Raw genomic sequence first — 288,358 nt, forward strand, 5'->3', positions numbered from 1 at the left:
CTACTGCTAGAACCCGTAGTCCATGGGGGAACTACTGACGGAGCATGATGGAGGCGATGGCGTCGATGGAGATGGCTTCCGGGGGCACTTCCCCATCCCGGCAGGGTGCCGGAACAGACATTCTGTCCCCCGAATTGGAGTTTCGCGATGGCGGTGGCGCCCCTGGAGTCTTTCTGGAGTTTCATCAATTGGTATCGTGTTTTTAGGTCGAAAGGGGTCTTATAGGCGAAGAGGCGGCGCAAGGAGGCGCCTGGAGCCTCCTCACCATAGGCTGGCGCGGCCAGGCCTGGGCCCGCGCCGCCTTATGGTGTGGTGGCCCCCTGGCCCGCCTCCGACTCCCCTTCGATGTTCTGGAGCCTTCCGGGAAAAATAAGATATTTGGTCTTCGTTTCGTCGAATTCCGAGAATATTGCCCGAACAGCCTTTCTGGAACCAAAAACAACAGAAAACAGGAACTGGCACTTCGACATCTTGTTAATAGGTTAGTTCCGGAAAACGCATAAAAACATTATAAAGTGTGAGCAAAACATGTAGGTATTGCCATAAAACAAGCATGGAATATCAGAAATTATAGATACGTTGGAGACGTATCAGCATCCCCAAACTTAGTTCCTACTCGCCCTCGAGTAGGTAAACGATAAAAAGAATAATTTATGTAGTGACATGCTACTTACATAATCTTGACCATACTATTGTAAAGCATATGAGATGAATGCAGTGACTCAAGGCAATGATCTATAGTTGCTAACAAATAGATAACATATAGCAAAACTTTTCATGAATAGTACTTTCAAGACAAGCATCAAAAGTCTTGCATAAGAGTTAACTCATAAAGCAATAAATTCAAAGTAATGGCATCGAAGCAACACAAAGGAAGATATAAGTTTCAGCAGTTACTTTCAACTTTCAACATGCATATCTCATGGATAATTGTCAACGCAGAGTAATATGATAAGTGCAAATAAGCAAGTATGTAAGAATCAATGCACAGTTGACACAATGTTTGCTTCAAAGATGGAAGGAAGTAGGTAAACTGACTAAACATAAAGTAAAAGAAAGGCCCTTCGCAGAGGGAAGCAGGGATTAAATCATGTGCTAGAGATTTTTAAGTTTTGAAATCATATAGAGAGCATAAAAGTAAAGTTTTGAGAGGTGTTTGTTGTTGTCAACGAATGGTAGTGAGCACTCTAACCCCCTTGCCAAACAGACTTTCGAAGAGCGGCTCCCATGAAGGACGTTATCTCTACCAGCAAGGTAGATCATCCCTCTTCTCTTTTGTTTACACATGTACTTTAGTTTAGTTTATTTTTTTATTTTTGGGTGACACTCCTTCCAACCTTTTGCTTTCACAAGCCATGGCTAACCGAATCCTCGGGTGCCTTCCAATCATTCACATACCATGAAGGAGTGTCTATTTGCAAAATTAAGTTGCTTACTGATGAATCAGAGCAAAACATGTGAAGAGAATTATTAATGAAAGTTAATTAATTGGGGCTGGGAACCCCGTTGCCAGCTCTTTTTGCAAAATTATTGGATAAGCGGATGAAGCCACTAGTCCATTGGTGAAAATCTGCCCAACAAGATTGAAAGATAAAACACCACATACTTCCTCATGAGCTATAAAATATTGACACAAATAATAGATGATAACTTTTGAATTGTTTAAAGGTAGCACATGAAGTATTTACTTGGAATGGCAGGAAATACCACATAGTAGGTAGGTATGGTGGACACATATGGCATAGGTTTTGGCTCAAGGTTTTGGATGCACGAGAAGCATTCCCTCTCAGTACAAGGCTTTGGGCTAGCAAGGTTGTTTGAAGCAAACACAAGTATGAACCGGTACAACAAAACTCACATAAGAACATATTGCAAGCATTATAAGACTCTACACTATCTTCCTTGTTGCTCAAACACTTTTACTAGAAAATATCTAGACCTTAGAGAGACCAATCATGCAAACCAATTTCAACAAGCTCTACGGTAGTTATCCACTAATAGGTTTAAACTACATGATGCAAGAACTTAATCATGATCTACTTGAGAGCTCAAAACAATTGCCAAGTATCAAATTATTCAAGCCAATATGAAGCATTTTCTGTTTCCAACCAAATAGCAATAAATGCAAAAGCTTCCAACTTTTGTCATTGAACATTAAAAGTAAAACGAAGAACAAGTGTTCATATGAAAAAGCAGAGCGTGTCTCTCTCCCACACAAGGATTGCTAGGATCCAAATTTATTCAAACAAAACAAAAATAAAAACATACAGACGCTCCAAGTAAAGCACATAAGATGTGACCGAATAAAAATATAGTTTCAATAGAAGTGACCTGATAAATTGTTGATGAAGAAGGGGATGCCTTGGGCATCCCCAAGCTTAGACGCTTGAGTCTTCTTGAAATATGCAGGGATGAACCACGGGGGCATCCCCAAGCTTAGATTTTTCACTCTTCTTGATCATATATCATCCTCCTCTCTTGACCCTTGAAAACTTCCTTCACACCAAACTTTTCATAAACTTCATTAGAGGGGTTAGTACTCAAAAAACTTTAATCCACTTTAGTCCTGTAGTGACACATTGCAAGAACTCAATAAAACATTAGCTACAGCTCCCCACGTCTAGAAAGCCTCACTTAAAGTCCACAAGAGACAATGCAAAAAACAGAGACAGAATCTGCCAAAACAGAACAGCCAGTAAAGACGAATTTTTAAGAGGTACTTCCGTTGCTCAAATCAGAAAACTCAAAACTAATGAAAGTTGCGTACATATCTGTGGAACACGCAAAAAAATTGGCAGATTTTTCTGAGTTTCCTACAGAGAACCCTGCCCAAATTCGTGACAGATAGAAATCTGTTTCTGCGCAGAAATCCAAATCTAGTATCAACTTTCTATTAGAGACTTTACTTGGCACAACAATGCAATAAAATAAAGATAAGAAGATGTTGCTACAGTAGTAACAACTTCCAAAACACAACAAAACAGTAGCAAAATAAAGACATGGGTTATCTCCCAAGAAGTGCTTTCTTTATAGCTATTAAGATGGGCTCAACAATTTTAATGATGCACTCGCAAGAAATAAGAGTTGAAGCAAAAGAGAGCATCAAAAAGCAAATTCAAAACACATTTAAGTCTAACCCACTTCCTATGCATAGGAATCTTGTACACAAATAAATTCATGAAGAACAAAGTGGCAAGCATAAGAAGATAAAACAAGAGTAACCTCAAAAGTTTCAGCATATAGAGATGTGTTTTAGTACCATGCAAATTTCTACAACCATATTTTCCTCTCTCATAATAATTTTCAGTAGTTTCATGAATAAACTCAACAATATAACTATCACATAAAGCATACTTTTCATGATCCATAAACACATAATTCTTATCAAGCTCAAAAATAGTAGGATTAAAACTTTCGAACCCACTTTTATCAATAATATAACAAGGTGATTGATCATTCTCAAGAGATATGGGACTCCTAGATAAAGTCAAGAACTCTCCAATCCCATTTTCATTAGTAGTACAATTAATATTATCAAGTAACATAGGACCATCATCTAGAGCTTTATCATAAACATTTGCTACGCAAAACACTTTAGTACCATGCATTTCGATATCAGGCACAAACAAAGCATTATCATAAGATTTATCAAAGTAGCATGGATTATCATAGATAACAGTAGCATAATTATTCTCACAAGTTTTACTCATAGGTACTATTTCAAGAGAAACCACAGGAACATAACATCATCCTCTTTTGGTAAGCATGGAGGACAATCAAATAGTGTAAGAGATAAAGAGTTACTCTCATTAGAAGGTTGGCATGGGTAGCTAATCCATTCTTCCTCCTTTTGTTCATCACTCTCCTCTTTTTCATCCAATGAGCTTTCAGGTTCATCAATTTCCTCTTTCACAGGTTCCTGCAAATTATGAGTGCATTCTTGTGCATTAATGAGTCTCTCTTTATAATCAATGATATAAGGATTATCACTGTAACTTTCTATACAAAAATTAAGGATAGAAGAGACATAATCTTTAAGGTCCTTACAAACAACACAAGTTCCATAATTTTTAGCCATGAAGTATTCGATCTCAAAAACTCCCATAAATAAGACAAATTGTTCTACCTCTTCGAACCCAAGATGAATATAGTTATTCCAATTGTAGTTCTTAATTAAAGCTTCCTCACTAAAGCCACATTGGAATTTCAGATGTTTAGTATCCTCTTTAGAGCAACAATTTATATCATGGCGTTTAAGCAAGATTTTAGCAATTGTATTCAATTTTTCTATCACAGCACTCATGACTTTACCCGTTCTTGATTCTCTATAATTATTATATAATTCTATGAGCTCCAAATAGGTTGTGGGTTCTCCCATGACAACAGTTTTTAATTTTTTGGTTTTTCAAATTTTTATGGATTTTTGGGTATATGAGAAAAATAAAACAAGACAAAAAGAAACTAGATAAAAGTAAACTAAGCAAAATAATACTAGACAAAAATAAACTAAGCAAAACAAAACAAGAAAAAAGTAAACTAAACAAAACAAAACAAAATAAAATAAGAACATAGAGAGAGGTAGAGTGTACTCCCCAGGTGAACTTATGAGTAGAGCTATGCCTCCCCGACAACGGCGCCAGAGAATAGTCTTGATAACCCACAAGTATAGGGGATCGCAACAGTCTTCGAGGGAAGTAAAACCCAAATTTATTGATTCGACACAAGGGGAGGTAAAGAATACTTATAAGCCTTAACAACTGAGTTGTCAATTCATTTGCACCTGGAAAAGCACTAGTAACAGGGGTGATGTGAAAGCAGCAGTAATATGAGAGCAATAGTAACAGTAACACAGCAGTAGTAACAGTAACACAGAGGCAATGGCACCAGAAAATAGTTGATACTACTTCCAATGACATATAGAACGAGTATATGATGATGAGAGATGGACTGGGGTTCCCAGCGATCTACACTAGTGGTAACTCTCCAATAACAAGTGACAAGTGTTGGGTGAACAAATTACAGTTGGGCAATTGATAGGATTGAAAGCATTAAGACAGAACATTGATGTCTACGGGTGCTTCTATTCTTGTAGACAGTGTTGGGCCTCCAAGAGCAGAGGTTTGTAGAACAGCAGTAAGTTTCCCTTAAGTGGATCACCCAAGGTTTATCGAACTCAGGGAGGAAGAGGTCAAAGATATCCCTCTCAAGCAACCCTGCAACCACAAAGCAAGAAGTCTCTTGTGTCCCCAACACACCTAATAGGTGCACTAGTTCGGCGAAGAGATAGTGAAATACAGGTGGTATGAATAAGTATGAGCAGTAGTAACGGCGCTAGAAAAGTGCTTTGCTGTCCAGGACTGGCGTGTGGTTGATGGTGGTAATATTGCAGACAGTACAGATGCAGTAGAACAGTAAACAAGCAGCGATAGCAGTATTTAGGAACAAGGCTTAGGGATTATACTTTCACTAGTGGACACTCTCAACATTGATCACATAACAGAATAGATAAATGCTATACTCTACACTCTCTTGTTGGATGATGAACACCACTAATTGTGTAGGATTACACGAACCCTCAATGTCGGAGTTAACAAGCTCCACAATATTCAATATTCATGTTTAAATAACCTTACAGTGCATGACAGATCAACACAACTACACCAAGTACTAACATAGCATGCACACTGTCACCATCACACTATGAAGGAGGCATAGATCACATCAATACTATCATAGCAATAGTTAACTTCATAATCTACAAGAGATTACAATCATAACCTACGCCAAGTACTACACGATGCACACACTGTCACCATTACACCGTGCAGGAGGAATAGAGTACTTTAATAACATCACTAGAGTAGCACATAGATGAATAGTGATACAAAACACATTGCAATCATAAAGGGATATAAATAAGCACTTCACTATGCTATTCATAACAGTGAATAAGTATTCTGTGAAATATAGCCTAAGAGACCCACACGGTGCACACACTGTCACCTTTACACACGTGGGACAAGGAGTCTCCGGAGATCACATAAGTAAAATCCACTTGACTAGCATAATGACATCTAGATTACAAGCATCATCATATGAATCTCAATCATGTAAGGCAGCTCATGAGATTATTGTATTGAAGTACATAGGAGAGAGATTAACCACATAGCTACCGGTACAGCCCTTAGCCTCGATGGAGAACTACTCCCTCCTCATGGGAGACAGCAGCGTTGATGAAGATGGCGGTGGTGATGATGGAGAAGCCTTCTGGGGGCACTTCCCTGTCCCGGCGGCGTGCCGGAACAGAGACTCCTGTCCCCCAGATCTTGGCTTCGCGATGGCGGTGGCTCTGGAAGGTTTCTCGTATCGTGGCTTTTTTTCCGTATCGAAGACTTAGGTCAGGGGCTTCTTATAGGCGAAGAGGCGGCGTCAGAAGGGGTCTGGGGCCACCAGACACTAGGGCGGCGCGCCCCCCCCCCCCGGGGCCTCGCCGCCACCTTGTGTGGGCCCCCTGTGGCCCCTCTCTGGCGGCTCTCGGGTGTTCTGGAAGCTTCATGCAATCCTAAGATGCTGGGCGTTGATTTCGTCCGATTCCGAGAATATTTCCTTACTAGGATTTCTGAAACCAAAAACAGCAGAAAACAGCGACTGGCCCTTCGGCATCTCGTCAATAGGTTAGTTCCGGAAAATGCATAAATATGACATAAAGTATGCATAAAACATGTAGATATCATCAATAATGTGGCATGGAACATAAGAAATTATCGATACGTCGGAGACGTATCAGCATCCCCAAGCTTAGTTCCTGCTCGTCCCGAGTAGGTAAACGATAACAAAGATAATTTCTGGAGTGACATGCCATCATAATCTTGATCATACTATTGTAAGCACATGTAATGAATGCAGCGATCAAAGCAATGGTAAATGACATGAGTAAACAAATGAATCATATAGCAAAGACTTTTCATGAATAGTACTTTCAAGACAAGCATCAATAAGTCTTGCATAAGAGTTAACTCATAAAGAAATAATTCAAAGTAAAGGTATTGAAGCAACACAAAGGAAGATTAAGTTTCAGCGGTTGCTTTCAACTTATAACATGTATATCTCATGGATAGTTGTCAATGTAAAGTAATATAACAAGTGCAATATGCAAGTATGTAGGAATCAATGCACAGTTCACACAAGTGTTTGCTTCTAAGATGGAAAGAAGTAGGTAAAATGACTCAACATAAAAGTAGAAGAATGGACCTTCGACGAGGGAAGCATCGATTGCTATATTTGTGCTAGAGCTTTTAGTTTGAAAACATAAAGAGAGCATAAAAGTAAAATTTTGAGAGGTGTTTGTTGTTGTCAACGAATGGTAGTGGGCACTCTAACCCCCTTGCCAGACAAACCTTCAAAGAGCGGCTCCCATGAAACATTTTTATTTTTTGGGTGGCACTCCTTCCAACCTTTACTTTCACAAACCATGGCTAACCGAATCCTCGGGTGCCTGCCAACAATCTCATACCATGAAGGAGTGCCTTTTTATTTTAGTTTTATTTAGATGACACTCCTCCCCACCTTTGCTTTCTCAAGCCATGGCTAACCGAATCCTCGGGTGCCGTCCAACAATCACATACCATGGAGGAGTGTCTATTAAGGTTAATTAATTTGGAGCTGGGAACCCCATTGCCAGCTCTTTTTGCAAAATTATTGGATAAGCGGATGAAGCCACGAGTCCATTGGTGAAAGTTGCCCAACAAGATTGAAAGATAAACACCACATACTTCCTCATGAGCTATAAAATATTGACATAAATAAGAGGTAATAACTTTTGAAGTGTTTAAAGATTGCACTCAAGCAATTTACTTTGGAATGGCGGAGAAATACCATGTAGTAGGTAGGTATGGTGGACGCAAATGGCATAGTTTTTGGCTCAAGGATTTTGGATGCACGAGAAGTATTCCCTCTCAATACAAGGCTTAGGTTAGCAAGGTTATTTGAAGCAAACACAAGTATGAACTAGTACAGAAAAACTTACATAAGAACATATTGCAAGCATTATAAGACTCTACACTGTCTTCCTTGTTGTTCAAACACCTTACTAGAAAATATCTAGACCTTAGAGAGACCAATCATGCAAACCAAATTTAAGCAAGCTCTATGTATTTCTTCACTAATAGGTGCAAGGTATATGATGCAAGAGCTTAAACATAATCTATATGAGCACAACAATTGCCAAGTATCACATTATTCAAGACATCATACCAATTACCACATGTAGCATTTCCCGTTTCCAACCATATAACCATTAACGAAGCAGTTTCAACCTTCGCCATGAACATTAAAAGCTAACAACACATGTGTTCATATGAACCAGCAGAGCGTGTCTCTCTCCCACACAAGCATGAATTTATTCAAACAAAAACAAAAAACAAAAACAAACAGACGCTCCAAGCAAAGTGCATAAGATGTGATGGAATAAAAATATAGTTTCACTAGAGGAACCTGATAATGTTGTCGATGAAGAAGGGGATGCCTTGGGCATCCCCAAGCTTAGACGCTTGAGTCTTCTTGAAATATGCAGGGGTGAACCACCGGGGCATCCCCAAGCTTAGAGCTTTCACTCTCCTTGATCATATTGTATCATCTCCCTCTCTTGATCCTTGAAAACTTCCTCCACACCAAACTCAAAACAACTCATTAGAGGGTTAGTGCATAATCAAAATTCACATGTTCAGATGTGACATAATCATTCTTAACACTTCTGGACATTGCCTAAAGCTACTGGAAGTTAATGGAACAAAGAAAACCATCCCACATAGCAAAAGAGGCAATGCGAAATAAAAGGCAGAATCTGTCAAAACAGAACAGTCCGTAAAGACGAATTTTATTGGGGCACCAGACTTGCTCAAATGAAAATGCTCAAAATGAATGAAAGTTGCGTACATATCTGAGGATCACACACAAAAATTGGCAGATTTTTCTGAGTTACCTACAGAGAATTAGGCCCAGATTCGTGACAGCAAGAAATCTGTTTCTGCGCAGTAATCCAAATCTAGTATCAACCTTTCTATCAAAGAATTTACTTGGCACAACAATGCAATAAAATGAGATAAGGAGAGGTTGCTACAGTAGTAACAACTTCCAAGACACAAATATAAAACAAAATTACTGTAGCAAAATAAACACATGGGTTATCTCCCAAGAAGTGCTTTCTATATAGCCATTAAGATGGGCTCAGCAGTTTTAATGATGCACTCGCAAGAAATAGTATTTGAAGTAAAAGAGAGCATCAAGAGGCAAATTCAAAACACATTTAAGCCTAACATGCTTTCTATGAAAAGGAATCTTGTAAATAAACAAGTTCATGAAGAGCAAAGTGAATAGCATAGGAAGACAAAACAAGTGTAGCTTCAAAAATTTCAGCACATAGAGAGGTGTTTTAGTAACATGAAAATTTCTACAACCATATTTTCCTCTCTCATAATAATGTCCAGTAGCATCATGAGCAAATTCAACAATATAACTATCACATAAAGCATTCTTATCACGAGTCTCATGCATAAAATTATTACTCTCCACATAAGCATAGTCAATTTTATTAGTTGTAGTGGGAGCAAATTCAACAAAGTAGCTATCATTATTATTCTCATCATCAAATATAGGAGACATATTGTAATCATAATCAAATTTATCCTCCATAACAGGCGGCACCAAAAGACCACTATCATTATAATCATCATAAATAGGAGGCAAAGTATCATCAAAGTAAATTTTCTCCTCAATGCTTGGGGGACTAAAAAGATCATGCTCATCAAAACCAGCTTCCCCAAGCTTAGAATTTTCCATATCATTAGCAACAATGGTGTTCAAAGTGTTCATACTAATATGTTCCATGGGTTTTTTAATTTTCGTATCAAACCATCCATGTCTTAACTCAGGAAAAAGAATAAAAAGCTCCATGTCGCTTTCCATTATGCCAAACTAGTGTAAAACAAGAAACAAAAAGATGCAATTGCAGGATCTAAAGGAAATAGCTTCGAGCACCTACAACGGCGCCGGAAAATAGCTTGGTAGCCGAGATCCGGAGTGTGAGTACCTTTTACCTTTCCTCTGATAATCATCTCTGTTGCTCCCTCCTGTGTTCGCCCGAAAACCTGCCGAAATTTGTCCTGGGGCGTCGTAGTTCGGGTACTGCCGAGGAAATCGTCGCCTCGGTTGATAATTTCGACCACGGTCCTCCTCTGGCGACCTGTGTCATTTGTTGTGGACAGCATCTTCTCCATCTGCCCATCTGTTTGCTATTTCCATTAACGCGGATACTGTCTTTGGATTGGTCCTTCCCAAGTCCTCGACAAAATCTCCACGCCTGATTCCTGCGACAAACGCATCTATTGCTCTCTCGTCAGATATATTTTCTGCCGAGTTTTTGATGATGTTCCACCTTTGGATATATTTTCTCATTGGCTCATCTGGCTTTTGTCGACATGCTCTCAACTCCTCTAACGATGCAGGTTTTTTGCATGTGGATCTGAAGTTCTTGACGAACACGTCCTCAAAGCTTTCCCAGCTGTCGATAGATCCTGGAGTAAGTTTCTTTATCCAAGATCGTGCGGCTCCACTCAAATGCACCTGGATGCTTTGCATAGCTGTTGCCCTGGTTCCTCCTGTGAGCTTCACTGTCTCGAGATAATCAACTAGCCAATCCTCTGGATCTTGAAGGCCGTCGAATTTCTTGAAGTTGTCGGGTAACTTGAATCCTGAAGGGACTCGAGTTTTTCGGACTCTCCTCGTGAAACATGGCAAGCCGCACATATCTTCGTCGTTAAGCTCCGGGGATTGCCGATGTTCCCTTCTGCTTTGCTGCGCTCTATCGACCCTTGCTTGTGCTGCCGTGTCTCTTCCTCCACTTGGTCCTTCAGGTGCTGCCGCTGTTGCTGCTGCAGGTCGTGGACTATTTTGCCTTGCCGCTCCTTCGGGAGGCGTTGATACAAACGCTGTCCCCATAGCTCCAACTCCTGCTACCGCCATATTGTATAGTGTTTCCCTTGGATCACCTGGAGGTGGTTTAGATGCAAGGATAAAAGCATGTGTCGCCATATACCCAGCCTCTGGTGTCTTAGGGATGATGTTTCCTCTTGTATCTATCGACATAAAGGACATGTCGAGGTTTTGGACCAAGTGCTCTCTTTCTGCTTCGGGTATATGTTGCAACCTTGATCTTGCTCTGTTCCGCGCCTTCCTGTGGCTATCACCCGAAGTTCTAGATTGTCGACTTAGATCTGTCCTTCTCCTGCTAGATGCAGAAGCTGCCTCCTTTCTTCTGTTTAACTCAGCTGTCTGTTTTTCCAATTCTCTTGCAGCTCGTGCGAGCCTATATTGATATGCTTGCAATTCCTCTGGTGTGGCTGTGGTGGCCATTGGTTCTGAACCGTTCATAGCTCTCGCGGCTCTATCCCACGCTGCTTGCGAAAGTTGAACTCTGTCTCGCGGCTGTGGCCCAACGTATTTATTGCCCAGGCCTTGTCGCAGATTGGAGGGATCGACGTATGGATTTCCCAGATCGTCGAAAGCCTCAGATGTTTCCTCTTGATCTTCAATGGCATAAATCTGATGATATTTTGTATTCAGATCTATGTTGGGTTTGGTGACATCATCGTTGAGATTGATGAAGACCTTGCCCACTGTGATAGATTTGTCGATGAAGTCGTAACTGTCGACATCGCTTGAGCCATCGCTTATATATGAGTCCGCAGATGACTCAAACGACATGTCGCTGAAGATCTTGGCGAGTTTCTCTCTTGCTCCGGTGCTGACGTAGCGTGTCGACGAAGTTTCTTCTTCTCCTGATTCGGTTGACGATGTATGGCTTGAAAAATCGGAATCGACCGCCGACGATCCCGACGAAATCGGAATTTCGACACAATACGATCCTTCCTTCTCGACGCGAAAGCGAAACCGTCCGAACGTCATCTCCATAGGCTCCGCCAGATACGCATATGCATCCAAACGGGAGGGTGGGTGAGGAACAAAATTGACAGGACCAGCAGCGATCTGTTTACCTCGATCCATTGCGTTGCTTGCGGTTGATGATGTCGAAGATCTTGAACGTGCCATCGAGATCAGATCCTTACGCCTCTAGTTCCCACAGACGGCGCCAATTGACAAGGTATCAACTTGTCAATGCCTATGGATTGTAGGCTAGGGTTTAGTTGGAAGTAGAGGGCAAGTAGATCTCGAAGGTTTCAGCCGAAAAGTACTCGACGATTATGAAAACTAGGGTTTGTAAACAATGATTCGATGATCTCTTCGTCCCTCGACTCCCCCTTATATAGGAGGCGGAGCCGAGGGATTCGTGTAGTACAAGTTACATATTCCGGGAAGGTTTCTAACTCATCCTGCAAGATTACAAATAACACTTCCTATTACAACTCTATCTTTCCTTAAATACATCTTGGGCTCCCGAATCTTCTTATTCTTCGGGTAGTGGGCCTTCAGTAAACCCCGGGTACTATCTTCGGTAGGCCCATTTGGGATGCCTATGTCACCGGCAACGGTGCCAGAAAAGTGCTTGGCGCATAGTTGACGAGGGAGGAAATGGTGTAGCTTTCCTTCGTTCCCCGGCAACGGCGCCAGAAAAGTGCTTGATGTCTACGGGTGCTTCTATTCTTGTAGACAGTGTTGGGCCTCCAAGAGCAGAGGTTTGTAGAACAGCAGCAAGTTTCGCTTAAGTGGATCACCCAAGGTTTATCGAACTCAGGGAGGAAGAGGTCAAAGATATCCCTCTCAAGCAACCCTGCAACCACAAAGCAAGAAGTCTCTTGTGTCCCCAACACACCTAATAGGTGCACTAGTTCGGTGAAGAGATAGTGAAATACATGTGGTATGAATAAGTATGAGCAGTAGTAACGGCGCCAGAAAATTGCTTTGCTGTCCAGGACTGGCGTGTGGTTGATGGTGGTAATATTGCGAGCATACGAGATGCAAGAGAACAAGAAACAAGCAGCGATAGCAGTATTTAGGAACAAGGCTTAGGGATTATACTTTCACTAGTGAAAACTCTCAACATTGATCACATAACAGAATAGATAAATGCTATACTCTACACTCTCTTGTTGGATGATGAACACCACTAATTGTGTAGGATTACACGAACCCTCAATGCCGGAGTTAACAAGCTCCACAATATTCGATATTCATGTTTAAATAACCTTAGAGTGCATGATAGATCAACACAACTACACCAAGTACTAACATAGCATGCACACTGTCACCATCACACTATGAAGGAGGCACAGATCACATCAATACTATCATAGCAATAGTTAACTTCATAATCTACAAGAGATTACAATCATAACCTATGCCAAGTACTACACGATGCACACACTGTCACCATTACACCGTGCAGGAGGAATAGAGTACTTTAATAACATCACTAGAGTAGCACATAGATGAATAGTGATACAAAACACATTGCAATCATAAAGGGATATAAATAAGCACTTCACTATGCTATTCATAACAGTGAATAAGTATTCTGTGAAATATAGCCTAAGAGACCCACACAGTGCACACACTGTCACCTTTACACACGTGGGACAAGGAGTCTCCGGAGATCACATAAGTAAAATCCACTTGACTAGCATAATGACATCTAGATTACAAGCATCATCATATGAATCTCAATCATGTAAGGCAGCTCATGAGATTATTGTATTGAAGTACATAGGAGAGAGATTAACCACATAGCTACCGGTACAGCCCTTAGCCTCGATGGAGAACTACTCCCTCCTCATGGGAGACAACAGCGTTGATGAAGATGGCGGTGGTGATGATGGAGAAGCCTTCCGGGGGTACTTTCCCGTCCCGGCGGCGTGCCGGAACAGAGACTCCTGTCCCCCAGATCTTGGCTTCGCGATGGCGGCGGCTCTGGAAGGTTTCTCGTACCGTGGCTTTTTTTCCGTATCGAAGACTTAGGTCAGGGGCTTCTTATAGGCGAAGAGGCGGCGTCAGAAGGGGTCTGGGGCCACCAGACACTAGGGCGGCGTGCCCCCCTGGGCCGCGCCGCCACCTTGTGTGGGCCCCCTGTGGCCCCTCTCTGGCGGCTCTCGGGTGTTCTGGAAGCTTCATGCAATCCTAAGATGCTGGGCGTTGATTTCGTCCGATTCCGAGAATATTTCCTTACTAGGATTTCTGAAACCAAAAATAGCAGAAAACAGCAACTGGCACTTTGGCATCTCGTCAATAGGTTAGTTCCGGAAAACGCATAAATATGAAATAAAGTATGCATAAAACATGTAGATATCATCAATAATGTGGCATGGAACATAAGAAATTATCGTTACGTCGGAGACGTATCAAACATCAAGATTATTAATCATGTAGGCATGTTTTCCATATATAGTCGTACGTGCTCGCAATGAGAAACTTGTACAACATCTTTTGTCCTACCAGCCGGTGGCAGCCGGACCTCAAGGGAATCTACTGGCTATTAAGGTACTCCTTTTAATAGAGCACCGGAGCAAAGCATTAACACTTGGTGAAAACATGTGATCCTCATATCACAGCCTTCCCCTCCGGTTGTCCCAATTTCTGTCACTTTGGGGCCTCGGGTTCCGGACAACAATATGTGCAAACAACTTGTAGATACAATCTAAGCAATAATTATAGAGCTTAAATCTAAGATCATGCCACTCGGGCCCTAGTGACAAGCATTAAGCATAACAAGATTGCAGCAACAATAACTTCACAAACTTTATAGATAGACTAATCATAATGTATCATCCATCGGATGCCAACAAACACAACACCGATTACATCAGATGGATCTCAATCATGTAAGGCAGCTCATGAGACCATTGTATTGAAGTACATGAGATAGAGAGTACCAACTAGCTACTGCTAGAACCCGTAGTCCATGGGGGAACTACTCACAGAGCATGATGGAGGCGATGGCGTCGATGGAGATGGCTTCCGGGGGCACTTCCCCGTCCCGGCAGGGTGCCGGAATAGACATTCTGTCCCCCGAATTGGAGTTTCGCGATGGCGGCGGCGGCCCTGGAGTCTTTCTGGAGTTTCGTCAATTGGTATCGTGTTTTTAGGTCGAAAGGGGTCTTATAGGCGAAGAGGCGGCGCAAGGAGGCGCCTGGAGCCCCCTCACCATAGGCTGGCGCGGCCAGGCCTGGGCCCGCGCCGCCTTATGGTGTTGTGGCCCCCTGGCCCGCCTCCGACTCCCCTTCGGTGTTCTGGAGCCTTGATGTCTACTTCCCCCTCCTTTTCCTGTAGACAGTGTTGGGCCTCCAAGAGCAGAGGTTTGTAGAACAGCAGCAAGTTTTCCCTTAAGTGGATCACCCAAGGTTTATCGAACTCAGGGAGGAAGAGGTCAAAGATATCCCTCTCATGCAACCCTGCAACCACAAAGCAAGAAGTCTCTTGTGTCCCCAACACACCTAATAGGTGCACCAGTTCGGCGAAGAGATAGTGAAATACAGGTGGTATAAATAAGTATGAGCAGTAGCAACGGTGCCAGAAAATAGCTTGCTGGCGTGTAGTTGATGGTGGTAGTATTGCAGCAGTAGTAACGCAGTAAAACAGTAAACAAGCAGTAGTAACGCAGCAGTATTTAGGAACAAGGCCTAGGGATTACACTTTCACTAGTGGACACTCTCAACATTGATCACATAACAGAATAGATAAATGCATACTCTACACTTTTGTTGGATGATGAACACATTGCGTAGGATTACACGAACCCTCAATGCCGGAGTTAACAAGCTCCACAATTAATGTTCATATTTTAGTAACCTTATAGTGTAAGATAGATCAAAAGACTAAACCAAGTACTAACATAGCATGCACACTGTCACCTTCATGCATATGTAGGAGGAATAGATCACATCAATACTATCATATTAATAGTTAACTTCGCAATCTACAAGAGATCATGATCATAGCATAAACCAAGTACTAACACGGATGCACACACTGTCACCATTACATCGTGCAGGAGGAATAGAACTACTTTAATAACATTGCTAGAGTAGCACATAGATAAATTGTGATACAAATACATTGCAATCATAAAGAGATATAAATAAGCACCTCACTATGCCATTCAACAGTGAATAAGTATTCTGTGAAATATAGCCTAAGAGACCCACACGGTGCACACACTGTCACCTTTACACACGTGGGACAAGGAGTCTCCGGAGATCACATAAGTAAAACTCACTTGACTAGCATAATGACATCTAGATTACAAGCATCATCATATGAATCTCAATCATGTAAGGCAGCTCATGAGATTATTGTATTGAAGTACATAGGAGAGAGATGAACCACATAGCTACCGGTACAGCCCCGAGCCTCGATGGAGAACTACTCCCTCCTCATGGGAGCAGCAGCGGTGATGAAGATGGCGGTGGAGATGGCAGCGGTGTCGATGGAGAAGCCTTCCGGGGGCACTTCCCCGCTCGCGGCGTCTTGGGAACAGAGACTCCTGTCCCCCAGATCTTGGCCTCGCGATGGCGGCGGCTCTGGAAGGTTTCTGTCGTTTTCGTCGAACGTATCAGGGTTTTCGATCCAGGGGCTTTATATAGGCGAAGAGGCGGCGCATGAGGGTCGAAGGGGCGATGACACCATAGGGCGGCGCGGCCAGGGCCTGGGGCGCGCCGGCCTATGGTCTGGGGGCCCAGTGCCCCCCCCTCTGGTCCTTCCCGGGTGTTCTGGATGCTTCCGGTGAAAATAGGAACTTGGGCGTTGATTTCGTCCGATTCCGAGAATATTTCGTTACTAGGATTTCTGAAACCAAAAACAGCAGAAAACAGGAACTGGCACTTCGGCATCTTGTTAATAGGTTAGTTCCAGAAAATGCACGAATATGACATAAAGTGTGCATATAACATGTAGATATCATCAATAATGTGGCATGGAACACAAGAAATTATCGATACGTCGGAGACGTATCAGCATCCCCAAGCTTAGTTCTGCTCGTCCCGAGCAGGTAAAACGATAACAAAGATAATTTCTGGAGTGACATGCCATCATAACCTTGATCATACTATTTGTAAAGCATATGTAATGAATGCAGCAATCCAAGACAATGGTAATGACATGAGTAAACAACTGAATCATATAGCAAAGACTTTTCATGAATAGCACTTCAAGACAAGCATCAATAAGTCTTGCATAAGAGTTAACTCATAAAGCAATAATTCAAAGTAAAGGTATTGAAGCAACACAAAGGAAGACTAAGTTTCAGCGGTTGCTTTCAACTTGTAACATGTATATCTCATGGATATTGTCAACATAGAGTAATATAATAAGTGCAATAAGCAAATATGTAGGAATCAATGCACAGTTCACACAAGTGTTTGCTTCTTGAGGTGGAGAGAAATAGGTGAACTGACTCAACATTGAAAGTAAAAGAATGGTCCTCCATAGAGGAAAAGCATCGATTGCTATATTTGTGCTAGAGCTTTGATTTTGAAAACATGAAACAATTTTGTCAACGGTAGTAATAAAGCATATGTATCATGTAAATTATATCTTACAAGTTGCAAGCCTCATGCATAGTATACTAATAGTGCCCGCACCTTGTCCTAATTAGCTTGGACTACCGGATCATCGCAATGCACATGTTTTAACCAAGTGTCACAAAGGGGTACCTCTATGCCGCCTGTACAAAGGTCTAAGGAGAAAGCTCGCATTGGATTTCTCGCTATTGATTATTCTCAACTTAGACATCCATACCGGGACAACATAGACAACAGATAATGGACTCCTCTTTTATGCATAAGCATGTAACAACAATTAATAATTTTCTCATTTGAGATTGAGGATATATGTCCAAAACTGAAACTTCCACCATGGATCATGGCTTTAGTTAGCGGCCCAATGTTCTTCTCTAACAATATGCATGCTTAACCATAAGGTGGTAGATCTCTCTTACTTCAGACAAGACGGACATGCATAGCAACTCACATGAAATTCAACAAAGAGTAGTTGATGGCGTCCCCAGTGAACATGGTTATCGCACAACAAGCAACTTAATAAGAGATAAAGTGCATAAGTACATATTCAATACCACAATAGTTTTTAAGCTATTTGTCCCATGAGCTATATATTGCAAAGGTGAATGATGGAATTTTGAAGGTAGCACTCAAGCAATTTACTTTGGAATGGCGGAAAATACCATGTAGTAGGTAGGTATGGTGGACACAAATGGCATAGTGGTTGGCTCAAGTATTTTGGATGCATGAGAAGTATTCCCTCTCGATACAAGGTTTAGGCTAGCAAGGCTTATTTGAAACAAACACAAGGATGAACTAGTACAGCAAAACTCACATAAAAGACATATTACAAGCATTATAAGACTATACATCGTCTTCCTTGTTGTTCAAAACACCTCACTAGAAAATATCTAGACTCTAGAGAAACCACTCATGCAAACCAAATTTTAACAAGCTCTATGTATTTCTTCACTAATAGGTGCAAAGTATATGATGCAAGAGCTTAAACATGAGCACAACAATTGCCAAGTATCACATTACCCAAGACATTATAGCAAATTACTACATGTATTATTTTCCAATTCCAACCACATAATAATTAACGAAGCAGTTTCAACCTTCGCCATGAATATTATGAGCTAAGAACACATGTGTTCATACGAACCAGCGGAGCGTGTCTCTCTCCCACACAAGCATTTATTCAAACAAAAACAAAAACAAGAAACATACAGACGCTCCAAGTAAAGTGCATAAGATGTGACGGAATAAAAATATAGTTTCAGGGGAGGAACCTGATAATTGTTGTCGATGAAGAAGGGGATGCCTTGGGCATCCCCAAGCTTAGATGCTTGAGTCTTCTTGATATATGCAGGGGTGAACCACCGGGGCATCCCCAAGCTTAGAGATTTCACTCTTCTTGATCATAGTATATCATCCTCCTCTCTTGACCCTTGAAAACTTCCTTCACACCAAACTTCTCATAAACTTCATTAGAGGGGTTAGTACATAATCAAAAACTCACATGTTCAGAGGTGACACAATCATTCTTAACACTTCTGGACATTGCTCAAAACTACTGGAAGGTAATGGAACAAAGAAATCCACCCAACACAGCGAAAGAAGCAATGCGAAATAAAAGGCAGAATCTGTCAAAACAGAACAGTCCGTAAAGAGGAATTTCTAATAAATACTTCCGTTGCTCAGATCAGAAAACTCAAAACTAATGAAAGTTGCGTACATATCTGAGGAACACGCACGTAAATTGGCATATTTTTCTGATTTTTCTACAGAGAAAACAGCCCAGATTCGTGACAGATAGAAATCTGTTTCTGCGCAGAAATCCAAATCTAGTATCAACCTTCGATTAGAGGCTTCACTTGGCACAACAAAACACAAAACTAAGATAAGGAGAGGTTGCTACAGTAGTAAACAACTTCCAAGACACAAATATAAAGTACTGTAGCAAAATAACACATGGGTTATCTCCCAAGAAGTTCTTTTCTTTATAGCCATTAAGATGGGCTCAGCAATTTTAATGATGCACTCGCAAGAAATAGTATTTGAAGCAAAAGAGAGCATCAAGAGGCAAATTAAAAACACATTTAAGTCTAACATGCTTCCTATGCAAAGGAATCTTGTACACAAATAAATTCATGAAGAGCAAAGTAACAAGCATAAGAAGATAAAGCAAGCATAGCTTCAAAAATTTCAGCATATAGAGAGGTGTTTTAGTAACATGAAAATTTTCACAACCATATTTTCCTCTCTCATAATAATATCCAGTGGCATCATGAACAAATTCAACAATATAACTATCACATAAAGCATTCTTATCATGAGTCTCATGCATAAAATTATTACTCTCCACATAAGCATAATCAATTTTATTAGTAGTTGTAGTGGGAGCAAATTCAACAAAGTAGCTATCATTATTATTCTCATCAAGTGTTGGAGGCATAGTATAATCACAACAAAATTTACTCTCCATAGTAGGTGGCACCAAAAGACCACTATCATTATAATCATCATATATGGGAGGCAAAGTATCATCAAAGAAAATTTTCTCATCAATGCTTGGGGGACTAAAAAGATCATGAAAACCAGCTTCCCCAAGCTTAGAACTTTCTATATCATTATCAACAATGGTGTTCAAAGCGTTCATACTAATATTACTACCAGCATGCAAATAAGATTCCATAGGTTTTTTAATTTTCGCATCAAACAATCCATGTTTTAAATCAGGAAATAGAATAAGAAGATCATTCTTGTCCATTATGCCAAACTAGTGTAAACAAGAAACAAAAAGATGCAATTGCAGGATCTAAAGGAAATAGCTTCGAGTACATACGGCGCCGGAAAATAGCTTGGTAGCCGAGGTCCGGAGTGTGAGTACCATTTACCTTTCCTCCCCGGCAACGGCGCCGGAAAATAGCTTGATGTCTACTTCCCCCTCCTTTTCCTGTAGACAGTGTTGGGCCTCCAAGAGCAGAGGTTTGTAGAACATCAGCAAGTTTTCCCTTAAGTGGATCACCCAAGGTTTATCGAACTCAGGGAGGAAGAGGTCAAAGATATCCCTCTCATGCAACCCTGCAACCACAAAGCAAGAAGTCTCTTGTGTCCCCAACACACCTAATAGGTGCACTAGTTCGGCGAAGAGATAGTGAAATACGGGTGGTATAAATAAGTATGAGCGGTAGCAACGGTGCCGAGAAAATAGCTTGTCGGGCGTGTAGTTGATGGTGGTAGTATTGCACGAAGAGGTAACGTTAAAGAAACAAGAAACAAGCAGTAGTAACGCAGCAGTATTTAGGAACAAGGCCTAGGGATTACACTTTCACTAGTGGACACTCTCAACATTGATCACATAACAGAATAGATAAATGCATACTCTGCACTTTTGTTGGATGATGAACACATTGCGTAGGATTACACGAACCCTCAATGCCGGAGTTAACAAGCTCCACAATTAATGTTCATATTTTAGTAACCTTATAGTGTAAGATAGATCAAAAGACTAAACCAAGTACTAACATAGCATGCACACTGTCACCTTCATGCATATGTAGGAGGAATAGATCACATCAATACTATCATAGCAATAGTTAACTTCGCAATCTACAAGAGATCATGATCATAGCATAAACCAAGTACTAACACGGATGCACACACTGTCACCATTACATCGTGCAGGAGGAATAGAACTACTTTAATAACATTGCTAGAGTAGCACATAGATAAATTGTGATACAAATACATTGCAATCATAAAGAGATATAAATAAGCACCTCACTATGCCATTCAACAGTGAATAAGTATTCTGTGAAATATAGCCTAAGAGACCCACACGGTGCATACACTGTCACCTTTACACACGTGGGACAAGGAGTCTCCGGAGATCACATAAGTAAAACTCACTTGACTAGCATAATGACATCTAGATTACAAGCATCATCATATGAATCTCAATCATGTAAGGCAGCTCATGAGATTATTGTATTGAAGTACATAGGAGAGAGATGAACCACATAGCTACCGGTACAGCCCCGAGCCTCGATGGAGAACTACTCCCTCCTCATGGGAGCAGCAGCGGTGATGAAGATGGCGGTGGAGATGGCAGCGGTGTCGATGGAGAAGCCTTCCGGGGGCACTTCCCCGCTCCGGCAGCGTGCCGGAACAGAGACTCCTGTCCCCCAGATCTTGGCCTCGCGATGGCGGCGGCTCTGGAAGGTTTCTGTCGTTTTCGTCGAACGTATCAGGGTTTTCGATCCAGGGGCTTTATATAGGCGAAGAGGCGGCGCGGGAGGGTCGAAGGGCGACGACACCATAGGGCGGCGCGGCCGGGGCCTGGGCCGCGCCGGCCTATGGTCTGGGGGCCAGTGCCCCCTCTGGTCCTTCCCGGGTGTTCTGGATGCTTCCGGTGAAAATAGGAACTTGGGCGTTGATTTCGTCCGATTCCGAGAATATTTCGTTACTAGGATTTCTGAAACCAAAAACAGCAGAAAACAGGAACTGGCACTTCGGCATCTTGTTAATAGGTTAGTTCCAGAAAATGCACGAATATGACATAAAGTGTGCATATAACATGTAGATATCATCAATAATGTGGCATGGAACACAAGAAATTATCGATACGTCGGAGACGTATCAAGCCTTCCGGGAAAAATAAGATATTTGGTCTTCGTTTCGTCGAATTCCGAGAATATTGCCCGAACAGCCTTTCTGGAACCAAAAACAACAGAAAACAGGAACTGGCACTTCGGCATCTTGTTAATAGGTTAGTTCCGGAAAACGCATAAAAACATTATAAAGTGTGAGCAAAACATGTAGGTATTGTCATAAAACAAGCATGGAACATCAGAAATTATAGATACGTTGGAGACGTATCAGGTCTTCGCTCGTGCTCTCGACTTGCCCACCCTTCGGGTATATCGGACCCATGTGGGGTTGGGGTTGCTCTCGGTGGTGATATGCCTTTCGACTACGGCAGTGACCCCCACTTGCGGTGAGGGTGATCCATGCGCGAGTGCTCTATGGTGTGTCTCTGCTCTGTGATGCCCTTCGACTCCAGCTGGTAGGCACACTGACGTCGTGGCGTCATCTCGGCCGCGCGCGCCCCTTCGGCCACGCCCCCGACATAGGTGGTGTCGGCGCGCCGTGTGGTCTCGGATGCACGTCGCCTTTCGATTACGTCGAAGGTGCAGCACCGTGGTTGGGTCTCGGCTGACCATAGCCGTTCGATTACACCGGTGATGCCTCAAGTTGGGTTGTCCCTCCTACTGCCGTGTCGCTGACTCTTTCTTGTGATTGGTGTGCTTGTGCCGCGATGAGTTTTCTCATCGGTCAACTATCTCCAAGGTTTCTCGGAGTAACCTCCTTGTCTTTCTTGCTTCCGTGTGTTGTTGGGGTGTGTTCTTTTCCTCTTTTTTCTCTTCTCTTGTATCCCCCGTAAAACTCCGGTTCACTTGAACCCTATCTTGTAGAGGCCGAAATGCCTCATTGGCAACTTTGAATGAAATATATTCAGGTGGGGACCTCCCCCCCCCCAAAATAAAATAAATACTGCAGCGGGCGAGAATGATTGATAGAGGATTCTTGCATCATGATAGAGTTCTTGATAGTATCGATTTCTCTTCTGTTAGCTCTCCACCAGAGATTGCCGGGAATGGATAGGGATTTGGTTGCTACCATGAGCATGGTCGAAATCCACATCAAAATGGGATATGAAATAAAATAAATCTGGTTTTTCTTTTTGCCACGTAAGCAATACTGCCTGCAGATACCGCTTACAATAACCTCATGGGGTTATTTGTCCTTTTTCCGAAACTTCTTGGGCATGTATACTTCTTTCTTTCTAGTTTCACATAGTTAACATATATTGCATCAGGGGCAAAAGTGGTATCTTAGAAACCTAGTTAACACCGTTGGTGCTCAGATTGCACTAAAGGGCCATATAATGAACCAACTGGAAATTGTCAAAAAGGGACGGAAAATTTTTGCAAGGTCAAAAAAGGAAGCCAAACTTTAACTAGAGCCAAATAAGAAATTCTCTTAAAGAACAAGGGGAAGCTGGATGAAAACAAGAAGGCGAGAAGAAAATCAAGCTTGAGGCCAAAGCATTAAGCTTGGCATCCAAGATTGATGAGTTTGTGAAGTCATAGGAAACAAAGACCCTCAAGACATTGGGAAGCAATGATGATCATGAGCCAAAAAAAAAAGAATGAGATGAAGCAATCAAGGTGGTAAGGAATTCGTGACTTGGAGGAGAGGAAGCTCGCACCTGAAGAGAGGGCAATGACGAAGCTCGTTGCTAAGGAGAACACAACGATAACTATGGATCCAACCACCATGGATGCATTCACTAAAGAGTGGTGGGATATGGGGAGGCTCAAGATCATCTCAAGGAGGAGGCATTTTCTATCATATTGTCGAATTTGATGTTTACGTTTTGGTTTTACGTCTAATGTGTCCAATCAGATCCCGTAAACCAAAATCGCAAAACAAAACAGATTTGTTCTAATTAGCTGTAGCCCGCGCACATCCTATAATCACATTTTTGCCGGCTGCAATTTATTGGGATCTACCGCTTAGATAAGACAGGTAAACCACAAAAATAGACCATATAACTATTACTAGATGACCTGTTGCGCTATCGCGCAAATGGCAGAATCAAATCAAAATTCAAACCATAAGTTCAGCTTATTTAGTATAAACAACTTCTCCCTCCATCACCCCCCAAATTTGACGCCTCCTTCCACTCCTCCTATATCCTCCTCTTCCTCTTCCAACCCCTTATGAAGCTATTCTAAGTCAGATTTTGGTTAGTTTTGCAACAATTGCAATTAACCCGAGCCAATTAATTGTACCGCAATTCAGCAGAACAACTTAAGCCCCCATGTTTCTGTAGGTAAGCACGCGCCAAAAGAAACACAGGGGAAAATCAAGGGCTAGTGCCTACAAGTCTTATCCATGGTGTTATATATGCCTTTAGTTCTAAGGAAGCATTTGTGTTTCCATAGACCACTCTCTTCAATTCATATGAAGTGTCAAACAGTTTGTACAAAGCTGGAGTGAATCAGCGATATCTACTATGCATCATAGTAAGTATTTTGTAGTAAGTATTTTGAAGGTACATTGTTTACATGAATGGAAAGGAAATACCCAGAAATAATTAACCAAGCAATAGAGATATCTTAGATTATTAGTAAGCTACACGATAAAACAATTTCAGATAATCGGACACTTCATCTTCTGCTAGGCTGTCCAGAGAGCGACATCATCACCACCCTTCCAATAGAAATTCAGAACATATCATGATTGCAAAGCAACATCAGAAGTGGTCATCCGGTTCAACTACAAATAAGGATGCTTTCAGTGCCCCGGATCTTTATTTTCTTGTACTCAAAACAGCAACCAATATCATAGATAACATGGTTACACCAATCGGCAAAATTATGCATGGCGAGACATGATTTCAAGATTCATTAACTACTATCCTAGTGATACCAGCAATCATTAATCCATGAAGTAATAGAGCCTATCAGCTCCATCAACATCTCAACCTATCTGGGCATTTAGCTGCCACTGGCTAGCTTATTTAAGCTCTAATTTTACAAAAAAATTGCTCGAGTAAATGCAGCATTGCTCAACATGGTGGATCACACGCCGCACACTTGGAGGGTAACTTGGAGGGGAACTGCACCTTGCTCGTGGTTCCACAGCTATGAAATAAAACATGCTTGGGTCATCATTATCTTTGTCAAATCCATTAACATAACAAAGCATAGGACATTAGATAAATTATAATCCTCAGAGCACTGCTACTATGAATTTTTCTACAGGGAACAGAATCAACTACGGATGTGAGTGTGAAGATCACCAGAAATCACATGGTAAAGTAAACAAGTGTCTTGTGTTGTGAATGAGTGTAAATCAAACAAAGAAGTAGACAAATAAAGGTGCTTTATCTACGGAAAATACAACAAGTTGTGTATCATAAATGCTAGTGCTGCAAAGGCAAATATACATGCATCTATTTACGTAGTATTTCAAACGGTGCGAGATAATTTAAGCATCACCTCAATTAAATGACAGAATGAAACAAGTACACTAATTGATCATTTTCCTTTGTAGCACTACACAACATGAAGAAACAAGCAAGCCAAGGTGTTATACTGCACACTACCCAACATGAAGAAAATAGAAATTTTTGTAATGCCAACATACCACATCCATGGCAGCTGGCCTAATGCATTCCAAACAACATGCATACTGGTTCCCCTTGCTCTCGCAGCTCTTATGTGTTTTACGGACTGAAAAATCTTTCATAACAACATTCATTTTGTCTACTAAAATCTGTACGCTGGAAAAATTAGCTAATGCCGCGGAGGTACCGGTCATCGGTGAACACAAAGTTGGCCGACGGGTATAACACATGCAGAGATCAAGTATCCTAGGAAACCTCTATCGAGTGAACAAAAGGTAGATTAAAGACCTTAGCATAATCAGTCATACACAATCAAGAACCGACACCACCTACCTGAATAAAGGTGGTTTGTGGAGCTAGATGCAACAAAGAATCATGTTGAAAGCCCCACTCACTAATTCCGGCTCGATTATTGCGGTGCAAGCACACCTATAAACATAATTAAATTGTGATATCTTGTGAGCAAATACCATGTGCTCTTGTTGTTGTCGAGCTGGGTTGCGAGCACCTTTGAAAAAGCGGGTACTTCTTGTTCATGAGTAAAAGAACATATTATTTGTATCTCAGATTAAGCAACCTACAGCACATGTTACATCCTAAAAGCAACAAATTAGTTGGCATGCCAAGTGGTGTGCACTTGGTGTACATTGCTTTGGACCTGTTTTTCAATAAGAGTTTTGTAATAGTAGCTGATGCATACATAGTGGAGTGTAAATATTCTTTTCTTAATGAGAATGGATGTGCAGGGACTCATATACAGCTTCTGGCATAAATTAAACTTCTTGCACATCACCGAGAAAGTAGATTAAACACTTGTTACCCAAATCATCAAGCCCAGAGAGTAATAGATTTTTCTGAAGAAATGCAGAATAGAAAAGAAGAGCCCGAGACATACCAGGCTTGGCTTTCAAATAAGCGTAACATCAATTGGCCACTTGCACAAAAATATCTTTCAGGACCAATATATGAGAACCAAACTTCAAAAGTTGCCCAAATCAATTCCCAAGAACCGCGATCAAAACTACCTGTACAAAATTCAGATTGCAAAAACATTAACACAATGAAATAACAGTCTTGAAGAAGTATTTTAGGTAGAAAAAACTGCGGTAAAATCACTGCACCTCCTCCAAACACAATGAAACCTAATGCAGCCAGGACAACTTGAACCATTGGAACCCATCCAACGGCCTCCTGTATGCCTCATTTGATGTAAATTTCAATCGTTTGAGGCAACCTATCATCATAATGGGCAGAGGCCTATCAAACTATTAGATTTGTAGATAAACCATTATCCATCGTAAAAATCCAAGATTATTTAAGCATCACCTCAATTAAAATGACAGCAAGAAACAAGTAAACTAATTGATCATTTTTTAATCTTATAGCGTGCAGGGAAGAAACTTCCCGTGAACACTTCTAAATAGGTAGTACCAAGTTAAAGGGCATCATCTACAATCAGACCAAACAAATCTATGGCATAACTAAACAAGAACATGATTTCAGTTCAATGTCTTTCCAATTACGACTTCATTCAAGACAGACTTTGAATGATCTTGTATGTGTATGGCCCCTTCTATTTTCATTCCTAATCTTTCCAAACCTGAATTGTATGATTGCTGTAGCATCTTCTCCCAAAAGAATTTAAAACATATAACCTTAAATTATAGAGCAAATTCATATCCTATCATCTTGAGCACATGGACATAGTTCTCACAAAAAGCATATCGATAGCTAATTCACCTCAAAATTGTGGAACTTTTTATATGTTCCGATTATATGAATCAAAATCTTAATACAAACAAAGGGGACTGCTAAGATAAGCATTTTTTTTTATAAAATTCAGTTTTTACACAAAATTTAGGTTCCAATTATATGCCCCGCAAAAAAGGTTCAAATTAGATGAATCACTTCAAGACAGCTAGTTAACTTCAAATCTTGAAATCAAGACTGCAGAATTTCTAAATTTTTATATTTTTTCTAAGAGAAGTGACAAAATAGAAGAAGTGCTCAACTTTTTGTAGATAGAGATGTATCTATAACTAAAACATGCCTATATACCTCCGTATCTACACAAAGTTGAGCAACTTTTTTTAGAGACAGAGAGAGTACAATAGTTAGTCATGTCACCCACAAAGGGTACAAAAAAACACAGAACTTGCCTTTTCTCTTATATCAATAGTCTGTACTAAAGCACCTGATAAAGGGGAGTGCTATATTCAACATACGAGTGCTAGTCATCATTCTAACTCATCTATACGCCCGTGAAGACAATCACTTCTTAAATGCAGAGTTATGGCTTTTCAGAATAGTAAGAGGAAAGCACCCTGTTCCATTGCAAAGAAAGAAACCAAGTTTGGAGGATACATATTGTCTAGCTGCTTGGTATAGCTGACGACACCTGGAATATAAACCAAATGCATTCTCCCTTCAACATCGTGAAATAGGGCATCCAAGAAGAAACTCGGAGATCTGAACTAAAATGCGAGAGACATGTAGTTATCGGGAGAAGCCATGTTCGGAAATATCAAAACAATACTGGAGGGAAGGAAAGCTCAGTTTAAACACTAATTAGATAATTCAGAAAAGGCACAGTTAGACGAAAAAATGATGGAAGCCATGATCACTTATTGTACTATTTTTAGTTAGAAGTTATATGAGGACACTTTAAACAAGAGGATACGCGGCATTGTTTCTACTTTTCTTGTTTCCCAATAATTCGAGGTCATCCATGCTTCACTATAAGCTGGCATGAGTTGAATGCGAAGAATCAACAAATAGAGGAAAGAAACCTTTGAAGTTCTATTGCCATTGCAAGATAATTATCAGGAGCAAGGTTATCACATAAAGGAAAGGAACATTTTAACTTCTATTGTAAATCTATAAATTTATTGGTATTATTAAGACTGCATGACTATGGTACCACCATGCATGATTATCACGAAGGGATAAGAACTACACGACCATCCGGCTTATTTAGCACATAGGTACCACCACAAACAACACTTGGACGTGCGAAGCCCGACCAATAATGTACCACGTTAGCATATATATTACAATAGAAGCACAACTATGTAGAAGAAAGCTGCAAGGTAATACAAATAATTGAGGTGCACCTTTAACTTTTAAGCATCCTTCCATTAAACAGAAGAAAAAAAATGTAGAATGGAAAAAGCTAGAAGAAGGAAATCAAACCATGCTCTCTAAGAATAAGTAGCTAGCACGCAAGGAGAAAAGAGAAGAATGGCCTTTAACTAAACAAGATGGATGTACATATGAGATACATGAATAAACATGATTTGTAAAGGAAATCAACAATGGTTAAACTCACAATTATTTTGACCCGGAGGGAGTATTATATTCATCACAAATAAATCACCGAACTGCAGAAACCTCCAAAGTTGTGCTGGAGATTCATGATACTTAAGATAAGCATGTCAAAGCCCTAAAACTAATCTTCATATATTTACAATAGCCGGTAAAATGGTCATGCATGTGCAACCATAGTTGTTAAATATGAGTATCTGAGAACCATGCTACTGAAGTCTAAGGGACCACTTGGAATTTGTTTTCAGGATGATCCGCATCTAAAATCTACATATAAGGCATCGGGAGCTAATCATTTACCTTCATATTTATGTAGAAATGCCTCAACTAAGGTTGTTCCTGGCAAATACCATCAGAATAAAATTAATAATGTGCTCACCCAACACATCGCTTAGTAACCAATCGCAGGAACACAAAACCGTAAATAAATGGTCATACATAGTTTACCTTCTAGCCTCGTGAACATCTCTGCTACAAAAATCAGTCACTTGACTTGCCTGTTCTTTTCTAGCTCCTGCAATGAAACAAAAAACTAAATAGTTTACAATCAAAGTCTATTTCCTTCAATTTGGTTGCTCGCTCCTGAAGCTCCAAAAGAACCTTGTCATGCATTCCAAAATTTGCATTCAGGCATTCCACTGACCCAAAATATTTTAGTATTACTTGGTTCAATGTATATCTGAATACAAAGAAACACATATAAGTAATATATCTAAATGGTTGGGAAGCCCGCAAGAACATGACTAAGCTCACTAATTTGAAACATTTCAGCATTGTAAACAAACAATGGTTAGAAGAGGAAGGGAGACCGGACTAATGCCCTAATTTTGTTCTTTCGCATAAACAACAAGAAGCATAGCACGTAGCTAATAATCTTACTTTTGTACCTCTATTTTAAAAAAATTGATGTCTCATTGAGCTCACTTTTGAAATAAATCCCCCAACTTTGATGCTACATGAGCTAAACATATATATCAAGCAAAGGAAATGGAGAATCGGTGGCATAACTGACTATGCAAGTGCTTTGGAGGGCGGGGTTGTCAAGCACACCGATTAAAAAATTATGTACAAAGATTTAAATATTGTACAATAGCTCGCATTGGGTTAAGACCATTATCGATTGTTTACAAAAAAAACATTATCACAAGACCTAATGAGTCGGATACTACGAGAAGATAGATCAAACATTACCCAAGGCAATCAAATTTATCTAGGTGAACAAGACATGAGCACGTGCAAGAGATACAGATCTGGAAGATTGGAAGGAATAACAGCTCGATGTGCCCTCTTTTGTGGGTGAGGTGAGGATGTATGTGATCATGAACTACTATAGTTACACATTTTTAGAAGAACAACATATCGCATCCTTCAGTTAATTCTACTACAAGCTCATAAAGTAAATTACTTGCCGAAGCATATCTAAGTTGGGAGTGATGATATCAATACGAGAAATACCATCAAACACTCCAGCACCATCTTCCGATGGCAGGTGGATAGCAATACCCCAAAGCAAACAGAGCTGCGTGCTTCATCCATTGTGAGACATGACCAAGACCAACTATTCACAGAATCATCATCTTCTTCAAGAAATGAATGCGGGATCGACATCGTAAGAAACGTGCATGACCAGGCAAGGCTAAAGGCTCCAAACACGTGAAAGCTGCATCACACACAAACCTGCAATGTGACATAATGTTGCTGATCTACATAAAATAGTCATATTGAAGGGATAACTCGATTAGAAAACCATGCTATCCTCCCGTAATCACTATCACTACGCTTCAGGTCAAAGCAAAAGAATTACCTCCTGAGAAGGGATAAATTGGTGAATTGCAGCTTCATAATCATAACATCAAACAGCAAGCCACCCTCTAAGTTTTTGAAATGAAATGTATATCCACATTAGCTCCTGTATATTAAAATAACAAATTAAATTTTGAGTTATCCGCACCGTGAAGTAAATAAAATAAGAGAGACAAACAATTAATAGCATTGCATCAGAAATTGTATAACCTGACTTCGGAATAAGCAGATTTTTTTAAATGTCCTCTGTAAATATGATTGTACCCAATTGCTTGTGGCAGACTAAAAAATGGCAGGATAAAAGGAGAAGAATATCCTTTAACTGAACATGTGATGGATGCACAAATGATAGAAAGAAGGAAATCAACAATGGTGAGTTTTGAAGAAAAAGTAAGGAAATACATAATAAGCGGATTCTTCACAGGCTAAGCAAGAAACCAGCCGGTAGGAGTTCACTTGGGGGTGCTAAATCAAGTAGAAACATGCAATTAGAGCTAAAAAGGAATTTCAATTGTAAAATCGAGTAGCACCATCTGTGACAAATTAAAAAGCAGATGAACGCACTAAGGAGGTGTGGCTAAAAGGAGGAAGAGTAAACTGGGTGATCTTGTATTATAATTATACCCGCAATTCTTTGATCATTTGAGTAAAAGTTCATGAAGCATGTGAAACCTCAGGTTAGGTCCTTCAGGTGACGGCAAGCGAGTGATCACCTGGAAAATTATTTTTTCATTAGTAAACACAAGGTGAGATTCCCATATATCTACAAATATATGTTGTTTTAGTTAACATACCAGGCAGCAGAATTGGCCAATGATCATACACACCAATCAGTTTCTGCTATTTATGCTTGAAATCCATACAACAAATGATGCTGACACAAAGTTGGATCCAGAATAAAATGGAGGAACTAAAACCTGTAGATAACATTTCCGGTCATATCTTTGCATGCATATGCATCAATGCACAAAGAAAACTGACTTTCTGATGCGATACTAAATAAAAGTTGGAGGATGCTGCAAGATCTCCATTGAATGAGTAAACCTCACTTCAAAAAGTAATGGCCAAAAGCATATCAACCAAGTAATACATGGAAAAAGATGGCCAAAGCAAGCAGGTCAATACTATTATTTACACTTCAATTCAATGAGAATTATAATCACATAAAAGAGGAAAGTCTACAAGAGAAAGAATCCTAATCGAAGTAAATTACCGGCAAACATGGGACTGCGACTATGGGTGAGGGTCTCCAAGATGCAGCGGCTATTCTCTTTTCCGGCGTTTCTGGCGAAGTTCCACAGGTGAAGCAACGGCAGTAAACTGCAGGGGAAGAGAGGCGGCGAATGCCTCTGGTGAGGTTGATATCAGCGCTGCAGAACCTCATCGGGAGTTTGAACCTGAACACGGCGATGAGTTATAATTGGTGGGTAATCGCAAAACAAGCAAGCACAGGGTTGCAGCCAAACTAAAAAAAAATGAGTACTTGTTCATGAGTAAAAATACTATATTATTTGTATCTGTACTAATTCACCTAGAGCACATGTTACATCATAAAAGCAACAAATAAGATGGCATGCCGAGTAGTATGCATTTGGCATACATTGCTGAACCTGTTTGGCAATAAAAGCATTGTAAATAGTATCTCATACATAGTAGATAATAAAACATTGTAAAAGCATTGCAAAATCAAAGAAGAGGGGAGCGGGCGAGAGCTGGTATACCTAGGGAAAGAGATGGCGAGTTTGCTGGCAAGGTCGCCCTACTACAGCCGAGAACACCGCACCGACAGAGAGCTGCTGTCGTAAGCACACCACAAGGCCCAACCATCTCCTCATTGTGCATCATTGGCATCCTTCACGAATGAAACATCACAGAAATAAACGCTATTTTCAACACCAAACTTGTTACCTACAACAACTCAATGGGTACAAAAACCTGAGATTTGATAGTGCCATAATGTAAGCATTCAAGATTCAGAGCTAGTAGGAACTTACACCATTGCACAAATCCTTCGTTGGTGCCTAGGAATTCATTCCATAAAATTCAACGCACCTCAGCCACTAAAAAGGACAAACATGTCACAAAATCAAATCTCATAAACAAAGGTATGGGAATAGGGCTGCATCTCGTATGAGAACACATACTTTTTGAAGTACCTCACAAGGAAGATCTGAAATCACCTTCTTGAGCTGCATAAGATACGGTAGGTTTCAGAAAAACAAAATAGTGCCTTATAAAGTAAAATATACAACTGAAATGAAATTTCAATTATATACATCCCTCTCTAGTAAGCACTCCTTGAACAAAGATACATCATAAACTGGAAGATGTAGCAATTGACAATGGATTTACACGATAATCTAATTTTACTCTATTAGGTTTCCAATGAACATCATCTTAAGTTAGGGCCACAAGCAAATGTGGGAAGCAAACATATCAATCATACCTACTGAACAATCTGGTATACACAACACGATATCAGGTTTCTAGTGAAAATCATCTCAAATAAGGGCCACTTGCAAATGAGGGAAGCAAATATATCAATTATGTACCTACGCAACAATCTAGTATACGCCACTCATCTAGCTGTTGTATTACTAATTTGCCTCAGCCACCTCATTGACCATGATAAGCACAACCACATGGTCCAACATTGGTCGATATATTCCTTTTCGGCTAACCGAAGCCTAAAATGGTACCGAAAACAAAACAAAAATCTGTACCTATTATTTTTCATTGGAGAAACGACTTCTCTCCGCATTATTGTTTTAGCACATCAAATATTTTACTAAAATAGTAGCTGCAAATAGGAAAAACAAACTATTAGGAGCTCTTAGCTAATACGTAACAATAACTAAATGCTACCGTATTGAGATTGGGATTTGGGAAAAGCTCTCCCGAAGCCCACCTTGGAGTCTTAAAACCAGCGGTGCTTGCCGTTGATGTCCCCGTATTGTCGAAATCCGCCGCCCGCCACGATTTGGCCGGCCCTGCCCGGATCCTGGCCGTCCTTGACTCACACCTACTCCACCACCGTTCCCTGCAGCTGAAAAGTGAGAAACAAGAGTGAGATCCGAGAGAGATAGGTAAAGAGGAAGAGCGAGAGAGACGAGGGAGAATCCCGTCTGCGCCTGACCGCGTATCCTTGCCGCAGCTTCTGCCGCGTCCGGCATCCGCCGTCGGCTCCCGCTTCCGGCGCAGGTGGCGGGCGAATCGGAGCCGGGGATGCGCCATCGCCGTTGCCGTTACACCCGCCGTGTCCATCCATCGCCGCGTCCGGCCTGGCGCCGCGCGTCCGGCCGTCCGGTGAGCCTCCACCGCTGCATCCGGCCGCCCTCGCTCGGGCGCGCGTTCTCTGCGCAGCCGCTGCCGGCAGCCGCCACGTCCGGCCAGTGCCGCGCGACCGGCCATACGGCGAGACTCCATCGCCGCATCCAGCCGCCCTCGCTCGGGCGCGCGTTCTCTGCCGCTGTTGCGGCCGCGTCCAGGCGGAAGGTGGAGGTCGGCCAAGGAGAGGCGGCGGAGGGAAGTGGAGATGAGGATTGGGCAGAGGGGAGTGGAGATGAGGATTGGGCAGCTAGGGTTTTTACGGCACCAATCGAGACAAGGCGTTGTCCACCCACTCCCATGAGAAAACCGCCAAAGGACGCGACGCGGATGAGCAGCATCGCTCCCTCTGCTCGGTGGATCCCGCATATACTCGGCCCCATGCGTCATGGACTTGCTTGGAGGATGAACAAGTGAGGAAAAATTAACCACATCCAACGGCTGAAGTAGAAAGCGGGAGCCAACTTTTACTGTACCGGTGAAAACGTGTGGACCAGATTGATTTGCCCCTCTCAGACCCCCTGGATGGCTGGGTAGTCTAGGGACATTTATAAGAGAAATTTCGCGGTTGACTGCCAGATAGCACTGCGCCACTGCCTCTAGCGAAATGCCCACATTTGGAGACGGTGGATAGGCACGGCAGAATTTGGTAGCAATTCAAATTGGAGTTGCTCTTCTTCAAATAAACTACGATCGCTAGGAAGAGCCATCTTGAAGCGACTACGGTTGTGTTCAACAAATTAATGCTCGGGGAGGGGTTTTATAGCACGCGGCTGTTAGAAATGCCGGGAAATCTTGGCAGGAATTCATAGCGGGAAATGTTGACGGGAAAAAATAAGGTGGGAAAATTTAGGCGCGGACTATTTCCGGGAAATCAACATTTATTATTAATACATCTGACGAAATAAAGATGAAAATATAACTTAAATTAAAATACGGCTAATCACTACAACAGAATTTAAGATACAACAAGAAAGTAAAACAGAAATTAACATACGTAGCTACTACACCAAATCACTCTATTTGCCCTGCGTAGCGTGGCTATTTTTCAGTCTTGCCGCCGCGTTCTTCTGTTGTAGCAGCCATTTCTCTTAATCTTTTTCTTTCCGCTTCACGGGCCTCCCTGCGCACCTCTTCCTCCGCATACCTACGTGCAGCCTCATCATCCATCCGCTTCTGACTTACCTCACGATTTCGAGCTTGCTCCGCCCTTAATTTTTTGTATCTGTCTCTCTCTCACTGCTTTATCATTAGCAATAGTCTTTTCCCTACATTCCTCCCTATGGAACATTGCCCATGCACGCCGATGTTTTTCCTCCACCTCACTGCGTGCCCAATCCGGCTGCTCCTGGTCTATCTAGTGAAACCAGTTGCAAAGGGGCGGGGGGGGGGGGGGGGGGGGGCTGCAACAAAATAAGACGGTTAATAAACGAAAATTAATGAAGCATACCGCATGCCTCGAGGATTTTTAATCATGCTTTTAGTACATACCGCATGCCTCGAGGACGATGAACTTGTTTGTGCGAGTGGATCATGATCGTAATAAGCGCACATGAAATATTTCATGCCGAACTTATCGAAAAAATCCACCACCTCCTTTACCTTCGCAAGGCGGCCGCACCAACACCTCTCTGCTCTAATCCCCGGTGGTAAGCTTGCATTCTTCCCCTTCATCGGCCTAAAATCCTGGTGCTACCAAGGCACACTCATGTTGGCTAAGGTATAATGATTTGTTACTTGTGTACCAAATAATATTAACGCCTGTTTTTATAGAGAACTGGACATATTGAGCGGGATAATCAGGCGGGAAATTACTGCAACCAGCAAAAAAACGAAGCAATCATCTGAAAAAAGAAGCGTGGGATTGAGTGCTTCCTGGGAATCAACACTGGTAGGCCTGATGCTTTTGTCGGCCACACAACGACATGCCGCCACTGCCAGTGGAGGCAAGCCCCACGTCAGCGTGCCGCCGCGACAGGAGGCGGCAAGGCCCACCACAACACGTCGATGGTAACGGCGTCAGCTGCCTGCCCAACGTGTCGCCACACGCCATGGCGGTAGGGCTTGCCGCCACAGCCGGCGGCGGCACCCTCCACGTGTCGGCTGGCGAGCCTGCCGCCACGGCACTTTTGCCATTTGCACTGAGGGGTGGTCCTTTTTACCATTTCACTGGAGCAGGTTTGACAAAATTTCCCCTTAGACAAGACAGATAAACCACAAAAGTAGACCATATAATTATTCTTCCGTGGTTGACCGTCAGATAGCACTGTCCCTAGCCGACTGCTCAAATTTGGGGACGGTGGATAGCAATTCAAAATTGGAGCTGCTCTTCTTCTTCCCGTTCTCCAATTCTGCCCCCCCTTTCCCATCCCCACGCCGGCCTCACCTTCTTCCCGCTCAAGTCCACCCCAATCCCCAATCTGAAACCCTAACCCTCGACCCATGAAGATCTCCGAGCTCTCCCCGGAGTACCGCCAGCCGCCGCCGCACACCGGCTTCCTCACCGACCTCGCCACCGTCGTCGCCGACGTCGAGTCATTCGACACCTCCCCCTCCTCCCCGGACAAGCTCGCCACCGATTTCCGCCGCATCCTCACCAACCTCGGCTCCGTCTCCTCCTCGCTCACCCACGCCTGCAGGATCCAGATATGGAAGCTCGCCACCCGCCTCTGGAACGCCTGCGTCGACCGCGCCAACTCCACCGCCCTCGCCAGGAGCCCCTCCGCCCGCGCCGCCGAGGCGGAGATCAGGCAGGCGGCGCCGGAGCTCCTCCTCCTCGCCGGCGTCCCCGACGAGATCCCCCTGGCCGCCGCCAAGGCCGCCAACTTCTTCTCCCGCGCCGGCAAGGAGTGGCTCCACCTCGGCCGCCTCGACCTCGCCACCGCCTGCTTCGAGAAGGGCACGACGCTGGTCTCCGCCACCGGCCCGGAGGAGGAGCGCTGCGTCCTGCTCGACCTCAACCTCGCGCGCGCTCGCGCGGCGTCGGCCGCGGGCGACCAGTCCCTCGCCGTCGCGCTGCTCAGCCGGTCCAAGCCCCTCGCGTCCGCGTCTCCCGAGGGGATCAAATCCCTCGCCGAGGCCTACCTTTCCGTCGGCGAGGCCGCGCTCTCCACCAAACCCTCCGACCCCGCCGTCCAAGCGTCCAGCATCCTCACCGAGGCACTAGATCTCTGCGACAAGGCGGCCTCCCACTCCGGCGCCCCAAATCTCAATGACCTCAAGGGTCGATGTTTCCGCTTCCTCGCAGTCGAGCGTCTCCAAGCCAAAGACCACGAGGGAACCCTGCGCTGCATCAGGGCCTCGAGGTCTTCAGTAGGGCCGGCAGAGGAGCACCCGAGTGTGGCGATTCTGGCCATACGCGCGTGGCTGGGCAGTGGGAACTTGTTGGAGGCTGAAAGGGAGCTCGAGAGACTCATGGTCAACCCCGAAGCACCCGAGCATATGTGCGTGATGGCCGCAGAGGAGTACCTTGCCTCCGCGGGGCCTGAGCCTGCACGCAAGGTGCTTGTCGCGCTCGCTGCACGTTGCCGCGCGGGAGGTGCTGCCGCTGCCGTGAGAGTGGTGACCAAGGTGGTTCAGGGTGGTATCGGTAGCGCTGGCCGCGCAAGGGCGATCAGTGAGCTCGTGTCTGATGAGAGGGTGGTCGCGCTGTTCGCCGGCCCAGCTAACAGCATTCAGCGTGGAGCAATGCATTCGCTGCTGTGGAGCTGGTCTGCACCCTCTTACACAAGTATTTTTTACTGCATTTTTATGTACACATGAGAGTTGTTGCTGAGTCTAACACTTGGAATTTGGGGCAGCGGCGTCGAGCATTTCCATGCAAAGAATTACGACACAAGTGCCGACTTTTATGAGAGATCAATGCTTTATCTATCCCGTGAAGAGGAAAGCAGACCCGGGCGAGCACAGTGCCTCCGAGTCCTTACCCTTTGCCATCTAGCCCTTAAACAACTGGATCGTGCACTAGAGTTTGTCAATGAGGCTGACAAGGTATTGATCTTTTTCCTCATCACTTGATCAAACAATGTTGCCTATTGCTACTTATGTTCGCTCAAAATGTGTATCTGTAGGTGGAACACAGTGTCCACTGTGCTTTTCTGAAGGTAAGAAATCTATGCATATTAATTTTACGTAGATTTCATTTAGCTTTGACATTTTGTACTAACCCAGAAGAATTCTATAGATTAAAATCCATCTGCAGAAGAATGACACGGATGAGGCTATCAAGCAGATGAAAACCATGGTGGGTTGTGTTGACTTCAACCCTGAGTTCCTTGTACTCATCACCCATGAAGCTATTGCCTGCAAGTCTGCCCGGGTAGCAGTTGCTTCATTGACCTTCCTTCTTGGGCTCTGTTCTGCTGGAAAGCCTATGTCGATGCCTGAGGTTGTTGTCCTCCGCAATCTTATTGAGCTCCTTCGTCGCGAGCAAGGGACTGAGGATGAGATACTGAAGTACTCGAGACGTGCCAAGCTACGAATGTCCGACCTCGGCATGGAAGGCTTTTTTGGCAATGGAGCTGTTGGAGGGCGTGAACTCAATTGGTTTGCAGTCAATAGCTGGAGTATGGCTTTAAGGTTGACAGAGGAGCAAAAGTACGATCTTAGTGCTGAGTTCTTTGAGCTTGCAGCAGAGTTTTTTGGTGGCACAAGTAACACTGAGGGTGATGAAAATCGTCCCACAGTTTGCAAAGCGTTGATCCTGAGTGTCACTTCAATGCTCGACGCCGAGGAGCAAAACAATTCTCCATTGTCAGATTCTGACATTAAAAAAGGCGTCGAGATGCTCAGCAGAGCTGGCAAGGTAAGCATGGAGTTTGAGAAATACCAAAAGCTATTCCTTTGTGTATGTCCTAAAGTGAAATAATTCGTTCTATTATGATTTTGACTCAGTTTTATTGATGTGCAGCTATTACCTTTGGTTTGGCCCTCGGTTCCAGTGGGCTCTGATCAGGCTGAGGCCAACAAATATCTGTTTCTTCATACCTTCAGCTCCTACTATCTCCTTGACAGAATGGACACTAGCACACGTCCTCAGCAGCTCCAACTAGTCAAGAACTTTGCTACCTCTAAAGCCTGCACACCGGATCATCTTCTCACACTTGGAGTAACTGCTTCTAAAGGCACTCCACCAAACCTGCTGGTTGCTGAATTCTCCTTGAAGGCTAGTATCAATGCCGCCCTTGCTTCTCAGTCCCCAAACTACAGGGTAATCAGTATTGCCCTCAGGAACCTAGCTTGCCTTGCTGCTTTGCAAGACTTAAGTGGTAGCGAGAGTGATGCAGTCTATGATGTATACCGACAAGCCTACAAGATTGTGGTTGGACTGAGAGATGGCGAATATCCATCTGAGGAAGGCCAGTGGCTTGCAACGACTGCCTGGAACAAGTCATATCTGTCCAGGCGGCTTAATCAAGCCTCAGTTGCTAGAAAATGGATGAAGATGGGATTAGATCTCTCTCGGCATCTTGAGAACATGAAGCAGTATATAGCAAGCATGGAGCAATCCTTTGAGAGCTTTCGGAAAATGTCTGATAGTGAACCCAGTGAATGTATTTTGCTTGGAAAGAAACCTGATGAGTGTAGTCGGCAAGATGGGGCACCAAGTACTAGTATGTCTCTTAGCACGTCTCAGCCTATCCTAGTATAGTTAGAGATACTTTCGAACATGGTAGTTTACAACCAAGAGATAAATAGGTCACTGAGCTATGGTTCACACTTTCGTTCACTTGAATGTTGCATATGTCAAGTCAATTGTCTGGATATCATATCTGTAGTAACTAGCTAGCCTGTGGATTCTTTGTTGACAGTAACTATGACCTTGTATTTAATGTATGCTCATGTGCAGGAGAGATTACTGAGTGTTTGACTGTTTGTAATACTAGAATTCGCGATCCTACTGGATTTCTAGAGGCGATCTTTATGTCCTTTTACTGTCAAAGTCGACTAATCCTATCAGGGAGCTATCATTTCATAGTTATGGTATATGTGGCATGACTATTCAAACTATTCTGGTGGAAAATTTGAAAGGGGCAGAAGTACATAAAGAAGAGTAATGAGTCACTCAAACCTTCTATAGTTACACAACCATAGAACCACTTGAAATATGCATTGCTGACTTGGTAAAACTGAATCTTGAAATGATGTGTATCCTCTGTGATACTACTTCCAGTTTTGCTACGAATATCCTATTGCCTTACACAGGGACCAGGTTCATATGGTGCTGTACGACCATCCCCAGCTAGTGGTGCAGCAGCTACCCCTCTCTGATTCAGCAAGCACCTGAAGCGTGAGAGTCTTGACGTGGCTGACCTGGCATCTTCTGCAAGCTTCTCAATTGGAGTCCACAATCTCTCTTCAAGCCAATGCAGTTTAAGTGGATTGGTGAGTCAAAATATGTCATACAGATGTTCAGCGAACTCATACATCTCATGGTAAATATGCTAGATAAATACTACTCCGTATTAACAGTTGATGTTGCGTGCACAGAAAGTAATATCAGAACCAACAATATTGCATATATGTTCTGTTTCTATACCTATGAATCATGTTCTTAAGTAACATATTAATCTGGACGTTCAGCCCTCCTAATGGAAAAGTGAGAATACAATTATCTATAACTATTCAGTAACGTGCTAAACTATTTATGCCTTCGATAATTAATACTGTCCTTACTGTTTTCGTTAATAGCCATGCAACAGAACTGAGTAGTGTGCATTTAGCTGAAATATTTTAGTTGTACTGTATGGGAATACACATATTACATGTTTCTCAACATGCTTAATTTTTTAGTTGAGATATCCATGGCAGATGTATATACAGAAACAAAGCTACTGTTCCAAGTTAACCATTATACTGCAGTAAGATAACTGGTTTGAATACTCTTATATCTATATCAGGCAACATGCTATAGTGCCCTTAAGCAAGATCATGTTTGGATAAAAATGCATGCACCAAGTTTGAAGCATTTCAAGGCTTAAATTAGACGTCTGAAACTATTTCTGCTACTGACCTGCAGCAGCTGCAGCACGTGGCCAAATAGTTTGCTCGATATCTGACGCATCAATTTGCTCTCCCCACATGCAAACCTCACCACCAATAACCAAGCGTTGCTGTTCTGGGTTGTCAATTCCTTTCAGGGGTTCATTCATGTAAAATTCTTCCCATGTGGCATCCAAGTGATCTAGGTACCACTTATCCTGGTTGCTTACTATGCATCTCAGCCCAGCAGCAACCACTTTTGGTGCTACATCCCCTCCAAGCCTGTTAATTTTATGTGCACACAGGTTTTTAGTTATAGGCAACAGTAAGAAGTGTCCCAGATGGACTGTATGTCTTGCTATGAGCATAAATGTCAAGAACAATGTTAACTGGTATATGAGTCAAATTTCATTTAGGTCATCCTACAATACATTTAAGATTTAGTGCTAAAATACTATGTGCATGCATGTACTATTCTACTCTTCCAACAAAAAAACCCTTTCCAATGATATAAATCAAAGATATAGTGAGGAAATACCAGTTGTGAACCACGGTCTTACGGTCCAACTTTTCCCCGAAGTGGTTAAACGTTTCTTCCCTGCAAACATGGCATGGTATCTGTTAAGGATTAGGAATTCAATGGACGCTGTGAAATTTGCAACTTATGGGTATACCAGTTAACGACATCATAGCCATGTGATATTGCTATCTTTTGAGTTCTCAATACAAAATATCTGTATGCATCTGACACATTCATGTGGTTATCATTCAACCTGCGTGTCATGAAAAAGTTATCATTGGATTAACTTGCTGATATAAAATAGATGGCTAATTTTTTTCACTGAAAACAAGATTGTTATGGAAGCACATCAGGCAAGTTATCATATTCTGAGTTCTCTTGTGTGGATAGGAGTGTACCATTCCTTAATGTGGGGTGTTGCAGTCCAGCAGCCTGAATTTCAAAGTAAATATTAGGATGGAATGAATTTAGATTCACTGGTTAGTAACTTAGTATAATAGTATGGTAACAGTAAATCCAATGCTTCATCTTACTTGTGTTGACTTCATCACCTCCTAAGTGGACAAATTTGAACTTAAAAACCTTGCTAAAATCTGAAAGAAAACAGAGTTAATATCCATTTGGACTGTTGACTTATATCTAGCATAACCTTGTAACGTAACCACAGGATAAATCATTTTTTGAAAAAAAATGAAAAACCTCACTGTTGTGGACAAAAGTAGTATGATTTATCACCTGAAAGTATACCATCAATAACTGTGAAGGTAAAGTTGCTACTGACATCAAGCGGTTCTTTGCAGCTATCTGATGGCCACAATGTTGGGTAGCCAACACCCCTGAAATAAATGCAATATCTACAACTTTCAGTCATGCACTCCTGTTTATTGCTATGCAGCCTATGCAATTTAAGTTTCACATATCGAACTCCAGTAAGGTATCTTGACTCCACCCTCACTGGATAGAATGTGTCCTATTGCTACAAAAGAGATCTTGCAATTCTGGACCACATTATATGCAAAGCAAAATTGGCTCCTGGGCTGCTGAAAGCCTGAAATGAATTTGAATATCAACAGTTCTTTGATGGACATTAGGAAATTATGGCATTAGCTGGAACAGATTTAAACGCTGCTGTCAAATATTTTAGCCGATCCAATGTGTTCTAGCAGTCATTTTGTAATGTCCATGAACAAATTGTCGATTTAAATTGTGATTTAGCAAATGCCAATCAAATAAAGTGCCTGGGATTCAATCTTTCCTATTTTTAATATACATCACTCAACTGAATGGAATGTCTTACCATGAGAGAGCATGACCAGGAACATCAATCTCAGCCAAGACATTTACACCTCGGTTTTCAGCATATCTGCAAAGTTATGGATTAGCTTGTTATTTTTAGAGTCTTAGCTCCATAACTGCATATCTAGAATTCTAGATTGCTGTCCTATTGTACGATTTTGGTGATGAATATTTCTAAGTTAGTAGGTTAGTACGATTTTTAATATAAACCACTCAACTTATGCCATTTCTTGATGCTGCAGCGGTTGACGCTTTAAGTGCAGATGAAAATTATGATTGAAGGAAAACACATCTCTTACTTTCATTGCTAAATGTTGTCTTGGTAATATAAACGCATTTTCCAAAGGTCGATAATTCTAATATGAATATGGCAATGCAAATAAACGCACCGTACAATGTCAACGGCATCAGACATCGTGTATCTCTCTGAATAAGAGTATGAACCGTTCCAGAGTTTTGGGTATGAAGGTATTTCAATGGGAAATGACTGCTCATCTACGATATGCCAATGGAGAACGTTCTGCATTATGGTAGAGTAAGAGTGCATGATATCGTAAATAAATAATGAAGGAACATAAACAGGACAGTATTTTGAAATCTCATGCAACTCATCAGGCTTGCAATTAATATTGAATAGTTTTTATGGTCACCAAACCTACCAATTTACTGTATGCCATTGCATCAATCACTCCTTTGATTGTCGTAAGAGGAAGGTAATGCCTTGAGGTATCTGCAAGCGTGCAAGCAGAAGTTAATATTACTACTTATGAGTGTGCAATGATTATGAGCAGGATGCCCATATTAATAATATTTGATATAGAGATAATTTTGATATTTGAGGCAATAGAACTGAAGCTGCATGTTGCAAGTGAACTTTGTTACGTGGTTGACCACTTCGAAGTTTTCATTCTGATGAAAAACTAATTTCAAGGTTTTACTTCTAGCTACTTGAATGCAAGAAGAGCCTGTTTGGCATAAGGGAGAGGATATCACATTTTGTCTAACCTATGAGAAGACCCCGGTAAGGAAATCTGGGTGCATCAGTAATCATCCACGGAGCCGAGTTGAGTTCAATAAGCCTTGATGTGAAATCAAAGTAACACAGTTGGCTAAATGTCTGCAGACATGAGTAATTTGCTGTGAGGTCACCTCATAGAAGATCTAGTGTTGAGAGGATCACAGTAGGTTACCTGCAAGGCATGAAGTGCTCCGAAAACTGTTTGAGCCTACAAAATTTTGCAAGGTGGCATCAATTATTTTTGTGAATTGTATCAAGCTATTTGCAGTGACTTGCATCATGCATAAATATGAGTACATCACTAGAGATTGTTCTTTGATAACCAAGTTAAAAACATTATGCAGAAATTTGCCTATTCTATTAGTTTTGAAGAATTGTATGTAACAACTGGGTTATGTTTTGTAAAAGGGGCATGTTTTAAAAACTGCTAGCATGCAACACAATGTCATGTTTGAAGTCTGTTGTTTGTATATAAAGCAGATCCTCTCACAGGTATACTGTTTCTTTGTGTGCAGGACACTGGCAAACAATGATGACTACGGAGAGAAGAGTTTCAGTAACTACGAGTAGCTGAGTAAGTTCTAATGTCCTCCCAGATGTTGCTGTTAGGATTTTTCACAACATAAAGCAATTAATGAGCTTCCACTGACCTCAATGTGTGCATGCAATGGTTCCCCAACTGTATGAATAGTCAGGTTGTACGACTCATCTACCCCAAAGTTGAGCTGCAGAAGATGAAGAGCATCAACAGAATCAGACCTTGCAATTTGTAAAAGAACTCAACAGTTCATCATATCGAACGGGCAGGTTACCTCATCTTCTGTTGAATGAACAGCTATGTTGACACCGGTGAGCACGTAGGAACTTGGGTTCGCACCGTCAGCGGCGTGGTTCAGCTTCAGCAAACCCACCATCCTCTGGAAGGCGTCCTTCAGGATGGCCTTCTCATCAGAGTACTTGCTTCCCTCCATCGACATTGCGAGGTCTTTGCTGACGTAGAGCCTCTGCGTCCCGTGGGTCACCGACTTGGGCATCGGCCACAGGTCGATGTGGTCGGCCGCTATGCAGGATCCGATCGCCAGGAAAGCAAGGAGGAGCCTCAGAGCCGGCACCATCCTTGCTAGGCGATGGAGAACCCACAAGCGCTGCAGGGTACCGGGGGAAGAAACGGTGGAGGAGAAGGAACAATGCGCCTACTGGAAGCGAGAGGCAAGTAAAATAAAACCCTCTAGCTAATCTCCATTGTTTTTCTCGCCCAACATTTGGAAGAGAATGAGCACGAGTGTTTGTGTTGGGCTCCTATCTTAGGAGGGAGACGAGTGACGAGGAGGTAGACGAGGAGGAGCGTGAGGTGAGGAGGGTAAATGAAGAGCGGACGAGACTGGCGTAGAGGAGTCCAGGAGTGGTTAGATGGCGGGAAGAAATGGCATGGGCAGGTCTGGTGCGCGTTGGTGACCCAAAACAGGTACGGATGACCAGGCAAGTAGCTCACCACTGCTAATTTTGGTACGGATGGCCAGCCAAGCAGCTCACCACTCCGTGTATATATATATATAGCCTGCAGAATCCTAGTTTGCCAATGCAGGTATTATGTTACAAACTTCCAAATTTCAGTTCGACCGCGGCGTAATTTGCAATTTTTTAGTGTTATAATGTGTGAATTCTCCAATGTTTGTTGTTGTTGTTGTTGTTGTTGTGCCGTGCTCTTACTCTGTTAGTTTTCTATGAAATGTGAACCGGGAGTACCAAGGGATTTCTAATACAGTAGTAGTATTTTATTCAGGCTGTCTGTTCTGCAGGCTCCGGCGGGTTTTGTTTGTGTTTGGCGAATTTGGGGGAAGGTGGTGCACGCTGGGGATGCGAGATTGAGAGGGGCCGTTGCGGTAGGTCAGGCATGCTGCTGCCGTTGCACGTTCAAGCGCGCTGTCATGGAATCCTCACGGCGCCGCGCGTTTTGAGTGATGAGTCAGTCATGGCTTGTTGGCCTTCCTCCGACTTCTGGGACAATCTATCTAATCCGCTAATCTTAACTCATCGCTGACGGCAAACGGGGTTAAAAATCGAACGAAAGAAGCCGTAGGAACATGGTTACACGAGATGGATCCAATCATCCAAAAGTTGCAAGCTGATGAAAGTTTGAGTTGTCTCCCTTGGCTGCTGGTGCGTAACGCAGCAGGTGTCTGAGGCCAGGAGTGAAGTGAAGCCTGTAGCTCGGTCATTGTCGAGAGAAGCCGTTGAAGTATGTGCTGAAACATGGAAATAATCTCAAAACTGTACGGTTAATTAGGGTTGTAAACGGATCGGATCGGATCGGTTCGGATAATGCTCTCTCCATATCCTTTACCATATTTTTTTGGCAGATTCAGAGCGGAGCGGATAATGACCGGATGCGGATTCGGATGCGGATTATATCGGACTACGGATTCGGATCGGAAACGGAACAGATTTGGAGCGGAAACGGACAAAATATATCGGATAGATACGCGCACAAAAACATATTTTCACCATTGCAAATATATGAACAAAAAGTTCCCGAAAAGAATAACAAAGAGTAGCAAATAGTTCAAAACATCACCAGTGTGAATATCTCAGTACTTATTACAAAGACGAAGGTCGTACTTAAATAGTACTTAAGTAAAGGTTCTCCCATTTCTTGTTAAATTTTTATTGAAGAAATAAAAGCAAGCAACCGGCTAAGTAGGAAGCGATATCACACACTCAAATTCTCAGCATTACATTCTTGATGTCCCACTTGTGCCTTCCTCTTTCTATGAGTAAGACGAGATATAATCAAATTGTACATCTCACAAGTAGAGTAATAATTCACTATTACTTACGAAGAATGAAATAGTCAGAACAGATATACATACCTAAATTGGTTGCTCCTGATCAAGTTGGTCAGCTTCATTCTTCAATGTCCGTTCCCTCCTTGTCCTACGTATTGAAAAGTTCAAGAATCAACAACATGTATGACACTTGGTAAAAAGAAACATCAATGTTCAAGACGTAATCCGAAATATATGATATGTGGTAAAAGAAACAATTTGTCAATATTAAACATGTAATAAGACATACTTTCTCTTCTACAGATGAAGTGCACAAGAAATCAATTATTTCATTATCACTACCAGCATTGTCTCGTAGCTACAAATGAAATCAAGCATATATATAACATCAATACATCATGTACATGGCAGTAATGATCGAGAAGGAAATATCATTCTAAATTGAGCAACAGCTAGACATAGAGTCATACCTTTTCGTCAAGTTGTTCCTCAAGATTCATATTAGCAACAAGTGTTTCCACAACTTCCAAATCATTCACGATAGAACCAAGCCCAACTCCTCTTTTAGTGCCACCTTTTCTAGCTGCAGCCACCCAATCTTTGGTACAGATCAAAGCTTCTACCACATGGGGGTCAAAACGACTACGAAACGGGTCGATAACACGACCACCGGCACTGAAAGTTGATTCTGAGGCAACCGTGGACACCTGAATGGCCAAAACATCACGAGCAAGCAATGACAGAACAGGATATACATCTTGATGAGTTTTCCACCATGATAAGATATCAAACTTATCAAAAGCCTCCTTCGAAAGCTTTAGTTTTTCTGCCATGTACTTCTCCAAGTCAGTATCAGAATCACCTTCGTTAGACACATGAGTGCCCTGCTGGGACTGAAAGTAATCATCTTCATCTTCTTCCATAAAATCAGTAGCATGCTCTTGGGCAGTAGCAGTAGAATTAGGGCCAGGCGTACTCTGTGAGTACTTAGAAGCATATGCAAGATACATCCTTTTCACAACAACGAGCAGTTCTTCTACTTTGCCACGATACAACATATCTCCATGAACCTTCCTCATATAATGCTCTATTTCATTTCTCTTGTATCTAGGGTCTAGAAAGAAGGCCACTGCAAGAGCAAGATTTGACTTATGCCAGTACTTATCAAACTTAGTTTGCATAGAGTCTGCCATCTTTTTAATAGTAGCATCGCTACTTCTACACCAGCCAGATATTAAAGCCTTGATCTCACAGAAGCCTTTATAGAATAAATTTGTTGTTGGATATTGATTACCTGATAATAGTTTAGTGAGATCATCAAACTTTTTCAAGCATCTACAAAGAGTTAGCGCCATCTCCCACTCAGCGGCTGTTGGAGCAAACTTGTCAAACTTTTTTTTTATCAATCTCATGTAGCCTATCAAAAGCCTTTCTATGAAATAGTGCATCCCTCAACATGTAGTATGTAGAATTCCACCTCGTTTGAACATCCAGATGGAGGCCCTTACTTTTTGGCAACCCACACTCAGCTGCACACTTATAGAAGTCCTCCTCCAGCTGAGGAGACGACTTTACTGCTAAAACAAATGCCTTAATACCAGAAACTGCATCTGAAATCTGAGCAAGACCATCTCTAGCAACCAGATTTAGAATATGATTTGCACATCTAACATGAAACAGCTCACCATCACATACTAGAGGGCCATACTTTTTCAGTTTACTAATGACATGATTAACACAAACTTCATTTGAAGATGCATTGTCCAGAGTAAGAGAAAACATTTTGTTTTCAATAAACCATCGCAAAATGCTTGCGAGAAATTCTTCAGACATGTTAAGACCAGTATGGCGCCCTTCTACATGCATGAATTTGATGATCCTTTTCTGAATACTCCAGTCCTCATCAATCCAATGCACTGTGACACACATATACCCCTTATTCTGGTTAGATCTTAGATGTCCACATGTCCATTGTGGTGCTAAAGCGGCAGTTAACTGATTTGAAATACTCATATACCTTATCCCATTCCTCTTGATACATGGCTACTATTTCAGTTCTAACAGTGTTACGGTTCTTCATAGGAAATGAGGGGCGCAAGGACTTGATGAAGTCACGGAAGTATTCATGCTCCACAATATTAAAGGGATATTCATGCATAACTATTGACAAGCGGAACTTTTTGAGTGATTTCTCTTGGTCATACCTAAAAGTCTCAACAGAGACAGAATCAGGTTCCTTCTTTTCTAGTTTGAGTAGCTGCTGCCCTGACTTCACACTATGCATCTTAATATGGTTCAAGAAGACTGTTGTCCCATTCCTGCTATTACGCCTTCCTTCATAATTGCAATATTTGCATTTGGCCCATTGTTCCACAACTTTCTTGCTATCTACCTCCACCGTCTTGGTAGTCTTATAAAAATGGTCCCAACATTCTGATGTGGTATTCTTCCCTCTCTTCCCTGAGGGCTCATCTGCTCTGGCATCCTCCCCATCCTCCACGTTAATAACTACATTTTCAACTTGATTGCTAGTGCCTAGATTTGGTGTCTCTTCTTCATGATGCAGGCCTGCTCCTTCACTTCTAGCTGAGGGTGATACAGCCATATTCTGGCTTAAACTTGCACTAGTTCTTGAAGATGGACCTCTCTTCCCCAATATCATTCTCAAACGGTCTGAAAAACAATATATAAACGGTCTGAAGATGTTTGTCCATTCATAAAAAGGCTAAGAATGGAAATATGTAATGAAGAAGTAGATCTTCTCAACTATATGCATTTACTTCAGAGTTTAGATATGTTGATTTACAAGTGTAGCATATTAAAGAAAGATGTAGTAAAATATGCTCTGTAGTTCAAATCAACACTCGTATGGAAACAGAATTGGATTTCATTAGAGCTCAACTCAAATGACAATATATATTGAAGTGTTCCAGAAGAAAAGCGAGAGTAAAAAGATGAAAATGGTGAGGAAATATGGGGACCTGCGGGAGTACTGGTACTGCTTTGATCTAAAAAAAAAGTACTGGTACTGCTACAACAGTCATCGCCGTGTGACTACAAGATGCGACCACCGGGTCGCAACCATGGCGATGGCCGCCCAAATGCTGCTAGTCTCGGCCGAGACAGGGTAGATCCAGCAGAGTCATAGAATTCCATGGCGAATTGGCGATGGCTACCCAAATCCATACATTAGATAATCATCCCTGACATCTAATTTGGATGAGGAATTGACCGGCGTTTGAGCAAGCAGGGATGAGGGAACTAGGGGATATGGATGATGGATCCATCGGTCGTTGGAGAAAGAAAATGGGGAAAATTATGGGAGAGAGAATGAGAGATAAATGGGACCTGCATATTATTATATACGTATATTACTTTTAGTCCTACAGACTGCTCGGTGAACTAATCCATGCATGTATTGATGTGTATTGTAAGTTACACTGGATCTTGAAACTACAAAGTACAATTCACAAATTTGCAAAGTATTCAGTGCTCACCTCCAGCGTGGTTACCAACACCATCGTTCTTGTCCATCGTGCCGGCCGGATCGCCGGAGAGATGCGTTTTGCTCTGGCGACAGACGGTAGGCGGCGTTGGTGTACGCAGGATGGGAAAACAAGAATGCAAGTCGTCTAATCACTTTAAAGGTGATTACGTGATGTAATCCCATCCCTAGACGCTAGGTTATAAATTTATAATATACATTAAGATTAATTGGATGCTTGGGCTAGTGGGTTGGGCTAATATAATCGGATTATCCTAATTAAACAGGCCGGATTATTCGCAAAAAACTGCGGATAATCCGCATCCGTCGGATAATAGCCATACCATATCGACTACCATATCCGCCGGATATCAGCATGATCAATATCCTTATCCGCGTCCGTATCCATCGGATTTTAAAAATTGCACACCGTATCCTTAAAAACGGATGCAGATGCAGATTCGGAGCGGAAATTATCCATACCATTTACAACTCTACGGTTAATGCTAGTAGGGAAAAGAAAACTGGGCCGGGTCTTACGAGCTGCTTTGCAGAGGGTCGGTACACTTGTTCTGCATTCCATGGCAGCCCAATTTTGTTGGTTGGACCAAGTTTATAGTACTGGGCTAGATATTTTTGTGCCAGGTCATTTTTTACGGGACCAGACCATTGAGCTCGGCCTTTGACATTGACACTGCCTTTGCTCAACTGCCCTATGCCTTCTTTTCTTCTTGGACCATTTCCTAGAGAGTAGCGACAAAGACATTTTGGCTCCTATACTCTCTTTAGTTTGAACTGCAACTTTAATATATTTTGGAATGTCAAAAATTCTAAACGAAAAATTCACGTGTACATCTTCACATGCTAAGTGAGCACAAAGTCTTTCCATTAAAAATCAACTTGTTGTTTGGGCTATGTAAAAAGACAAAATTTAGTGCTAAAATTGAGGCTTTTTGTGCGACTTATTTTGCCTTTTTTACATCGACCATAAAAAATATCGATTTATCACGAAACTGCACGAATGCATATAGATTGTCGAGATGTACATGTGGAATTTTTTGTTAGATTTTTTTGACAATTAAAAATATATTTTTTTAGGTGGAGGGAGCATATGCACCCAAGATCCGAATTGAATTTCCACGAAACATTAATATTTCTGCCGCTGTCTAATCTTGTCTTTCATTCTAATAGATCAATGAAGCAAGATCGTTTTTTCTCCAACAAGAAAATGTCACAACAACACTTAACGGTTTGGTCGTGATTGGTAGTTAAGCAGCAAACCAAACTGGACCTTGACTCAACCCTTGTGGCTGTAGAACCTGAGCATGACAGATCTTTCTACAAGCTGGGTTGAGATGTACCCAACCCACCACCTGCACCGAGAGTCAAATTTGCTCTCCTACAACGATCTCCTAGTTCAACTTGTGGATGAGGTCGTTTCTACCTGCACTTTTCAACGGTGATCGATACTATATTACTGGTCCGTTAATCCCACTGCAGCTAAGCAACTAGTTAAGGACCTAAGGTCATGTCCATTTTTGAACCCTGATGGTCAAGAGGTTCATTGATCTAAGACTCGTTCTGCATCCTAGCAGTGGGAAATCGAGGGGGGTAGCTGCTTGTTTCAAAAATGAAACCTAAGCTGCCGATCTTGATTTCCATCTAGTACAACTAGAGAAGTTGCTAAGCGGCCAACCCAACTATACAGTACAAATGTCTGCAGTTGGTTGATCAGCTGGTTGCTAAAGATTTGCCTCGGTAACGTTGAAATGGTTTTGTTTCCTGGTCTTGGTAGAGTTTGGCCGCTTAGAAAGAAAACTCCCATCCATGTCAACCTTAAGCTGGTGGCATTTGCACTTTCGTCTTGTAACCTGATCTAGTAGATGCATCATTCATGCATGGAGTACTGGTTAGAGTAGTCGGAAGCATGGGCAAGCAACAACTTACACCGGCACCCGCAAAAAAATAATAATAATTACACCGGCACCTTGGGGCTTGATGTTCTTGTTCCTTGAGTATACCACATACGTTGATTAACGGGAATCATTCAGGACAAGCTCATGCATACAATGCTATGAAGTAAGCAATGTGTTATCAGTACTTTATTATTTAGTGAAAAAAATGTGCTAGTAGTAGTAGTAAACAATGTGTTGGCTACACGACCATGACCGATCACCAAAAGCAGTCTAGCACACACACGGAATTTACATGGGCTGCAGCGCCTAATTTCAAGAACACACCAAACCCCATTTAGGACAGTATTCTACACATAAGAAACTCCCATAGTTTCCCATGTAAAAGATCACTGCTGACTACCAGCTGGTCTCCCATGTTAGGTATCTGATGAATACTGCATCCATTACTGTTTAAAGAAGCACGTCCTAAAGCAGTAAGGAATGCTCTAAATTACTGCTCACCCTCTTGATTCACTTCCAAATTGATTTTTGTAACCAAATTCGTGCACTACAAATACACGTGTCCAAGTAAACACATTCCTCATAAACACGGAACATTACCCAACAAGCACCTGCAAGCTCCTGCTCGACACAGCAGCCACTAGATCGTCCCACGTAGTTAGCGGGCAGCCTGCCGCCGGAATGGCAATGACAAAGCCGGTCCTGAGCCTGCTGGCGCACCTCCACGCCGCGCTCCTGCTCCTCTCCGGCGCCGGCGCGGCGGTGTACGACGTGACGCGCTACGGCGCCCGTCCCGACGGCGTGACGGACTCGACGCTGCCGTTCCTCCGCGCGTGGGCCGACGCGTGCCGCTCGCCGCGCCAGGCCACGGTGCTCGTGCCGCCGGGCATGTTCCTGCTGGGGAGCGCCACGTTCACCGGCCCGTGCGCCACCCACGCCGTCACCTTCTCCATCGCCGGCACGCTGGTCGCCCCCACCGGCTACGGCTGGGACGCGACCACCGGCAGGTGGATCACCTTCGAGTCCGTGGAGGGCCTCACCGTCTCCGGCGGCGTCCTCGACGGCCGCGGCTCCTCCCTCTGGTCCTGCAAGCGGCAGCAGCAGCAGCAGCCGCACGTCCACTGCCCGACCGGCGCCTCGGTACGTACATACGTCTCGATCGCAAATCAAGCTCGACGAATTTCAGGTGATCTTAATAACTGAACGTCGCCATGTATCTGTTTGCGCCGGTGCAGTCTCTGACGATCTCGAACTCGAGGGACGTGGTGGTGGATGGGACGAGGTCGACCAACAGCGAGCTGTTCCACATGGTGGTGCTGCAGAGCCACGGCGTGACGCTGCAGCAGGTCAGCGTGGACGCGCCGGAGGACAGCCCCAACACGGACGGGATACACATCCACATGTCCAGTAACGTGGCCGTCTCCAATGCCGACATCCGCACCGGGGACGACTGCGTTTCCATCGGCCCGGGAAACTCAAACCTCTGGATTGAGCGTGTCTCGTGTGGTCCAGGTCATGGCATAAGGTACATGTAGGTTCATGTTTATCGGTTCTTTTATTTTATACCCAAGACATTTGTCTTGGATGAGTAAAATGTATCCACAATTCTTAAGCAATGATCAGGATAGTGCTCAAACTCAGAAACTGTGTCAATACAATCTTTGTTTATTTTCAAATGGAAGCCTTTCCTTACTCCGGGCTTCTGCAAAAATGATGCATACAATCTCAAAATGGTACATATACAGGCAATACAGCTCCGAGCTTACTCTCATACTTCGCTGACGTGGCACTGTATAACAAGTTACACTAAAGGGGGGCATCAGACGACGACAAGCACCTTAAACCCTCGCTAGGGTTGCAAGCGGACATTCCACATAAGCAAAGCTAAAGCAGAGGCTAGTTTAAACTCCATCCCTAATGCGACCTCATATGGTGTCAAGAGCATGACAAGGTGATCCCAAGTTGCCACAACAGGAACGACGCATCCTCGCAGTTGCGTGAATAAAATCGTCTATGTTGTCATAAAATCCTTGGAGGGTCCTTGTCTATGGCGCCTCCGGTCATGTCTCCGGTGGTCTTGTTCAACAACATCAACATGCACGACGTTTCCCTTCTCGGTCAGATCCTTGCCGTTCTTCCGGTTTAGCGTGATATCCACCTCACCCCCAAGGTCACATCTTGGGTTTTTTTCTTTTCTTATCCAGGTAAAATATAATGCAGATTTACCCTAGACTAAAACACCAACCAACTCAGTCTCTTAGTCTAACCCATGCTGAAAGGCATTTTACATTTGGACAATATGATGCATCCAGTTCAATATGGTATGATAGCAAGAGATATCAAATTCAAGATTAAAGGCTAGGTGGAGCCTAAACGTGAAGGTAGTGCTAAAATATAAAATTAGGAAATGAGGCAAATCAGCAATCAACCGATTTCTCTAGTTACTTTGCTCGAACACTACCTGCTTATGCCGCTCTTGCCTCAGTGCGTGCACACACCTGTCTAGCACAGCCAGCCAGGTCATGCCGGCACGATCGTGCCTTCCCTGATGTTAGGTCATTGCCCCTTGTAAGCTGTGCTAGGTAAGTACATACGTGCGTTGCTAAGATTTCTTTTTATCCAGTACGTACCCAAGATAAACCTTCCTATTTATCCATGTTTTGAACTTTACTCATTATTCTTTCCTTCCTAAATAGTTAACAAATCAAAATAAAATTCTTTGCAATCTTAGACAAAATTTCTTTCCATTAATTCTTGCATTTCTTTTCGTGGGGAGACTGGATGAAGGGGAGTTAGGATGAACAATTGTCACTAAGTCCCTTCAATAGTAAACATTTGTACACTTACTGAATTTGTGGACCGTTTTGATTGCTTTCCATTGTTTAAGGTATGTAGATACATTTTACTATCTAGCTAGTATTTCGTAAAATCCATAATAAGTCTAAAGTTATAGTAATATCGTTGGACTATGCATGCATCATGATGGATGCACATAATCTGCAGTGGTGTACCGAATCCATTAATAAAACTATCTAGCATAGGCATATAGCTACTACTATGCTTCCAGATTAAGAGCAACATGTTATTTTTTGATTTATACAAATATTATGATTTTACCCGTGTTTTCTTGTCATTGATCAGCATTGGAAGTTTGGGCCAGCAACAAGGGATGGCTGTGGAGGCGGTGCGAAACGTGACCGTGAAAACAACATGGTTCACCGGCACAACAAATGGTTTCAGGATCAAGACATGGGGGACCTCCAAGCGAGGCCTCGTTAGTGGCATCACCTTCGTGGACTCCACCATGATCGGCGTCCACAACCCTATAATCATCGATCAAAATTACTGCCCTGGAAAAAAATCGTGCTCAGATCTGGTAATAACTCTAATACTTATTGTATAATCCTGTAGTGGTTTTAATTTAAATTTAAACTATAATCATCACAAGAATTACGGAAAGGAGAAAGTAACAATTTTTTTTATTATACTATCTAGCCCAATCTCTTGTCAGTGGCATTGCCTATTTGTCTCGTATGCCTAATTAGTTTGGTGTTTCTTGTTTACAGAGTTCGGGTATCAAGATCAGCCAGGTGAGGTACATCGACATTCGTGGGTGGTCGATGACGCCGGTTGCCGTGACCTTCAACTGCAGCAGGAGCAACCCGTGCAGTGGAATTAGCTTGCAGAATGTGAGGCTCATGTATGAGGGCATGCGTCTTGCAAAATCATCCTGCCGGAACGTCAATGGGAGAACGACTGGGCTAGTCGTGCCCCCAAGCTGCCTCTGACATTTACACGGCCTAGACTGCAGACAATGAAATTTCACGTGTATGTAATGTACATAATCAGCGGTGAATAACGTAGTGACAAGCTGCGCGCGCGGTATGACAATTCTTAGGTACTTATTTGGTACACAATAATTTTGTAAAAGCAACTCTATCAGATACACAAAAAATCTCGTACTCAAAAAACGTTTTTAGACTCACAAACATTTTTTGAGTACCACACCATAAATACTGAAAAAATAGACACTATGGCCCGTTATGGGCGTTGCCCCTCTGGCATGGCCCCACCGCCAGCCCCTTCTCCGCACCTCCCAGCGTTTGCTCGCCTCACTTCGATCACCTTTGGTACGGCGGCGGCGTTTGCCAGCCGAGCTCCGTGATGTCGACGACCTTTCCCCGGTGTTCGATCATTGTCGGGGACAGCTCGTGGTTCCTCCCGTGGAGCTCGGTTGTGGGAGATGCTCATGTCCACTGTGCGAAATGAGCTCGAAATTGAGCCGATTGACAATAGTTTTGCCAAATCTGAGAAGACTAGGGACAGTGTGGCGAATTATGGCTAGAGTCGGAGTTAGTCCGACGTCGACCTGAAATTTCACCCCTGCCAACTGAACAAAGTTTTGCATGTATGCAAGAAACAAAGCCCGCTCCCCCCCTCCCAAATATTGTATATTTACGCCATAGAGGTATCATTTTCTTTTGGTATATGCAATTTTTCAGTCCGGGTACGAGGGCATTCTGCCATATTCACATTTTTTAACCTAAAACGTAAAGTGGGTTGTTATTTTTGTTTATATGCTAGAGTATCTCTAAGGGAGATTTCATTTTTAAATAAACAGACATTTTAATTTGACTTTTATGAAATTCAGTAGTTCGAAATCGGGTCATTTGACATATGTGCTTGGCTTGCGAGTGTGTGACCCTCGTGTACAACGGTGCATTGCATGATGCACCTCCTCCTAAACGGCTCACGGCCGTCCGATTTAGCTACACCCGCCCGACCACGCTGTCCTACCCACATCAACTCGACACCCCGGCAAGTTCCAGATCACCTACCAAAACGATCGATGGGCGGCGGCATGGAGGAAGCAGAGCCCGCGATGGAGGTGCCGGCGGAGAGGAACATAAAAGTGGTGTGGTGAGGTTCATGTCTATCGGTTCTTCTATTTTATACCCAAGACATTTTTCTTGGATGAGTAAAATGTATCCAGAATTCATCAAGATATAGTGCTCAAACTCAGAAACTATGTCAATACAATTTTTTTAAATGGAAGCCTTTCCTTACTCCGGGCTTCTGCAAAAATGATGCATACAATCCCAAAATGGTACATATATAAGAAATAGAGTCCTGAGCTTAGTCCCATACTTCTGCGGTGTGGCACCCTAGAACAACTTACATCAGAGTGGCCGAATAAGCCCTCGCCGCTGTCTCTTATCTATGGTGCCGTATGGCATCCGGAGGAACGACATCGTGATCTTCCACCACATGAGCGGCACATCATCACTGTTGTGTGAACAGACATGACTATGCTATCCTAGACTCCTTAGCGTGTCCTCTTCTATGGCGCCATCAATCACGTCTCCGATGGTCTTGTTTGACATCATCGACATCCATCCCATGTTCCTTCTTGCCTAGATTTTTATATTTCAAATTGAGGAGCCAAGGCTCCCGATTTCATTAAAATGAAACCGTTGAAATAGAAGTTCTCAAGATGGGTCCCACGCCACCACGTTTATTTCCACTCCACACATCTCTACCATCAACTTATTGCAGACTAGTCAACTAAACTGCAACATCCTCATAGTTGCACGAACAAAGGCGTCTATGTTGTCTGATGTCTGGGTTCCTGCGATCAATAACAGGGTTATTGCAGTACTTGTAGCAATAACTATTTATTAGAAAGTTCGTTCCAAATGAGCTTTGCAAATGGCAATCACACAATCCCGCAGCCACATTGTTAGTGTGGCCATGTTCGCACCCAAAATGGTGTTTGGAAATAGTCTACTCTATAAGTTACTAGTATATATGACAATATTTGAGAGAGGTTTAAGGTAACAAATAACAAGGAACTTAACAAGAATAAAGCAAAGCAATACTGAAAGTAAACAAAAGGGATTGTACTTGTAAGATTGAATAGAAAGGCAGTATCTAGGCATTCAGTCTCACTAGTACTAGAGAGGCAACTATGTAGTCATGTATTAGAATTACCCAAGATAATACTTTAGATGAATAAACGATTCCCTACGATTAAAAGTTTGGATGTATACTACTTAGAACCTCGCGTTTTATCTACGCAAGTCAATATTACACTCCGGTCCAAAGAATCACATGAACTCATCTATCTCTTTTTTGTCACTAGAGGAGAGAGTAATATAATAGATAAAGCCACATAGTCTAGGGTTGCATACTAGATCATACCTCAACCTAGATCCAAATCATTTACTTAAACATAGATGAACAATAACACAAAGAAGGATTCATTGAGATCATCATCATGTTCAATCTTACAAATACAAGATCTAAAACAAGAGAGAGATGGAGGTGTTGATGGAGATGGAGATGGAGATGGAGATGGTGATGGAGCCAGCGCACGGTGCATGGTGGTGGTGATGGTGATGGCCTCCTTCTCCTCTTCTTCTTGCGTTGATGGTGTGGAGGTTATGGTGGAGATCTAGATCTTGGAGGTGTGGCGGCTATGGAGTTTGCAAGGCGCCAGGATCTGTCGTGGAGGTATGTGATGATGGGTGTCTCTCCCTTGGCTCCTCCCCTCTTTATATAGGCCTAGGGGGTCTCCAATAGCCCCTCCCACGTATCCTATGATCTAAGGAAGGTCTAGGAACAAACGGGAACGGACTCTGCGAAGAAACGCGTCCAAAAAGGAATTTTTCGCGCGTCCAGACCCGTGGTACGGGCAGACGGTATTGGTGGACCCTCCCGTACCGATGATTGCTAAACTTGCAGATGCTTTTCATATTTTAGCCGCCATTTCCTCATGCGAACTCCGATTTAAGCGTTCTTGGGATCGTTGAAATTGTATGGACGAGAGCTACAACAATATGGTCTTAGATCATATTTTTGAGATGATTGAAAAATGTCACTTTTTCACTCCTCAAATGACTAAGTCTGGTGCCTGTAGCTCTTCCATATTTCCCTCTCTTGATCATTTTGCTTTGCTTTATCCATAGTTATCCATAAAACCTATAAACATGTTAAATACAAGCGAAAAAGTAATAAAATCCTACTAAAATTACTAAACATGCAAAGCTCATATGAAACTTAACACAAACTCGTAAGTACACAAAATAGTTATAGGTGTATCTAGCTGGAGCATGAAAAGAGTGACCATATAAGTAATAATGTACTTAAAAATCTCAGTAAATAGTGCAAAATTTCGAGCTATTAATCAACTTCCCCAAGCTTAGTTGTTACTCGCCCTCGAGTGACAAAGTGAAAAGAATCCTAGCGAGAAATGAACTTGGGTAGAAAAACTCACAAGTACGAGGTGATATCCTATACTTCCCCAAGCTAGAAGTGAAATGTAACATAATCATACAAGAAAACAACAATTCAGTTATCTTAGTCCATAAGAAACCACTTTCAGCTTCTATGACTCATGTCAAAGGTAAATCTACCTTGAAACCAAACTTGTGATCCTCCTATTGCTTTTTAATGTTCGTATATTACGAGTAATATATCATGTCAAAATAAGCATCACAATGTAGTGTTTTATTAACACCCACATCAATAAATCGAGGCTATCAAAACACTTATTTTCTATTCATTGTCTTTGAAGAATTTTCATCTAGTAGTATCGAAATCATGCCAAAACTTTCTAGGTGATTCATTTGGATTCTATAATAGTTTCCAATATTGGTCATCAATGACCATAGCAATATTTTGCACATCCCTCAAGAGTACCAATACTCTTGCCCACAAGTAACTAGCTACCTATGTCATCAACTCAATAGCTCACGAGTCCGTTCCCCGACTCCACCAAATACGGATACGCCCCCATGAGCTTTAGCAATGTTATTGATTAATTCCATGATGAGTACTGTTTTACCTACTCCGGCCCCCCCGAATAGTCCTATTTTTCCTCCACGTCGATAAGGAGCTAAAAGATCGACGACCTTAATACCTGTTTCAAAGATGGATAATTTCGTATCTAACTCGATAAAGGCGGGTGCAGATCTATGAATAGGGAACGTCGCACTACTATCTACAGGACCCAAATTGTCAACAGGCTCCCCAAGAACGTTGAAAATTCGTCCGAGAGTAGTTCCGGCAAGTAATTCGAAGGCCAGCGGAGTTGTTGGCATCCCAAGGGTATACATAAACAATTAGTAGACAAGGTTTAAGCAATATCATACTTTTAACTCACAACTTTCAGTTTGGGCATGCATCTCAACTACCACTAGACTTCACTTCCTTCAAACAAATCTTTCCAAAAAGTGCTATCAAGCTTATCATCATACCTATGGAGTTGAGTAACTTCATGGTTAAACTCTTACGACAATTAACACTACATAAGTCATCATTGGAAACTCTTTCTTATTTTATTTGATATTTTCAAGTGTAGAAATAATGGCAATTTATTCTAGAGAATCACAATATTGTTTTCAAGCTAGATAAATATTTGAACATGGTGCATCAAAGCTCTAACTCAGCTCTTATGGATACTAAACAAAGCAAGTGCATACCTTATAGAAGTACGAAACATAACTTACTCAATCAACTCATTTAAAAGCAGCGAGATACATGCTTGTTCAAAACTTTATTGAATGAGAGTGTTGCACATGATCCTACACATGCTAAAGTAACTTCCCCGAGCTAGGCTTTTGCAAGAACCAAGATTGAATAGATTACCAAAACGAAAGAGAAAATGCAGTTTCAAAAGAGAGTGTGAGAAGTGGTTACCTTCCCAAGCTTGATTAAAGCAAGGGTGATGCACTTTTATCGTTGAGGTACGAATAACCTCTCTTTCAGTGGACAAGTACCCTTGATTAAATGAAAGTAAACAAGTGGCTAATATGGGTGTTTGAACGGTTGGCACATACCGTTAAATACCTCCACACAAGGTTCAAGTCCCTATGAAAATAACACACGAAGTAAGAAAGCAAACGATTCGATGTATGAATGGAGTTCATTCACCCAACCGTGAAAATAAAAGAAACAAAAGGACAGAGAATTATAGGCAGGGGTGTTTCAAAGGTAGGTAAATAAAGTACAATAGAACATGTAGATCTTAGCTTGTAAAAAAGATTGAAGTTTTCTTTTACCCGTCATGTCCTCATTGCGCCTTGTCGCCTTCAGGTACATGCGGGTGGTACGGGCGGATGCGCCCGTATGGGCGCTCTCTATTTTCTCTGATAATTTCTTCGAATTTGTGCATCCTGTGGTGAAGTCGGTCTTTTGTAAATAGTTCAAAGCTCTTATGAAAGTGAAAAAGAACTCGTAAGTACGCAAAATAGCATAGGTGTATCTAGCTGGAGCATAAAAAGAATAACCATATGAGCAATAGTATACTTAAAAACCTCACTAAAATAGTGCAAAATTTCGAGCTGTCATTGTCCTAGACTCCTTAACATGTATTTATCTATTTGGCCGCTTGTCACCGTATCCGATGTTATTGTACGACATTAACAATATGCATGTGGTGTTCCTGCTTGCGTAGATCACCTTAACGTTCTTCCAGTTTAGCATGATATCCACCTGCGAGGACACGCCAGGAGTCTAGTATCTTACTGGATTCACATTTTGGGGCCTGTTTTTTTTGTTATTCGAGTGAAATATTTTGGATTTATCTCACACTAAAATGCCAACCAGCTGTGCATCGGTATGTTTATATATCTATATACAAGGCCTCTCTCCTGTGTTGAAATATATTGTCCACCATTTTTCATCACTTGATGCATCCAACTCAATATAGTACCATAGCAAGAAATCTCAAGTTCAAAACCTGATCAACACACTATTAATGGAAACTATGTGTGAACTTCATCAATCTCACGCTAAAGGCTTGGTGGAGTCTAGAGTCTAGACGTGAAGGTAGTGTTGAAATATATTAGAAAATGAGACAAATCGAATGTCTTGCCTGACTGAGCGCACACACCTAACGAACACAATCAAACGGTTTATATATACCGTTAGAGGCGAACTGATTCAACCGGCGGATTTCTTGCCGCACTGCATGCATACACCTAGCGATCACAAGCAACCAGGGCATACCATCAAACAAGGCAAATCGATCAATGGACCGATTTCTCGCCTCACTGCGTGCACACACACCTTGTGAGCACAACCGACCAGACCATACCGTCACCGGCGGATCGGTCAATCGATCGATGTCTTGCCCCTTCCTCGTTGTTAGATCATTACCTTTTTAGGGCCTCTTTGATTCATAGGACATGAAAATTATTGAAATATAAAAGGCATAGGATTGGGATATCATGTCTAATCATTTCTATGGGAAGATGAAAAGTGTTTGATTGTAGCAAAGGAATTTTCATGACATATGAGCTAATTCTTTTTTCCTATAGGAATTACACACTACAAGATTCCTATAGAAAGTTTTCTATGGGATATGTTCCTATATAAATCAAACAACTTGTGTAGGAAATTTCATATAGGATCCAAATTTTACGTAATTCCTATACAAATTCTATGAACCAAATTAGTTGTGCTAGCTAAGCAGAAATGTTAATATAGAAATAAACCTTCCCTTTTATCCATGTTTTGAACTTTACTTTACTTCCAAAATAGTAAAAGAATGACAAGTTTATTTGCAATGCATACAATTTTTTATTATTTTCATTCAGTTTTCCCTTACTTTATGTGGGAAGACAGGATCATCCACCATCGCCAACTAGTAAAGATTGTACATTTACTAATTTTGAGGACCGTTTTGAGTACTTTCAGTAGTCATAGATTTTACTGTATTGTATCTTTGCGGTGGTGTACTGAATCCACTAATAATGCTAGTTATAGGCTTCTAGCTACTATAGTATTTCCTCTGTTCCACAAAGATTGTTTATGATTTGTGAAAATATAGATGTATCGGAGGGAGTACTATATACCTCTATCCCTATCTCTTCTCTATCTCTATGTGTACTATTATAATGCATCAGTTTTGAAATGAGATTTATAGTGTTCCCGCCTAAAACTACTGCCTATGAAAACTTGTCGCTGATTTTCCTTTCTATGCTATCATCACCCTCGAGCAAATATACTCCTTTCGTCCTATGAAACTTGTCTGAGCTTTGTCAAAATTTAAATATATCTAGATACTATCTGGTGTCTATATACATCCGAATATAGATAAATTTTAGATAACTTCCATGGAACAGAGGGTAGAATCTGACGGCTAGGAGTACCTGGATTCGCTCCCAGGCTGGCACATATGCATCGGCCAAATAAAATAATATAACTGATAGCTGACATACTGCCAGTGTCACTCTGTCACCCTACCGATGCCAAGATACAACAAGAACTTGTGTATGGCATCACTTCTCTGAATTTTCTCTTGGAGGTATCGATCAAGCTGCCTCAGTTATGTTGGATGATCCACCAAGCAATGTAAACATATCTTCAGAGTTTGATGCAAATGTGTGTGGGGGGGGGGGGGGGGGGTGGCCCCCCTTGCACTAACCTCCACAACTGCATTGCACTAGTCCAGATTAAGGACGTGGAATATTGTTTTCTGATTACTAGGTACTAACGTTATATTTTACACAAGCTCAAAAAAACGTTATATTTTACATCATTGGTTAGTATTGGAAGTCTAGGCCACCAACAGGGATTGACTGTCAAGGCGGTGTAGAACGTGACAGTGAAAACAACATGGTAGGGGGGGGGGGGGTCCCCCTTGCACTAACCTCCGCAACTGCATTGTACTAGTCCAGATTAAGGACGTGGAATATTGTTTTCTGATTACTAGATACTAACGTTATATTTTACACAAGCTCAAAAAAATGTTATAGTTTACACATTTTTTCTTATCATCATTGGTTAGTATTGGAAGTCTAGGCCACCAACAGGGGTTGACTGTCAAGGCGGTGCAGAACGTGACAGTGAAAACAACATGGTTCACTGGCACAACAAATGGTTTTAGGATCAAGACATGGGGACCTCCAAGCAAGGCTTCGTAAGTGGCATCACCTTCATAGACTCCACCATGATTGGCGTCCACAACCTCATTATTATTGATCAAAATGATTGCCCCGGAAAAAATGTGCTCAGATCGGGTAATAACTCTAACATTTCATATGTTCCATAGTTTTACAGTGGTTTTAGTTTAAATTCGAACTTCAATGACCACAAAAATTATGGAAAAGAGAAAGTAACAATTTTTATTATATTATCTAGGCCAATCTCTTGTCATTTTCTGGTATCTCCTATCTTTAATTAGTTTGGTGTTTCTCGTTGACAGAGCTCGGGTATCAAGATCAGCCAGGTGGTCGACGATGATGGCAGTTGCCTTGACCTTCAATCTCAAAGATTAAAGCTTATATTATTTTTAGAAAAACAAACTATGTCTAGTTTGACCAAATTTTATCAAAAATAATTAACATGATGAAATATATTTTCATATGATATCTACAAAATATCATATTTACTGATTTGTTGATTAATTCTTTTGACACTTTGGTCAAACTTTATTTGATTTGACTTTTTTAAACTACGTAAGCCTTAACCCTTGGGATGAAGTTTGTACACAATAATTTTGGAAGAGAAACTCTACCAGATACGCAAAAATCTCGTGCTCAAAAACCCTTTTTAGACTCACAAACATTTTTTGAGTACCACACGAACAAATACTAAAAAAAAAAATACACTATGGCTCCCATTGTGGTGGTTGCCCCTCGCCAGCCCCTTCTCCGTAACTCCTAACGCCTGCTCGCCTCACTCCGACCACCTGTGCTACGGTTGCCGTGTTTGCTAGCCAAGCTTCGTGAGGTCGAGGAGCTTTCGTCGGTGTTCAATTATTGTCGGAGACATCTCGTGGCTCCTCTCGTGGAGCTCAGCCGTGGAGATGCGCATATCCACCGTGGCAAACAAGCTTGAAATTGGGCCGGTTGACAACAATTTTGCCAAATATAACTAGACTCGGGACGGTGTGGCGAATTCTGGCCGAAAGCGGGGCTACGTAATACAATTTGGAATCACATAAAGGTCGACATGTTATATGCTAGAGAGTCTGTAAGAGAGATTTCTTTTGTGTTAAATAAAAAACAGACATTGCAATTTGAGTTTAATGAAATTCTCTAGTCCACAATCGACTCATTTGACATTTGTGCTAGGCGTGCGAGTGTGTGACCCTCCTCCCAACCGGCTCCCGCACCGACGGCGGCATGGAGCAAGCGGAGCCCGCGGCGGAGGTGCCCACGGCAAGGAACAGGAAGGTGGTGCTGCGGGAGTACATCACCCGCGCGCCGACGGAGGACGACATGCTGCTCGTCGACGGCGGCGCCGTGCCGCTGCGCGTCCCCGACGGCGCCGCCGGCCCGGCCGTGCTGGTGAAGAACCTCTACCTCTCCTGCGACCCCTACATGCGCGGCCGGATGCGGGACAACCACAGCTCCTACATCCCCCCGTTCAAGCCCGGATCGGTTCGTCTTTTCCCCCAATCTTCAGTTCGCCTCCCCTTCTGACAGACTGGTTGCCCTTTTTGCTGGTTGCTCAAGGAATCAGGTGTGCACGGATGATTCGTTTACTGATCAGGGAATTTGTTGATCTGTCAAGGTTATAGAAGGGCTGGGCGTGGCGAGAGTGGTGGATTCCACTTATCCGGGGTTCAGCGCGGGCGACATTGTTTCGGGAATGACTGGCTGGGAGGAGTACAGCCTGATCGAAAAGCCTGAGCAGCTGAATAAGATCCAGCAAAGTGACATACCACTCTCGTATCATTTGGGGCTTCTCGGTTAGTTCCTTACACATGATTTTAATCATTCAGTTGAATTCTGAAGCATAGACAGTAGACATCATGAGTGAAAATATGCAATCATTACAACGATTAAAACTATTGCCCGCTATAGAGCACCAGGCACATTACATTCATTTTAGAAAGCCTTATCAAATGAATAAATGCTGTGTGGTTGAGGGGATGTGGAATAGACTAGTATTCTTCGTTGTTGTGATTAGTTGGCAGTGGCATGTGAAATTAGTGTTTTGTGGTGGGGTTGAGGTTGTTATGGAGGTTGTTGCTCTGATTAAAATAGCGGACTATTGCTTATAGCCACGGCGATTTTTGGAGCTACAAAAGAATATAGCCGGGCTATAGCGGGCTAAGGCCATATAGCCGATATTGATAAATAATAGGAAAAAAATCAATAATTGCTGTAGCATATAATCGCATATAGTATATACATCAATAATTCACAGATGCATAACATAGTAACATAGTCACATAAGAGATGCACATAACCAAAACATAGTTAATAGATAGTTCTGTCCAAAACATATTCACAGATAGTTAAGGACGTAGTTATGTCAAAATATTACAGCATCATTAAGTAGCAGTAGTTCATGACATAGTGGTGTCCATAAATTGGGTCGCTTGGAAAATTTTGGTTCAGAATTTTTTGGGCCCGTTGAGTGGGAAGATAGCCGCTATTGGGCTAAATTAGGGCTAAATAGCTATAGCCGGGCTATTAGCGTATATTTCATTTTAGCCTTTGAAGGCTCTAGCTGTAGCCGCAGGCCTCGCGAAAGGCTATAGCCAGTCTATAACCGGCTATTTTAGGAATATTTTATGATTTGCCACACTTTTCTTTGAAGTGTCTATTATTTGCCACATGACCACTACATGTCAGTGAGACATAAAATGGAAAATGATAGAAGTGCAAACAAAAGCGTGGCAAATTGTAAAATTCCCCGCTATTTTAAACAAAGGGTTGTTGTAATAGGTAGGCAATGTTGTAACGGGGACTTAGTTTATATTGATCCATGTAGCTAATGTTTCTGATATTGATGTATGTGAACAATTTTTGTTATTCAACATGCTTACTAATATGCTGGTTTTCCCCACAGGCATGCCTGGTTTCACAGCTTATGCTGGATTCTATGAGCTCTGCTCACCGAAGAAAGGCGAGTTTGTATTTGTCTCTGCTGCATCAGGGGCAGTTGGTCAGATTGTTGGTCAACTTGCAAAGCTTCATGGATGCTATGTTGTCGGAAGTGCTGGAACAAATCAGAAAGTGCTCATCAAACTAGTAGTATGAATAATTACCTGCTTAGCTGTATCAATGACGGTCTGCAATAATGTTTCAGGTTGAGCTCCTAAAAGATAAGTTTGGCTTCAATGCAGCTTTTAATTACAAAGAGGAGCCTGATTTGACTGCAGCCTTAAAAAGGTCAGAGCTTCTTCTTCAGTAAGATAACATGAACTTATATAAACATCGAAGTATCAAGCTAGGTTGGAATGAACATCATAATAGTCATATTAACAGAATGAGCCATTGATGAATCATGAACCTACCTTGAATTCTGACGCCCACCTCCATACTAGCATTGTGATGTGTTTGGTTTGGGAACCAGATGGTCAATGGACCCTAAACCCTAACTCCAAGTTAACACACGTCATTTCTTATAGCACGAAGACGTGTACAAAATGAGGGTGATCTAAAGATAGCATGTTTAATCCTACAATAATGACACTAATTATTTTATCTTTGCCGTTTAGGTACTTTCCTGAAGGTATTGACATCTACTTTGAGAATGTTGGCGGATCAATGCTAGATGCTGTACTTGTCAACATGCGGATGCATGGTCGCATTGCGGTATGCGGGATGGTCTCCCAACACGGCATGACCGATCCTGTAGGGATCCACAACCTATTCTGCCTGGTACCGAAACGGATAAAGATGCAGGGCTTCATCCAAAGCGATTTCCTCAACTTATTCCCACAGTTCCTCGATGACGTGGCCAAGCACTATAGGGATGGCAAGATTGTGTATGTAGAAGACATGAGCATTGGGCTAGAGAATGCTCCTGGTGCCTTTGTTGGTCTATTCAGTGGTAAAAATGTTGGCAAACAAGTCGTGTGCATGTCACAAGAGTGAAGTACGTGTACATCTAAATGAATATTACAAACCTCATGATTCAAATAAATAACAAAAGTTGTGAAACCTCTTATGCTGATGCGTGTTTGTCTGATCTTGTTCATGCGTTTTGCAATATGAAGCAATTTTTTGACCTATTGCCAAGTTGTGGTTTTACCAAGTAATCTGACTGCCTACTACTCCCTCCATTCCAAAATAATTGAAGTTCAGGTATTGTCCTAAGTCAAACTATTAAAGTTTGACCGAATGTGTAGAAAAATATATGGACATCTAGAACACCAATTTATTTTTATTAGATTCATCATACATTGAATTTTATACTATACAGATTGGATGTTGTAAATATTGACATTTTTATATAAAAAAATGGTCAAACTTAGAAAAGTTTGACTTAGCAAAAAATTAGAACTTCAATTATTTTAGAATGGAGGGAGTAGTTACGGGGAGAAACGCTGTCTTTGCTCTCGACCTGATGAATTATTAGCTGCCTGTTTAATTGTGGTCTTAGTTTTTCTAGCCTCATAAATCAATGATGTGGTGGCATCAGACAATTCTACCCCTATTTCTCTTAGTGGTATTGAGTCTTCGTATGTGCTTGCTTGTTTAGTGAGATGGCTAGTTGGTCAGTCTTCCACTCAGTAGGACCTGACGAATTAATCAGCAGAAGAAACGTCTGTGCTCCACTGAAGGGATTGGCTCTTCAACTACGCAGGTGATGGCTTCTGCTTTGCCTGGATCAACTGGTAAGATTTTATAGGATTTTTCTTCACGTGTCATGTGCGAGCAATGTAATTCATCCTTTTTTAAGTAGTGTTCAAGTATTCTTACACAAGTTTTCACTAGGTGGCACCTGCCAATCTCCAATTTTCAGCCAAGTGGCTGTTCGTTTCACTCCATGTTTGTGATGGTGGATGATACCAAGTTCCTCCTTTTGTTTCTGCTCTTGAGATGCTCATCTTTATTTTTTGGTTCTGAACTTGATATCCAGTGCCTGAAGTCTGTACAACAATCAGTGGTTGATGCCAGAGGCGTACTCAAGTCGTCATGGGATTTTGCTAATACCACCAACGGTTTGACATGCTGATTACTGGCGTGGAATGCTGGCACCAGGATGACAGGGTTTACGCTTTGCGTCTCGGCAACCTAGGACTTGAAGGCCGATTTCCTCAAGGTCTTCAATATTGTACAAGCATTAGCAAGCTGGACCTCAGGACCTGTCAAATAACAATTTTTCAGGATCGATTCCTCCTGGCGTCTGTGGTATCTGTCATCTCTGGATCTTTCATTCAATAAATTTTCAGGTGAAATCCCAGATAGTATCACAAATCTGAAGTCTGACTTCCCTCAACCTTCAGCACAACCAGTGGTCATATTCCTCCTATGCTACAGAAGTTTGATGCTTCATGTTTTTGTGGTAACCAGCGCTTTTGTGGTCCACCGTTGGACAAGTGCCCCAGGAGAAGCAGATGCAGACCGGTACATATCAGGTTGCACAAAATCAGTGATTAGTCCAGCATCGGAGCGGCTGTCAGATTTGCCTTGTGATTTGTGGTGGCCTTCTACTTCCTGCACAACTTCATCTTCTCTGAGTGCCTACGCCGTCCCCATATGACACTCACTTGTTTTGGAACTATTTTAATCTTTACTCTTTTCAAGGTTTTAAAATAAAAATAAATATTGGTGATCACTCTTCCGAATTATTTTGATAATTTCCAATCAAAGCAGCATTAATTATCAAATTCGATCAGCTATATGAAGAAAATATACAGGAGAAAACTTCATATTTCATAGGTGTGGAAGAGTGAGAATAATGCATCTTGTGTTTTCTGCCAAGAGAGTAGACTATATAAGTGTCCAGATTTTCTCCACCAGGGTACGTTCGTGCTCTCTATTCGGTATTTTTTGTCAAGTGAATACTTTTTCTTAAAGATGCATTATATATGAATAATATGTGTCACGTAACAGAAAAATTGAAGCAACTTTGATAGTTATATTTTATTAACGGTACCAGTTTCGATGTATTTCTTCATCACATTTTTTATGTAGTGTTATAGCAATTATATCCATTCATGTTTTCTGAAAATCCATGACATTTTGGAGCAATTAGGCTGGCGAGACCCTAAGATCAGAGTTCCTACAAGAGAGCTCAGAATCCTATCCTGCTAGCCAATTATGCAAACTCCCTCCACATTCCTCGATGACAGTTCTACCGACCGGAAGCTATCAAGGACGCTGGATCGGTCTTTCTGCCATGTGCCTTCTTGCCGTTCTTATGACGTGAGTAGCTCAGAATGTGGACTGTTCACAGTAGGCAGAATTCCCTGTATTCTTGTGGCAAATCCTTTTCCAAGTTTAGAAAAAAATAAGACTTCAGGAATGGACAGAAGAAAAGTATTCCCTCCAGTGGAGGGATTCTCTATTATAAAAGGGGGTGCACTGGTTCATCCATGACAGATCATGGTTTCTGATTTGGCTGGATCAACTGGTGAGTTTTCAGAAGCATCTCAGTATTACATGAAATCAACAAAACGAGTGCATTCTGACTTGACATTTTCCTTTTCGGAGGAATTGTTGTGGTGTCTCCATGTATGAGCAAATTATTATTACTTGTTTTTATAACCAGTGTGTTCTAGTATTTCTCTTACACAAGTTTTGTGCAGGGGAACACCAGATTTGAGAATCTGACTCCAACTTTGGGCTGAGCAAACTGTTGGTCCCACTCCACGTCTGTGCATCTGGGATGGCTACTGGTAACAAGTCTCTTCTTTGGTTGCTGCTCTTGAGCAGCTCATCGTTGTGTTTTGGTTCTGAACTTGATATCCAGTGCCTGAAGTCTGTTCAACAATCAGTGATTGATCCCAGTGGCGTACTCAAGTCGTCATGGGATTTCGCCAATAGCACTAACAATTTCATTTGCCAATTTTCCGGTGTGCGATGCTGGTATTCCGGTGACGGTGGGAACATTCTTGCTAGTTTGAGTCTCAGCAACCTAGGGCTTCAAGGCCCATTTCCTCAAGGTCTTTTGAATTGTTCAAGCATAACTAGCCTGGATCTGTCCAGTAACAATTTTTCAGGACCGATTCCTCCCGGTATCTCACGGCAGATGCCAAATCTGATGTCTCTAGATCTTTCGTACAATAGCTTTTCTGGTTCAATCCCACAAAATATCTCAAACATGAATTATCTGTATACCCTCAACCTTGAGCATAACCAACTCAGCGGTCAAATTCCACCGCAGTTCAGTCTGCTTACTCGGTTAACTACGTTCAGTGTTGCGGACAACTTGTTATCTGGGCCTATTCCTTCTATGCTACAGAAGTTTTCGGCTTCCAACTTTGTTGGTAACCAAGGGCTTTACGAGGCACCGCTGGACGAGTGCTCTGCCTCCGGGAAGAGAAAGGGATGGATACGAATCAGGCTGCACAGAATCAACGACGAGTCCAGTATCGGAGCGGCTGTCGGTTTCGTCGCGGGTTTCGTGGTGGCCTTCTACTTCCCGCACCGCTTCATCTGCTCTGAGAGGCTCCGTTCCTACATTGTCCGCATATTTATTCACGGGGCAAATGAGCACTTCCAGCAGCAATATTAATTCTTGCAATGCATATTGAAAGGATTAGCTTTCACCTTTTTTTTGGACCGCGATTAGCTTTCACCCGATAACCAGGAAACGTAGTGTACAGGTGCTACTCTTGTAATGCATATTTCGACTCTTCTAGAATCAATTATGCAAGGCACCACTGGGCGTCATAATTCATGCTCTCCGACTCGTTTCATTTCGACATTCCAACGGGAACACACACAGAACTGGTATTGGTGTTCACCGTTCGGTCTAGTATATAAAGAAAAACGCAGAGCGGCAAAGGTTGAACTTCGGCAGTGTTTTCTTTTTCGAGAATAACACCCTAGAAGGTGTATCAATCATATAGAAAAAAAGATCAAAAGATCAAGATGGCTGAAACAAGGTCAAGAAGGCTACAACTCCACACACCACGATACAACGTCATAAAGGCTACCACTCCACACCAACACCATGATACATTGCTGAGCGGCAAACAACACAACCTCTACATACTCGATGATAAACGATCCGCTCTGCCCAACATTCAGCCACAAGTGGCGAGGAGAAGGAGCACATAGCCTCCGGGCCACGTCACGAACCAAGCAAGACACCGCCGAAGCCCGACCTCCACTCCGAGGCTGCCAGGACCAACGTACCTCCTCTCATGCGCTTAGAAGAGACGGCGAGAAGAAGGTAGGGTCCTGACGGACTAGAGAAAGACGTCGACCAAGCTGGTTTCCACCATGTCGTACATAGCGCCCCAGTAGCCCAAGCCTCAGGCAGTGGCCGACGCCGGCATTACAACACATCGCCCCCAGACTCCAAAAGTTGCATCGGCCTCCCTCAAGATGGCCAAGACGACATCTTCAAGAAGATAACGACGTCGTGGCGCCGCTGCCGCCTAGTCCGGTGAACTGGACTTAGGGTTTCCCCCTGCATCCGAGGGGAGGGAAGGCACGGTGAGGGCCATGGACACGCCTCCAAGAAGGAAACGGCGCCCGCAAGCGTCGCCGTGGCCAGCATGTGTCGCCGCCGAGTAGGGTTTTCACCTCGGCCAAACACCGTGACCTCGATAGCCGGAGCTGGACTAGAGAAGGGGACCCAGGATGAAAGCCGTCGTCTTGAGCCACCACCGCCGAGAAGCGAGGGACACCGAAGAAGGAGAGTGGTGTCGGCCACCACCGGCTTCACCATGGCCACGTGAGATCGCCATTCCACCACGACCACCTGCCGGACTGGATGGTGGAGGTCCAGCTTGCCGCCCCCGCCGCCTGGCCGGTCACCAGCACCACCATGGTGCTAGGATGCAGCCAGACGCCCCCACGTTGCCGCCGAGGACTCGGCCGACCAGGCCTGAGCGAGCCCGGCGTCGCCGTCCACAGCAGCAGGGCCACCACCCCAGAGCGGGGGTCGAGTCCCTCATCTCCGTCGCTGTCGAGCCGCCGGCCGCCGGGATCCCGCTGCTCCGCGCTGCCGGATCAGGACGAGGAGGCACGCCACCGTCGTCAACCAGGGGTCGCCGTGTTAGAAGTTGTATTGTAGTCCCTCTCGTGTACGTGTCCTACACGTATTGTACATCATTGTAACTCTTGTATCTCCTGATATATATACACACCGGGCGGCCACAATTGTGGTAACCCAAAACCCATATTATTTTCACACGCCGCCCGGGGGGGAGACACCCCTCCGCCGCTGTTCCCAACTGGGCTTTTCCCAGCGGAGCCTCCCGGCGGCGGCGAGTAGGGAGGAGGTAGATAGGGGTGCCGGGGGAGGGAGGCGGCGGCGGCGACTAGGGTTTGGAGGCGGTCGGCAGTGTTTTTCGCACCCATTCCATGCTTTGTTTTTGCTGAATGCATGCATGTCAATCATCTAAACTTTCTTTCCTGCAGTAACTGTTCTAGCTTTCACCCATTATGTGCAATTGTGCATCTGGCAACTTAGCAAGTGCCTGTGGTCCACTGTTCTAAAATGAGGTAAGGCATCACTAGCCGTGTTAGCTGACAGCCTGACTAACTGGACGCTAGCTTAGAACTGCACGGTGTTGTTGTTTCCATTTGCATGCTTTACTCTTCCTGAATGAATGGACCATGCATTTCGTCTGCTCGCAGAGCGCGTGTGCTAAGAATTTTGTTCAACTGGCTACTTGCCTGATCTCTGTCTGTACACTTTGGATTGCTGTTAATCACGATAGCTACAAATTTTATGAGAACAGGTATTTCTGGTTTTTTTTATCTCGGCAACACAGAACACTCGACCAGTTTGACTGGGTTGGACTTGTCATGGAGCAATCTCAATCAGAGGACTTGCGATCCCGCTTGGCTAGGCAGCAGCCGCGGTCTAACTACCGACGATTCAAACTGTAGAATGATGTAACGGCTTCAGTCTTCAGTGCGTGCTTTCGATGTCTACATCAATTCAGTGATAAATTTATGTCTTGGGCGTGGCGGAATTAGAGCAACGAGGAGTCACAGTCTCACAGCGTAGGAGCGCGACGATCATTTCGTCCAGATCTACCATCGGAGTCCACACGTTTCGGCGACGAGTCTACGGAGACTGGAGGCTTTGGACGATTATTCCAAATTCCAAAAGCTCGTGCCTCTGCCTCCGCCCATAGATGTTCCTTCTTAGCCAAGGAGCTCGATCTCTCCTGTGTATTTCTACTCGTTTGCGGCTCTCCTTTCTACTGCATAACTGGCCGGTGAGCAGCTGGGAGCTGCAGAACAGGTGAGTTCACGAGAGCCGACTTCTGCCACTGCGTTTTATATCATGTGATATGACAGAGTATCCACGATCGTGCGTATTTGGATGGATCAGGTGGCATCTGGCAGGTCATACGATGAATTGTTACACGAAGCTGCAGGTCTTCTGGATGCTGCTCCTGAGCAGCTCGTCGCCGTACTTTGGCCATATGCATGTCAGTGACTCTGACGTCCAGTGCTTGAAGGACCTCAAACAATCGCTGATTGATCCGGACGGTATACTCGAATCCTCATGGAATTTTACCGTTTTCGGTATCAACATTTGCGACTTCACCGGCGTGGAATGCTGGCACCCTTAGAGCAGGTCTAACAGACCCCGTAAAAGGGGCAAACCCGTATAATAACCGCCGGTTTGAGGGTTTCGGCTCTACCCGGCCGTCTAGCACGCCCCGTAAAAACGGCCCCCGAATCGTTTTTTGCTGTTTTCGAGTACGGGGCGGGTCCTCGCCCCCTACTTGTGCGGGGTGGGAGCGGGGATAGTGGGCGAAGCCAGCATCCCAATTCCGAAAGCGCGCGCGAACATTTCAGTTCCCCCCACCCGTTTTCCCCCGCGCGCCGCCGCCGCCACCCGCGCGCCGCCGCCGCAATCCGTCAGATCCGTGCCCCTCCGCCGTCCGCCCAGCCTCGTCGAGGTTCTTCGACGCCCGCCGCACCTCCGCCGCACCCCCGCCGAAGTTCCGCGTCCCTCCGCACCGCCGCACCTCCGCCGCACCTCCGCCGCACCTCGGTGAGTATTCCGCCGCGTTCTTCTTCGTTGCCGCCGGTAAATTGGTCGGATTTGGGGCTGATGTATGGTACACCGTGGTAGATGGCCTCGGAGGATGTGCACATGGCGGATTTGGACGCGACGTCCACCGATTGGTCGTCGTCGGACGATTCCGACATCGACGAGTTGCTCAACGACGACGACACGGAGATGATGGTGCTGCTGTTCGGCTTGAAGCAAACGGAGGACCGCATGAAGCTGGTGGATCAGCGGAAAGGATCCGTGATGGGGCGTATGTGCATTCCGCGGAACCGCGCGCTCGGCCACGAGCAGCTGATGCAAGATTACTTCGCCGAGGTACCGACCTATCCTCCCCGCCTCTTCCGTAGACAGTACCGAATGCGTAGGACTTTGTTCGAGAAAATCGTCAAACATTGCGAGGCAAATTGCGATTATTTCAAGCAAAGAAGAAATGCTGCCCAAGTCATGGGATTTAGCCCATACCAAAAAATTTCTGCCGCCATGAGGGTTATTGCATACGGTATACCAGCAGATTATACCGATGAGTACCTTCGCATTGGTGTGCAAACAACCACGGATTGCGTGCGTATGTTTGCCAAGATGGTGATCAAGTTGTATGGAGAGAAGTATCTCCGAGCTCCAAATGAGGATGATACAAAAAGGCTCATGGAGATCAATGAAAAGAGGGGGTGGCCGGGGATGCTTGGTAGTTTGGATTGCATGCATTGGACATGGAAAAATTGTCCAAAAGCATGGCATGGCATGTATTGTGGCAAAAGCCGTGATGCTACCATTGTTCTTGAAGCTGTGGCCTCTCAAGACTTATGGATTTGGCATGCTTTTTTTGGATTGCCGGGGACACTCAACGACATCAACATCTTGAATAGATCCCCTTTGTTTGCAAGATTAGTTAAGGGTGATGCTCCACCTTGTAACTACAAAGTTATGAACAATGAGTACACCATGGGGTACTATCTCACAGATGGTATTTACCCTAACTATGCAACCCTTGTCAAGTCCATAAAAGAGAAAAATGACAGGCCTTTGACAAGAAAGGAAGCTTGCTTCACCAGAAATCAAGAGGCATGCCGCAAGGATATTGAGAGAGCTTTTGGTGTCCTTCAAGCAAGGTTTGCAATTGTCAGGGGTCCTGCTAGGTTTTGGGACAAGGAAACTCTTGTTGATGTCATGACATGTTGTGTGATTCTTCACAACATGATCATTGAAGATGAAAGAGGTTTAAACTTGCCATATTTCTATGACAATGTTGGCACCCGAGTGCAGCCCGAGAGGAACCCTGATCGGCTTGAAGCTTTTCTTGCAGCTCATCGAGGCATTGAAAATGCCGAGACTCATCACCAGCTCACCCAAGATCTGATTGATCACCATTGGCAGTTGCATGGCCAATGAGTTTTTACATTCATTTCCCATTGTTGTATGTGTGAAACATTCATTTCCTATTTGTTGTATGTGTGAAACATTTGTTATTTGTTTAATTCTTCCATTAGAACATTTGTTGACATTTCCGAGAAACATTATTGTAATAATTAAGACGATTATTGTGTGATGTAAAACATTTATTTTATGTGAATGGTGTGTTGGTTCTAATATGCAATTTGTCAAAAAACCCTGTTTTGCCCGTAAAACAGAATATTCTGTTTTACGGGGTGGGGATACGGGCTCTGCTAGCTCGCCCGAGTTTTTGGCCGGCGAAACCCGGATACAGGGCCCTCTACTCGTGTTATACGGGGCGAAAAAATACGGGGCGTGTTAGACATGCTCTTATGATGACAGGGTTCTCAGTTTGCGTCTAAGCAACCTAGGACTCGAAGGTCCATTCCCACAGGGGCTCCAACTCTGCAGCTCCATGACCTCTCTGGACCTGTCAGGCAACAAGCTTTCAGGGCCTCTACCAGAGAACATCTCCGACCAGCTGTCCTACATAACTAACCTGGATCTGTCGAACAACAGCTTCTCAGGTGAAATCCCTGCAGGCATCGCGAACATGACGTACCTGAACACCCTTTTCCTTCATTACAACCAGTTCGACGGCCGGATTCCGGCGCAGCTGAGCAACCTTTCACGGCTAGTTTCGTTCAGCGTCGCGGACAACTCGCTGTCGGGTCCTGTCCCGGATTCCCTGCAGGGCTTCCCGTCGGCCAACTTCACCGGCAACCCGCGGCTCTGCGGGCCGCCGCTGGACAAGAAGTGCAAGAAGAGGTTCAGAGTTCGGATACACATTCGGCCTATCAGGATTCACGTGAAGCTGCGCAGGATCAACGATGCGTCCAGCATCGGTGCGGCGGCTGGGTTCGTCGTGGGGTTCGTGGTGGCCTTCTACTTTCCCCAAGTTCTTATTCTCTAGGAGGCTCCGGCCCTACTTCCTTCGTGTGTGTGGGTAAGAGGCGTGTATTCGCGAGCATGTACAGTACAATACAAGATACGAGGGTCTGGAGATGTGTTCAACAAAGGCTGTAATAGTCATTCGTAAATCGACCTAAAAACATCATTATTTAGAAGTAATCCTCCCTCTCATGAAACATGTCTGGAAGTTTGTCTAAATTCAGATGTATCTAGACACTAAACAGTATGTAGATACATCTAAATTTTAATAAATATTATACATGTTTCGTGGTACGGAGGGAGTACTACAAAGAGATTAAAAGATTTTTTATTATCAAAAAGCTATGAGTGACTAACTGGACTAAAAATGGACTATTTCAAAATAGAAAAAGTCTAAAACAAACCTCAAACTTATGGGCAAAATCTAAATCAGACCCCACAACTCTCAGTCCACGAAATTGGCACTCTGAACTTGCAATCCCAGTCTATTTTGAACGCTGGACTTGTTTGGCGTACCCCATTTGTAAGAACCTACCCCCAATCTCCACCCTCTTTTGCTCCCCATTAACCGGTGCCCTCCCTTGTGTTACACCCCAAATTTTATAATCAAGAATAAATGGAACAATGTGGTGTGAAATTGAGAGCCAACAAAAGTTTTTGTTTATAAATAAGATGAACAAGCTTCTGCTTGCATAATTATGTGTAAAAACTGGCTTGCTTGAGGAACAAGATTGTGAAACAACACAATCCATATGCCCTGGTGATCATGTCATGCTAGAGTGTAAGGGTACATTGCCCCTATGTGTGGTTTTGGTAATTAATGACAACCCCTATGGACTATGTTTTCATTGAGTTTATATGAAGGAATATTCCATAGGTTCTACTTGTATTCCATGTGTTGGATTCAAGTATGGATGCCATGTAAACAAAGATACATCTTGTGTATTGGCATCAAGATCATCGATTTGAAGACATATATGTGATATGATCAAGAAGAAGAAATGAAGATGGAGTTCTTATGTGGAACTCAATATTAGCCATGCTCTATCTTATGTGAGTATGAGAAGATACAAGGTTGAGTTGGGCAAGTTCAAGATGAGCATCTCAAGTGGATCACATGCTTGAAGCTTGCCGTTCATTTGGTGAAAATGGACTTGTGAAGATGTGCATCAATGAAGCTTTCCCATCATAGTGTATGGGGGAGCATTTGTGAGTCTTCACAAAGCAACAATGATCAAGTTGTGGCATTCCGGCTTGTGTAGAGCTTGAAGAGTTATCATCAAGATCAAGCGGGATGCGCAAGACAAAGGAATGACCTTGATAGGTTTTCCTTTTACCGGTCTCAAGGTGGTTGATGGGAGACCGGATTATAAGATAGATAGCTGCACTATTAAGAGGGGCTTCGGTTGAGTAACTTGATCACATCATCTTAGGGAGCTCAATCATTTGCATACTTTGCATATCCTTATTGCTTCTTGGTGTTTCTCTGTGTGAGGTTCTTGAGCTTGTTGCTAGCTTTACAACAAGCCCAAGTTCGTCGAAAACGGAATCCGCATGCATCTTCTATTGCGTTTTCGAGTTTGGACGTCTTCACCGTTTCTTGACAGTGGGAGACTCCCTCTCTAAAATCATCTAAAATGTTCTATTCGTCGTTATCTTTCCAACAAAATTGGTTTCATGCGAATCGGAGTTCGGGAGCATTAGTTATTTAAGAAAAAGAAAAAAGGGAAAAAGGATAAAAAGAAAAAGAAAAAAGGGGCCAGCGGACCGGCCGGCCAGACCGAACCAGCCACCGGCAAACCCGGTCCGCGCCGGGGTTGGGACTGGTGCCTTCCGGGACGGATCAAGTGGCCTTGGGCCCGTGACCGGCCGCAGGCCCGGTCCGCCGACCAGCCCACCCGGCGCACCTCCTGGCCCCGCCGGTTGCCACGCTGGGCCGCCTTCCCCCGCGCGGCCCACACCGCGGCCGGCGCCCCAGCTCGCCCGCCCGGGCTCGACTCCTCCGCGCGGCCCATGCGCCCCGCCCGGCTGGCAGGCCGGCCCGACCGGACAGGCCACCGGCCTCCTCGGCGCCATTTCCGCGTTTTCAGCTGATTTTCTTGCTGTTTCCTCTGTCTTTTTCCCCCAACGGGTATATTTGCTTCCTAGCTATAAATAGCCCTTTCTTCAGCCTTGAGCTAACTAGTTCTTCTATTCTCCCACCTCCATTGTTGTCTTTGAAAAACTTGCTCTCTCTCTTGCCTCCCTCCATGATTCTTGCTCATTCTTGAGGGATCTAAGAGAAGAGATCTAGATCTACACTTCCACCAATCCATTTCTCCTCTAAGTGAGGGGAACTCTTGGGATCTAGATCTTGAAGTCTTTTGTTGACTTTCCCCATTGTTCTTCCTCTCCAATCTCATCCTAGCATTCGTTTCTTTGGTGGGATTTGAGTGTGAAGGACTTGAACACCTCTAGTGTTCTTGCTTTGCATCATTGCATAGTGTTGTGCTCTCCACGACGATTAGTTCGAGTGAGAGACCGTGAGCTTGTTACTCTTAGAGGGAGACCTCCTAGTTGGCTTGGCGGTTGGTGCTCCGGTGATCTCTTCAAGAAGATTGTGAAGAGGCCCTGGCTTCTCCTTCGTGGAGCTTGTGAAGTGGTTGTGGAGCTTGACATCTCCGGAGCGGAGGAAAAGCTAACCATAAGGAAAGGGCCATTATCCTTCGTGGGTGTGGTTCGGAGAATAGAGTGAGCCTTCGTGGCGCGGGGAATCCTTCGTGGGACCTCCACTCCTCCAAACGTGATGTACCTTCTTGCAAAGGAAGGGAACACGGGAATACATCCTCGTCTCCGCGTGCCTCGGTTATTTCTATACCCGAGATCTCTTTCCTTGTGATAGCCATCGTGCTTGAAGTACATATATCTTGCTATCACTTGTGCTACATATATCTTGTGCCTATCTTGCTTAGCTCTAGTTGCTATTGTTACACTTAGTTGAGCTTAGCATATTTAGGGTTTGTGCTTGTAAACTAAACGATAGTTTAATTCCGCATTCTTACAAGACAAATCCGCAAGAGTTTTTAATTGCCTATTCACCCCCCCTCTAGGCGACATCTCGATCTTTCATAGAGCTATTTACTAAAATATTATCTTGGCTATTTATCCTATTCTCCAATGCATGATTTGACTTTTCCAAAACAAAGAGACAAGATTTAATTTTGACACAAAGTCTTTTCCAAACTAGGTAATTTTAAAACCTAAAGAGATATATAAAATTATATGATCCCACTATTAAACAAGCAAATGTTTCATAATCATTTGATAAATGGATTTTCAACACCTCTGAAAAATCTATGAGAAAAGGATGTTTTGTCTCAATAATTTCCATTGAAATAAAATTACCAACACAAGTATTTTTTAACCCAACCCCCTTTTTCATCCTTAAAGCCTTCTCAAGATTTATTCAAAGAATGATCATCATTGGGCTAGTTGTTCACAAATTGCTTCCAAAGATGAATGGTTGATTCATGTGTTGATCTTATTTAACTCTGTGTGCCTTTTGTGTGTGTAGCTACGATCCACGAGTGGGCACATGGACCAACCTATCTTAAACACATCAACTTATACTATGAAAGTGGGAATATTCTTGCAAATTATTTTTAATCTATTTTTTCAAATATTTTTTCTACTTCTGTTTCAAACCCTAAAACTCTAATTCTTATAAAAGTACTAATTATTTTCAAAACACAATTTAAAAAAACTAAGAAATGGGGTATATAATATAAGTTGTCTCATTTAAATTCAATCATAAAATTATAAAAGTATTTTCATATTTGTTTTTTTCCTATTTTAAAAACAACTGGAATAAGAAAAAAATGCATTTTTTATATTGTGTCTCTAATTTTTTTTGGAAATACTAAAAGAGGTTTAAAATGGTATTTATGATCTATCTCCAGCAAACCCCCCTTTTCCATGTTAAAATTTTCAAACTTGAATCAAATAAAACTTTTTTTTATTAAAATTTATATTGCGATCCAACATCAACCATGAATAATTAAATAAATCTCACATAACTATTGCAGATGGTCCTAACATCCTCTATCTACTTGACATCATGACCTTTATCAAAATCATCTAAATCTTTTGTGCTTTTCTCATAAGTAGGAATCTAGTCTTATCTTGCTAATTAAGTTTAGCTTATTAAACCACCCTCATCATCACCTCTCTCCACCCTTGTGGCATCATCAACCAAGTACATGGCCTCTTGATATCCTCTCTCTCTCCCCCTTCTATATGATCCTTCCCAATGCCATCCTTGGAAAAGTCAATGGTTAAGACCAACTCCACTCAACCTCCCCTAGTGCCAATCTACCCACTTTTGTATATGCACCATCGGTCCATCTCTGTAACCCTCCAATCGAGCAACAATACCCCATCCAAGTTCCTTTTGATTTCTTCCACTTCGATTAAAAGGAGATAGATGGTACTATCTATGATACATAATAAGTGCTAAACTTGATAGTGCTATTGTTGGTACTAGTCTTATTGTTGAAGTGTTTAACAAATTTTGCTAGTTATTGTTAGTGGCATTTCATCACGTAGTTATTGTTGGTATTGATACACACTATTGATGTTAATGTTGTTGTTAAGTTAGATAATAGCAACACATTTTTAAAGTTTGAGAAACGTTAGTGACATGTTTTATCCATGGTACGCCACCAGTTGCATGGCAGAAACACGCCAGCAATAACACATTTACAGGTGGCATTGTGGTTGAAACACCACTGGTAACACTTAACAACGCGAAATACCAATGGCATGCCATTTACACACCAGTGATAGGCTATTTCCTACTAGTATCATATGAATGTGTGGTGGTAAGACATGACTTGGGCCCGGTGTGCTTTGGCGGTTTCCACAACTGATTGAAGAAGAAGTTTAGCCCGACGTGGCTCTATGTAAGACTTTGGTCATGTGACATGTTTGTAAGACTTTATTCGGTAATGTATTGGATGATGTAACTTTGATATCAGTTTGGTTATGCATTCCCGATGCATTGATCATGTGATCTTGAATTGCATGTACAACATGTATTCTTTACAGCTATTCTAGGGTCCCCAAAACTCCACAACCGTCGGCCTCCACCCCTCCTCTTATATCACATCGCTGTCCCCTCCTCTCCTAGTCCCCAGCGATTCCTCGACTATGGTCGCAGTCGCCGACCGTTCAAGGTCGTTGCTCCTCAAACAAGGGAGGTGACTACGGAGAAAAACGACACAAACAGAGGGGCGCTGCTGCCGGTGAAGGAACATGAGGAGCGACAACATCGTCTTCGAGCGTGGCATGGGATCTCGTCGTTGTACAACAAATAACCGGCACCGGCACGGGAGTGGATGGCATACCATCCCCCTATTTATCGATATCTTCTCCTTTTTTCTCTCGCATGGAAGCGCATGATCAAGACATTCCCGGCTGTCCTCGGCAGCTCAACACTTCCTGGCACCCAAACAACAGTTTTGGCCGCTGCTTCGTTTCGTGCGACCTCACTGCTAAGCACGACCGACCACGCTTCCAGCTCGCTGTTGTTGGCCCTTCCCCGGTGTAGTGTGAGCCACTGATCCCTGCCATGTGTACTGCACTGGAGCCGCGCGCACCGCACTATAGGTCATCCATGATTAGGACGAGTAAAACAGCTGGTTCAACACAGATAAAAAAAACATTACATGTGAAGGAGAAATATGAAAGGTGGGCCAAGTTAGTTTAGGGAAGTGAACTGCTTTTCTCGGGGTTTTTTTTTTCTAGCATTAAAAACAGGTCCAGGATTCAAAATAGATCGGGTTTGACAACTTCAGATTGCCAATTTTAGGGATCGGAAGTTGGTGGTTTGATTTAGCTTTTGCTTATGAGTTTAAGTTTTGTTTTGAACTTTTTTTTACTTTCTAAATGAAACGAGAACTAGTCATAGCCTGTTTTAGATATGGTAGGTAAGATTCTTTAAAGTACAACTAGGTGAAAAATCTAATATGAAAGACCACGGTAACATGCAACACTATTACAACTAACTCTCCCAATAACTGAAGGGCGAAAAGTGAACTTTCTTCATCGGATGGCTTCACAGGCAGGTTCTACACGTCCTGTTGGGGGATCATCAAGCTGGACGTCATGGACGTCTTTCGGGCCAGGTGACTCGGAAACTATCGAGGGCTACATGTGGCCAATCAGACGCTGATTACCCTGCTTCCCAAGCATGCCGAGGCGGTGGAGGTGAAGGACTTCAGGCCGATCAGCCTCATCCACAGTGTGGCTAAGCTGGTGGCGAAGGTCCTCTCGGCGCGCCTGGCGCCGCGTATGACACATATCATTGGGCCTCACCAAAGCGCGTTCATTCGTGGGAGATGCCTGCACAACAATTTTTCAGTTGTTCCAGTGCACGGCAAGGCGGCTGAACGCCCTCAAGTCGCCAGCTCTTATGCTCAAGCTGGACATCACCAAGGCCTTTGACACGGTGGACTGGGCCTTCCTCCTTCAGATCATGACTAAGCTGGGGTTTGGACCTCGGTGGACTTCTATGGTGGTGGGGCTGCTTAGCACGGCCTCTACCGGGGTCTTGGTGAACGGCGCCGTGGGTGACCTGATCTACAACAGGCGTGGTCTGCGGCAAGGGGATCCTATTTCCCCCTGCTCTTCGACTCGGTTATGGAGGTGCTCCATCTCCTCCTGCAGAAGGCTGCCTCTGAGGGGCTTCTTTCTCGGCTTGCCCCACGTGGTCTCCTCCACCGTACATCGCTGTACGCGGATGATGTGGTGACTTTCATCAAGCCGGAGAAGGTGGACTTGTTAGCTTGTGCTGCAATGGTGGAGGACTTCGTGGAGGCCTCGGGCCTTCGCACCAACCGAACCAAGTGCTCCGTCCATCCCATCCGTTGTACCGTGGACCAGGTGGAGCTGGCGCAGTCGATTCTGCAATGCTCAATGGAGGGGTGGCCTTGCAAGTATTTGGGCCTCCCCTTGGGGCTGCGCAAGGTATCTGCGGCCCAGCTTCTGCCAGTGGTGGAGAGTGCAGCTAGCAGGCTGCCTCTGTGGAGTGCCCGGTTACTTAACGGCGGGGGGGGGGGGGGGGCGATCCCGGTCCAGACTACGCTCAGCGCCATTCCGATTCACGCGATGATGTCTTTGGATATCCCCGCTAAGTCGTTGCAGGCCCTCAAGAAGATCTGCCGGGGTTTCATGTGGAAGGGGAGGGCGGACGTCAGTGGTGGCCACTGCTTGGTGGCATGGGACAAGCTGACCTCCCCTAAATCTTGTGACGGGCTGGGTCTCCCAAACCTCCAGCTACTTAACCTTGCTCTACGCTGCCGCTGGGCATGGTTGCAGAGAGTTGACACGACCAAGGCCTGGGCGGAGTTTGAACTCGAGATCCCCGCCCTGTTCGAGTCTGCTACGGCGGTCGTGGTGGGTAACGGCGAGCGAGCCTTGTTCTGGAAAGACCGCTGGCTACAGGGCGCCAGGGTGGTGGACCACGCTCCCAACTTGGTGGCCATCATCCTGGCCCGGAAGGCCAAGGTCCGCTCGGTCAAGGACGACCTAGCCGGTGAGTGGCTGCGGGATTGCGGACCAGACCTGAGTCCCGCTGCGGTGGCAGAGTTCTTTCACTTGTGGGGCATCCTTGTCGGTTACACGCTGGTACCTAAGCAAGAGGACGTCTTTGTGTGGCGCTGGTCGGCGGATCGGTTATTCTCCGTGAAGTCGGCTTACTCTGCTTTCTTCGCTGGGACCGTGGTGGCACCGATTGCTTCAGAGATTTGGCGTTCGAGGGCGCCGTATAGCTGCAAGTTCTTCGCTTGGTTGGTGTCCCTCAACAGGTGTTGGACGGCGGACAGGCTTCAGCGGCGCGGCTTGCCGAGGCCGGCTGCTTGCCCCCTTTGCGACCAGGAGCAGGAGACGCTCCAGCACCTCCTGCTTGGTTGCGTGGTTGCTCGTGAGGTATGGGCTTGGGTGCTAGCACATTGGGGAAAGCTGGAGTGCATGGATGCCCAGCGTGGACACGGAGGTTGTGCCCTGGTGGACTTCGCTCAGTTGCACTAGTTCTGTGAGGAGGGATATGTGGACGGCTATCATTTTGATTTTCTGGTGTATTTGGAGGCATCGGAACGAGGTGGTGTTCAATGGCGCCACCCCGGCAGCGGCGGCCATTAGGCATAGGATTAGGGAGGAGTACCAGAAATTGCGTGTAGCTAGGCTGTTCCGCTCGGAGTTCTTTGGATTTCCTGAGCCTTTTCCTTTCTCGTGGAGGGATGGAGATTAGGCTTTCGTTCAGAAAGGGAGCTGCCACTCCTTGTTGGCAGTGATATACGTGGCTCGGGCTTTCTTGCCCTTTCTTTTATATAATTAGTACACCTTCCAGGGTGTATTCTCGAAAACAGGATGTGAACTTTTTCAAGAGTTCATATATTTTTATCAAACATTATTGGATAAAAAGATAACTATCCGGCTCTCCCAATAACCCAAGGACAGAAAAGTGAACTTTCTTCATCGGGATTTAGCCACTGGATGACTTTCTAGAGGTTACTTATCGAGTAGCCTCCGGCTGTACGAGGTACGTAGTATACGTATATACATTTGGACGGCCTAACTGTTTGTTGCGAATGTTCCATTAGGCAATTCGAGATTCAGCGTGTGGACAGGAAATCGAAGAAGCTTCGTTTCAGTAACCTGATGATCCTACCGACCTAGCGTCGGTCGTCATTTCACTTTCCCTGCCTCCTCTCCTTGTGGCTGACGACCCGTGCAAACTGAGGGATGCAGCACCGGCCTGCTTCATCTCCACCAACAGAAGACCCGGCCCTGGAGAGGTCATCAGCATCATCGATGGCCTCTTGCTTCTCCTTAAGGAGGTCACTGAGCCTTATCTTTGCAGGCGGCTTCAGGGGCTCAGCTTTGAGGATCGCCCCCAGCGTTGGCAGCACTTGTGGCCTACATGGTGTGCCCTGGCTGCTTGCAGCTGTACTGAATGTTCTTGCTGGTGTAGCATCTGTTGTACAGAAACATGGTAAATTCATCTGAGAAAAGTATTTGCTGCGATGCAACGATCCAATTCTTGTTCATTAATTACCTCCATTTACACTGAAGAAATCATCTTCACAGTCCGACTCCAACCAAGGAGACGCTTCAAAGAATGCTTCATCTCTGCTGCTAGCTGCATGCACAGGTGAAGCAGGCAGTTTGGGTGATTATGCTTGGAAAGCGATGGATAACTGAATAAGGATGGCAATTCGGTTGGATCATAATGATGACCATAATGAGAATCGCTCAAACAGCCACTAGACAACAACTATGCTGGAGGCCCATGTTCCTGCGATTTCTCTTGCCCTTCCGTCATAAAGAAGAATCGTGCATGCTCCCTACTTTCTAGCATCATTAAGAGATGCAGGGAAATGTCAACATTTTACGGGTACAGCATTTTGTTCAGGGAACTGCCAATATAATATCTTGGTGCCTTCATTTCGCAAATAATCCTTCATTTTTTATTTCTCTAACCTGATTTTGTGTTGGCTAGCAAGTTAGAGGCTAAAAATTCCAAGTATAATTGAGGCAAAATGGAATGTTTTAGTACAATGTTTGTCTTAAAGTGGATCAACTAAATTAAGTAGGTGGGAGATAGTTGTGGTGTCACATGTGTGTAATTACATTGATGTGTTTCATTCGTACTACAACTTGACCAACTCTTCCTGAACTTCTGGGTGTTAAGCTTGGGATGCACAGGGTATTTGCTCAAGGGTGGCATTTTCTAGGATCATACACTTATCCAGTGAAGCCTAAACAAGGAACTTCAGCTGGAAGAAGAAATTGATGATACTACAAGAAAGTAAAAATAATAATGGCGCGGTGATCTAGAAATTTCATATAGAAATTCCATCATGTCTCTGCTGAAACTTAAAATTCTAGTACGGTGCTTGTCTTAAGAGGACCAACGAAACCAAGCAAGTGGCAGCTAGTCATGGTGCCACGTGTGTGTAATTACATTCATGTGTTTCATTTATACTAAAATTTGACCAACTCTTCCTGAACTTCTGGGTGTTAACATCGGGATGCAATGCGTCTTGGACTCTTCATCCCCTTTTCGATGTGATTTACTCAAGGGGGGATTTTCTAGGATCATACCCTTATCTAGTGAAGTCTAAAAAAGAGAACTTTCGCTGGCCTGATGGAAGATGGAATCGATGAAATCACAAGAAAGTAAACAAAAAACAGTGTCGCTGTGATCTAGATAGCCGCAGTCAACACATGCTCAGTATAGACCTTCCTTCAGCAAGATAAGCAAGATTTTCAACTCAAAACACGAGCCACGTACGCTTTCTATCCTATTCTCACAAACAACAAAATAGAGACGCTCCTTGATCTACAGATACTGATCTAGAAGCACATACAAGGCTAGGAAAGATTAAAGAAAAACATTTAAAATTTACCATAGCCAGTAGTTGTGGTTCCAACTGGGAGGACGTCCTCAGGCGCTACTCGCCTGCTGTTGGAGCTAGCTGCACCATCAACAGCTCCACTGGATTGCAGCGGAGCTGACGAGCCCTTCTTCCCCCTGTGACCCTTCTTGCTCCTGCGTATCAGCTTCATCTATCCCCTGCTCCTATCCCTCCTGGACCGGGAGAACTACTTTGCAAGGTTAAACATGTAACATGGGTTCAGACAGGCGAGGAGATAGAGATCTCACAGCATGTGGAGAGTCAGCGAGAGATGATTTATATTAGTGAAGAAAGGAAGGTAGACTTTGGGGCTCAGTGGACATGTAGAAACAAAGCAGCATGATAGACGGATCTTGCTTGGGGCTTGTGCAAGAGAATGGACGGGTTTATAAGGTTCCTTGGCATGTGCATGAAAGACGCATATGGGTCGCGTTGAGTGAGCAATGCTGCCTGTTTGGGCAAAAGAACGGGAATGGGATGAGTGATAGATGGCGGTTTTTGGTTGGACGGTTGCTTCAAAGCTAACCTTGCATTTCTGGAAAATATATGCACCCGCAACCACTTTCTGATACGCTGCACGGATTGGTGGGACTAAGTGAACTTTTTTGTTTTGAAAAATATTACTCTTATAAAGGTTTAAGTTATGATACTATTTTATATAAAGGTTTAAGTTATGATACTATTTTATATAAGTTTCCAAGATATTCATTACCATATCAACTTGACGAGGTAATTGCTTGCGACCAATATGAAAATTCTACCCTTCAGTTTTTTTTTTTTTTTTTAAAGAGTTTGTACCCTTCAATTTGTTCTTGTAGGATTTTCTAATGTGCTAAGTGCGCACCAGATTATCCAGCGGTCATATACAGATCAGTATCTACATATAACAACCATTAGATGTAAACGCTTAACGAGACAAACCATGATGCTTAAGAGAACCAACTATGTAAAAGTTGTACTACTCTGTTTTGAGAAAGCGCGAAAATGATTAAAAGGAACTTATACTACACCAATTAGCCTAAACACCCGTCGCCATCTTGAAGACCAGTAAACACGATCTATTAAACCCTAAACCCTATCATTGGACCGGCCTGTTCTTCCGTGGGACCGAGCTACAGTCTGCTCCAGTTCTGCGACCCGGACCTGGACCAGTCTCTGGCTAGGTGGGTTGACGATGTGGCCACGTTTAATATCAGCTTGTCGAAAGTTGAACATGCCAGAGTAACCAGCATTATGCATGTTTTCACTATGCTAGTACAAGTTTTGCTTACTTCCAAAAAATGGTTTATGCATGTAGGAGAAAAGACATGTGTACATATGGAAATAACCAGCGTTTAAAGTCTAACCCACTTTTTGTCTCTGAAAGAGTAATTAAAATGCATCCACTAAGCGAAAACATAGTCGTTAACAGAGAAAACATAGTCGGTAGATAGATACTGCCAAGACATAACAGTGCACAAGGAACATTAATCAATCAGGATGCGCACTGCAAATAGTAAATGTGACTGCCAAGATGGAACAATGAACAATAACTATCAGTTCAAATATCTCTAACTCTCTGTTACTCCCAAAACATCAATTGACATACTGAGCACAGGTTGTGTAATGTGATACAGTATGTAACACCAAAACCAAGCCATAGCAAGCTAAGCTAAGGAGATCTCACGAAATGCAGATATAAGTGTTACTCATTGAGATAGAAACAGGTGCACGTTTTCTCTATTTTCTTAAGCGGAGCAGTACATATAGCTTCAAAAACAGCATGCTAATGTTAATAAATGAAATGACACGTCCTAATAAACTGAAGTTTCTAAACCAGTACCCTGAAAACAGAAACTGCAACAAAAACAATAACCACTTCCACACCAGCCCAATCCATCTTGGATGTTGATATATGCAGGCACATTCAGAGTCTAAAGGCAGAAAAGGTTTATATATTGAGTCTAAAGGCAGGAGTCACCAAAGTGCAAAATAAGGCCCATTCAGAGTCTTTTGGTCATTCTGGTAGCAACAAGTGCAGGAACACCCTTAAAGGACTAGTACATATATAAGTTCAGCGAATAAAGCTCCTACTACTAGTAGAAGTAGACCATCCAAATCTGGGAAACACATTTCAACAACGAATTAATGCCTAAAAGTCTTCTAGACAAATATAGGATGCTGAAACAGAAAGCACATTTCAGTTCAGCTACAATAGAACGGATCATGAACTGGAAACCCAGAGCCTTCCATTAGACCTGCTTGCATGGTCCAAGTGCTTCCTCCATCCCATTTGTGAATTGGGAACAGCAGCTTGGCCTCTCTGCTTGCCCTAGCAGAGTTTAGAGGCATCAGCTTGGCAATCAACTCTTCCACCGCAGTTTTGCATAAGCCCTTTTTCAACACGATGACCATTTTCTCCAGGACGCGTGCATGCTCGGTGATGAACTTTAGGAAATCATACTCGCTTGGATGTCCTTGGTACTCACGAAGAACTATAGTCTTCAGGTGCGACTGGACACACTCAATGGCGGCTTAGATCGTGGGGCGCCGCACCGTGCGTGGAGGAGGCGGCGAGGCTTCTCGAACACATGTTTTCATTTCGCTCATGGTTTCTGCTGGGCTTCACTTCTTATTTTTGGCCCAATAATGTTTCTGTCCTTTTTGATCGTCAGCACTGATTTTTATTTATTTTCTATTAAAATTAAACAGTATAAAAACGTAGCTACCAGGAACTAAATACAAATGACCATTTACCAAACAAAGTACCACCAGAACCGAAGCTGACAAACATGAACAAAGTTGCAATAACATGAAAAACAATTTAAATTACCATGAACCATCGAAAAATACATAATCTGTAGAAAAAAAATTAACATGAATAAAATTATGACCAACAAAGATCTCATACCAAAACATACTACCATAGACCAAAACTAAGGCAATTATGAATAAAATAATAATGTACTGCGAAAAAAATTGGTAACTCAAAACAAGACTTAAGAACAAAACATAGGGTTTCCATGAACAAAAGTTTGCCTAGTGTGAACAAAGATCCTAATGAACTTTGAAAAGGAGGGTGGTAATCCAAGACGACGAGGTGTATGGAGGCTTTCCAAGATTGCTTGGACGAATGTGGCTTGATGAACATGGATTATATAGGGGACTGTCACTAGTACCGACCTGCTACTTAGAGCCGATTATGGTCCCAATATCTCTACTTCTCACAACCGTCAATTGTCAAACTGAATGGTGCCCCTGGATATCTCTACTTCGATGTTACACCCACAATCATCAATTGTCATACCGAGCAGAAGTTGTGGAATGTTCTATGTATCACCAAAACTATGTATCACAAAAACTGACGGAAACTCACTTTTGATCTGGATACAGATGCCCTTTCACCCAAAGACACATTTCAAAATATGAAAAAAAAAAAATCCTAAGAAATATTTCGCACTTATCGATGTGTGTATATGTAAAGTTTGACGAAAACTTGACAGTTACGTGCTCTGTATAAAAAAACGAAAATGTAATTGTCGGTTTTCGTGAAATGACTTGTGGGCCACATAGGCTGTGAAGATATCCACAACATAGTTTTTTAGAATTTTTTAACATTTTAAAATGTGTTTCAAATATATTTTAAATAAAGGGAGCATATGCACCCTAGACCAAAACGTCGCAAGCCAAGCCACAACGCTAAGTAGGTCGCACAGATATTCAGATATTAGTGTTCGTCATTTAGATTTAACAAAAGGTGCAAGTATTCTCTATGTCCTTAGAGGAACAGTACATATAGCTTCAGCAACGAGCATGCTACTAATATGAATAGATCAAATGGCAGAGTATCCTGAAAATTGAAACTGCAACATAAACAATAACCACTCCACACCCGACCAGTATCTTGATGTTAGGATATATATGCACTTGTAGATCGAGTTTGAAGGCAGAAAAGGTTTATCGAACTGATAGCAACAAGAGTAGGAACACCCTTAAAGGACCAGTACATATAAATTCAGAAAATAAAGCTCCTATTGCTAGTAGAAGCAGACACTCCAAATCTTCAGGAAACACATTTCAGCAACCAAACAGTGCCTATTGCCTAATAAACCCTTCCGGGGAAATATTGCATGCTGAAACAGGCAAGCACGCATTCACTTCAGAGACAGAAGAACGGATTACTCAGAAAAACAGACCCCTCTACGAGACCTGACAGAAGAAGGGATCATCGATTGGAGAAACAGACCCTTCTAGGAGACCTGCTTGCAAGGTCCAAGTGGCTCCTCCATCCCATTTATGAATTGGGAACAACAGCTTGTTGTCTTTGCTTGCCCTAGCAGAGTTTAGAGGCGTCAGTTTGGCAATCACCTCTTCCATCTCAGTGTTGCTTAAGCCCTTTTGCAACACGATGACCATCTTCTCCAGTGCATGCTCGGCGATATACTTGAGGAAATCATACTCAGTTGAGTGCCCACGGTACTCACGGAGAACTATAGTCTTTAGGTGTGACTGGACACACTCAATGGGACTGATGTTGCGCCAAATCTTGGGACTGATGCTGCGCCAAATCTTGGGACTGATGTTGGCGGTGGTGGGTTTACGAGTTTCCTCCTCAGACTGTAAATTAAGGCATTACACAGTTGAGCTATATGCAGCAACAATCTGATACAGTATATTGATTATGATGCAAGTGGCAGCTGAACAGAGAGGATGAGCGAAGGTTTTACCCCGATGCAGAGGGTCTCGACGTTAGGAAAGCATCTGAGGAAGCTAGGAAGCATCTCGACTGAACCGCGAACTCCGAAATGCAGGGTCAACGCCAACGTGTGGACGCTTGAGAAAACGGTTATTGGCCTCGCCTTTGTTCCAGCCTGCAAACAACAGACGGGATACAGAACAATCGCACATCATTGGCATTGAATGGTTCGTACATATAATCGAAAGAAAGACAAGGTTAATGCAAACTAATGGCCCAGCAGGTTTGACTGCCTCTCGCGACCATGGAGGCGACGGGCGCGTGCGCGCCGCCGCCGCCCTGATCTCCCCCGGTGAGCCTCCCCTGCCTCTGCGCCTTCCAGATCGCGACTCCCCGCTCCGCTCTCTCTCCGTCCCTCCAGCTGGCCTGCGCTGCTGTTGCCGGTGCAGCCGGAGCCGTGCTCCTTCTTGCCGGTGCCGGTCCAGCCGGAGCCTCTTCAGCCGGGCTCGACGAGGCCGCCGCTCCGCCCTCGTCGCTCGGCCTCCTTCGCCTCCCCCGCCAGGCTGGGCCTCGCGACGGTCGCTGTCCTCGAGGCCTGGCGCTATGGCTGCCGCGTCCCCTGCTCCTCTTCTTCCGCCGCCGCCGCCAGGCGCCCTTCCGCCCTCCCCGTTCAGGCCGACGGTCTTCTCCTCCGCGCAGAGGCTGCTCCTCAGCTCTCGATGCCCCCCTGCTCCTGCGGTGAACACGCAGCTGCCGGAGCCCCCCTGCGCTTCGCCCCCTGCTGCTCTCGCGCGCCCGTGTGAAGAGGAGGGCTGGCAGCAAGTGGGTGCAGGTCGTCGCTCTGGCCGAGCCTTGACGTCGCCATCTCCGTCGAGGGAAGCTCTGGAGCGGAGCCTTGCCTTCAAGAGGTGGGCTCGCGGGCGATGTTTCCGCTGCCTTGAGCGTGGCCACCATGTCGGCACCTGTCGGGAACCCTTCCGCTGCATTCGCTGCCGCCGTCCGGGTCACCGGGAGCGCAACTGCCGCCGCCGCTCTCCAGTCGGCCGTTCTCCTTCCCCGCGAAGATGCTCTCCTTCTGATGGTTCTCCTCGGCCTACCCAGGCTCGGAGCTGGGCCGAGGTTGTGCGCCATTCGTCGCCATGCGCTTCGGTGCCACCATCTTCCCCTCCTGGAGTTGGTGGGGATGCCTCTGTCAATGCCATTCGGGACTCCGACTTGCAGGCCCAGTTTGCTTCACTGCGCATGGAGCTCCTCCAACTTGTTGCGGACCGCATCGAGGAGGTAACTCGGCCGCTGCGGGACGAGGTTGCTGCAATCAAGCTTTGGTTAGAGCGTGCTGTCGGAAGTTGGGAGCGTGCGGAAGATGCTGCCACCTGTGGTGTTAGGCGTGCCCCGGTCAGCGCTTCGGATGCTAGGTCGGGGGACGCCGAGCTCTTGGAGTTCTACGGCCCCTTCTCGCCTGTCCGCCGTCCCTGCGACTCATCTCCTCTTGGCTTCGACGTCTTTCGTGTGCCTCTTGAGGGTTGCTCCGGTCTTGCTCCTTTTCTGCCGGATGCGGTTGTTGACAAGGTTGCTTCCCCTGCGGGTCCTCAGAGCCTAATCTCTGATGACGTCGAGGGCTTTGGGTTGGCCGAGTTTTTTGTTGAAGCTTCTGCCTCTCTTTCGGTTGAGCATTCGAGGCTTGAGGAGACTGCGTTCGAACATGATGTTGTGGTTGATGTGTTGGCAGCTCCCTTGGTGCCTTTTGCTGCAGATCCTGAGGTGGCCGACTCCACCAAGCTTTGCGATTTCTTGGCCAACTTGGCTTCGAAAAAGTTGGCGCTCATGTCACCCTTGTGTGAGTCTTTGGAGGAGATCCCTGCTGCATGTGTCGTTGTTCCTGAAACCGTGCCCGCGGAGGATATCCAAGTTGATCCCGGGGATCCCGCTGCTGACAAGCTCAACGCCTTCTTGTCTTCGGTTTTTCGACCAGTGCCTCCACCTATCCTTACCTCGCCGCCCCCTAGGCGACCCCGTGCTCCTGAGGAGGTGGCCACCACGCCTCGTCGGAGTGGTCGCATCGAGAAGCTGAAGCGATTGCGGAAGGATGCTACATCTCAGGAGTTGCTTGCACGTGTTTTGGGCATCTTGAAAGAGAACGCTGAGTTTGATGACAACGCCCTTGCTGCCTTCATTGACAATTTTAAGACCCCTTTGTCGCCTCGCTCCATCATGATGCTTGGCTCCCTTGTGAAGAATCTGGAGAAGGTGAAAAAGCCCAAGGGCAACAAGGTCGGCGCCAAGAAGAAGGCGGTTGAAATTACATGATGGATGCATTTCATGCATCCTTCGTGTCGGTTTGTCGAATATGTAGCACTTTATCGTTGACGGGTTGTTCAATCTTGTTGTGTTGTTGTTTTAGACTTTGGGAGTAGTCCGCATGTCGGAGGTAGTTAAGTATGTATGGTTTTCGATCCGGTTTTCTTCATAAACTGGATCATTTTCCTTTCTTCCTAAATGAATAGCCAGAGCTCCTGGCGTTTGCTCCAAAAAAAAAAAAATACTAGATGAATTGGTTTCAGGGAACGCCCAGGCTCCGATGTACAGCCGGCGCAGGGAGATGCAGCTGAAGAGTTCGGAAGGGAGGGGCAGCGAGAGAATGGGCAATGGGCGATTGACGAAGACGTGCACTTCGACGCCCTTGGTGGCGAGGAGCTGGCACCAGCGCGCAGGAGAGCGGGGCGGCGGTGGAGACTGGCGGCTAGGGGAGGTAGGAGTAGAAGAAGCTGAGCACAAAATCGACGTAGGGGTCGTCCAGAGTCAGCCCGTGCTGCTTCGCCACCGCCATTTCTACGCTCGACTGGAACTCCTGGGGGGCCATGGCGGCGTAGATCGTGGGGCGCCGCGGGTGGAGGAGGAGGGTTTGGGGACGGGAGCGGCGGCGGGGCTTCTCCAACTTTTCATTTCGCTCATGGTTTCTGCTGGGCTTCACTTCTTATTCTTGGCCCAATTATGTTTCCGTCCTTTTTTTTATCGTCAACACTGGTTTTTTTTATTTCTATTAAAATTAAACAGTATAAAAATGATGTGATGACAAGAAAACATAGCTACGAGGAACTAAATACAAATGACCATTAACCAAACAAAGTACCACCGGAACCAAAGCTGACGAACATGTACAAAGTTGCCATAACGAACAAATACTGACATGAAAAACAAGTTCATTTACCATAACGAACAAGTTTGGCATCACTTAAGCCATTATGCAACACGATGACCATCTTCTCCAGCACCCGTGAATGCTCGCCGCTCGGTGATGTACTTGAGGAAATCATACTCAGTTGAGTGTCCACGGTACTCACGGAGAACTATAGTCTTTAGATGCGAGAGGACACACTCAATGGGACTGATGTTGCGCCAAATCTTGGGACTGATGTTGCCAGTGGTGGGTTTACAAGTTTCCTCCTCAGACTGTAAATTAAGGCATTGCACAATTGAGCTATATGCAGTGGTAATTATGCAGCAGCAATCTGATACAGTATATAGACTATGATGCAAGTGGCAGATGAATGGAGAGGATGACAGAAGGTTTTACCTCGATACAGAGGGTCTCGACGTTCGGAAAGCATCTGAGGAAGGTAGGAAACATCTCGACGTTCCAAAGTCCAATTCATATTGGAAGGAGATTCGAATACGCGATATTTCCAAGGATTGGCCAATGGAAGACATCGGAAAAAGCGTATTCACTCTCTCATTCAAGATGAAGGGTTGATTGAAGGCCATGAGCAACTCAAATCCTACATTACTAATTATTATAAAGGTCTGTCTGGTCCTCCGGAGGAAAGTTCCTTCTCTCTTAACGAGGACTTAACGGATGACATACCCCAAGTTTCTATGGAAGAAAATGGCCTACTAACCGCACCTTATTCTGAGGAAGAGGTTCAGAAGGCAATTTTCCAAATGGAATGCAACAAAGCACCGGATCTAGATGGTTTTCCAGCGGAGTTTTATCAAACATTCTAGGATACTATTAAACCGGACCTTCTAGATTTGTTCAGTGCTATGCACATATGACAACTAGAATTATTTCGTCTAAATTTTGGTGAAGTAATTTTGTTACCGAAAGTTAGTGAGGCAGAAAGGACTCAAAAATATAGACCTATTTGCCTCTTAAACGTAAGTTTCAAGATTTTCACGAAAGTGTCCACCATTAGACTTAATACGGTTGCGGATCATGTCGTTCAGCCGTCACATACCGCTTCATGCAAGGAAGGAACATCCTCGATGGAGTGGCGGTTTTGCATGAGACGGTACATGAGATGCATACTAAGAAATTAAATGGGGTTATTTTAAAATTAGATTTTAAAAAGGGGTATGATAAGGTCAAATGGTCTTTCCTACAGCAGACGCTCAGGATGAAAGGTTTTTCTCCAGAGTGGTGTGCTCTAATAAATGATTTTGTGTATGGAGGTAGTGTGGCAATCCGGGTTAATGATGACACCGGCCACTATTTCCAAACACGAAAAGGGTTATGCCAAGAGGATCCGTTATCACCGATGTTGTTTAACATTGTAGCGGATATGTTTGCTATACTCATAGAGCGTGCCAAGTCTGATGGTCAGATTGAAGGTGTGATCCCACATCTGGTTGATGGTGGTCTATCTATCCTTCAATATGCTGACGATACAATTCTATTTACGGATCATGAAATCGAAAAAGCTCAAAATCTGAAATTAATTTTGGCGGCTTTTGAGCAGTTGTCGGGATTAAAAATTAATTTCCATGAAAGTGAATTGTTCTGCTTCGGTGATGCCCAAAACGATACGACTCTATATACAGAGTTGTTTGGTTGTGGGCAAGACCAATTTCCTATTCGCTATTTGGGTATTCCGATTCATTATCGGAGACTCACAATCGCTGAATGGAAAATAGTGGAAGAAATATTACAAAAACGCCTTAGTAGTTGGAAGGGTAAATTGTTGTCCCTGGGGGGAGATTGGTACTCATTAATTCAGTACTAACAAATATGGTACTGTATATGTTATCATTTTTTCTACTACCGAAAGGAATTCTGCATAAACTCGATTATTATCGATCCAGATTATTTTGGCAAGGGGACAGTGAGGAAAAGAAATATCGACTGGTTAAATGGAGTATAGTTTGTACTCCCAAAGATCAAGGCGGGCTTGGAGTTCATGACCTGGAGGTCAATAATTCAGCTTCGCTAGGTAAATGGTTGTTCAAGCTTCGTACCGAGGATGAGATTTGGCAAAGTATTCTTCGGAGAAATTATATCGGCTCGATGACGTTATCCCAAGTGGTTTGGAAACCTGGGGATTCACACTTCTGGGCTGGTCTCATGGCGACAAAAAATGTCTTTTTTCGCCATGGTACTTTTTTCATGAAGAATGGAGCACATATATGGTTCTGGGAAGATGTTTGGTTGGAAAATGCACCCTTAAGTGAACAATATCCTGCTTTGTATAGTATCGTTCGTCGCAAAGGTGATACCATTGCTACAGTAATGGCTACCTCACCTCCCAATGTGACGTTCAGACGGGTTTTGCTTGGACAAAGGCTTTTGGCATGGAATTCACTAATTCAACGGCTGGGATATTCAATTATCACCTGAACCAGATGAATTTAGATGGAATCTTGATGTAGATGGCACTTTCTCTGTAAAATCATTATACAATGCGATCCTTCATTCTGATTTACCAGTTGATAATAATAAGAAGATTTGGAAGATGAAGATACCATTAAAAATAAAAAATTTGGATGGTATCTTCGTCGAGGAGTTATTCTCACCAAAGACAATCTTAAGCGGAATAGACATGGAAGTACATGGTGTGTTTTCTGTCATCATGATGAAACCATTAAACACCTTTTCTTTCAGTGCCATTTTGTGAGATCTATATGATCAGTCATCCAAGTAGCGTCTAGCCTGTATCCTCCGAGTAGTGTGGCCAATGTCTGGCAATTGGCTTCATGGTATTGATTTAAGGTTTAAGTTGCTTCTTAGGGTCTCCAGCACGGGGGACACGGCAAGCATGAAGTCGATCACCTTGTCCTGCATTACGACGAAGCTGAGGACAAGCTCCTTGAGGTTGGGGAAAGCGACGCCGCGCGGGAGGGTGTCCGTTTCAAGGAACGCCTAGGCTCCGATGTACAGCCGGCGCAGCGAGACGCAGCCGAAGAGCTCGGAAGGAAGTGGCAGCGAGAGAATGGGCAATGGGCGGTTGACGAAGACGAGCACTTCGACGCCCTTGGTGGCGAGGAGCCGGGACCAGCGCGCCAGCAAGCGGCGCGGCGGTCGGCGCGATCCATGAAGCTGCAGGTGAGGCCGACGAAGGGGAGAGGTCCCAGGTGCACCTTGTGCGCGGCCGAGACGGCGTGGGTGATGGCGCACGACATGGCGCCGGCGCGCGCGGGCTGGCACTCGGCGTCGCCCCCATGGAGGAAGTGGGTGTCGACGAGGACGAGCGGCACGGCGCGCCACAGGTGGCGCCATCGGGAGGAGAGCATGGTGGTGCGCGCGCCGTCCTTGGTGGGGTGGCGGGAGACGACCTTGTGGAGGAGGACGTCCGGGAGGATGCTGATGCGGTCGACTCTGTCGGCGGCGGCAGGCGCGCAGGAGGGCGGGGCCACGGTGGAGACTGGCGGCTGGTCATGGCGTCGCCAGCGAAGGTGAGGAAGGGTCCTTAGGGTTTCAGGTGTTGAGGTCTTCGGGTTCGGGTACGACGCTCGCCGTCCTAGAATAGCATCTATGCCCCTCCTCTATGATGTGTTTCCTCGGCGCGAGCGCGAGTCACCACAGAGTGTCCACGCTGGCAAGGAACACCTATTTCAGATTCTTTCTCTTTCTTTTATTTACGAGAGGAGGGCTGAGCGGGCGGCGGCGCAAACGTGCAGAAAAAAATCTAGGGTTGCGAGCAGAGTTGCGCCGTGTCTGAACTCTCAACCCATACACCACGCCCTTTCCAAATCCAAAGAGGCATAAGAAATCACCAGGTAGGCCCAGCAATAGCGACAGCCGGAGCAACCACAGGGCCTCGGAACCCTGGGAGCTTAGAGCTCTTTAGGGATTGTGTATGTGGGAAATTGAGAAGACCTACGTGTGGTACCAAAATAAGATTTTGGTTTTTTCTTTGCAAAATGAAATCGGTAGTTAGGTTTTCACGTGTCACGTGGACCCGATAGGTGGACCCGTTGGATCAGAAATCGTGTTAAACAACTAAACATGAAAAGTTAGTGGTATTTGATATACACACACAACCGTGAAGTGGTACTTACTTGGGAGGGTGTTTTGGAACATGGAAGTATATGCTCCATCTATTTTGAAATGTATCTTTGTTATGTGGCTGCTAGGGTTTGGGAGGGAGAGAGAGAGGGCTGCGAGGGCGCGAGAGGGCCGGCCGGGGGGCCTTGCCCACGGCCGGTGGCAAGAGGGAAGGGATTTCCTTCTTAATTCTTGCTTGATTAGATTGATACGTCTCCTCTCCATATATAGAGAGGTTTACTTGACTCCCAAGCAAGACTTACTTGACCCCTAAGCAAACCCTAAGACTAACGGGCCCAGGCCCATGACGTACTCTAACAATACACCCCACCTGGACATGCAGCTCGTCCTCGAGCTGCAACCTAAACAAACCATGACTCGACGCAACACAAACATAACACCTAAAAACAAGCCTTTTACATCTCAGCTTGTTTTATTACTCTCAGAAATGGTCTGGAACGCTTTATTGTTGACCCCTGAACATAAAGTGGACACCATCCGCTCGTCGGACGTGCACCTGTACAGCCACCTGGATCCCATGGAAACCAGCGGGACAAAAGGAGCTCGCGCGGCGGCCGGCGGCGGAATGTAGTGGTGCTACGCGGTGCGCTCCTATCGGTGACACCATGCCTTCTCCCCGCCGGATGACTATCGATGGCGCAGACTTGGAGGTCGCTGCCCGCGGGAAAAATAGCATGTCCGTCGCCCGTGGGGGAAACCGCACGCCCAAGATCCCCAACGCAGCGAACGAGAGCGAGGTCATGTGCGCAGCGAAGGGCAACTTGGAGGAGTGGCATCCGCAGACCACGCATCTCCCACACACGCCGACGCGCTAGGAGGCCGCGCGCAGCAGCCTGCAGCCTCACCGCCGCCGACACGTGGCGGATAGCGATCCAAGCCGGAAGCGGTGACGGTGACGGAGTGGAACGGACCTGGTGGAAGGGCATCCCGGGCGGTGTCGATGTAGAGCCCGGGGCCAAGGTCGCTCCCACACCGCCGAAAGGCAGGGACGGCGTCGATGGCGGTAGCAGCCGCTGCTGCGGTGTTGGTGGCGACGGCAGCTGCTGCTGTTGTTGCAGCTGCCCACCGAACGGCAGGGACAGCGTCGGTGAGGACAGCAGCTGCAGCGGCAGCGTTGGTGGCGGCGGCAGCAGCAGCTGTTGCTGCTGTAGCGTCCCGGTGGGGAAGAAGGTGGCTGGCTGCTGGAGAAGAGGGACCCTCGGCGCCGAGGTAGGGCCAGGCCCGAAGATGGTGGACAGCGGCAACGGGGACTGCAACAGCCTGGCATCGGGTGGCGGCGACGACAGCAGCAGCGTCGGCTGCAGCGGCGCGGCGATCGCGGCGGAGGCCGCCTGGTGCGTCGGCTGCCACGGCAGCAGCGCCGGCGGCGGCGGCCCGTAGGGACCGACCAGGAAGAGGCGGATCTTCTGGACAGCAGTGGTGAGATCGCGGAGGGCTGCGGTGATCTCCGCTGGGGAGAGAACGGCGGGGACGTCGGAGTGCGGCGGCGGGTGGGAAGAACTCGGTGGAGGGCTGGACATGATCGAACCCGGCAAAGCTGATACCAAGTGTTATGTGGCTGCTAGGGTTTGGGAGGGAGAGAGAGGGCTGCGAGGGCGCGAGAGGGCGGGCCGGGGGGCCTTGCCCACGGCCGGTGGCAAGAGGGAAGGGATTTCCTTCTTAATTCTTGCTTGATTAGATTGATACATCTCCTCTCCATATATAGAGAGGTTTACTTGACTCCCAAGCAAGGCTTACTTGACCCCTAAACAAACTCTAATACTAACGGGCCCAGGCCCATGACGTACTCTAACACTTACACATATTTTAAATTTTAAAAAAAATTGAAACCAAAAATTCGCATTTAATCTTCTCGTGCTACACGCTTACAAAGTTGTTTCATAAAAAATCGACTTATCATGTGACGTGTGTAAAAAAGACAAAACTCAGTGCTAAAGATAATGCTTTTCACAAGATAAGTTTTCTCTTTTTTATATGGACTAACAAAAATATTGGTTTTTCATGAAATTTGACGAACGAACATATATTATGAAGATGTACATGTAAAACATTTTGTTAAAAAAATTCGACATTTCGAAATATGATTTTTTGGTAGAGAGTGCATACGCACCCGAGAGCCGAATTGAATTTCCGTACTTATGTTTCAAAAAAAATTCTAAAGTAATAGTTTCCGGGTAGTTTTTTTGTGGGAAAATTTGCTACAGGACACCGTTATTTTCCGGCGGTTGCCAAAACACACAGCTCGATTGTGTATTTGCCAGGTACCATTACAATTTCGTGGCACACTTGCCAGAACACACCACCTAGCCGGAAATGGAAAGTTTTGCACTTTTATCTGGGATGACTGGTTTTGAAGACAAAATGCATACTTTCCATTTTCGGTCAGGTGGTGTGTTCTGACAAAGACACAATCGAGTGTGTTTTGGCAAACGCCAGAAAAAAACGGTGTCCTGTAGCAAATTTTCCCTTTTTTTTTGTTATCATTTTTCCACGGGCACTAGTGGAGAAGAGGCCTTTGGTCCCAAGCAAATGACCCACTGCTGAACCAAACCGGGTCCAATGCCCCCATTGGACCCGGTTTGCTTTCGCCCAGACGACCCCACCGGCGCTCGTCTTCAGAAGCGGCATTTGGACCCGTTTTGTAATACAAACCGGGTCAAATGGGTCCACCCGCTGGGGGCGCCAGGCCTTGTCAGCATTGGGACCCCTTTAGTCCCGGTTTGTATGACAAACCGGGTCCAAAGGCCCCCCTCTGGCTATATAACCTTGCCCCTGCCCAAGTGTGAGCCACACTTAGCCATTTTTTCACTATCTTCACAAGAGGGTGTATTGCTCTCCTCTCTTCTTCACATGCACAAGAGGTGTTTGATGAAATGCTTAAGAGGATTTGCCACTTGAGTTTACACAAATCAAGTCACACTTAACTTGCTTTTTTCTTCTTCATCGAGGTTAACAACTTTATCCTTTTCATCTGCAATTGATAAAATGCATGTGTATATATACATCGTGATGTTCTGTAATGGTTTTGATCAACTTAATTATATCATGCAGATGAATCGGCAATGGATGTACATTGACCGACGGTTTGACGAGTTCACTGCGGGCCTGGATAATTTTATGGCCGTGGCGGAGGCAAACAAACATGGTGGCTTCATGTATTGTCCATGTGTGGACTGCAAGAATACCGTAAATTACGCTCGCTCGAGTCTCATTCACAGCCACCTTCTGCGATCCGGTTTCATGCCCAGTTACTATTGTTGGACCAAGCACGGAGACAGAGGGGTTATGATGGAAGACAATGACGAAGAGGAAGAGGATGATGACGGTTATCCCAATTTCCCTGAATACGATGATACTCGCAGAAGGCAATGAAGACAATGAAGTAGAAGATCAAGAGGCACCAGATGAGCTCGCCGATGATGATCTTGGCCGGGCCATTGCTGATGCAAGGAGAGAATGTGAAACTGAAAAGGAAAGGTTGGCCTTCGACAAGATGATAGAAGATCACAACAAATTGTTATACCCAACTTGCGAAGATGGCCATAAAAAGCTAGGCAAAGACACTGGAATTGTTGCAATGGAAGGCAGAGAACGGTGTCACCGACTCAGGATTTGGAAAGTTGCGACAATAATTAAGAGGAAGCTTCCAAGGGGTAACGAATTGCCCGCCAAAGACGTACGAAGCGAAGAAGATTGTCTGCCCTCTAGGATTAGATGTGCAAAAGATACATGCATGCATTAAGGACGGCATCCTCTACCGCGATGAGTACGAGAATTTGGATGCATGTCCGGTGTGCACTACATTGCGGTATAAGATCAGACGAGATGACCCTGGTGATGTTGAGGGCGAGCGCCCCGGGGAAGAGGGTTCTGCCAAGGTTATGTGGTATGCTCCTATAATACCACGGCTGAAACGCTTGTTCGAGAAATAAAGAGCATGCTAGGTTGTTACGATGGCACAAAGAAGACCGTAAGAAAGACGTGATGTTGAGGCACCTGCTTGATGGCTCCCAATGGAGAAAAATCGATAGAGAGTTCCCAAACTTTGCACAGGATGCAAGGAACTTACGGTTTGGTCTCGGTCAGATGGCATGAATCCTTTTGGAGAGCAGAGCTGCAGCCATAGCACCTGGCCCGTGACTCTTTGTATATATAACCTTCCTCCTTGGTTGTGCATGAAGCGGAAGTTCATTATGATGCCGGTGCTCATACAAGGCCCGAAGCAACCCGGGAACGACATTGATGTGTACTGAAGCCATTAGTCGAAGAACTTCTACAGCTGTGGTCCCTAGCAGGTGTATGTGTGTGGGACGAGCACAAGCAGGAGGAATTTGACCTAAGAGCGATGCTTTTCGTAACCATCAATGACTGGCCTGCTCTTGGTAACATTTCGTGACAGTCAAACAAGGGATACAATGCATGCACACACTGTTTACATGAGCTCGAAGGTGATTATTTGGAAAAAGGTCGAAGGTCGTGTACACGGGGCATCGTCGATTTCTTAGGCTTACCCATCCCGTAAGAAAGAAAGGCAAGCATTACAACGGTGAGGCTGATCACCGGAGGAAGCCTCCCCATCGTGATGGTGTTGATATATTTGGTATGGTCAAGGATCTAGATGTAATATTTGGAAAGGGTCTGGCGGACGGTCTGTTCCGAATGACGATGCCGGACACGCGCCCATGTGGAAGAAGAAATCTATATTTTGGGATCTACCCTATTGGGAAGTCTTAGAGGTCCGCTCTTCAATCGATGTGATGCACGTGACGAAGAATCTTTGCGTGAACCTGCTAGGCTTTCTGGGTGTGTACGGGAAGACAAAAGATACACCAGAAGCACGGGAGGACCAGCAACGTTGGAAAGACCCCAAAAAGCTGCATGAGAGAGTTAAAGGACGTCATTTATCCAGCTACGCTCTTACAAAAGCGAGAGAAGGAAATATTTTTTGAATGTCTTAGCGTATCAAGGTCCCGTCCGCTTCTCCTCCAATATAAAGGGAATAATAAATATGGAGAAGAAAACATTCCAGAACTTGAAGTCTCATGACTGTCACGTGATAATGACACAGTTGCTTCCGATTGCATTGAGGGGGCTTCTACCGGAAAATGTTCGACTGCCCATTGTGAAGCTATGTGCATTCCTCAATGCAATTTCTCAGAAGGTAATAAATCCAGAAATTATACCGAGGTTGCAGAATGATGTGGTCCAATGTCTCGTTAGTTTTGAGCTGGTGTTCCCACCATCCTTCTTCAATATTATGACACATCTCCTCGTTCACCTGGTCGATGAGATTTCCATTCTCGGTCCTGTGTTTCTACACAATATGTTCCCCTTCGAGAGGTTCATGGGAGTCTTGAAGAAATATGTTCATAACCGTGCTAGGCCAGAAGGAAGCATCTCCAAGGGCTATGGAACAGAGGAGGTCATTGAATTCTGTGTTGACTTTATTCCTGACCTTAAGCCGATTGGTGTTCCTGAATCGCGGCATGAAGGGAGACTAAGTGGAAAAGGCACGCTAGGAAGGAAATCAATGATATGTAGGGACGGGATTTCTTTGACTCAAGCACACTACACAGTCCTACAAAGTTCCACCTTGGTGGCTCCGTATATCGGTGACCACAAGAACTTTCTACGCTCCCAGAACCCGGGGCAGTCGAACGATTGGATTAGACGTGAACACATGTCGACTTTCGGTGGTTGGTTGCAAAAACATCTCCTGAATAACAAACATATTGAAGATCAGTTGTACTTGCTGGCGGTGGCGGTGGCGACAGTGGCCACTACACGGCGGTGGCGGCGGTGGACACGTGTGGCAGTGCGGTGGCTTTTTTTCATTTGAAATAAGGCGGGAATGAAATTTTTTAAAAAAAGTGGCCTTTGGACCCGGTTTGTATTACAAACCGGGACTAAAGGCCTTTTTTGTGCGCGCAGCGAAAACGCAGCAAAAATGGCCTTTAGTCCCGGTTTGTATTACAAACCGGGTCCAAAGGGGGGCCTTTGGACCCGGTTTGTAACACGCACCGGGTCCAAAGGGGGGTATAAAAGAAAACACTTCGTCTCCGCGGAGATCAATCCCGCGGAGACGAAGCCGCAGACGCGCAGACGAAGCCGCCAAAGCTGCTGCCGCCGCGCGCGCCCACGCCGCCGCCGCCCTCCCGCGCCCGCGCCGTCGCCGCCCTCCCGCGCCCACGCCGCCGCCGCGCCACGCCGCCGCCGCCCTCCCGCGCCCACGCCGCCGCCGCCCTCCGCGCCCACGCCGCCGCCGCCCTCCCGCGCCCCGGCCTCGTCCGCGTCGCCCGCCGCCACCCGTCGTCTTCCTCCGCGCCGCCGTCGCCGCCCGCGCCCGTCTCCTTCCTCTCCACCGCGCCGCCGTCGACGTCCTCGATCTCCGTCGGCGCCAAGCAAGGTGAGCGCCCCCGGCCACACCCTTTTTTTTAGTTTTTTTAGAAATTGTTAGATTTTTAGAAATTGTTAGATTATTGTTAGTATTAGGTGTGTTAGTAAAATTAGTTAATGTGTTAGGTGTTAGTAAAATTAGTGTGTTAGTAAAATTAGTTAATGTGTTAGGTGTTAGTAAAATTAGTTAGTGTGTTAGTAAAATTAGTGTTAGTAAAATTAGTTAGAGAAAAGTTAGAAAAATTAGTTAGTTAGTGTTAGTAAAATTAGTTAGAAAAAAGTTAGTAAAATTAGTTAGAAAAAAGTTAGAAAATTAAGTTACAAAATAGATTCATTTGTGTCGGCGCCGCCCCCCGCGCGCGCCGACAACTTAGACCGTGGCGGTGCCGAGTCCGTAGCGATGCCGCCGCGACATAGACTTAGGGTCGCGAAATAGAGAAAGAGCGAGCGAGGAGGAGCGCCGAGTCCGTGGCGGTGCCAGATCGCGGCGCCCCTGCCGACGCACCCATAACAGGGTCATTCAATTCCCGCTACCGCTCCCGCTGTCGTTCCCGACCCCCGATCCGGATCGATCGATCCGGGGTCGTGGAACGCGGCGTTAGTACAAAAGTAGTGAAGTTTTTTATTTAGCACAAGATCATGTTTTTTATTTATATTAGTACATATATGATTTGTTTTCGTAGCTACGATGCCGCGACAGCGACAGCCGGCGGGCCGTGGTCTGACTCTCACCGAGGAGATGGAGCAGATGGGGGAGGTCCGGGACCGGCTCCGCCGGGGTGGCACTGGGAGGTCTTAGCTTCCGGGTCGCGCACCCAGGTGCGGAATCCGGGTCCCGTTGTCGACCCGGATATTCTTTGGTGGAGGTCTTATGGGCCACGGTCGTTTCGAGAGGAGCCGGCCCGCCGGAGGAGGTAGCTCAGCGCATTGAAGCGGAGGACCAGCACGTTCGCCGTTACATGTACGCGTTAGACAACATGTATAGGACCGGATGGAGCGTTATGCGGGGATCTCATGTTAGCTATGCTCCCGTTGTTGTTCCGTGGCTTTGGGGGCACACCCAGCGGCGGCTCGGGACCCGTCGGCGCCCTCTAGGACCCGGTCTGCGCGGTTGAGTGGTTGTAGTAGTGATTGATATGTATTAGGGTTAAATAAACATGAACCCGATCTATGTATGCATGTAACTGCAGTATCTTCTTTCAGCACTATATTATCGATCCTTAGTTAAGAACTACACATATGTAACTCCATATTCAGTTTTCTGCATTATCCTTAATTTGATCATATGATGGTTCCTATGTATAGCTTGCAGGTCGTTGTAGAAAGCATGGAGAGAGATGAAATTCAAGAAAATTTCATGGAGGAACTCATAGCAAACGGTGCTCTGGATGATCGCGACGACGACGTTATTCCAGATGATGGCGGTGACGATGTCACCGCAACTTATTTGAATGACTCCGGTGAGGGAGCGGAGGATATTGAGGAAGAAGATCCTAGTGGCGCCGGTGAGGAACAAGATCATCATAATGGCTCCCGAACTGTAGTTATCACCGAGGTATATAAATTAATTAAGCCGCTGTTGATCGACTAGATGCATTAACTAATGAAATTGTACTGACTATGAACTATTTCTTTTTTAGCCCTCCGGATCGAGCACTTCTTCTGTAAAGTCGAGGAAGCGAGGCCCGGCCAAAAAGTTGGATGACGGTGTTAGGCACGACATCACCCACATCGAGAAGGATGGTAAACCGATTGCTCCAGAGAAAGGTGCAAAGTCATTTATAGCTCAATGCGGAGTGCTTGTTAGGGACCACGTCCCGATCACCGTTCGAGAATGGCACAAGCCGAAGGGACTAGTGCTGTCTGCAGAGGAAGAAGCTCAAGGTCTTTATATCGATGATGTAGCCAAAAACAGCATTATGAACAAGCTCATGTCACATTTCAACATAGTACCCGAAGAGGGGGGTGACGCTGAGAAGGCCAAGATGGAGCAGGCCCTCCGCGAGTTTGGCAAGAAGAAGATGGCCGAACTATTCAAGAGCCACAAGAAAAGATTGCGCCGCCTTATCAAGTTAAAGAAGACTCCGGACAGTGAGAAGGTAAAAAATCACTGGGACGAATTCGTGAAGTACAGCACGGAGTCAGAAGAATTTAAGAGAAGGTCGGAAATAAATAAGGCAAATGCTGCGTTGAAGCTATATCACCAAATTCTGGGTCCAGGTGGATACGGGGCTAACCGTCCTAAGTGGCAGGCATTGAGGCGGAACTGACCAAGAAAGGGATCAGATTAGGGACACACGGTTGGATCGAACGGTGCAAGGAGTGGTTCTACGGGATTGGGGGAACGTTGGATCCAGAAACGAGGAAGTGCATCTATAAGAAAGCTCATCGAAGGTTCCCATTGATGCCCTGGAAAAAGCACATAGGGACGTGGAGGCGGGGTTGTTCCAGCCCGAAAGAGAGAACGATGAGCTGACACGCGCCCTTGGGAACAAAGAACACGGCGGACGAACACGAGGCACAGCAGGCTCCGTTCCGTGGAAGTATGGCTTTCTGCGGAAAGGAAGAGATTTCCTGATAAAATCCATGAGATGAGAAACGCAAGTGAAACAGAACGCAAGTCTAAATTACAGGAGTGTATGAGAACAAAGCAAGCCCAATTAACCAAGGTAACACAACTACTTACATCTCGGATGGCTCGGGGGCAGGCTGTAGATCCTGCCTTTGCTCAATGCCATCGCCCCGCTGCAATCTCAACCACACCGGAAAAGCAGCGTGGCTTCCTCTCAGCAGGTGGATAATGATGATCATGATGACCAGGTGGTCGAGCCTCCTCGCTACCCCCCCGTGGATGATCTCACTGAGAGCCGTCCTTGTGAGCTGCATGTTAAAGTTTTCAACCTATCCTTCAAGGCGGCGGTCGGTATCCTCTTACCTACAAGGTCTTACCATTGCCGTCCGGTCCAAGACGACTTTCTTGTTGTGATGGTGGATGAAGTGTTGAGAGAGTATGAGGGGTTGGTGCTTGAGCACCTGCAGGTGAAGATGGGGAAATCAACGCACCGGCAGCAGCCCGTAGACCCACCGTGCAATGGCGGAAGGAGAACATTGTGTTTCCGGTGAGAAGCCAACAAGCAGGCCACCTCCGCCTCCTCCGCCACCTGTGCAGTCTCCTCCGCGTGATGATTCTCCTCTGCGCGATGATGATTCCCCTATCCATGACCAGTCTCCTCCGCGTGAAAATACTCCGCCGCCTCCTCCTCCTCGTCAGGAGACTCCGCCGCTTCCACCTAAGCAAAAGAGGAAGCGGTCCGCGGCACCTCCTACAGCTCCGAAGAGATCATCAACTCCAATGAGGGAACAGACTCGAGTTGTTGCCACATGAAGCAGACTGAAGAGCAAAAGGCGTTTCTTGCAACTGCGCCGAAGAAGATGTTTATTCCACCGCAGACAGTGAAGCACTTTGCCGAGACGAGAATGAAGAGACCTGAGCTGAGAGCTGATTATGACCGCTCTCTTGGACAGTCCTCTAGAGCGATGAAAGAAGCAAAAAAGTCGCCCAGCTTGGACAGCAGGACATTCAGGCCGCACCCCACTTCATCGTGGAGCCATATCATGATCCAGAGACGGCATCGATGATCGAACGGGCGGCTAGAGCTCAGGGAGCATCAGTTGAGTACGAAGATTACTATCCAACGGCTCAAGTGGTAAACAAGTATAGATACGGATCTGATCTCGTCAAACCTGGCGAGCTCGCGCGTCTAGGGACTCAGATGCGAAGGTTGCATGACTGGTACCCGAAAGCTTTGTCGAAGATGTGAAACCTACATCACGGTGTATCTTAGAGATGAGCATTACTTCCGGGGAAGACAGAGATAAACATTGAGTTAGAAGAACTGTTTCAGTTATTCAATCAAGACGCCTCGACAAAGCTGTCATCGCTGCTACCGCTTGTAAGTGATTTATTTGTGTAATTAAGTTTGTAGCTCATTCATTTGCACTAACAATTATCCTCATTATATTCTTTGTGTACGCTATACATTTAATTATGCAGAATGAAGAAGCTGGAATACAAAAGAGGCAAGCTCCTACCGCTGGGGTTCATAGACCCAAACACAGTTCATGAAGTTACGGTTCGAGACTTCGCCAAGGACACAGAGGACAACATCGTAATGTTTTTAGAGAAGCAAGCAGACAAAGAGGATATATTCTTTCCCTACAACTTCAAGTGAGTGTTATATATAACATACATTATGCTTGTGCACCTTCCACTTTATTCTCGTAATCATTGAGCTATGCTTGTGCAGTTTCCATTTTATTCTCCTAATCATTGATCTTCACCTTGGAGTCGTAAACGTCATGGACTCGAAACGTAAAGAATATGCGGAATGGGCGGACATGGCTGCCATCCTCCAGAGGTAGTTTCAATCAATTTCGTATTGGCATCTTCATCTGCTCTAATTCGAAGATATCATCAACTAATCAATTACTCATTTACTCATTATTTTTTACCGGACAGGGCTTGGAAACGGTTCATCAATACTGTTCCGGGTGAATGGAAACCGGAGCTTACATTTAGAGATTACCCTGTAAGTAGTACTATATATATAGCTATGTCCGTGAAACTTTATATATGATATTTACTTTCAATACGATGCTTGATTATTAGTTTGATCGAACTATTTTTTCGTAAAGTGTATGAGGCAGGAAAAAGGGAATAACTTATGTGGATACTACGTCTGCACCTTCATGCGTGACATGTCCTGTCCCAAGGGTGGGGATGCCCAAATACACCACACTCGTGTACGATAACAAATTTTCACAATTAATCTTAATTAGTAACATCTATTGTATTGAGTTCCATTCATATATTGATCTCCTTTTTTAAATATAGATGACACGCCTGCGGGACACTCTCATAACAGCGGATCAAATAAAAGCAATTCAAGAGGAAATCGCGGGATTCTTTATTACCGAGGTCCTTACCCCAGGTGGAGAGCACTATCGGAAGATCGTGACGGCGGAGGATATTCGTTCAGGAAAAGTTGTATTGTAAATATGCATGCATTACGTGTACTGTGTTGACTATGTCGTGTACTGTTGACGATGTCTATATATATTCATGACGATTTTTTGTGGTTTCTTGAATGATATATATGCATTGCTGAAACTCGCCGCGCAGAGAAACGCCTGTTTCTCTCGCGCGGCAGAGAAACGCTGGTACAGCCTAAATCGTGCCGCGCAGAGAAATAGCAATTCTCGCCACGCAGAAACATAGGCCCGGTTCAGCCACGAACCGGGACCAAAGCCCTTCCAGCCGCGAGCTCCCTGGTCGCACCACGTGTTGAGGCCTTTAGGCCCGGTTTATCTTTGAACCGGACCAGCCACTTTAGTCCCGCCTAGTTGGCCCCGGTTCAGGAACCGGGTCTAAAGGCCCAAATGGACCGGGCCTATTGCCCCGTTTTCCACTAGTGGGGCCTGCTGCCTGACCTGGAAGACGGCCGCCGCTGCCAGCGGCGAGTCCGCGACCTGGCTGCTTCACTCCTCATGCGCTAGGTCGTGAGTTGGCTGCGCCTGCGCGTATTCGGTTGCCGGCGCCGGCGTCCGTTCGCGAGCGCAAGAGCAGGGCGTCGGCTCGATCGAGCTCCTCCTCGGAACACCGCATTCAGGTGAAAAATCCCAGATCGAGTAGGCCCTCTAAGCTGTACAGAAACAATCGAATTACTTTTCAATTTTTATGCATATAAGTACATCCGTGCATTTTGTGCTGAGGAAGATATTGCCAAGATCCTATTCGTTGGTCTGTATTCGGTACCGAGCCTAGACTTAGCAGATTCCGATATCACTTTTTTGGTGCCGCCCGGCTCCGGCACCGGCCATAGTGGCGAGAAACTCCTGCCACGCGAGCTCAGACTTGAGCATCTGCTAGAGATGTCTTACTGATTTGGTGTATTACACCAGCTTAACTTAGGTCCCATCCGTCGTAGAATCATTCCGATAATTGCCACTGATGTATTTGACATGAGGTTACAACACTTGACAATCTGCCTAAAGCTGGAAGTTACCCTAGAACGGATATAAGGTTCCATTATCTCTGAAAACAAGGAAACATAGATTGAATAAAGAATCACATGTCATGCTGGAAATGAAGCCGCGAAGAAATATCTATAATCAAGGTTCGGGAAAGCGGAAAAAAACGGTCGCTTAAGGGCGATGAAGCGTGAAGCGGAGGGTACCGCATCGATTAGGGCCAAAGCGGCTAATTAAGCGCTAGGCACGCTTAATCATTACGCTTTTTAAAAAATCTTGATTAGGCACGCGTGAGCGTTGAAGAAGCAACCCCGAAGCGTTACGTGCGGTAACTTTTGGGCCCGCGAGAAATTACCGGGACGCGGTAACTTTTGGCACGAGCGCGCGGTTTAGCACGGGGATTAGCGCACCCAATCGGGCTATAAAACCATCATCGATACATCTCCTCCTAATTGCAATCGACATCACTATCAAAGCCGACGGCGGCGGAACTGCTCCTCCGCGTCTAGCCCATCCCTGCTGCAAGCAATTCCCGGCCATTCCGTTGTCTCCCCGACATGAAATTTGGCCTGAAATTCCTGATTTTGGCTAGGTTTCTGTCCAAATAATACTTGTTCTTTGGCCTGAAATCCTGATTTTCGCTAGTTTTTGGTCCTGAAGTTGACTAAGTCAAGAACGCTTTAGCACCGCTTAAGCACGCACTAAATGCATAAGCTCTAGGTGGAAGGGCACCGCACCGATTACGCTTTCCGCTTTCCTGAACCTTGTCTATAATTGCAACAGGTTGCCTGAATTTAAAAACAATATGATCAGCCCAACAAGTATATGGAGATTTACACGAGCTGTGGGCTATGGTCGCTGAATGCCGCAGCACATAGGAGACATGGCCACATGGAGTGCTGGTCCATGTGTATGATGCTTAAAAACTGAAACTAGTCCACAAGTCGGTACTACAGTATATAACCAATCATCCAACCAGTTGCACTTTCTGATAATCGGCCCCATCAAAAATCACACTGTCGCCAACTTGCATAAGTGGCATGACAAAACTTGTGGCCTTGTCTCCTGCACAGCCCATGATTGATATCTACACTTGACACTTGCGCTAGCTCTCTTCCTTCAACTATAAATCCGTGACCTGCCCAGCACACTCACTTCATCCGCAAAAACATAGCAACCTAAACATCAGCATTACACCTCGGAGGAAGTGCATTTTAGCCAAGAATACAAGAGAACCATGATCAGTTCAAAGAAGCTTGCTCACTTGGCCAAGAAGTGCCAGAGGATGGTGGCCGCTGGTGACCGGCAAACTTCAGGCAGTAACGGGTGCTGCAGGACGGCTTCCATGGCAGATAAGGGCCACTGTGTGATCTATAGCGCCGATGGAACACGGTTCGAGGTCCCATTGGTGTATCTCCGCACGAGGGTATTCGTCGAGCTCCTAAGGATGTCTCAAGAGGAATTTGGCTTTACAAGCTATGGCAAAATCACATTGCCTTGTGATGCTTCTGCGATGGAGTATTTGATTTATCTGCTTAGAAGAGAGGCCTCGGAAGAGGTTGAGAGGGCATTCTTGAGCTCCATAGTGAGCCCTTGCCACAAAACGTCAATGGGACTAAATCAGCAATTCGCTGTTTGTATCTAGAGGTGTATATTTTGGCCCATTTAGATGTAAATTATCAGGATTACAGGAATCTAAACAAACATAGTAGCTTTCTGATCTTATTTAATCAGTTATCGACATTTTTCCCACGGGAAAGTCAACCTTTTGATTCTTCGCATCAGCATGTTTTGCTTGTCAGGCCTTGCGAAGGTTCAGATATCTAGTTAACTGAACAGAATTCACATTTTGAAGCATGTTTGCAAATGTTAAAAATAGATAACTATGGTTTTAAGCTAGAGCCATGTATGGGCATCACAAACACTAGTGAAAGATGAAAAACCTAAATGGGTGTAGAGCTCAGTCATATCATTTGCACAACTAAAGTTTGCATTGGTGTTGCTTTGTCTAGTTTGAGCTAAGAATATGGTCCAGTAGAACTGCTCTCTTTATATGTAATATTATTGATTGATTATTAGCTAGTTAAAGTTGTATTGGTCCATATGGGTCACATATCCACATGAGATTGTACTAATCAAACATACCGTCTACTGAAGACTTGACGTGAACTTGTCAACCAAGTTGATTGGACCACTCAGGAAATTTAATCTGGTAATTCATCAACAACGTATTATGGCTATGAAGTATGAACAACCGTCCTGGGCAGTTGTTTCAGAGTCCCATGTACGGGTGGTGAAGAGAGATGGTGTCCTCGTCGCGTGTCTCGTCCTGGCGCGTGACTTACGCCGTCCGCCCGATTCCCGGCGATCGCCGGAATTTCCCCTTCCTCGATGGAGTCCTTGTGGCTCACCATGCCCGGGCGCGCCTCCTCCTTCTCGATTCCAAGGAAACCATCGTCGATTCGAGGGCGCTCGGTGCGAATGAGATAATCCAGCTCGGCGGCGCGATCGCTTTTCCCCGGCACGACGCGCGTATCCCGTCCCGGCCGTTGCCGCCGGAGTCGCTCTTCGGCAGGGGAGATGCGGCTCCGCAGACGCGGGGATCGGATCCGACGCCTTTTCCAGCCTCTATTGAGGAGCTCATCATGCCGCGTCCCCGGGCTCTTCATCAACAGTTCGCGGTGGCGCAGCCGTCGCGTCCAAGGGAGGACCACCTCATCGATCCAGGGCGGTGGAAGGATTGGCTCGTCCCGCGTTCGCCGGCGGCGGGAATTCTCGGTGGGCCGCCATGGTCACAGGAGCCAGAGATCGCCCAGTCGCTGGACTTGGGCTGTGGCCCAAAAGCCCCCTCAGCCATGGCGACGCGAGATCCGAGCACGTGTCCTGATCCTACGACCTCTGTTGCTCGCAACAATGGTGGTCGCCGCCAGGTAGGGACAGGTAACCCTACGCCTCTTATACCCATCCCCAACGCCGCCGCCGGATCAGATCTCGACTCCCTCCTCGCCCATTTCTGGTCAAAATCTAGGGTTCCTCCTTCCACCCCGTCCCCCACTACCGAATCCTACTGTTGGTGGAGTGGGAAAGTAGCCGGCGATCCTCGGTCCTTTGCTCAAGTGGCGGCTTCTCCCCCGCGTGTCATGGGTGATGGCGGCGGCGGGCGTTTCGGCCCGGGCAGGGGAAACCGAAACCAGCCTGCAGCTCGTGGGCGCGGCCGGCATGTCTGGCAGAGGGAGGATGTTCCTCAGACTTCCTCCAACAACACCAGGGGCTCCGGCTCGCTGCAATCTGATGACCGATGGGAGAGGGCAGCGAGGGAGTCGGAACAGCGCCGACAGGAAGCTATTTCCTCAGCCCCCTCTGGTAAGACCATGCTTGCTCAAGGGCCTGGTCCCAATCGTCCCATGGTTGCCGCTGATCCCCCTCCCTGCCTCCATTGCAACATTTCTGGTCATTATACTGCTCGTTGCCCTACCATTCGTTGTGACCGGTGCAAAAAATTGGGCCATGTTGCTCAGATCTGTCAAACTATTCTACCCTGGGAGTGTGTTCCATCAATGTGTGGGTTTCAGGCTCATGGGCGTGGTTTCTTCTACATGCCGGACCATAGTTCTGCAAAGCAAAGCAAAGAGAGAGCCAGTAGTGTTGTGATTACTGTGTTGGAGGGGGATGTGACTCATAGAGAGCTTGAGAAGGAGTTCAATGTGGCTTTTGGTGATAGTTGGAGATGCACTGCAAGATCCCTGGGCCCTAACCAGTACATTATGAGGTTCCCTACTGCTGTGGAGGTTGAGCGTGCTGTCTATTATGGGGCTAAGATGCACCTCAAGACTGTGGATGCGACTGTGAGGTTATCCACCTGGACAGCCTCAATTGGGGCAAAAGCTGTCCTACAGAAGGCCTGGGTCAAAGTGAGCAACATTCCCCTTGATAAAAGATGTGATGCCAATGTTTTCTATGCTGGTGGGTTGGTTGGTGTCTCTCTAGAGTTGGATCCTTCGACCCTGCACAAGCCTGAGTATGTCCGGGTTCTTATTGGCTGTCGTGATGTGGAGATGATCCCTGCTTCTGCGGAAGGCTGTCTTGGAGATAACTTCTATGACTTCTTCTATGAGATTGACAAAATTGTTGTGGGAAGCCCTCCTAAAACTCAATCTTCTGTGGCGGTGGGTGGACACTCGGGAGCTCCTTCCCCTAAAAGAGCTAGATATGATCAAAATAGCAACCTCCATGAGGAAAGTTCTGAAGAACAAAACCTTGGCAGCCAGTCTGATACAGTTGGGCACACCAGGAAACATGATGATGTCGTGGTGCCTGATGCCAATACCGAGTCCGACTCACAGGAAGATGATGAGGCTGGTAGCTCTGAGTTGCTCATTGAGTCTATGACTAGAGAGCATGAGGCGAAGATGGCAGCTTCTCAAGTTGCTCCCCCGGCAGTCTCTCAGGCTATTACTTCAAATAAGTGGCTGACTCCCTGTCCTATTCTCCAAGAAAACAAGACGCTGTCTCCTATGGAGGTGCCGCTGCAAAATCTGCTTCTTCCTTACACTCAAAACCTGCCTGCTGGTTCCTGGCCTCCTCTGCCCACCATTACTGAGATGGCAGAAAATTCATCATCGCCACCTGCTGGTTCTCCGGCGTACATTGTGCAGTCTCCGGACTCGGCATCTATGGAGGAGGACAAAACTATACCTGAAGACACCAGGTGCAGCACCAGGCTTGCGGACAACGTCAACATGGACATTATGGAGAAAGTGTCCGAGGCTGCAAGGAAAAGGGATCTTGAAGGTATGTCGACTCACTCATCCCTGCCTGTCCAGAATTCCTTTGCTGTCCTCTCCAATGATGAGCTAGTATTGCGTGCGCACAAATTGGGTGTTCATATTCCTGATAACAATTTCTCCTCGGTCGATATGCTTAGAGATTTGGAAAATGCTAGAAGTGAATTGGCTAATAAAAATGTTAATAAATCCTCACATGCTAATACCCTTTTCATTGAGGATAACACAGGCGAAAAAACTCCTTTATCTATGGACTGGGCAGATAATTCTGACAATGAAAACGCTTTTGTTATTGTTGAAAGTAGAAAAAAAAGATCTGCGAGGAAGAAACCTGTTGTAGTTTGCTCTAGGCCTAATACCCGAAGTAGATCCAATGTTGAGACTATCACTGACAACAAATCTGCCCAGAATCCTGGCAGGGTTGTCAGAGCAAAAAACAAACCATCTCGTTTTAAATGAAAGGTGCCTTTTGGAATTGTAGAAGTGTGGGGAAAAAAGGTATTGTGGCCTGCATCAAAGATATGATGCATGATTATTCCCTTGATTTCATTGGTATCCAGGAAACCATGAAAAAAGAGTATAAGATGAGTTTCTTCCGTAAGCTGGACCCCAGCAATAACTATTTCTGGAAGTGGATTCCTTCTGTGGGCAAATCAGGTGGTATCCTTTGTGGCGTTAAAACTGATTCCCTGGATGTGAGTGCGGTTAAGCTTGGTCGTTTCATGCTTCAATTTGTGCTTTGGGATAAAACGAAAAAATGTAATTGGGCCTTGATGGTGGTTTATGGTGCTCCACATGAGGAGGATAAACCTGATTTCCTTACTGAAATGTCCTCTTTTTGCCATGGTCTCCTTATGCCTTACATTGTAGGGGGTGACTTTAATATTTTAAGACATAGTGGAGAGAAGAACACTAATTTCGTAGTCAACCACTCCTCAGATCTTTTCAACTCTGTTATCCATACCCTTGGTTTGCGTGAAATTTACATGCATGGAGGGAAGTTTACATGGTCTAACAAACAAGCGCCGCCTACCTTGGAGAAGCTCGATAGAGTTCTCATGTCCCCTGATTGGGAGGACCTTTTCCCTTTGGTTTCGGTTAGGAAGCTGGTTAGAGAGCTCTCTGATCATAATGCTCTCTTGCTTGACTCGGGCTCTATCCCAATTGGCAATGTTAAGAGTAGAGAATTTCGTTTTGATACGACTTGGTTCAAAAAGGATGATTTCCTTCCTTTAGTAACTGAGATTTGGAGGAAAAAAGTGTACAGCAGTGATCCTATCGACGTCATCAACATAAAACTGAAACGTTTTAAGAAATTCTTCAAAGGCTGGGGCTCAAATATTTATGGCCATGCCAAGAAAAGAAAATTGGAACTTAAAGAGGAATTAGCAACTCTTGAGACTCTTGAAGAAAACTCTGATTTACCTCCTTCTCTTTGTATTCGGAAAACCATTATTTCTGTTGAACTCATGGAGTTATATGCTAATGAAGAGCTCTTGTGGTATCAAAAATCTCATGAAAAGTGGCTCCTTGAGGGAGACTCGAATACGAGTTATTTCCATCGTGTGGCTAATGGCCGCAAGAGGAAAAATACCATGCTCTCTTTAAAAGATAATGACCTTGTGATTGAAGGGACAGATAATTTGTTAGGGCATGCTACAACTTACTATAAAAGTTTATTTGGTCCGGCACCTGGCAACATCTTTGAGTTTAATCATGATATGTGGGAATCTCATGAGAAAATTAATGATGTGGACAATGAAATCCTTAGCAAACCTTTTACTATGGAAGAGGTTAAGGATGCTCTTTTCTCTATGAAAAAGAATAAAGCCCCGGGTCCCGATAATATTCCTATTGAGTTTTACCAACATTGTTGGGACATTGTTAAAGGTGACATCATGAATTTATTTTATGCCTTCCATGAGGGTTCCTTGGATGTTCAAAGGCTTAACTATGGTATCATTACCCTCCTTCCTAAAATCTCGGATGCCGAGAAGATAACTCAATATAGGCCTATATGTCTTCTCAGATGCATTTACAAGTTGCTTACCAAAGTTCTTACTATCAGGGTGGAGCCTTTTTTGCAGAAAATCATTAGTACCCATCAAAATGCTTTCATAAAAAACCGTAATATTGTTGACGGTATTATGTCCCTTCATGAATTGATGCACCATACACACATTAAGAAACATGTGGGGATCATCCTCAAACTTGATTTCGAGAAAGCTTTCGATAAAGTGAATTGGGAGTTTCTCCTTGATTGTCAAAAAGCCATGGGCTTTGGTGATTTCTGGTGCAATAGGGTCAAGCAAATCCTCCATAATGGTACCATTTCGGTGAAGATTAATAATGTGTTGGGTCCCTATTTTCAAAGTGCAAAAGGGGTCCGGCAAGGCGATCCCCTCTCCCCCTTCCTTTTTAATTCTGCGGTTCAATGCTTAACAAAAATGGTTTTGGAGGCCCAAGCTAATGGCTTGTTGACTGGCCTGGCTCCTGACCTGATTGATAAAGGGGTGGCGATAATGCAATACGCTGATGATACTATCATTTGTATTTCCCATGATCTGGAGAAAGCTTTAAACCTCAAACTCCTCCTTTACATCTTTGAACTAATGTCGGGCCTGAAAATAAACTTCCAAAAAAGCGAGTTGTTCCTCATTGGAGGTGATAATACCATTGCTGATCATTACTCGTCTATGTTTGGTTGTCAAATTGGTACTTTGCCTATGAAATATTTAGGGGTTCCTGTTTCATTCCGCAATCTTAAAAATTCTGATCTCGTTTTTATCGATGAAAAATTTGTCAAGAAGCTGGATGCTTGGAAAAGCGCTTCCTCATCTGGGGGCAGATTGGTGCTGGTGAATGCTTGCCTCTCAAGTCTCCCTTCTTATATCATGTCACTCTTCCTTTTGAACAAAACGTTCATTGAAAAGCTTGATAAGCATAGAAGACGCTTCCTATGGCATGGTAAAAAAGAAAAAAAGGGTTATTATATGGTAAAGTGGTCTAGAGTGTGCCGCTCTAAAAACAAAGGTGGCCTTGGGGTCAAAGACCTCCGTAAGCAAAACATTAGCCTTCTTTGCAAGTGGTGGTGGAAACTTGAAACGCAAGATGGCTTGTGGCAAACCATTGTTAAAGCAAAATATTTGAGAAGGAAAACGATAACGAATGTAACACCTAAATTTAACGATTCTCCATGTTGGAAGGCGTTAATAAAAGTAAAAGATACCTATCTGGCGGGAAGGAAAATTTCCTTAGGTCAAGGCAACATTTGTAGGCTTTGGAAAGATACCTACATGGATGATGTTCCTCTTTGTGACCTTTACCCTGTTCTTTTTGACCTTTGTCAAATGCAAGACTGTACTGTCCAACAGTGTGTTGACAGTAATTATGTCATCCCTTTTCGGCGAAGGCTTCATGGAAGCTTGCTTGAAACCTGGAATCGCATTACCTCCAAGCTAGAGAATCTTCCCTTGTCTAGCACCTCTGATAGAATCTCATGGAAACTAAATAGAAATGGCATCTTCTCGACTAAATCAGTTTACAAGTTCTTGGAATTACCTCTTGCCGGTTCTCATAACAAATGGATTTGGAGAACAAAAATACCTTTGAAAATAAAGATTTTCATGTGGCAACTTTGTAGAAACGCCTTGCCTACCAGAGAGAATTTGAGGAAAAGGAATTGGATGGGTTCCCCTTTATGTTCTTTTTGCAATCAGGTTGAGACTTGTGATCATCTGTTTTTTGCTTGCAATACATCCAAAGTGGTCTGGGGGGTCTTGGGATCGACAATGGGGGCTAGTTGTGCTCCAACTAATTTTTGGCAAGCGATGGCTTGGTTCCATAGATTCAATCCTGGTTTTGAGAGATTTTTTATGACTCTAATTGCGGCCACTTGCTGGGCCATTTGGACAGTAAGGAATAAAGTAACCTTTGATGATCATGTGTTGAGGTCTCCCAGCGAAATCGCTTTCTCTTCTATTGCTTTGTTGATCTACTGGGCAGGGTTACTTAAGGCCGAGGACAAAAGCCGTCTGACGATGGGCGCCCAGAAGATGATGACAGCAGCCTCGTCCATCTATGCTTCGCGCCCCAGCTCCGCCGCTCCAGGACAGCTGCTGATGATTACTGAAGCCTGATCTTGCGCTTGATGGAGTCGCGCCCTGCTTTTGGCTGTTTGTTCGGTTCTGTTCCAGAGTTGTAGTGGTCGTTTCTGGTTTCCCTAGTATCTGTAGTTTTTGGATCTTGTCCTTCCATGTGGAGGTTCATGTGTTGTCGCCTGGAAAAACCTAGTTTGTTGTTTGTGGTATCAGGTTTTTGTCCCATGGCAGGTATTCGATGTCGAATACTTGCAGTGGGTTTCCTGATACTGCACCAACTCGCTTCCCGTTTCATCCTACTCCCCTTTCTTCATTGTAAATAAGTGACTTTGTAAGACCTGTTATTTCCGTTATTGCAATGGAAAGGGGTGGAAGCCCAGTTGGAAAAAAAATGAACAACCGTCCTATTATATATCTATATCTCAAGGCACAACTTGCATGTAGTCATCATGTGACATATGCCTCTAAGCTTAGACATGGAAACGGGTCGGTATGGCATCACATTGCAATATACAGGCACCAAAATATTGCTATATTATGTCAAATAATTTCACTAAAGTTGCATTCAGTCTTCATGAGTCATATGCCTCTTAGCTTAGGTACTAGAACAGGCAAGTATGGTAGCACACTGTGATGTCCAAGCACCAACAATACTTCTACTATTAGATGGCCCCACGGAAATGAGAAATGTAATGAATGTCACATTGCTTGTCCTTGCAGCATTGCATGTTCCAAGCTCATGGCCGTGTCCCTTGCAGCTGCATTCTTCTTTTCCCCCTCACCTATTAATCCATAATAGTATCACATCAACTTCATCAGTTCATCACCTTCTCACAGCCCACTACAGAGAGCTGCCCACTAAGCGATATTAAATCCTCTGAACTTTCAGCGAAGAAGGAAGAAACAACCATGCTCAGTACCAAGAAATTTGCTCAAATGGCAAAGAAGTGGGAGAAAATGGCTCACCTCGGAAGGAAGAGGCTCGCCTTGATGGCAGCAAAACAAGACGATGTGTGCTGCCCGTCTGTGGCACCGGAGGGCCACTGTGTCATATAGGAGGCGCTTCAAGGTTCCATTGGCGTACCTGGGCACGACCATTTTTGTCGAGCTCCTGAGGATGTCTCAGGAGGAGTTAGGCTTCGGAAGCGATGGAAGGATCACATTGCTTTGTGATGCTGCAGAGATGGAGTATGTCATGTGCTTGCTTAGAAGAAATGCATCGGAAGAGGTTGAGTGGGCTTTCCTGAGCTCTGTAGTGAGTCCTTGCCACCAAGGAAATGGCTTGGCTTGACCCATGGAACTTAGGCAGCAAGTTGCTGTTTCTAGCTTCTGAAGATAGACATTGCCTTTTTGTCTACTTAGACATGATGTAAGTAATTTCATGTTGCAGATAGTAAATGGAACAAACATGTTTCGGTTTTTTGAATTGGTCTAGAGCGATCAAATTGAAACTGAACAGTTGCTGGTCCAGCGCTTTATGAACTTTTGCAGATGAGGCCCTACTGTTATCTTATATGATGCATGTCCACCAGGAGTGAGGAGAGTAACATAGTACCATATCAAATCAGTCCTAGTGTTTTTGCAACATGGCATTCAGGTAACCCTGCATTGCCGCTTAGCTCATGGTGGTGCAGTCAAATTGCTCGCTCTACCTGAAAGATGGCCGCCGGCGCTTCTGAGTCTCCGTTTCTCATGTGATGGATCTGTGAGTTGGGTGCGTCTCTCGGGTTGTCTGCTAGCTGGTGGTTGCCGATAGGATCGTGTGCGGCTTCCGTGTGGCAGCGCGTCACCTTGAACACCTCCTCCACACACCACACTCAGGTGAAGAATCCCAGATCGAGAAGGCCCTATAATTGGTCATTGGTAGTAGCACGAGAAGGTTTAAAATTGACTTCCGGTGTCCAGAACTGCAGAGCACATACATGGATTTTATGTTGAGGAAACTGCTTCTAGTATTATGCAGGGTTCAAATTTATTTGGTAATTGGTACCAGGCCAGACTTTTACCCTAGATGGAATTCTTATATTTTATGGATTTTTCGTGTTACATCAATTAAAATTGAGCACTTCTTTCTGAAATTACAATGCAGGTTCATTTTATGGAGAGAGGAGGCTGGAAGTTGCCCTACAATGCATGTAAGTTTTACCTCTGAAAGCTATAATACCTTACAGTGTATGCTAGATTTGCACGTATGTTTAATGGTATGACTGCATACAACATTCTAAAGAGGTAAAGAAGGATATGTTGTGAACTGTGACTGCATTTTAATATGGGTTCCTTCTAGTGAGTGTTCTCTTAGGGCATCTGGCCTCCACACTGAACTGAAGGCTTTACACTAATCTAAACTCTATGATATGTCCAATAGGTCAGAAACAGTGATTTATCCTTCTAAAATCTTTATTTATGTTTTCTTGTAAGAAAGAATCCTAATAGTATATAGCCAATATAGGTCCTATAATTTGAATCTGTTTCGAAGTATCCCATCATATATTGATGACATCGCTGTCTCGACTTAGAGTTGGAACCTGTCAAGCCCACAGCAAAATGGTAGATCAGGAAATATGGATTGAACAAAAGAATCACATGTCATGCCGGAAATTAAACTGGCTACAAAAAAAGATATTGCAGCAAGTTGCCTGAATTTAAAACTGATATGATTAGCACAAGGAGTCAAGGAAGGGGAAATTCACACAGGCCACGGGCTCTGGTTCAAGGAAAAAAATAGCGCGCTATAACAAAATAGCGTCGGCCGAAAAATATGCTATTAGCGTGCTATAGCGTGCTAATAGCGCGCTATAGCACGCTATAGCGCCGAAATGATGTAGCGTGGGCTGTCTAAAAACGCTATAGCGTGCTATTAGCGCCGAAATAGCGCGCTATTTTTTTCCATGCTCTGGTTCCTGGATGCCACGGCACATAGGGGACATGACCAGATGGAGGGCTTGTGCTTGTGCAGATGCATGATGCTAATACTCAAACCACTCCATGAGTAGGGACTACAGTACATTAGTAATCTTGCAAGAGTTGCATCTGCTCCGTCACATGCCGAACAGTCAGTCCCGTCAAAATTAGTTCAAAATTAAAACAGTTGCCAACTTGCAAGAGTGGCATGCATGACAACACTCATGGCCTTGTCTCCTGGACACCACCCACGTTGGCAGCTACACTTACCCCTTGCACTAGCTCTCTTCCTTTATCTATAAATCGCTAACCTTCCCAGCACACTGGCATATGCAAAAACATCAGCATCACACCTTTGGTTGAAGTGCATTTTAGCCAAGAATACAAGAGAACCATGATCAGTTCGAAGAAGCTTGCTCACTTGGCCAAGAAGTGCCAGAGGATGGTGGCCTCTGGTGACCGGCAAACTTCAGGCACTAACGGGTGCTACAGCACGGCTTCTATGGCAGATAAGGGCCACTGTGTGATCTATAGCGCTGATGGAACACGGTTCGAGGTCCCACTGGTGTATCTCCACACGAGGGTATTCGTCGAGCTCCTAAGGGCTTGTTCGGCAGGGGAGTTTCGGCCGGGTTTGCTGAGTATAATCCTCACCCCATCTGAAAACTCAACAAAACGCGAATGGGCCGTTCGGTCGGCTGGTTTCGGTAGGGTCAGTCCGGGCAATCCCTGCCGAAACACGTCAGTTTGGAGTGTAAACAAAACGCTCCACTCCCCTCGCGTTTTGGGATTGAAGAGAGATCTGAGGGGATTGGGTGACTGAGGTGTTTTCACCCAAAACACGGTGGCTAATACACTAAAATACACACAAATCCACCTCTGCCGAACAAGGCCTAAGGATGTCTCAGGAGGAATTCGGCTTTACAAGCTATGGCAAAATCACATTGCCTTGTGATGCTTCTGCGATGGAGTATTTGATTCATTTGCTTAGAAGAGAGGCCTCAGAAGAGGTTGAGAGGGCATTCTTGAGCTCCATAGTGAGCCCTTGCCACAAAACGTCAATGGGACTAAATCAGCAATTTGCTGTTTGTATTTAGAGGTGTATATCTTGGTCCGTTTAGATGTAAATTATCATGATTAGAGGAATCAAAACAAACGTAGTAGTTTTCTGATCTTATTTATTCAGTTATCGACATTTTCCCCATGGAAAAGTCAATCTTTCGTATCTTCATATCAGCAAATTTTGCTTGTCGGGCTTTGCGAAGTTTCAGATGTCTACTTTGTTGTGAAGTGTATATGTGGATTGCCTAGCCCTTTCCATCAGTTCGGACTTTTGGTTCAAGTGGCTAGTGCATGAAGCTTAACATGGTATCAAAGCCCCAGGTCTCAAGTTCAAATCCTGGCTTTCACATGGTTTTCGCAATTAAGCCTAAAAATTGATGTTGCCCCCTCTTTAGCCACCGCTGTTTCGGTGTGCTCTTCTTCTTTCACGTGTTGACTTTCTCTTCTCCCGTCACACGCGAGTGGGGGTGTTGTGAAGTGTATATGTGGATTGCCTAGCCCTTTCCATCAGTTCGGACTTTTGGTTCAAGTGGCTAGTGCATGAAGCTTAACATACTTAACTGAACTGAATTCACATTTTCAAAAATGTTAGCGAATTTTAAAAACAAATGATTATGGTTTTAAGCTAGAGCCATGCATGGGAATAATGACAAACACTAGTGAAAGATGAAAAACCTAGATGGGCGTAGAGCTCAATCAGATCGTAATCGGCACAGCTAAAGTTTGCATTTGAAGTACCCATGCATAACTGGTATTGCTTTCTCCAGTTTGAGCTAATAATATGGTCGAATAGAACTGCTCTCTTTTCATTTAACACTGTTCATCATGAGCTAGTTACAGTCTTGTTGGTCCATATGGGTAACATACTCACATGAGATTGTCCTAATCAAACATACCGCCCACTGAAGACATGACATGAACCTGTCAGGCAAGTTGATTGGACCACTCAGGAAATTTAATCTGGTACTTCATCAACAGTGTATTATGGGTATGAAGTATGAACAACTCTTCGATTATATATCTATATCTCAAGGCACAACTTTCATGTAGTCGTCATGTCTCATGTGACATGTGCCTCTCAGCTTAGACACGGAAACATGTCAGTATGGCATTATATTGTGATATACAGGCATCAAAATATTGCTATATATCTATCAATTTCACTACACAACTTGCATTCAGTCCTCATGAGTCATATGCCTCTTAGCTTAGATACTAGAACAGGCAAGTATGGCAACATGTTATAATGTCCAAGCATATACTGTTACTATTGGTTGGCCCCAAAGAAACTTTATTAATATCGCATTTCTTGTCCATGCAGCATTCCATGTTCTGAGCTCATGGCATTGTCCCTTGCTAGCTGCATTCTTCTCTTTCCGCTCACCTATAAATCCATAATCCTAACACATGTGCTTCATCAGTTCATGGCCTCCTCACAACCTAAACACCACAGCTAGCTGCACACTACCTGATACAAAATTCTCTAAGCTTTGAGCAAAGAAGGAAGAAGCAACCATGATCAGTACCAAGAAATTTGCTCAGATGGCAAAGAAGTGGGAGAGGATGGCTGACCTCAGGAGGAAACGGCTTAATTTGGTGGCAGCAGACGATGAGTGCTGCACATCTGTGGCACCGGAGGGCCACTGCATCATGTACTCTGCAGATGGAAGGCGGTTCAAGGTCCCCCTAGCATACCTTGGCACGACCATCTTTGCTGAGCTCCTGAGGATGTCTCAGGAGGAGTTTGGCTTCGGAAGCGATGGAAGGATCACTTTGCCTTGTGATGCTGCAGAGACGGAGTATGTCATGTGCTTGATCAGAAGAAATGCATCAGAAGAGGTCGAGAGGGCCTTCCTGAGCTCTGTAGTGAGTTCTTGCCACCAAGGAAATGGCTTGGCTTCACCCATGGAACTTAGTCAGCAAGTTGCTGTTTGTAGCTTCTGAAGATAGACTGGCTGCTTAGTCTTTTGTTTACTTAGGCACGATGTAAATATTTTCATGTGGCAGAAAGTAAATGGAACAAGCATGTTTCAGTCTTTTCCATTAGTTTCTGATCTCTGCTTTCCCTGGATTAAGCGGTGGAGCTTCTGAGCTCGACATTTCTTTACATGTCTCTCCTGGCTACCTTGTCTGATGTCTCTGAATTCTCATGTTAAGGTGCTGTAACATGCTGACATTTGAGCTGCCTGAGGATGTTGCTCTTATATCTGGGAAAATCATGTCATGTTGAGTATCAAACTGCAATGTGCTCCTATATGGGAGTACGAGTAATACATGAAAAAATGACTTGTTCATTTCCTCTTTTCAGGCATTTCCAGGCCATAGGAATTGTGAGTCAGGGCAGGTAATTCTGTACAATTTGGAGCTGTGCCACCCTTAGCATCAGATGAAAACGTAATAACAGTATTGCATCTCGGGAATATGGGGCTTACAGGGCCGTTTTCAGCAGGTCTTGAGTTTTCTACTGGCCTAGATTTACAAGTTTGCTTTAGGTTGAATGAAATTATGTGCTGTAAAAAATTACTTATGTAGAGTCGTAAATGTCACTTTCCTGAGAAGATTTTCCAAATTATAACTTGTCCTTTGCCTCTTCTGAAGAAGCTCCAACCAGGGCTTTGGAATCGGCAATTCAGAGCCAAACCTGATGATACAAAGTTCCTCTAGTAGGTTATTGGCGCGTTTTGGTTCCTGAATGATCATCAACAAGGTCAATCTCAATCTTGTTTTGAGATTCTGGGGACTGGCGTGTTTATGGCTTTGCATCTCGACAACAAGGGACTCCAGGGCCAGTTTCCCAAGGTCTTGAGTTCTGCAACAGTCTGGCAAGTGCAAAAGTTGTGCAACAGTCTGACCAGTCGTTTCGGGCTGATAGCTTCACCGTTTACCAAGGGCTCTGCGGTGCACCACTACCTCACTACGGTATCGTGAGAAGAAACGAGGGCTCGGGCTGCAGAAGATCAGCGATGCCATTGCCTTATGGTTGTCGCTGTCGGGTTCGTGGTGGCCTTGTACTTCCTGCAGCTGTTGGTCTTCTGCGGTAGGCTGCAACCTTACATGTTCCGGATATAATCCACTTATTTCCACATTTTATGTCTCTAGTTCTCCAGACGGATGCCAAGCGAGTCAACTGAAGCAACATATATTGTCTGAATTTCAGAGAAAAAGTCAAACATGTGCCTGAGAAGTTACATTCAGAGACAATGTTCGCTTGCACAGCTGCATTATATGATATATAATCTAGGTGAAGAACAGAAAAGTAAATGTTAGCTTAGAAAGAAAAGAAAGTGTCATGGCATTTCTCTAGTCTGGTACGCTACTTAGCCGAAGCAGGGCGGTCGGACGTGGGTGATGAAAGAACAGAAAAGTAATATTAGTTAGAACACCAGAAAGGTGAATGGTAGCTTCGGGCGTATTCCGTGATGATAACCCACACCCGCCCGGCCCCAAATCAAGGACAAGCAAACTAGTTGAAAGAGCAGCTAGAAATTTTACATAAATCTCCACTAGTACGTCTTGTGACCATATACGCGGTGATACATACGCGTCGCGTAGCACGAGAGGTACCGTTGAGCTGACCATGCATGGCATGGGATGGCTGGGATTAAGACGGACGTGTTAGAGTAGCCAACGACTACACTAGATCCTATACAGGTAGATGCTATTGCTGTTGGGTACACTGGTAGATCTGAGAGAGAGATGAGTACCTTCTCCCTTCGAGGAGGAGCTCTCGGGTGCCGACATGGTGGCGGCGGCGGAGAGGGTGGGCGTGCGGTGCGCGACGGTGGTGGTGCTTCCCGTGAGCACTGCGCTAGCCCTAGATCGGTAGGGGAATATCGGTGGGGTGACTGGCGGCGCGGTGAACCTCGTACCGTGTGCCCCGGCCCCCACCTCTTTATATAGCGCAGGTCACAGGGGCCCACCAACCATAAGAGGGTTGGACGCCCCCGATCAGGGCGCGGACGAGGTCAAGGGGTCGTGCCAGAGCCGTTGGGCTCTGGTGCGGTGGAGATCAATCCTAACATTCTCCCCCTTGATCTCAACTTTTCTTTTTCACTTTATTCGTTTCATTTTGGATCAGTCCATAGGGCATGTTTCATCGTCACAGCTCTATTGCCGATAGAATCAGACAGCCACAATGCACTTCTCTGTTTTGAAACAAATTCTTTTACTTTTGGGCCTCTTATGATCCAGGATAGGTAAGACTTTCCCTTAAACCCATGCCGGCTACGTGCTCCTTGAACACGCTGGGTGGTAAGCCTTTCGTTAGCGGATCCGCAAGCATATCTTTTGTCCTTATATGCTCGAGACTTATAGTTTGATCCTGGACCTTGTGTTTCACAACATAATACTTAACCTCAATCGGTTTAGTAGCATTACTCGACTTGTTGTTGTGAGCATAAAATACTGCAGGCTCATTGTCGCAGTACATCTTTAGTGGTTTGTCAATACAATCTACCACTTTCAAGTCGGGTATGAATTTCTTTAACCATAATGCCTGCCCCGTGGCTTCATAACATGCTATAAATTCTGCATACATCGTGGATGATGCAACTATGGTCTGTTTGGAGCTTCTCCACGAAATAGCTCCCCCTGCGAGGGTGAATACATATCCAGATGTGGATTTTCTATCATCTTTATCCCCCGCAAAATCTGCATCTGAATACCCTCTTATTTCTAGGGAATCAGATCTTCTGTATGTTAGCATGTAACTCTTTGTGCCTTTCACATAACGCAATGCCTTCTTTACCATTTTCCAGTGTTCGAAACCTGGATTTTCTTGATATCTACCGAGTACTCCGGTGATAAATGCTAAGTCAGGGCGAGTGCACACTTGTGCATACTGTAGGCTTCCAATAGCCGAAGCATATGGAACCGCTTTCATTTGATCGAGCTCGTATTGATTTTGGGGACTTTGATGGTTCCCAAAACTGTCGCCCTTGACTATAGGGGCAGGTGTGGCACTGCACTTGTGCATATTATACTTACTTAGAATCTTTTCTAAATAAGCCTTTTGCGATAGTCCTAATACTCCATTGTTTCTATCTCGGTGAATTTCTATGCCCAAAACATATGACGCTTCACCAAGATCTTTCATATCAAAATTTGAGGACAAGAACTTCTTTGTCTCTTGCAGTAGACTAACATCACCTTGGCAAGCAGAATATCATCCACATACAAGATTAGGAAAATATATTTCCCACTTTTAAACTTTGCATAAACGCAATTGTCCTCAATATTTTCTTTAAATCCAAATCTCTTAATTGTTTCATTAAACTTTAGATACCACTGTCTGGAGGCTTGCTTTAATCCATAAATGGATTTCTTTAGGCGGCATCCCATTTCTTCCTTGCCTTCCATGATAAAACCCTTGGGTTGTTTCATGTAGACATTTTCTTCTAAATCCCCGTTTAGAAATGCCGTCTTTACATCCATTTGATGCAACTCTAAATCAAAATGTGCAACTAGTGCCATGATGATCCTGAAGGAATCCTTACATGAGACCGGAGAAAATGTCTCATTGTAATCTATCCCTTCTCTTTGTGTAAATCCTTTTGCCACAAGTCGTGCTTTGTACTTTTCGACATTCCCATTGGAGTCATATTTTATTTTGTAGACCCATTTGCAGCCCACTGTTTTGGCTCCTTTAGGAATATTCTCTAAGTCCCAAACATTGTTGGTACTCATCGATCTCATTTCGTCTTCCATGGCCTCCACCCACTTTGATGAATCTGGGCTTCTCATGGCTTCTTCATATGAAGTGGGATCACCTTCCATATGAACTCTTTCTGTGTTGTAAACTTTGTAATCAGTCGAAATGGCTGATTTTCTAGCTCTTGTAGACCTTCTAGGGGCCACATTCTCTTGAGCATTCTGTTCCTCAACTTGTGGCTCAGCTTCTGGAGGTGGCTGTTGTTGCTCCCTTTCATGCTCAACAAATGGTTCATTCGTCTCCTGACGGACAGGTTCCGAATTTTCACTCATCGTTGTCATGGGTGGAGTCACAACAGGCGCTTGCACCACAATCGCAGGGATCGTCGGTACAGGTGCACATGGTAGCGCAAAAAATGGCTCCTGAGTCATCGGATTGGGTGCATGCACCCTCTTCTCCTCAAGATCAATTTTCCGAGCTACCATGCTCCCCCTCATCATTTCGTCCTCTAAGAAGACAGCATGTCTCGTTTCCACAAACTTTGTATATTTGTCTGGACAGTAGAAACGATAACCTTTTGACTTTTCAGGATAGCCAATAAAATGGCAACTGACTGTTTTGGTATCTAACTTTGCGATATTTGGATTGAATACTTTGGCCTCAGCAGGGCTCCCCCACACTTTCAGGTGGTTTAGAGAAGGCACTCTCCCTGTCCATAGCTCATACGGTGTTTTGGGCACCGATTTGCTTGGTACTCTATTTAGAATGTGAATAGCGGTTTTTAACGCCTCAATCCACAATCCCAATGGTAGGGTGGAATAGCTCATCATACTGCGCACCATATCCATAAGGGTACGGTTGCGCCTTTCAGCTACTCCATTCTGCTGAGGTTCGCCCGGCATCGAGTACTGGGCGACTATTCCAGTCTCCTGTAGGAACCTTGCAAAAGGTCCAGGGACTTGGCCATATGGAGTATGTCGACCGTAGTACTCCCCTCCACGATCAGACCTGACTATCTTTATTCTTTTATCATGCTGATTTTCAACTTCAGCTTTGAATATTTTGAATTTATCCAACGCTTCTGTTCTTTCTTTTATTGGATAAATATAACCATATCGGGAGTAATCATCCGTGAATGTTATGAACGAATCATAGCCATCCACACTTTTCACCGGAAATGGTCCACATATATCGGTGTGAATTATTTCTAGTGTTGCTGTGCTTCGATTTGCACCCTTTTTAATTTGCTTTACAAATTTTCCTTTAATGCAATCGATGCACTGTTCTATGTCTGAGAATTCTAATGGAGGAAGAATATCATTTTTAACGAGTCTTTCTATTCTCCCCCTCGAAATATGGCCTAGGCGACAGTGCCATAATTTCGATGATTCATCAGTTCTTTTTCTTTTCTTTCCTTCATTTCCGACGAGGATATTTGTTCATTCACTTTACACACAGACATTACTTTTTCACGCAAGGACAATAAATAAAGCTCATCATGGAGTATAGCAACCCCAACATAAGAATTATTACACCATATGGCACATTTGCCATGTCCAAAATAACATTGATAACTGTCTTTATCTAAGCGCGATACACTTATTAAATTTCTATGTATGGAAGGAACAAATAAGACATCTCTAAGCAGAATAGTCAAGCCATCAGCTAGCTCCAATAGGACGTCGCCAACAGCTTCAACTTCTGCTTGAATTCCATTCGCGACTTCAACGCATCCTTCGCCTCTTTTCGTAGTCCTCGTCGAATGGAATCCCTGTAAAGAATTTGCAACATGAACAGTTGCACCTGAATCAATCCACCAAGTAGATTTCGAAAACTGTGTATACAGGGATTCATTTACAAAGGAAACTAAATTGTTACCTTTCTTTGCCATTAGTTCTTTCAGAAAAGCAGGGCAGTCTTTCTTGTAGTGCCCGATCTTCCGACGGTGAAGACACCGATCTTTGTTCACCGGCAATGGCCTGGGCTGGAACTTCACGATCTCGCATTGGGGCTTTACCATATTGCTTTGAAGGAGAACCATTGTTGCTTGGTGTGAAGGGCCTTTTCTTATTGTCCTTCACATAATTGATGGTACCTCCATTCTGTGCCTTGAGTCTATCCTCCTCTTGCACACACATGGCAATGGTCTTTTCAATGTCCCATTTCTCAGGGCTCATGTTGTAATTGATGACAAAGTTTTCAAACTGTTGTGGCAATGAAGCCATCACCAAGTGAACCAGAAGTGCAGGCTTCAGCTCCAGGTCAGCATCCATGGGCTTCAGCTTTGCAGCCATGTTGCTCATCCTGAGGATGTGCTCCCTGATGCCATGTGCACCTCCAGTATACTTTTCTGTCACACCACCGCTTCAACAGCTGGGTTGCATATGTCTTTGAAGAACCAGTGAACTGGCTCTTTATCTTTTCTAGGTACTCCCCAGCGGAAGTACACTCTGTAATTGAGCCCACTATAGCGTTCTCAATTGTATTCTTTATGAAAGCCATGCACTTTTTGTTGGCAGTCTGCCACTGTCTGTTCTCTAGGGTGTAGGACATCTCCACAGGAGCATGGTCCCTTTTCTTTTTAGCCCATGCATCATCAGTATCCCCGTCAGCTCTGACGGGGTCAGCAGGCTTGATGGGCTGCGGTGTGTCAACCACCCAGTCCACCTCAGCACACACGAAGGCGAAATCCACCTTCTTCCTCCATTCCGTGTAGTTATCCCCTCTAAGGGTGGGAACATCCTTGATGCAGCTCATCAAGTAGAACCCTCCTGAAAACCACAAAGAAGTGAGAACAGTACAATTGCAAATTATAATCCAACGTTGGTCCGAATTAAAACATGCAACTGTTAATGCAAATAAAACTATATCACCGTTGGGCAGAAATAGAGATAAATGCACATATCATTGCTATTTGCAGAGGAATCTGTGAATTTAAACTTTAAACTTTGAACTTTTCAGAGGCATTTTCTTTACTTTTTAATTTCTGAACAAATATTTCGTTGGTCCTATTTATTCAGAAAAAACTAGACAAAATTTTGGCCAAAAATGACCCAAAACTGCCTAAAATTGCCTCTGTAATTAATAAAACTGTAAAAAACTGTAATTACTGTACAGCGTGGCCCGCGGCCCACACGGCCCACCACGCGGTGCGCGACGCGCAGCCTACGCGGCGCCCACGCTGTGCGGCACGCGGTAACGCGGCGCATACGCTGCCAACCGCAGCGGCCCGCTCACGCTGCCGAGCCAGCGGCCCAGCCGTCGAAAACGACGCGGCCTGCCGCCGCGGCCCAACACAGGGCCTCCACGCGGCCCAGCCGCGGTCCGGCCACTTCTCCTTACGCTCCTGGCCGTCGGATTGAATCCGACGGTCGGGCATCATTTTCGGTCGGTTTATAAACCGCCGAAACGGCAGAAACCCTAACCCTAAACTCTTTTCCCCCCGAGCCCTTCTCTGGCTCTTTTGTCCGGCGGCGGCGACGGAGAGGCTCCTCCTCCCGCTCGCACTCGCGGCTCCGGCGGTATGCCGGCGATAGCGGAGCGCACCCGCCAGCCACCGCAGCAGCCTCCCGCGCGCTCGTCCATGACGAGGCCGTGAGGTGGCGGCAGCTAGGCGACGGCGCTGCCGGCCCTTTTCCATTTCTTTCCTCCTCCAGCCACCAAAATCCGAGGATCGTCGGCGACGAGGGAGAAGACCAGTGGCGCCCCCCTGGCCCTGTTGCCGGTGTGCGCGAGCACCCCGAGGGTGAACGCGTCACCGTCAACTGGCTCAGCGGCGGTGCCCTTTTGCTCTGCCGGCGACCGAGCCGCAGCACGGTAAGCCGGTGAGGTCCATCTTTCACACTTTTCTTTGCCCCCGGCTTGCATAGCAAGTGAGAGTGGCCCTTCTTCCCGAAGCCTCGGCTTGCCGATGCGCATCGGGATCGAGAGGGGCGGCGCGGCCTTGCGGCGGCGCAAACTTTGCCGGCGAGCCCAAAAGGCCTCGGCCGGTGTACTTTTCTTTTCGTCGGCATCAGGGAGGATTTAGGGTTTACTGTTCTTACTTTTCTACCTGAACAAATAGGATCTATACGTTCTAACAGATGCTCTGATACCAATGTTAGAGTAGCCAACGACTACACTAGATCCTATACAGGTAGATGCTATTGCTGTTGGGTACACTGGTAGATCTGAGAGAGAGATGAGTACCTTCTCCCTTCGAGGAGGAGCTCTCGGGTGCCGACATGGTGGCGGCGGCGGAGAGGGTGGGCGTGCGGTGCGCGACGGTGGTGGTGCTTCCCGTGAGCACTGCGCTAGCCCTAGATCGGTAGGGGAATATCGGTGGGGTGACTGGCGGCGCGGTGAACCTCGTACCGTGTGCCCCGGCCCCCACCTCTTTATATAGCGCAGGTCACAGGGGCCCACCAACCATAAGAGGGTTGGACGCCCCCGATCAGGGCGCGGACGAGGTCAAGGGGTCGTGCCAGAGCCGTTGGGCTCTGGTGCGGTGGAGATCAATCCTAACAGGACGCGCTTTGGCGTTCCATCACTCCGTGATAGACATGAACTGGTCCTTAGAGCATCTCTAGCTGAGCCTGTAAACTGGACAAAACCGAAAATTAACTGCCAATTTACGGGTTTGGTTCAGAAAATGGCGCAGATCCGTCACCGAAACGAGCCAAAACCGAAAAAAAATTTCAAGTCGAGACCGAAAACCCAACTCGGTCTGTATTTGTAGGGGCTGAAAGTGCGAACTGAACACGAACCCCTACTCGTGGCGCGCTGAAATTTTAGCTCGAGCTAACTGCTTCCGTCGGTACAGTCACCGGAATCCAACTAAATTCGTCGGAATCCAACCAAATTCTGGCGAGCTCGCGACGGCATGGTGCGGCGCGGGGCGGGGCGCGAGCTCACTGCGGCGTGGAAAGGCGCAGGGCGGGACAAGCTCGTGTGCAGCGTGAGCTCGCTGCGGGGCGGCTCGGAGCGGAGCGGGTGTGGCCGGGGAGGGGCGGCGCAAGCGAGGCCAGGGAAGGGCGAAGCTGGGGCCGGGGCGGCGCGAGCAGGGCGGAGCCGGGGCGAAGCGGCGCTGCGCGGGCGAGGCCGGGGCGGGTCGGCACGGGCGGGGCCGAGGCAACGCAGCGCTGGCGGGTCGGGCTGGGGCATGGCGGAGCCGGGCAGGGCGGCACCGCGTGGGCAAGGCCGGGGCTAGGCGGAGCGGGGACGGGGTGGCGCGGCACGGGCGAGGCTGGGGCCGGCGCGGCACGGGCGAGGCCGAGGGTGGGGCGGCACGGCACGGGCGGGGCCGGGGGCAGCGCGGGCGGGGCGGAGCCGAAGCAGGGCGGTCGGACGTGGGTGATGGAAGAAGAAGAAGAAGAAGAAGAAGAAGAAGAAGAGGAAGAAGAAGACATGTGGGTCCAGTAGCATATTTAGGAATATGCTTTTTTGTTTACGGGTTCTGATCTACGTCGGCCATTTTTCGACCCGTAAACACGAGTTCGATGAACTAAACTCCGAATTTTCAGTTTCGCGTTTTTACGGGCTTGCTAGAGATGCTATTACGCTGCCATCGCGAGATCGAGATGGGTTCCGATGGCGAAACGCCGCGCACGCGCGAGGCCGCCGTGGGCAGGCGCAGGCGGGGGATACAGATCGACTTGCCGTCGTTGCTCGTGTAGGTTGCAGTTGCGTTCCAAGGTGGCAAGCGACGACTATGAAATGATGTGCAAAGTGTAGTACACGCGCTCTGCTGTTGCTTTCGATATGTCAGTGTACGAGGGCTTCAATATCTCCAGTCCAGCCGTAACCATCGGAAAACGGCACTTGTGGCATTTGATGGAAAGTGGATATAGAGTACATTATAAGCATATAATATCATCAGCAACAACATCATTTCCCTCTAAAGTCCCGGTGTCCACCAAAAGGAGTTTCAGCATCCTCCTTCAATATCTCGACCCTCCATCGCCATTTTCCAAAGCTCATTCCACTACCATCGAACTGTCTCGCGAACCCTGCAAACCTGTCAAATATGTAAAGTCGTGTCTTAATGTTGAGGCATTCCCCACAAGAGTATAAATTTTAAGTGCCGTCGTGTCCTTGAGAGTCACTTGAGGCCGGAATTTTTCTAACCTCCTTCTCCCCATTAGGCCTTATTTGGTACTAGAGTTCTTAAGGAGGTTTGAGGGGATTATCTCAAGCAAACACCAAATCCCCAAATATCCCGAAAAACATGTTTGATACTGGAGTATTTGGTCAGTTTCATCTCCAAATTTCCCTTGCATTTTCTCCTTAAACCCAACCTATGACCTCTCTTTCGTATTTTCTCTCGATCGTGGCACAATGAGAGGGGGCGAGTCCTTCCATCATAATGGCGGAGCCCATATCCTCCTAGCCTACAAAGTCCATACTCCTTCCATCCCTAAAGCGACTTATTACACCCTGTCAGCAAAACTCGGCCTCTCTCCATATCATTGTTCTCTCGTGAACCTATAATACTCTTCGTTATGGGATCTTCTGCTTCATCTCATCCTCTATCTACCCATCCATCCCAATCTTTCTAGGTCTTTTCTCTCTTGCTTTGGTTCATGACGTTGAGAGAAATATCCTATGTACCTCATATCTATGCTCTCCTTATAGCTCAAGTCAACATTTGATCTTGGTTTTCTATCGTGGAAATTATTTGGGTATGGATTAACCAAGACTACACCTCAATTAAGTCCATGTGGTGTAGGTTTAAAAAATTCTCTTTACGATCAAGGTCGTTCCAAGTAATTTTGGACCTTTAATCTAGATATAATTATACTAAACTCGTATACTTGTTTCGATCTTATATTTTATAATGCTACAATGTTAATGGGTATATATATAAATATTTTTTTATTGCTTAATTAGCATTGTAACCACACAATACTTGGTAAACATTAATTATTATGGTCTTTGTTATACAGTGCGATGCATATAAACTGAATAATATACAAGTATTGTGTTAAATTGTATGGAAGATTTCATTTGACGCTAACATTCAAATAAATGTTACATTGGTTTTTTTTAATATTTGTGGCACAATGCACTTAAAAAGAACTTACAACATAATAGTGCAAAAAAAAGTAAAAAAGGAGATCCCACACCTCCCTGAATTACTTTTTCGGCAATGGATTGAATTATACAACATATATTTAGATCTGTGTGTGTGCATGTGTCTATGTGTTTGTGTGTTTTCTCAGGTTTATCAGTCTTTATATATTCTTCAAGTTTTCCAAAACATGTGGCCTAAGAAATATCTTTATAATGCTTTGTATTAGGATAAGGTAAATAAACTTATAGAAACTTCTGGAGTGTAAATTGAAAATATAGCATGATTTATTTTGGTCAATTGTGTTTTGTAAGTTATAGTGTGCTCATTAGTAAATTGGCAACGTGTTGGCATTCCGTAATTTTCATTGAAATAACATGGATACTACTTGTTACTAAAATATCATGGATTCTAATACCTTTGCATGCATAAATAATGTCTATGCACGCTTCTATTTTTGTAAATAATGTTGTGCCTCCAAGTGCAAAGGTTTGTAGAACAACAGCAAGTTTCCCTTAAGTGGATCACCTAAGGTTTATCGAACTCAGGGAGGTAGAGGTCAAAGTTATCCCACTCAAGTAACCTTGCAATTACGATGCAAGAAGTCTCTTGTGTCCCCAACACACCCAATACACTTGTCAGGTGTATAGGTGCACTAGTTCGGCTAAGAGATAGTGAAATACAAGTATGGATGATTGTAAGTGGTAATTGTAATCTGAAATAAAAATGGCAGCAAGTAAATATGTAGCAGGACTAGTTATAAATGGTGTTTCAATGATTAGAAACAAAGCCTAGGGCTCATACTTTCACTAGTGAACACTCTCAACAATATCATAATTGAATACATAAATATTATCTCTTCACTATATGCCACTCTGAACCACTCTCCGGTTGGATAACGAACACAAATTCACCGTGTATGGCTGCATAAGCACTCCTTAAAGTTTGTGTTCCCAATCTATAGATGCCCCACGCTATCACTTTGAGCATACAAAGATAGTACTAACAAGACACCACAATTCATAAGTACTTATGTAAATTAAGCTTACGAGACACACACGGTATGCACACTGTCACCTTCACACCGTGGGACAAGATGTCTCCGGAGATCACATAATAAAACCACTTGAGTAGCATAATAGTTGAAAAATAACATCTACTTATTCAACTAGATTACAAAGCTCATGATCACATAAAGATCACATCATGGGAGAGAGAGATATAGACCACATAGCTACCGGTAAAGCCCTCAGCCCCGAGGGAGAACTACTCCCTCCTCATCATGGGAGTCAGCAATAGCGATGAAGATGGCGGTGGAGTCGATGGAGATGGCTCTGTGGGCAATTCCCCATCTCAATAGGGTGCCGGAACATAGACTTCTTTCCCCCGAAACTTGTCTTCTGCGGCGGCGGAGCTACGTAACTTTTTTGGGAATATGACTCTGGTGTTTAGGGTTTTCGTGACGAAGACAATATATAGGCGGAAGGGCGAGGTCGGTGGGCGCCCGGGGGGCCACACCATACCTAGGTGCGGCCAGGGGTTGGGCCGCTCCTAGGGGTGGTGTGGCCACCTCCTGGCTCGGCTCCGTCTCTCCTCTGGACACTACTAGGAAAAGGCCTATCCGTAAGAAGTTTGTCAGTGGCACACCCCTTTTTTTGGTGCGCCACTGCTAGTTAGCAGTGGCGCACCAAAAGGTGGTGCTCCACTGGTTGGCAACTTAGCAGTGGCGCACCTAGTGAGCAGTGTGCCACCACTAAGTTTGACCATGGGTTTGACCCAACCTTATACATAGCAATGTCGCCACTACTATTTGAGGTAGCAGTGGCACACCTCTACATGGTGCGCCATTGCTATGTACAGGGGGATGATGGACATGTTTGGGCATCACTTAGTAGCATGGTGCGCCACTGCTAAGTGGTGCCCAGACATTTCCACACCCCCCGCGTGGGTCGCCTTTTGGGTTTTGGAAAAAAAATAGATAGAAATTTCAAAAAATAAAATCCTTCGAGATGACCATATGTTATGCCATCTAGTTTTAACGAAAATTTAAAAACATGAATTTCGATATATTATGCAAAATGGCGTTATTTTCAGTAAATCGAGATTTCTGGTTGCATACGACCTCCGATGAAAAACTTTTTTATATCAAAAAGTATCTATGCGAAATTTTCTACAAAAATTATATTCGGAAAATTTAAAATAGAAAACAAGACTTTTTCAGGTTTTAGATTTCGGGCAAAAAAAGAAAAAAAAGAAAAAAATTAGCAGTGGCGCACCCATGCCTTGGTACGCCACTGCTAAGCTTCCCGCCCACGAATTTCAAAATAGATTTCAAAATGGGAGGAGCCAGCCACTTACCCCATCCTTCCTCCTCCTCCACGCATTCTCCTGCTCTCCTTCTCCTCTCCTCCTCCTACACTCCTCCTCTCCTCCTCCTCTCTTTTCATCCTTTTCTTCTACTTCCCCTTTCACTCCGGCGAACTCCTCCACTATGGCGACCTCCGGTGACCCTACTCTCCGACGACCCTCCGACGACCCTCCAGCATCCCTCCTCCTCTCCGGTAACCCTCTAGCCCCCATTACCTCTAGCCTTCATCCTCTCCTACATCCTCCATCTCCTCACCTCTCCTACCTCTCTCATCCATCCTCACTGGCGTCTAGGCTAAGAAAAATGAGAATAAACATTGGACAAATAATTCTAGCAACAAAAACGAGAAAAATTAACGAGCCAAAAAAATTCGAAACAAAATGTGCTAGATCCAAACCCAGATCTAGAAATTTCAAATTTTAGTAATGGCACACCTTGTTTCTGTCCAGTGGCACACCTCAGACATTTAGTAGTGACGCACCACGAAGCTAGTAGTGGCGCACTACCTGGTGCGCCACTGCTAAGCCAGATAGCAATGTCACACCACTAGTGCGCCACTGCTAACTGTTAGCAGTGGCGTGATTGTAGTGGCGCACCCGGATGCGCCACTGACAGCCAATAGTGGCGCGCCACTAATTAGTTGTTTACTAGTAGTGGGACTTCATCTTGGTTGCAGTAAAATAGGAATTTTGGCTTTTGTTTCGTCCAGTTCCGAGAATATTTCATGTACAACTTTTTTAAAATACAAAAACAACAGAAAACAGGGAACTGGCACTGTGGCATCTTGTTAATAGGTTAGTTCCAGAAAATGTATAAAAGTGCCACGAAGTGTAAACGAAACGTATAGAAATTGGTGTAAAACGGATCATCAAAAAATTATAGATACGTTTGCAACATATCAGCATCCCCAAGCATAACTCCTGCTCGTCCTCGAGTAGGTAAGTGATAACAAAAATAATTTTTGAGGTGACATGAAGCCAACACAATCTTGATTAAATTATTGTAAAAGCATTGTGAGTTGGGATCAATGCACTCTAAATATAGGCATGATAGATATAATTATAACAATAGAACTTAGCAACTATGTTACAACATGAGAAGTAACTCAAACAAAAGATCATGAATAATAGTGCACTGAAAGCAACTGTTTGTTTTTTTAGCATAGAGAAAACATAGCAAGTTGGCATTCAACTTGTCCTTTATGAAGTAGCAAAACATAAATACTAGGGCATCTTTAAAGTTCAAAGGTTGACTAGATACAAATAGTTTGAGAACAAGCAATAACATAATCATGAATTGATGAATAATAAATTTTGGGACTATGCATATTATACTTAGAATGATAACTATGCTCTCTTAATTGGTGCATAAAGTAAGAAGATGAAGACTCAACATAAAAGTAAAAGAAAGGCCCTTCGCAAAGGGAAGCAGGAATTACTCATGTGCTAGAGATTTTTATCTGAATAAATAGAGGTGTTGAAAATGTATTTTGAGAGGTATGTATGTCTATGTCAACGACTGGTATCAAATTGTTCATCATCCTTTCATATAGTGACTTCAAGAGCGGCTCCCTTATAGTTCTCCCTTTGCACATCATTATTTATGATCTCTCCAGTACATAGTGTGTAGAGCTTGATTTGTTTATTTATTTATTTTACGTGGGTTGGGCACCCAGTTTCCTTGCTCCTTTTGCAATATTAAGGACTAGCACATTATTAATACTAGTCAAGGTGTGAGGTCATGAAAAGACAATAAAGCATTCAATACTTCCTCATGAGCTAAAACAGGAACACAAAGCAGGTAATAGATTTTGAAGATTTAAAGGTAGCACACAAGTAATTCACTTTGAAGTGGCGGTGAAATACCACATGGTGGACACAATTGACAAATTTGGTTTTTGGAAATTGGGACGTGCTGCCAACCACTTGGGACGTGCACTAATTGTACTTCTTGTAATAGCACATGTGTACCTCTTAGGAGGCTTGTAACAACTTCCCCTACCTTTTCAATGAAATGAAACGCAAAGATTCCTTTGCGTTTTCTCGAAAAGAAAAGTTTGCATTTGAAGTACCCGTGCATAACTGGTATTGCTTTCTCTAGTTTGAGCTAATAATATGGTCGAATAGAACTACTCTCTTTTCATTTAACACTGTTCATCATGAGCTAGTTACAGTCTTGTTGGTCCATGTGGGTAACATACCCACATGAGATTGTCCTAATCAAACATACCGCCCACTGAAGACATAACATGAACCTGTCAAGCAAGTTGATTGGACCACTCAGGAAATTTAATCTGGTAGTTCATCAACAATGTATTATGGGTATGAAGTATGAACAACTCTTCGATTATATATCTATATCTCAAGGCACAACTTTCATGTAGTCGTCATGTGACATGTGCCTCTCAGCTTAGACACGGAAACAGGTCAGTATGGCATTACATTGTGATATACAGGCATCAAAATATTCATATATATCTATCAATTTCACTACACAAATTGCATTCAGTCCTCATGAGTCATATGCCTCTTAGCTTAGATACTAGAACAGGCAAGTATGGCAGCATGTTACGATGTCCAAGCATATACTGTTACTATTGGATGGCCCAAAGAAACTTTATTAATATCGCATTTCTTGTCCATGCAGCATTCCATGTTCTGAGCTCATGGAATTGTCCCTTGCTAGCTGCATTCTTCTCTTTCCGCTCACCTATAAATCCATAATCCTAACACATGTGCTTCATCAGTTCATCGCCTCCTCACAACCTAAACACCAGAGCTAGCTGCACACTACCTGATAAAAAATTCTCTAACCTTTGAGCAAAGAAGGAAGAAGCAACCATGATCAGTACCAAGAAATTTGCTCAGATGACAAAGAAGTGGGAGAGGATGGCTCATCTCAGGAGGAAGCGGCTTAATTTGGTGGCAGCAGACGATGAGTGCTGCACATCTGTGGCATCGGAGGGCCACTGCATCATGTACTCTGCAGATGGAAGGCTGTTCAAGGTCCCACTAGCATACCTTGGCACGACCATCTTTGCTGAGCTCCTGAGGATGTCTCAGGAGGAGGAGTTTGGCTTCGGAAGCGATGTAAGGATCACTTTGCTTTGTGATGCTGCAGAGACGGAGTATGTCATGTGCTTGATCAGAAGAAATGCATCAGAAGAGGTCGAGAGGGCCTTCCTGAGCTCTGTAGTGAGTTCTTGCCACCAAGGAAATGGCTTGGCTTCACCCATGGAACTTAGTCAGCAAGTTGCTGTTTGTAGCTTCTGAAGATAGACTGTCTGCTTAGTCTTTTGTGTACTTAGGCACGATGTAAATATTTTCATGTGGCAGAAAGTAAATGGAACAAACATGTTTCAGTCTTTTCCATTAGTTTCTGATGTCTGCTTTCCCTGGATTAAGCGGTGGAGCTACTGAGCTCAACATTTCATTACATGTCTCTCCTGGCTACCTTGTCAGATGTCTCTGAATTCTCATCTTAAGGTGCTGTAACATGCTAACATTTGAGCTGCATGAGTATGTTGCTCTTATATCTGGGAAAATCTTGTCATGCTGAGTATCAAACTGCGATGTGCTCCTTTACGGGAATACAAGTAACACATGAAAAAATGACTTGTATATTTTCTCTTCTGAAGCAGCTCCAGGACTTTGGAATTGCGAGTCAGAGGAGGTAATTCTGTACAATTGGAGCTGTGCCACTGCCACCCTAACACGGCAACAGTTTTGCATCTCGGGAACATGGGGCTTACAGGGCCGTTTTCTCCAAGGTCTTGAGCTTTCTACTAGCCTAGATTTACTATTGCTCTGCAAGTTTGCTTTAGGTTGAATGAAATTATGTGCTTTAAAAAATTACTTATGTACAGTCGTAAATGTTAATTTCCTGAGAAGGTTTTCCAAATTATAACTTGTTATTTGCCTCGTCTGAAGCAGCTCCAACCAGGGCTTCAGTATCGGCAATTCAGAAGTAAACTGGGAATGGCTGTGTGCATCTATTGATGCAGAGGCCGGAGCGATGCTCCCATATCGAAAAAAAAGAAGTAAACTGGGAAGAGTACATTATTGTCCATGCACTGCTGAGTTCTGTCATGTTACCTGATGATACAAAGTTCCTCTGGTTGGTGCTGATTAGCACAGGCAGCTTATCGGCGTGTTTTGGTTCCAACAATGACGTCCAATGCTTGATGTCCTTACAAGAGTTGCTGAATGATCATCCACAAGGTCAATCTCAATCTGGTATGGAATTCTGGGCATCTGGCAGGGCTTATGTCTTTGCATCTCGACAACACGGGACTCCATGGCCAGCTTCCCAGGGTCTTCAGTTCTGCAACAGTCTGGCCTGTGCAACAGTCTGACGGGTCGTTTCGGGCTGCTAAGCTTCACCGTTAACCAAAGGCTCTTCAGTGCACCGCTACGGGATTGTGAGAAGAAACAAGGATTGCTCGGATTGCACAAGACAACGATGACATTGCCGCGGTCGGGTTCATCGTGGCCTTGTACTTCCTCTAGTTTTTCGTTATCTGTGGGAGGCTGCAGCCTTACATGTTGCAGATATGATCCATTATTATTTTTTCCGCGTTTTATGTCTCGTTCTGCGGATGGATGCATGGAAAACGAGTCAACTGAACCAACGTATGTTGTCCTTGAGTTTGAGAGAGAAAGTTACGTTCAGAAACAATGTTCCCTTGCAGAGTTGCAGTAAATTGGAAGGCTAGCATGTGCCTGTTTGCGGCACTGGTATTTTTTTTTTTTGAGAACACAGTACAACGCAGACGCTCACAAACACGCACGTACAAACACCCCTATGAACGCACGCACGCACACCCTACCCCTATGAGCACCTCCGAGGGACTGGGCCGGCATATCTTGAGGTTGACGAAGTCACCACTGGCGCCTCGCTGTTGACGGGCACGTCACCTACCACTGAAAGCATAGCGCCGGTTAAATCCTGGAATAAATCCAGGTAAATGCAAACACCCATGTCAAGTCTAGGACTTGAACCTGGGTGGGCTGGTTCCACCACAAGGGACCTAACCACCAGAGTCAAGCTCTGTTTGCTTGCGGCACTGGGATGTGCATCTCCTTTTTCGTGCTTCCGTTTTCTGTAACGGCTCGTATGTGATAATCTAGGTGAAACAACAGAAAAGTAAATATTAGCTTAGAAGGTCAACACGTCATTCTGCCCGTCATGATGTCATGACAGTTCTCTAGTTAAAACAACAGAAAGGCAAGTGATAGCTTCTGGCGTACTCCGTGATGATCATGCAAACCCACCCGGGCCCGAAATCAAGGAGAAGCAAACCAGTTGAAACACACAGGAATAATAAAACGTAAACCTCCACGTGTAGTTGCTTCAGGTTGTGCGTGCCTTCAGGCAGGCAGGCTGCAGCGTCGAAAAAGTACCTTGTGAGCCATACAGACTGCGTCGCGTAGCACGAGAGGTACCTTTGAGCTGACCAAGATGGAGCGATGGACGCGCTTTGGGGTTCCATCACTCCAGTGACAGCTCGACTTGGTGAGAGGGATCAAGACTGGTCCTTGCGCTGCGCGTGGACTGTTGAACGGGAGGGCCATCGCGATATGGGTTCCGATGGCGAAACGCTATATACAGGCGAGGGCGCCGTGGCCAGGCGCAGGCATGGGATACAGATCGACTTGCCGTCGTTGCCGACGTGGGTGGAGATTGCTCGTGTATGTTGCAGTTGCGTTCCAAGGTGGCTCTACTGTTGCTTTCGATATGTCAGTGTATAACAAGGGCTTCAATATCTCCAGCCGTAACCACCGGGAAAAGGGCACTTGTGGCATTTGATGGATAGTGGATACGGAGTACGGAGTACTTTTCTTTTTTACGGGGGATACAGAGTACATTATAAGCATACCATCAGCAACAACATCATTTCTCACTAAAGTCCCCGTGTCCATCAAAGGAGTTTCAGCATCCTCCTTGAGTACCTTGACCTTCCATCGCCATTTTCTAAAGCTCATTCCACTACCGTATGACTCTCTCGCGAACAGTGCAAGCCCATCGAATATGTAAAGCCGTGTCTTAATTAATATTGTGGCATTTCCACAAGAGTAGAAATTTTAGGTGCCATCGCGTCCTTGAGACTTGAGGTCGGAACTTTTCTAACCCCCTCTCCGAATTAGGCCTTGTTTGGTAGTGTGTTTTTAAGGGATTTTGAGGGGATTATCCCGGCAAAAATGAAATCCCCAAATATCCGGAAAAGCATGTTTGAAGAGTTTTTGGCCAATTTCATCTGCAAATTTCCCTTGCATTTTCTCCCTAAACCCCAACTCATGACCTCTCTTTTGCATTTTCTCTCGATTATGGCACAATGAGAGGGGCTGAATCCTTCCATCCTAATGGCGGAGCCCATCTCCTCCTAGGCTACGAAGTTTCTGCTCCTTCCACCCCGAAGGCGACTTGTTACACCCTATCGGCCTCTCTCCACATCCCTCTTCTCTTGTGAACCTAGAATACTCTTCGGTTTGTGATCTTGTGCTCCATATCATCCACTATCTATCCATCCAGCCCAATCTTTCTAGGTCTTTGCCCTCTTGATTTGGTCATTGTCATGAGATAAATCTTTGGTGTACCTCATCTCTATGCTCCCCTTTGGTAAATCGTTGAGACTGCAGCTCAAGTCAACATTTGATCTTGGTTTTCTATCATAGAACTGATTTGGGTGTAGACTAACCAAAACTACACCTCAATTAAGTTCATGTTCTGTAGGTTAACATCTTCTCTTTGCAATCAGGGTTGTTCCAAGTAATATTTGACCCTTAAGCTAGATATAATTATACTAAACTCGTATACTTTTTTCGATCTTATGTTTTATCATGCTACAATGTTAATTGGTATATTTTTATTATTATTACTTAATTATCATCGTTAACCACACAATACTTGGTAAACATTAATTATTATGTTCTTAGTTATATAGTGCGATGTATATAAACTGAATACTATACAAGTGCTGTGTTAAATTGTATGGAAGATTTCATTTGACGCAACCATTAAAATAAATGGTACATTAGTTTTCCATCTTTGTGGCGCATTTCCCTTTAAAAGAACTTACAACAGAATATTGCAAAGAAAAGTGGAAAAGGACATCCCACATCTCCCTGAATTAATTTTTGGCAATGGATTGAATTATAGAGCATATATTTATATATGTGTGTGCTCATGTGTCTATGTGTTTGTGTGTTTTCTCAGGTTTATCAGTCTATATATTATTCAAGTTTTCCAAAACATGTGGCCTAACAAATATCTTTATAGTTCTTTGTATTAGGATTAGGTAAAGAAACTTATAGAAACTTCTCGAGTGTAAATTGAAAATATGGCATGATTTTTTTTTGTCAATTGTGTTTAGCAAGTTATAGTGTGTTCATTAGTAAATTGGCAACGGGTTGTCATTCTGTAATTGTCATTGAAATAACATGGATTATACTTGTCAACAAAATAATGTGTTTTAATACCTTTGCATACATATAATTTTATTATTTCATTTCCTCACGGCAATGTGATCAATAGAACTAGAACGATACGTCGCACGTTGCAGCGGGTATCTCTATAAAAAAATCTAATAAAACACATAAAACCTGGTTTACAGAATATGCAATATTTAGTTGACCATAATAGCTAAGACACTAAATTTAATAAGTATGAAATGGATAAGTATTTGAAAATTTCAAGATTGTTATATTTCCGAGGTGTACGTGATTGCTTTATATAAGGTGAAATCAACCGACTGTAGAACCAAATGATATGGATGGCTTGCATGAAAAATGCATGCACATTGCGGCATTACGTTTTTTAAAATATCATGTATGGTTACGTATATAAGAGCTCATAATTAACATTGATTTTAATTCGCAAAGAGTTTATTCGATTACCAAATCTATTTGGTGTTCAAGTTACACATGACTTAACTATGTAATGATATAGCATGAGGGTGCGATAATATCAATCGAGCGGCAAATAAAAAAAATGACATTGCTTGTTTAATGGTTAAAAATAGATAATCTAAATATCTTGCATGTAGAAATAAATAATAAATAAGGACTACTATTAGTGGGATGAGGTGGACAAATGATTGGCTAAGAAAGTAGATGATGTGGATAGCTCGCATGTTGAGATAGACAAATATTAATTGCACTTAGTGGGATTTTGTTTTATAAGAAGTATAGATATGTGTTACTTCTCTCCTACCTATCCATACCTTCTCTTCACCCACTCTCTACGCAAAAGCCTCAACAGGCATCAAACAAGAGCTAGGCCACAAGCGATAAATCAAGAGCCCGACTACAAGATGACGATACTGATACATTTTGATCTAATCACACATTTGGTGTTTGTTTGATGAGGATCTGAGTTTCCGCATTTAGGGATATCTTGATTTTACACATTTGGGGATTACTTGATGTCACACAATGTACATCATTTACGTCGCCCCCACGTGCACTTTCCTCAACACAGATTTTTACTTGCACCTTTTAAGCTTAGCCTTACAACAGCCGATACCTTTTGGGTGTGCGTCTCGATATCTAAAAGCGTCAGGTAATGAGAGTGTTGCGGTATGACCCCGCTACAGAAGGCTTATGCAAAAAAAAAAAAAAAATAGCGCCCCTATTGTCCCGGGCCTAAAATCACACAAGAGGTAGGATAAGCACGCACAAACAAGAAGGTCACAAAATGCTCAAATTCACATTTCAACTTCATGGTAAATGCACAAAGTGTTGTAACAATAAAGCAAAAGAAATGGTGTTTTCTTGTTATGAAAAGGGGTAATGGCAGTCTCAGATATCCTTTTCGGCGTTTTCGCTTGAATTTATCAGAAATACAAGCTGGTAACAGCACATCTAGTAGTAGTAGTAGCTTTCGTACTCGCTTCCGGCGACCATTTCCCCGGCAGCGACGGTTACCACTCCCAACTGCATTTTAAAAACACGCGCCAAAAAAGCTCCATCCCATTCCCATCCCGTCCTGCCCGCGCTAGCTATAACTTCCTTCGTCGTCTCCGAGAAACGAGGCCTTCCATCCACCATTCCCTCCCGTCTTCTCATCTCCTCTCCTCTCTCCTTGTCCTATTCTTCTCTCCTCATTCCACCCATCTTCCCTCGTTTTCCACCGCGGAAGCTCTCCATCTTCGTGGGGCTCTCCGGCGCACCCTCTCGTGTGCCTCGGAGACCCTGATCGATCATATGCGCCACCCGGATGCCCACGGTTGTAATTCGTACCTGAATAAACGTCGCAGCAGTTAGATTTCTTGATTTGGACGAGATCGAAGTCAAGTCAATGGAGAACGGCATGAGGGTGGCGCTGCAGCGGCAGGTGTCGTCGGGGTCGCTGAAGCATGGCCCGGCGGGGGAGCTCCGGCGGCAGTCGTCGATGGAGTCCTCGCCCCGCACGGGCCGCGCTGCCAGCCGGTTCCTGTTCGGGCGGCAGTCGTCCATGGACCCGAACCGGCGGCGCGGGCGCAGCCAGAGCCCCGTGAGCGCCGCGGCCGCGGACCAGCAGGAGCTCACCGTGCCGGACAACCTCGACGCCACCATGCAGCTGCTCTTCCTCGCCTGCCACGGCGACGCGAGCGGCGTTGAGGCGCTGCTCCGCGGCGGCGTCGACGTCAACAGCATCAACCTCGACGGCCGCACCGCGCTACACATCGCTGCCTGCGAGGGCCAACGCGACGTCGTCGACGTCCTGCTCGACTGGCAGGCCAACATCGACGCGCGCGACCGCTGGGGCAGCACGGTCAGTGATCAAAATTCCCCTTAAATGTTGCAACGTTGTCAGATGAGCGATCCTCTCATTGGTTTCTCTGACCATATATATAGGCTGTGGCCGATGCCAAGTGTTACGGCCACATGGACATCTACGATATTCTGAAATCTCACGGTGCAAAGATCCCGGTACCTTTCCACCGAATCAACCGTCTCTGATTTGTATGATCGATGAACTCGTAGTTCATGCATGTGCTGTTCCTCTGAGCTTGTATAATCTGCAGAGAAACAGGAGGACGCCGATGATGGCGTCGACCCCCGGGGAGATACCAGAGTATGAGCTGAACCCCGGGGAGCTCCAGTTCCGGAAAGGGGATGAAGTGCTCAAGGTACAGTCTATTTTCTTCCCATTTTCGATCCAAGAACAGAATAAACATGGGAAATCCCGAATAAAGGGGGAGACTGATTGTACACGCGTCAAACAGGGCACGTACCAAGTTGCGAAATGGAATGGCACCAAGGTTTCCGTTAAAATAGTCGACAGAGAGAGCTACTGCGATCAAGAAGCCGTGTGAGATGAAGATCTCAATGCTCAATTCTTCAGTCCAAAGTCACCAACCACCTTATCTCTGACAAGAACAAATCCTGTTTCTTTTCATCTGTTACAGAAACTCTTTCAGGCATGAGCTGACGGTGTTCGAGAAGGTGCGGCACCCCAATGTCGTTCAGTTCATGGGAGCCGTCACACAGAACATACCGATGATGATTGTTTCCGAATACCATCCAAATGTAATAGACCATGCTGTCAAAACTGAAATGTGACTTAAGACATGATCTAGCTTACATACCTATATCCTTAGATTGACTAAGTCAAGAAGTTATTCTTAACACAGGGTGATTTAGCAGCCTACATTCAGAGGAAAGGAAGGCTGCATGGTCAAAAGGTGCTCAGATATGCCCTTGATATTGCCAGGTATATCTAACTACTGATCCCAACAGAAGATTAATACTACCTCTGAAAATTGAAACACGCGCCATATTTTTTCATCTGAAAAACGATATGCTTCCATGTTGAAATGTGCATCGGTGATAATGATTTTTTCTCGTCCCCGCTACCTCTCGATGTTCAGGGGCATGGCTTATCTGCATCAGTGCAAGCCAGACCCCATCATCCACTGCGACCTAAAGCCAAAGTAAGATGAGGAAATGAAGCAACTTATTCTTCTCTGTTTTCCTTTCTGCATTCTCTTGGAATGATAAATGTACTTGCGTATTCGGACGCAAACTTTTTCATGGTTGTGCCCTACTTTACTATTTGAATCTTGGTAAGGTGCCAGAAATATCTTCCTGGATAATGGAGGCCTAATGAAGGTCGGGGGATTCGGCCTGACGAGGCTGTCCAAGATGGCTCCTGACAAGGTGAAACTGATGAATCACGAGGCCCTTGTCGACACCTTCAGTAAGTCCACTCTCAGTAGCATCGAAAGGAGAAATGTTCAGATTATGCTTTCAAACTTAATTGTACACTTCTGTAATTTAGGCTACTACACTGCTCCTGAGCTGTACAGAAACCAAGTATTCGACATGAGCGTCGACGCATATGCATTCGGCTTCATCCTTTACGAGGTCAGTATAGCTTTTTTGTTTAAACCGTTTATCTCCTTCGTTTGTAGTACTGTCGACAAAGCACAGTATGCTATTTGGGTTTCAACTCAAAAATTTCGTGGTGTAATGCAATCGTCAGATGGTGGAAGGATTACCCAATATGGATTCGACCCACGTAACTCGGTACGAGGGAATCCGGCCATCCCTGAAGAACAGGCTCAAGGGATATCCTTCAGATTTCAAAGCGTGAGTTCCGAATATGAGAACAGAAGGTCAGTAGATGAAAAACTAGCACTACAGTGAACTGACAGCGCTTCTTCTTCCTCTGCTATGTGCAGGCTCATTGAGGAGTGTTGGGAGACACATACGATGGCGAGACCGACGTTCTCGGAGATCATCATCCGGCTGGACAAGATCTATGAGCACTGCGCCAAGCAAGGGTCCTGGAAGGAGTCGCTGAAGATCTGGTCCGTATCCCGGCGACTTAACCGTTTCAGACTCAAAATCAAAAGAAAAGAAAGAGTCCACAGCTACTGAGCTGTGAACACTTACTAAACGGTACTACTATCCAGAAATGAATGATCACTGAAAGTTTTCTTCTCTGCATTTGTCCGACAGGAAATGATACGGGACCTCTCTGTGTACGTACGTAGGAGAACATGCCGCTTCTAGCTGAGGAGCGTCTGGTATGGGTTCTGATAGAGCTGGAGCCTGGAGGATCGCCATATCCTTATCCACGTGGCATGTCGAGTACATACTGTAATTATATAAACAATGTCTAAATTGGATGAGAGACAGACAACGTATACGTTATTTTTTGCTGCTGCATTATTGTGAAATAGTGCCTGAACACAATAATGATCATCTAGGATATCCTGATGATATGTTTATGCTGTCACCGTCTTAAGATATATGACTTCTTGATCAAATGACTAGTGCGATTAGTTGCAACTACATATAGTTGGGTTGTTTCTTGTTTGTGAGAATTTTTCGCTATTCGATGAACTTTAAATCGATCATTAAAAAATTGTTCCCACCTTATATAAAACGGGGAGGTTACCAATCGGGTAAGAAGAAAGGTTATTTTGGTAATGATTATATATACTCTCTAGTCTTTTTTAATCTATTCAAATTTAGTACAAAGTTGGACTAAATCTGAGTCAATTAAAAGAGACGGGAGGGATGGAGTACTTTTTTTTCTTGAAAAGGAACAGCCTCGGCCTCTCTATCAATCGATCCATATGACCTTTATTGTTTTATTACTAGTAAAGGATAACATTTTTTTTAGATGTAAAGGATAACGTTATACATATGACATTGGTTCAAGCTAGTATCTTGGACCACACGGAAGAGCTTAGATAACCTCATACTACGTCGTTTTTTTGTGTAGTCTCGATACTTTTTAACATTCCAATTCTTTGAGAAAATTACTTCATGACATTTTTATATGCCAACAAAATTGTACAGAAAGATTTTTTCGCGCCTGCAATTGAAACAAATGCGAGACATAAACAAATCAGAATTTTCTGTTTACTATAGAACAATTTTTTTTATCAAATGCTTGCAACCTTTTACATACTTATGGAATCTTGTGTTGCTGTGAGGATTATTCTGGATAAAATCTAATGGTTCATAGGTACACCATTTTAGAACAATCGTTTCAATCTTTGAGCAGGTACCTTAGTCGGTTTGCACAAGATTCCATAAGTGTAATTAAAACTTTGACTAAAACTTCAAGCATGTTTCCTCAAACCAAAAAAATGGAGAACAACAAAGTTTACCTTCCCATTAATAGACTTCAAAAAATCTTCTAGATTATCCGGAAAAGAAGTTGCTTCCGTTAAAATTTAAAATATTGTAAAAAAAAGTTAGCAGAGTCGATTACGCATGTTGATAAATATGCAATGTATACTTGATAAGCTTCTTGAAATGTTGGTAAATTGCAAGATAGTAGATACTTCTCATAAAGGTGTGTAGAATGACCTATATACCATGCTTCATGGCAAATAAACAAATAATAACTTTAGCAAGATATTTACAAAGCCAGTTCTGCATGGTTAAGTTGGGACCGTCTAGCTAGAGGCAAAATGTTGTATAAGGAAAGTGTGGAGAATACATATTTCTAGCTAATGAAGTGCTTGGATGGTTGCACCGACCTTCCCTATAAACCAACCAATGAACTAACTATATAAGCGCTACCAAGTATGAGGGTTTATAACTAACTATTAGAATGTCATAATTGGGATAGTGTTGTAAGGACAATTTTCTTGTACTAATTTTTGATGTGTTGAATAAATAAAGGGAGTTACTCTTGTGCGTGAATGTGGTCTCTTAACACGAACCAACTGCACCAAGAAAGCAAATAAATGGGGGCTTTTAAACACTGCTTCGAGACAATTTAGTACAAGATCAAGCCCACAATAGCATAATACTCTCACATATTGGTCCGGCTAAGTCCTCTATGGCCAGAGAAAAAGAATTCATGAATAGACTAAAATTAAATGATTTGTGAATAAATGAAAATATTATGTGTTTAACATGTATAGTTAGAAAACATATGGTGAAAACTAATTTCATTAAAAATAATAAATAAGATTGTGTCGTCCCACACAAAGTTTTGGTGTTAGTCTAAACAAAATTTAACCACAATCCAACTCTAAGAGGACAAGATTTGATTTAAGCAACCAATCGTTACATTAGCGTGTACGAGGACTCTAGGGTTATTTAGAAAACTACTTTTGATTGAAAATTTTGAATCAAGAGATTTCGCAGTGGGATAATCAAGTATACCAATCATTCATGTCAAAAAAGTGTTAAGTTGCTCCAATTAATTGTTATATTTTTGAGTTGTTTAATTGTCTATTCATTTTCATTCCTTAATCCTATTTGATATGCCCCTAGGAAACTCATTGAGAGTGCATTCTCGCTGTAATAAATATGTATGCTCACTATTTAGTCCACAACTTTGCACTTCACATTGGCATAATAGAATATATTGAAAAATAAATGAAAAGAATTAACTATGAAATTTTATGCACTATATGGTACTAGTCATCAATCGTGTTGTGCATCTTTCACTACAACAACGGTAAAATATCTAGATTTGTAGCTATATATTCACATAATTTCACAAGAAAAAATAGTGTGTGGAGCAAAAAAAAACTGCTTCTCAAAAGACGAGTCTACATACTGCCTTTTTGAACCCCCCTCTAGATGATGACACAAGCAAATCAACATCTATTTCCATGGAAACATAGAACAACTGCGTGACGATCCCTAAAGAGATAATTTTCCTAAATAGATCAATACCCCAGTGTACCAGTGTACCACTGTCCCTAGAAAGGCCAAATCTAGGTTCCAAAATCAACATTAATTATTGCCATCATATTATATAACCCATCTAACTTTCGGATTATGCAATCTAATTTTGCTTAAAACAAGATACATCCATTACTGGATATGCTTAGTTTCATGACAAGTGACAAAATATGGCTCGTAAAAGTTAATGAATACAACACCCAGTTAATCCAAAAGGCTTGCTAGAGTACAACTCCTTCCCGAAACTCAGTTTAGGCTTTCGGGTAATTAGCCAATTAATTTAGTTAATTATGAGCCATCCTAAGCTCATATCTAAACTCAGCATACCCACGTATGGGTATGGGTATACCGTAAGCGCAAGACAATCTGGCACTCCTCCTGCCTCCGCGTCATTGGCTTTGGCAAAGGCAATCGATCGAACGCCGGTCAAACTATTCACCAGACAATTCGGCTGGTAGCCAAGACAATCCCAAATAATTGCGCTAAGTATGACGTCACATAGCGGGGCCTACCTAGTCCGAGAATACCAAACCCTCTGTTTGGATTACATGCGTGTGGTCAAATACGATGCATTGAAGGCTCTAGGCATATACAAGTAGTGGACCGCTCCAAATGCGGAGCGGAGGGTGAGATTTGGAGGTTCTCCTACATATACTGTTCTAAATAGATTGTGTCCAGGATGAGTTTCTCAATGCTTTTGCCTACCTTTAAAAAAAATACACAGGTTCCTAAAAAGGCTAGATCTAGGTGCTGAAATCCATATTATTTCTAACAAGTTATATAACCGATCGAACTTTTGGATTGTCCAATCTAATTCTTCTTAAAACAAGATACGCCCATTAATGGATACTATATGCTTAGTTTTCCTTCTCTGCATTTGTCCGACAGGAAGTAGGCAAACGCGTCGCTTCTCTCTGACCTCCGAGCCTCTGAGGAGCATCTGGTCTAGGTGCTGATCGAGCTGGAGGATCACCAGATATACCCACGTGCCATGCCGACTACATACTGTAATTAAGGATGTCTGAGTTAAATTGGAGGAGACAATATACGTTCTTTTTTCCCTACTGCATTGTGAAACAGAGTTTGAACACAATAATGATCCTCTGCCACTCTGCAGAAGCTAGGATTTCCGGATGATATGTTTATGTTGTCACCTTCTTAAGATATATATGGCTTCTTGATAAACTGACTAGCGTGATTAATGAATGAAAACCTCGTACTACTTTCTTTCTTGTGTAGTCTCATTACTTTTTAACATTCCAATTCTTTGAGAGAATTACTTCATGATATTTATATATGTAAAGAAAATGTACAAAAAGATTTTTTCACGCCTGCAATTGAAACAAATGCAACATATAAACAAATCAGAATTTTACGTTTGATGTACGTAGAACAAAAATGTTATCAAATGCTTGCAACCTTTTTCATACTCATAGTATTGATGTGAGGATATTTTTTTGGATAGAACCTAATGGTTCATTGGTACGCCATTTCAGAACAATCTTTTCAATTCTTAAGCATGTATCTTAGTTGGGTTACCACAAGATTCCCAAAGTTCACTATCAGATTCAGCATAACATTTGAACCACATGAGAATTAGAGTAGGAGTGCCATCGAGTCCTGGTCCCCACTTGTCCAGTGTTTGGTGAAGCCTCTTGACCCATTCGAACATAAATATGTGGTCATATAACTAAAACTTGGAGTGAAACTTCAAGTATGTTTTCTCAAACCGATTTTTTTTTTGTAGAACAACATAGTTTACCTTATCATTGATAGACTTCAAACAAATCTTCTAGATTATTCAGAAAATAAGTTGCTCCCTTTTAAATTTGAAATATTGTAAACATGAGTTAGCAGAGTTGATTGCACATGTTGATAAATTTTCAATATATACTTGAGAAGCTTCGTGAAATGTTAGTGAATTGCAACATAGTAGATATTTATCATAAAGGTGTAGAATAACCTAGATGTCATGCTTCATGGCAAATAAACAAATATTTTAGCTAGGTAATTACAAAGCAGGTTATCCATGGTTAAGTTGGGACCGTCTAGCTAGATGCAAAATGTTGTATAAGATAAATGTGGAAAATACATTTTTCTAGTTAATGAAGTTTTTTGATGGTTGCCCTGTCCCTTCCCCTCCTCCTCCTACCTCTGCAAACCAACCAATGAACTAACTAGATAAGGGCTACCAAGTCTGAGGGTTTAGGAATGACTCTTATAATGTCATAAGTAGGGACAGTGTTGTAAGAATAATTTTTCTTGTAATAATTTTTGATGCGTTGAACAAAGAAAGGGAGTTATGCTCTTGTGCGTAAAAGTGGTCTCTTAAAAATAACCAAGCGCACCAAGAAGGAAAATAAATGGGGGGCTTTTAAACACTACTCATCTGCAGTTTAGTACAAGAACAAACCTAGAAATAACATAATAATCTCACATATTGGCCCAGTTAATTCTGCTATGGAGAAAAAGAAAAGATTCATGAAGTGACTCAAACTAAACGATTAATGGATAAATGGAAATATTTTAGTATATTTTGTGTTTAACATCTATAGTTAGAAAACATATTGCAAAAACTAGTTTGGTTAGAAAAGTAAGAAATAATATTTTGTCATCCCACACATAGTTATGTATTAGTCTAGACAAAACTTACACTAACGCCAAGATTTCATAGCAGAAAATCGTAACAGTGGCGTGTAAGAGGACTCTATGTTATTTATAAAATTACTTTTGCTTGCAAACTTTGAATCAAATGCCATCACATCACCCTAATTAATTGTGCCAATATTACCAAATCATTCATATCAAAAAAGGTTGCTCTAATTAATTGTAATCTTTTTTGAGCTGTTTAATATTCTCTATTCATTTCATCCCCTAATCCTCTTTGAGCCCATGCCTAGAATACTCATTGTGAATTCATTCTCGCTTCAGTAAATATATATGCTCACTATTCAGTCGGAAACTTTACAATTCACATTGGTATAATAAAAAATATCAGCAAATAATAAATGATTTTTAATAAAATAAATGCAACATATACATGGTTCTATTCATTAATCGTGTTGTGTCTGTTTCACTTCAAAAACTATAAAACGTTTTGATATCTAGCTCTATATTCACATAACAGGACATATAGGCATGCGAGCAACAAAATCCACTTCTCGGAAGATGAGTCCGTATACTTCCTTTTGGAGCCCCCTTTTAGATGATGACACAAGTAGGACAACATGTATTTCCATGGAAATGTAGAACAACAACTTTTGGATTATGCAATCTAATTTTTAGTAAAACAAGATAATGCCAATAATGGATATGCTTAGTTTCATGACAAGAGACAAAATATGGCTCACAGAAGTCAAACAATACAACACTCAATTAATCCAAATGATGTTTAGTTTCCTAATCCAAAAGAATGGACTGCGTGTGGGGAGTGAACTATTTTTTTGGGAGTGAGATGTTTACCCAAAACATTGCTTCCCTCTTCCAACAAAGCGACGAACTTGGGTTCACTTAGTGTTTCTAGGAGTACGGGGCAAGGGTCTGATTGTTTTGTTGGCAGTGTCACCTTTCAAGTTGGGCGAATGAAGTGGCGTGAGTGGAATCTTATTCACCAATGGTTTTCGGGAGTATTAGGGAAGGAGCGGGTTATCACCAAATAAAAGGCACCAACAAATTTTAGGAGGTGATTGGACTTGGGTTCTTCTCACAAGGGGAAACTTTGGGAGATCTTGGGGAAGAAGGCAGTTGTGGATGCTATGGCCATGCGGTGGAGGCACCTTCCATGTGGAAAAGAGGAGAGAGAGGTGGGAGAATAACATAAAAAATAATCTGATACTAGGGAAAATTGTCGCACCTACTTGTATCCCTCTTAAAATGGGCCTCGCGGTTGGCATGGCTGGTGACAAATTGACTGTCGATTGGTGCATGCAGTTCCAAAGGCATGGATGTCTAGCTAGTCAACGATACTTCTAAAAAAACCCGCAAAAAAACGGTACTTATAAAAACCAGTTAACGATCACTCCCTAAAATGTCAAAAATCAAAAAATTGGCCAATAAATTAAATTAAAACATTTGGATTTTGTATTATCTTTCAAGATTAGTGAGAGCTTGGCTTTTGGAAATATGTTAGAAGGATAACCTTTTAGTTACTTTTTAGCGTGATGAGTTTTAAATAGTTATTAACATGCAACTACTAAATATACATAACATGAACAACTAATAAAAATACTTAACATTTACAACTACTACCTTTTCAATGATCCCATAAGAATTTCAACGCATTATTATCATATGACCACAACTTTCATAAATTCTTCAACACCTTTTGACCAAAAAAGAATTAAAGTTCGCAACAATTTCTCCTGAAATTTTGAATGGAGGGACTTGCCACGTGCTTGGCTCAACGACAACATGATTGCTAGAGCATGTGGCACTTAGAACATGTGAACGGCTAGATTGGTGATGCTGTCATATGACATATGACACAACTTGGTTTGCTAGTTTTGTTTTTTAAGAAAGGGACATTAGTGGTGCACTATTCACTTATTAAGGAGAGAGAAGTACCCGCTTTCTTTAGGAGATTTTATACTTGTTTTTAAGAAATAGGAATATAATATTTGATTTCTGGAACTATTTTTGTTTTCTAGGTGAGGGTACGATCAGAAAAAAGTACATCATCCTAAAAGTCCGCATGCTAGGTAAACGACGCTCGGCAAGTGCCGCGATGTGTGCCCAGCGCGAGAGTACATCCGGGTGTAAATCTTTTCCTTCCTTCCTCACCTCATGTTGTTTAACTGCATTGCACAAAAGAAAAAATGGAATACACATAAAAGTAAATTACAAGTACACTACAACTGAAAAATGGGGTACAAAACTAACGAAGGCCAAGTACGATTACAGTGAAAAAATAGTAAAATGCATAGAAAAATATAGTAGAAGTACGCCTAAAATAGAATACAAATACACAAAAGATGGAGTATAACTACACAAAAGAGAGAGTGCAAATACAGATAAGATGAAGTATAAGTACACATAGAACAGAGTACAAATACAAAAAAAGCACTAGAGTATAGGTACAAAACATGGAGTACAAGTTCTGAAAATTAGGAGTGCTATTACACTAGAAACAAAGTATTAGGAGAATGAAAAAATGTACAAATTAATTACACTGAAAATCAAAGTACCATTAAATGAAAAATGGAGTTCGCCTACACTATAATCTAAGTGTGTCCGTCCTAGTCTTGGAAATACAATTGTTTTCTTGAAATCTATCAACGTGAGATCTAATTTTAAATATCTTGGTTCCTAGATCTTCCTACTGGAGGCATGGTCATGGATTTCATTCATTCATTTCATTCTTTGTTCAGCACTTTCCACCTCTGTTTCTTCCCTTGGATCAGATAGGAAATCCTCACTTTTCCATGACAAAAGAGAAGCAAGCAACTAGCGCGAAAGCCGTTGCGCATTAGCGCATTTGTTTTCTTGCTTGATTTTGATATGATTTTTTTGTCTCGGTTGTGATACTGGGGTCTCTAGGGAGGTCAGAGGAGAGAGCACTCATCCTAGGGTGGGCTTACTACTTATATGCTTTCAGTAGGGACATTCGGGAGAGTCAGCCAAAGAAATCGAAACAAATGCAAAACCTATGCAGTTATGAAAAGTGTTAAGTATATCATTTTTCTTAGAATGTACTTTTTTATCTTCCCTTGCAGTCATTGGTTATGTAGTATCATTTGTTGTAGAACAAAAATGTTATCAAATGCTTGCAACATTTTTTATACTCATGGAGTTGATGTGAGGATTCTTTTGGACAGAACCTAATGGTATAACTTTATAAAAAAATGTTTCAATTTTTGAGCGGTTTGCTACAAGAATCCCAAAGTCACTATTACAATCAACAATCGCATGAAAATTATAGAAGAAAATTAAAGAAAAAGGTCAACGGAGCGTTACCGAGCCCCAATCCCCACTTGTCCAGACTAATACTTGGAGTGAAACTTCAAGTATGTTTCCTCTAATGGATTTTTTTTCTAGAACAATAAACTTTGCCTTCTCATTAATAGACTTAAAAAAATATTCTTGATTATTTAGAAAATAAGTTGCTGCCTTTGAATTTTTAAATATTGTAAATGTGAGTTAGCAGAGTTGATTACGCCTACATGTTGATAAATATGCAAGTTATACTTGAGAAGCTTCCTGAAATTTTGGTAAATTGCAAGATAGTAGATATTTCTCATTAAGGTCTATAATAACCTAGATACCATGCTTCATGAAAAATGTACAAATATTTTTAGCTAGATAATTACAAAGCAAGTTCCCCATGTTTAAGTTGGAACCTCTAGGTAGAGTCAAAATGTTGTATAAGAGAAATGTGGAGAATACATATTTCTCGTTAACAATGTGTTAGAATGGTTGCCCTTGCCCCTCCCCTCCCCCCTCTCCATTGTAAACCAACCAATGAACTAACTAGATAGGTTCTACCAAGTATGAGCATTTAGGAGTGCCTATTAGAATTTCATAAGTAGGGATATTGAGGTGCCGAACAAAGAAAGGGAGTCATACTCTTGTGCGTGAATGAGGTCTCTAATTAACAAGAACCAATCACACCAAGAATGAAAACAAATGGGGATTTCAAGCACTACTAATGTATGCTTTAGTACAATAACAAACCCAGAAAATAGCATAAGAATCTCACACATTGATGCAGCTGATTCCACTATGGAGAAAAAGAAAGATTCATGAAGTGACTCAAATTAAATGATTTAACGAATAAATGGAAATATTTTGAATATTTTGTATTTAACATATATAGTTAGAAACATATCAAAGAAACTAGTATGGTTAAAAATAAGAAGAAAGATTGCGCCGACCCACACAAAGTTTGGTATTAGTCTAAACAAAAGTTAATCACATGTGACCTTTGAAAAAATCAGATTTTATAGCAGCAAATCATTATACTGCAGTGTAAGAGGACTCTAGGTTATTTAGAAAAAAACTATTTTTGATTGCAAATTTTGAATCAAAAGATTTCACATCAACATAATCAATTCTAGCAATTAGCAAATCATTTAGATCAAAAAGTGTTACTCCATTTAATCATGACCTTTTTGAGTTGTTTAATTAACCTTCTATTCATTTCATTCCATAATATTCATTGATCCCGCCGCTAGGAAACTCAATTTTGTCATATTGTGATCCAAATTCATAATAAGGCTAACTTTTGACGATCAGAGAGAGGCCCGTCTTCGGGGTGCTTGGGCCGACAGAGTATGGACCTCCACCACAGTATATATATACCCATTGTAACCTGCCAGTCATGATTTATTGCTCCATAAGATAATCCAATGATTTTGTAAACACTTTCCGATATAGTAAAGTTTTGCTGGTTGGTGCCCATGGTTTTTTGTCTCCGTGTTGGAGGAATTTTCCACGTTAAATCATCTGCCTCCCGCTGTGATTTCTTTTCTGTTCTTCGTTATTGCCTATCGCATTTATAACAAATTTTAACGCATTCTCGCTGCAATAAATATATATGCTCACTATTCACATTGGTATAATTAAAAATATCATCAAATACATGGAAAAATTAATTATGAAATATATGCACATATGGTTCTAGTAATCAATCATGTTGAGCTTATTTCACTTCAACAACCATAAAAACATCTTTATTTTGTAGCTCTATATACACAGAATTTTACAGCGAAAAATTGAGCAGGTCCACTTCTCAGACGACGAGTCTATGCACTGCCTTTTTGAACCCCCTTCTAGATCATGACATAAGAAGGTCGACATGTATTTCCATGGTGAAAGGATACGGATGCCACCTAGAGGGAGGGTGAATAGGCGATTTAAATTTTTTACGAATATGTATTAACAAATGCGGAATAAAACTAGCGTTTAATTTGTCAATCACAAAACATATATAACTAGGGTTCACCTATGTGCATCAACGACTTATGCTAAGAAATTCAAGCAACTATGTGATAGCAAGATATATAATGTCAAGCGCGAAGGGTATCACATAGTAAAGTGCATAAGTAAAGAAGTCAGGTATAGGAATAATCGAAGTGACACGGAGACAACGATGTATCCCGAAGTTCACACTCTTGCGAGTGCTACTCTCCGTTGGAGCGGTGTGGAGGATAAGTGTAACATCCCAAGTTTCAACAATAATAAAATCAAGAGAGAGTTTCCATTACCCAAAATTTGCAATTAACAAAAACTTTTTCTATGCATATAGTGCCACATATAGATTTATGCATTTGAGTGAAATCCTTTTGTGCAATGGCCATGATGAGTGTTAGTATGAGTAACCATTGCTATGTGAACCCTAATCAAGATCATCAAACCATAATTTGAGGGGAATTGGAGAAAAAGGGAAAAACCCATTTTTCACTTACATACACAATATGCAAAATTGCAAATCCTCAACCAAGGCCATAATTGCTTGCTCCCTTGCTTGTAGAATACTTCAATATGATAAACTAACACAATTGCATCATTGGATCAAGAATCAAACACAAGGAAATCAAAATTCTCACATACATATGATAATGGTCACTTGTCACAAAAATATTTTCTTCACTACTTTACCCCTCTGGTTTTCTCATTTCTTGAACTAAACTTGGTCAACCAAAGCCATGTCATCCAAGACCATGTCAAGGTGAGTAACTTTGATGTTGACCACCATGGCTAGAGTTGACTAGGTTGACCAGTATAAAAGTGACAAGTAGGGATGCTGAAATAAAGTGAAGATCATGTCACTTTTGACATTTTGCAAAACAACTCCAAATTGAGTGCCACCACCACCAATACTTCACTTTAATTATATAAATGAGATTCACCAAAAAGATTTCCAAAATTCAAATAAAAACTTCATGCGGCCATATGATCGAACACCTTGCATGCAATAATCCAGATTTGAGCTATGATACGTCTCCGACGTATCGATAATTTCTTATGTTCCATGCCACATTATTGATGTTATCTACATGTTTTATGCACACTTTATGTCATATTCGTGCATTTTCTGGAACTAACCTATTAACAAGATGCCGAAGTGCCAGTTCCTGTTTTCTGCTGTTTTTGGTTTCAGAAATCCTAGTAACGAAATATTCTCGGAATCGGACGAAATCAACGCCCAAGTTCCTATTTTCACCGGAAGCATCCAGAACACCCGGGAAGGACCAGAGGGGGGGCACTGGGCCCCCAGACCATAGGCCGGCGCGGCCCAGGCCCTGGCCGCGCCGCCCTATGGTGTCGTCGCCCCTTCGACCCTCCTGCGCCGCCTCTTCGCCTATTTAAAGCCCCTGGATCGAAAACCCTGATGCGTTCGACGAAACCCACAGAAACCTTCCAGAGCCGCCGCCATCGCGAAGCCAAGATCTGGGGGACAGGAGTCTCTGTCCCGGCACGCCGCCGGGACGGGGAAGTGCCCCCGGAAGGCTTCTCCATCGACACCGTTGCCATCTCCACCGCCATCTTCATCACCGCTGCTGCTCCCATGAGGAGGGAGTAGTTCTCCATCGAGGCTCGGGGCTGTACCGGTAGCTATGTGGTTCATCTCTCTTCCATGTACCTCAATACAATAATCTCATGAGCTGCTTTACATGATTGAGATTCATATGAGTTTTGTATCACTACTATCTATGTGCTACTCTAGCAAAGTTATTAAAGTAGTCCTATTCCTCCTGCACGTGTGTAAAGGTGACAAAGGTGTGCACCGTGTTAGTACTTGGTTTATGCTATGATCATGATCTCTTGTAGATCGCGAAGTTAACTATTGCTATGATAATATTGATGTGATCTATTCCTCCTACATATGCATGAAGGTGACAGTGTGCATGCTATGCTAGTACTTGGTTTAGTCTTTTGATCTATCTTACACTAAAGGTTACTAAAATATGAGCATTATTGTGGAGCTTGTTAACTCCGGCATTGAGGGTTCGTGTAATCCTACGCAATATGTTCATCATCCAACAAGAGTGTAGAGTATGCATTTATCTATTCTGTTATGTGATCAATGTTGAGAGTGTCCACTAGTGAAAGTGTAATCCCTAGGCCTTGTTCCTAAATACTGCTGCGTTACTACTGCTTGTTTACTGTTTCACTGTGTTACTACTGCTGCAATACTACCACCATCAACTACACGCCAAAGAAGCTATTTTCTGGCACCGTTGCTACTGCTCATACTTATTTATACCACCTGTATTTCACTATCTCTTCGCCGAACTAGTGCACCTATTAGGTGTGTTGGGGACACAAGAGACTTCTTGCTTTGTGGTTGCAGGGTTGCATGAGAGGGATATCTTTGACCTCTTCCTCCCTGAGTTCGATAAACCTTGGGTGATCCACTTAAGGGAAAACTTGCTGCTGTTCTACAAACCTCTGCTCTTGGAGGCCCAACACTGTCTACAGGAAAGGAGGGGGAACGTAGACATCAAGCTATTTTCTGGCGCCGTTGCCGGGGAGGAAAGGTAAAAGGTACTCACACTCCGTATCTCGGCTACTAAGCTATTTTCCGGCGTTGTAAGTACTCAAAGCTATTTCCTTTAGATCCTGCAATTGCAACTTTTTGTTTCTTGTTTACACTAGTAAGGCATAATGGAAAACATCTGTGAGCTTTTTATTCTATTTCCTGAGTCAAGACATGAATGGTTTAATGCGAAAATTAAAAAACCAATGGAATCTTATTTGCATGCTAGTAGCAATGATATTAGTATGAACGCTTTGAACACCATTGTTGCTAATGATATGGAAAATTCTAAGCTTGGGGAAGCTGGCTTTGATGAGCATGATATTTTTAGTCCCCCAAGCATTGAGGAGAAAATTTTCTTTGATGATACTTTGCCTCCTATTTATGATGATTATAATGATATTGGTCTTTTAGTGCCGCCTACTATGGAGAGTAATTTTTATGATGATAATACTATGCCTCCTACACTTGATGAGAATAATAATGATAGCTACTTTGTTGAATTTGCTCCTACTACAATTAATAAGAATAACTATGCTTATGTTGGGAGTAGTAATAATTTTATGCATGAGACTCATGATAAGAATGCTTTATGTGATAGTTATATTGTTGAGTTTGCTCATGACACTACTGAAAGTTATTATGAGAGAGGAAAATATGGTTGTAGAAATTTTCATGTTACTAAAACACCTCTCTATGTGCTGAAATTTTTGAAGCTACACTTGTTTTATCTTCCTATGCTTGTTACGTTGCTTTTCATGAACTTGTTTATTTACAAGATTCCTATGCATAGGAAGTATGTTAGACTTAAATGTGTTTTGAATTTGCCTCTGGATGCTCTCTTTCGCTTCAACTACTATTTCTTATGAGTGCATCATTAAAACTGCTGAGCCCATCTTAATGGCTATAAAGAAAGAACTTTTTGGGAGATAACCCATGTGTTATTTTGCTACAGTACTTTGTTTTATATTTATGTCTTGGAAGTTGTTACTACTGTAGCAACCTCTCCTTATCTTAGTTTTGTGTTTTGTTGTGCCAAGTAAAGTCTTTGATAGTAAAGTCAATACTAGATTTGGATTACTGCACAGAAACTGTTTTCTTTGCTGTCACGAATCCGGGCCTAATTCTCTGTAGGTAACTCAGAAAATTATGCCAATTTACGTGAGTGATCCTCAGATATGTACGCAACTTTCATTCAATTTGAGCATTTTCATTTGAGCAAGTCTGGTGCCCTTTTAAAATTCGTCTTTACGGACTGTTCTGTTTTGACAGATTCTGCCTTTTATTTCGCATTGCCTCTTTTGCTATGTTGGATGAATTTCTTTGATCCATTAATGTCCAGTAGCATTATGCAATGTCCAGAAGTGTTAAGAATGATTGTGTCACCTCTGAATATGTTAATTTTTATTGTGCACTAACCCTCTAATAAGTTGTTTCGAGTTTGGTGTGGAGGAAGTTTTCAAGGATCAAGAGAGGAGTATGATGCAACATGATCAAGGAGAGTGAAAGCTCTAAGCTTGGGGATGCCCCGGTGGTTCATCCCTGCATATATCAAGAAGACTCAAGCGTCTAAGCTTGGGGATGCCCAAGGCATCCCCTTCTTCATCGACAACATTATCAGGTTCCTCCCCTGAAACTATATTTTTATTCCATCACATCTTATGTGCTTTGCTTGGAGCGTCGGTTTGTTTTTGTTTTTTGTTTTGTTTGAATAAAATGGATCCTAGCATTCACTTTATGGGAGAGAGACACGCTCCGCTGTTGCATATGGACAAGTATGTCCTTGGTTTCTACTCATAGTATTCATGGCGAAGTTTCTCCTTCGTTAAATTGTTATATGGTTGGAATTGGAAAATGATACATGTAGTAATTGCTATTAAATGTCTTGGGTAATGTGATACTTGGCAATTGTTGTGCTCATGTTTAAGCTCTTGCATCATATACTTTGCACCTATTAATGAAGAAATACATAGAGCTTGCTAAAATTTGGTTTGCATAATTGGTCTCTCTAAGGTCTAGATAATTTCTAGTATTGAGTTTGAACAACAAGGAAGACGGTGTAGAGTCTTATAATGTTTTCAATATGTCTTTTATGTAAGTTTTGCTGCACCGGTTCATCCTTGTGTTTGTTTCAAATAAGCCTTGCTAGCCTAAACCTTGTATCGAGAGGGAATACTTCTCATGCATCCAAAATCCTTGAGCCAACCACTATGCCATTTGTGTCCACCATACCTACCTACTACATGGTATTTTCTGCCATTCCAAGTAAATACTTCATGTGCTACCTTTAAACCTTCAAAATGCTTCTCAATTTGTGTTAATGTTTTATAGCTCATGAGGAAGTATGTGGTGTTTATCTTTCAACCTTGTCATTTACTTTTGACAGACTTTCATAATGGACTAGTGGCACATCCACTTATCCAATAATTTTGCAAAAAGAGCTGGCAATGGGGTTCCCAGCCCCAATTAATTACAACTTGCATTAATAATTCTCTTCACATGTTTTGCTCGATTCATCAGCAAAGCAACTTAATTTTGCAAATAGACACTCCTCCATGGTATGAGATTGATGGTAGGCACCCGAGGATTCGGTTAGCCATGGCTTGTGTAAGCAAAGGTTGGGAGGAGTGTCACCCATAAATAAACAAAAACTAAAGTACATGTGTAAACAAAAGAGAAGAGGGATGATCTACCTTGCTGGTAGAGATAACGTCCTTCATGGGAGCCGCTCTTGAAAGTCTGGTTGGCGAGGTAGTTAGAGTACCCATTACCATTCGTTGACAACAACAAACACCTCTCAAAATTTTACTTTTATGCTCTCTATATGATTTCAAAACTTAAAAAGCTCTAGCACATGATTTAATCCCTGCTTCCCACTGCGAAGGGCCTTTCTTTTACTTTATGTTGAGTCAGTTCACCTATTTCTCTCCACCTCAAGAAGCAAACACTTGTGTGAACTGTGCATTGATTCCTACATATTTGCATATTGCACTTGTTATATTACTCTATGTTGACAATTATCCATGAGATATACATGTTACAAGTTGAAAGCAACCGCTGAAACTTAATCTTCTTTTATGTTGCTTCAATGCTTTTACTATGAATTATTGCTTTATGAGTTAACTCTTATGCAAGACTTATTGATGCTTGTCTTGAAGTGCTATTCATGAAAAGTCTTTGCTTTATGATTCACTTGTTTACTCATGTCATATTCATTGTTTTGATCGCTGCATTCACTACATATGCTTTACAAATAGTATGATCAAGTTTATGATGGCATGTCACTCCAGAAATTATCTTTGTTATCGTTTTACCTGCTCGGGACGAGCAGAACTAAGCTTGGGGATGCTGATACGTCTCCGACGTATCGATAATTTCTTATGTTCCATGCCACATTATTGATGTTATCTACATGTTTTATGCACACTTTATGTCATATTCGTGCATTTTTTGGAACTAACCTATTAACAAGATGCCGAAGTGCCAGTTCCTGTTTTCTGCTGTTTTTGGTTTCAGAAATCCTAGTAACGAAATATTCTCGGAATCGGACGAAATCAACGCCCAAGTTCCTATTTTCACCGGAAGCATCCAGAACACCCGGGAAGGACCAGAGGGGGGGGCACTGGGCCCCCAGACCATAGGCCGGCGCGGCCCAGGCCCTGGCCGCGCCGCCCTATGGTGTCGTCGCCCCTTCGACCCTCCTGCGCCGCCTCTTCGCCTATTTAAAGCCCCTGGATCGAAAACCCTGATGCGTTCGACAAAACCCACAGAAACCTTCCAGAGCCGCCGCCATCGCGAAGCCAAGATCTGGGGGACAGGAGTCTCTGTCTCGGCACGCCGCCGGGACGGGGAAGTGCCCCCGGAAGGCTTCTCCATCGACACCGCTGCCATCTCCACCGCCATCTTCATCACCGCTGCTGCTCCCATGAGGAGGGAGTAGTTCTCCATCGAGGCTCGGGGCTGTACCGGTAGCTATGTGGTTCATCTCTCTTCCATGTACCTCAATACAATAATCTCATGAGCTGCTTTACATGATTGAGATTCATATGAGTTTTGTATCACTACTATCTATGTGCTACTCTAGCAAAGTTATTAAAGTAGTCCTATTCCTCCTGCACGTGTGTAAAGGTGACAGTGTGTGCACCGTGTTAGTACTTGGTTTATGCTATGATCATGATCTCTTGTAGATCGCGAAGTTAACTATTGCTATGATAATATTGATGTGATCTATTCCTCCTACATATGCATGAAGGTGACAGTGTGCATGCTATGCTAGTACTTGGTTTAGTCTTTTGATCTATCTTACACTAAAGGTTACTAAAATATGAGCATTATTGTGGAGCTTGTTAACTCCGGCATTGAGGGTTCGTGTAATCCTACGCAATATGTTCATCATCCAACAAGAGTGTAGAGTATGCATTTATCTATTCTGTTATGTGATCAATGTTGAGAGTGTCCACTAGTGAAAGTGTAATCCCTAGGCCTTGTTCCTAAATACTGCTGCGTTACTACTGCTTGTTTACTGTTTCACTGTGTTACTACTGCTGCAATACTACCACCATCAACTACACGCCAGCAAGCTATTTTCTGGCACCGTTGCTACTGCTCATACTTATTTATACCACCTGTATTTCACTATCTCTTCGCCGAACTAGTGCACCTATTAGGTGTGTTGGGGACACAAGAGACTTCTTGCTTTGTGGTTGCAGGGTTGCATGAGAGGGATATCTTTGACCTCTTCCTCCCTGAGTTCGATAAACCTTGGGTGATCCACTTAAGGGAAAACTTGCTGCTGTTCTACAAACCTCTGCTCTTGGAGGCCCAACACTGTCTACAGGAAAGGAGGGGGAACGTAGACATCAAGCTATTTTCTGGCGCCGTTGCCGGGGAGGAAAGGTAAAAGGTACTCACACTCCGTATCTCGGCTACTAAGCTATTTTCCGGCGTTGTAAGTACTCAAAGCTATTTCCTTTAGATCCTGCAATTGCAACTTTTTGTTTCTTGTTTACACTAGTAAGGCATAATGGAAAACATCTGTGAGCTTTTTATTCTATTTCCTGAGTCAAGACATGAATGGTTTAATGCAAAAATTAAAAAACCAATGGAATCTTATTTGCATGCTAGTAGCAATGATATTAGTATGAACGCTTTGAACACCATTGTTGCTAATGATATGGAAAATTCTAAGCTTGGGGAAGCTGGCTTTGATGAGCATGATATTTTTAGTCCCCCAAGCATTGAGGAGAAAATTTTCTTTGATGATACTTTGCCTCCTATTTATGATGATTATAATGATATTGGTCTTTTAGTGCCGCCTACTATGGAGAGTAATTTTTATGATGATAATACTATGCCTCCTACACTTGATGAGAATAATAATGATAGCTACTTTGTTGAATTTGCTCCTACTACAATTAATAAGAATAACTATGCTTATGTTGGGAGTAGTAATAATTTTATGCATGAGACTCATGATAAGAATGCTTTATGTGATAGTTATATTGTTGAGTTTGCTCATGACACTACTGAAAGTTATTATGAGAGAGGAAAATATGGTTGTAGAAATTTTCATGTTACTAAAACACCTCTCTATGTGCTGAAATTTTTGAAGCTACACTTGTTTTATCTTCCTATGCTTGTTACGTTGCTTTTCATGAACTTGTTTATTTACAAGATTCCTATGCATAGGAAGTATGTTAGACTTAAATGTGTTTTGAATTTGCCTCTGGATGCTCTCTTTCGCTTCAACTACTATTTCTTATGAGTGCATCATTAAAACTGCTGAGCCCATCTTAATGGCTATAAAGAAAGAACTTTTTGGGAGATAACCCATGTGTTATTTTGCTACAGTACTTTGTTTTATATTTGTGTCTTGGAAGTTGTTACTACTGTAGCAACCTCTCCTTATCTTAGTTTTGTGTTTTGTTGTGCCAAGTAAAGTCTTTGATAGTAAAGTCAATACTAGATTTGGATTACTGCACAGAAACTGTTTTCTTTGCTGTCACGAATCCGGGCCTAATTCTCTGTAGGTAACTCAGAAAATTATGCCAATTTACGTGAGTGATCCTCAGATATGTACGCAACTTTCATTCAATTTGAGCATTTTCATTTGAGCAAGTCTGGTGCCCTTTTAAAATTCGTCTTTACGGACTGTTCTGTTTTGACAGATTCTGCCTTTTATTTCGCATTGCCTCTTTTGCTATGTTGGATGAATTTCTTTGATCCATTAATGTCCAGTAGCATTATGCAATGTCCAGAAGTGTTAAGAATGATTGTGTCACCTCTGAATATGTTAATTTTTATTGTGCACTAACCCTCTAATAAGTTGTTTCGAGTTTGGTGTGGAGGAAGTTTTCAAGGATCAAGAGAGGAGTATGATGCAACATGATCAAGGAGAGTGAAAGCTCTAAGCTTGGGGATGCCCCGGTGGTTCATCCCTGCATATATCAAGAAGACTCAAGCATCTAAGCTTGGGGATGCCCAAGGCATCCCCTTCTTCATCGACAACATTATCAGGTTCCTCCCCTGAAACTATATTTTTATTCCATCACATCTTATGTGCTTTGCTTGGAGCGTCGGTTTGTTTTTGTTTTTTGTTTTGTTTGAATAAAATGGATCCTAGCATTCACTTTATGGGAGAGAGACACGCTCCGCTGTTGCATATGGACAAGTATGTCCTTGGTTTCTACTCATAGTATTCATGGCGAAGTTTCTCCTTCGTTAAATTGTTATATGGTTGGAATTGGAAAATGATACATGTAGTAATTGCTATTAAATGTCTTGGGTAATGTGATACTTGGCAATTGTTGTGCTCATGTTTAAGCTCTTGCATCATATACTTTGCACCTATTAATGAAGAAATACATAGAGCTTGCTAAAATTTGGTTTGCATAATTGGTCTCTCTAAGGTCTAGATAATTTCTAGTATTGAGTTTGAACAACAAGGAAGACGGTGTAGAGTCTTATAATGTTTTCAATATGTCTTTTATGTAAGTTTTGCTGCACCGGTTCATCCTTGTGTTTGTTTCAAATAAGCCTTGCTAGCCTAAACCTTGTATCGAGAGGGAATACTTCTCATGCATCCAAAATCCTTGAGCCAACCACTATGCCATTTGTGTCCACCATACCTACCTACTACATGGTATTTTCTGCCATTCCAAGTAAATACTTCATGTGCTACCTTTAAACCTTCAAAATGCTTCTCAATTTGTGTTAATGTTTTATAGCTCATGAGGAAGTATGTGGTGTTTATCTTTCAACCTTGTCATTTACTTTTGACAGACTTTCATAATGGACTAGTGGCACATCCACTTATCCAATAATTTTGCAAAAAGAGCTGGCAATGGGGTTCCCAGCCCCAATTAATTACAACTTGCATTAATAATTCTCTTCACATGTTTTGCTCTGATTCATCAGCAAAGCAACTTAATTTTGCAAATAGACACTCCTCCATGGTATGAGATTGATGGTAGGCACCCGAGGATTCGGTTAGCCATGGCTTGTGTAAGCAAAGGTTGGGAGGAGTGTCACCCATAAATAAACAAAAACTAAAGTACATGTGTAAACAAAAGAGAAGAGGGATGATCTACCTTGCTGGTAGAGATAACGTCCTTCATGGGAGCCGCTCTTGAAAGTCTGGTTGGCGAGGTAGTTAGAGTACCCATTACCATTCGTTGACAACAACAAACACCTCTCAAAATTTTACTTTTATGCTCTCTATATGATTTCAAAACTTAAAAAGCTCTAGCACATGATTTAATCCCTGCTTCCCACTGCGAAGGGCCTTTCTTTTACTTTATGTTGAGTCAGTTCACCTATTTCTCTCCACCTCAAGAAGCAAACACTTGTGTGAACTGTGCATTGATTCCTACATATTTGCATATTGCACTTGTTATATTACTCTATGTTGACAATTATCCATGAGATATACATGTTACAAGTTGAAAGCAACCGCTGAAACTTAATCTTCTTTTATGTTGCTTCAATGCTTTTACTATGAATTATTGCTTTATGAGTTAACTCTTATGCAAGACTTATTGATGCTTGTCTTGAAGTGCTATTCATGAAAAGTCTTTGCTTTATGATTCACTTGTTTACTCATGTCATATTCATTGTTTTGATCGCTGCATTCACTACATATGCTTTACAAATAGTATGATCAAGTTTATGATGGCATGTCACTCCAGAAATTATCTTTGTTATCGTTTTACCTGCTCGGGACGAGCAGAACTAAGCTTGGGGATGCTGATACGTCTCCGACGTATCGATAATTTCTTATGTTCCATGCCACATTATTGATGTTATCTACATGTTTTATGCACACTTTATGTCATATTCGTGCATTTTCTGGAACTAACCTATTAACAAGATGCCGAAGTGCCAGTTCCTGTTTTCTGCTGTTTTTGGTTTCAGAAATCCTAGTAACGAAATATTCTCGGAATCGGACGAAATCAACGCCCAAGTTCCTATTTTCACCGGAAGCATCCAGAACACCCGGGAAGGACCAGAGGGGGGCACTGGGCCCCCAGACCATAGGCCGGCGCGGCCCAGGCCCTGGCCGCGCCGCCCTATGGTGTCGTCGCCCCTTCGACCCTCCTGCGCCGCCTCTTCGCCTATTTAAAGCCCCTGGATCGAAAACCCTGATGCGTTCGACAAAACCCACAGAAACCTTCCAGAGCCGCCGCCATCGCGAAGCCAAGATCTGGGGGACAGGAGTCTCTGTCTCGGCACGCCGCCAGGACGGGGAAGTGCCCCCGGAAGGCTTCTCCATCGACACCGCTGCCATCTCCACCGCCATCTTCATCACCGCTGCTGCTCCCATGAGGAGGGAGTAGTTCTCCATCGAGGCTCGGGGCTGTACCGGTAGCTATGTGGTTCATCTCTCTTCCATGTACCTCAATACAATAATCTCATGAGCTGCTTTACATGATTGAGATTCATATGAGTTTTGTATCACTACTATCTATGTGCTACTCTAGCAAAGTTATTAAAGTAGTCCTATTCCTCCTGCACGTGTGTAAAGGTGACAGTGTGTGCACCGTGTTAGTACTTGGTTTATGCTATGATCATGATCTCTTGTAGATTGCGAAGTTAACTATTGCTATGATAATATTGATGTGATCTATTCCTCCTACATATGCATGAAGGTGACAGTGTGCATGCTATGCTAGTACTTGGTTTAGTCTTTTGATCTATCTTACACTAAAGGTTACTAAAATATGAGCATTATTGTGGAGCTTGTTAACTCCGGCATTGAGGGTTCGTGTAATCCTACGCAATGTGTTCATCATCCAACAAGAGTGTAGAGTATGCATTTATCTATTCTGTTATGTGATCAATGTTGAGAGTGTCCACTAGTGAAAGTGTAATCCCTAGGCCTTGTTCCTAAATACTGCTGCGTTACTATTGCTTGTTTATTGTTTCACTGTGTTACTACTGCTGCAATACTACCACCATCAACTACACGCCAGCAAGCTATTTTCTGGCACCGTTGCTACTGCTCATACTTATTTATACCACCTGTATTTCACTATCTCTTCGCCGAACTAGTGCACCTATTAGGTGTGTTGGGGACACAAGAGACTTCTTGCTTTGTGGTTGCAGGGTTGCATGAGAGGGATATCTTTGACCTCTTCCTCCCTGAGTTCGATAAACCTTGGGTGATCCACTTAAGGGAAAACTTGCTGCTGTTCTACAAACCTCTGCTCTTGGAGGCCCAACACTGTCTACAGGAAAGGAGGGGGAACGTAGACATCAAGCTATTTTCTGGCGCCGTTGCCGGGGAGGAAAGGTAAAAGGTACTCACACTCCGTATCTCGGCTACTAAGCTATTTTCCGGCGTTGTAAGTACTCGAAGCTATTTCCTTTAGATCCTGCAATTGCAACTTTTTGTTTCTTGTTTACACTAGTAAGGCATAATGGAAAACATCTGTGAGCTTTTTATTCTATTTCCTGAGTCAAGACATGAATGGTTTAATGCGAAAATTAAAAAACCTATGGAATCTTATTTGCGTGCTAGTAGCAATGATATTAGTATGAACGCTTTGAACACCATTGTTGCTAATGATATGGAAAATTCTAAGCTTGGGGAAGCTGGCTTTGATGAGCATGATATTTTTAGTCCCCCAAGCATTGAGGAGAAAATTTTCTTTGATGATACTTTGCCTCCTATTTATGATGATTATAATGATATTGGTCTTTTAGTGCCGCCTACTATGGAGAGTAATTTTTATGATGATAATACTATGCCTCCTACACTTGATGAGAATAATAATGATAGCTACTTTGTTGAATTTGCTCCTACTACAATTAATAAGAATAACTATGCTTATGTTGGGAGTAGTAATAATTTTATGCATGAGACTCATGATAAGAATGCTTTATGTGATAGTTATATTGTTGAGTTTGCTTATGTTGGGAGTAGTAATAACTGCCGCACTCGAAACGAGTTCCTGAACGATTCCTTCACCCTTTCGCTGCGCCAGCTAGTAATCGAGCATCGCCAGGACGACGCCTACAAGATGCCGTACTCACCTTGCCCTTTCGATCGACGGAGAGGCCACGCCGTCGACGCGCCCTTGCAGCACCTCACGACCACCATCGCCCGCTATAAATAGAGCTCCTCCGCCCGCAACTTCTTCACACACTTTACTCCCCTCCCTTCACTGATCACTCTCCCCACCTCAATTGAGCACCACCTCGCCGGAGCAGCAGCAATTGGGAGCTGAGGTCCGCCGGAGCCCGCGGAAGCTCTGCTTCGATTGGCGCCTCCCCGAGCGCCGCCGCTGCACCCAGGGCTTCCTCATCGACTACACCTTCTCCGCGCCTACTGCCAGACCCCTGCAACGGCCTGGTACTCCCTCCCACCCCCTAGGCTCGCCGCCAGGGAGCTCGCCGCTCGTCGGAGACGACGACGCTCACACGCCGTCGATCTCCATTCTAATCTTACGGTCGAGATTGAAAATACCGTTTCGCTGTTTAAAGAGCTGCTGACAGGTGGCCCCCACCTCATCAGGGCAGCCCACCCGCACCGGTTGCTTGTTGGGCTGCGAAGGGATTTTTTAAACCGTTTCGGCCCGTTTAGCTTTCCCGCCTAGCCCAGTAATTCAATTTGGATTTAATCTTTATTCAAATTTGCCCTGCTGATGGTTTAGCAAAATTTGAATAGTTTGAAATCTGCCAAACCAAATTTAGCAAACTTTATACCGTTGGAAAGCCCATGAATTTATCTATCCAATGCCACTGGCCCCACCTCCAATTTCATAGTAGATTTAATTTGATAAAAAAGACAAGATAGGGACTTTTGAACATTCAAACTTTATTTAAAATTTAACCAGAATAGATTTTGAAGTGATTCCAATTCTAATAAATCACAAATGATGTCCTCTAATTGATTATGCAATAACATAGCCATGTTGTTTGTATGATCATGGACTAGATCAAATAAAATGGCTATGTAGTCATTTCTAGAGCATTTGAAAGTGGAATTCAAACTCAACCCTAATATGAGAGCTACCTCTCATTAAAATTTTGATCCTAAGTACCAATAACCAGGGGGAATGACCTAGGCTAATGAACCCTTGAGAATTATTACTTAGAGATTTTAATTCATTTAAATGCTAAGTATTAAAACTATGTGAAGTGTAGCACTTCAATTAAATTGAACTCACATATAATAGAGATGAAATGTTGACTTTGGGTCAACCTATATTTCATACCCTATTATTATATGAAGAGATTAAATCTTAATAAGAGGTAATGAGAAGAAATGATTTTCCTCTAAAGATCTACATACCAAATTTAAGAAATAGGAATAATGAGAGGAAAGTATTTCCTTTCAAATAAAGACTAAACAAATAATCCATCATGCCATGTTTGATTGATGATAGGATTAGTGTGTGAACTCTTTTGAGTGTTTCTAGTTTAGTATGTGAGCTTGGTTTAGTATTTATACCTCGTATTCGTATATAGACGCTAGTAACGAGGAATACCAAGAGGAGGAGGGCTACTCTCAGGAAGAAGAAGAGAACTTCGATAACTACTCAGCTCAAGGCAAGCTAACCCTTGCTAAACACAAGTGCTTAGCTCTACAAGAGCAAAGGCACCATCACACTTTACTTTTATGTATTGCCTATCCCATGTTTTTACTTACATTTACTTTTGCTTATTTATCTCAAAGTACCTTTTGGTTTATGATTCACTTGATCTAGAGTAGAACAATACTTGAATTTTAGATTAGCACAACTCAAGGCTAGATAGCACCCCTCATATAGTTGCTAGTGCTAATCAATTAAAATTGACTACTCTAGATGGGAACATGGTGAAGTGAAATGACTTTGAAAGAAAGTAAAGTGAAGGTGGATGAGAACAAGAGAAGATAGTGATTTTTGATAAAATTGATGATTGGGGACTGAATGCGATACCCTTCCAAGTATACAAGTACCCCCACAATACCTGATTATGGGTAGGGCTTAACTAGAAACTTGTGTATTTTAGTATGGGTTCCCTCTAAACAAACATCATAGGGGTTATGCCGAGGCTGCCTCCGTTAAGTGTGGAATGATGTTAATATGAGGTGAATGTACGGCCCAAGCCCTGTGCAGTTCCCGGGTTGACTGCGGTTTTCACCGGGAGGCCAAGCTCATGGGGAGAGGTGCTCATACTAGTATATATAAGTGAAAGGTTATGGTTGATGATCCGCGTACTATGTTACGATGATTCGGGGTTATCCTCGACGGATGTAATCAAAAGTTGTGGCACAAGAGTACAACCTCTGTAGAGTGTTAAACCTATTCGAATAGCCGTGTCCACGGTTACGGACAATTGGAAAGGCCATACTATCTCCGTTATCATTCATATGTTTTGATCTTAAAAATGAATGGTGAATTGAAAGGTGATATTGTGATGAATCAATATGAGTTGTGGGAATGACACTAATGTTCCCACTTGAGTTAGTCTAGCACATGATAAGGCCTTACTAAATGTTTACTAAACTTGGCTTTATGCAAATAAACCTAGAGCTTAGCACCCCCCCTTATTACCCTTAATGAGTAATTATTGTAGAGTTAGTTTGCGAGTACTTTAAAAGTACTCATGGCTTTGCCCTGGCTATTCAAATGCCAGACTATGAAGGAGAGCACCAGTATCAGGATGACGGACAACAGGACGTCTACGATAACTAGGATCGTCTTCTAACGTCAAGCGTTGCCTGTGGGATAGATAGTCCACTACTACTTCGCTTCCGCTACTATTTGTGATGTTGAACAATATATTCGTGTAATATTGGATCATGTGATCTATGGTTGTAAGACAATATGTGTTGTAATAAATGATGACTCTATGCTACTTACTATTATGTCTCGCAAAAACATTATTCCTGGGATTGCGATGTACGGCATAATAGGCATCTGGACTTAAAAATCCGGGTGTTGACAATAAGTCACTCCAAATGCACGACGGCCACCGTATTCTCCTCGAGAATTCCCACCAAAAGGGATGTCCTCGATCCACTATGGAACCTTAGGGTGGTCACCGAACCCGCACAAAGCTTGGGGCTATCTCCACAACTTAATTGGAGGCTCCAAATAAATTGCCACAAAGGCCTTGCCCTTGAAGAAGCTCCACAACTTAATTGGAGTCCCCAAGAACACCACAAAGACCACGAAGACTACTAAGCCATCTAGGGTCCAAAGACCCAAGAGGAACAAGCTCCGGAAACAAGCTCCCGAAGTGAATATCTCACGAACTTTCACCTCCACGTATCACCGCGGAGAAGTCAAACCGATGCACCAAATGCAATGGAAAAAACACCAAAAAGGTGCCCAAATCCTTCACTCTCAAATTCCAACAAAGCTACTAAAACTATTGGGGGAATAAGAGAGGAAGAACAAAATAAGAAAAACACTAAATTCTCCAAGATCTAGATCCCAATAAATTCCCCACAAAGAGGAGATTTTGTTTGGTCACAATGTGGATCTAGATCTCACCTATCTTTCTATTAAAATGGTGCAAGAAGCATTGGAGGGGGAGAAAGATAACAAGCTCTCACTGGTAGAAAAAGGGGCTTTAGTCCCGGTTCGCAACTGCCATTAGTCGCGGTTGCGCAACCGGGACCAATGAAGCGCGACTAAAGGCCCCCCCTTTAGTCGCGGTTGCTTACGAACCGTGACTAAAGGCACGTCCACGTGGCCGCCAGCAGTCCGTCGGGGCGGAGGACCTTTAGTCGCAGTTCTCCTGGCCAACCGCGACTAAAGCCCCCCCCTAAATCTGATTTCTTTTTAGTTTGTATTGTTTTATTTCTTTTATATTTTATTTTGTGTTTTATTTTAATTTTGAAGAAGTTTTAGTACACATATTCTACGCTACTATATACATGCATATGAATGTACAATTTCAAACAAGTTTGAAATTAGAACCAAGAAGAATTCAAGAGAAATATACAATATATATTCAATCTCGGATGACCATATACAATTTCGAACAAGTTTCCATACATAATTTACGGCATCAGAAGTTCTACGTCCTCGTGATAGTGTTCTCCTTTAGGATGGAGGACTTCCCTCATCAAAAATCCTGCTAGTTCCTCTTGAATTGGTCGGAAGCGAGCTTCTGGACTAAGCGTCTTCCGGAAGTTATTCCTCTTGACGTTGTTGTCCCACGACTTCCACTCAGAGGTGTATCTCCGGATGAACTCACAAACATAGTATCCACATAGATTGGTCCCCGGTGGCTGAATATCCCCAGTCAGTGACCTTCTAAATTCTAGCTCTTTTTTTAATTCACCGACCGTTTCATCTGTGAACCGTCTCCAAACCCTACGAGGCAAAGAAAATTAAATGAACAAGAGAGTTATTAGTTACTTGATATTAGGAAATGAACGAAAGAGGCCGATCGATATAGAGCGCAAATGAATGAAAATAATTACTTTTGTAGCATTCTTCTCATGTCGACCCAAAGCTTTGGATCCATATTCAGAGAGTCGATGACGAGAACTCTGGAGGTGTGAAATTCAATTACGAGCAGAATCCAGCGGAACCTGCGGACACGATACAATGCACAGTCATGCATAACTCATCGATTAGACATACCATGCATGGAGTAAACAAAAGAGAATGTGCTCAAGAAAGAAACACTCACCCAAAATGGTAAGGAAATAGAATTTCACTTTTGAGCTGCTGCTTTGTAAGAAAATCAAACAGGTCTTGCTCCACGTTGTGGGGGTGTGTTTCTAACACATATCCATTAACGATGTGCGGATCAATGAACCCAACATCATGGATGTTCCTTATTCTGCATTCCCTAATCTTCATTCTGCATAATAGCGTACACAACAATATAGTTAGGACAATCTATATATATAGTGCAGGCAATGAACGAGATGGGGTAGAAATAAATCACTTACAGAACGTAGCAACTGATGATAGATTTGTCGAGCTCGCGCAGATTGAACAGCTGGAACAATTCACTCAGATGAACTGTTATATAGTAATGTTTGAAGTGATGCTCATGTCTAACTTCCGCATAAATATATTCTTTGCCGGCGTTAGTTTTTATGTAACCCTTGTACCAACGTAGCAGATTTTGCATTTGTGGAGGTAGATCCTCTTCCTGCGCAGGCTCGACGAGAGGCACATTCGGCACATATGTAATTGCTACCTCACTCATTAGCACCTCCTCAAGGCCTAACACTGCACGAAGAGTCATACTGATCTGGGCCGCTTGTTCTCTGGCACCCGTTACAGTCATTCCCTGTGTTGCCGCAGATGCTATGATTGTGGGGTCCATTAGTTCAGCATCCGAACCGGCGGCTTTCACTATGAGCGGGAGGATCGATTGTTTACTTTGTTCCCCGAGCTGGGCAACTCATTTCCCGTCTTTTTTACTTTCTAATTCTTTCTCGGCCTCCTCCAAGGCTTTCTTCTCCTACTTCTCCGTCAAGTCTTTGTTCTCCTTCAACATGAGTGCTTGCCTACGAAGTTCACGTGCATAGTCGTCAGGCATATTCTTCTCGGCTTGGGACGGTGTGCTCAAAAATGAGTTAGCCCACTTCTTTTCCTTCTCAGAAAATACTGGCTTGGGCTCAGGCTCTCTTTTCGCCTTCATATCCGCCTTCCATTTCTCATAATCAGCAGTCGCGACCAAGTTGGTTTGCTCTTCACTTAGTTCCCAAGGCCTTGGGAGGAGAGGCTTCAGTGATGGCTCCGGTACCTTTGTGGTCTTAGGTACATAAGGGTCCGGGTTAATAGTCCAGGAGGAGGTTGCCTTGCCGTCTGCCTGCTTCCGCTTCTTCACCGGAGGTGGAGATGGGGGCGGCGTCTGATCACCCGCCGGACGAGGACTGGGGGGCGGCGGCTGATCACCCGTCGGAGGTTGTGGATTGGGGGGCGGCGTCGGCTGACGTGAAGGAGGTGTAGGTGAACCACCACCACCACCACCACCACCGCCACCACCACCGCCGGAGGGGGGTGGACTTGTTAGCCTTGGTGCCTCGCCTGGAAACACTATGTACTTCTTTTTCCATAGAATGAACTGGCGCTTGACATCTCCAAGTCTTCTCTCCCCTTCGGGTGTAGCAATGTCAATCTCCACATAGAATGAACTGATTGTCCGCCAGGACCCTTTCCAAAGATGACTTTCAAATCCTTGACCATATCAAATACCTCCGCACCAGTACGTTCCGCAGGCTTCGGCCGGTGATCTACCTTGCCGTTGAAATGCTTGCCTTTCTTTCTTACGTTATGGTGTCGGTGAATAAATCGACGATGCCCCAGGTACACGTTCTTCTTACAATTTGGCAAATACACACTTTCAGTCTCATGTAAGCAGTGCGTGCATGCATTGTATCCCTTATTTGTCTGTCCCGATAGGTGATACGTCTCCGACATATCGATAATTTCTTATGTTCCATGCCACATTATTGATGTTATCTACATGTTTTATGCACACTTTATGTCATATTCGTGCATTTTCTGGAACTAACCTATTAACAAGATGCCGAAGTGCCAGTTGTTGTTTTCTGCTGTTTTTGGTTTCAGAAATCCTAGTAACGAAATATTCTCGGAATTGGACGAAATCAACGCCCAGGGTCCTATTTTGCCACGAAGCTTCCAGAAGACCGAAGAGGAGACGAAGTGGGGCCACGAGGTGGCCAGACTACAGGGCGGCGCGGCCCAAGCCCTGGCCGCGCCGGCCTGTAATGTGGGCCCCTCGTGCCGCCTCTTGACCTGCCCTTCCGCCTACTTAAAGCCTCCGTCGCGAAACCCTCAGTACCGAGAGCCACGATACGGAAAACCTTACTGAGACGCCGCCGCCGCTGATCCCATCTCGGGGGATCCAGGAGATCGCCTCCGGCACCCTGCCGGAGAGGGGATTCATCTCCCGGAGGACTCTACGCCGCCATGGTCGCCTCCGGAGTGATGTGTGAGTAGTCTACCCCTGGACTATGGGTCCATAGCTGTAGCTAGATGGTTGTCTTCTCCCCATTGTGCTATCATTATCGGATCTTGTGAGCTGCCTAACATGATCAAGATCATCTATCTGTAATTCTATATGTTGCGTTTGTTGGGATCCGATGAATAGAGAATACTATGTTATGTTGATTATCAATCTATTGTCTATGTGTTGTTTATGATCTTGCATGCTCTCCGTTATTAGTAGATGCTCTGGCCAAGTTGATGCTAGTAACTCCAAGAGGGAGTATTTATGCTCGATAGTGGGTTCATGTCTCCGTGAATCTGGAGGAGTGACAAGAACCACTAAGGTTACGGATGTGCTGTTGCCACTAGGGATAAAACATTGATGCTATGTCTAAGGATGTAGTTGTTGATTACATTACGCACCATACTTAATGCAATTGTCTGTTGCTTTGCAACTTAATACTGGAGGGGGTTCGGATGATAACCTGAAGGTGGACTTTTTAGGCATAGATGCAGTTGGATGGCGGTCTATGTACTTTGTCGTAATGCCCAATTAAATCTCACTATACTCATCATAATATGTATGTCCATTATCATGCTCTCTTTATTTGTCAATTGCCCAACTGTAATTTGTTCACCCAACATGCTGTTTATCTTATGGGAGAGACACCTCTAGTGAACTGTGGACCCCGGTCCAATTCTCTTTACTGAAATACAATCTACTGCAATACCTGTTTTACTGTTTTCTGCAAACAATCATCTTCCACACAATATGGTTAATCCTTTGTTACAGCAAGCCGGTGAGATTGACAACCTCACTGTTTTGTTGGGGCAAAGTACTTTGGTTGTGTTGTGCAGGTTCCACGTTGGCGCCGGAATCTCTGGTGTTGAGCCGCACTACATCCCGCCGCCATCAACCTTCAACGTGCTTCTTGGCTCCTCCTGGTTCGATAAACCTTGGTTTCTTTCTGAGGGAAAACTTGCTGCTGTGCGCATCATACCTTCCTCTTGGGGTTCCCAACGAACGTGTGAGTTACACGCCATCAAGCTCTTTTTCTGGCGCCGTTGCCGGGGAGATCAAGACACGCTGCAAGGGGAGTCTCCACTTCTCAATCTCTTTACTTTGTTTTTGTCTTGCTTTATTTTATTTACTACTTTGTTTGCTGCACTAAATCAAAATACAAAAAAAATTAGTTGCTAGTTTTACTTTATTTGCTATCTTGTTTACTATATCAAAAACACAAAAAAATTAGTTACTCGCAATTACTTTATCTAGTTTGCTTTATTTACTACTGCTAAAATGGGTACTCCTGAAAATACTAAGTTGTGTGACTTCACAACCACAAATAATAATGATTTCTTATGCACACCTATTGCTCCACCTGCTACTACAGCAGAATTCTTTGAAATTAAACCTTCTTTACTGAATCTTGTTATGCGAGAGCAATTTTCTGGTGTTAGTTCTGATGATGCTGTTGCCCATCTTAATAATTTTGTTGAGCTATGTGAAATGCAAAAGTATAAGGATGTAGATGGTGATATTATTAAATTGAAATTGTTTCCTTTCTCATTAAGAGGAAGAGCTAAAGATTGGTTGCTATCTCTGCCTAAGAATAGTATTGATTCATGGACTAAATGCAAGGATGCTTTTATTGGTAGATATTATCCCCCTGCTAAAATTATATCTTTGAGGAGTAGCATAATGAATTTTAAACAATTAGATACTGAACATGTTGCACAAGCATGGGAAAGAATGAAATCTCTGGTTAAAAATTGCCCAACCCATGGACTGACTACTTGGATGATCATCCAAACCTTCTATGCCGGACTAAATTTTTCTTCGCGGAATTTATTGGATTCAGCTGCTGGAGGTACCTTTATGTCCATCACACTTGGTGAAGCAACAAAGCTTCTTGATAATATGATGATCAACTACTCTGAATGGCACACAGAAAGAGCTCCACAAGGTAAGAAGGTAAATTCTGTCGAAGAAACCTCTTCCTTGAGTGATAAGATTGATGCTATTATGTCTATGCTTGTGAATGATAGGACTAATATAGATCCTAATAATGTTCCGTTAGCTTCATTGGTTGCACAAGAAGAACATGTTGATGTAAACTTCATTAAAAATAATAATTTCAACAACAATGCTTACCGGAACAATTCTAGTAATAACTATAGGCCATATCCTTATAATAATGGCAACGGCTATGGTAATTCTTATGGGAATTCTTACAACAATAATAGGAGTTCACACCCTGGACTTGAAGCCATGATTAAAGAATTTATTAGTACACAAACTGCTTTTAACAAATCTGTTGAAGAAAAGCTTGGGAAAATTGATATACTTGCTTCTAAAGTTGATAGTCTTGCCTCTGATGTTGATCTTTTGAAATCGAAAGTTATGCCTAATAGGGATATTGAAAATAAAATTGTTACTACAACAAATGCCATCCAAGTTAGAATTAATGAGAATATAAGATTAATGGCTGAATTGCGTGCTAGGTGGGATAGAGAAGAAAACGAAAAACTAGCTAAAGAGAAGAATGTAGCTGAAGTTTGGACTATTACCACCACTAGTAATGCTAATGTTACACATGTTGCTGCACCTCCTACTAATAATAATAAAAGAATTGGTGTTAGCAATGTTTCCACTTCTAATGCAAAGCGCGAGAAACTGCCTAAAACTGCTAAAACTGCTGAAACTGCCTGTGATAAAACTGCTAAATTTTTTTCCAACATTGGGGATGATGATCCCATTGCTGTAGCTCATAATGATTTAGATTTTGATGATTGCCACATCTCTGAAGTTATAAAGTTCTTACAAAAACTTGCTAAGAGTCCCAATGCTAGCGCTGTAAACTTGGCTTTCACAAAACATATTACAAATGCTCTCGTAAAAGCTAGAGAAGAGAAACTAAAACTTGAAACTTCTATTCCTAGAAAGCTAGAGGATGGTTGGGAGCCCATCATTAAGATGAAGGTTAAAGATTTTGATTGTAATGCTTTATGTGATCTTGGTGCAAGTATTTCTGTTATGCCTAAGAAAATCTATAATATGCTTGACTTGCCACCGCTGAAAAATTGTTATTTGGATATTAATCTTGCTGATCATTCTACAAAGAAACCTTTGGGGAAAGTTGATAATGTTCGCATTACCGTTAACAATAACCTTGTCCCCGTTGATTTTGTTGTCTTGGATATTGAATGCAATGCATCTTGCCCCATTATATTGGGAAGACCTTTTCTTCGAACTGTTGGTGCTACTATTGATATGAAGGAAGGTAATATTAAATATCAATTTCCTCTCAAGAAAGGTATGGAACACTTCCCTAGAAAGAGAATGAAGTTACCTTTTGATTCTATTATGAGAACAAATTATGATGTTGACACTTCGTCTCTTGATAATACTTGATACACACTTTCTGCGCCTAGCTGAAAGGCGTTAAAGAAAAGCGCTTATGGGAGACAACCCATGTTTTTACCTACAGTACTTTGTTTTTATTTTGTGTCTTGGAAGTTGTTTACTACTGTAGCAACCTCTCCTTATCTTAGTTTTGTGTTTTTTTGTGCCAAGTAAAGTCGTTGATAGAAAAGTTCATACTAGATTTGGATTACTGCGCAGTTTCAGATTTCTTTGCTGTCACGAATCTGGGCTAAATTCACTGTAGGTAACTCAGAAAATTAAGCCAATTTACGTGAGTGATCCTCAGATATGTACGCAACTTTCATTCAATTTGGGCATTTTCATTTGAGCAAGTCTGGTGCCATTTTAAAATTCGTCAATACGAACTGTTCTGTTTTGACAGATTCTGCCTTTTATTTCGCATTGCCTCTTTTGCTATGTTGGATGAATTTCTTTGATCCATTAATGTCCAGTAGCTTTATGCAATGTCCAGAAGTGTTAAGAATGATTGTGTCACCTCTGAATATGTTAATTTTTATTGTGCACTAACCCTCTAATGAGTTGTTTCGAGTTTGGTGTGGAGGAAGTTTTCAAGGATCAAGAGAGGAGTATGATGCAACATGATCAAGGAGAGTGAAAGCTCTAAGCTTGGGGATGCCCCGGTGGTTCACCCCTGCATATTCTAAGAAGACTCAAGCGTCTAAGCTTGGGGATGCCCAAGGCATCCCCTTCTTCATCGACAACATTATCAGGTTCCTCCCCTGAAACTATATTTTTATTCCGTCACATCTTAGGTGCTTTGCTTGGAGCGTCGGTTTGTTTTTGTTTTTGTTTTGTTTGAATAAAATGGATCCTAGCATTCTTTGTGTGGGAGAGAGACACGCTCCACTGTAGCATATGGACAAGTATGTCCTTAGGCTTTACTCATAATATTCATGGTGAAGTTTCTTCTTCGTTAAATTGTTATATGGTTGGAATTGGAAAATGCTACATGTAGTAATTCTAAAATGTCTTGAATAATGTGATACTTGGCAATTGTTGTGCTCATGTTTAAGCTCTTGCATCATATACTTTGCACCCATTAATGAAGAAATACATAGAGCATGCTAAAATTTGGTTTGCATATTTGGTTTCTCTAAAGTCTAGATAATTTCTAGTATTGAGTTTTGAACAACAAGGAAGACGGTGTAGAGTCTTATAATGTTTTCAGTATGTCTTTTATGTGAGTTTTGCTGCACCGGTTCATCCTTGTGTTTGTTTCAAATAACCTTGCTAGCCCAAACCTTGTATCGAGAGGGAATACTTCTCATGCATCCAAAATCCTCGAGCCAACCACTGCCATCTGTGTCCACCATACCTACCTACTACATGGTATTTCTCCGCCATTCCAAAGTAAATTGCTTGAGTGCTACCTTTAAAAATTCCATTCTTCACCTTTGCAATATATAGCTCATGGGACAAATAGCTTAAAAACTATTGTGGTATTGAATATGTACTTATGCACTTTATCTCTTATTAAGTTGCTTGTTGTGCGATAACCATGTTTCTGGGGACGCCATCAACTATTCTTTGTTGAATATCATGTGAGTTGCTATGCATGTTCGTCTTGTCTGAAGTAAGAGAGATCTACCACCTTATGGTTAAGCATGCATATTGTTAGAGAAGAACATTGGGCCGCTAACTAAAGCCATGATCCATGGTGGAAGTTTCAGTTTTGGACATATATCCTCAATCTCATATGAGAAAATTATTAATTGTTGTTACATGCTCATGCATAAAAGAGGAGTCCATTATCTGTTGTCTATGTTGTCCCGGTATGGATGTCTAAGTTGAGAATAATCAATAGCGAGAAATCCAATGCGAGCTTTCTCCTTAGACCTTTGTACAGGCGGCATAGAGGTACCCCATTGTGACACTTGGTTAAAACATGTGCATTGTGATGATCCGGTAGTCCAAGCTAATTAGGACAAGGTGCGGGCACTATTAGTATACTATGCATGAGGCTTGCAACTTGTAAGATATAATTTACATGATACATATGCTTTATTACTACCGTTGACAAAATTGTTTCATGTTTTCAAAATCAAAGCTCTAGCACAAATATAGCAATCGATGCTTTTCCTCTATGGAGGACTATTCTTTTACTTTATTGTTGAGTCAGTTCACCTATTTCTCTCTACCTCCAGAAGCAAACACTTGTGTGAACTGTGCATTGATTCCTACATATTTGCATATTGCACTTGTTATATTACTCTATGTTGACAAATATCCATGAGATATACATGTTATAAGTTGAAAGCAACCGCTGAAACTTAATCTTCTTTTATGTTGCTTCAATACCTTTACTTTGAATTATTGCTTTATGAGTTAACTCTTATGCAAGACTTATTGATGCTTGTCTTGAAGTGCTATTCATGAAAAGTCTTTGCTTTATGATTCACTTGTTTACTCATGTCATATACATTGTTTTGATCGCTGCATTCACTACATATGCTTTACAAATAGTATGATCAAGGTTATGATGGCATGTCACTCCAGAAATTATCTGTGTTATCGTTTTACCTGCTCGGGACGAGCAGAACTAAGCTTGGGGATGCTGATACGTCTCCGACGTATCGATAATTTCTTATGTTCCATGCCACATTATTGATGTTATCTACATGTTTTATGCACACTTTATGTCATATTCGTGCATTTTCTCGGAACTAACCTATTAACAAGATGCCGAAGTGCCGCTTGTTTTTGCTGTTTTTGGTTTCAGAAATCCTAGTAACGAAATATTCTCGGAATTGGACGAAATCAACGCCCAGGGTCCTATTTTGCCACGAAGCTTCCAGAAGACCGAAGAGGAGACGAAGTGGGGCCACGAGGTGGCCAGACTACAGGGCGGCGTGGCCCAAGCCCTGGCCGCGCCGGCCTGTAATGTGGGCCCCTCGTGCCGCCTCTTGACCTGCCCTTCCGCCTACTTAAAGCCTCCGTCGCGAAACCCCCAGTACCGAGAGCCACGATACGGACAACTCCATCGAGACGCCGCCGCCGCCGATCCCATCTCGGGGGATCCAGGAGATCGCCTCCGGCACCCTGCCGGAGAGGGGATTCATCTCCCGGAGGACTCTACGCCGCCATGGTCGCCTCCGGAGTGATGTGTGAGTAGTCTACCCCTGGACTATGGGTCCATAGCTGTAGCTAGATGGTTGTCTTCTCCCCATTGTGCTATCATTGTCGGATCTTGTGAGCTGCCTAACATGATCAAGATCATCTATCTGTAATTCTATATGTTGCGTTTGTTGGGATCCGATGAATAGAGAATACTATGTTATGTTGATTATCAATCTATTGTCTATGTGTTGTTTATGATCTTGCATGCTCTCCGTTATTAGTAGATGCTCTGGCCAAGTTGATGCTAGTAACTCCAAGACGGAGTATTTATGCTCGATAGTGGGTTCATGTCTCCGTGAATCTGGAGGAGTGACAAGAACCACTAAGGTTACGGATGTGCTGTTGCCACTAGGGATAAAACATTGATGCTATGTCTAAGGATGTAGTTGTTGATTACATTACGCACCATACTTAATGCAATTGTCTGTTGCTTTGCAACTTAATACTGGAGGGGGTTCGGATGATAACCTGAAGGTGGACTTTTTAGGCATAGATGCAGTTGGATGGCGGTCTATGTACTTTGTCGTAATGCCCAATTAAATCTCACTATACTCATCATAATATGTATGTGCATTGTCATGCTCTCTTTATTTGTCAATTGCCCAACTGTAATTTGTTCACCCAACATGCTGTTTATCTTATGGGAGAGACACCTCTAGTGAACTGTGGACCCCGGTCCAATTCTCTTTACTGAAATACAATCTACTGCAATACCTGTTTTACTGTTTTCTGCAAACAATCATCTTCCACACAATACGGTTAATCCTTTGTTACAGCAAGCCGGTGAGATTGACAACCTCACTGTTTCGTTGGGGCAAAGTACTTTGGTTGTGTTGTGCAGGTTCCACGTTGGCACCGGAATCTCTGGTGTTGCGCCGCACTACATCCCGCCGCCATCAACCTTCAACGTGCTTCTTGGCTCCTCCTGGTTCGATAAACCTTGGTTTCTTTCTGAGGGAAAACTTGCTGCTGTGCGCATCATACCTTCCTCTTGGGGTTCCCAACGAACGTGTGAGTTACACGCCATCAATAGGTTACTAAGAGCAGGTCAATCGTTGATGGTTACGAAAAGCAACGCTCGTAGGTCAAATTCCTCTTCTTTGTGCTCATCCCACACACGTACACTAGGTCTGCCCCACAACTGTAAAAGTTCATCAACTAATGGCCTTAGGTACACATCGATGTCATTGCCGGGTTGCTTCGGACCTTGAATGAGCACTGGCATCATAATGAACTTCCGCTTCATGTACAACCAAGGAGGCAGGTTGTAGATGCATAGAGTCACGGGCCAGGTGCTATGGCTGGAGCTCTGCTCGCCAAAAGGATTCATGCCATCTGTACTTACACCAAATCTTATGTTCCCTGCATCAGCTGCAAAATCTTTAAACTCTTTGTCGATCTTTCTCCATTGCGTTCCATCTGCGGGGTGTCTCAACTCCCCGTCCGACTTACGGTCCTCTTTGTGCCATCGCAACAACTTGGCATGCTCTTTGTTCCTGAACAGACGTTTCAACTGTGGTATTATAGGAGCATACCACATCACCTTGGCGGGAACCCTTGATACGTCTCCAACATATCCATAATTTCTGATGTTCCATGCTTGTTTTATGACAATACTTACATGTTTTGCTTGCACTTTATAATGTTTTTATGCATTTTACGGAACTAACCTATTAACAAGATGCCACAGTGCCAGTTCCTGTTTTCTGTTGTTTTTGGTTCCAGAAAGGCCGTTCGGGCAATATTCTCGGAATTGGACGAAATCAACGCCAAACATCCTATTTTTCCCGGAAGCATCCAGAACACCGAAGGAGAGTCGGAAGAGAGCCAGGGGGCCACCACACAGGTGGGCCGCGCGGGCCACACCCTGGCCACGCCGGCCTGGTGTGGGGCCACCCTGTCGCCCCTCCTGCGCCGCCTCTTCGCCTATTTAAGCCCTTTCGACCTAAAAACGCAGTACCAATTGACGAAACTCCAGAAAGACTCCAGGGGCGCCGCCGCCATCGCGAAACTCAATTCCCGGGGACGAAGTCTCTGTTCCGGCACCCTGCCGGGATGGGGAAGTGCCCCCGGAAGCCATCTCCATCGACGCCACCGCCTCCATCATGCTCCGTGAGTAGTTCCCCCATGGACTACGGGTTCTAGCAGTAGCTAGTTGGTACTCTCTATCCCATGTACTTCAATACAATGATCTCATGAGCTGCCTTACATGATTGAAATCCATCTGATGTAATCGGTGTTGTGTTTGTTGGGATCCGATGGATGATACATTATGATTAGTCTATCTATAAAGTTTGTGAAGTTATTGTTGCTGCAATCTTGTTATGCTTAATGCTTGTCACTAGGGCCCGAGTGGCATGATCTTAGATTTGAGCTTTATAATTATTGCTTAGATTGTATCTACAAGTAGTATGCACATGTCGCTGTCCGGAACCAAAGGCCCCGAAGTGACAGAAATCGGGACAACCGGAGGGGATGGCGGTGATGTGAGGATCACATGTTTTCACCAAGTGTTAATGCTTTGCTCCGGTACTTTATTAAAAGGAGTACCTTAATATCCAGTAGATTCCCTTGAGGCCCGGCTGCCACCGGCTGGTAGGACAAAAGATGTTGTGTGATACGTCTCCAACGTATCCATAATTTCTGATGTTCCATGCTTGTTTTATGACAATACTTACATGTTTTGCTTGCACTTTATAATGTTTTTATGCATTTTACGGAACTAACCTATTAACAAGATGCCACAGTGCCAGTTCCTGTTTTCTGCTGTTTTTGGTTCCAGAAAGGCTGTTCGGGCAATATTCTCGGAATTGGACGAAATCAACGCCAAACATCTTATTTTTCCCGGAACCTTCCAGAAAGTCAGAGGGGGCCAGAGGGGTGCCCTGGGGGCCCCACACGTGTGGCCGGCGCGGCCCAGGAGGGGGGCGCGCCGCCCTAGTGTGAGGAAGCCCCGTGGCCCCTCCGACTCCGAATCTTCGCCTATTTAAGCCCTGGAGACCTAAAAACGCGTGACCAATTGACGAAACTCTAGAAAGACTCCAGGGGCGCCGCCGCCATCGCGAAACTCCAACTCGGGGGACAGAAGTCTCTATTCCGGCACCCTGCCGGGACGGGGAAGTGCCCCCGGAAGCCATCTCCATCGACGCCACCTCCTCCATCATGCTCCGTGAGTAGTTCCCCCATGGACTATGGGTTCTAGCAGTAGCTAGTTGGTACTCTCTACCCTATGTACTTCAATACAATAATCTCATGAGCTGCCTTACATGATTGAGATTCATCTGATGTAATCGGTGTTGTGTTTGTTGGGATCTGATGGATGATACATTATGATTAGTCTATCTATAAAGTTTGTGAAGTTATTGTTGCTGCAAACTTGTTATGTTTAATGCTTGTCACTAGGGCCCGAGTGGCATGATCTTAGATTTGAGCTCTATACTTATTGCTTAGATTGTATCTATAAGTTGTATGCACATGTCACTGTCCGGAACCAATGGCCCCGAAGTGACAGAAATCGGGACAACCGGAGGGGATGGCGGTGATGTGAGGGACACATGTTTTCACGGAGTGTTAATGCTTTGCTCCGGTGCTCTATTAAACGGAGTACCTTAATATCCAGTAGTTTCCCTTGAGGCCCGGCTGCCACCGGCTGGTAGGACAATAGATGTTGTGCAAGTTTCTCATTGCGAGCACGTACGACTATATATGGAAAACATGCCTACATGATTAATGAATTGATGTTCTTTCTTAATGCTTTATCAATCCTATCAATTGCCCAACTGTAATTTGTTCATCCAACACTTGTCACTTGTTATTGGAGAGTTACCACTAGTGTAGATCGCTGGGAACCCCGGTCCATCTCTCATCATCATATACTCGTTCTACATGTCATTAGAAGTAGTATCAACTATCTTCTGGTGCCATTACCTCTGTGTTATTATTACTGCTGTTGTGTTACTGTTACTATTGCTCTCATATTACTGCTACTTTCACATCACCCCTGTTACTAGTGCTTTTCCAGGTGCAGCTGAATTGACAACTCAGTTGTTAAGGCTTATAAGTATTCTTTACCTCCCCTTGTGTCGAATCAATAAATTTGGGTTTTACTTCCCTCGAAGACTGCCGCGATCCCCTATACTTGTGGGTTATCAAGACTGTTTTCTGGCGCCGTTGCCGGGGAGGCATAGCTCTACTCATAAGTTCACCTGGGAAGTACACTCTACCTCTCTCTCTATTTTATTTTATTTTGATTTGCTTAGTTTACTTTTTCCTAGTTTACTTGTGCTTAGTTTATTTCTGTCTAGTATTATTTTGCTTAGTTTACTTTTGCTTAGTTTCTTTTTGTCTTGTTTTATTTTATACCCAAAAATCCATAAAAATTTGAAAAATCTAAAAATTAAAAAACTGCTATTATGGGAGAACCAACAACCTACTTGGAGCTCATAGAATGTTATAATAATTATAGAGAATCAAGAACTGGTGAAGTAATGAGTGCTATGATAGAAAAATTGAATACAATTGCTAAAATCTTGCTTAAACGCCATGATATAAACTGTTGCTCTCAACAGGATACTAAACATCTTAAATTTCAATGTGGCTTTAGTGAGGAATTTTTAATTAAGAACTATAATCGGAATTGCTATATTCATTATGGGTTCGAAGAGGTAGAACAATTTGTCGTATTTATGGGAGCTTCTGAGATCGAATCCTTCATGGTTGAGAATTATGAAACTTGTGTTATTTTCAAGGACCTTAAAGATTATGTCTCTTCTATCCTTAATTGTTGCATAGAATGCTACAGTGATAATCCTTATATCATTGATTATAAAGAGAGACTCATTAATGCACAAGAATGCACTCACAATTTGCAGGAACCTGTGGAAGAAGAAATTGATGAACCTGAAAGCGCATTGGATGAAAAAGAGGAGGAAATTGATGAACCTAAAAGCTCAATGGATGAAAAAGAAGAGGAGAGCGACGAACAAAAGGAGGAAGAATGGATTAGCTACCATGCCAACCTTCTAATGAGAGTAACTCTTTATCTCTTACACTATTTGATTGTCCTCCATGCTTACCGAAAGAGGTTAAATGTTATGTTCCTGTGGATTCTCTTGAAATAATACCTATGAGTAAAACTTGTGAGAATAATTATGCTACTGTTATATATGATAATCCATGCTACTTTGATAAATCTTATGATAATGCTTTGTTTGTGCCTGATGTCGAAATGCATGGTACTAAAGAATTTTGCTTGGCAAATGTTTATGATAAAGCTCTAGATGATGGTCCTATGTTACTTGATAATATTAATTGTACTACTAATGAAAATGGGATTGGAGAGTTCTTGACTTATTGTATGAGTCCCATATCTCTTGAGATTGATCAATCACCTTGTTATATTATTGATAAAAGTGAGTTTGAAAGTTTGGATCCCACTATTTTTGAGTTTGATAAAAATTATGTGTTTGGAAATCATGAAAAGTATGCTGCATGTGATAGTTATATTGTTGAGTTTGAAGCTACTGAAAATTATTATGAGAGAGGAAAATATGGTTGTAGAAATTTTCATGGTACTAAAACACCTCTCTATATGCTTAAAATTTTGAAGTTACACTTGTTTTATCTTCCTATGCTTGTTACTTTGCTTTTCATGAACTTGTTTATTTACAAGATTCCTTTACATAGGAAGCATGTTAGGCTTAAATGTGTTTTGGATTTGCTTTTTGATGCTCTCTTTTACCTCTACTCTTGTTTCTTGCGAGTGCATCATTAAAACTGCTGAGCCCATCTTAATGGCTGTAAAGAAAGAACTTCTTGGGAGATAACCCATGTGTTATTTTGCTACAGTACTTTGTTTTATATTTGTGTCTTGGAAGTTGTTTACTACTGTAGCAACCTCTCCTTATGTTAGTTTTGTGTTTTGTTGTGCCAAGTGAAGCCTCTAATCGAAGGTTGATACTAGATTTGGATTTCTGCGCAGAAACAGATTTCTATCTGTCACGAATCTGGGCTGTTTTCTCTGTAGGTAACTCAGAAAAATATGCCAATTTACGTGCGTGTTCCTCAGATATGTACGCAACTTTCATTAGTTTTGAGTTTTCTGATTTGAGCAACAGAAGTATTTATTAAAAATTCGTCTTTACGGACTGTTCTGTTTTGACAGATTCTGCCTTTTATTTCGTATTGCTTCTTTCGCTGTGTTGGGTGGATTTCTTTGTTCCATTACCTTCCAGTAGCTTTGAGCAATGTCCAGAAGTGTTAAGAATGATTGTGTCACCTCTGAACATGTGAGTTTTTGATTATGTACTAACCCCTCTAATTAAGTTTATGAGAAGTTTGGTGTGAAGGAAGTTTTCAAGGGTCAAGAGAGGAGGATGATATATGATCAAGAAGAGTGAAAAGTCTAAGCTTGGGGATGCCCCCGTGGTTCATCCCTGCATATTTCAAGAAGACTCAAGCGTCTAAGCTTGGGGATGCCCAAGGCATCCCCTTCTTCATCAACTTATCAGGTTTCTTCTATTGAAACTATATTTTTATTCGGTCACATCATATGTGCTTTACTTGGAGCGTCTGTGTGCTTTTATTTTCGTTTGTTTGTGTTTGAATAAATTCGGATCCTAGCAATCCTTGTGTGGGAGAGAGACACGCTCCGCTTTTTCATATGAACGCTTGTTCTTCGTTTTACTTTTAATATTCAATGATAAAAGTTGGAAGCTACAATAATTATTTTTATTTGGTTGGAAACAGAAAATGCCTCATAATGTCTTGGATAATTTGACACTTGGCAATTGTTTTGAGCTCTCAAGTAGATCATGATTAAGTTTTTTTCATGTAGTTTAAACCTATTAGTGGAGAACTACCGTAGAGCTTGTTAAAATTGGTTTGCATGATTGGTCTCTCTTAAGGTCTAGATATTTTCTGGTAAAAGTGTTTGAGCAACAAGGAAGACAGTGTAGAGTATTATAATGCTTGCAATATGTTCTTATGTAAGTTTTGCTGTACCGGTTTATACTTGTGTTTGCTTCAAATAGCCTTGCTAGCCTAAGCCTTGTATCGAGAGGGAATACTTCTCATGCATCCAAAACCTTGAGCCAAAAACTATGCCATGTGTGTCCACCATACCTACCTACTATGTGGTATTTCCTGCCATTCCAAGTAAATACTTCATGTGCTACCTTTAAACCTTCAAAATGCTTCTCAATTTGTGTCAATGTTTTATAGCTCATGAGGAAGTATGTGGTGTTTTATCTTTCAATCTTGTTGGGCAGCTTTCACCAATGGACTAGTGGCTTCATCCGCTTATCCAATAAGTTTGCAAAAAGAGCTGGCGCGGGGTTCCCAGCCCCCAATTAATTAACTTCATTAATAATTCTCTTCACATGTTTTGCTCTGATTCATCAGTAAGCAACTTAATTTTGCAAATAGACACTCCTTCATGGTATGAGATTGTTGGAAGGCACCCGAGGATTCGGTTAGCCATGGCTTGTGTAAGCAAAGGTTGGGAGGAGTGTCACCCATAAATAAAAACTAAAGTACATGTGTAAACAAAAGAGAAGAGGGTTGATCTACCTTGCTGGTAGAGATAACGTCCTTCATGGGAGCTGCTCTTTGAAAGTCTGTTTAGCAAGGGAGTTAGAGTGCCCACTACCATTCGTTGACAACAACAAACACCTCTCAAAATTTTACTTTTATGCTCTCTATATGATTTCAAAAACTTAAAAAGCTCTAGCACATGATTTTATCCCTGCTTCCCTCTGCGAAGGGCCATTCTTTTACTTTATGTTGAGTCAGTTTACCTACTTCCTTCCATCTTAGAAGCAAACACTTGTGTCAACTGTGCATTGATTCTTACATACTTGCTTATTTGCATTCGTCATATTACTTTATGTTGACAATTATCCATGAGATATGCATGTTGAAAGTTGAAAGCAACCGCTGAAACTTATATCTTCCTTTGTGTTGCTTCGAGGCTTTTACTTTGAATCTATTGCTTTATGAGTTAACTCTTGTGCAAGACTTTTGATGCTTGTCTTGAAAGTACTCTTCATGAAAAGTTTTGCTATATGTTATCCATTTGTTAGCACTATAGATTATTGCATTGAGTCACTTCATTCATTTCATATGCTTTGTAATAGTATGATCAAGGTTATGTAAGTAGCATGGCACTACAGAAATTATTCTTTTTATCGTTTACCTGTTCGGGACGAGCAGGAACTAAGCTTGGGGATGCTGATACGTCTCCAACGTATCCATAATTTCTGATGTTCCATGCTTGTTTTATGACAATACTTACATGTTTTGCTTGCACTTTATAATGTTTTTATGCATTTTACGGAACTAACCTATTAACAAGATGCCATAGTGCAAGTTCCTGTTTTCTGCTGTTTTTGGTTCCAGAAAGGCTGTTCGGGCAATATTCTCGGAATTGGACGAAATCAATGCCAAACATCTTATTTTTCCCGGAACCTTCCAGAAAGTCAGAGGGGGGCCAGAGGGGTGCCCTGGGGGCCCCACACGTGTGGCCGGCGCGGCCCAGTAGGGGGGCGCGCCGCCCTAGTGTGAGGAGGCCCCGTGGCCCCTCCGACTCCGACTCTTCGCCTATTTAAGCCCTGGAGACCTAAAACGCGTGACCAATTGATGAAACTCCAGAAAGACTCCAGGGGCGCCACCGCCATCGCGAAACTCCAATTCGGGGGACAGAAGTCTCTGTTCCGGCACCCTGCCGGGACGGGGAAGTGCCCCCGGAAGCCATCTCCATCGACGCCACCGCCTCCATCATGCTCCGTGAGTAGTTCCCCCATGGACTACGGGTTCTAGCAGTAGCTAGTTGGTACTCTCTATCCTATTTACTTCAATACAATGATCTCATGAGCTGCCTTACATGATTGAGATTCATCTGATGTAATCGGTGTTGTGTTTGTTGGGATCCGATGGATGATACATTATGATTAGTCTATATATAAAGTTTGTGAAGTTATTGTTGCTGCAATCTTGCTATGTTTAATGCTTGTCACTAGGGCCCGAGTGGCATGATCTTAGATTTGAGCTCTATACTTATTGCTTAGATTGTATCTACAAGTTGTATGCACATGTCACTGTCCGGAACCAATGGCCCCGAAGTGACAGAAATCGGGACAACCGGAGGGGATGGCGGTGATGTGAGGGACACATGTTTTCACGGAGTGTTAATGCTTTGCTCCGGTGCTCTATTAAAAGGAGTACCTTAATATCCAGTAGTTTCCCTTGAGGCCCGGCTGCCACCGGCTGGTAGGACAATAGATGTTGTGCAAGTTTCTCATTGCGAGCACGTACGACTATATATGGAAAACATGCCTACATGATTAATGAATTGATGTTCTTTCTTAATGCTTTATCAATCCTATCAATTGCCCAACTGTAATTTGTTCACCCAACACTTGTCACTTGTTATTGGAGAGTTACCACTAGTGTAGATCGCTGGGAACCCCGGTCCATCTCTCATCATCATATACTCGTTCTACATGTCATTAGAAGTAGTATCAACTATCTTCTGGTGCCATTACCTCTGTGTTATTATTACTGCTGCTGTGTTACTGTTACTATTGCTCTCATATTACTGCTACTTTCACATCACCCCTGTTACTAGTGCTTTTCCAGGTGCAGCTGAATTGACAACTCAGTTGTTAAGGCTTATAAGTATTCTTTACCTCCCCTTGTGTCGAATCAATAAATTTGGGTTTTACTTCCCTCGAAGACTGCCGCGATCCCCTATACTTGTGGGTTATCATTGTGCAAGTTTCTCATTGCGAGCACGTACGACTATATATGGAAAACATGCCTACATGATTAATGAATTGATGTTCTTTCTTAATGCCTTATCAATCCTATCAATTGCCCAACTGTAATTTGTTCACCCAACACTTGTCACTTGTTATTGGAGAGTTACCACTAGTGTAGATCGCTGGGAACCCTGGTCCATCTTTCATCATCATATACTCATTCTACATGTCATTAGAAGTAGTATCAACTATTCTCTGGTGCCATTACCTCTGTGTTACTATTACTGCTGCTGTGTTACTGTTACTATTGCTCTCATATTACTGCTGCTTTCACATCACCCCTGTTACTAGTGCTTTTCCAGGTGCAGCTGAATTGACAACTCAGTTGTTAAGGCTTATAAGTATTCTTTACCTCCCCTTGTGTCGAATCAATAAATTTGGGTTTTACTTCCCTCGAAGACTGATGCGATCCCCTATACTTGTGGGTTATCAAGACTGTTTTCTGGCGCCGTTGCCGGGGAGGCATAGCTCTACTCATAAGTTCACCTGGGGAGTACACTCTACCTCTCTCTCTATTTTATTTTATTTTGTTTTGCTTAGTTTACTTTTGTCTAGTTTATTTGTGCTTAGTTTATTTCTGTCTAGTATTATTTTCCTTAGTTTACTTTTGCATAGTTTTTTTTGTTTTGTTTTACTTTTCTCATATACCCAAAAATCCATAAAAATTTAAAAAAACCTAAAAATTAAAAACTGTTGCTATGGAAGAACCTACAACCTATTTGGAGCTTATTGAACTATATAATAATTATAGAGAATCAAGAACGGGTAAAGTAATGAGTGCTGTGATAGAAAAATTGAATTCAATTGCTAAAATCTTGCTTAAACGCCATGATATAAACTGTTGCTCTAAAGAAGACACTAAACATCTTAAATTTCAATGTGGCTTTAGTGAGGAAGTTTTAATTAAGAACTATAATTGGAATAACTATATTCATCTGGGTTCGAAGAGGTAGAACAATTTGTTTTATTTATGGGAGCCTCTGAGATAGAATCCTTCATGGTTGAGAATTATGAAACTTGTGTTGTTTGTAAGGACCTTAAAGATTATGTCTCTTCTATCCTTAATTTTTGCGTAGAAAGCTACAGTGATAATCCTTATATCATTGATTATAAAGAGAGACTCATTAATGCACAAGAATGCACTCACAATTTGCAGGAACATGTGGAAGAAATTGATGAACCTGAAAGCTCATTGGATGAAAAAGAGGAGGAAATTGATGAACCTGAAAGCTCATTGGATGAAAAAGAAGAGGAGAGTGATGAACAAAAGGAGGAAGAATGGATTAGCTACCCATGCCAACCTTCTAATGAGAGTAACTCTTTATCTCTTACACTATTTGATTGTCCTCCATGCTGTTGCGGTCAAAACCCACCGGCGGGCAGCGACGGGCAACACAGTAGAGCCGGGAACAACTTAGGGCTGCGGCTGGCCCTGGTCCCTCCGAGCGACGGCCCGCAAAGCCTCTGGTACACACGTCCGATGCTGATGCAAGGGCATGCCACCTGACCTATACCTGGTCAGGAAGGTGATGGAGATGCCTCGCTTAGTTTCCTGCATGGCATACACGTAAACATTAAATACGAGCCTCGATCGGCTCTCAGGTTATCCTGTGAATCGGCTCAAGGAGCCGATCCACCCATGATTCGTACGAGGTGCACGAATATATGGTGGTCCTGCTTGATCAAAATAAAGCTAAAGCGACCTACGACGATTTAGGGTTTTCACCGCATAATCGGATCATCCTACTCACGATTGGGCCTCGCGGCCACGCACGGTGATCGTAAGCCGATCCTAGACAAGGCCTAAAAACCAACACGAGGTTGATCCCCGGAACATCCTGTCTAGGACTAGCAAACGACACCCTGCGTGCCGCTGGATCCTCCAACCCTTTGTAAGGCCTAACTATTGCAGATATTAAACTAATCCTTGAAGAACAAGGAGCAACCGTAACGGATCGGATCTACTAAATAATGATCAAGCGGGGTGCCGCCCCTACACCTAAGATAGGTGTAAGGGCGGCTAGATATGCAAGGGTTGCACTACGATAGCATATGATACGAAGAACAATGCTAACCCTGACATATCTAAGATAACTACGTTGCTCGCCATCAAAAAGGCTTCAGTACGAGCAACGCATGAACAACATAAATAAGCTTATGCTGCCTAGATCGCAAGATGCGATCTAGGCAGCATGATGCTTACCGGTAGAAACCCTCGAGACGAAGGAGTTGGCGATGCGCCGAGATTGATTTGTGGTTGAACGTTGGTTGTTGTTTATTTCATAAACCCTAGATACATATTTATAGTCCAGGGTACTTTCTAACGTGGGAATAATCCCAACCGTGCACGAGGCAAACTCTAACTAACCGACACGTAATCTACTATGTTACAGATACAAGGGCAAACTAGCCCAAACTTTGCATAACAGGCCGATTCACGTAATTCTTCCATGTATATTCTTTAAATCCATCTTGATCGCGGCCCACCTCTGACTCGGTCAAATTCTGGTGATAACAGATGCCCCCTGGTTTTGGAATTGATAATTCCAGAATCACTCTGTTTTTTCTTCGAAGGGTCATGTCGTGGCAGAGCAGAACCGTTGCAGTATCCTTCATCATGATGTCCTGTCTTCTCAGCTTCTCTGCCAAATTTGATAGCTTTGGCATCGCCTCCTCGTAAACTGCAATGGCATCAAATGTCCACCAGGCTCCTTATTATTTAACCGTGCCGATTGGTTAGCCCACTTCACCCCCTTCCTCTGTTCTAGCTATCGGCACCAAAAAACCCTCTTCCCATGTAGCAATGTCTTCCTCTTCCTCTGTCTCCTCCGGCCTCTCCCTCCAATCCTTCTCCTTGAGCGAGCCGGAGTGGAACTCCGATCATGCGCCAGAGGGCGACCTGCCTCTGACCGATGGGGAAGAGGACCTCAAGTTCCTCATCGAAGGGGAGCTGATAAACGAAAGTGAAGACGACCTCCATCCCTGGGTGAAACCCACCTCCCCCAACGGGAAGGGGGAAGAAGTAGAGGAAGAAGAAGAAAAAGAGGAGGGCGGCCCCTCCTCCCCTGCTAAGCTCCTGCCGGCAAAGCGATTCCGCGCTTGGGCGGACAGCGAAGACGATGATGATGACGAGGAGGAAGAGGAGGAGGATGAATCCTCCTCCTCCATCGGGTACCCGCCGACCAAGCGCTTCCGCTCCTGGGCGGACAGCGAGGATGATGATGATGATGAGGAAGACGAAGCTCCAGCCAAGGGCTGGGGCAGCAGCGATGAGGAACTTTCTGGGAGCAGCGCCGACGACATCGACGACGGCGACGATGAGGATAGTGACGACTAGTAGAGTAGGACTAGTAGTAGCGGTGCACTAGGCACCAGATCCCTCTTTTGAGAGCCATCGGCTCTTTCTTGTAAAGCCGCTCTTTTGAATTAATGGAAATTGTTCTTTCAATTCATCTTTCAATTAATCCAATTTCAATCCTTCTGCTTGCCACATCAAGACCGATAGCAACGTATCGGATTCTTTTTTCCTTTAGACGCCCATGAAGCCGGACTCAAATATCGATTGGACCGTCAGCCAAGTACTTCTCAAATCCAGACTGTGATTTGATACCTGACCATAAATTTTCGCAATCCCACAGCCGATGACTATTCATCGGCTATTTTGAGAATCCAGTCTCTTTCCTTCTCTTGCAGCATCAGGACGGTCCAAAACTTGTAAAAGCCGACAGCCTCCTTTTCCGGCTCCTCTCCGTAGGTTTAGCAGTCTTCTTCTGCAACACCTCACTGCTTTCAGAGAAGATCACGATGCAGGGTCAGCCGATGCAACTCCAATCGGCTCCAAGACAGAGCATCTACCAAGTTAGCTGCCCCCCGAGCCTTAATCAAGGCGAGAATACCGGCGAGGATGCACAGGTCAAACAAGAAGGCTTTGACCTTAGGTAATCTGGTAATCCGAGATAGCCACCATGAAGAGTCAACCAAACTTGCCCTTATTGATCAGCTTTCTTCCACTGAACGCCGATGTTGTAGATGAAACACCAACAGCTTAACTGGCGAAAAGGGTTGTCGGCTCATTGCAGCCGAGGCTGCTTCTCATTGTACATTCCCTCCAAGGAAACAGAAGTTCTTGAGGCCGAACTGAAAACCATCTTGGCGAAAATGTGAGCCCTGAGCACATAGCCGGTAGGTCTTGGTCTTGTGTAACTGTGCTAGAGTCGATGACTGTGCATCGGCTTTGTATCGCGATGCTAAAAAAAATTTACTGGCCGATTTTTCTATCGGCCCCCAATATTTCACTGCATATATGTTCATCTGCACATGTTCATCTGATTAGGTGCCCCCCGAGCCGAAGCTGACAGGTAACTGCAGATATCGGCTCTGTAGTCTAGCCAAGGCACCGTATTTGCACGTCGGCTTTGGTAGGACCAATGTTGATTTTCCCTGGCTCATCAACCGACGTGAACCGCTGCCCAGTAGATCGACGTTGCATGTAAGCAGAACATGTGGTGAAGATAATTTTGGCCGATTGCTGGAATCGGCCTCCATATTGATTGAAGCGTTCAATGAAGGCATTGTGCTTTTCCTTCATATACCTTTGGGGGCCGATCCCAAGGATCGGCCTCGCCGCATTTGCTCATCGGTTTGCTTTTGCTACTCGGTCAAGCCAGTGGATAGGACCAGCCCAACCTCATCCTTTGTCATGTTGATGCACTCGTTGTCGTCCACCTTGAGTGTGTCGTTTAATCCTGGAGCACTAAGCTTCGTCGGAAGGACGAGCACCATGTTTGTGCCAGCCGATGTTTCATCATCGGCTTTCCTTTGCTTGGGGCGCCACTCCATTTTCCGTGGACGACCCTCTTTATCCAGGGTTCGCTGAATTTTCGCAGCCAGATCAGGCCGCGCTTTTCTTAGCGTGTGCAGGTATAACCTTTCGGCTTCCTCCAAGCCGCGCAATCGCTGAACCCTGCGCTTTTGGGAACGGCTGAGCCCATCAGGGCACCACCTTGGCCGGTGGTACCTGTCTTCTTCTTCTTTTCCCTCGTCTTCCGAATCCTCAGGATCTTCCAACCGAGGGGACTCAGCACGTTTGCTTTGTGGTGGGAGAGGCCCTAGACGTTTGAACACGGACACGTTGGCTGCCTCCTTCTTCTTCTGGTTGCATTCTGGGCAATTGCCGATTGTGGGCAATTGGCTCATTCCTGAATCCCAGCAGTGTCTGAAGAAGGGGCAGTCCCAGTGCCTATCGTTGTCGTCTTGCTCCCTTGATTTTCCTTTGGCACGGCGCTCGTACTCCTCCTCATCGCGATCATGCCGATGATGTCTTCTGGCTTCTCTAGCCAGACGATCTCTTTCATCATCATCGCTGGATCGTCGGCGTTGGTCATACTGACTCACATACTTGTTGAGGAGGTGATCAGAGAGGGGTCGCTGATATCTTATGTTCTTCACTTCTCCCTCTGTGACATAGCGCTTGCCATCATGACGGAGCCGATCGCGTGGAGCGGCCTCCTCTGTGTCCTTGCTACGAGAGCAGCTGCCCTCGTTTCCATCCTCGCCAGAGTGGTGCCCAGGTCCTACCATGTTGATACTGAACGAGGATCCTGGCTGGCAACCTTCAGGGTAAGTGCACTTCACCATGTTAACGGCGGGGAAGGGGTGGGTGTCGACCTTCATGGCGTACTGGTTGAAAATCAGACGTCCTTGTTCTATCACCATTTGGATCTGCTAACGCCACACCCTGCAGTCGTTGGTGGCATGGGAGAGCGAGTTATGCCATTTGCAGTATGGCTTTCCATTCAGCTCCTATACCGTGGGGAATTTGAGACCTTCGGGTATCTTCAACTGCTTCTCCTTGAGCAAGAGGTCAAAGATTTGCTCAGTTTTGGTCACGTCAAAATCAAACCCTCTGGGCGGGCCTGGTGGCTTAACCCATTTTCAGGACACGGGGGTTGCCCCCCGAGTCCATTCAGCCACTGCTATCTCTTGATCTCCCGCAGAAGCTTCGTCTTCCTCTGCCTCGACCAGGACTACTGCACGCTTGAATTTGTCCTGGTACAAGTCCGGGTGGCGCTGTTCATATGCTGACAGTTTCTGAACCATGTGCGCCAGCGAGGGGTAGTCTGCTTGGGAGGCCATGTCCTTGAGCGGCGCTGCAAGGCCCGCCACTGCCAACTCGACTGCTTCCTTTTCAGTCACACGAACCGAATAACATCGGTTCCTAAGATTCCTGAAGCGCTGGATGTATTCTGTCACAGTTTCTCCACGCTTCTGACGTATTTGTGCTAGATCGGCAAGGCCAGACTCGGAAGCCTCTGAGTGGTACTGCATATGGAACTGTTCTTCCAACTGCTTCCAGGTCCGGATCGAGTCTGGTGGCAACGAGGTGTACCACCCGAAAGCCGATCCCGTGAGGGACTGTGAGAAGAACCTCACGCGTAGTGGATCCGACACTGAGGCCGTTCCTAACTGTGCCAAATATCGGCTCACATGCTCGATGGAGCTGGAACCATCTGATCCACTGAATTTGGAGAAATCAGGGAGCCGATATTTAGGTGGTAGCGGGATCAACTCATACTCGTCGGGTACGGCTTGGAATAGCCGATTACCCTCCTTTTCGGCACCATGCCGAACTGGTCTCTCAGTATGGTACTGATCTGATCCGCGGTGCTGGCTGCAGGAATCGAACTCTGAAGATTCGCCGGGGTGGCGTACTTAGCCAGCCATGCTTGCTTTTCCAGCTCTGAGCCAACTGCAGGAGTTGCGCTCTGGTGGTTCGTCGGGGTGGCATATTTAGTTAGCCACGTCTGCTTCTCAAGATCTGTTGCTGACGTTCCTCCTGCTTTCCCAGAAGTCCCTGATGTCGCGGCCTGGTTTGTGAGCGCCCAGTTACCGCAGTCTGGCACGTATGTGCACATGTACCCGTGAGGGATCTCCTTAGGCGCCTCATGCAAGAACTGGCAGTCACTAGGGTCACCACCGATCTTGTAGACGATGAATGCCGTGGAATTCGGCACTTCTGGTGCTGCCAACGCAAATGGCAGCGGTGGACGGGACTGGAGTGGCATCTCTCCTTGGTGTGTCCCGAGAGCTGGTCCTGACGGAGAGTACTGGTGCCTCATGATCTCCTGGATCACCCGGAGAGCAACACGCTCCAGAGTGTTCACCAGGTTCTCAGAGTGGCGGTGTAGCGAGTGAGCCACCAGGTAGTTGATCTCCTGACGTAGGGACCTGGTGCGTTCTTCTGACGGGGCAGAGAGGTCTATCCCATCGAGTGCACCATCAGGCGCGAACCCCTTCCACCTGATGCCATGTGAACGGGTTCTGTGAAAAGAGCCGATGAGGTCGGCTTCGAGGATCGCTTTGACCTCGTCATACTTCTTCTTGAGCTCGTCGGTCAGATCCTCGTACGTGACTGGAGTGTCGTCTGCCATCTCAGATGTAGATGGCGATGTGGTTGATGATGAAGCTCGTCCCACCGGGCGTGCCAGAATGTGTTGCGGTCAAAACCCACCGGCGGGCAGCGACGGGCGACACAGTAGAGCCGGGAACAACTTAGGGCTGCGGCTGGCCCTGGTCCCTCCGAGCGACGGCCCGCAAAGCCTCTGGTACACACGTCCGATGCTGATGCAAGGGCGTGCCACCTGACCTATACCTGGTCAGGAAGGTGATGGAGATGCCTCGCTTAGTTTCCTGCATGGCATACACGTAAACATTAAATACGAGCCTCGATCGGCTCTCAGGTTATCCTGTGAATTGGCTCAAGGAGCCGATCCACCCATGATTCGTACGAGGTGCACGAATATATGGTGGTCCTGCTTGATCAAAATAAAGCTAAAGCGACCTACGACGATTTAGGGTTTTCACCGCATAATCGGATCATCCTACTCACGATTGGGCCTCGCGGCCACGCAAGGTGATCGTAAGCCGATCCTAGACAAGGCCTAAAAACCAACACGAGGTTGATCCCCGGAACATCCTGTCTAGGACTAGCAAACGACACCCTGCGTGCCGCTGGATCCTCCAACCCTTTGTAAGGCCTAACTATTGCAGATATTAAACTAATCCTTGAAGAACAAGGAGCAACCGTAACGGATCGGATCTACTAAATAATGATCAAGCGGGGTGCCGCCCCTACACCTAAGATAGGTGTAAGGGCGGCTAGATATGCAAGGGTTGCACTACGATAGCATATGATACGAAGAGCAATGCTAACCCTGACATATCTAAGATAACTACGTTGCTCGCCATCAAAAAGGCTTCAGTACGAGCAACGCATGAACAACGTAAATAAGCTTATGCTGCCTAGATCGCAAGATGCGATCTAGGAAGCATGATGCTTACCGGTAGAAACCCTCGAGACGAAGGAGTTGGCGATGCGCCGAGATTGATTTGTGGTTGAACGTTGGTTGTTGTTTATTTCATAAACCCTAGATACATATTTATAGTCCAGGGGACTTTCTAACGTGGGAATAATCCCAACCGTGCACGAGGCAAACTCTAACTAACCGACACGTAATCTACTATGTTACAGATACAAGGGCAAACTAGCCCAAACTTTGCATAACAGGCCGATTCACGTAATTCTTCCATGTATATTCTTTAAATCCATCTTGATCGCGGCCCACCTCTGACTCGGTCAAATTCTGGTGATAACACATGATTATCGAAAGAGGTTGAATGTTATGTTCCTGTGGATTCTCTTGAAATATTTCCTATAAGTAAAACTTGTGAGAATAATTATGCTACTGTTATATATGATAATCCATGCTACTTTGATAAATCTTATGATAATGCTTTGTTTGTGCCTGATGTCGAAATGCATGGTACTAAAGAATTTTGCGTAGCAAATGTTTATGATAAATCTCTAGATGATGGTCCTATGTTACTTGATAATATTAATTGTACTACTAATGAAAATGGGATTGGAGAATTCTTGACTTTATCTATGAGTCCCATATCTTTTGAGATCGGTCAATCATCATGTTATATTGTTGATAAAAGTGTTTTTGAAAGTTTGGATCCCACTATTTTTGAGTTTGATAAAAATTATGTGTTTATGGATCATGAAAAGCATGCTTTATGTGATAGTTATATTGTTGAATTTGTTCATGAAGCTACTGAAAATTATTATGAGAGAGGAAAATATGGTTGTAGAAATATGCATAGTACTAATACACCTCTCTATATGCTGAAATTGTTGAAGTTACTCTTGTTTAATCTTCTTATGCTTGCCACTTTGTTCTTCATGAATTTATTTGTGTACAAGATTCCTATGCATAGGAAGTGGGTTAGACTTAAATGTGTTTTGAATTTGCCTTTTGATGCTCTCTTTTGCCTCAACTCTTATTTCTTGCGAGTGCATCATTAAAACTGCTGAGCCCATCTTAATGGCTATAAAGAAAGCACTTCTTGGGAGATAACCCATGTCTTTATTTTACTACTGTTTTGTTGTGTTTTGGAAGTTGTTACTACTGTAGCAACCTCTTCTTATCTTTATTTTATTGCAATGTTGTGCCAAGCGAAGCCTCTAATAGAAGGTTGATAATAGATTTGGATTTCTGCGCAGAAACAGATTTCTATCTGTCACGAATCTGGGATGTTTTCTCTGTAGGTAACTCAGAAAAATCTGCCAATTTACGTGCGTGTTCCTCAGATATGTACGCAACTTTCATTAGTTTTGAGTTTTCTGATTTGAGCAACGGAAGTACCTCTTTAAAATTCGTCTTTACTGGCTGTTCTGTTTTGGCAGATTCTGTCTCTGTTTTTTGCATTGTCTCTTGTGGACTTTAAGCGAGGTTTTCTAGACGTGGAGAGCTGTAGCTAATGTTTTATTAAGTTCTTGCAATATGTCACTACAGGACCAAGGTGGATTCAAGTTTTTTTGAGTACTAACCCCTCTAATGAAGTTTATGAGAAGTTTGGTGTGAAGGAAGTTTTCAAGGGTCAAGAGAGGAGGATGATATATGATCAAAAAGAGTGAAAAGTCTAAGCTTGGGGATGCCCCCTTGGTTCATCCCTGCATATTTCAAGAAGACTCAAGCGTCTAAGCTTGGGGATGCCCAAGGCATCCCCTTCTTCATCAACTTATCAGGTTTCTTCTATTGAAACTATATTTTTATCCGGTCACATCTTATGTGCTTTACTTGGAGCGTCTGTGTGTTTATTTTCGTTTTGTTTGTGTTTGAATAAATTCGGATCCTAGCAATCCTTGTTTGGGAGAGAGACACGCTCCGCTTTTTCATATGAACACTTGTTCTTCATTTTACTTTTAATGTTCAATGATAAAAGTTGGAAGCTACAATACTTATGGTTATTTGGTTGGAAACAGAAAATGCCTCATAATGTCTTGGATAATTTGACACTTGGCAATTGTTTTGAGCTCTCAAGTAGATCACGATTAAGTTTTTTCATGTAGTTTAAACCTATTAGTGGAGAACTACCGTAGAGGTTGTTAAAATTGGTTTGCATGATTGGTCTCTCTTAAGGTCTAGATATTTTCTGGTAAAAGTGTTTGAGCAACAAGGAAGACAGTGTAGAGTATTATAATGCTTGCAATATGTTCTTATGTAAGTTTTGCTGTACCGGTTTATACTTGTGTTTGCTTCAAATAGCCTTGCTAGCCTAAGCCTTGTATCGAGAGGGAATACTTCTCATGCATCCAAAATCCTTGAGCCAACCACTATGCCATTTGTGTCCACCATACCTACCTACTACATGGTATTTCCCGCCATTCCAAAGTAAATTGCTTGAGTGCTACCTTTAAACAATTCAAAATTTATCACCTCTGATTTGTGTCAATGTTATATAGCTCATGAGGAAGTATGTGGTGTTTATCTTTCAATCTTGTTGGGCAACTTTCACCAATGGACTAGTGGCTTCATCCGCTTATCCAATAATTTTGCAAAAAGAGCTGGCAATGGGATTCCCAGTCCCAAATTAATTAACCAAAATAGACACTCCTCCATGGTATGTGATTGTTGGACGGCACCCGAAGGATTCGGTTAGCCATGGCTTGAGAAAGTAAAGGTGGGGAGGAGTGTCATCATAATAAAACTAAGATAAAAAGGCACTCCTTCATGGTATGAGACTGTTGGCAGGCACCCGAGGATTCGGTTAGCCATGGTTTGTGAAAGAAAGGTTGGAAGGAGTGCCACCCAAAAACAAAAATAAAATGGGAGCCGCTCTTTGAAGGTTTGTCTGGCAAGGGGGTTAGAGTGCCCACTACCATTCGTTGACAACAACAAGCACCTCTCAAAATTTTACTCTTTTATGCTCTCTTTATGTTTTCAAAACCAAAGCTCTAGCACAAATATAGCAATCAATGCTTCCCTCTGCGAAGGGCCTTTCTTTTACTTTATGTTGATTCAGTTTACCTACTTCCTTTCATCTTAGAAGCAAACACTTGTGTCAACTGTGCATTGATTCTTACATACTTGCTTATTTGCATTCATCATATTACTTTATGTTGACAATTATCCATGAGATATGCATGTTGAAAGTTGAAAGCAACCGCTGAAACTTAAATCTTCCTTTGTGTTGCTTCAATGCTTTTACTTTGAATCTATTGCTTTATGAGTTAACTCTTGTGCAAGACTTTTGATGCTTGTCTTGAAAGTACTCATCATGAAAAGTTTTGCTATATGTTATCTATTTGTTAGCAACTATAGATCATTGCCTTGAGTCACTTCATTCATTTCATATGCTTTGTAATAGTATGATCAAGGTTATGTAAGTAGCATGTCACTACAGAAATTATTCTTTTTATCGTTTACCTACTCGAGGACGAGTAGGAACTAAGCTTGGGGATGCTGATACGTCTCCAACATATCCATAATTTCTGATGTTCCATGCTTGTTTTATGACAATACTTACATGTTTTGCTTGCACTTTATAATGTTTTTATGCATTTTACGGAACTAACCTATTAACAAGATGCCACAGTGCCAGTTCCTGTTTTCTGTTGTTTTTGGTTCCAGAAAGGCTGTTCGGGCAATATTCTCGGAATTGGACGAAATCAACACCAAACATCCTATTTTCCCCGGAAGCATCGAGAACACCGAAGGAGAGTCGGAGGAGAGCCAGGGGGCCACCACACAGGTGGGCCGCGCGGGCCACACCCTGGCCGCGCCGTCCTGGTGTGGGGCCACCCTGTCGCCCCTCCTGCGCCGCCTCTTCGCCTATTTAAGCCCTTTCGACCTAAAAACGCAGTACCAATTGACGAAACTCCAGAAAGACTCCAGGGGCGCCGCCGCCATCGCGAAACTCCAATTCGGGGGACATAAGTCTCTGTTCCGGCACCCTGCCGGGACGGGGAAGTGCCCCCGGAAGCCATCTCCATCGACGCCACCGCCTCCATCATGCTCCGTGAGTAGTTCCCCCATGGACTACGGGTTCTAGCAGTAGCTAGTTGGTACTCTCTATCACATGTACTTCAATACAATGATCTCATGAGCTGCCTTACATGATTGAGATCCATCTGATGTAATCGGTGTTGTGTTTGTTGGGATCCGATGGATGATAGATTATGATTAGTCTATCTATAAAGTTTGTGAAGTTATTGTTGCTGCAATCTTGTTATGCTTAATGCTTGTCACTAGGGCCCGAGTGGCATGATCTTAGATTTGAGCTTTATAATTATTGCTTAGATTGTATCTACAAGTTGTATGCACATGTCGCTGTCCGGAACCAAAGGCCCCGAAGTGACAGAAATCGGGACAACCGGAGGGGATGGCGGTGATGTGAGGATCACATGTTTTCACCAAGTGTTAATGCTTTGCTCCGGTACTTTATTAAAAGGAGTACCTTAATATCCAGTAGATTCCCTTGAGGCCCGGCTGCCACCGGCTGGTAGGACAAAAGATGTTGTGCAAGTTTCTCATTGCGAGCACGTACGACTATATATGGAAAACATGCCTACATGATTAATGAATTGATGTTCTTTCTTAATGCCTTATCAATCCTATCAATTGCCCAACTGTAATTTGTTCACCCAACACTTGTCACTTGTTATTGGAGAGTTACCACTAGTGTAGATCGCTGGGAACTCCGGTCCATCTTTCATCATCATATACTCGTTCTACATGTCATTAGAAGTAGTATCAACTATTCTCTGGTGCCATTACCTCTGTGTTACTATTACTGCTGCTGTGTTGCTGTTACTATTGCTCTCATATTACTGCTGCTTTCACATCACCCCTGTTACTAGTGCTTTTCCAGGTGCAGCTGAATTGACAACTCAGTTGTTAAGGCTTATAAGTATTCTTTACCTCCCCTTGTGTCGAATCAATAAATTTGGGTTTTACTTCCCTCGAAGACTGCTGCGATCCCCTATACTTGTGGGTTATCAACCCTTTTCCTGGGTTTCTCGCCCTCAACATCGTCACCAGGGTCATCGAATCTGATCTTATAACGCAATGCAGTGCATACCGGGCATTCATTCAAATTCTCGTATTCACCGCGGTAGAGGATGCAGTCGTTAATGCATGCATGTATCTTCAGAACCTCTAAACCTAGAGGGCAGACAACCTTCTTTGCTTCGTACGTACTGGCGGGCAACTCGTTATTCTTTGGAAACATATTCTTCATCATTTTCAGCAAATTTTCAAATCCCGAGTCAGATAGACCTTCCTGTGCCTTCCATTTCAGCAAATCCAGTGTGCATCCCAGCTTTTTCAGACCATTATCGCATCCGGGGTACAATGACTTTTTGTAATCCTCTAACATGCGATCCAAATTATTCCTCTCCTTTTCAGTTTCGCAGCCTCTTCGTGCATCAGCAATGGTCCGATCAAGATCATCAGTGGTCTCATCACGTGCCTCTTCTTCACCTTCCCCTTGACCTTCCCCTTCACCTTCCCCACCTTCAGCATCCTCCATGAAAGTATCACCGAAATGATCAAGATAGTTGTCATCGATGAAATCATCCCCTTCTTCATCTTCTTCCATTATAATCCCTCTTTCTCCATGCTTGGTCCAACAATTATAGCTTGGCATGAAACCCTGCTGAAGCAGGTGCAGGTGAACATCTCTTGAGGAAGAGTAACCCTTCTGATTCTTACAGCCAACACATGGACAGATAACAAAACCCCCCTGCTTGTTCACATTAGCCACTACGAGGAAATCTTTCAAACCCGTAATGAACTCGCCGGAGAGCCGGTTACCGTACATCCATTGCCGATTCATCTGCATTATTATAATATAAAATATATAATTAACCATCATGCATTTGTTAAACTAACTAGCTACAAACAATAGAAATTAAACAATGACCTACACACATGCATATTTTATCAATGACACATGAAAGGTTCAAGTTGCTAACCGCGATCGAGGAAAAATAAATGAGAAAGCTCAAGTGTGGCTCGGACACTTCATATCATGTTTCTTTCAATCTCTCGGGCATTTCATCGAACACCTTGTGTGCATAAGAGGAACCAAAATCAAACCCACCACCCACTTGTGAAGATTGTGAAGAGAAATGGCACCAAATGGCTAAGTAAAGTGAGTTGAGCTGCCTTTTATAGGGGTGGGGCTTGGCCAACCGCGACTAAAGGCCTTCGGGCCAAGCCTGAGGACCTTTAGTCGCGGTTGGCCTGGCCAACCACGACTAAAGCTCCTCCCGTCCACCAGCTAGCCACCGAGCGCGCTGGGCCCAAGTCTTTAGTCGCGGTTCGCCTCCTGAACCGCGACTAAAGACCCCTTTAGTCCCGGTTCCTATATTTTGGCGACTAATGGGGGTGGACCGAAACCTCTTTTTCTACTAGTGTCTTAAGAAATCAACAATGGAGGAGAGCTTCAGAGTGAGAGAGTTAAGTGAGGAAGAAGAAGTAACTAACAAAGAGAGAGAAAAGGGATTAAAAAAGAAGCTCCCAGATATCTGCCCGTTGGGCATATGGCCGGTACTGCCGCAGCATGCGCGTGGGGCCAACGAAGCGGCAGCGCTGCACGAGCTAGCGCGAGGCGTGCGTCGAGCGGGAAAGCAACATGAGCGGGTCGAGGCGTCGACGGAAGCGGGAGCGAGCGCTGATACGTCTCCGACGTATCGATAATTTCTTATGTTCCATGCTTGTTTTATGACAATACCTACATGTTTTGTTCACACTTTATGTCATTATTATGTGTTTTCCGGAACTAATCTATTGACGAGATGCCGAAGTCCCAGTTCATGTTTTCTGCTGTTTTTGGTTTCAAAAATCCTAGTAAGGAAATATTCTCGGAATTGGACGAAATCAACGCCCAACATCTTATAATTCCACGAAGCTTCCAGAACACCCGAGAGCCACCAGAGGAGGGCCACAGGGGGCCCACACATGGTGGCAGCGCGGCCCAGGGGGGCGTGCCGCCCTAGTGTCTGGTGGCCCCAGGTCTCTTCTGACGCCGCTCTTCCGCCTACTTAAAGCCTCCGTCGCGAAAACCCTAAATGAATAAGCCACGGTACGAAAAACCTTCCAGAGCCGCCGCCATCGCGAAGCCAAGATCTGGGGGACAGGAGTCTCTGTTCCGGCACGCTGCCGGGACGGGGAAGTGCCCCCGGAAGGCATCTCCATCAACACCACCGCCCTCTTCATCACCGCTGCTGTCTCCCATGAGGAGGGAGTAGTTCTCCATCGAGGCTAAGGGCTGTACCGGTAGCTATGTGGTTAATCTCTCTCCTATGTACTTCAATACAATGATCTCATGAGCTGCCTTACATGATTGAGATTCATATGAGTTTTATATCACTATCAATCTATGTGCTACTCTAGTGATGTTATTAAAGTACTCTATTCCTCCTTCATGATGTAATGGTGACAGTGTGTGCATCATGTAGTACTTGGCGTAGTTTATGATTGTGATCTCTTGTAGATTATGAAGTTAACTATTACTATGATGGTATTGATGTGATCTATTCCTCCTTTCATAGTATGATGGTGATAGTGTGCATGCTATGTTAGTACTTGGTATAGTTGTGTTGATCTATCATGCACTCTAAGGTTATTTAAATATGAATATCGAATGTTGTGGAGCTTGTTAACTCCGGCATTGAGGTGCTCTTGTAGCCCTACACAGCTAGTGGTGTTCATCATCCAACAAGAGAGTGTAGAGTGGTTTTATTATGTGATCAATGTTGAGAGTGTCCACTAGTGAAAGTATGATCCCTAGGCCTTGTTTCCAAATACTGCAATCATCGCTTGTTTACTGTTTTATTGCATCTCTACTTCCTGCAATATCTCCCATGTCAACTACACGCCGGCAAGCACTTTTCTGGCGCTGTTACTACTGCTCATATACATTCATACCACCTGTATTTCACTATCTCTTCGCCGAACTAGTGCACCTATACATCTAATAAGTGTATTAGGTGTGTTGGGGACACAAGAGACTTCTTGTATTGTGGTTGCAGGGTTGCTTGAGAGGGATATCTTTGACCTCTTCCTCCCTGAGTTCGATAAACCTTGGGTGATCCACTTAAGGGAAACTTGCTGCTGTTCTACAAACCTCTTCTCTTGGAGGCCCAACACTGTTGAAAGTATAGAGATGGTAAACCTAGAGGGGGGGTGAATAGGTTTCTACAGATTTTAATTCTTTCTTTGCAATATTAGGCTTTGCGGAATATAAAGGTGAGCCTAATGCAAACTAGGTGAAGCAACCTATATGAAGATACAACTATCTCGAGCACGAAGGCTCTCTCAGGCAGTTTAAATCACAAGTAAGGAGTTCGGTTAGAGATAACCGATAGCACGCAGAGACGAGGATGTATTCCCGTGTTCCCTTGCTTTGCAACAAGGTACGTCACGTTTGGAGGGGTGGAGGTCCCACGAAGGATTCCCCACGCCACGAAGGCTCACCCTATTCTCCGGAGCCTATCCCACGAAGGAATAGCTCACTCACTTATCGTAGACTTTGAGGTAGCCTCCAAACCTTCACAATCTTGCCCGGAGCAAATCCACAGCCCGGATGCTTCCGGACTCCTCTTGCCCACCTAGGGTTTCCAAGGAACCCTAGGAAGCAAGCTTCTCGATGAATACAAGGGGGAATGAGATTTGGCTTGGTAGAACGGTAGATCGGGTCCTCCTCTAGTGATTCCCCGGAGGGATTTGAGTTTGGGTGGATGAGGAGGGAGATCGGAGGCTTTTGGTGTTTCTAATAATGGAGTAAGAGAGAGAGAGCTCAAGAACAGCTTGTAGTGTGTTGCTTGACTGTTCAGAGGTAGGAGAAGGCCTATTTATAGTGTTCTTCGAAATATGGCTGTTGGTCACTTGCCACCTCAGCTTTTTCCTCGACAAACCCGGTTGACCGGACCATAGACCGGACAGCCCGGTGGTGAGGCCGGTCGGACCGGATCAGCGACCGGATCTCCTTTGCATCGTCCTGGAGCTCCTTCGGTTGGCGGCCGGTTGGCGCCCGGTTGCCGCCCGGTCGACCGGGCCGAGCGCCGGACTCCCCGGTCTGTAGGCCGGCTGACCGGTCGGCAACCGGATCTGCTAGCTCTTCGTTTAGAGGCCGGTTGCCGCCCGGTTGACCGGGCCGAGCGCCGGACTCCCCGGTCTGTAGGACGGCTGACCGGTCGGCAACTGGATCTGCTAGCTCTTCGTTTGGAGCCCGGTTGCCGCCCGGTTGACCGGCCAGCACGCCGGACTGGCCGGTTGCTGGCCCGGTTGGACCGGGCTGCAGACCGGATTTCTCCCGTAGACCCCTTTTTGATTGTTGTTGAAGTGGGGGGTCTCCTTTAGCCTTCTTGTTCCTTTTATACACCATTTACGCCTCATTGCCTAATACCTGAGATTATCCTTTTAAACATATTAGGCCAAATACTTTAGCACGGTGTCATTGTTACCAAAATAATGGATAAGGGTAAAATACCCTTACAATCTCCCCCTTTTTGGTATACGATGACAAACCGAGCTAGAGTCACAAATAGATATTATGATAAGCTCTAAACCTTGATTCCATATAAGATATTACGACATCTCCCCCATAATGTGTGCACTTGGAGAATTTGCGTTTGAATGCAAAGTGCACCATTTGTGGAACATGAGAAGCTCCCCCAATATCTTTAGGAAACAAGCATGGTATGGAGATGTGCATATCAAGATATATAAGCATAGCACACATAATCGTCCTAACATAGAGTAGCACACATAATAGTCGTCCATACACATCCATACACGAATTATTGGAGGTAGCAAATGGTTCTTGAAAAACTCAAAGCAAACAAGCCCAAGCCATATAAAATCCAAATAAAGCAACTCCCATGGCTTGTGACAATCAAAGAACCCCGTGGTCCTAGACTCTAGTCTCTTCTCCCCCTATGGCATCGGAACACCAAAAAGGCGAAGAAAAGAGGAGAGATGCTATCGCACCCATCAATAGTGACCAAGCCCGATCGAGGAGGAGCTCTCGCCAGCATCGCGTGCATCCGCATCACCCTCATCGTCATCACCATCATCATCATCAGCAGGAGTGGGAGCACGAGCAGTCCTAGAAGGGAGAGTACCATGAGCATACACGGAGAAGTCGAAGTTCTGGATCATCTCATCGGTAAGAGGAGGCATCTCCCACTGAGGTGCTACTACAGGCTCCATCTCAGGTCCAGGAGGAGGAACAGGGTGGTTCCTTGAGGCCATGAACTCAGTCTGGCGCCTCCGTGTCTCCTGGGTCATAGTAAGGGTCTGATGTGCAACATCATTGCTGTTCTTGCACATCTGCCACATGCTGGAGAAGAAGCGAGCGGCCCCATGCTTGGAGCGCCGAGAGTAGCTGGAGCTAGCATCATGATCATGGTGTTCCTTGGAACGGCGCTCAGTGGAGGGCATCATGGAGGGAACGTCTGGACAAGTGGCCTCCTGAATGGGTATCCTGAATGGGTCCATGATGACTCTTTCACCAAGAACGTTGAGAGGAGCGGGAACAATGTAGTTGATGAGCCGCTGAACATACTGAGCATAGTTGGGAGTCATGCGGTCCATAATTGCTCGCTTCAGTTCACAGTAGATAATATCACAGCCATCAATCTTCCTTACCCTGTTAGGATGACAATAGTACATCAGATTTAGGTGATAGTTCCTGACTTCACTGGTGTCGCCAGACTTGCTGATGAGGCTCTCACGGAACATCTTGGCAAGTACAAGATATGAGTAGTACATCCCAGAGATAGTGGGAGGTCCAGGCGTAGGGTTCGCAGGATAGCAGAAGGAGATGTCACCCTTAGTAAGCTTGGGCCGTGAATGAATCTTGTACCCTGGAACACTGTCATCACCACAATCCATGGCTGCACGGAACTGAGAGTAAGAGCATGAGTACTTCTCCTTGCCAGTCATCCAGGTGATGGTGCGGTCCGCATCATCATGGAAGAAGACGGTGCAGTGGAACTGACGGACAAGGAGGGGACAGAAGGTAGGATCATCTTGTTGATCATTAGGCTTGAGGCACACAAGGTCATACAATCCCATACCCTTCAAGGTTTCCACCACAAAGCGGTACTTTGTGGCGTCGTGCAAGGCAAACTCGTCAGGATTGATGGCCTTGGGCGATACAATATCACCATTCTTCATAAACTCATGAGAATCATAGTAACCATCCCATAGGGCTGCTTGTGTCTTGGTCCAGAAGGACTTGTCCCCACGAGTGTAAGTCCGTTGCTCAAAGCGATACGGATTCACCGTCCTCCATTCCTGCCACTCAACACGGTTTGCATTCCCAACATTGATAGTTGGCACTATCTCATCATCCTCTTGGGCGGCATGCTTATCCTTTTTCTTGCCACCAACAGACTTGGTTCTACCCCAAGCTGAGCTGCCAATGTCAGTACCCTGATGAGCTGGAGGGGGTGCGCGACTACTAGAATGGCGGGGAGGATCAGCAGTCCTTCCTCTCTTGGCAACATTGCCACGTGGCTCACCACTCCAACTACCTGTGAATGAGAAAATAGAGCAAGGATAGCAGTGGGGTAAGTGTACATGTCATCAGTAAGAGGGAAGCCAAAAGAGCATAGCATATATCCAAGTGTAGTGATGAGATTGTGCGAAAACTGGGCAATCCGGCGCACAGGCCGGTCCAACCGGGCAGCAGACCGGACGAGCCGGTTGGCGCCCGGTTGACCGGGCCGCACGCCGAGCCGGTTGGCGCCCGGTTGACCGGGCCGCACGCCGAGCCGGCCGGTTGAGCGGCCGGTCGACCGGGCTGGGGACCGGATCTGTCGATGTGTGAAGTTTTGCCCAGATTTCTACCACAAATTCATGCAAAAACTCATAAACTTGAATATAGACTATAGCAATATAATGGAGTAAGTGTATTGTGTGGTGAGACACTCTAAAGGCATGAGGACTTACAAACCCTAACCCTAACCCTAAAATTTCCCCAAAACTTGTCCAAAATTTGCAATGTGTGAGGGAGACTAGAGGATAGGGAGAAAGGGAGAGTACATTACCCGAAGACATTCACTACAAGAAAAGTTGCCATGGCCAACGAAGTTGAAGTCGCGCCGTGGTTGCTGGTGTACCATGGCCGACGATTTTGGGTCCCTCCGTGGTGCATGTCAAAACTTTTTTTTTCTCGTTTTTTAGGCCACCTAGCCCGACGAAAGCGGCCAAAACGTCGCGTATGGTGGCCCGGGACGTGGTGCATCTCGAAATCTCGGGTTCGCCGGCCGAGTCAACGCAAATCCGCACCGCCGAGGGATGTAGGGCCCAGATGGCAGCCTCTCTGGCATTGTTTTTTTTCTAGATCGCGCCATCTCGTTCAACGTTCTCCGATCGAGCCGTTTACGATGCAGGATCATGGGTCCCGCATGTCATCCTCTATGAACCAAAATTCTTTCTATTCTTGGATTTTTTTTGACCCCCTGATTTCTGGCTACTTCCTTTTTCTTTTGATCCCTTACCGCCTTGGAAACGTTGAGACCGCTGCTGCTAAATGGGACCCGCATGTCATCCTCTATGTGCAATCAACTTTCTTTTCTTGGAGTTTTTTCTGGCACCTCAAATTTGGTCACTTGCCTTTTTCTTTCGATCCCCTGCCGCCTCTCAAACGGTGATACCGCTGATGCTAACTGGGACCCGCATGTCATCCTCTATGTACTATAAAACTTTCTTTTCTTGAATTATTTTTGGCACCTCATATTTGGTCACTTACCTTTTTCTTTCGATCCCCTGCCGCCTCTCAAACGGTGATACCGCTGCTGCTAAATGGGACCCGCATGTCATCCTCTATGTACTATAAAACTTTCTTTTCTTGAATTATTTTTGGCTCCTCATATTTTTTCACTTGCCTTTTTCTTTCGATCTCATGCCACGTTTGAAACGTTGAGGAACCTGCAGGCTCATGGGACCCGCATGTCATCCTCTATGTACTATAAAAGTTCATTTTCTTGGTTTTTTTTCACCCTCTGATTTTTGGCAATTTCTTTTTTCTTTTGATCCCCTGCCGCCTCTCAAACGGTGATACCGCTGCTGCTAACTGGGACCCGCATGTCATCCTCTATGTACTATAAAACTTTCTTTTCTTAAATTATTTTTGGCACCTCATATTTAGTCACTTACCTTTTTCTTTCGATCCCCTGCCGCCTCTCAAACGGTGATACCGCTGCTGCTAAATGGGACCCGCTTGTCATCCTCTATGTACTATAAAACTTTCTTTTCTTGAATTATTTTTGGCTCCTCATATTTGGTCACTTGCCTTTTTCTTTCGATCCCCTGCCGCCTCTCAAACGGTGATACCGCTGCTGCTAAATGGGACCCGCATGTCATCCTCTATGTACTATAAAACTTTCTTTTCTTGAATTATTTTTGGCTCCTGATATTTTTTCACTTGCCTTTTTCTTTCGATCTCATGCCACATTTGAAACGTTGAGGAACCTGCAGGCTCATGGGACCCGCATGTCATCCTCTATGTACTATAAAAGTTCATTTTCTTGGTTTTTTTTCACCCTCTGATTTTTGGCAATTTCTTTTTTTCTTTTGATCCCCTGCCGCCTCTCAAACGGTGATACCGCTCTTTGCTAAATGGGACCCGCATGTCATCCTCTATGTACTATAAAACTTTCTTTTCTTGAATTATTTTTGGCTCCTCATATTTGGTCACTTGCCTTTTTCTTTCGATCTCATGCCACGTTTGAAACGTTGAGGAACCTGCTGGCTCATGGGACCCGCATGTCATCCTCTATGTGCTATAAAAGTTTATTTTCTTTAATTTTTTTTCACCCTCTGATTTTTGGCTATTTCCTTTTTCTTTTGATCCCCTGCCGCCTTGGAAACGTTGGGTAAGCTGCTGACTCATGGGACCCGCATGTCATCCTCTATGTACAATCAACTTTCTTTTTCTTTTGATCTCAAGCCGCATTTGAAACGTTGAGACCGCTGCTGCTAAATGGGACCCGCATGTCATCCTCTATGTACAATAAAGTTTCTTTTCTTGGATTATCTTTGGCTCCTGATATTTTGTCACTTGCCTTTTTCTTTCGATCTCATGCCGCCTTTGAAATGTTGAGTAAGCTGCTGGCTCATGGGTCCCGCATGTCATCCTCTACGAACAATAAAAGTTTGCTTTCTTGGAGTTATTTTTGACCCCTAATTTCTGGCTATTTGCCTTTTTCTTTTGATCTCCTGCCCCCTTTGAAACGATGAGGACGCTGTTGGCAGGTCGGTCCCACATGTCATCCTCTGTGAACAATAAAAGTTTCCTTTGATGGATTTATTTTGAACCCCTAATTAATTTCGGGATATTTCCTTTTTTTTTCCTTTGATCCCCTGCCGCCTTGGAATCGTTGAGGATGCTGCTGCCTCATGGGTCCCGCATGTCATTCTCTCAGAACGGTAAATGTTTTTTTTCTTGGATTTTGTTTACCAAATGATTTTTGGCTTATTTTTTCTTTCGATCTCCTGCCGCCTTTAAAACGTTGAGGACGCTGCTGGCTCACGGGTCCCACATGTCAGCCTCTATGAACAATAAACGCTGACGATGCTGCTGCCTCATGGGTCCCGCATGTCATCCTCTTAGAACGAAAATGTTTCTTTTCTTGGATTTTGTACCAACAGATTTTTGGTTTATTTTTTCTTTCCATCCCCTGCCGCCTTTAAAGCGTTGACGACGCTGCTGGCTCATGGGTCCCCGATGTCAGCCTCCCCGTACAAGAAACATGTGATATCTTGATTATTTTGCAGACAATAAACATTGTATTTCGCTCTGAGCTATTGCAAACGGATAAATTAAATCTTTATTTTTACATAAACAAACTTATATGTTGAATCTCCTTGTTTTGTGTTTTTGCGAAGCATAGGACTTTCCTGTTTTTTTTAGAAAAATCCGAACTTTCCTGTTTTGGAGTGGGCTGAAATTGTACGAGTCAAAAGGCCCAGCAGGATAGTTCGAAGGCCCAGATGTCCAGATGCAGCCCAATTGAAATCTTTCTTTTCTTGGATTTTTTCACCCCCTGATTTCTGGCTACTTCATTTTTCTTTTGGTCCTGTGCCGCCTTGGAAATGTTGAGACCGCTGCTGCAAAATGGGACCCGCATGTCATCCTCTATGTACAATAAAATTTCTTTTCTTGGATTATTTTTGGCTCCTGATATTTGGTCACTTGCCTTTTTCTTTCGATCCCGCGCAGCCTCTCAAACGGTGAGACCGCTGCTAAATGGGACCCGCATGTCATCCTCTATGTACAATCAAGTTTCTTTTCTTGAATTATTTTTGGCTCCTGATATTTGGGCACTTGCCTTTTTCTTTCGATCTCATGCCACGTTTGAAACGTTGAGGAACCTGCTGGCTCATGGGACTCGCATATCATCCTCTATGTACTATAAAATTTTCTTTTCTTGAATTATTTTTGGCTCCTCATATTTGGTCACTTGCCTTTTTCTTTCGATCTCATGCCACGTTTGAAACGTTGAGGAACCTGCTAGCTCATGGGACCCGCATGTCATCCTCTATGTCCATCAACTTTATTTTCTTGGATTTTTTTACCCCCTAATTTCTGGCTACTTTCTTTTTCTTTTGATCTCAAGCCGCATTTGAAACGTTGGGACCGCTGCTGCAAAATGGGACCCGCATGTCATCCTCTATGTAAATAAAGTTTCTTTTCTTGGGTTATCTTTGGCTCCTGATATTTTGTCACTTGCCTTTTTTTTCGATCTCATGCCGCCTTTGAAACTTTAAGTAAGCTGCTGGCTCATGGGTCCCGCATGTCATTATCTACGAACAATAAAAGTTTCCTTTCTTGGAGTTATTTTTTACCCCTAATTTCTGGCTACTTGCCTTTTTCTTTTGATCTCCTGCCCCCTTTGAAACGATGAGAACGCTGTTGGCAGGTTGGTCCCACATGTCATCCTCTATGAACAATAAAACTTTCCTTTGATGGATTTATTTTGAACCCCTAATTAATTTCTGGATATTTCCTTTTTTCTTTTGATCCCCTGCCGCCTTGGAATCGTTGAGGATGCTGCTGCCTCATGGGTCCCGCATGTCATCCTCTCAGAACGATAAATGTTTATTTTTTTATTTTTTTACCAACTGATTTTTGGTTTATTTTTTCTTTCGATCCTCTGCCGTCTTTAAAACGTTGACGACGCTGCTGGCTCATGGGTCCCCGATGTCAGCCTCCCCGTACAAAAACATGTGATATCTTGATTATTTTGCAGACAATAAACAGTGTATTTCGCTCTGAGCTATTGCAAATGGAAAAAAAATCTTTATTTTTAAATAAACAAACTTATATGTTGAATCTCCTTGTTTTTTGTTTTTGCGAAGCATAGGACTTTCCTGTTTTGGAGTGGGCTGAAACTGTACGAGTCCAAAGGCGTCAGCAGGATAGTTCGAAGGCCCAGACGGCCAGATGCAGCCCAATTGAAACCTTTCTTTTCTTGGATTTTTTTGACCCCCTGATTTCTGGCTACTTCCTTTTTTTTGGTCCTGTGCCGCATTGGAAACGTTGAGAACTCTGCTGCTAAATGGGACCCGCATGTCATCCTCTATGTACAATAATTTCTTTTCTTGGATTATTTTTGGCTCCTGATATTTGTCGCTTGCCTTTTTCTTTCCATCTTATGCCGACTTCGAAACACTGAGACCGCTGCGGCAAAATGGGACCCACATGTCATCCTCTATGTACAATAAAAATTACTTTTCTTAGATTATTATTTTTGGCTCCTGATATTTGGTCACTTGCCTTTTTCTTTTGATCTCATGCCACCTTTGAAACGTTGAGGAACCTGCTGGCTCATGGGACCCGCATGTCATCCTCTATGTACTATAAAACTTTCTTTTCTTGGATTTTTTTCACCCTCTGATTTTCTTTTGATCCCCTGCTGCCTTGGAAACGTTGAGTAAGCTGCTGACTCATGGGACCCGCATGTCATCCTCTATGTACAATCAACTTTCTTTTTTTGGAGTTTATTTTTGACCCCCTAATTTCTGCCTACTTCCTTTTTCTTTTGGTCCTATGCCGCCTTGGCAACGTCGAGACCGCTGCTGCATGATGGGACCCGCATGTCATCCTCTATGCACAATAAAAGTTTCTTTCGTGGATTATTTTTGGCTCCTGATATTGTCACTTGCCTTTTTCTTTCGATCTCATGCCAACTTTGAAACGTTGAGAACGCTGCTGCAAAATGGGACCCGCATGTCATCCTCTATGTACAATAAACGTTTTTTCTTGGATTATTTTTGGGACCTGATATTTGTCACTTGCCTTTTTCTTTCGGTATCATGCCGCTTCTGAAACGTTGAGGAAGCTGCTGGCTCGTGGGTCCCGCAAGTCATCCTCTATGTAGAATAAAAGTTTCCTTTCTTGGAATTATTTTTACCCCTGATTTCTGGCTACTTCCTTTTTCTTTTGATCCCGTGCCGCCTTGGAAACGTTGAGACCGCTGCTGCAAAATGGGACCCACATGTCATCCTCTATGTACAATAAAGTTTCTTTTCTTGGATTATTTTTGGCTCCTGATATTTGGTCACTTCCTTTTTATTTCGATCCCGTGCCCCTTGGAAACGTTAAGACCACTGCTGAAAAATGGGACCCGCATGTCATACTCTATGTACAATAAAGTTTCTTTTCTTGGATTATTTTTTGCTACTTATGTTTTGGCACTTGCATTTTTCTTTCGATCTCATGCCGCCTTTGAAACGTTGAGACCGCTCTTTGCAAAATGGGACTCACATGTCATCCTCTATGTACAATAAAAGTTTCTTTTCTTGGATTATTTTTTGCTCCTGATATTTGGTCACTTTCCTTTTTCTTTCGATCTCATGCCGCCTCTGAAACGTTGAGTAAGTTGCTGCCTCATGGGACCCGCATTTCATCCTCTATGTACAATAAAGTTTCTTTTCTTGAATTTTTTTACCCCCTGATTTTTGGTCACTTGCCTTTTTCTTTCGATCTCATGCCACCTTTGAAACGTTGAGGAACCTGCTGGCTCATGGGACCCGCATGTCATCCTCTATGTACTATAAAACTTTCTTTTCTTGGATTTTTTGGCACCTCGTATTTGGTCACTTGCCTTTTTCTTTCGATCTCGTGCAGCCTCTCAAACGGTGATACCGCTGCTGCTAAATGGGACCCGCATGTCATCCTCTATGTACACTCAAGTTTCTTTTCTTGAATTATTTTTGGCTCCTGATATTTGATCACTTTAAAAACAACTTGTACGTAGAATGTCCCTGTTTTTTTGTGGTGAATCATAGTATCCATGTTGTATTAGAAAAGGGGCCGAAAGTGTTTGAGTTGCCCGTTTGTAGTTATTGGGCATTATAGTCCTAGTAAGTAGGCCCACATCAATTACCATGTAGACGGCAACCCAAAAGGGGAAATTTTGGCCCAAGCGGGGGAAGTTGTACTTTTTTTTCTATTGGTAAGGTTAGCCTCACACACAAAAAATGTCTGGTTACATGGGGCGATCTTTGGAAGCCTGATCGTTACTGAAGGTTGCACATTTGCGCCTAATATGCTTGTCAGCAGGAGGTTTGTTATTTGTTGGAAAACTATGGAAGGGGAGTTTGTTGGTGCATGCATACGTTTGCGAGGAACCAAATGCAGCATTTTGACTTCACCAGACAACTGAACAGCATGTGTTCTTCACAATATAGCCAACACAAGCATTAACTAATGTAACTAGAGACATTGAGTACAGATTGAGCCTTCATGTTTAACATAACATTGTGTGTGGAGGAGCCACGCACATAGTATATAAGAGTACCATCATGTTGACCACAAATGCATCATCGAAGAGAGTGGTAAATATACTTATTGACCACCTCTCTACAAAAAAGTGGTAATTAGAACCGAACATGCACCACCTTATTTGAGCTGTGATCCATATTGTTCCTCCAGTAGTGCATGATTGCCTTTACACTTGATGACCTTCTCGCAGTTTTCGTGATCAAATACGAGCACCTTCAAGGATCTGGTGTCAATCCTCTTGAATACTGTGAAGTATCCTATCTTCAAGTCATGTGCTTTGACAAACGCTGACCAGCGTGCGTCCATAACAATCTTGCCATCTTCCTCCTTCAGGCCGACCTCCCAGATGCAATCGGTGGAGATCTTCAGCTTGATGGTCTTTGGCCACAAACCTTCAAACCAGGGCTTAAAAGCACTGGGGATGAGCCCTCCAGTAACTTGCAGAAGCTGCCAGGGCGGGTCTGCTCACTGGTGTTTGGTGGCCTGATCATCAGGGCAGCTCCCTTTTTTTCGAAGATGAGCTCTCTACAAGCTTGATCTTGTTGCCTGAACAATGCAACAACAAAAATGGACCCAAATGGTATAGTTATGAAGCCCACAATCTGAACATTATGCCTCTGGATCTAGTTTGGCTATTTCGTAGGAACGGTATATCAGCTTCAACTCATAAAACTGGGAAAAAACTAAGCAACAGGAATAGAACTATAGATAGCATGGCATGGTGGATGCATAGCCCGTGTTTGCAAATAGTTTGTGGGTAGCCCACACTTGCAAGTTCATATCAACATATATTTTCCCCGGAAATTATTGTATTGCAATTTCGACGATTCGCACTTGATCATACTTTTCATCGGCTGCCCAGTTTGGCTGACCGGTTTGTTTATTCGCTAGTGTCCTCCTTCCTATTCCTAGACACCCATGTCCATCATCATGGGCACTGACAAGGTGTAATATAAGATATATGCCACAAAAATAATACGTAGGATTGATAATGAAAATAAGTTTCCAATGGTCCGTGTCCAACAAGGGACGAGTAGTTTCTCTCCACTTCATCCTGACGTGTGTGGTGAGCAAGCCCTCCCATCAGTATCAGAGGAATTTAATTTGACAAGGGCTACAGGAAGACATCACCAAGAAAGGGTGATGCATGTCTCTTTCAACAAACACAGCAGTACATGTCTGAAGCAAGTACATGAACACAAGTACACCACCATAATAATACTACATGAACACAAGTGATGCCGTCGGTTGGGGAGGCCTAAATAAAACTTAAACTTAATCCTAATCTAATGGACGTCGGTTGGGGCGCGCGACGGGTCTGCCTCGTCCTCGTTCTTCGCCTATGCCGCCTACGTCCGTGCCCGCTTCTGGTCCCATGCTTCGCAATAGGGGCGGCCCCAGGGGTATTCTTGCGTATGCAGCTGAATACCCAAGATTTTGACAAAAGCTTAGAATTTCCTCATAAATCAGGGAAAAATTTGGCAAATACATGAGGATTTTGGCAAAATGAATACACAGGTTGAAAATGAATACCCAGCACTTCAACACTGGCGCAGCCACTGTTCGCGCTCCAGGCGGTCGAGCATGGCGGACGCCATCAAAAGACCTTGCCGGCGGCGCTGTCCCAGCGGTTCAGTCCTTAGCCGAGAAATCTCCTTCCGGAAGAAGAGTATCGCTTGCTGGCGGGCGAACGCCTCATAATGGCGATGAGCCCTGTCCTCGCAGAACTTCCGTTGGGAAGCCTCCAAGATCCGGAGGTCGTGCTCGCTGTACTCCTTCAACCGTGGGTCCTCGTCGTTATCGGAGCTGTACTCCGCGTCGGACTGCGGCTCCGGCTCCGGCTCCGGCTGCGATGGTGGTGGAGGCTGCGCGCGGACTTTGAGGCCAAGCCTACAGAACCTCGTTTTCCGATGGCGCGGCATTTTTGAGGTGGAGAGGAGAGAATGGAGCGTAAGCGGTGGTGGAAATGAGAGGATAGCACCGCGGGGGTGGACGGCGTAGTAGGTACTTTATGCTGGTGGTAGGCAACTACCCTCATTTACGGCGGGGTAGGCGACTGGACGCCGCGTGTCCGACCGCTGCCCTCGTGGCCGCCTAGGTTTAGGCGCGGGAGACCATTAAACGCCGGGGACTACCAACCTTCCCGCGTCGCCTTTGATGCGAACAGTCACGTCCTCCCGCTGACAAGGCAGCCCCACACGCGAAAACCGTCGTGCCGCGAGGCGCCGACGCGCCCGATTCGCGCCCTTCGCCGGTGTGAGCCCAAAAAATGCAACTACTACTACTGTACTAGCGTATAGGGTGAGCAGGCCCTCCCATCAGTATCAGAGGAATTTGACAAGGGCTACAGGACGACTAGTTACATCACCAAAAAAGGTGATGCATGTCTCCTTCACATGGTCTTCTTATGTCATATAGTAAGGCACTAGCAATGATCGGCGTGGCGTGTCTAACTAATATACTCCCTCTATCTCAGAGCTTAAGGCGTAAAAATAAATTCGATTTTTGATCAAAGCATAAGGCGTAGGGTGAACTCTATCCTATTTCTACCGAAGATGCCCCTCTCAGCCGTTTCTCGTTTGCTAAAAACAGGGAGACGATTGACCCAGCTATGGCATGCACACGGTATTCACACTGAATTAACTGCTCCTCCAGTCAATCTCCTCTAAAACCGGTGCCTCATTGGTTGTATACGGTGCATGCATGAGATGGTAGTTAACGAGGAGTCTGATGCGGCTACTTTAGGGAAGAGAGAGAAATACGGAGTAAAAGGAGTGAGTTATTAGAGATTTATGAGGGGCAAGTATGGAAGCTAATTTCCACGCCAACCCTACTTAATCCTAGCGCCAATTTATTTACACCTAAAGATGTGAGATGGAGTAAATGTTTAGCAGTTGTAAATATTTATGGGCTTTTCATCAGCAATGATGATGGCACAACATGAAGTGAAGTTTAGCAGTTGTAGCATGATTTTTTTTGAATAAATGATGCTCAAACTCACCGATTCTCAAACTGCCCTTACAACGTTAAGGGAGCTGATATTAGGCACATACCCACTTTCCCTAAGCCCTGAGACAACGCAATCAAACATCATGCTATCCGGAAGTCTGAAACAATCTCAACTGTGAAGAGATCAACATTTAATTTAATAAAACTGTCTAATCCTGATGTGTAGAGAACGAATCCGTTGCACATATTGCTGCAACTCATAAATAGATCACAACACAACTTCAGGATTATTTTTTACAGAACACAATTTTGTGATGCCATTTGTTATCACTCCTTGGTGTGTATCTTGTGCAGTATCGGTTAAATTGCTAGGCCATCTACTAATACTGATGGTTCATGTCTCCAGTTGTGAAAGTAAGAGTTCATATACTTAGCCAAATGCTCAGCTAGCTACCCCATGTAGGAAACTGACCGTGGGAAGGTAATTGCATCCTTCTCAGAATTTGATCTATTAAAAGACATCTGAAAACAAAAGACGGCTACCCTGAAGTAATTGAGTGTAAGATGAAATACTAAAATTGCTACACCAGCAAAAGTGGACAATTGCCTCATCTAAGCTGGTCTAGTGTACATCCATGTTTAACATGTGAAGATGTGAGCGTATGAATTAGTAGCCAAAAACAACAGACTATTTTCAGGGAAAACATGGCAAAGTAAATGCAGATAATTCTACTTTAGCAATCGTCTCACCTTGACACATGTAATATGAACTATAGTTTCATGAACAGTAATTAGTAAGAACAGAGAAAAGTAACAGCTGCCTTAGTTGATATAATCTAAAAATAGTAGCTGCCCATTTCAGCTAATGATTTGTCCAGATGAAAAGCCCAACATGAAACTAAGCATCAGAAACGTCTCAATAATATATAGAAAATAACTCTACATCAGGATAAGAATGAATTCAGTAGCTAACTCTATTTGAGTCTTTCTGTTACTTCGACTGATGTTTACATACTAAAGTGGTACTGCAATAATGTTTCTGTGACTGACATCGAGCATTCTTGCAGTTTAGCATTTGTGTCATCTAGGTTATTATTGATGCCAAAACTAGACACTAGTTAGTGTATACACAGTTATATACTACCTCTGTCCCACCGAAAGTGTCTGAGATTTGTCCAAATTCAGATGTATCTAGACAGTGAAAGCATATAGATAGATTCAAATTTTGACAAATATATATCATCTTAAGTTTAAGTCCTATGTTGTAGTTAATTCCCTTTGTCTTAAGTGATCTATTAGAGAGCTTCCCTGTGACCACCCGAAGGGTAAGAAATGTTTAACTGTATAAGTGGATTGCCTAGACCTTTCCATCAGTTCGGACTTTTGGTTGCGTTGGCTAGTCGATGAAGCTTGACATGGTGTCAGAGCCAGGGTCTCGAGTTCGAGTCCTGGCTTTCGCAATTTATCCTAAAATTGCCGCCCTTGCGATCAGTTCGGACTTTTGGTTGTGTTGGTAGTGCATTAAGCTTGACAAGAAAGAAATGACTTTTTATAGCTAACCCCAAGTCTGGTAACATTTGCAAAATAGGTATCAGATGCAGCTATCCATTCAGTAGAAGAATTTGCATTTTAGAGTTGAAGGTTCATAATCTCTTCTCTACTATTGATAGTTAAGGGTACATAGGGTATTTCTTTACCTCATTTTCGCGTTCTAAAAAAGGTACGCCATATGGTTGTGCTAAGTTAAACTGATTTAAGTCTGTTCAAGTTTATCGAAAGTTATACTACCAACATCTAAAACATCAATATAGGCTCATATATTACAAAAGATATTTAGATTTTCTTTTCTCGAACACATGCCTAGTCGTGCATCATTATATATTAGAGCATACAGGGTTGTAGCAAGGCTACGAAAAACTGAGGAAGCAAAAAGAAAGAACTATACAGGGGACTACAGGTAGCTAACTTTGCTAGGCCTGCAGGTGCTAAATCTTATATATATATGAGGTTGTAGATATTAGTCGTAAACTTACTCAAACTTAAATAACACTTGATTAGGAAAAAGATAACCTGAGTTATTTTGAATGAGGGGACGTCACAATCACTAATCAAAGATAATTGTGGGAAACTGAAATCTATTCAAGAAAATGGGAGAAATAATGTATCAAACACAAAATTAATTATACCATTTTGCAGATTGTTCACCGATATAAACAAAGAACTATTTGATCTGCATGTAGGTACATCCAATCAACGCTTTTTGCCCGATCTCTAGAAAATATAAGCTACGCATGTAATTACAAACGATTTTCTTCTATTTTTCTGTTTCTACGTTAACATTTGAGATACTTGTTAATTACATCCATATTCCGCAGTTGCATAGAGTTACTAATTCAGGAATGCATTCACATACGGAGTATACTATGTTTGCTGATGACTGACTAGTACTAATTCATTGCAAGCAACGGTTCATTCATATTCAGATAAAGGATGTGATCGTTAAGTCATATACTTATGAAAGTCCTTATGCATCTCTCTGATGCAGATGGCGGGGGTCTCTCGTCCTCCTTTTGGAGGCAAAATCAATTAGTTATATATGAAACAATGGGTGGAAAAGGTTATCAAAAAGGGTGCCTTCATAGTGCTACGTTATCTTTTGAGATACTGGTTAATTACATCCATATTCTGCATTGGCGTAGAGTTACTAATTCAGGAATGCAATCACATATTGAGCATACTATGTTTGTTGGTGGCTAATTAGTACTACTAATTCATTGCAAGCAACGGTTCATTCGTATTCGAAAAGGGGGTGTGATCATTAAGTCATTTAAGAAAGGTAAAATATAAACAAGGTAGTTCATTAATAACTTCATTGGTTAAGGCAGTGTATCATGCAATGCAAAAGGACTGAAAAAATACCATTTGCGGTGTCCCAGAAGTACGTGGAGCCGTCAGTTTCGTCCACCGCAAAAACGTGGCCACCGAGTTCAATGGCATCACAGTAATTTGGATAATCAGGTGCAGGTGTAAGGGCCTCCAGCATGGGCATTCTCCAGTCGCCACCCCCTTCAAGGTAGAAAATCGTTTTGTCGAACAAGGCGATGAGCTTGTAATCTGCGTACCTCCCACCTTTTGTGGGCACTTGGCAGATTACAATCTTAAACAAATCAATTGCTGGACCCCAGTTAAAAGAGTATGCAGGTTGATATGAAAAACTACTATGATCGATCTTCGAAGCAGGTAGGGATGGAAGGGGGATATGTCGCTCGGTGTAGACGTTCACGAGGCACCACTGGTACCCATGATGATCGGCGGCGGCGATCCAGTCGTCGTTCGCCCCAAGCCATTTTTTGTCGTGCATGAACGGCAGGGCGACAGAACGGCGAGGATGGTCGAGGGTCTTACACGGTATCATGCAGATGAGATGCTATCGCCCAATCCCAGTGTTCATCGAACCAATAAGCAGGCGGAGGCATCAGCAGGCAGGGTTCACCCCAATGGTGCATCTTACCTTCATCCTTGCTGATCCGGTCGTAGAGCTCCCTGGAACATGCGGCAAGTCAGACGGTGTAGGTAACGTCCAGATGCGCAGCGATGAGGTCGGTGTTGTCGCCGGTGAGAGCCTCCCAGTGGCCTTCCCCGCCGCCCCGGCAAAGCCTAGAATAATTCATCACGTGAAGATGGATTTAGGTGGATGGCGGATGCAACCGCGCTTGGGGATTTCGGAGGAGAGGGCGAGCGGAACGATGCGGCGTGGTGGGGATCAAGATACTGCGCGTGCGCGTGATTCTGGGAGGGTGAAGAAGAATATGATAGACATGCAAGGGGCAAAAACTAGGTAGTACTCTAGGCTGCTGCTGCGACTGGGCGCCGATTTGACTGTTGGTATACTAGCACGCCACCCATCTATAAATTTGCGACGACGTTTGGTGCAGTGATGTCTCGTCACATCAGGTTGACCAGAGAGGTTTTTTTTACAGTTTCCATTTCGATATATTTTTCACCAATAATCGTAGTTCTCTACATGCCAGAGACACGTACCTTAACACGTGGGCAGCATGCAACTGCGCGAGCACCAAAATGGAATGAGAGATGTTTTAGAGCAGAACTTCATTTTCAATGCCTTTCTTAGCTTGGTTTGGAAACCGGACAGAGCTTCAGTGACTTGATGCTTCCAAGATACATTGTGACTATGTGCCACCATCTACCATCCATTTGAGATCCAACGTTCCAAACTATTTCTTATTGGGATTTCTATTTTCGTGCCCCTGGTTCGTTAGTTGTACTCAGTTTTCCCCAGCCCCTTAGTTTTTCCTCAGTTTTCCCCTCCCTCTAGTTTGAAACCCGTCGCAGACGCTCAGACGGGAGGGTTGCCGTCTGGTCAGAGGCCTTCACCGTTACCGGTGACGGCTAGGGAGCCGCGTTGGTGTTGAATTGACCGTTTCTTTCGAACTGTGTTGACTGTTGACTGGAGGAGCTCACCCAAAGCTTTCCACTCCGCCCGATACTGGAGGAGCTCACACACCGCCCCTCCGCCGCCACGCCGTCCTGCCCTCCTACCTTATGGCGTCGTCCGCCGCCGAGCCGCCCCCGCCCCCACCACCACCGCCGGGAGGCGGAGAGGGCTCCGCCTCCACCAGATCTAGATGTACCCCTTTCGCGGAGTTTGTATGTCCATCTGGTGTGCCAAATGTTCGCGTCAGCCGCGGAGAAGATTGGGAATCGGAGGGATCTAACGCATGGATTCCATCTGGGTAAGCATCGTCTGCCTATGTGAATTAACAGTAGACAGTTTTTGAGTGCCAATCGTTGTTGCTCAACTAACTGCGTTGCTTTTCGAATAGGATTGATCCAGCGCTGGCTTTTCGGCTGGTGGTTAGGCTGGATTCTAGCTTTACGCGTGATTCTAAACGCTATAAGAATGGGTTTTTCTTCCCTGCGGTGGTTGCAACCACCATCTCGTTGAGGAATTTGAAAGCTAACATCTGCGCTCAGTACAGCTGGAGCTCTGACGACGCAGTTCATTTCGAATATTTCAACAAGGAGGGAAGATTTGTTCCACTAATTTCCGATGACGATCTGGGAATTCTTTTTGCTTTGAATGCTTCTTGCCGGTTCGGTAAAATTCGTATCCATGTAGACAGGGGCCGGGCATCATCTCTCTCTGGTGCTGGGGCATCATCGGGTGGTCAGGCATCATGTGTCTCTACTGCTGCTGCCTCTTCTAACAGTGTGCGCCGCGGCGCTCCTTGTAGGTCCACAGCAGCACCATCTGTCCCCAGTGCTAGTGGTAGCCAGATCGTTCGTACGGTCGATGTGGAGGACGATGCAGACATTGAGGATCAGCCTCCTCAAGATGATGAGGATGAGTTGATGTTTCCTGAATTGGTAGATCGATGCAGTAAGCAGGCAATGGAGGATCAATACATGGAAGATATTGCTTTTGGTGCCAGATTTGATGACACTGATGATGAAGAGAAGAATGAGAATGATGACAGCCTCGTTTTAGCCGATTACGAAGGTGAAGACTTGCCAACAATTGAGTGGAACAGGGAGAATCCCCAGCTTGTAGAAGGCACCGTGTTTCAAACGATGATGGACTGCCGTAATGCAATTACTACATATCACATTCTCACTAAGAATAATTTTAAGGTTGTTAAAAGTGAGCCAGGTAGGTTCACAATTAAATGCCCATACCCAAGGTGTAGGTTTAGGCTGCATGCATCCACAATGCGCAGAAGCAGCTTGGTTCAGGTACTACGCCAACCAGTTGTGTATTTAGATCACGGTGTAAAATTTGTTATCTATTAATGACATCCCTTATCATTATGTTTCAGATAAAGAAGAATAAGGAGATCCATAGGTGTCCACCTCTAGGGGGAGAGCCAGAGCTGAAAACAAAGCTAGCGAAGACTAGGTGGTTGGCAGATATAATCCTAGATTGGCAGAGAGAAGATCCTTCACTTGGTCCAACAGCACTCGTAAAAATGGTGGTTGAGAAGTATAAAATGAAAGTACCTTACATGAGGATGTTCTATGCAAAGGAAATGGCTCTTGACAAGATCAATGGTCCATGGAATGAAAGCTTTCAGTTGCTTTACACTTTCAAAGCTGAAGTGGAGATGGCTAGTCCAGGCAGTGTTGTAGCGATAGACAAGCATACAGTTCCCTACAAATTGAAAAGCGGGAAGGTAATGCACAAGGAATGTTTCAGAAGGGCTTTTGTTTGTTTCAAAGCTTATTCGAAAGGCTTTTGGACGGTTGCAGGCCTTATTTGGCCGTGGATGCATCAGCTCTTCATGGCAGGTTTAAAGGACAGCTAGTTACTGCTACTGCAGTTGATGGACATAATTGGATGTTCCCTGTTGCTTATGGGGTTTTGGAGGTTGAGTCACAGGAAAGTTGGACTTGGTTTCTGCAGAATTTGCACGATCTTATAGGTCATCCACCAGGACTTGTTATCCACACAGACGCTTGCAAAGGTTTGGAGACTACGGTAGAAGCAGTATTCCCTGGAGTGGAGCATAGGGAATGTATGCGACACTTGGTACAGAATTTTACAAAGAAATTCAAGGGTAAAGTTTTTACTGACAACCTATGGCCAGCTTCATAAACATGCAGCTCTAGGAAGCATCTGTTTCATTTGGATGTGTTGTATAAACAAAAACCTGGGGTGAAGGAGTACTTGGATGAACATCATGGTAGCGTGTGGTCAAGAAGCCAATTCAATGAAATTTGCAAGGTAGACTATGTAACAAGTAACCTTGCGGAGAGTTTCAATTCAAAGGTCAAGTCATTGAAAGGGCTTATGTTGTGGCAAATATTTGATAAGATTAGGCGGATGATCATGATAAAGATCGATCTGCGTCAAAGAATTGCATCCACAAATTATGTTGGCCATCTCATGCTCCCATCTTTGATTAAGTCTTTGCATGAGAGGGCAAAACAATTGAGGATGCAATGCGTCAGAAAAGGAATGGAGGCTGAGGTAACCTACACTGACAGTCAAAACAGGTAGTGGAGGTATCCAGTGAGTTTGGTTGATAGGACATGCCATTGTAGGGGATGGCAGATCCGTGGGATACCCTGCATACACGCATTGTTTTTCATGAGTGTTATAGAGGGTGAAGATGGTGAAGTTGATCAGTATGTGTCAGAGTATTTCTCTGTTGCCAAATTTAGGGCTGCATATGCTATGAATGTTCCTACCTTGTTGGGAAAAGACCAATGGATGAAAGTCGATCCAGGCTTCAAACTGTACTCTCCAGTATTGACTAGACCGGCAGGTAGGCCGAGGAAGAATAGGATCAGAGCTAGTGCAGAGGGTGGTGCACCGATTCGAAAACGTAAGTGCAAACATTGTGGAATCCCTGGACACATTGCTAGGATTTGTAAAAATGGAGTTGACCCAGCTTTTGGAATGGAAGATCAGGCGGGAGCAGAAAATGCAGAGGAGAATGAAGCAGCAATTCAACTTGAGATTGAAGCAGCAATTCAACATGAGGTGATTGAAGCAGCAAATGCAGAGGAGATTGAAGCAGCAGTTCAACATGAGGAGATTGAAGCAGCAAATGCAGAGGAGATTGAAGCAGCAATTGAACATGAGGAGATTGAACCGATGGATCGAGAGCAGAGGGAACAGATGGATGTTGAATGGCCTCAACCGATGAGTCTAGAGGAGAGGGAACAGTATAGTCGAGAATGCCTCGAAAGTAGTAAGGCCATGATAGAAGCTAACTTCGAAGAGTACATGGCAGAAGAAAAAGCACAAGCTTTGCAGAAGAAGAAGAAGAACAAGAAAGAGGGCAAAAGGAAGGTAGACACCGGTAATATCCCTGGTAGGGTTACCCGGAGTAAGGTGGTGGCCCCGGCGAGTCACACCAGGAGCAAGAGAAAGATTTTATTCTGAACAACTAATTTGAATTTGTATGAACAATTTGTATTGTGGTTCCCTTTGTATTGGGGATCCCTTTGTGTTGAACAATTTGTATTGGGGATGCCTTTGTGTAGAACAATTTGAATTTGTATGAACAATTTGTATTGTGGTTCCCTTTGTATTGGTGATCCCTTTGTGTTGAACAATTTGAATTTGTATGAACAATTTGTATGCCACATTTAAGCCACATTTACATTTTAGGGTTTTAGGGTTTTAGGGTTTTAGGGTTCAATTCAAAATAATTCAAAACATGGTGGAACCTTCCCATGGAGCCTTGTTATGTTACCTACAACCTAGAGAAATAATAATGGAAAAGGAAATATAGAGATATGAAGTTTTTATGCCAAAAGCTTCAAAACCACTTCCTAGTCCATGAGCTACTAGATATGAAGATGCAGGGCTTTCTGCTCAATACACCTCCCAAATACCCACTATGCTTACAAACTTTGTCCAAATGAGTCCAAATTCGTCACACTTGTGTATCTTTGAGTTGCAAACAATATCTAGTCGGCCAAAATGTAATATATTGTTCAAATAACACAATTTTACAATTTTTATGCCAAAAGCTTCAATTTCCCTTAGTCCGTTTATTATTTGGGTGCCCCTGTTTTACTTAGTGTTACTCAGTTTTCCCCCTCCGGGCCCACTTGTTTTACTCAGTCATACTCAGTTTTGCCCTTCCGATAAACATTTCCTCACTTTTCCCCCTCTTAGTTCTACTCAGTTTTCCTAACTTGTACTCACTGGCTGATCTCTGATTGGTCGAGATGTATGTCACACGGATCTTGGTTAGTTGAAAGCTCAACGAACGCTTGCACCGTTCGATCATTTAAGATTGGACGGCCTGTATCTCTCTCTCTACCACGATGGACGCATAAGGAGACAAGAGCAGAGCACATACCTACCAACCCTGGCAGTCGCATATTCCAGTCGCATCCTCCTCTCTCGTATTTCCTCTCTTACTACGGCGATCGCGGCGGCGCGGATTTAACCGTGCGTGCGGCGGCGTGCGGCGGCGCGGATCTAACCGTGCGTGCGGCGGCGGCGTGCGGCGGCGCGCGGATCTAACCGTGCGTGCGGCAGCGTGCGGCGGCGCGGATCTAACCGTGCGTGCGGCGGCGTGCGGCGGCGCGGATCTAACCGTGCGTGTGGCGGCGTGCGGCGGCGCGGATCTAACCGTGCGTGCGCCGTGGATCTAAGAGTGCCGGTGAGGATCTAACCGTCAGAAATAGTTGAAATGTCTCTCTCTGTCTCTCTCTGTCTCTAACCGGTGAGGATTCTATTCTCAGATCTGTTGAATGATGAAGAACACCAAGACGGCGGCCGTGCCGACAGTGGTCATCGATGCCACGAACATTGAAGCCATCGCCTACAACATCGCTTCGACGGCGCAGACCCAGCCTTCGATGTCGGAGCCTGTTGATGTCTCACTTCCGGTGCCGAGAGTGCGAATCGATGCCAAGACGATTGAAGCCATCGTCTACAACCGCGCTGCAAAGCCGCCGATCCAGCCCTCCGCAGATCCGTCGCTGATGAAGTACACCAAGACAGCGGCGGTTCTGACACTGGTCATCGATGCCACGAACATTGAAGCCATCGCCGATAACATCGCTTCAACGTTTGATGGCGCAGATGACCGTGTTCGACGCCGCAAATTGGGATAAATTATGATAAATTTGTATTTTTCAATTTCCAAATGGGATAAAATTGTTCGAACTACTACCTCCGTCTAAAAAAAAAGCTTCTCCACGTTCTTGATGTGTCCATGTACATCCGTATGTATGATTTGAATTCTATCCCAACTTGATTGGGAAGATATTGATATGTATTTGATCCGGAGGCTGGTACATGCTTTCACTTTTGGGATCCCTTCACTTTTATAAAATGTTCATGCATTCTAAAATTATCGTGCGCATTACTTAGCACAAGTAGGAAATTGTACACCAAAATACAGTGCTTAGAGCCACAACAAAATACAGTGGTTAGAGCCATCTACTGAATAACAATTCTATACTAAATCGTCTACCAGAACCACATAACTGCTAGGACAGGGATGACACCTAATAAAACTGCACAGATGAATCTACTTTTCTCCTCTCCCATCACTTTAAGTTCATGTTCTAGATTTTCTACCACTTGATCAAATACGGCAAGATCTGTCTCAACTCTCAACTTCTCCTTGCGAATAAGCTCTGAATTCTTCTTTTCTTCCTCCACAATACGCTTCAGCTCGAATATCATCAGGTTTTTACGGGCCAATTCATCACCTAAATTGGCCACCTTCTCCTCCAAATCCATCCTCTGGCTACACCACTGGGTTGATTCATCTTGGTATGCAATGTACCATGGATCATCGGCTTGCCTGGCTAACTGTAACAATAATGGAAAAAAGAACAACTGAAATCACCCCAACAGGCCATGGCGGAACTTCAAATTCAACGGTAGTACAGAGAGCTGAAGCTAGATACCTGCACTTCCGACGAGGTAGGAGAAGTAGAACGTGGCCACGACATGATCGAATCCCCACCCTCGCCGGTGTACCCGTCTTCGAGGGAAGTAAAACCCAATTTATTGATTCGACACAAGGGGAGACAAAGAACACTTGGAAGCCTTAATAGCGGAGTTGTCAATTCAGCTGCACCTGGAAACAGACTTGCTCGCAAGAGTTTATCAGTAGTAACAGTTTTGTAGCAGTAGTAGTAGTGAAATAACAGCAGCAGAGTAACAAAGACAGCAGTAGTGATTATAGTAAACAGCAGGATTAAAATACTGTAGGCACGGGGATGGATGAACGGGCGTTGCATGGATGAGAGAAACTCATGTAACAATCATAGCAGGGCATTTGCAGATAATAATAAAACGGTGTCCAAGTACAAAGCAATCAATAGGCATGTGTTCCATATATAGTCGTGCGTGCTCGCAATGAGAAACTTGCACAACATCTTTTGTCCTACCAGCCGGTGGCAGCCGGGCCTCAAGGGAAACTACTGGATATTAAGGTACTCCTTTTAATAGAGTACCGGAGCAAAGCATTAACACTCCGTGAACACATGTGATCCTCACATCGCTACCATCCCCTCCGGTTGTCCCAATTCTTGTCACTTCGGGGCCATTGGTTCCGGACAGCGACATGTGTATACAACTTATAGGTAAGACCATAAACAATGAATATCTTGATGAAACAATAACATGTTCAGATCCGAGATCATGGCACTCGGGCCCTAGTGACAAGCATTAAGCATAACAAGTTGCAACAAAATCATCAAAGTACCAATTACGGACACTAGGCACTATGCCCTAACAATCTTATGCTATTACATGACCAATCTCATCCAATCCCTACCATCCCCTTCGGCCTACAGTGGGGGAATTACTCACACATGGATGGGGGAAACATGGCTGGTTGATGTAGAGGCGTTGGCGGTGATGATGGCGATGATCTCCTCCAATTCCCCGTCCCGGCGGAGTGCCAGAACGGAGACTTCTGGCTCCTGCGACGGAGTTTCGCGATGTGGCGGCGTTCTGGAGGGTTTCTGGCGACTTCGACTTCTCTTCGTGCCTTTTTAGGTCGAGGCCGATAAATAGTCCGAAGGAGGGCGTCGGAGGCCGGCCGAGGGGGCCACACCATAGGGCCGCGCGGGCCCCCCCTGGGCCGCGCCGCCTGGTGGTGTGGGGCCCTCGGGCGTCCACCCAACTTGTCCTTCTGGCTCCGTCAGTATTCTGGGAAAATAGGGCCTTCTGCATAAATTCCGAGGATTTTCCTGAAAGTTGGATTTCTGCACAAAAACGAGACACCAGAACAGTTCTGCTGAAAACAGCGTTCGTCCGTGTTAGTTGCATCCAAAATACACAAATTAGAGGCAAAACAATAGCAAAAGTGTTCGGGAAAGTAGATACGTTTTGGACGTATCAACTCCCCCCAAGCTTAGCTTATTGCTTGTCCTCAAGCAATTCAGTTAACAACTGAGCGATAAAAGAACTTTCACGAACACATTTGCTCATATGATGTATATATTCTCATGCTATGGCTAATACTTAAACAGTTCATAATGAGGTACATGCAAATAAGATCATCTAACAGCTATGTCAATCATGGAGAGGTACCAACAATTAATAAGAAGCATCATGAATCATGTATATAAGAAAGATTGCAATGTTCATAAGAGAGTATGATAAAGTGGTATCTCGCTTGCCTGTATTTGATTGGCAAAACATAAATGCCCGGGCACCTCTGGAGTTCATAGAAAGACTAGAAGTAGTGATTGTCAAAGATAAAAGCATCAAAGTTATACCACAATCAATCATATTTTGAGACAAGCATATTATACTAAGAATGACAGTTGTGCTCTCAAGATAGTGCTCAAAGAAATAATGGAGACACAACATAGAAGTAAAAGATTGACCCTTCGCAGAGGGAAGCAGGGATTAACATGCGCTAGAGCTTTTCATTTTTGAAATCAGGAGTAAAATTATTTTGAGAGGTGTTTGTTGTTGTCAACGAATGGTAATGGGTACACTAACTACCTCGCCAACCGGACTTCCAAGAGCGGCTCCCATGAATTATTGCATATTTATGTGGCACTCCTTCCAACCTTTCTTACACAAACCATGGCTAACCGAATCCTCGGGTGCCTGCCAACAATCTCATACCATGAAGGAGTGCCTTTTATTTTAGTTTTATTATGATGATGACACTCCCCCCAACCTTTGCTTACACAAGCCATGGCTAACCGAATCCTTCGGGTGCCGTCCAACAATCACAAACCATGGAGGAGTGTCTATTTAAGTTAATTAATTCGGATTTGGGAATCCCATTGCCAGCTCTTTTTGCAAAATTATTGGATAAGCGGGTGTGCCACTAGTCCATATGAGAGTCCGTCAAAAGTAAATGACAAGGTTGAAAGCTAAACACCACATACTTCCTCATGAGCTATGAAACATAAACACAAATTGAGAAGCATTTTGAAGGTTTTAAAGGTAGCGCATGAGAATTTACTTGGAATGGTTTGAAATGCCATGCATAGGTATTTATGGTGGACACTATGGAATAACTTGGTTTTCATGTGTTTGGAAGCACGAGCAGCGTTCCCGCTCAGTACAAGTGAAGGCTAGCAATAGACTAGGGAGCGACAAATCAAGAGAGCAGTAACTGTCATAATCATGCTTGCGGCAAAATAAATTAACGGAGGCATAAAAGTGATACAAGAACTCTGAAGCAATATAGATCATCGAGGCTTAATTGACTTTTTGTTCAGTCATATGCATGCGTGAGCATGTGCCAAGTCGATATAAATGAATTATTCAGAGGAGGATACCACAATGCCATACTTACTTATGAATAAAACAATGCAAGCAAACATCCATGACATGCTACTCATATTAATAAATTGGAGCTAAACATGAGAGATCATAAACTACTAGACTTTCTCAAATAACATATACCTCACATGAACCAACCAAGCATGCTCACATGGATGAGTATATGTACAAAAATGAAAACAAATAGAGTTCATACCAGCCTCTCACCACAATCATATTGCCGTAGATCGTCATTATTGCCTTTTCACTTGTATAGCTTGGATAATATGAAATGAAAACCACGCTCCAGCCACCGAAGACCATTGAACTCATAAAGAACTTTACAAAACCAAAGAAGAACAGCAAATATTTTTGGTGTTTTCGAATTTGAGAACAAGAACAAAAGGAAACAAACAAACAAAGCAAAATCTTTTTGGGTTTTCTTGTAGCAAACTAGTAATAGCAAATAAAGCAGAATAAATGCAAGAAACCAAAACAAACAAATGATGAAGAGAAACAACATAAATATTTTTGGTCTTTTTGTGTTTTGGGAAAGAAACAAAGCAAAAAACAAGAAAATGAAAACTAAAAGAAACACAGAAAAGCAAGATGACAGAAATCTGCCAAAACTTGATAGCAGTACAGAAATCGATTTTTACAAAAATCTTCCGTTGCTCAGCTCGAAAAGTGTTCAACTAATGAAAGTTAGATAATAACCTGGGAAACATGCACAAAAATTGGCTTCGCAAAATAACGTTCTGGCTGTTTTTTAGAATTTTTATGGTGACAGCCCAGAATCTGTTTTCAATCAGCACTTCCCCAAATATCATCTTCCTCTCATTAGAAAACCACTCAAAGAGACTAAACAAGTATATACAAGTATCCAGCAATCATAATATGCAAAGAATGAGTGATGCCGGTATACCTCCCCCCAAGCTTAGGCTTTTGGCCTAAGTGGAGTTCAATCCCATCGAGGCCATGAGGTAGTATCTCCGTAGTACGACGAAGATGGATCATATTCCGGGTATGTGCTAGAAGAAGCACCCGGATACGTGACGGTGTAGTCGTAGGAGGGCTCTGCGTCCTCGGAGTCATGCTGCTGATGAAAATCTTGTATCTTCATATGTTCCTCCACCTCCTCCTTAGTGCGCGACCATGGTTCCCTGTCAATACTGAACAAACCCGGCTGGGGAAGAGGAATTTCCTTCTCATCCCCGTGAGCAAACAACATTCTATAGACCATATTATCTAAAGTGGAATCAACGGTAACAAAATGATGGCTTTTCATAGCAGTAATATCTAGCCTCCTAGGAGTTAATGGCACATCATTAGAATCAAGAGGAAGCCTTAAATGTGTTAAAATGCGCAATGCAACAATTCCTCCAAAAATAGGCCCCCTGCTGGACAGGCGGCGAGCAATAAGAGAACCAAGATGATATGGTGTCTCTCCAGTAAGTGCAGCAATTAAGAAAGCAAGATGGTAACTAGAAATATTACTAGTGTTCTCCCTACCAAGAATGCTAGTAGCAATGTAATAGGCAAAATACTTAATGGCGGGGAGTTTGATATTTCTTATCTTGCCACGCTGAATGGTGCGGCAATCATCATTGGTAATCCCTCGGTAGAGCTCTAATAGGACCCGGGGGTTGTCCTCAATCTTCCTTGATGTACCTACAGGAGCAATACCCAATGCAACACAAAATTCTTCCAATTCCATAGTAATAGGATTACCATAGATCTTGAATGCAACTGTCGGCCCATATTGCTTGTTGTGGAACTTGAAGCTCTCGACGAAGATTTTGGTGAGCATATGGTATTGCTCCCTTTCATCTCCCACGTAGGCGGCTAAGCCCGCCCTATTGACGAGGGTGAAGAAATCATCCAACAAGCCTGCATTTCTCAAAAAATCATAACACGGGAAAGAAGAAGCATTAGGAGCCCCATTGTCTTCCTCGGGCGCGAAGCTTGGTGCGATGATATCCTCATTGTAGGATCGCCTAAGTTGGGTGGCGGTCCTAGATGGCCTTCCGGTGCTGGTTGTCCCTCTCTTGAACAACTCTCCAAAGTTGAAGTTCTTCATCCTTTTTCTGAAATTTTTCAACCATCATATAAAATTTGATTTGGTGACATATAATCAAGGGGAACTACTAAAGGAACTTGCTAGAGTACTAATCATGCATCAAAACTAATTTATTCAACTTAGAACAAGCATACAAGCTCACCATACATGTTACCTACAGCAGCAAAATAATCAAGATATACTCAACCAAACAAAATTCTACTTGGATCATTGGAGGAGTCACATACCAAGGAGCAAATGTGCCAAATTTCAGCAAGAAATCTGGGCTGAGCAAGGAGATCGAAAAATCCTGAGCTCTTGAGCAAAAACGCGAGTGAGAGAAAGCTGGTTCGAGTTTTTTCGGGAGAGAGAAGGTGCTGGGAGAAAGAGATGGCAAAGTGGGGCAAGGAGGGGACCACACCACAGGGTGGCGCGCCCACCTCCTTGGCCGCGCCGGCCTGTGGTGTGGCACCCTCTGGTGCCCCACAGGTCATCCTCTGGTGCTCCCAGGTGCCTCGTCGAAAAATAGGACCAACGGTATAATTTTTGTGAATTTTTGAAAACTTTGAAAAATGCACATTTCTGGGTATTTAATTTATTATTACTGGCCAGGAAAAATTTTGAAACCTCCAATTAACTAAGGAACTTTGCAAATTAAAAATGCTACAGCAACTAGAGCAAGTGGAGGAAGAAAGAGATGTTGTTTACCCCTCTATGCATATAAAAAGTATTTGTTAACAAAGTTGATCAAGTCTTGCCACCAAATAAATTTTACATAACATATGAAGAAATAAACCTCAAATCAATCATGTTACCTTGTATTGAATTGATATGGATCCAATTATGAGAGTTTGATATTCTTCTTTAGGCTCATATATAGGACAATCAATAGTTCCCACTTTGATAGTTCTCACATTAGAAATAGTATTAACTCCGCACACTTTATCAATCTTCTTGGGGAAATAGACGGTATGCTCTTTATCATCAACATTGAAAGTAACCTTTCCTTTATTGCAATCAATAACAGCCCCTGCGGTGTTAAGAAAAGGTCTCCCAAGAATAATAGACATATTATCATCTTCAGGCATTTCCAACAGAACAAAATCAGTTAATATCAAGCAGTTAGTAGTAACTTGAATAGGAACATCCTCACATATACCAACAGGAATAGCAGTAGATTTATCAGCCATTTGCAAAGATATATCAGTAGGTATCAACTTATCTAAGTAAAGTCTCTTATAAAGAGAAAAAGGCATAACACTAACACCGGCTCCCAAGTCACATAGAGCAGTTTTAACATAATTATTCTTAATAGAACAAGGAATAGTAGGTATACCTGGGTCGCCCAACTTCTTTGGAACTTTGCCATTGAAAGAGTAATTAGCAAGCATAGTGGAAATTTCCTCATTGGGGATTTTCCTCTTGTTAGTAACAATATCTTTCATATACTTCGAATAAGGTGGCAATTTAATAGCATCAGTCAAAGGGATTTGCAAGAATAAAGGTTTCATCCAATCACAAAATTTATTATAGTGTTCTTCTTCCTTTGATTTTAGTTTCTTAGCAGGAAAAGGCATTTGCTTTTGCACCCAAGGTTCTCTTTCATTACCATGTTTCTCAGCAATAAAATCTTCTTTAGTGTACTTTTTATTTTTAGCATGCTTTTCAGGTTCTTCTTCAACCTCTTCTTTATCAGGAGTATCATTCTTATCATTATCTTTATCATGTTCATTACCACTTTCAGTTTCAGCATCAGAAATAGAAATGCTATTAGGATCATTAACAGGTTCAGGGGATTCTACAACATTTTTATGCTTCTTCTTCTTTTTCTTCTTAGAATGAGCACTAGGTTCAATACGTTGAGAATCTTGTTCAATTCTTTTGGGATGCCCTTCAGGATATAGAGGATCCTGGGTAGAGACACCACCTCTAGTTGTTACTTCATAAGCATGTTTTTCTTTAGAATTATTCCCTAGCAAGTCATTTTGCACTTTAGTGAGTTGATCAATTTGAGTTTGAACCATATGAAAATGTTTAACAAGCATCTTAACATCATTGGAGGTTCTCTCTACAATATCATGCAATTCACTAATAGCTCGAGAATTTTCCATTAAATGATTCTCTACTCTCATATTAAAATTTTCTTGCTTAACAATATAATTATCAAACTCATCTAAGCATTGTGCAGGAGGTTTCGAATACGGAATATCCTCCCTAGTAAAGCGTTGAAGGGAGTTTACCTCAATCATGGATGAAGGGGGAATTATCTCACATATATCTTCTATGGGAGGAAGATTCTTCACATCTTCAGATTTAATACCTTTCTCCTTGAGAGACTTCTTGGCTTCCCTCATATCTTCATCATTTAATTTAATCATACCCCTCTTCTTTAATATTGGCGTTGGAGTTGGTTCAGGCGTAGTCCAATCATCATGATTCCGGCCTATTTTAGCCAATAATTCTTCAGCGTCGTCTGGAGTTCTTTTGCTGAAAACACAACCAGCACAACTATCCAGGTATGCCCTAGACTCAATGGTTAGTCCACTATAAAATATATCAAGTAAATCATGCTTTTCCAAATCATGATCAGGCTGAGCTCTAATAAGAGAGCAAAATCTCGCCCAAGCCTCAGGCAATTTCTCTCCATCTTCCTGGTTGAAATTATAAATTCTCTGCAAAGCTATATGTTGAGCACTAGCAGGAAAGTATTTACGGAAGAAAACATCAAGCAATTCTTTTGGACTTTTAATAGAATTAGGTGGCAAACTATTATACCAAGTTTTAGCGTCATCCTTTAATGAGAATGGAAAGATTTTAGCAACAAAGTAAGTACGCATCTTGACATCATCAGAAAACAAGCTACTTAGAGTAGATAACTCAGTCATGTGTTCAACAGCACTTTCTTTTTCAGTACCACAAAAGGGCGTTTTCTCAACAATAGCTATATGAGATAGATCAAGAGAAAAATCATAATCTTTATCCTTAATGTTTATAGGAGATGTGGCAAACTTAGGATCAGGAGACAGTTTATATCTAACAGCATGTTCTGCAAGCAACTTTTTAATTTTTCTTGCATCAGTAGTAGCATTGCATTTTTCAATAAAATCATCATTAAGCTCCACATAATCTTCATCAGGATCATCACTAAAATAATCAAGTTCAGGTGAATTAACAGGTGTAGTAGCATTAGGAGTTTCAGTATTTTCAATTTGTCTAGACCTAGCAATCGTAGCATCTAGAAAAGATCCCAATGAACCACTATCATCAAGCACAGCAGAAATATTATCAATATTATGAGAGTTTTCAGATTCAGCAGAAGTACCCGCATGTGAAGCATGTGGCGGTGAAACAAGTTTATCAATCACAGATGGTGAATCAAGAGCAGCAGAGGTACTCAGAGTTGTACCTTTTCTTGTAGTGGATGGTAATATGGCGATCTTAGTATCGCGAGGTTTACCCATGATGGAGAATTTGCAGCGAATAATATTAATCCAAGTGAACTTCCAAATAAAGCTATGCTCCCCGGCAACGGCGCCAGAAAATAGTCTTGATGACCCACAAGTATAGGGGATCGCAACAGTCTTCGAGGGAAGTAAAACCCAATTTATTGATTCGACACAAGGGGAGACAAAGAACACTTGGAAGCCTTAACAACGGAGTTGTCAATTCAGCTGCACCTGGAAACAGCCTTGCTCGCAAGAGTTTATCAGTAGTAACAGTTTTGTAGCAGTAACAGTAGTGAAATAACAGCAGCAGAGTAACAAAGACAGCAGTAGTGATTATAGTAAACAACGGGATTAAAATACTGTAGGCACGGGGACGGATGAACGGGCGTTGCATGGATGAGAGAAACTCATGTAACAATCATAGCAGGGCATTTGCAGATAATAATAAAACGGTGTCCAAGTACAAAGCAATCAATAGGCATGTGTTCCATATATAGTCGTGCGTGCTCGCAATGAGAAACTTGCACAACATCTTTTGTCCTACCAGCCGGTGGCAGCCGGGCCTCAAGGGAAACTACTGGATATTAAGGTACTCCTTTTAATAGAGTACCGGAGCAAAGCATTAACACTCCGTGAACACATGTGATCCTCACATCGCTACCATCCCCTCCGGTTGTCCCAATTCTTGTCACTTCGGGGCCATTGGTTCCGGACAGCGACATGTGTATACAACTTATAGGTAAGACCATAAACAATGAATATCTTGATGAAACAATAACATGTTCAGATCTGAGATCATGGCACTCGGGCCCTAGTGACAAGCATTAAGCATAACAAGTTGCAACAAAATCATCAAAGTACCAATTACGGACACTAGGCACTATGCCCTAACAATCTTATGCTATTACATGACCAATCTCATCCAATCCCTACCATCCCCTTTGGCCTACAGCGGGGGAATTACTCACACATGGATGGGGGAAACATGGCTGGTTGATGTAGAGGCGTTGGCGGTGATGATGGCGATGATCTCCTCCAATTCCCCGTCCCGGCGGAGTGCCAGAACGGAGACTTCTGGCTCCTGCGATGGAGTTTCGCGATGTGGCGGCGTTCTGGAGGGTTTCTGGCGACTTCGACTTCTCCTCGTGCCTTTTTAGGTCGAGGCCGATAAATAGTCCGAAGGAGGGCGTCGGAGGCCGGCCGAGGGGGCCACACCATAGGGCCGCGCGGGCCCCCCTGGGCCGCGCCGCCTGGTAGTGTGGGGCCCTCGGGCCTCCACCCAACTTGTCCTTCTGGCTCCGTCAGTATTCTGGGAAAATAGGGCCTTCTGCATAAATTCCGAGGATTTTCCCGAAAGTTGGATTTCTGCACAAAAACGAGATACCAGAACAGTTGTGCTGAAAACAGCGTTAGTCCGTGTTAGTTGCATCCAAAATACACAAATTAGAGGCAAAACAATAGCAAAAGTGTTCGGGAAAGTAGATACGTTTTGGACGTATCAACCCGCTACAACCAGACATTGAGGACTATTTCGTACCTGCAAACTCCAATAAATTACGGGAACCGAATCGATTAGGGGGCGGGGGAGGAAGAAGCGGAGGTCTTACCAAGCTATACCACCAATTGGTGCGCGGAACAAATCCCGGTCGTCGTGGGCGGCGGATCTGCTTGCGGCGGACTTTCCTGCGGTGGGTACAATACGTGCGGACGAAACAAGTGCTGGAGCCGTGGTTGACGTGCAGCGCCGCAGTTCGTCCGACGCCACCGGGGGACAGAGCCGGCGGCGCGACGAGGCGCCGGCGATGGCTGCTCCGTCCGACGGTGGGGAACGAGCTGCCAGCGGTTCTCCGGTCTAGCTTAAGAATAATTAATTAGCGAACTTGTTGCTTCTCTCTATGATATTCTCTAAAGACATATATCAGAGCGGCAATATGTGAGTTTTCCTGAAAAATAGACGACCCACTGGTCATTGGCTGCGCAGGCCCCACAGAGCGGCAATATATGATTTTCTCTCTCTAAATAAGTAGACGATCCCACTGGTCATTGGCTGCGGCAGCCACACAGAGCGACAATATGTGTCTTTTCCTGAAAAATAGACGACCCCACTGGTCATTGGCTGCGGAGGCCCCACAGAGCGGCAATATATGATTTTCTCTAAATAAATAGACGACCCCACTGGTCATTGGCTGCGGCAGCCCCACAGAGCGGCAATATATGTCTTTTCCTGAAAAATAGACGACCCCACTGGTCATTGGCTGCGGCAGCCCTATAGAGCGGCCCCATTTGTCATTGGCAGCACCGCGTATAAAATCATGAAATAAAACGGCCCACACGTCAGCGATAGATGGATGGCTGCTCCGACGTGTCTCCTGACCCTACCCGTCAGCACGAGACGGTCAGGGAGGAGCTGCCCATGTGCGGCCCCACCCGGTCAGACTAACGGTCAAGGCCTCTGACCTGACGGCTACCGGCCGTTCCAGCACTTGTGCGTGTTTCAAACTAGAGGAGGGGAAAACTGAGGAAAAACTAAGGGACTGGGGAAAACTGAGTACAACTAACGAACCAGGGGCACGAAACTAGAAATCCCTTTCTTATTTCGAAGCTAAAAAACTATTCTGAAAATTTTGAAAAAATCCAGTAATATGTAGATGCCTTGTTTTAAAATCTATGAAGCTTGTGATTAAATAGCTTCTTACGTACTCGAGCACTAGTTCAAACTAAATATATATTTGCTCACAAACCTATAATTCAAATCGAATGAAACTATGTGTGTATATATATAGTAATAATATTAACTTTTGCCATAACTTGGGTCCCATTTATCTTGTGAAGTTTCCCACTATGTATGATGAACTGAACTTTAGCATTAAGATGGGACCAACATGTATATGCTATTGGTGTACCCACATGCACGACAGAGGAATGAGAGATAAATTATTTTTGATTGCTAGTTGTTTGATTCTACGGGATTTTTTCCTACACCAGCTAGTTGTTTGATTCATGGGAACATATCCTATAGGAAATAATCCTATAGAAAATAAACATGAGGTCATATCTCATTTATTCATTTATTTTTTATTTTATGCTCATTTGAATATTGGTCAAATCCTAGGTTTGACCAAGATTTAAACAAGATTAAAACATCAAAATGAAAGGGTAAGCCTGGATCCTTCTTATGCACTCTAAAATGAAGCTTTTGGGTTTTTTTAAAATGATCCTTCTTAGTCCATGTTTGAAACCCGAAACCACTTCTCTTCATGCTTGACTTCATAAGACAGAGTTTAATTAGGGTTAGGGGTATAGATACATGATTTGTCTGGTTTGAATATGTCTAGACCTTGTTTAACAACTTGAATGCTTACTATATGACATAAGAAGACTATGAACTTTGGTTTTTCATTTTTTGATTTTTTGTAGTTTTCTGCCCATTTGAATCTTGGTCAAATCCTAGGTTTGAACAAGATTTAAACAAGTTTAAAACATGAAAATAAAATGGTAAGCATGGATCCTTCTTATTCTCCCTAAAATGAAGCTTTTGGGGTTTTTTGAAATTTCCATGTTTCAAACCCAAAACCGCCACTTCTATTTCATGCTTGACTTCATAAGACAGAGTTTAGGGTTAGGGGTAGATATATACATGATTTTTCTGGTTTGAATATGTCTAGACCTTGTTTATCATCTTGAATGCTTACTATATGACATAAGAATGCAATGTGCTTTAGTTTTTCATTATTTTGATTTTTTCTGAAGAATCTTGGTCAAATCCTAGGTTTGACCAAGATTTAAACAAGTTTAAAACATGAAAATGGGAAGAGAAGCCTGTATCATCCTTCTTAGTCACTCTAAAATGAAGCTTTTGGGAGGTTTTTGAAATTTCCATGTTTGAAACCCAAAACCACCTCTCTTCATGCTTGACTACATAAGACAAAGTTTAGGGGTTACGGGGTAGATACATGATTTGCATAGTTTGAATATGTCCAGACCTTGTTTCTCAACTTTAATGCTTACTATATGACATAAGAAGCATTTGGGATGTTCTTGAAATTTCCATGTTTGAAACCCAAAACGACTTCTCTTCATGCTAGACTTCATAAGATCGACCGAGTTTAGGGTTAGGGGGTAGATACATTATTTGTCTGGTTTGAATATGTCCAAACCTTGTTTATCAACTTTTGAATGCTTACTATATGACATAAGAAGATTATGTGCTTTCGTTTTTTATTTTTTTATTTTTTATTTTATGCTCATTTGAATATTGGTCAAATCCTAGGTTTGACCAAGATTTAAACAAGATTAAAACATGAAAATGAAAGGGTAAGCCTGGATCCTTCTTATGCACTCTAAAATGAAGCTTTTGGGGTTTTTTAAAATGATCCTTCTTAGTCCATGTTTGAAACCCGAAACCACTTCTCTTCATGCTTGACTTCATAAGACAGAGTTTAATTAGCGGTTAGGGGTATAGATACATGATTTGTCTGGTTTGAATATGTCTAGATCGACCTTGTTTAACAACTTGAATGCTTATTATATGACATAATAAGACTATGTACTTTGGTGTCATTTTTTTCATTTTTTTAATTTTCTGCCCATTTGAATCTTGGTCAAATCCTAGGTTTGAACAAGATTTAAACAAGTTTAAAACATGAAAATAAAATGGTAAGCATGGATCCTTCTTATTCTCCCTAAAATGAAGCTTTTGGGGTTTTTTGAAATTTCCATGTTTCAAACCCAAAACCGCCACTTCTCTTTCATGCTTGACTTCATAAGACAGAGTTTAGGGTTAGGGGTAGATATATACATGATTTTTCTGGTTTGAATATGTCTAGACCTTGTTTATCATCTTGAATGCTAGCTTACTATATGGCATAAGAATGCTATGTGCTTTGGTTTTTCATTCTTTTGATTTTTCTGAAGAATCTTGGTCAAATCCTAGATTTGACCAAGATTTAAACAAGTTTAAAACATGAAAATGAGAAGGGAAGCCTGTATCATCCTTCTTATTAATTAGTCACTCTAAAATGAAGCTTTTGGGAGGTTTTTGAAACTTCCATGTTTGAAACCCAAAACCACCTCTCTTCATGCTTGACTACATAAGACAAAGTATAGGGGTTAGGGGGTAGATACATGATTTGCATAGGTTGAATATGTCTAGACCTTGTTTCTCAACTTTAATGCTTAGTACTATATGACATAAGAAGCTTTTGAGATGTTCTTGAAATTTCCATGTTTGAAACCCAAAACGACTTCTCTTCATGCTAAACTTCATAAGATCGACCAAGTTTAGGGTTAGGGGGTAGAGATACATTATTTGTCTGGTTTCAATATGTCCAAACCTTGTTTATCAACTTGAATGCTTACTATATGACATAAGAAGACTATATGCTTTTGTTTTTCCTTTTTCTGAGTTTTTTTTTTGAATTTAAGGCCGATTTGAATCTCTTTGTCAGATCCTAGGTTTGACAAATTAAGATTTAAACAAGTTTAAAATATGAAAATGAAAAGGTAAGCATGGATCCTTCTTAGTCACTCTAAAATGAAGTTTTTGGGAGGTTTTTGAAATTTCCATGTTTCAAACCGAAAACCACTTCTCTTCATGCTTGACTTCATAAGACAGAGTTTAGGCCGGGTTAGGGGGGTAGATACATGATTTGTCTGGTTTGGATATATCTAGACCTTGTTTATCAACTTTAATGCTTACTATATGACATAAGAAGACTATGTGATTTAGTTTTTCATTTTTTGTTTTTATTTTATTTTCTGCCCATTTGAATCTTGTTGGTCAAATCCTAGGTTTGACCAAGATTTAGACAAGTTTAACACGTGAAAACGAATAAGTAAGCCTGGATCCTTCTTAGTCACTCCAAAATGTACCAATTGATAGATGTGTTAACTTTTCTTCATGGAAAAAATAATGTCATGTAATTAAATGAGTTAACTTGGATTTCCTACGCTTGAATCCATAGGAAACTTTGTTCTAATGCACTATAATAATCAACCGAGTTTTTACACCAACAGGTCTGTCACTTACGTGTGGTGGCCACGCGTGAGGTCCCACACTTCAGTGAGCACAAGTCACGTGCAATATGTACGCAAACTCCCAGCCATCTTCTTTGTCAAGAGAAGACGCATCAGGATGCGTATTGGAAGTCTCTGGGTCCTTCAGGATCCTTCGGTTGTCCCTCTCACACAAAAAAAACAAATCTCTCTCATTCTCGGCCTCGCTCGACTCGCTCGCTCGCTCGCTCGCACCTCCTGCTCACTGACAAACCCTGCACAACAGTCAACATCATCACCCGAAAAAGGGGAGACACCATAATGCTCTCCCTCCTTCTTCTCTCCTTCCGAGTGATCCCTCTTCCTCCGAGTTTCACTCGACGGGCAAACACATATGTGCTGCATAGTAGAGTAATAATAAAAAGGTACGTAGAAAAATCGACCTACGAATCTATAATTAAATAGGTTAAACTAGGGTTTTGCCCAGTACTACAGATCAAGGTTCAAAAAAATCCAATTACGGGGTTCGAACAACATGATTCTAATCCAAGAATTTTTTCTACCTCATCCAAATGGCCTCAAACTATAGGGTTAGCATCTATCTAGTGCAGTATGTGTGAAAATGTATGCACTATATGTGCTATAACTTGTATGTCTTTCAAATTTGAACCAAACTTGAATAAGTTTGAAATATTTGAAAAGGGGCTTTTGGCTTAAACGTTTGAAACCCAAAACGACTTCTCTTCATGCTAGACTTCATAAGACCGAGTTTAGGGTTAGGGGGTAGATACATGATCTGTCTGGTTTGAATATGTCTAAACCTTGTTTATCAACTTTAATGCTAACTATATGACACAATAAGACTATGTGCTTGGGTTTTTCATTTTTCTGTTTTTTTAATTTTATGCCCATATATTTGAATCTTGGCCAAATCCTAGGTTTGACAAAGATTTAAACAAGTTTAAAACATGAAAATGAAAAGGGAAGCCTCTATCCTTCTTAATTAGTCACTCTAATATGAAGGTTTTGGGAGGTTTTTGAAATTTCCATGTTTGAAACCCAAAACCACTTCTCTTCATGCTTGACTTCATAAGAAAGAGTTTAGGGTTAGGGGGTAGATACATGATTTGTATGGTTTGAATATGCCCAAACCTTGTTTATCAACTTGAATATGCTTACTATATGACGTACATAAGAAGACTATGTACTTTGGTTTTTCAGTTTTCTATTTTTTAAATTTTCTGCCCACTTGAATCTTGGTCAAATTAATCCTAGGGTTGACCATGATTTAAACAAGTCTATAACATGAAATGAAAAGGTAAGCATGGATCCTTCTTAGTCACTCTAAAATGAAGCTTTTGGGATGTGTTCTTGAAATTTCCATGTTTGAAACCCAAAACGACACTTCTTTTCATGCTTTGGTTTTTCATTCTTTTGATTTTTTTCTGAATTTTTATGCCCATTTGAATCTTGGTCAAATATATCCTAGGTTTGACCAAGATTTAAACAAGTTTAAAACATGACAATGAAAAGGTAATTAATCATGGACCCTTCTTAATTAATCAGTCAGTCTAATTAAAATGAAGCTTTTGGGAGGTTTTTCAAATTTCCATGTTTGAAACCCAAAACCACACTTCTTTTCATGCTTGACTTCATTTATAAGACACAGTGTAGGGTTAGGGGTAGATGACTTGTTTGATTTGAATGTGTCTAGACCTTCTTCATGAACTTTTGAATGCTTACTATATGACATAAGAAGATTATGTGCTTTCGTTTTTTTATTTCTTATTTTATGCTCATTTGAATATTGGTCAAATCCTAGGTTTGACCAAGATTTAAACAAGATTAAAACATCAAAATGAAAGGGTAAGCCTGGATCCTTCTTATGCACTCTAAAATGTGAAGCTTTTGGGGTTTTTAAAAATGATCCTTCTTAGTCCATGTTTGAAACCCGAAACCACTTCTCTTCATGCTTGACTTCATAAGACATAGTTTAATTAGGGGTTAGGGGTATAGATACATGATTTGTCTGGTTTGAATATGTCTAGATCGACCTTGTTTAACAACTTGAATGCTTACTATATGACATAAGAAGACTATGTACTTTGGTTTTTCATTTTTTTCACTTTTTTAATTTTCTACCCATTTGAATCTTGGTCAAATCCTAGGTTTGAACAAGATTTAAACAAGTTTAAAACATGAAAATAAAATGGTAAGCATGGATCCTTCTTAGTCTCCCTAAAATGAAGCTTTTTTTTTGAAATTTCCATGTTTCAAACCCAAAACCGCCACTTCTCTCTCATGCTTGACTTCATAAGATAGAGTTTAGGGTTAGGGGTAGATATATACATGATTTTTCTGGTTTGAATATGTCTAGACCTTGTTTATCATCTTGAATGCTAGCTTACTATATGGCATAAGAATGCTATGTGCTTTGGTTTTTCATTCTTTTGATTTTTTCTGAAGAATCTTGGTCAAATCCTAGGTTTGACCAAGATTTAAACAAGTTTAAAACATGAAAATGAGAAGGGAAGCCTGTATCATCCTTCTTATTAATTAGTCACTCTAAAATGAAGCTTTTGGGAGGTTTTTGAAATTTCCATGTTTGAAACCCAAAACCACCTCTCTTGATGCTTGACTACATAAGACAAAGTTTAGGGGTTAATTAGGGGGTAGATACATGATTTGCATAGGTTGAATATGTCTAGACCTTGTTTCTCAACTTTAATGCTTAGTACTATATGACATAAGAAGCTTTTGAGATGTTCTTGAAATTTCCATGTTTGAAACCCAAAACGACTTCTCTTCATGCATGCTAGACTTCATAAGATCGACCAAGTTTAGGGTTAGGGGGTAGAGATACATTATTTGTCTGGTTTGAATATGTCCAAACCTTGTTTATCAACTTGAATGCTTACTATATGACATAAGAAGACTATATGCTTTTGTTTTTCCTTTTTCTGAGTTTTTTTTTGAATTTAATGCCAATTTGAATCTCTTTAATTGTCAGATCCTAGGTTTGACAAATTAAGATTTAAACAAGTTTAAAATATGAAAATGAAAAGGTAAGCATGGATCCTTCTTAGTCACTCTAAAATGAAGCTTTTGGGAGGTTTTTGAAATTTCCATGTTTCAAACCGAAAACCACTTCTCTTCATGCTTGACTTCATAAGACAAAGTTTAGGGTTAGGGGGTAGATACATGATTTGTCTAGTTTGGATATATCTAGACCTTGTTTATCAACTTGAATGCTTACGATATGACATAAGAAGACTATGTGATTTGGTTTTTCATTTTTGCTGATTTTTTTGAATTTTGTGCCCACCCATTTGTATCTTGGTCAAATCCTAGGTTTGATAATAATTTAAACAAGTTTAAAACATGAAAATGAAAAGGGAAGCATGTATCCTTCTTAGTCACTCTAAAATGAAGTTTTTGGGAGGTTTTTGAAATTTCCATGTTTGAAACCCAAAACCACTTCTCTTCATGCTTAACTTCATAAGACAGAGTTTAAGGGTTAGGGGGTAGATACATGATTTGTCTGGTTTGAATATGTCTAGACCTTGTTTATCAACTTTAATGCTTACTATATGACATAAGAAGACTATGTGATTTAGTTTTTCATTTTTTTGTTTTTATTTTATTTTTCTGCCCATTTGAATCTTGTTGGTCAAATCCTAGGTTTGACCAAGATTTAGACAAGTTTAACACGTGAAAACGAATAAGTAAGCCTGGATCCTTCTTAGTCACTCCAAAATGTACCAATTGATAGATGTGTTAACTTTGCTTCATGGAAAAAATAATGTCATGTAATTAAATGAGTTAACTTGGATTTCCTACGCTTGAATCCATAGTAAACTTTGTTCTAATGCACTATAATAATCAATCGAGTTTTTACACCAACAGGTCTGTCACTTACGTGTGGTGCCCACGCGTGAGGTCCCACACTTCAGTGAGCACAAGTCACGTGCAATAGGTACGCAAACTCCCAGCCATCTTCTTTGTCAAGAGAAGACGCATCAGGATGCGTATTGGAAGTCTCTGGGTCCTTCAGGATCCTTCGGTTGTCCCTCTCACACACAAAAAAAAACAAATCTCTCTCATTCTCGGCCTCGCTCGACTCGCTCGCTCGCACCTCCCTGCTCACTGACAAACCCTGCACAATAGTCAACATCGTCACCCGAAAAAGGGGAGACACCATAATGCTCTCCCTTCTTCTGACCTTCCGAGTGAATGAGTGATCCCTCTTCCTCCGAGTTTCACTAGCTAGACGGGCAAACACACATGTGCTGCATAGTAATAATAAAAAGGTAGAAAAATCGATATACGAATCTATAATTAAATAGGTTAAACTAGGGTTTTGCCCAGTACTACAGATCAAGGTTCAAAAAAATCCAACTATGGGGTTCGAACAACACGATTCTAATCCAAGAATTTTTTCTACCTCATCCAAATGGCCTCAAACTATAGGGTTAGCATCTATCTAGTGCAGTATGTGTGAAAATGTATGCACTATGTGTGCTATAACTTGTATGTCTTTCAAATTTGAACCAAATTTGAATAAGTTTGAAATATTTGTAAAGGGGCTTTTGGCTTAAACGTTTGAAACCCAAAATGACTTCTCTTCATGCTAGACTTCATAAGACCGAGTTTAGGGTTAGGGGGTAGATACATGATCTGTCTGGTTTGAATATGTCTAAACCTTGTTTATCAACTTTAATGCTAACTATATGACACAAGAAGACTATATGCTTGGGTTTTTCATTTTTCTATTTTTTTTAATTTTATGCCCATATATTTGAATCTTGGCCAAATCCTAGGTTTGACAAAGATTTAAACAAGTTTAAAACATGAAAATGAAAAGGGAAGCCTCTATCCTTCTTAATTAGTCACTCTAATATGAAGTTTTTGGGAGGTTTTTGAAATTTCCATGTTTGAAACCCAAAACCACTTCTCTTCATGCTTGACTTCATAAGAAAGAGTTTAGGGTTAGGGGGTAGATACATGATTAGTATGGTTTGAATATGTCCAAACCTTGTTTATCAACTTGAATATGCTTACTATATGACGTACATAAGAAGACTATGTACTTTGGTTTTTCAGTTTTCTATTTTTTTAAATTTTCTGCCCACTTGAATCTTGGTCAAATTAATCCTAGGGTTGACCATGATTTAAACAAGTCTATAACATGAAATGAAAAGGTAAGCATGGATCCTTCTTAGTCACTCTAAAATGAAGCTTTTGGGATGTGTTCTTGAAATTTCCATGTTTGAAACCCAAAACGACACTTCTTTTCATGCTTTGGTTTTTCATTCTTTTGATTTTTTTCTGAATTTTTATGCCCATTTGAATCTTGGTCAAATATATCCTAGGTTTGACCAAGATTTAAACAAGTTTAAAACATGACAATGAAAAGGTAATTAATCATGGATCCTTCTTAATTAATCGGTCGGTCTAATTAAAATGAAGCTTTTGGGAGGTTTTTCAAATTTCCATGTTTGAAACCCAAAACCACACTTCTTTTCATGCTTGACTTCATTTATAAGACACAGTGTAGGGTTAGGGGTAGATGACTTGTTTGATTTGAATGTGTCTAGACCTTCTTCATGAACTTTTGAACGCTTACTATATGACATAAGAAGATTATGTGCTTTCGTTTTTTTATTTTTTTATTTCTTATTTTATGCTCATTTGAATATTGGTCAAATCCTAGGTTTGACCAAGATTTAAACAAGATTAAAACATCAAAATGAAAGGGTAAGCCTGGATCCTTCTTATGCACTCTAAAATGAAGCTTTTGGGGTTTTTAAAAATGATCCTTCTTAGTCCATGTTTGAAACCTGAAACCACTTCTCTTCATGCTTGACTTCATAAGATAGAGTTTAATTAGGGGTTAGGTGTATAGATACATGATTTGTCTGGTTTGAATATGTCTAGATCGACCTTGTTTAACAACTTGAATGCTTACTATATGACATAAGAAGACTATGTACTTTGGTTTTTCATTTTTTTCACTTTTTTAATTTTCTACCCATTTGAATCTTGGTCAAATCCTAGGTTTGAACAAGATTTAAACAAGTTTAAAACATGAAAATAAAATGGTAAGCATGGATCCTTCTTAGTCTCCCTAAAATGAAGCTTTTTTTTTTTGAAATTTCCATGTTTCAAACCCAAAACCGCCACTTCTCTTTCATGCTTGACTTCATAAGACAGAGTTTAGGGTTAGGGGTAGATATATATACATGATTTTTCTGGTTTGAATATGTCTAGACCTTGTTTATCATCTTGAATGCTAGCTTACTATATGGCATAAGAATGCTATGTGCTTTGGTTTTTCATTCTTTTGATTTTTTCTGAAGAATCTTGGTCAAATCCTAGGTTTGACCAAGATTTAAACAAGTTTAAAACATGAAAATGAGAAGGGAAGCCTGTATCATCCTTCTTATTAATTAGTCACTCTAAAATGAAGCTTTTGGGAGGTTTTTGAAATTTCCATGTTTGAAACCCAAAACCACCTCTCTTCATGCTTGACTACATAAGACAAAGTTTAGGGGTTAATTAGGGGGTAGATACATGATTTGCATAGGTTGAATATGTCTAGACCTTGTTTCTCAACTTTAATGCTTAGTACTATATGACATAAGAAGCTTTTGAAATGTTCTTGAAATTTCCATGTTTGAAACCCAAAACGACTTCTTTTCATGCATGCTAGACTTCATAAGATCGACCAAGTATAGGGTTAGGGGGTAGAGATACATTATTTGTCTTGTTTGAATATGTCCAAACCTTGTTTATCAACTTGAATGCTTACTATATGACATAAGAAGACTATATGCTTTTGTTTTTCCTTTTTCTGAGTTTTTTTTTTGAATTTAATGCCGATTTGAATCTCTTTAATTGTCAGATCCTAGGTTTGACAAATTAAGATTTAAACAAGTTTAAAATATGAAAATGAAAAGGTAAGCATGGATCCTTCTTAGTCACTCTAAAATGAAGCTTTTGGGAGGTTTTTGAAATTTCCATGTTTCAAACCGAAAACCACTTCTCTTCATGCTTGACTTCATAAGACAAAGTTTAGGGTTAGGGGGTAGATACATGATTTGTCTGGTTTGGATATATCTAGACCTTGTTTATCAACTTGAATGCTTACGATATGACATAAGAAGACTATGTGATTTGGTTTTTCATTTTTTCTGATTTTTTTGAATTTTGTGCCCACCCATTTGTATCTTGGTCAAATCCTAGGTTTGATAATAATTTAAACAAGTTTAAAACATGAAAATGAAAAGGGAAGCATGTATCCTTCTTAGTCACTCTAAAATGAAGTTTTTGGGAGGTTTTTGAAATTTCCATGTTTGAAACCCAAAACCACTTCTCTTCATGCTTGACTTCATAAGACAGAGTTTAAGGGTTAGGGGGTGGATACATGATTTGTCTAGTTTGAATATGTCTAGACCTTGTTTATCAACTTTAATGCTTACTATATGACATAAGAAGACTATGTGATTTAGTTTTTCATTTTTTGTTTTTATTTTATTTTTCTGCCCATTTGAATCTTGTTGGTCAAATCCTAGGTTTGACCAAGATTTAGACAAGTTTAACACGTGAAAACGAATAAGTAAGCATGGATCCTTCTTAGTCACTCCAAAATGTACCAATTGATAGATGTGTTAACTTTGCTTCATGGAAAAAATAATGTCATGTAATTAAATGAGTTAACTTGGATTTCCTACGCTTGAATCCATAGGAAACTTTGTTCTAATGCACTATAATAATCAACCGAGTTTTTACACCAACAGGTCTGTCACTTACGTGTGGTGCCCACGCGTGAGGTCCCACACTTCAGTGAGCACAAGTCACGTGCAATAGGTACGCAAACTCCCAGCCATCTTCTTTGTCAAGAGAAGACGCATCAGGATGCGTATTGGAAGTCTCTGGGTCCTTCGGTTGTCCCTCTCACACACAAAAAAAAACAAATCTCTCTCATTCTCAGCCTCGCTCGACTCGCTCGCTCGCACCTCCCTGCTCACTGACAAACCCTGCACAATAGTCAACATCGTCACCCAAAAAAGGGGAGACACCATAATGCTCTCCCTTCTTCTGACCTTCCGAGTGAATGAGTGATCCCTCTTCCTCCGAGTTTCACTAGCTAGACGGGCAAACACACATGTGCTGCATAGTAATAATAAAAAGGTAGAAAAATCGATATACTAATCTATAATTAAATAGGTTAAACTAGGGTTTTTCCCAGTACTACAGATCAAGGTTCAAAAAAATCCAACTACGGGGTTCGAACAACACGATTCTAATCCAAGAATTTTTTCTACCTCATCCAAATGGCCTCAAACTATAGGGTTAGCATCTATCTAGTGCAGTATGTGTGAAAATGTATGCACTATGTGTGCTATAACTTGTATGTCTTTCAAATTTGAACCAAACTTGAATAAGTTTGAAATATTTGAAAAGGGGCTTTTGGCTTAAACGTTTGAAACCCAAAACGACTTCTCTTCATGCTAGACTTCATAAGACCGAGTTTAGGGTTAGGGGGTAGATACATGATTTGTCTGGTTTGAATATGTCTAAACCATGTTTATCAACTTTAATGCTAACTATATGACACAATAAGACTATGTGCTTGGGTTTTTCATTTTTCTGTTTTTTTTAATTTTATGCCCATATATTTGAATGTGGCCAAATCCTAGGTTTGACAAAGATTTAAACAAGTTTAAAACATGAAAATGAAAAGGGAAGCCTCTATCCTTCTTAATTAGTCACTCTAATATGAAGTTTTTGGGAGGTTTTTGAAATTTCCATGTTTGAAACCCAAAACCACTTCTCTTCATGCTTGACTTCATAAGAAAGAGTTTAGTGTTAGGGGGTAGATACATGATTTTTATGGTTTGAATATGCCCAAACCTTGTTTATCAACTTGAATATGCTTACTATATGACGTACATAAGAAGACTACGTACTTTGGTTTTTCAGTTTTCTATTTTTTTAAATTTTCTGCCCACTTGAATCTTGGTCAAATTAATCCTAGGGTTGACCATGATTTAAGCAAGTCTATAACATGAAATGAAAAGGTAAGCATGGATCCTTCTTAGTCACTCTAAAATGAAGCTTTTGGGATGTGTTCTTGAAATTTCCATGTTTGAAACCCAAAACGACACATCTTTTCATGCTTTGGTTTTTCATTCTTTTGATTTTTTTATGAATTTTTATGCCCATTTGAATCTTGGTCAAATATATCCTAGGTTTGACCAAGATTTAAACAAGTTTAAAACATGACAATGAAAAGGTAATTAATCATGGATCCTTCTTAATTAATCAGTCAGTCTAATTAAAATGAAGCTTTTGGGGGGTTTTTCAAATTTCCATGTTTGAAACCCAAAACCACACTTCTTTTCATGCTTGACTTCATTTATAAGACACAGTGTAGGGTTAGGGGTAGATGACTTGTTTGATTTGAATGTGTCTAGACCTTCTTCATGAACTTTTGAACGCTTACTATATGACATAAGAAGATTATGTGCTTTCGTTTTTTTATTTTTTTATTTCTTATTTTATGCTCATTTGAATATTGGTCAAATCCTAGGTTTGACCAAGATTTAAACAAGATTAAAACATCAAAATGAAAGGGTAAGCCTGGATCCTTCTTATGCACTCTAAAATGTGAAGCTTTTGGGGTTTTTAAAAATGATCCTTCTTAGACCATGTTTGAAACCCGAAACCACTTCTCTTCATGCTTGACTTCATAAGACAGAGTTTAATTAGGGGTTAGGGGTATAGATACATGATTTGTCTGGTTTGAATATGTCTAGATCGACCTTGTTTAACAACTTGAATGCTTACTATATGACATAAGAAGACTATGTACTTTGGTTTTTCATTTTTTCACTTTTTTAATTTTCTACCCATTTGAATCTTGGTCAAATCCTAGGTTTGAACAATATTTAAACAAGTTTAAAACATGAAAATAAAATGGTAAGCATGGATCCTTCTTAGTCTCCCTAAAATGAAGCTTTTTTTGAAATTTCCATGTTTCAAACCCAAAACCGCCACTTCTCTTTCATGCTTGACTTCATAAGACAGAGTTTAGGGTTAGGGGTAGATATATATACATGATTTTTCTGGTTTGAATATGTCTAGACCTTGTTTATCATCTTGAATGCTAGCTTACTATATGGCATAAGAATGCTATGTGCTTTGGTTTTTCATTCTTTTGATTTTTTCTGAAGAATCTTGGTCAAATCCTAGGTTTGACCAAGATTTAAACAAGTTTAAAACATGAAAATGAGAAGGGAAGCCTGTATCATCCTTCTTATTAATTAGTCACTCTAAAATGAAGCTTTTAGGAGGTTTTTGAAATTTCCATGTTTGAAACCCAAAACCACCTCTCTTCATGCTTGACTACATAAGACAAAGTTTAGGGGTTAATTAGGGGGTAGATACATGATTTGCATAGGTTGAATATCTCTAGACCTTGTTTCTCAACTTTAATGCTTAGTACTATATGACATAAGAAGCTTTTGAGATGTTCTTCAAATTTCCATGTTTGAAACCCAAAACGACTTCTCTTCATGCTAGACTTCAGAAGATCGACCAAGTTTAAGGTTAGGGGGTAGAGATACATTATTTGTCTGGTTTGAATATGTCCAAACCTTGTTTATCAACTTGAATGCTTACTATATGACATAAGAAGACTATATGCTTTTGTTTTTCCTTTTTCTGAGTTTTTTTTTGAATTTAATGCCGATTTGAATCTCTTTGTCAGATCCTAGGTTTGACAAATTAAGATTTAAACAAGTTTAAAATATGAAAATGAAAAGGTAAGCATGGATCCTTCTTAGTCACTCTAAAATGAAGCTTTTGGGAGGTTTTTGAAATTTCCATGTTTCAAACCGAAAACCACTTCTCTTCATGCTTGACTTCATAAGACAGAGTTTAGGGTTAGGGGGTAGATACATGATTTGTCTAGTTTGGATATATCTAGACCTTGTTTATCAACTTGAATGCTTACGATATGACATAAGAAGACTACGTGATTTGGTTTTTCATTTTTTCTGATTTTTTTGAATTTTGTGCCCACCCATTTGTATCTTGGTCAAATCCTAGGTTTGACCAAGATTTAAACAAGTTTAAATCATGAAAATGAAAAGGTAAGCATGGATCCTTCTTACTCACTCTAAAATGAAACTTTTGGGAGGTTTTTGAAATTTCCATGTTTGAATCTTTTTGTCAAATCCTAGGTTTGACCAAGATTTAAACAAGTTTAAAACATGAAAATGAAAAGCGAAGCGTGTATCCTTCTTAGTCACTCTAAAATGAACCTTCTGCGAGGTTTTTGAAATTTCCATGTTTGAAACCCAAAACCACTTCTCTTCATGCTTGACTTCATAAGACATAGTTTAGGGGTTAGGGGGTATAGATACATGATTTTTCTGGTTTGAATATGTCTAGACCTTGTTTATCAACTTTAATGCTTACTATATGACATAAGAAGACTATGTGCTTTGGTTTTTCATTTTTCTGTTTTTTTTTTTAATTTTCCGCCCATTTGAATCTCTGTCAAATCCTAGGTTTGACCAAGATTTAGACAAGTTTAACACGTGAAAACGAATAAGTAAGCCTGGATCCTTCTTACACACTCCAAAATGTACCAATTGATAGATGTGTTAACTTTGCTTCATGGAAAAAAATAATGTCATGTAAATGAGTTAACTTGGATTTCCTACCCTTGAATCCATAGGAAACTTTGCTCTAATGCACTATACTAATCAACCGAGTTTTTACACCAACAGGTCTGTCACTTACGTGTGGTGCCCATGCGTGGGGTCCCACACTTCAGTGAGCACAGGTCACGTGCAATAGGTACGCAAACTGCCAGCCATTTCTTTGTCAAGAGAAGACGCATCAGGATGCGTATTGGAAGTCTCTGGGTCCTTCAGGATCCTTCGGTTGTCCCTCTCAGAAAAAAAAACAAATCTCTCTCATTCTCGGCCTCGCTCGACTCGCTCGCTCGCTCGACTCGCTCGCTCGCTCGCACCTTGTATGGTTTAAGGGTTAGGGGTAGGGGTAGATACATGATTTGTATGGTTTAAATATGTCTAGACCTTGTTTATCAACTTTAATGCTTACTATATGACATAATAAGATTATGTGCTTTGGTTTTTCATTTTTTCTATTTTTTTTTGAATTTTATGCCCATATATTTGAATCTTTGTCAAATCCTAGGGTTTTTGAAATTTCCATGTTTGAAACCCAAAACCACTTCTCTTCATGCTTGACTTCATATATAAGACAGAGTTTAGGGGTTAGGGGGTATAGATACATGATTTGTCTGGTTTGAATATGTCTAGAACTTGTTTGTCAACTTTAATGCTTACTATATGACATAAGAAAACTATGTGCTTTGGTTTTTCATTTTTCTGATTTTTTTTAATGCCCATTTGAATCTTGTCAAATCCTAGATTTGACCAAGATAATTTAAACAAGTTTAAAACATGAAAATGAAAAGGGAAGCATGTATCCTTCTTAGTCACTCTAAAATGAAGCTTCTGGGAGGTTTTTGAAATTTCCATGTTTAAACCCAAAACCACTTCTCTTCATGCTTGACACTTCATAAGATAGAGTTTAGGGGTTAGGGGGTATATAGATACATGATTTGTCTGGTTTGAATATGTCTAGACCTTTTTTGTCAACTTTAATGCTTACTATATGACATAAGAAAACTATGTGCTTTGGTTTTTCATTTTTCTGATTTTTTATATTTTGATGCCCATTTGAATCTTGTCAAATCCTAGATTTGACCAAGATAATTTAAACAAGTTTAAAACATGAAAATGAAAAGGGAAGCATGTATCGTTCTTAGTCACTCTAAAATGAAGTTTTTGGGAGGTTTTTCAAATTTCCATGTAGGAAACCCAAAACCACTTCTCTTCATGCATGATTGACTTCATAAGACAGAGTTTAGGGTTAGGGGTAGATATATACATGATTTTTATGGTTTGAATATGTCTAGACCTTGTTTATCAACTTGAATGCTTACTATATGACATAAGAATGCTATGTGCTTTGGTTTTTATTTTTCTATTTTTTTGAATTTTATTCCCATATATTTGAATCTTTGTGAAATCCTAGGTTTGACCAGGATTTAAACAAGTTTAGAACATGAAAATGAAAAGGTAATCCTGGATCCTTCTTAGTCACACTCTAAAATGAAGCTTTTGGGAGGTTCTTGAAATTTCCATGTTTGAAACCCAAAACCACTTCTCTTCATGATTGACTTAATAAGACAGAGTTTAGGGTTAGGGGTAGATACATGATTTTCCTTGTTTGAATATGTCTAGACCTTGTTTATCAACTTAATTAATTGAATGCTTACTATATGACATAAGAAGACCTTGATTTTTCAATTTTTTTGAATTTTTTGATTTTTGATGCCCATTTGAATCTTGGTCAAATCATAGGTTTGACCAAGATTTGAACAAGTTTAAATCATGAATATGAAAAATTAACCATCTATCCTTCTTAGTCACTCCAAAATGTAGCTCTTGGGAGGGTTTTTGAAATTTCCATGTTTGAAACAAAAAACCACTTCTCTTCATGCATGCTTGACTTCATAAAGATAGAGTTTAGGGTTAGGGGTAGATATATACATGATTTTCTGGTTTGAATATGTCTAGACTTTGTTTATCAACTTGAATGCTTACTATATGACATGCAAAGACTATTTTGAATTTTTATGCCCATTTAAATCTTGGTCAAATCCTAGGTTTGACCATGACTTAAACAAGTTTAAAACATGAATATGTAAAAGTAAGCATGTATCCTTCTTAGTCACTCCAAAATGAAGCTCTTAATTAAGAGGGTTTTTGAAATTTCCATGTTTGAAACCAAAAACCACTTATCTTCACATGCATGCTTGACTTTATAAGACAGAGTTTAGGGTTAGGGGTAGATACATGATTTTTCAGGTTTAATATGTCTAGACCTTGTTTATCAACTTAATTGAATGCGCGCATACTATATGACATAAGAAGACCTTGGTATTCATTTTATTTGAATTTTTATGCCCATTTGAATCTTGGTCAAATCCTAGGTTTGACCAAGATTTGAACAAGTTTAAAACATGAATATGAAAAGGTAAGCATGCATGTATGCTTCTCAGTCACTCCAAAATGAAGCTCTTGGAAGGGCTTTTGAAATTTCCATGTTTGAAACCAAAAACCACATCTCTTCATGCTTGACTTCATAAGACAGAGTTTAGGGTTAGGGGTAGCCACATACATGATTTTTCTGGTTTGAATATTTCTAGACCTTGTTTATCAACTTAATTGTATGCTTATTATATGACATAAGAAGACTATGTGCATTGGGTTTTCATTTTTTTATCCCCATTTGTTGAATCTTGGTCAAATCCTAGGTTTGACCAAGATTTAAACAAGTTTAAAACATGAATAATATGAAAAGTAACCTGCATCGATCCTTCTTAGCCACTCCAAAATGAAGCTCGTGGGAGGTTTTTGAAATTTCCATGATTTTTCTGGTTTGAATATGTCTAGACCTTGTTTATCAACTTGAATGCTTACTATATGACATACACAGACTATGTGCTTTGGTTTTTGATTTTTTTTTGAATTCTTATGCCCATTTGAATCTTCGTCAAATCCTAGGTTTGACCATGACTTAAACAAGTTTAAGACATGAATATGACAAAGTAATCATGTATCCTTCTTAGTCACCCCAAAATGAAGCTCTTGGGAGGGTTTTTAAAATTTCCATGTTTGAAACGAAAAACCACTTCTCTTCACCATGCATGCTTGACTTCATAAGACAGAGTTTAGGGTTAGGGGGTAGATACATGATTTTTCAGGTTTAATACGTCTAGACCTTGTTTATCAACTTAATTGAATGCTTACTATATGACATAAGAAGACCTTGGTTTTTCAAAAAAAAATTGAATTTTTATGCCCATTTGAATCTTGGTCAAATCCTAGGTTTGACCAAGATTTGAACAAGTTTAAAACATGAATATAAAAAAGTAAGCATGTATGCTTCTTAGTCACTCCAAAATGAAGCTCTTGGGAGGGTTTTCGAAATTTCCATGTTTGAAACCAAAAACCACATCTCTTCATGCTTGACTTCATAAGACAGAGTTTAGGGTCAGGGGGTAGATACATGATTTTTCTAGTTTGAGTATGTCTAGACCTTGTTTATCAACTTAATTGAATGCTTACTATATGACATAAGAAGACTATGTGCCTTGGTGTTTCATTTATTTTGATTTATTTTGAATTTTATTACCATTTTTATGCCCATTTAAACAAGTTTAAATCATGAATATGAAAAATTAGTCACTCCAAAATGTAGCTCTTGAGAGGGTTTTTGAAATTTCCATGTTTGAAACCAAAAACCACTTCTCTTCATGCATGCTTTGACTTCATAAGACAGAGTTTAGGGTTTGGGGTAGACAGCACGCGCCGACGCGTGGACGAAATTTATTCTCTGTCCCCCTGACATGCACTTGCCAGTGTCTTCAACAGTCTGACACGAGCAGTGAAGCTTTTATGGAGCCCAGCGGAGAGGGGCTCCATTTCTCGAGCGGTAGCGAGGTGACATGGTGACATGCACCATGTAACCGTGTGACATGCGGCCTAAATCCAAATTTAAACATTGCGAAAAAATCTGAAAAAAATCATGCACGTTCACAGCTCATATTAAGATAACCCCTAAAAATTTCAGATCAAAATTCGAAACATACATCGAGAAACAAAAAGAGAAACTCAGATGTGAATAGTCTACAGAGAAACTCAGATTTGAATTCGGGAACTATTCATGACAGATTTCTCTTTTTTGTTTCTCGATGTATGTTTCGAATTTTGACTTGAATTTTTTAGGGGTTATCTTAATATCTATGAACATGCATGATTTTTTTCAGATTTGTTCGCAGTGTTCAAATTTGAATTTAAACCGCATGTCACACGGTGACATGCAATAGGTGCATGTCACCTGATCTGCGGTGACGCTGGGGCTAAAAAGAAGACCTTTCCACCTCATTTCCTCCACTGTTTCACATATTTTAGCTTCTATTTATGCGGTGCCGTGGAGGTGGGGGTCTGGTCGTCACCCTCCTCCTCCCCACCTCATTTCCTCCACTGTCTCGCAACTCCTTGATCTACTACTCCTATCCATATACATGCCACTCAAATGGATGTATTTGTAGATACATCCATTTTAGTGGCAGTTAATATGGACCGGAGGAAGTACTAATAATATGAGGCATGTTTTTGAGCTGGCCCTGTTTAGTAGAGTTTACATTTGAGAGTTACATCTTTCTACCACCATTATTTTTGATTTAGCTTGTCTTTTGTGCCCACCATTTTATCGAGCAGGGTTAATGCAAGATCCATAGCAAACTAGCTTCTCATGACATTTTTTGGCGGAGTGCATCTTCTCATGGCGAGCTAGCGACTTTGCCACTAGAGTTTTTTTTGAACTAGTACATTTTTTGGATTTTCCCATTTTATTTGTGCACAAGCTATGAGCCGCCCGCAATTCAGCACCATATATTGGCGGGATTTTCTAGTTCAATTGTTTTGTACTAGGATATTAGCAGGATGCTATCTTCTAGGGCTTTCATTTCCCCTATATCCAGCCCCACCCACGGACAAGCAAGGGCCTCTCTCCCTACCTCGCACCTAGTCCGTCTCGCTCCCTCTCAGTCCTCCATCCGTAGCCGACATCCACCGCGCCGGAGCCAGCTCAGCGACGCCGTCAACCACACTCCGTCCGCTTCGTCGGATCTGCTTCCCCGACTCACTGGTTCATCTTACCGGCTGGCGAGATCGGTACACAAAGCGCCACCATGATCCACCGAACCAAAACGAACGGCCAACGCGCCACCACTCGACCAAGGTTGAACACTTTGTCCGGCAGCTTTTGTTATGTATTTGATTTCCGAGACTAGTTTATTGCTTGCTTCCACTGCTTGTTATTAGCATCTGTTTTTTTTTGTAATGCCTGCTAGATATTCCCCTCGAGAATGCCTACGAAGAATCTCGGAGGCAAAATATCTTGCAGAATAAGATAATTGCAGCCAAGCTCGGCATACTGTGGAATGGGACAAAATCACCGCACCCCAAGTCGTTGCCGAGATTTTTCACCCGTGTGATGTGCCGCCAAAAGGACGATTCCGTGGGGCAGCTGCTGAAGAAGGTATTTAGCCGCACTGCTCAAATTTCATATGTGTTGTTTGCTGATTGATTTGATGAACTTTGACTTGCAGCAGCTAGCCACTGCTCATGTTCCTAACAAAGACAGTGAGCGCGCCAGTGATGCAGACATTGGTAGAAAGGAGGTGGGATTTGGTCCTATTGTTCTAGCAAGCAATCATTTGAGGGGCCGCCTAGGATCAGCACATCTGGATCCTCCTGAGCTCAACATTAAGGAGGTAATTTTATAATAGTGTTTTAAACATGACATAATCTAACGTACTGAAAGAGATCAAACTGTCAACTGGAGTGGAGTGGTATAGATGGTAGAGATATAGATATAGATTTCAGATTTCCTAATTTTTTCTTGAAAATAGGGTCGCCCCGGCCTCTGCATCCAAATGATGCACCCACCCTTTTATTGCAATGTTTTAGACTCCATTTAAGGTTTAGAAACTCATGGGTTGCTCAAAGTGGTGACATGAATCAACCAACATATTTCCTTTTAATCTGCTGATTGATTTTATGCATGGCAAATCGCAGAAGCAAGTGACTGCTCATGTCCCTGCCAAGCAGCATTGTAGCACAGATGTTTAGAGTTCCAGTGATGCAAACGTTTGTAGGAACAAAATAGAAGGATGTGGCAATGGGGAAGCTAAGATTAGGCATCTTCAAAAGGACTTGGATGTGGCCACTTGGCGGAACAAAGAAATGAACCGAGGATGGAATTCTACAATTCAAGATGGCCTACATGCTGTTGCTGATCTGCAGAAGCTAGTGGCTGGCAACTTGGTTACCGCTTTGGCTGATGCAGATGTCCATGAGATCAACTGGACGATCTTGGACAGGTGAAAGCACGAGCAGAAACTCTGCACTCATCTTTGCAGGTAGATGATTTTCAAAGGGTGATGCAAGAGCCGCTATATGAATAGATTGTTGTTTTCAGTTGATGATGTCCCTGGTTCTTTTGTTTACTTATGTGCTGGTAGTACTTAGGGGAACTAGCTTGTACAAGTAATTTTTTTCCGATAAAGTTGTACAAGTAAATGGCACATGCTTCGCATGTTTGACCAATTAAGTTAAAAAGCTTCACAAAATCCTGCGTCAAAGTTGTTTCACTAAAAAAAAGAGCTCTCACGTGCAAGGCACGTGTAATTTACTAGTATATACTAGTACTAGTAGAGATGGTACACCTAGACATTAGAGATTTGTTTGTTTTAAAGATATTTTTAATTGTGTACAAGATGGAAAATATAACTTTAGGGCATCCACAATGTTGCTATTGCCAAATCTGATACGATGGTGAATTTGGCTTTGGTGTGAAATATAGCAATAGCTCCACAATGTAGTGGTTCCAAATATTTATAACGTGGGACCCGCCATCAAGCTAAAACAACACATAAAGCCAATATGGAACTACTCTCACAATGTAGGGAACTAGTTCCAAATGCCAAAAGTGAAATTTGGCATCGGAGCACCTACTTGCTCCGGTTCCTTGTTTTTCTGGTTTTGGAACTACCTCTACAATGTATGGAACTAGTTCCAAAAGCCAAAAATCAAATATGGAACCACTTTTGGCTACACGTTGTGAATGCTCTTAGCAAATTCCTAGTATTTTTCATGGTCGATGTAAAAAAAAGTATTTTTCATGGTTGATGTAAAAAAAACAAGTTTTTTCATGGTCGATGTAAAAAAAAGAGAAAACATGTCTCATAAAAAGCCTTATGGTTAGCACATTTTTTTTACGGAGTAACTCTTTTTTACATAGCCCAAATTACTATTCGATTTTCCATTGAAATATTTTATGTGTATAAAGCAAGCGAAGAAGTACACATGCATTTTTCGTTTTATTCTTTTTTGACATTTCAAAATGTATAGAAGATGAATTTCGAAATAAAGAGATCATATGCACCCAAGAACCAACAAGCATATCCCCTTGACCCCGAACATACTCAGAGCCCTTTTGTTGTGGCTTTTTTTTGCCTTTTTGGCTTTTGGATTTCGGAAGCCAAAAACAAATATTATATTCTTTTGGCTTCCAAAATCCAAAAGCCAAAAAGCCACACCAAAAGGACCCTCAGCTTCAGACCTGGGATTTCGTAGGCTAGGTAGGGTTCCACAGTTTTCCACCAACCAGTAATAATTTCAACTCTGCCCCAAAATTCCCGCCGAAATCCCCCCCCCTCCCGCTTCCAAAATTCAAAGCGATGTGAAATAAGCACAGTGTCGATCTTATCCCCCCGGACCGCTCAATTCAGACCTATCACCGGAGGCGCCGAACCCCGCATCTCTCTCTCACGCTTCCACCCTGCATGACCCACCGGATCATCTCACACGCCGGCGCCGGCCCACTGTCCCACTCCCACACCAGCACTACTGCCTTCTCATCGGCCACCGTAGTGACCGACGATGTTCCGCCGTCTCCCTTGCTTTTTAGCAAGCCGGAGTAGCTTCCACCTCCCCCACCCCCACCGACGACCACTGTACCATACGAGCTCCTCCGTAGCCGACTTCCACCGCCGCCTTGTCAGCGACAGTCACCATCGTCGGGTTCTCGTATCTTAATCCCCTACTCCTTCCGTCCACCGGACTGGAGAGATGGGCGCCTCCATGGTCCATGGCAGGAAACCAAAGTGTACACGCGCCCACTTCCAAGAAGGTTGATATGGCCGCATTCGTTATGCATGTGATTTCGAAAAGTATTTTTTTGCTTACTTGCACCGCCATCTCATTAGCATTTTTTTTGTAATGCATGCTAGATATTATTGCAATACAGAAGAATGAATTAAAAGAGAAACGGATACGGAATATATGTAGAAGATATGCAAGCCGTGTGGGCACAAGCATTTGTAACGCTATTGCCTCTAGTGCAAACCTGAACAAAATCGGAGAAGAACCCTTTCCCCTCCCCAAAGATAAAGAACAATGTTATGATTCACAATTTGATCCTGCTGAGCCTCTTGGAGAGCTGACTCAGGAAGATGCCTTGCCTGACCATTCTCCTCAACCCCACCAGGTGATTTCTGTGTTTTTACTTTGAGATATCTGTTGCAACTTCCATGTGTTGTATACTTGTATCCTGAATCCCACCAAACATGTTCACATGCCACCTCTAGGTCTCCTTAATGCATCATATATATGTTTCAGCATGCACGTCATCCTTTACTGTTCTTCATTCTATCCCATTTGCATATCATCATATATGGGACTTCTGTAGACTGAAATATCGTTTATGTGTGCTAGGAATCTGCAGCTTCAAGTAAGAATTTCGCAGGAACCACCAATGAGAGGAAGACCATTCAATATGCACCTGAATCGGTGATAGAACAGCTGCAACCAAAAAAGAAACCTGCTTCTGCTACTAGACAGTCTCAGCGATTCATGGCACTAGTTGAAGAAAATAACGAAAATGCTAAGAGTACTGAAATAAAAAAACGTGGTGAACACCCCAAGCGGTTGAATCAGCCACCTGTTACCAATCCAGTCAACCAGCGACAATCGGCAGCAGAACCAGTTTCCACAGCAACTTCTCAGCCACAATTGGCAGCAGAACCAGTTTCCACAGCAACTTCTCAGCCACAATTGGCGGCGAGAACCAGTTTCCACAGCAACTTCTCAACAACAATTGGCAGCAGAAACCAGTTTCCACGGCAACTTCTCAGCCACAATTGGGATCAGCGTAGCTGTGGTAGGAAATACTGCCCAAGGACACACTGTACCAGGTCCCGGTGACACAACCACAAGCGGCAAAACAACGCTAGCACAACATCAACAAACTGTTGATGATCTCCCTCTTGACCCATATTAGTCCTGCCATAGACAACTCCCCTGAGGATGAGCCCCACACCGAAGAAGGTACATTTTCCAATGCTTATAGTTTCATTCTCCGTTATAAAGTTATACTTTATAGATAAATAAATAAATATATATATATATATATATATATATAAATATATATATCTACCTTGATAGCTTGATGTAATGCTTAACTTTGTAGTTGCACCACGATCAAGAAAAACGAGGGGCCCAACAGTAGGGAAAATGTTCGTAGCTAAGCTTGCTGGGATGGAATCAAGATTTCACCTTTCATCTATCGTAGGTGGCAGAAGGCCACTGGACCCAGAAGAATCTTGTAAATTAGCATCGGATGTAGGAATTTTCGTCAGGAATGAAATTCCTATCTTCCCAACATGGAAAGAGCACGTAGACACCTCTGCGCATTTTGAAAAATTAGTGCACAGGTTACACGTAAGTCATCTTTCTCTTGGTAATGTTACTCATACTAGTATACCACATTGGCACGTCCCGTTCCTTCTAGCTTGTTGTTGGCTCTATGTATATCGCACCAACGGTTTATATTGTTGTGAACAGTTAAGGTTCGAGTTCGATGAGGACCAAGAGGAAGTAAAGCATGTTCTCAACGAGTCTATTCTCGGTATGCACAAGATATCGCAGCAGGCTAAAGAAGAAATACTTCACTGGAAAGATTACTGGGAGTGTTCCAACTATATCTCCTTTTAAGCAAATGACTGACAAACAGTGGGGAGATCTTGTGAAGCACTGGTCTGATCCAAAGAATATGGTATGATTTGTAAGACTGAGACCAGATCACATCTTGGATTCTTATTTATAGCAGTGTCTCACTAGTCTCCTTTTTGCAGAATTTGGCTAAACAGAATCAGAAAAACCGCGGTAAACTACTTTTACCTAGCCGTACGGGATCTCGTAACCTTATAGTGCACATTCGGCAAAAAGTAAGGACATGTTGTTTTATACTGCTATTTAGAAATATTTTAGTAAAAGATCATGCAGAGTATATACACCAGTGTGCAGCTTATATTATGATCCTCCATTTCAACCACGTTATTCGATTTATTAATAGTAGTACTAAAATGCAGATGTTACATAATGCAAGTAAAAGGAAACCAAACAAAGAGATGACTCTGCCAGAGATTTTTGAAGCATGCTAGAAGAACAAACTTGAAGTGATTGGAGAAGTCGCATAGAGTGTTCTTGTAAGTCTTCTAAAAGATTGAAATTTTGTGATGACTCACATCCCAACTTGTAGGAGTAGTAAAGTACATGTCAATATGATATTATATATGTTTATTAAAATTCATGTGATGTGAATCAGACATGCCAAACTGTAGGAATAAAAGTAGGTCATACACATGATAAATCTACTATCAGCAAGTTTCTCTGTAGTAACTATCATGTTTACACATGTGTACGAACTGAATTTTTTGCAGGAAGATATGAAATTAGAGATGGCAAAACCCGGTAAAAACGGTCTGGAAAAAACCGATGAAGAATGTGTGAAGGCATTTTCTATGGCAATAAAAAAGAAAGGCATTGCCAAAAACACTTTCTTACGGAATGCTGGACTGCTGAAGTGCAAGTCCATGTCCAAGTCAAAGTATTTGCATGCTCAAGTTCTAGAGGAGCAACTCCAAGTAGAACGAGCTGCATCAGCTGCGCTAAGACTAGAAGTCGACAATTTTAGAACGATAGCAGCACAGAAGGAGGCCCTACTGGAGCAGGTTAGGAATGCTAGTAAGTAGTAAGAAGAGTATCTGCTAGATAATTGGAGATGAACGGGGACAGTGACAGGTCATTACCTTCGTCTTGTAAAATGGTTCCTTAGTCTGAGCATATTTCGTAGGTGCATTTATCTGCAATTGCTATGATCTTGGTGGTCGTTTCCTTGTTGTGATGTGGATTTTTTTTTGAACCGGAACCCTGCTGATTGTTAATATTATAAGTGGATTGCCTAGCCCTTTCCATCAGTTCGAACGTGTGGGTCCGGGGGCTCGTGGATGAAGCTTGACATGGTATCGAGCCCATAGTCTCAAGTTCGGACTTTTGGTCGCGTTGGCTAGTGCATTAAAGCTTGACAACGATGATTTTACGTGATCCATTGATTTCCAGCTTTCTACATATAGCCCAGGTCTAGAAGCTTGTCAACTGGTCTGGTTCATTCATCGCTGTATTGAGTGCAATGAACGGAACAGTGCTTCTCCTTTGTGTTGTGCTGCAACACAACAGCTGTTCCTGCTTCTGTACAGGCGAGTTGTGAACAAAGATACTTATGTATGCTACCAAATTTCGACTCCATATAATCAATAGCTTAACAACCGTCTAATTCAAAATCTCAACACTGTAGCATATACCTCCTGCCTATCGAATACAATTATTTCACACACTGAAATATTTTGTACGCGTTTCGAATTGGAGAACATGGGAACCGACTTTGGTTTCTGATTATGACTTGATGTGACCCTAGGCCCTGGATTCCTGAGCAGAAGGTATGTGTAAAAACAAAGAGATTACGAAGTGCTAATTCCCTTTTTTTGTAAGTCCTGGTGGCATTGACACTCCTTTCTTACTTGCTATATTTTTTTGGTGTTTATATATAATAGAGAATTACCAGCTTATTGTCGAACCCGTTAGATTTTGGGCAATAATTGTTACGTGGCTGCTTCTTAATTAAAGTTTATCATGTTATGTAGATGGATTTGTGAAAGATGCAGCGGGTCGTTCTTCAGATCATCTACATGGGATTCTCATCTACATGTATGTTCATGGTTTCATGGAGTACTTCAGCTCATAGCAGCCACATACGATCCTGCAAGATTTGCATTTTTTTTTACCTTGCAAGATTTGCATTCAATGTATCGCCAAGGCGCGTCCGTGAGAACTCTAGAAACATCTTCGTCAGACTCGTTTTGGCGCGCGCAGTTCCCGAGCGAATCCAATGAATTTTGACCATTCTCTTAAAAAAAGGAACTTTGACCGTTGGATCAAGCGTTGGAGAACTGATGTGCCAACGGCCAATAATTATGATCGTGGTAACCGATTTTCAACGTGATGATGAATTGATGTGACATTTGGCCGTACTAGTACGGTCTCATATTTTTGTATTACTTAGTACTTGGACTGTGGCCAAATTCGAAATCTCATTCCAGCGGCAAAACTTCCCGCCCGGAAAATACAAATATTTCACACGCTTCTAACTTCCCATTCTACCCTCGTAAAGATGACAACAATGTCCATGTATAAGTCGGTTGGTGGGGGGTCTACCCGTCATTTTTTTTCGATCACCACCTCCCTAGCTCCGGAAACCCCCCGAAAAAAATTCATTTCCCTCACTCTCTCCTCTGAGACCACCCACCGGAACTTCCCAAGTCCCTCTCTCTCCCACCTCCACGGCCACCGCACCGGAACATCCCCGCCGGACTTCCCTGGCCTACCCGAGGCCTCGCGATCCTCGTCATCCGGGCATCTGCCGGAGCCGCTTCATCGACGCCGTCATCAACCGGACCGGATCATCCCCGCCGAACCTCGAAACCATATACTCATCCAGCAGTCTACCGCAGTCGTTTCAGCTGCGGTATCGTCCACCCCACCGGAGCCGCTTCGCCGGATCCGTCGTCCACCGCATCGGATCTAGCTCACCGACACCACTGTGCATTAACCGGATCTGCTTCACCGGCGCCGTGCATGATCTAAACTCTTCTACTGTCGCTTTTCTATTGCTTGCCTGCAAGTTCTTGTTTAATCTTGGGGGAACCTGTTTGTGCTAACGACGCGCCGTTACGTTTTTGCAGATGAGATGAGTAACCATGAAGTGTAATGGCCGTCTCTCCAACCCCAAGTAGCACATGTAGCGTACTTCATCACCGGATCTATCAACCCCGGGAAGATCTGCTTTGTGACTCCCACAGAGTGCTTCTCCTAATGTAAGTCCCTTGTTTTAGCGCCATGTTCTGGGTTCAGATGCTTGTTTGTCTGAAGCTCTTTTAGTTCATTCCTAGCTATGACCGTAACACCTTGCAATTTTCTACTTCATTGCTAACTTTAAGCGATTGAACATTTTGGTTTGCATTCCCTGCTCTGTAGATGTAGCCATCATAACTTCTATCTTGCTCAGTCATTGTTACAAAAATTATAGGTATTATAGTAACATCCTGCTATTATTTAGTTCATGGCCAATTTTAAGTAATTGCACATGTTGGTTCGCATTCCCTGCTCTATAGCTTTTGGCATCGTAACTTCTATATTTGGTTTACATTCCCTGCTCTGTAGATCTAGCCATCATAACTTTATCTTGCTCAGCCGTTGTTACAAAAATTATGGCCTGCTACTATGTTGTTTGTGCCAATTTTTTACTCCATGAACATGTTGGCTTGCATTCCCTGTACTACAGGTGATGCCATTGTTTTGTATCTAGTTCATTGTAAGCTAACAAAGTAAGGACTTAGTTTGGCATGCTATCACTACGCTTATCTAGCCTGTAGTACAAATATACTTGTCATACTACTAGATAATAATTTTGCGTGCCATCTTGTTCTTCAAAAGCTGCATTATTGACTTGTTTCTCTGACTTGGCATGACGCTCACATATGGAAAGCTGAACATATTGGTTTGCATTACCTCTTATACAAGTTCACAGGTGATCCCACTATATTCTGTATCTGGTCCATCCTAAGCTCCAGCATTAACTATCCTCTATGTGTTGCTCATTACAAGTTTATATCCCGAAACATCTTGATTTGCATCCCCTTCACTATAAGTTCAGGAGTATTATTTAGTTCACGGCCAAAATGAAGTAATTGCACTTGGCACATGTTGGTTCACATTCCCTCCTCTTTAGCTTTTGCCATCGTAACTTCTATTTTTGGTTTACATTCCTGCTCTGTAGATGTAGCCATCATAACTTCATCTTGCTCGATCGTTGTTACAAAATTTATAGCTTTGCTACTATGTTTTTCATGCCAATTTTGTACTCCCTGAACATGTTGGTTTGCATGGGACTCGACAATTAGTAAGTCTATTTGTTTCATTCTAACATGCTTTCTGTTATATTGGTTGTTGGTATGCGGCATGCACTCTTTGTTTGCTTATTGTGCGCATTACAATGATCTTGTTATAACGACGAAATGATGAGTTCCAAATTCTTTGGCAAACAATATTGTAGTGTCTTTGCCTTTCCATTGTTGCTGTCTTAACTTGTAATGTCTTTGTTTCAGATATAGGTGCTGCATGGACAACTTAAAAGATTGCCGGATCGCTTCATTGTATTGCTAGGTTTAATTACCATTCAATTTCTCTGGGTTCTGTAATATTTTTTCAATGCCTTGCGGTGATGTAATATTTAGTTAGTTTTTATAGTTCTTTCGCGCATTTTTTCTTTGGTGCTTGTGGTAAGTGAGGCTATCCGACGAAAATCAATGCTTTGCGTAAATATTCTCGATATCTAAATCACGAATTCCCATCCCTTAAACGGCCCAATTAAGCGAAATCACATATGTGCCTGCCCGCAAAATCCTAAAGCGCCTATTATGCCGGCATATAAACAGCAACTAAACGGGCTGGCCCACTTACTTATTGGGCCAGCCCATTTGATTTACGGTGGACCCCACACTCTAATTGGGCTAGCCCACTTGCTTTAAGGTGGACCCCACCCACTACTGGGCCGGCCCACTAATTAGTTGGGCCAGCCCAATTGCTTTTGTGGTGGACCCCACATACTAAATGGGCCGGCCCTTTAAGAGGAAAGTGGGACCCACCTATGTTTTTGGCCCGGCCCACTATCTTGTTGGGCCGGCCCACTTGCTATATTGTGGTCCCCACATACTAATTGGGCCGGACCTTTAACAGGAAAGTGGGGCCCACCTGTGCTTTTGGCCCGGCCCACTATCTTGTTGGGCCGGCCCACTTGCTATATGGTGGACCCCACATACTAAATGGGCCGGCCCTTTAACAGGAAAGTGGGACCCACCAGTGTTTTGGCCTGGCCCACTATCTTGTTGGGCCGGCCCACTTGCTATATGGTGGACCCCACATACTAAATGGGCCAGCCCTTTAACTGGAAAGTGGGACCCACCTGTGTTTTTGGCCCGGCCCACTATCTTGTTGGGCCGGCCCACTTGCTATATGGTGGACCCCACATATTAAATGGGCTGGCCCTTTAACAGGAAAGTGGGACCCACCGGTGCTTTTGGCCCAGCCCACTGGCTTGTTGGGCTAGCCCATTTGGTCAAATGTGGACCCCACGTACTAAATGGGCCGGCCCGATAGCAGGAAAGTTTTGACCAGTCAACCTTAGAGGTTAGGCCCGGCCCACGTAACTAATGGACCAGCCCAGCTATATAGTTGACCGGTCAAACTAAGTCAGCTGGCCCGGCCCGCAAACTTAATGGGCCGGCCCGCTTAAGACGTGGCAGGCCTCGTGTGGGCCTACCATCTACCACGGGGTTTCAGCCGGTTAACGCCGTTAGCGCGATTAACGGCGTCGCCACGTGTCAGTTTGCATGACGTCAGCAGTCAACGGGCTCCCGGAAACACTTGGGCAACGGTCCGATTTTCCGTGGCGGAAGGGCGCCCAAGCGCGACGGACCGAAAAAATCGTCGTAGGACTTTGCCTGACGCAGTTTCCACAACAGAACCCATATCGTCGGGTTAGGCCCATAGGCGACGAAAAATACCTCTTAGCGGACGATTTTGAGACGTTGTCTATCAGAACTTTTCTTGTAGTGATTGTCCTCCTTGATCAAGAGAACAAGAAGAACACAAGGTAAGGCTTGAAAAACCAAGAACACCAAAAATTCCCAAACTAGCTTGAGAGGGCTCAAATCCTTCGGTGGAGATGTCCCAAAGAGCCCGATCTATGTTTTGGTGGAGTTTGGGGGGGTTCTTGTGGTGGGAACGGCCTAGATCTTGGTGGAGGTGATCAGGGTGCCGGCCATGGAGTGTGGAGGTTGGGGAACAATGGGGAAGATGACCCCAAGGGGTATCCCTTCCCCAATTTATAGTAGGCTGCGCGGCCGGTCGGGCGCCCGGTCGACCGGACTGCGCCGGCCGACCTGGCCCAGATCCGGTTGGCGCCGGTCAACCGGACCATCCGATCAGGGACCGGTCCAACCGGGCCGAGGGACTGCCAGCCAGTTTGTCTAATTTTGCCTCGTTTTTGCCCCTATGCTTTGTGTAAACGTGTGAGAGTGCTCAAATGATGACATGTACATATAGATAGATAGATGATGATGAGATGAGCATAGACATGGGGTTGGAAACACAAAGTTCTCTAGGCATACCCATTGGAGAGAAAATCCAAACAAAATGTGAATAGCAACAATGGGCATGATTCGAAGTATATATCAAGAATCATAAGTCATTTTGGAAATGATGTTCGCAATAAGATCATTTGGCCTTATATAGTCAAATCAAGTTGTAATGAAGGCTCAATAAGGGGAGGGGGATTACTCCCCCTATGTGAAAGCGCAAATGTCATGTGACCGCGAAGAGACATGCTTGGGTCCATATAATGACATTGGGTCTATTTATGTTGCACACATAGGTATGCATCGTACCAAAACATGGTAGGATGACTATCCCCATATGTGCTATGCCTCTAAGCTAGATAGCAAGATAAATGCAAGAATATAGTGCAAGAAGTTAATCAATCCAAGTTTTTAGGATCAAGAATACCAAGTTCTCCTCTCAAGTTAACAAAGTGGGCTTCATCCAAAGGCTTAGTGAAGATATCCGCCAATTGGTAGGTTGTTCCCACATGAGTGAGATCAATATCCTTATTGGCAACATGATCACGTAGGAAGTGATGGCGAATGTCAATATGTTTGGTGCGACAATGTTGAACCGGGTTATTGGCGATCTTTATTGCACTTTCATTGTCACAAAGAAGAGGCACCGTACCAAGAGACACACCATAGTCTTTCAAGGTTTGCTTCATCCATAACAATTGAGTGCAACAAGATGCCGCAGATATGTATTCGGCTTCGGCGGTGGATAGTGCGATGGAGTTTTGTTTCTTGGATGACCAACTCACCAATGACCGGCCAATAAATTGGCAAGCCCCGGAGGTAGACTTCCGATCAACCTTATCACCGGCCCAATCGGAATCCGAATAGCCAATGAGTTCAAAGGTTGACCCCTTTGGATACCATAGCCCGAGAGTAGGAGTGAGAACAAGGTATCTTAGAATCCGTTTGACCGCCACTAAATGGCTCTCCTTGGGAGCGGATTGAAAACGAGCACACATCCCTACACTTAGCATTATATCCGTCCTAGAGGCACAAAGGTAGAGCAAGGATCCTATCATGGAGCGGTATACCTTTATGTCCACATCCTTCTCACCGTCACATGAACCAAGTTGCCCCTTTACGGGCATGGGTGTCTTCATTGGACTCGCATTGGTCATGTTGAATTTCTTGAGCATGTCCCTCACATACTTTTCTTGAGAGATGAAGGTGCCTTTTGCAAGTTGCCTCACTTGGAAGCCTAGAAAGAACTTCAACTCTCCCATCATGGACATCTCAAATTTCCTAGTCATCAATAGCTCAAAAGCTTTGTTATGATTGGGGTTAGTTCCACCAAAGATAATATCATCAACATATATTTGACATATAAAGAGGCCACCCCCTTTAACCCGCTTGGTGAAAAGGGTGGAATCGACCGTACCCATGCAAAACCCATCATGTAGTAAGAAATCCCTAAGGAACTCATACCAAGCACGTGGAGCTTGCTTTAGACCGTAGAGTGCCTTATGGAGTAAATACACGTGGTTGGGTCGGCATGGGTCTTCGAAACCCGGGGGTTGAGCCACATATGCGGTTTCTTTTAGGGGACCATTCAAAAATGCACTTTTCACATCCATTTGATATAATTTGAAATTGTGGAAAGATGCAAATGCAAGCAAAAGACGAATAGCTTCAAGACGGGCTACCGACGCAAAGGTATCCTCAAAATCCATACCTTCTATTTGGGCAAACCCTTGCGCCACTAACCTTGCTTTGTTTCGTATGACAATGCCATTCTCATCTTGCTTGTTCTTGAATACCCATTTGGTCCCAATGACATTGATGCGATGATCCTTGGGTCTCTCAACTAGAGACCATACTTCATTACGAGTGAAACACTCCAATTCTTCCTGCATGGCAATTACCCAATCCGGATCGACCAAGGCTTCATGTACCTTAAGTGGTTCAAAACTAGACACAAAAGCATGATGTTGACAATAAGTGATAAGTAATGCATGGTGTCTACGAGTTACCACTCCTCTTGAGATGCTACCAAGGACTTGATCCACTTTCATGTCACTTGCCCTTGTAGCGGCCTTGATCTTCTGAACGGTTCCTTCATGATCAATGAATTCATCTCTTGCTAGTACTTGATCATGAGGGACCACTTGAGCTTGATCATGAGTTGAGGATGTTTCTTGATCATCATCATGATCTTGCTCCGTGGAATGAGGATCTTCTTCTTGTTCTTCGGATTGTGACTCATCTTGAGTAGAGGATGGTTCTTGAGTTGCACTTGATGGTTTGGCTTGAGTTGAGCTAGGCTCCACTTGTGGCGTGCTTGAAACATCTACGCCATCATCTTGATCATCATTATGAACCTCCATGGGCCGGATGTGTCCAATGCCCATATGCTTGATGGCACTAGATGGATCATCATCATTACTTGCAACACATGGAACAACTTGCTCCACTTGGGAGCCATTATCCTCCAAGAACACCACGTCACAAGATACTTCAATAGTCCCGGTGGACCGGTTGTAGTATCTATAGGCGTGAGAGTTCTCCGCATATCCAACAAATATACCCTCTATGGTTCTAGTTTCAAATTTACCGAGCTTTCCTTTGTTGTTTTTAACAAGACATTTGCATCCAAAAACACGAATGTACATGACGTTAGGCTTGTTACCGGTAAGGAGCTCATATGGGGTTTTGTTGGGAGGGGACGGAGGAAGAGCCGGTTGGAGTAGTGGACGGCCGTAGAGATGGCTTCTCCCCAAAAGTTGTGGGGTGAGTTGAATTCACTCAACATGGTTCTTGCCATCTCAATGATAGTCCGGTTCTTCCTTTCAACAACACCGTTTTGTTGAGGGGTGTATGGCGCCGAAAACTCATGCTTGATGCCCTCATCATCAACAAACTCTTGCATAGTGTAGTTCTTGAACTCAGTGCCATTGTCGATCCTAATTGCCTTGATCTCGGATTCATACATGCGTTGAGCTTTCTTGGCGAAGATGATGAACTCTCTATGGGTCTCGTCCTTAGACTTAAGGAGAAAGACCCAAGAGTATCTTGAGTAATCATCAACAATGACAAGTCCATACTTGCTCCCACCAAGAGTATCATAATGTGATGGCCCAAAGAGATCCAAATGAAGGAGCTCCAAAGGCCTAGGTGTGGTAACAATATTCTTGATAGGATGCTTCTTCTTGAGTTGCTTTCCGGCTACACATGCACTACAAACACGATCTTTCTCAAAAGAAATGCCGGTTAGTCCCACAATATGCTCACCCTTTAGGAGTTGTTTAAGATTTCTCATGTTAACATGACCAAGGCGGCGATGCCACAACCAACCTTCGTCATGCTTGGCCGCCATTAGACATGTGGAGAAAGAGGGGCTCTCTTTCGAGAGGTCAACCACGTAAAGGTTGTTCTCCACATATCCAACGAGGACCAATTTGAGATTGTCACTCCTAAAGACTTTCACACAATAATTAGTAAAATATGAATTGTAACCGGCATCGGCAAGATGATATATAGAAAGTAAGTTGTAGCCAAGGGATTCAACAAGCATAACCGTCTCAAGGCACAAGTCCTTAGAGATTGCTACCTTGCCATACCCAAGTACCTTTCCCTTTGAGTTATCACCAAAGGTAATGCTTGACTTCTTGTTGATGTCTTCAATGAATTGATCAAGCACACCTCTTCCTCCGGTCATATGATTGGTGCATCCACTATCAAACACCCATTTTGGACCACCGGAGGAATACCCCTACAAAATCAAGTAGAGGATTTAGGAACCCATTGATTAATGGGTTCCTTTGCAATGGCAACAATATCTTTTGGTACCCAAATTGGGTACTCTCTATAAGCATAGCCATTAGGAGGGCCAACATAGTTAGCATAGACATCACCATAATAATCAACAAATAATGCATAGTGATCGTTTGGCCCCGTGCGGTCACTACTAGTGGCTTTGCCCTTTGAGGCTTTGCCATTATTAGTGACCTTCTTGTTCTTATCTTGAGCGGGCTTCTCCTTCTTATAGTTGTTCTTCTTGTAGGACTTGGGAGTGTATCCAAGTCCAAACTTTTGATTGTTTGACCTTTGCTTACTCAAGAGGTCATCCAATCCCATCTTGTTCTTGGCGGTGGTGAACTTGGCAAGTTCCTTTGTTAACCTAACATTTTCCTCAGGAATAGATGCTTGCTCACAAGAAGATTCATTAGGATGATAGTCGAGACCATATTTAGTCACCAAGGATTCAAGATATGCATTGGTCTCAACATGCAAGGAAAGTTCCTCTTGTAAACGAACATGTTCCTCAACAAGCTTAGCATGCTCACTAGTAAAAGAAGTGGAAGAACTAGCAAGTTTTTCAAAAACAATGGGATCCTTCATTGATTCAATTGCCTTTGTGTAGGTTTCTTGGAGTAGGTCATGGTTCTCTCCAAGTTTCCTGAGCTCATCCTTAACAAGCTTGTTAGCTTTTTCAAGGTGGTCAAGATCCCTAGTGAGAGAAGCATGAGCAACTTCAAGTTCCTCCTTTGAGGCATGGAGCACTTGAGTCAAAGATTGAGCCCTATCAATAGTTTCTAGGTCCTTAACTTTATCAAGTTCATAAGTTTCAATTTGTTGCTTAAGGCCTTGAGATATGCACCTTTCGGTTTTTAGCTCTTGTCTTAGGAGATTGAATCTCCGTTCCTTTTCATCCAATTGATATTCTAATTCCTCAATGGACTCATCCTTTTCTTTGAGAGGGTCCATCAAGAAATCAAACTTGACAAGAGCTTCACCACGAAGGGTGCATCTAACATTGTAAAGTTCCTTAAGCACAATTAATTCATCTTGATTTTCATTTTCATCATCAAGAACACTAGATAGAGAAGGTGGAGGTTCCATTACCTTGGTTTCTCTTGCCATTAGGCAAGAGCCAACGATTGTAGAGGGGAGAGAGTCATCGGAGTCATCGTCTTGAGTTGTTCTTGCCATGAAGGAAGAACCAACATCATTCTCCGTGGAGTAATCCTTGGAGTAGTCATATGTGAAGAGTGACCCGGGCTTAGAGAAAGCCAAACCGGCCACTCCGGCCTCCTCCTCCTCATCTTCCTCTTCTTCATCGGACAAGTACTCGGCTCCAACAAAAGCCCTTCCCTTGTTCTTCTTGTATCGATCATTGATTGGGTTTTGCTTCAACCTTGGCTTGTCTACCCTTTTCTCATAAGGGCACTCATTTGCAAAGTGGCTATCTTCATCACAGTTGTAGCAAGTTCTCTTCTTCTTCTTGTCATTGAAGAGCATTGGAAGCTTTCCCTTGTACTTCTTGGCAAAGAAGGCAAAGTCGGTACCAATGTCACTAGTTGAGGTCATCTCTTCCTCTTCTTCAAATTCATATTCTTCTTCTCCTCCATGATCGGCCCTAGCTTTGAGAGCAAGATTGCGTGGCGCTTCATGGTTGTGTGAGGCTTCATCAACACGGTTCATCGCCATGAGCCTCTTTCCCGCTTTGGCCATGTTTTCATTGGCGGCCACATAGGAGACTAGATCATCGGAGTTGAGGTCGGCACTCTTGGTCATGATTTGTAAGTTGAGCTCTTCTTGTTTGACGGCAATCATAGCAATGACCTTGGACTTTATAAATGCTTCATTCATCTCGAAGCCGTCATTGTACTTCTCAACACCGAGTCCCTTGACCCTTACTCTAAGAGCACCGAGTCTTGCATAAGCATCGGCCACGGACTCTCCTTCTCGAATCATGAATTGATGAGCCTCTTGCTTTGCAGTCTCATAAAGAGCGGATTGGATCAAATCGGTTCCCTCTTGGAGTACTACGATTCGATCCCACAACTCTTTAGCGGACTCTATGTCATTGACTTGATCAAGGAGCTTGCGGTTGATGCCACTCCTAATCTTGTCACGGGCGGAGGCGTTGAGTTGATGGTTGTAGAATTCGGTGGAGGTCAACCGAATGGGATCTTGTGGCTCCCGGTATCCATGAACAATGATCTCCCACAACTCCACGCTGTAGCTGCGAATATGAGATTCCATAGAAGATTTCCAAAAAGGAAAGTGAGTTCCATCAAAATGGGGAACATTCCCACTATGGTTTATATGAGGCTTGGGTGAAGTGTTTTTGGGATAGTCATGGTTGACTTCGCGATAGCTCCCTAGTGAGGCCGAAGCCGTACTAGGAGGCCCACTAGTCAAGTTCTTGAGCAT

The 288,358-nt window shown here is 43.1% G+C and overlaps 12 protein-coding genes, 4 long non-coding RNA genes and 3 pseudogenes across 26 annotated transcripts; 13 read left to right on the plus strand and 6 right to left on the minus strand.

Annotated features, from left to right (window-relative positions):
- Nucleotides 1–30,608: 30,608 nt before the first annotated feature.
- LOC139838614 (uncharacterized) lies at nt 30,609–32,844 on the minus strand. 5 transcript variants are annotated; one of them, XR_011756150.1, is made up of 8 exons: nt 32,826–32,844; nt 32,553–32,739; nt 32,045–32,228; nt 31,626–31,748; nt 31,456–31,544; nt 31,042–31,113; nt 30,833–30,937; nt 30,624–30,705 (listed from the first exon to the last, which is right to left on the minus strand). It is a non-coding gene; the product is annotated as an uncharacterized lncRNA (long non-coding RNA). The 5 variants fall into 5 exon arrangements; XR_011756149.1 differs by having other exon boundaries at nt 31,042–31,153; XR_011756147.1 differs by lacking the exon at nt 31,042–31,113 and having other exon boundaries at nt 30,609–30,688.
- On the minus strand, nt 32,845–33,759 carry LOC127338790 (uncharacterized). Its single transcript, XR_007874503.2, has 4 exons — nt 33,740–33,759; nt 33,555–33,631; nt 32,976–33,020; nt 32,845–32,891 (listed from the first exon to the last, which is right to left on the minus strand). It is a non-coding gene; the product is annotated as an uncharacterized lncRNA (long non-coding RNA).
- Nucleotides 33,760–36,558: 2,799 nt separating this feature from the next.
- LOC127345101 (TPR repeat-containing protein ZIP4) lies at nt 36,559–40,145 on the plus strand. Its single transcript, XM_051371540.2, has 5 exons — nt 36,559–37,868; nt 37,959–38,148; nt 38,229–38,261; nt 38,342–38,962; nt 39,068–40,145. Exons 1-5 carry the CDS (start codon nt 36,601–36,603, stop codon nt 39,806–39,808), a joined length of 2,853 nt encoding a protein of 950 aa, XP_051227500.1. The 5' UTR covers nt 36,559–36,600; the 3' UTR covers nt 39,809–40,145.
- Nucleotides 40,146–40,201: 56 nt separating this feature from the next.
- LOC127345102 (beta-hexosaminidase 3) lies at nt 40,202–45,088 on the minus strand. Its single transcript, XM_051371541.2, has 14 exons — nt 44,786–45,088; nt 44,624–44,698; nt 44,146–44,181; nt 43,961–44,072; nt 43,615–43,685; nt 43,345–43,475; nt 42,957–43,022; nt 42,395–42,495; nt 42,193–42,252; nt 42,058–42,091; nt 41,814–41,912; nt 41,678–41,737; nt 41,171–41,421; nt 40,202–40,513 (listed from the first exon to the last, which is right to left on the minus strand). The coding sequence occupies exons 1-14, from the start codon at nt 45,086–45,088 to the stop codon at nt 40,347–40,349; spliced, it is 1,566 nt and encodes a 521-aa protein (XP_051227501.1). The 3' UTR covers nt 40,202–40,346.
- Nucleotides 43,470–44,799, plus strand: LOC127345103 (uncharacterized). Its single transcript, XR_007878424.2, has 4 exons — nt 43,470–43,976; nt 44,079–44,198; nt 44,489–44,547; nt 44,665–44,799. It is a non-coding gene; the product is annotated as an uncharacterized lncRNA (long non-coding RNA).
- Nucleotides 45,089–52,759: 7,671 nt separating the features above from the next.
- Nucleotides 52,760–56,076, plus strand: LOC127345096 (polygalacturonase-like). Its single transcript, XM_051371532.2, has 4 exons — nt 52,760–53,299; nt 53,395–53,684; nt 55,301–55,535; nt 55,726–56,076. Exons 1-4 carry the CDS (start codon nt 52,841–52,843, stop codon nt 55,945–55,947), a joined length of 1,206 nt encoding a protein of 401 aa, XP_051227492.1. The 5' UTR covers nt 52,760–52,840; the 3' UTR covers nt 55,948–56,076.
- A 9,151-nt stretch (nt 56,077–65,227) lies between these two features.
- Nucleotides 65,228–68,074, plus strand: LOC127345097 (2-alkenal reductase (NADP(+)-dependent)). 2 transcript variants are annotated; one of them, XM_051371536.2, is made up of 5 exons: nt 65,228–65,550; nt 65,684–65,861; nt 66,971–67,137; nt 67,211–67,293; nt 67,623–68,074. In XM_051371536.2, exons 1-5 carry the CDS (start codon nt 65,293–65,295, stop codon nt 67,999–68,001), a joined length of 1,065 nt encoding a protein of 354 aa, XP_051227496.1. In that variant the 5' UTR covers nt 65,228–65,292; the 3' UTR covers nt 68,002–68,074. The 2 variants fall into 2 exon arrangements, with proteins under 2 accessions (XP_051227496.1, XP_051227493.1); XM_051371533.2 differs by having other exon boundaries at nt 65,433–65,550; nt 65,691–65,861.
- Nucleotides 68,075–68,533: 459 nt separating this feature from the next.
- Nucleotides 68,534–69,470, plus strand: LOC127345099 (inactive LRR receptor-like serine/threonine-protein kinase BIR2; annotated as a pseudogene).
- A 1,186-nt stretch (nt 69,471–70,656) lies between these two features.
- Nucleotides 70,657–71,758, plus strand: LOC127345098 (probably inactive leucine-rich repeat receptor-like protein kinase At5g48380). The gene has a single exon (XM_051371537.2). It carries the CDS (start codon nt 70,742–70,744, stop codon nt 71,588–71,590), a length of 849 nt encoding a protein of 282 aa, XP_051227497.1. The 5' UTR covers nt 70,657–70,741; the 3' UTR covers nt 71,591–71,758.
- A 5,075-nt stretch (nt 71,759–76,833) lies between these two features.
- On the plus strand, nt 76,834–77,535 carry LOC127345100 (uncharacterized). The gene has a single exon (XM_051371538.2). The coding sequence runs from the start codon at nt 76,914–76,916 to the stop codon at nt 77,409–77,411; it is 498 nt and encodes a 165-aa protein (XP_051227498.1). The 5' UTR covers nt 76,834–76,913; the 3' UTR covers nt 77,412–77,535.
- An 8,342-nt stretch (nt 77,536–85,877) lies between these two features.
- Nucleotides 85,878–88,329, minus strand: LOC127345095 (uncharacterized). 2 transcript variants are annotated; one of them, XM_051371530.2, is made up of 4 exons: nt 88,095–88,329; nt 87,838–88,033; nt 86,484–86,567; nt 85,878–86,402 (listed from the first exon to the last, which is right to left on the minus strand). In XM_051371530.2, exons 2-4 carry the CDS (start codon nt 87,995–87,997, stop codon nt 86,119–86,121), a joined length of 528 nt encoding a protein of 175 aa, XP_051227490.1. In that variant the 5' UTR covers nt 87,998–88,033; nt 88,095–88,329; the 3' UTR covers nt 85,878–86,118. The 2 variants fall into 2 exon arrangements, with proteins under 2 accessions (XP_051227490.1, XP_051227489.1); XM_051371529.2 differs by having other exon boundaries at nt 87,838–88,328.
- Nucleotides 88,330–113,013: 24,684 nt separating this feature from the next.
- Nucleotides 113,014–114,025, plus strand: LOC127345092 (auxin-responsive protein SAUR36-like). Its single transcript, XM_051371524.2, has one exon. The coding sequence runs from the start codon at nt 113,464–113,466 to the stop codon at nt 113,869–113,871; it is 408 nt and encodes a 135-aa protein (XP_051227484.1). The 5' UTR covers nt 113,014–113,463; the 3' UTR covers nt 113,872–114,025.
- Nucleotides 114,026–114,529: 504 nt separating this feature from the next.
- LOC127340181 (uncharacterized) lies at nt 114,530–121,496 on the plus strand. The gene is made up of 2 exons (XM_051365955.2): nt 114,530–117,017; nt 121,016–121,496. Exons 1-2 carry the CDS (start codon nt 114,530–114,532, stop codon nt 121,147–121,149), a joined length of 2,622 nt encoding a protein of 873 aa, XP_051221915.1. The 3' UTR covers nt 121,150–121,496.
- A 176-nt stretch (nt 121,497–121,672) lies between these two features.
- LOC127345091 (auxin-responsive protein SAUR36-like) lies at nt 121,673–122,443 on the plus strand (annotated as a pseudogene).
- A 763-nt stretch (nt 122,444–123,206) lies between these two features.
- Nucleotides 123,207–127,977, plus strand: LOC127345089 (auxin-responsive protein SAUR36). 4 transcript variants are annotated; one of them, XR_011756152.1, is made up of 3 exons: nt 123,207–123,245; nt 127,382–127,522; nt 127,672–127,977. XR_011756152.1 is itself a non-coding variant. In XM_051371519.2 (2 exons), the coding sequence occupies exons 1-2, from the start codon at nt 123,240–123,242 to the stop codon at nt 127,015–127,017; spliced, it is 450 nt and encodes a 149-aa protein (XP_051227479.1). In that variant the 5' UTR covers nt 123,216–123,239; the 3' UTR covers nt 127,018–127,110. The 4 variants fall into 4 exon arrangements, 2 of the variants coding, with proteins under 2 accessions (XP_051227479.1, XP_051227480.1); XR_011756151.1 differs by lacking the exons at nt 127,382–127,522; nt 127,672–127,977 and adding an exon at nt 126,395–126,592 and having other exon boundaries at nt 123,210–123,245; XM_051371519.2 differs by lacking the exons at nt 127,382–127,522; nt 127,672–127,977 and adding an exon at nt 126,574–127,110 and having other exon boundaries at nt 123,216–123,245.
- Nucleotides 127,978–132,210: 4,233 nt separating this feature from the next.
- LOC139837697 (uncharacterized) lies at nt 132,211–132,656 on the minus strand. Its single transcript, XR_011754329.1, has 2 exons — nt 132,602–132,656; nt 132,211–132,494 (listed from the first exon to the last, which is right to left on the minus strand). It is a non-coding gene; the product is annotated as an uncharacterized lncRNA (long non-coding RNA).
- Nucleotides 132,657–132,693: 37 nt separating this feature from the next.
- On the minus strand, nt 132,694–133,609 carry LOC139838218 (uncharacterized; annotated as a pseudogene).
- Nucleotides 133,610–142,979: 9,370 nt separating this feature from the next.
- Nucleotides 142,980–143,411, plus strand: LOC127345090 (auxin-responsive protein SAUR36-like). The gene has a single exon (XM_051371523.2). It carries the CDS (start codon nt 142,980–142,982, stop codon nt 143,409–143,411), a length of 432 nt encoding a protein of 143 aa, XP_051227483.1.
- A 5,717-nt stretch (nt 143,412–149,128) lies between these two features.
- On the plus strand, nt 149,129–152,395 carry LOC127345088 (integrin-linked protein kinase 1). 2 transcript variants are annotated; one of them, XM_051371516.2, is made up of 12 exons: nt 149,129–149,892; nt 149,976–150,050; nt 150,146–150,250; nt 150,347–150,432; nt 150,530–150,650; nt 150,755–150,834; nt 150,992–151,054; nt 151,199–151,320; nt 151,402–151,487; nt 151,606–151,712; nt 151,805–152,024; nt 152,120–152,395. In XM_051371516.2, exons 1-11 carry the CDS (start codon nt 149,437–149,439, stop codon nt 152,001–152,003), a joined length of 1,500 nt encoding a protein of 499 aa, XP_051227476.1. In that variant the 5' UTR covers nt 149,129–149,436; the 3' UTR covers nt 152,004–152,024; nt 152,120–152,395. The 2 variants fall into 2 exon arrangements, with proteins under 2 accessions (XP_051227476.1, XP_051227477.1); XM_051371517.2 differs by having other exon boundaries at nt 149,131–149,892; nt 151,805–151,933; nt 152,085–152,395.
- The last annotated feature ends 135,963 nt before the right edge of the window (nt 152,396–288,358 follow it).

The sequence above is a fragment of the Lolium perenne genome, chromosome 3 (genome assembly GCF_019359855.2).
Source record: "Lolium perenne isolate Kyuss_39 chromosome 3, Kyuss_2.0, whole genome shotgun sequence".
NCBI classification, from domain to species: Eukaryota; Viridiplantae; Streptophyta; class Magnoliopsida; order Poales; family Poaceae; genus Lolium; species Lolium perenne.

Coding starts and splice junctions, on each gene's coding strand:
- LOC127345100 (XM_051371538.2), top strand. CDS start 76,914: ATGACCTCTCTGGACCTGTCAGGCAACAAGCTTTCAGGGCCTCTACCA.
- LOC127345097 (XM_051371536.2), top strand. CDS start 65,293: ATGGAGCAAGCGGAGCCCGCGGCGGAGGTGCCCACGGCAAGGAACAGG. Junction 65,551..65,683: donor CCCCGTTCAAGCCCGGATCG/GTTCGTCTTTTC, acceptor TGATCTGTCAAG/GTTATAGAAGGGCTGGGCGT. Junction 67,138..67,210: donor GTGCTGGAACAAATCAGAAA/GTGCTCATCAAA, acceptor ATAATGTTTCAG/GTTGAGCTCCTAAAAGATAA.
- LOC127345088 (XM_051371516.2), top strand. CDS start 149,437: ATGGAGAACGGCATGAGGGTGGCGCTGCAGCGGCAGGTGTCGTCGGGG. Junction 149,893..149,975: donor GCGACCGCTGGGGCAGCACG/GTCAGTGATCAA, acceptor CCATATATATAG/GCTGTGGCCGATGCCAAGTG. Junction 151,713..151,804: donor TATCCTTCAGATTTCAAAGC/GTGAGTTCCGAA, acceptor TGCTATGTGCAG/GCTCATTGAGGAGTGTTGGG.
- LOC127345090 (XM_051371523.2), top strand. CDS start 142,980: ATGATCAGTACCAAGAAATTTGCTCAGATGACAAAGAAGTGGGAGAGG.
- LOC127345098 (XM_051371537.2), top strand. CDS start 70,742: ATGGCTACTGGTAACAAGTCTCTTCTTTGGTTGCTGCTCTTGAGCAGC.
- LOC127345096 (XM_051371532.2), top strand. CDS start 52,841: ATGGCAATGACAAAGCCGGTCCTGAGCCTGCTGGCGCACCTCCACGCC. Junction 53,300..53,394: donor ACTGCCCGACCGGCGCCTCG/GTACGTACATAC, acceptor GCGCCGGTGCAG/TCTCTGACGATCTCGAACTC. Junction 53,685..55,300: donor GGTCCAGGTCATGGCATAAG/GTACATGTAGGT, acceptor GTCATTGATCAG/CATTGGAAGTTTGGGCCAGC.
- LOC127345092 (XM_051371524.2), top strand. CDS start 113,464: ATGATCAGTTCAAAGAAGCTTGCTCACTTGGCCAAGAAGTGCCAGAGG.
- LOC127345095 (XM_051371530.2), bottom strand. CDS start 87,997: ATGAAGCTGATACGCAGGAGCAAGAAGGGTCACAGGGGGAAGAAGGGC. Junction 86,568..87,837: donor AACCACAACTACTGGCTATG/GTAAATTTTAAA, acceptor CTGTGCATGCAG/CTAGCAGCAGAGATGAAGCA. Junction 86,403..86,483: donor TTTCTTCAGTGTAAATGGAG/GTAATTAATGAA, acceptor TCTGTACAACAG/ATGCTACACCAGCAAGAACA.
- LOC127340181 (XM_051365955.2), top strand. CDS start 114,530: ATGGTGTCCTCGTCGCGTGTCTCGTCCTGGCGCGTGACTTACGCCGTC. Junction 117,018..121,015: donor AAGGAAAAGGGATCTTGAAG/GTATGTCGACTC, acceptor TCTACTGGGCAG/GGTTACTTAAGGCCGAGGAC.
- LOC127345101 (XM_051371540.2), top strand. CDS start 36,601: ATGAAGATCTCCGAGCTCTCCCCGGAGTACCGCCAGCCGCCGCCGCAC. Junction 37,869..37,958: donor CATTCGCTGCTGTGGAGCTG/GTCTGCACCCTC, acceptor AATTTGGGGCAG/CGGCGTCGAGCATTTCCATG. Junction 38,262..38,341: donor TCCACTGTGCTTTTCTGAAG/GTAAGAAATCTA, acceptor AGAATTCTATAG/ATTAAAATCCATCTGCAGAA.
- LOC127345102 (XM_051371541.2), bottom strand. CDS start 45,088: ATGGTGCCGGCTCTGAGGCTCCTCCTTGCTTTCCTGGCGATCGGATCC. Junction 44,073..44,145: donor GAGCACTTCATGCCTTGCAG/GTAACCTACTGT, acceptor TCATGTCTGCAG/ACATTTAGCCAACTGTGTTA. Junction 42,496..42,956: donor CCTGGTCATGCTCTCTCATG/GTAAGACATTCC, acceptor CATTTATTTCAG/GGGTGTTGGCTACCCAACAT.